We start from the raw sequence: 279,282 nt of genomic DNA, 5'->3' as shown, positions 1-279,282 counted from the left end.
ACATTGTTGATGTGAAAAGCAGCGACAAAGACAAATATAATCGATAACGATAGAGACATCAATACTGAAATCGAGAAAAATATGGTCGGAATTGTGTGAAGGTGAGTCAAAAGTAATAAATATAAAAAACGAATTTGACCTGAAAAAAAAAGTTTTTTTGTATATATATTTCTCTCATATTCTTTACAATTTATTAGTAATAGTCATTAAGTAAATTATTGTATCATATATAGTAAGAAAGTAACACCTGGACGGTGTCTCTATCAAGACAATATTTCTATTGGTATAAACAATTGATCTAATATATTAGTATTGTTTTTTAATTATCAGTATCGATTTTTATCAAATCCCCAAGATGTATTTTTTTGATCCTTTTCAAATTGTATTCACTATAAATATTGCTAGAAGATTAATATATGTTTTTATCCTTCTTTCCTAGTCGCTTTATCTTTTTTTATCACTTCTTGTTTATCTTTCCTTGTAACGTAGTAATATTTAAATCTTTCCTTATTTCTTCATTACATTAGCCACCATGAAACGTTCACGACTGTGCATAATATAATAGATTGTTGTGCTTTAAATTTAGCTGTGTATCCCATAGTGATGCTGTATTTATTCAGATGATTCTAATTATTGTTTTATAGATTTGTAGTTTACTTTCTGTGCTGAATTTGAATTTTTTACTGGTTAGCTATGTTATTTGTCTCCTTTTTCATCGAATTTCTTCGATTTTCATAGTGTTATGCTGTTTTGATATTACCTTAAGAATCCAAATGAAACCTCATATAATTAATCGTTCTGATTAAGCGAAATTTCTGTATTGTTTTTTTTGAGTTTCGACTAATTTGTTTTCGATTTGATAGTTTTTTTTAAAGTGAACAAGACGTGTTTGCATTTTTATTATATTATCGCGTTTAGCACATCCGACCAACATAATCAATTTACTAAAATACTATTCGTATTTTCTAATTTTCATCCTTATTGCATAGTCATTCTTCAGGAGAGTTAATTTGTTCTAATAATATATTACTTGTTTAAAACAAATGTGTCTTAATGCTTTTGAATACGAGGAATATAAGACGAGATAAAGGAATACCTTTCAGACATACCAAGGAGAAAGAAATGTAAACAAATTAAATCTATAAACGAGCAACTGAAGTCAATAACATTAAAGGACAACGATGGTTAATAGAAAAACTGAACAGGAGAATATTGTAATGGTGAGTTGATCAAATAAGTTTTTAAAAAGAAAATGCGAGTACACACAGAATTCCTAAATGTTTAGTAATAACGGATGACAAGTGCATGACGATTTTACTTGTATTAAATATTAACAGTGGAGATCTCTTAATCGAAGAAGAGACATTTATTACACAGAAGGACCAATAAGATATCATTTTATTGAAAGATATTAACATTGAACTTTCTGAAGAATAAAACAATAGAATCGTAAGTATTTTGAATCGTCTATATTTTTTATATAGATCTTTTTAACAAGTAGGTTATACCGATATTGCCAAGAAGAATGGCAATTATTGATGGATACGACATCGTTACATTATTCACTATATTAAGTATTCCAACAAGAACAGCAATAAATAATAAAGCAATTGATGGAAACCAACATCATCCAAGAGAATGATACTCAATTTTTTAATCCGGTAATGTTGGATCAAAAAACAAAACAGGCTATAAACGAACATGCAAAGACTACCTAGTATAAATCGTAAGATAGTTGAATAACAATATCCTATAGTGATAAAGAATTAATTGAACAGACTATGAGATATAAACTAAAATACTACAGCTAATTTAAGTAGCGGATACTATCAGGTAATGATTAAAAACTTTTATTATATTATCGCGTTTAGCACATCCGACCAATATAATCAATTTACTAAAATACTATTCGTATTTTCTAATGTAATGGGTTGTTCGGAAAGTAATTTCGTTTTATTTGTGAGAATGAAAGACAATTTTCGTATAATGAACAAATATTTTATTAAATTATATATTGGCCATTCTGCTCCAATATCTTTTGCCATCTTTCTGGTAGTAGCATGATTCCACGCTCATAAAATTTTTGGTCTTTGCTGGCAAAAAACTGATCGAGGTGATTTTTGACCTCTTCATTTGAAGTAAAGGTTTTACCGTCTAAAAAATTTTGCAGTGACCGGAACAAATAATAATCCGAAGGTGCCAGATCTGGAGAATATGGTGGGTGTGGCATTGTATCCCATTCAAGCTGTAAAAGCTTTTGGCGAGTGATCAATCTTGTATGAAATCTCGCATTATTTTAGAGGAACACTACACCTTTTTTGTTGATTAATTTTCTGTTGAAGTGCATCATTCAGTTTGTCCAGCTGATGACAGTAGACTTCCGAATTAATTGTTTTGTTATTCGGTAAAATATCAAAAAAAACGATTCCTTTAAAATCCCACCAAACAGGCAGCATCATCTTTTTTTGATGGATATTAGCTTTAGAAATGCTTTGAGCCGGTTCATCTTTTTTGCTCCATGATCTCTTACGTTTGACATTGTTATATACAACCCATTTTTCGTCCCCAGTAATGATGCGCTTTAAAAATGGACCATTTTCATAATGTTTGGGAAGCGAATGACAGACGTCAACGCGACGACACAAATTTCTTTCCGTGAGAACATTGGGAACCCTTGAATGCTTCGAGGTTAAACCCAGGCCTTTCAAGTGGCCATAAACAGTTAAATTTGATAAATTTAACCTCTCACCGATCTCACGTGTTGTTATTCGCCCGTTTGCATCAATTAATGCCTTTATCGTGTCTTTATCAGCTTCAACCGGACTTCCAGAACGTGTTGCATTTTCGACATTAAAATTGCCGGATCGAAATTTTGCAAATCAGTTCTGGCACTGGTGTACTGTCAACACATCTTCTCCATACACATCGGTTAATTTCTTACTGGCTTGAACAGCATTTTAACTTTTTCTATAGTAAAAAATTAAAATATGACGAAAATGCTGCTTATTGCTCTCCATATTTAAAAGGGCACCAACCAAAAACTACTGCGTAAAATCAATTGGATTTTTTCACACACAAGCTTTGCTATATAAGTTCTCAAAACATATAATGATTATGCGGTTTAAGTGTAAAGTTGGGTGGAAGAAAATACAATTAAATCCTCTGTCGGGAAAAAACGAAATTACTTTCCGAACAACCCAATACCTACCATATTCCAACGATTGTCATTGTATATTTATATGCGGTATGGTACTGCAGTAATATCAGCATATTCTGACAATATCATTATTCCATCAAAAACTATCAAAATAGATAATTCTATATAACTTTTGCTTTATTACTATATTTTCTATATTATTAATAGAGCATTGAGTTGCATATTTAAAATCATAATTGCCAGAAGATGAATTAGTTTTGATTATGATCGACATTAATGACCTGCTATCAGTAAAAATGACAAATTATCAAAATATAACGTTGTGAAAGTAGAAAAAGATAAATATGATACGGTATATTGAAGGAGAACAACAGAATAACAAATTTTTTGAAGTTATTGCTGTTGTAGATATATGAATTGAAATCTATAATATCGAATGAATTATATATTTTTTAAGGTCTATGAGGTTTCGTACATCATGATAAGGATTCTGTTATATCTGGATTCATCAAGTAGTCGCAAAGCAGTCTTTTGCTTATTTTTGCGCTAGATCCCGACATTTTCGAAAGTTTATAATCCATTTGCTTTTCAACGTTATCTTGCATCAAGAACATGTGTTTCACATAACAAATGAAATGGTGAGGTGCATATACTTCTATATCATACACAATTTAGGTATAATTGAAATATATTCAGAAATTTAAATCATTCATCTCTGAGTTCAGAATATTTCTGTAAAAGAATATTTCTCCAAAAGATGTGAAAGACTTGCTAACGGTAAATTGCAACTATCATTTTGCAGAACTCATCGGTCCGCATTTAATGTAAACTAAGACCTTACTATTTACGGGCTTACATTTTAAAATCTTTTTTTTAACCTTACTCTTTACAAACAATAATATAAAAAACAACTTAGTATATTTTCTAAAACTAAGATCAAAAAAAGTATACAGTCATTAATTTCTTTTTAATTTATATTTGAATTGATTTGTTTTTATACTTTTTTAAAATAAAAATATATGTTAATATAGAATATAGAATATGTTGATTTATACTTTTAATAAATCAGAAAAAAAATCTTTTCATAAATGAAATCACAATATATCTAATAAGTATATCTAATAAGATAATACATGTAATGAAATAAGTTTTGATTACAGGAAACTTTTTGGAAATTTGAAATTAAACAAATTTGCATTTAAATAGTGACATAAAGAAAAAAGGAATTTTTACGTTTTCAAAATATCACATAGAATATTACAAACTAAAGTCTAATTTGAGATTATGAATGAAATATTACTTTTGATTATAGCATAAATTCAATATATCCTTTTTCAAAACATGAACGTTTACGGAAAAGAGTCATGCGATTCATGTCTATCCGTATATGAATTCATATATATATATATATATATATATATATATATATATATATCTGAACTAGTTTATCTAAACAGATTTCTATAATATTTATAAGATTGAAATTTTACATATTTGTTTTATTTAATTATTATTTCAGAAAAATTGTTTGAAATATAGTATAATAATACATATAATAAAATAATAACATTTGAAATTATATTCGTTGCTTTTGAGGATGTTAGAAAGAGAAAAAAACAGATGTAATAAGGTGAAGAGTAAACGTAAATTTATTAAACGATAGATTCTATTTATAAATGTATGTACATGTAGATTAGAAAAATTCTGCTTTAACATAATGCACTTTATAAAAGATCACTCTCTAACTGTATCTTTATGACTTCTTCATAAAATCCTTAGAAACACATGGGTTCTTCCATAACTTTTCGTAAATCGCATGCGACTCAACTGTATATCGTGTAACTATATTAATATAATATTGATACAAAATTTATTGTTAAAAGATAAACATATATACTAAATTGAATATATTACTACATTAAATTACGATTGGAGAGAAATAATTTTTCTTTAAATGACATAAAATTAATACAAATATCAAGAATTTATTTCGTATATAAACGTTATAGATATAGGTTTAAATGTAGGTCTTCGTAGCTCAGATGATAAAGCGTTCGTTTCGTTTCCGTTTCGCGGAAAACGAAAAGTTTTTGGGGTTTTGAGTCTCGATCGAGGTACCATGACTTAAAAATTTTCTTACAAAACATTCATTTCTTGGTGAAATGGAAATTTTCTTTCCATTGTCTATCATCACCTTTCTCTCACACCTCACCGGCCATCTTATCATATAGTTTACTTACAGTTCACATAAAAGGGGTATAATATATTATATAGTTTATTATTTGTGGATTAACTAATATAAAATACAATGGTTCTGCCACCAATACATTACTATCTGCAGTTATGATAACGTACAAAACTGTGCAAAACAGTCAACGTATGGAAAATACCGATCTTCATGGTTTTTATCCCAATAGCCACTCAACTGAAGCAGTTAATAATAAAAATTAGATATATAACTAGCATTAAAATCTCCTGCGAAAAATACCAAAACAAGAGAAAAATGACACAATCCCAAATGTACCAACTTTACGGCCATACCATTGCAAATTGTTACACTAGTCCAATCTGCCTTAAATGTGCATAACAGCACTTTACTAATGACTGTGTAAAAAACAAAGAGGAATCTCCTAAAATCATTAATTGTATGAATACAAAACAGGTTAAATAATTAGACCAACACTAATATATGCTGTTCTGGTATAGTTTACCACGTCCAAAACAACTCTCAAAGTACTAAAAATTATCGAAAATACATATACTATCAAATATATAGCATATATAGATGAATATAGAAAATAACTACATATTAGTTTTAATAAGAATTAACTTAAACACAATAGCTTAACAGTAAATATAACAGAAATCAGAAGACATAATGCAGCATTCCCAATTAACGATAAATTTCCTTATCAAATCTTCTGAAGGTTTTTTGAAAGGAACTCATAAATATGTAAAAATTAAATGAACAATTAAATTTAATGCCCATAATGCATCTCGAAGAACCGAAACTTCAGCAATACTTACAAATATATACCTCATAAATAGATAAATATTATATTTCATAAAATATATAATAAGTTAACTTGTCTTATAAGAAGAACCAGCTCCTAAATTAAACCTGAATATAAGATAAGTACGAACTAATTAGTATTACGAAATATTGTAAGTACATAGTAAATATACATATATATTTTTATATTTCGTTTATCCTTGTTATATACTGTATATTTGTTCAATTATTGTTATTATCAAGTCTATATTTTTACAAAATAAAAATATTTTCTTCTGGATCCATCATCCCGAGTTCGATACCTGGCCGCAGATAAAAATTTATTATATAATACAAAAGTACAATACGTATTACATTAGTACAAAAATGTCTTTTTTAACATTAGTTATTCACTATGCTTGATGGGGGAATGTGCTGATATAATAATAAGAATAATGATGCAGATACTTAAATTCATTGTAATAAATCCCGTCATAAGAAAACAAGATGTAAGTTCTTATAGATCATACTTGTTTTATGGTTGTCTTATAGCTATATCTATATAACAATCAAGTTACGCTGGACACTACTAGTTTCGCTAGTAACGTTACGTAGAACTAATATCTAGTGCGTAAATCAGGGTCAGAGTCAGTCGTGATGCGACAGCCAGAGGAAGTAGTTTTCTATTTGTCAGTATAATTTTCATTATATTTTATGTATTAATTCTTCCCTAATAAAAATCTAACAAATTTTTTAATTGCCATTTCAAAACAAGAAGTTACACTCGTATTTAGAAGATCTAATAATTTTATGGCAATATAGTTCGGTATATATTATATATAAATGGCATAAACGCGGTTGGAACAATGTAATCCCTACTTGAGTTGTTAGAATATTGCAAAGTGAATTGTGTGTTATATTGATAGTCCGTTAATCATAAAAAGAGCATCGATATTTGAAAAATGCTGGTTAAACATTTATGAATATGAGGAGTAAAGAAGGTAATGAAGCAACCTTCAAAGAATTTGGACACACCAAGGAGAGAGAAAAATACACAAATTTGATCTACGTACGAACAGCAATAGACGTAATTAACATTAAACTACATATGAAATCAGCGTAAGATATGTAGTGACAAGAACTGAAAGAGAGTACACAAATATGGCCGGAATTGAAAGAAGGTGAGCAAAAAGTAATATATGGGGGTATATCTTCACAGGATATATTATCTATAAATATATTTTTATATATACTTATTGCTTAAATTGCTTTAATCACATCTTGTGATATCATAGGAACTTAGAACCTTTCTTATTTCTTCATTATTTCATCTACCACACAACGTTCAATATAGTGCCTATTATAATAGATTGTTGTTCTTCCAGTTTGGCTATATATCCATTTCTAATATTCCATATGTCCATATGATTTTGATGCTTGTTTTATAGATTCATAATTTGTTTTCCGTGCTGAGTTTCGATTTTATACCGATTAGCCATATCATTTTTGTTCAATTAATTATATTTGACATATTTTAATACTGTTTCTACATTAATTTTGTATCCAGATGAAATTTATTAAACGCAAATTATTTAACCTTTTTTGTTTGCAAAATTTTTGTATTATTTAATTTGAATTTTTGCATTCGATGTTTCCAAATGTTTCGAAAAGGATGTGATATGTTTGCACTTGATTGTTTTTATCTTGATTTTCTTTTATTTTTGCATATCCATTTTTCAGTAGACTGGGTTTATTTCTGCAATATATTAGTTGGTTAAAAGAAACATATTAACATATATTTCCTTTACGAATATTAACATATTACGTTGCTTCTGAATATGGGGAGTAAAGGAAGAAGTTAAGGAATATTCCGCGAATATATTGAGCAGAAAAAAATGTAAACGAATTAAATCTATAAGAGAGTAACTGAACCCAATAACATTACAGGACAATGATGGTCAATAGAAAATCAGTGTTGTTAAAAAAAGTAATGACAAAGATAAAGATACGACCAATAACAACGGAGAGAATAATACTGTGAGTAAATAAATATGTTTGGAGTCAAGTCAAGGTGAGCAAACGACAATAAGTATGATTGACACAAATGTTTCTTTTTAATCGCAGGAAAACGCAGTTGTGGCACAAAATTTTTAAGAGATAAAAAAATATTATGCAAATTCGATCGGATTAAAGTAGATCTCGATCTGGAGCGATTAATTGAAAATTACGACGAATATACGATTACTGTATGAGAGGCCCGATACAGGATTGAATCATTATGAATTTGTAGAATATAGAAAAGTGACAATACGGTGATGCTATCATTTCCTCCTGAGTCCAAGGTTATTTGTGTAAAAGCATCCAAGAAAAATAAGGTATGTATAAGAGTATTATTATAAGTTAGATGCTCGCACAAAAGCAGGCAAGGAAACGAATGAATAGATTGTAAACAGTGACAAAAAACATACGATTCCAAAACTATTTTTAACCTCTATCGGACCTCTAACAAGTTACTATGCGAGCAATCATTTCATAATAAAAAGCGTGACATCCATGAAATAGGACTGATATAACAAGAACGTGTTTAAAATATAAAGATCATATAGTTAGTAAGTCCACAAAACCGAAGAATAATGTATGTTTTTAATATAATCAAATATGTCATTATGTGAATGTTAATAGAACGGGAATAGACGTATCTAGAAGAAAATTTCGAAAAGTTAATAAGATTCGAATACGGCAAATAAGATATTAATAAGAAAATCTGAGTACAAACCGAATTATAACAATCAATCTCTAGATATTTACTAACAACGGATGATAAAAGCAGGATGATCATACCTTTATTAAATATTAACAGAGAAGATTTCATGATCCACGAAGAGACAGTCATTAATTGGGGATGACCAATAATACCTAATGAGAAATGAAAAGTTAACAAAGAACTCATTACATTGAGAGATAGATTCGATATCTACATTACATTATGAGGTGTTTTACATCAGAAATGACAAGAAGAACAGGAAATAATACTACAACTGATGGGAGCTGACACAACCGAACAGAATGATTCTCCATTTTCCAATCCCGTGAAGGTCAATAAAAAGATAGGCGACATTTAAATGTCTATAAACTACTGGACGGTAACACGTAAAATTGTTAAATAACCCTTGGGAAGAAGTAGAAAATCAATTGGACAGACTGCGAGATGTCAACTATTATACTATACTTTATTTTAGTATTTAATGATTATCATGTATCGACATCAGAAACTATATCGGTAACTATTGAAGACTGATGGTTAAAAAATCCTAGTATATTACTGTTTTAAGCATATTCGGCAGGTCTTATCAGTTCATTAGAATGTCATATGCTTTGTAATGAAATCACCGTGATTAATCGACTCAAAAGTAACACCTATACGGTATCTCCTTTGAGACGAACTCTATTACTACGTCTTTATACTGATTCTTCAATTTGAAGGGGGAACCTTAGCGGAATGTTCCAGTTCAGTTTTTATTTTAATATTTCTGTGAATTGTCTGCGTTTTCGTTATACAGGGTTAGTGATTTTTTATGAAGGATAGATTTGTTACAATATGTGATTATTATAAATAAGCGGTCAGAACTAAGTTCTAAGTACGAATTAGTTTTATATTATGATCGATTTAAATCTTTTGAAAATCTTGTAGAAATCTTTCTTATCAGGAGTTTTATTACAAGCTAGTGACCATTAGATAGGTTCACCTATCGAAAGGATAATCAGATTAATTTTGTATAAATATTCATTTCGTATATTAACTCGTGAAGATATAAGGATTCCCAGTTCGAACGCTTTATGTTATAATGGTTTGTTGCAATGAATTTCGTACTTATTGACAGATAGAGATTGCTCCACTGATCTCTTGTGATTCTTGGCTTTAGAATGAATTATTATGTGTTTTTGCAGTAACTGTAATAGTTTTAAAGTAATCACATGATTACTATGATTTATTGTCCACGTGGTATTTAATTTCATTCTTGTGTCAGTCATCATTTGCTTTATTTGTCGGATGTTTCCGACAAATTTTTTATGAAAAAAATTTTATTTCATTATCATTATAGTTATGATTTCAATATTTTTAAGTGTTTTAATAATTCTGTGATGTCTGATGTCTTCTTTGTGATTTTCTGAAATTGTTTGTACTTGTTTAGTACAAACGCTTCGTTTCGTGATCTTCTGAAATTGTTTGTACAAATGCTTCGTTTTGTGATTTTCTGAAATTGTTTGTACAAATGCTTCGTTTTGTGATCTTCTGAAATTGGTTGTACTTGTTTAGTACAAATGCTTCGTTGATTTGTTTGTTGAAACGATTGTGGATGTGTTGTTTCTGTTGACACTTGCTATTTAATACATAAAAAGCACCGTTTATTAATACTTTTTTCTCAGCCTTGGAAATTATTTTAACAGTTTCCTAGTTTGATGAATTATATATCTCTTAGTCTATGAAAAGTTTTACTCTCTTCCATAAATAATCAGTTAAACATCGTTCTGTTAAATATCTCTATTTGTTCGAACGTTGCTATTGTTTGAGAAAAACTCAGTTCTTATCATTAGAATTTACTGCATAAATATTACATAAATATTCCTCCTTTTGTACTATCTCTTCCCCTACATGTAAGTTTTAATCTAGTTCAAATTTATTTATGGCACCTTAATTCATGTTAGAATTTTTTAATTTTACCAATACTGCTTCGTTATTCTTTTGCGATTATTTTTAATTTTGGTTTTGAAATACAATTATCTTCTTGAATTTTTAGTTCTGCTATTATACTTAATTTTATTAGTATTATACTCTTAGTATTATACTTGAACAATTATACAGTGATAACTTTCATTCGCGCTATATTTATTAAAACGCCTCCACATCACGAGCTTTACGGGATCCTCTAAGAGAATCCGCGTTCTTTTATTAATTTTCGGAATCGCTGCGAGCGGTTTTTTACTGACAGCCTTAAACAGTATCTTGTGCCACCGACCATATTCATCGTGATCAGTGGGACTTTAATTCTGACGACAAAGAAGTTCATCGGTAATTCAAATGGCAGAGCATTAATTCGAAATTCTGTGTAAGAATGAAGACTTAATATTCTTTTTTTTTCCCTTTTTACATTTCTGTGATATTTCTCTGTCAATATATTCAGATTTAAAGTGTGTACGAGTTTAATAAAATATGTGCTTGTACATTTCGATATCATCTTGAAATTTTATATTTTTTCCTTACCATGTATCACAATTTACTGGATTTGTACTTCTTGCGATTGTATTTAGTAAATGACTGTAGGTAAAGAGAGATAGAATGTAAGCGTAGGGAAATATAAAGTCTTTACACAATGTATGAGAGTAAAGAAATTATAGGATTGAAAAGTAATGTTTAAACTTTGAGAGACAATTGTAAAATCTTCTAAGAGAATCCAATTTCGTAACTCGATGTTTTGGGAAAATTAAAAGCGAAAAGATGTTGAAAAAATCTTGACTAATTTTGAACTTATGACAAATCGAGGTTGTGTAGCGTATGTTCGTTAAGTGTATTAGATCTGTCCAAAAACATTTCTACCTAAGTGATACATAGGTAAGCTATGATACAAAAGAAGTTGTCGGTGAATCTTATACATAATGGAGGGTACATTTCTGAATGCAGTTACTAAATTCCTGTCTTAGATGACAACAGTAGGTAGGTGATATATAGCGATGATATGGCCTTTAATGTAGTCTCTTTTGGAAGTCACTCCTACATTCCAACTCTGATTTCTACGAATTTGCTTGTTTGCGAGAAATCCTGTAGAGGATCTGTGACACTTTCTCAGTTGCACATTTAATTAACAAAATATTTTTAGACTTTTGAAATTTAAATAACAATAATAATAATATTAATATTTAATGATACTAATATAATATCATAAAAAAATAATAATAATGGTGGTACAGCACTTACGGTATGTAACTTACCTATATATTTACATATGCATATGACATTTAATTTGAAGAAGAAAGCAGTAGACTCTAACTGAACGTGTTTTCACATTTTCAATTTCCTCATATCTGTGTAACAATCAAGTTGCTCGGGTTTCCATGAAGACCCGAGCTAATGACACACGCAAGTAAGTAATATACGCTGTATCCTCTGGAATTGAAAATCAGTCGTGATTAGGCAATCGGAGCCTACAAAATTTAGTTCCATCAATCCAAGATATCTTATAATTCTATATACCAATTTTTTTCTAATGAAAATCTATGAAATTATCAAAAGTGAAATATGAAACAAGAAGCTACAGGCGCGGTTAGAAAGTTAGGAAATTTTACGTACTTCGCTACATAATATATATATATATATATATATAATAAATCAAATAGGCAAGGTGAGGTAATAAACGAAAATAAGTTTCTCTAACAAAGAAACGACAATTTACGTTTATTATTTACATTGGTTAAATTTCTCACTACACTCTCGTGCTACTTCTCTCGTGGCGTTCTATTTCTTACTGTCCGTTTCTCTCCCAAATCTTAATGGCTCGATTTGTAGGTAACAAAAGAATTTATAGATAACAAAAGACAAAGGAAGGGCGAGGCAAATCTACCTAAAGAAAATATACTTTGTTTACACCCCCCCCCCCCCCAGAATAAAATTTCTACAATTTCTAATCCTCGTTTCCATCTTCTGATATTGGAAGTAATATTGTTATGTGGAAGACTCCAGTTTCATGTTTTTGTTTTCCTGTTTTTATTTTGTATATTGATTTTGAAATTTTTTTCTATTATTTGGAAAGGACCAATTCTCAATTCGTCCAATTTCTTTCTGTTCAATTTATTGCCATCTTCTATATATACCAGATCTCCTGTGTTAAACTGGTGGTTCTTTCTATTTTTGTTGAATATCTTTTTGTTATATTCATGTGACTTTTTTGTTCTTTCTAGAGCTAGTTCATTATCCCTTATTTAATTTTCTTTATTATTTCTTCTTTTTATTTCTTCGGATAAAATGCTGGTGTTTGTGCCATATAACAAATACTTAGACGTAAAGCCGGTTACTGTATGCTCTGTTTCATTATATTTATCCAAACATTCATTAGCGATCGTTGTCCAAACTCTTTTTTTTCCTTTTTCGTTTATCTTGCATCTTATTTTGTTTACTAGGGTCTGATTCACTCTCTCGTTTAGACCGTTGGAAAAGGGCGCATTGACAGCCGTAAAAATCAGTTTAGTGTCATTTTTTTTTAGGAATTTTTTAAATTCTCTTGAGTTTATTCCCGGGTATTGATCTGCGAGCATTATTTCTATTTTGACGGTTTCCAGTATTTTATTTATTAGCTTGATGAAATCCGTTGCACTTTGGGTTTTTGATGTTACCATGTACGCGTATCTTGTAAAATGATCCACCAGTAGGTGGAGGTATCTTTTTGTCGATCTTTGTCCTCCAAAGCCTCCAATGGTATCTATTGACATGATTTCGAACGGTTTCGTTGCCGGTCCTAGTTGTGACATCTGTCCATATTTTCCTTGCCCCCTGGATTTATTCTTAATGCATATTTCACAGTTTTGGCAGACTTTTTTTATATTTGCAGTAATACCTTTAACAGTATAATAAGGAGATATCTTGTTTGTCATTTGTTTGATCCCTATATGACACCATTCAGAATGTATTTTTTTAATTAATTTTAAGTTTAGTTCTGTAGATAAGATTATTTTTTCTTTGTTTCTAATTTTTTTTATAGAATACTTCGTCTTTTTCTATTAGTTTTGTTTTGTTTCTCTGCAGTTTTCTTTTTGATCTGTTTTTATCTCTTTTATTTCTATTAAATTAACTATTTTTAATATTTCTTCCGTATTTTCGTATGGTTCTAGTACTGGATTTCTGCTTAGGCTATTTGCTTCAGCGTTATTTTTTCCCGGAATATATTTTATTTGAAAATCATACTGTGACAAATAGTATGTTAATTCTCCAAGTTCTTCATCTGTTCTAGCTTTTATGTTCATACCTTCTAATGGTTTATGGTCTGTGAATATCATGAATTTTCTTCCGATCAGCCAATGTTGCCAATATTTTACCGCTTCCTTGATTGCCAAGTATTCTAAGTAAATTGCTTTTTTTCTATCTAATGTATTTATATTTTTCTTTGTCTGTGTTTCTCTCTTTTGAGATATCTGTAAGTTCTCATCCTGAGTTAGTTTGAATTTCTTTATTATATCTAACCCAATAATGAAATCTTCAAAGTTATTTCTTTCTACAATCAATACATCAACGTATTCCTCTTTATCGTAAATTTTTACTTTAATGGTTACTAAACCTTTTGTTTGTTTCACACCATTGACCGTCTTTAAAAATATTTTATTTTTATCTTCTGTCTCTTTTTTTTTATTTTGATTAGTCTCGAATTTATTAGAAATACTTGGGAACCTGGGTCATATGTTCCGTTTACCTCTAACTTCTCTTCTAATACTATCTTTACTTTGATCCACTTCTATTATCGAATTACTTCCATTTATTCTGGTTTCCTTTCTATTTTCCCTTTTGAACCAACAGGAGTCCTCTGAATGATATCTAATACCCTTGTTTAGTTTTTCACAATTCTTACATGGTTTCTTTTCTTCAAATTTCTTTTTTGTATAACTGTTCTTATTTACTAGATTTTCACATTTTTTTATTTCTTGTAGTAATTCTGTTGAGCTTTGACAATTTTCTCTATCTATTTTATCTCTTATGAATTCTGGTAATCCTGCTGTTATAAGCATCATCAGGGTCTTTGTACCGATATTGTTGTCCATATCCAGTAATAGTTTGTCTTTCCTCAAAGCGTACTCATAGTGAACCTTCTTTATATCTGTAGGATATAGCGTATATACTTGTACTCCATCCCTTGTCTGCAAATGATTTCACGAATCTCTGTTTCCATTCGTTCCAACCAGCCTTTATTGTCAACGCTGTTAGTGTTGCTGAGTGCCAGTCTAAACATGCCCTGTCAAGGAATAATCTTAGGATTTCGATTTTTGTGTTATCTTTTTTAATATCGAATCTTTGACATTCTCTTTCAAATGTCTCCAACCATTGTTCTGCATTTGAGTGTTTGCATACAAATTTTTCGATCATGAATTGTTCTGATATACCCTTTAAATCTATTTGGTATCCTTTCTTTTGTGTGGGTTCTATTATGTTTGTTTCTACTATTTCTTCTAGATATAGATCATTAAACATTATATTGCCATTTTCATCAAAATACGTACTGTCCATTTCCCGTGTGCATTTAATCTATATTTTTCTTTTTTGGCCTCTTTGACTGAGGCTTTTTTTCATTCTCTTATAGCTTTCCGTTTTTATTAGTTCTTTGTGATTACTTACAAATTTTTCATTTTCTGGCAATGTATATCTTTCTTTGTCCTCAGTTGTGATAGAGGTTATAGCAATCACGTTTGTTTTTCTGTCGCTCGGTGATGCCACACATTTAAATGCGAATTGTAGTTTTCTTTCCATTATAAACCAAAAATTGTCGTTTTATAATAACTCGAATAGGTAAGGTGAAGTGATAAACGAAAATATGTTCCTCTGTGAACAAAGTAATAAATCTTTATTTGTTAATTAATAATTATTTACTATTTACAGTCTTGCGAACAAAGAAACGACAATTCACGTTTATTATTCACGCTACTTAAATTCTATTTAATATATAATCTTTTATAAAATTTCTTTGTAATTTCTCGTGCTATTTTTCTCGTCTAAGTTCTATTTCCTAATGCCCGTTTCTCTTCCAAATCTTAACAACTCGACTTGTAGATAACAAAAGACAATAGAAGGGCGGGACATGAGAAGCGTGACAAATCTAACTTAAGAAAGTATACTTACTTTACATAGATATATTGTTAGATTATGATTGGAACTCATGTAATTAAAATACCGCTTAATTTCGTATGTATTAATAGTCCTATAGTATTAATAAAAACCTCGCCATAAAAAAAGTGTTGATTAAACAATAGTAATACGATTAATAAAGGAATATGAACATTCCATTTATTAGAATGTACCGAGGAGTAAGAAAAGTAAGCAATACAAATCTAAGAACGAACAACAAACGTCAATAACATTACAGGACAACGATCGACAATACGAAGGTGAATTGATGAGAAAGGAGCAGCAAAGAAACAGGTATAATCAACAACAAAAGAGACACAATATTGAAAGAAAATAAGTATGTACGTGATCGAGCGAAGGTAAGCACACTGTAATAAGTATGACTCACCCAACCATTTTTTTATTCTCAAGAAAGGCAGTAAAAGCATGACCTTTTAGAGAAATAAATATTATCGATATTCGATTCGTTTAATGAAGATCCCGACATTAGCTGATGGAAAATCATTTATTTAAGAGAATAAAACCCATATGAACAGGAATAGTCAAGTAATGAGTACTTCAAATATAAGGAAGGAAGTTACACAATAAATAAGTCCAAAAACAAAAAAAAACCCTAATACAAGGTATTGACGGAATATTGTGTTAAGATGATAGCGTCAAAAAGATAACAGATACGGATAAGCTATAGCTTTCGGAATACAGACTGCATGTATTACTATTAACGAAATTAAAGCAAAGGTAAGGATTTATGCCTTTCAGATGAAATATCTAGGCATTTCTTTGTTCGTGGATCATCTTTATACTGAGCAGGAGCATATATATGCGTGAGTCGACCAAACGAATCAAAGACTCTTTGATGTCAGTTGACGAAATAGCGCGTCTTTTCAAAAACAAAAATTGAGAGCGCTCGATGGAGTAGTACATCTTTCTGGAATAGTACAAAATAGATTTTCTTACATGTAGAATTTGAAAAATAAAAGCCAAGTAGTAATTTCTAAATATTTTTAAAAAATGTGTAGCTGTAGGAAACATGCTACGAAGAAATTTCTCATCATATTTTCACATTTATTCCGTAGGATGGCTACGTGTTCGCGAAGATTAATTGAAACCTACGGAAAATTAAGAGAAATCAAACTCAAATTCAAAAAAATCAAAATTTTGCCTGAAAATATCATACTAACACTGATTACAGTTAAAGATTAATTATTTCTTTATTATAAAATTATAATATTCCTCTTATTTCAAGCAATTAAAGAAATCTATAAATCCCCAATAAAATTTACTTGTCTTGAAAGAATTTTAGCATTGATTAAACACTAATTTTACTATCCAGTTCTGCCATATGTTCTAAACATTTGTTTTTAATTTTTCACTATTAAATTGATAAATGCCGCTGAATCAGGCGCTTTACATGCTATCTAAGCAGCTTCCTGAAACTTCCACCAGCCAACATAGTGTTAATAAGAAAATCTGAAAAGAGAGGGACTTACTACAAATAATCCCAAATAGTTAGTAACAATGAACGATTAAGGCATGTGGATTGTACCTCAATTGAATATTATTGGCGGATATCTTGTGATCAACGAAGAGACATTCATTACGCAAAGAGATCTGATAATTTTTAACAGGAATAATGCAAAGAAGTAAGTGTACACAAATGATATAATATTAAAATATTTTAACACTGAACTTTCTCGGAAGCAAACGAATAAAATCGTAAGTGTTTTTGACAAATATAGAGATCTAATTGCCAAATGTCTTTAATAGACAGGTTATATCGATAGAACAGAGATGAATGTAACACTGATGTATTTGACATTCTTACACAGTCAATCATATAAAGCATTATATCAGAAACTGCAACAATAGCAGCAAATAATGCAGCAACTTATGAAAGTCTACATTATCAAAAACAGTAATTAACTGTCTTTCTTGCATATTCGTGGTAATACCGCTAATCCTTGGTAGCACTGAATTTAATTTGATAATATTTTGGAACTATATTTATTCAAAATTCTGATTGTGATTTTTTTGTGACTTTTATGTGAGGATTGTCGTCTAATCGATAAATCGCCGGAATTCACGAAATCGTATACTCCTCTTCGCAAACAAATTTCAAACTCATACTGTCGTATTCGTAAAGCTAAGCAGGCTGTCCGTATGCTTCTTTATTTTGACCGTCTACAAAATTTTCTTTTCTCTCCTCGGACTATACTTCATGTTACTCGTACATTTACGACCTTTCTCCCTGTCATTCGTTTGAAACCGTGTGATTTATTACAAAAGTGAGATTTCGCCAAGGTTTCTAATGCATAATCCGATAGAACCTAAAATGTCAATAAAAAAAAACTTTCATCTTGATTGACCAATAATATTTGGATTTTAACTGGAGAATTACAAACACTAAGAATTACTAAGACTGTTATATTAATAATTGAACAATTCTTATCACATTAATTTTCATTTATACTAAATGTATACATTCTGAGACATGTACGTTTGATAATACTAAATTTAATTAGATAGAAGTCGAAAAGTCCAATGTTTATTGAAAATTATGATTGTGACCTTTTGTGTGACTTTTATGTGACGTTTGTCATCTAATCGATAAATCGCCCGAATTCACGAAATCAAGTACATCTCTTGATGACCAAATTTCGAACTCGTAACATCAGATTCATGAAATTAAAAAGGCAATCCCAATGCTTGCTTTTTTGACCCCCTACAGAATTTCCTTTTCTCTTTATCGGACCGTTCTTCACATTGCTCGTACATTCATCACCTCTCCATCTTTCATACGTTCGAAGCCGTGTGATTTATTTCAAAAGTAAGATTTCCCCAAGATTTTGAATGGACAATCCGATAGATTCTAAAGTGTCAATAAAGAAAACTTTCTTTTTGATTAACCAAGAATATTTGGAGTTTAACTCGAGAATTACAAACACGTACTAAGACTGTTATATTAATAATTGAACAATTATTATCACATTAATTTTTATTTATATTAAATGTATACATTCTGAAACATGTACGTTTGATAGCACTAAATTTAATTAGATTAATTCATACATCTATGTAAATTAAAAATTCTGATTGTGAATTTTTATGTGACTTTTATTTGACGTTTGTCGTCTATTCAAGAAATCATGAGAATTCATAAAATCAAATAAACCTCTTTGTGACCAAATTTCGAATTCGAACTGCCTGATTTGTAGGGAATCTCGTTATCCATGGTGTATTTCATATGCTATCATTTCTGTCAACGATTTATTCTAATTATCGTAGTAAATTTGCTCGTACTACGTCATACATTATATGACCAAAATTCATATATATGCCAATAAGTCCGTACACACACATTGACTTCAAAAATAATTGCTTTTCTATAGTTCATTTGCGGATCATTTATTGGATCTACGAGATCATGAGCTTATTCGACCGCACTAAGATATGGTATAGCATAATAGTTTGATATTACTATGTCCATGACTATACTTATTTATTCAAGATTAAACAAAATTGTACATTTGTACGACTTGAGCAATTTATACAAGTAAAGAAACGTTTGCGAAGGACGATATTTTTCTTATAAATAACCAATTATTAGTTACTTTACACGATTTACTTTGTTTTTACGTATTTACACGAAATTAATTTTTACATGACATTTCAAACGATCATATATAATTTTTTTTTTTTTTTCTTTTTTTATATATATCTTCCAAGAATTTTCCCACAATTTGTCACGTGAGGCATTTGGCGAATTGTTTTACTGAATTGAGAGTAACGCATGAGTACTGTTCCCAGTGGAATAGCACTACTACAATATCCTGTCGTTTCAGACTTGCGTAACTAGATAAATATTTCCAAGAATAATACATAACCCTTAAGATAAAGTGCCGCGAAGAATGAAGAGACGCACTTGTGTCACACAATCATTTTTCAAAATTAGATAAATGGCTCTATATATGTTGAAATGTTTTCTCCTGTACTTTTTCTCCTGTTCCAATGATATTTAACGTTCTTTTTCTTTAATTTGGTTGAAATAAATAATTCGATTACTTCGTAAATCATTTTACGAATCTTTGAAAATATTTAACTCAACCTATAATACTACGTGTTTTCGTATCCGCAAATACTGGCTGAACTCTTAAACAATAAACTTTCTTTTCCCCAAAACTATGTCATCTGCACTAAATTAAAATTCCAAATATTTCATTACGTAAAAAGTAACCCTTATCTAACTTCAATATGACATTTGATGTTTGCACGAAAAATCTCTCCTAGTTCAATGAGAAAGGAACAGCTACAGATAGAAATCCGTTAACATAAAAAATTAAGAATCTAAGTGAGCATTTATGCCACGATGGACCATAAATATATTAGATTATGTAAGATTTCACTCTCTCTGATCAGCAATTTGTTAAACCTCATCCACTCAAGTTTTTTTTTTAACTCTCAGGAATTTCTCCGCAATTTATCATGTGAGGCATTCGGCGAGTTATTTTACTGAATTTGAGAGTAGCATGTGAGTACTATTCTCAGTGGAATAGCACTATGGCAATATCCAGCTATTTATCATTTGTGTAACTAGATCTTGAGGCTTTTTTTTAAGTTTTTTTGTTGTATAATTGTTGTAGAAATATTATCCTAAGTATCCTTAGCTAGCGCGTTAAAATGGTTTAAGGTCCTTGTTTTATTTGTCAGATATCCGCCGTATCTCCTTTGATACTGGTGGAATTTATAAATTATTACTTAAGTCCTTGTTTTTGACATACCATGCCATCTCCACAATTGTGCGGATTATTATTGATTGCATAGTTTTCATTTTGGAGTTATAGCTTTTAGCTACCGTGTCCCATAACTTGATGTACATCCAAATAGCCTTCTTAGCCCCGTGGGGCGCGTCGCACCTTAGGATCTCTCCTATATCGGCATTTGATCACTTCCGTCGTGTTAGGTTCGTGTAAACTTTATTAGCGAAACCACGCTTTCCGTCCAGAATCTGAAAAAATCCCAGGCGACCGGAGGACGATTTCGCCATGCACCTTACGGTACATGCCCACGAAGAACCACGTGGAGGTACGCCTCATCGCTCGGCCTAGCGATGGTCCGGCTGTAGCACGTGAACATAATAGAAAAATGCGCGTGGACGTTAATTTAACTCACATGCTGATCGCACTACGAAGACCTCGAATAATCGAGTAGTTTAAACACTCTCCGTCGGTCATGTAGACCAAAATTCACCTGAGTAGTGGCTGTTTGATGCCCAACACCAAACGTAAGGGGTACAATCTAAATCCACATTCTCAATGCTGCTACATTTTGAAACCTAAGTTATATTTGATGAAATATCTACTTCAAAGAAAAAATTGTCGCATTGTTTCAGTAACATTCAATTTTATTTTAGTATTACGTTTTATTAAACAGGAAACCCATATGTATATATATGGTCCACCTGGACCTCATCTAATCTCTGCACGTGCATAAACATCCATTTTTATCGCTCACTACTCCTAATCTGTCAAGATCGCCAATCCGTCAACACTCATACACACACGAACATCTATTAATCTATTAAACTTAATATTAATATTAATATTAATATTATTAATCTATCAAACTTAACATCTATTAAACTTAATCCCACAAGTCGCTTATGATGATGTTAGGAAATTTGAAAAAGACAACATATGCAATAATGTAGAGAACTTGTAAATTAACTAAACGTTAAATTGTAATTATGGATGCATATATGTATATATGCATCTATATATGTATATATATATATAAAATCAGTTGAGATGGAAGAGACGAAAATTTTTTCTGATTACTTTTTTGGAAAAAAATTGGTTGTTTCATAGATCCTTCTTGATACCAACGATATTACGATTAGGAAAAAGTTAAAAAAAAACTGAAAAGAAGCAGGAAAAAGAAAAAGTCTCAAAAAGGGGAAATAGACATGGTCAGGAATCAATTGCAGGTATAATTTTAGAGGAAGAGATAAAATGGACGAGAAAACAAACTGGAAAAAAAAGGAATTTTGTTCCAAATAACCCATAGACCCTATATAATAAATATAGTTATGTAGTCTTCGTGAAATAATTCTAAGGTTAAAAGGAAGTGCGAGCATTATACTTCTATATATTGCATATATACAAAATCACAAGATAACAAGAAACCTCGAGACTTATCAATATTTTATAATCTATATCTACAATTCTAATAGTTATTATATGGAAAGTTATTATTTGCATTATCTTTTATTTATGCAATAAATTAATATAATCGTGTATATATATATATATATATATATATATATATATATATATATTGTTTATATTATTGTGTTATTTTCATTTTATTAAACTTTTTGTTATTGTGGAAGAATATTGACTTTTATTTTCTATAAGCCAAAAAAAAATAAGATATCTTCGTAAAGGAACTTTGTAAGGGCGATATGTAGTTTGAATATGTAAAATGAACCGTGTAACAAAATACGCTTTGATTACTTGAACCTATTTGGAAATTCCAAATTAACAAGATGTTTTGTCGATATACAATTTGTCAATTGCGCGTCAAGAGAAAAAAGATTTTTTAATTTCACAAAATTTCTTACAATATGTCATCAAGAATATTATATCTAAAAATTTAATTTCCGAATATGAAGAAAGTATTGCCATTGTTTATAGAATAACTTTAATGCGTTTTTTAATGTAACATTTGGACGATTAAGAAAAAGGATCAGGTACGTTATCTAAAAGTAAGAAACGTGATTATAGTGTAACGTTATGGACACAAAAAGTAAAGAGGAGGAGATAAGTAGAACCTTCCTTTCCGATTTTTACGGCGTCATAAAAGGTATGACCACCCAAACGTTCGAAAAATAGGCTTATTTTTAAATAATTTACGAACTCAAAAGTATTAAAAGAACATTTTTTATTTTTAGTTTTGTGGTAGTTTATTGCTTAATCAATCTGTCATGTAAAAATTATTTTAAAAAATTAAAAAATGGTGGTGCTGAAGCAGATCGTCGTCGTAAAGGTCTTGTACCGAAATGCGCGAATGTGATCGGAAGTAGATTTTTGTAATGACTCATTTGAAAAGAAAAATTATTTCCTTATTCGTGAATTTTGTGGCTATAAAGAAGCGTGTGAATTTTTTTAACTTGAGAAATGGGCGGTAAATAAACGAATTATTGTTTCTGTACAGAAATTAGATAACAAAAAAATTAACATTAAAAAATTAATTAACGTATCATAAAAATTGTATATTCCTTTGTAAATAATGTATCTGAGAGTTTTATGTCCAAATTTCAAGTCAATTAGTCTGATAGTTCCCAAAATTTCTTTCCGATTAGGTCGAAAAACATAATTTCGAGAAAAACGCAAAAGAAATTAAGTATCCGGTTATTTGCGTAATAGGGTGATCTGTTTTGCTGACATTCAATCAACGACTCCTAGCCCATATGGCGTTCCTTTAATAACAGAATGAGCATCTTGAAATTCTTTCTGAAATGATTTGCAAGTTTGGCGAGGCTCTTTCGTATTTTTTTGTGCTCGGATTTGCGCGGTATCGCAACGATGCTTGTCGACTTTCATGCACAATTCGTAGCAGCAATGCCCATAGTTGCAGATTCATCAAGTTCATCATCGACAAAATGCTTTTATAGCTATCGTACACAAGCTTTGTAGTACGAAGATTTAATTATTAAATCTATCAATCGAGTAATTCCCAATAACTGTCGATACGCCATAAAGCAAAGAAAAGCATTGTTTGCGACAAGTTCTGTTTCCAGAATCGGTCAAACCTGAGCCTTTTCCCATTTCTGCTTTCAATTTTTGTTTCTCCTTCACAGTATTTTCCATTAGCATCTTACACACATTCTCTGCAGCAGTGTTAATATGCTCGATAACGATATTGTCAAACAACTGGTATATCGCTTTTGGTAAATCCATGATTCCACAAAATTTTTCTATTCTTCGTAAACCAATTCCTAACAATCAGAATGCTAAAATAATTCGTCTGTTTATGTTATACTCATTTTTTATGAGAAGATTAGAATTGACAAGTTCGCAGAAGTCAATCGAAATCACTTATATAAAACCAAGTCCATGAATGCTCGATTCCATTTAACATTATTGATTACAGAAAAAACAGTGACAAAGTTTATAATTCTGTACACATAAAAGGACACAATAGAACAGGTTTGCGCGCCGAGTATGTACCAAAATTTTTTAGAAATTCTTCTTTCCTTGCTGTTTAATAAGCCGTTATTAGAATAAATTTATGCTATTCTACCTTTCATATTTATTTTTTCACTATTGGTTGATGTGCCTTTCAGAGTAATTTGTGTTACGCATTAATACTACGTATTAATACAACGACGATACAATTCGGTTTGATGACAATTACATATAAATATATCAATTTACGAATATATATTTGCGAATAAAAACGAGATTTCAATAACCATCTTGTCAAAAATCATAACATTGAATAGAGGGACTTAGGTTGAGTAGTATATTTTGTTCATTTGTATGCAAATATACAGAATTTAGTCTTCCTACAAATATAATAATAATGATAATAATAATAATAAGAAGAATAACATCAAAGTTAACAGAAATATTTCAAAGCAATAAACTCAGTAAACAATGCTACTACCTGTGCATTAATGAGCTATGTGTAGCTATATTAACTTATAAAACTGCCAAAGCATAGAAAATATAAATTTTTATGGTTTTTATCTCAATAGCCACTCAACTGAAGCAGTTAATAACAAAAATTAGATATACAACTAGTATTAAAATCTCCTGCGAAAAATACCAAAACAAGAGAAAAATGACACAATCCCAAATGTACCAACTTTACGGCCATACCATTGCAAATTGTTACACTAGTCCAATCTGCTTTAAATGTGCATGACAGAACTTTACTAATGACTATGTAAAAATCAAAGAAGAATCTCCTAAAATCATTAATTGTATGAATACAAAACGGATTAAATAATTAGACCAACACTAATATATGCTGCTCCGGTATAGTTTAGCACGTCCAAAACAATTCTCAAAGTACTAAAAATTATCGAAAATACATATACTATCAAATATATAGCATATAAAAATGAATATAGAAAACAACTGCCTATTAGTTTTAATAAGAATTAACTTAAACACAATAGCTAAACAGTAAATATAACAGAAATCAGAAGACATAATGCAGCATTCCCAATTAACGATAAATTTCCTTATCAAATCTTCTGAAGGCTTTTTGAAAGGAACTCGTAAATATGTAAAAATTAAATGAACAATTAAATTTAATGCCCATAATGCATCTCGAGGAACCGAAACTTCAGCAATACTTACAAATATATACCTCATAAATAGATAAATATTATATTTCATAAAATATATAATAAGTTAACTTGTCTTATAAGAAGGACCTAAATTAAACCTGAATATAAGACAAGTACGAACTAATTAGTATTACGAAATATTATAAGTACATAGTAAATATACATATATATTTTTATACTTCGTTTATCCTTTTTATATACTGTATATTTGTTTAATTGTTGTTATTATCAAGTCTATATTTTTACAAAATAAAAATATTTTCTTCAGGATCCACCATCCCGAGTTCGATACCCGGCCGCAGATAAAAATTTATTATATAATACAAAAGTACAATACGTATTACATTAGTACAAAAATGTTTTTTTTAACATTAGTTATTCACTATGCTTGATGGGGGAATGTGCTGATATAATAATAAGAATAATGATGCAGATACTTAAATTCATTGTAATAAATCCCGTCATAAGAAAACAAGATGTAAGTTCTTATAGATCGTACTTGTTTTATGGTTGTCTTATAGCTATATCTATATAACAATCAAGTTACGCTGGACACTACTAGTTTCGCTAGTAGCGACACGTAGAACTAATATATAGTGTGTAAATCAGGGTCAGAGTCAGTCGTGATGCGACAGCCAGAGCAAGCAGTTTTCTATTAGTCAGTATACTTTTCATTATATTTTATGTATTAATTCTTTCCTAATAAAAATCTAACAAATTTTTTAAATTACCATTTCAAAACAAGAAGTTATACTCGTGTTTAGAAGATCTAATAATTTTATGGCAATATAGTTCGGTATATAGTATATATAAATGGCATAAACGCGGTTGGAACAATGTAATCCCTACTTGAGTTGTTAGAATATTGCAAAGTGAATTGTGTGTTATATTGATAGTCCGTTAATCATAAAAAGAGCATCGATATTTGAAAAATGCTGGTTAAACATTTATGAATATGAGGAGTAAAGAAAGTGATGAAGCAACCTTCAAAGAATTTTGACACACCAAGGAGAGAGAAAAGTACACAAATTTGATCTACGTACGAACAGCAATAGACGTAATTAACATTAAACTACATATGAAATCAGCGTAAGATATGTAGTGACAAAAACTGAAAGAAAATACACAAATATGGCCGGAATTGAAAGAAGGTGAGCAAAAAGTAATATATGGGGGTATATCTTCACAGGATATATTATCTATAAATATATTTTTATAAATACTTATTGCTTAAATTGCTTTAATCACATCTTGTGATATCATAGGAACTTAGAACCTTTCTTATTTCTTCATTATTTCATCTACCACACAACGTTCAATATAGTGCCTATTATAATAGATTGTTGTTCTTCCAGTTTGGCTATATATCCATTTCTAATATTCCATATGTCCATATGATTTTGATTCTTGTTTTATAGATTCATAATTTGTTTTCTGTGCTGAGTTTCGATTTTATACCGATTAGCCATATCATTTTTGTTCAATTAATTATATTTGACATATTTTAATACTGTTTCCACATTAATTTTGTATCCAGATGAAATTTATTAAACGCAAATTATTTAACCTTTTTTGTTTGCAAAATTTTTGTATTATTTAATTTGAATTTTTGCATTTGATGTTTCCAAATGTTTCGAAAAGGATGTGATATGTTTGCACTTGATTGTTTTTATCTTGATTTTCTTTTATTTTTGCATATCCATTTTTCAGTAGACTGGGTTTATTTCTGCAATATATTAGTTGGTTAAAAGAAACATATTAACATATATTTCCTTTACGAATATTAACATATTACGTTGGTTCTGAATATGGGGAGTAAAGAAAGACGTTAAGGAATATTCCGCGAATATATTGAGCAGAAAAAAATGTAAACAAATTAAATCTATAAAAGAGTAACTGAACTCAATAACATTAGAGGACAACGATGGTCAATAAAAAAGCAGTGTTGTTAAAAAAAGTAATGACAAAGATAAAGATACGACCAATAACAACGGAGAGAACAATACTGTGAGTAAATAAATATGTTTGGAGTCAAGCCAAGGTGAGCAAACGACAATAAGTATGATTGACAAATGTTTCTTTTTAATCGCAGGAAAACGCAGTTGTGGCACAAAATTTTTAAGAGATAACAAAATATTATGCAAATTCGATCGGATTAAAGTAGATCTCGATCTGGAGCGATTAATTGAAAATTACGACGAATATACGATTTCTGTATGAGAGGCCCGATACAGGATTGAATCATTATGAATTTGTAGAATATAGAAAAGTGACAATACGGTGATGCTATCATTTCCTCCTGAGTCCAAGGTTATATGCGTAAAGGCACCCAGGAAAAATAAGATATGTATAAAAGTATTATTATAAGTTAGATGCTCGCACAAAAGCAGGCAAGGAAACAAATGAATAGATTGTAAACAGTAACAAAGAACATACGGTTCCAAAACTATTTTTAACCTCTATCGGACCTCTAACAAGTTACTATGCGAGCAATCGTTTCATAATAAAAAGCGTGACATCCATGAAATAGGACTGACAAAACAAGAACGTGTTTAAAATATAAAGGTCATATAGTTAGTAAGTCCACAAAACCGAAGAATAATGTACGTTTTTAATATAATCAAATATGTCATTATGTGAATGTTAATAGAACGGGAATAGACGTATCTAGAAGAAAATTTCGAAAAGTTAATAAGACTCGAATACGGCAAATAAGATATTAATAAGAAAATCTGAGTACAAACCGAATTATAACAATCAATCTCTAGATATTTACTAACAACGGATGATAAAAGCAGGATGATCATACCTTTATTAAATATTAACAGCGAAGATTTCATGGTCCACGAAGAGACAGTCATTAATTGGGGATGACCAATAATACCTAATGAGAAATGAAAAGTTAACAAAGAACTCATTACATTGAGAGATAGATTCGATATCTACATTACATTATGAGGTGTTTTACATCAGAAATGACAAGAAGAACAGGAAATAATACTACAACTGATGGGAGCTTACACAACCGAACAGAATGATTCTCCATTTTCCAATCCCGTGAAGATCAATAAAAAGATAGGCGACATTTAAATGTCTATAAACTACTGGACGGTAACACGTAAAATTGTTAAATAACCCTTGGGAAGAAGTAGAAAATCAATTGGACAGACTGCGAGATATCAAGTATTATACTATACTTTATTTTAGTATTTAATGATTATCATGTATCGACATCAGAAACTATATCGGTAACTATTGAAGACTGATGGTTAAAAAATCCTAGTATATTACTGTTTTAAGCATATTCGGCAGATCTTATCAGTTCATTAGAATGTCATATGGTTTGTAATGAGATCACCGTGTTTAATCGACTCAAAAGTAACACCTATACGGTATCTCCTTTGAGACGAACTCTATTACTACGTCTTTATACTGATTCTTCAATTTGAAGAGGGAACCTTAGCGGAATATTCCAGTTCAGTTTTTATTTTAATATTTCTGTGAATTATCTGCGTTTACGTTATACAGGGTTAGTGATCTTTTATGAAGGATAGATTTGTTACAGTATGTGATTATTATAAATAAGCGGTCAGAATTAAGTTCTAAGTACGTATTAGTTTTATATTGTGATCGATTTAAATCTTTTGAAAATCTTGTAGAAATCTTCCTTATCAGGAGTTTTATTACAAGCTAGTGACCATCAGATAGGTTCACCTATCGAAAGGATAATCAGATTAATTTTGTATAAATATTCATTTCGTATATTAACTCGTCAAGATATTATAAGGATTCCCAGTTCGAACACTTTATGTTATAATGGTTTGTTGCAATGAATTTCGTACTTATTGACAGATAGAGATTGCTCCACTGATCTCTTGTGATTCTTGGCTTTAGAATGAATTATTATGTGTTTTTGCAGTAACTGTAATAGTTTTAAAGTAATCACATGATTACTATGATTTATTGTTCACATGGTATTTAATTTCATTCTTGTGTCAGTCATCATTTGTTTTATTTGTCGGATGTTTCGGAGACTAACACAATATTGATTTTATGCTTCTATATGAATGCTTTTGTATCTTGAATCATGTATTGTTAATTATTAGTATTCCAGATTGCTAATTTTAGTTCTACATCTATTATTTCTATTATTCATTAGTAGCGTATTTGTTAGATTCTCTTTCAACGAGATTAAAACTGATCATTAGAGCGATAGAAATCTCATTACATTTCTGGTATTTAATATGGTCCATATAACTGGTAAATTTATTTCATAGTTAAATGCATAGATCTATTTATTTTTAATTTTTGCAAGCAACTTGAAACTATTATAGTTCTTCTCAAGCGCAATGTAAAAACAAATATAGGAAAAATTGTTCCGATGTTCAACCGATTGGTCATATCTAAAATTCGTACATTCCATAATTTGATTCTTGCTTAATTGTTCTTCAAATGTATAAGATATATATATTAAGCAATAGTCCACTTCTTCTCCCAAGATTTTCTATCCAGTACCCGCATGATATTTGATTCTTTTTTAATAACTTTTTTAAAGTTATTGAGATCAAAATATTATATAAATCTTTCAAAATAGTAAACTTGATCATTAATACTACGAACGGTTCTTGTATTTGCAAGTACTAACAAATCTATTAAACTCTCATGCATTGTTTCCCCCGAAATTATGCTATCTGCACTGTTTCCTAAACCGGGATATGTAATTTCCTTTTATATAAAAAAACATTTTTCTAATTTCTATCTCCATTTTAACATTTGCAATGCCCAAATCTTCTCAATTTATCTTTAATAAGAAGAAAAAGGATAAATAGAAATTCCTTAACACTTTACCGGCCGCACGTCTCGTAAAAATTTATTCGCTTGACGCCGGCAGTGCTAATTCGGATTACTTGGCTTTTCGCACAAATACTTATAAAAACAAAAAACTTATTGACGAATGTAACTTATTGTTACCTAAACAAAACAACAACAGAATGCAAAAGATAATAAAGAACTGTCGCCGGCCAGTGAGCGATACTATGCACACACCACTGTAGTGCACACGCCAGCTGTTGGCCGCTATTTCGCGTACACCACTGTGGTGCCGTCGGCCGTTGGCCGCTATTTTGCGCACGACACCACTGTGGTGTCATTGGACGGCATAGTGTTAATATAACTAAAATTAAATGAGCAATTAATTTGTGCGATGAATGGGAAGAGATTGACATAACTTAATGAAAACACGAAAAGAATGAAAATGTTATTATAAGAATTGTAGAAAAATGAAATTATATCAATAAGATGAACTAGTTTCGATTTGGATCAACATACCTGCTATCGTTTAAAGTAAAACAATAGAATCGAAATATAAAGGACCCTACGAAATCGTGAAGATTAAAGATAACAATAATTATCTGAAAGAAGATAATCAATTAGATATAGTCCTATCAACTAGCATTACTTGTTCTAGTGTTCCTATTGGTATACAATAGTTCACCCCTATTTGTTAGAGTCTATTTCGTGAATATACGTAATGATACCTTCATTATTAACTAACTGTTTCTCTCGCGTGATAATGCGTGATAATTCTGGAAAGCATTGATAGCACTAAATTTAATCAGATATAACTTCGCAAATATGTTAATTGAAAATTCTGATCGTAATCTTCTATGTTCCTTTTATGTGACGTCTGTCGTCTAATAGATAAATCGCCTGAATTCACGAAATCGTATACATCTTTTCGTGACCAAATTTCGAACACCCCGTCATATTCGTAAAGCAAAGCAAGCTGTCCGTATGCTTCTTTATTTTGACCGTCTATAAAATTTTCTTTTCTCTCCTCGGACCGTACTTCACGTTACTCGTACATTTACGACCTTTCCCCCTGTCATTCGTTTGAAACCATGCAATTTATTCTAAATGTTAGATTTCCTCAACATTTCTAATGGACAATTCGATAGAGTCTAAAGTGTCAATAAAAAAAATTTCATCTCGATTGGCTAATAATATTTAGAGTTTAACTGGAAAATTACAAACATGTACTAAGACTTTTATATTAATAATTAAATAATTATTATCACCTTAATATTCTTTTCTACTAAATATTAACACTCTGAAACATGTACCTCTGATAACACTGAATTTAATTAGATAGAATAAGGCAACAACCTATGATAATTGAAAATTCTGATTGTGACCTTTTGTGTGACTTTTATGTGACACTTTTATTTGTCGTCTAATCGATAAATCGACGGAATTCACGAAATCAAATAAATGTCTTCGTGACTAAATTTCGAACTTGTAACAAAGGATTCGTGAATTTAAGCAGGTTGTCCGTATGCTCTCTTATTTTGACCACCTACAAAATTTCCTTTTCTCTTTATCGGACCATTCTTCGCATTGTTCGTACAATCACCATTTCTCCATCTTTCATTCGTTTGAAGCCGTATGATTTATTTCAAAAGTAAGATTTCCTCAACATTTCTAATGGACAATCCGATAGAGTCTAAAGTGTCAATAAAAAAAATTTCATCTCGATTGGCTAATAATATTTCGAGTTTAACTGGAAAATTACAAACATGTACTAAAGCTTTTATATTAATAATTAATTAATTATTGTCCCCTTAATATTCTTTTCTACTAAATGTTGACATTCTGAAAGATGTACCTTTGATAACACTGAATTTAATTAGATAGAATAGTACAACCACCTATGCTAATTGAAAAGTCTGATTTGGACCTTTTATGTGACTTTTATGTGACATTTGTCGTCTAATCGATAAATCGCTGGAAGTCACAAAATCAAATAAACGTCTTCATGACCAAATTTCTTACTCGAACTGGCTGATTTGTAGGAAAACCCGTTATCCATGTTGTATTTCATATGCTATCATTTCTATCAACGATTTATTCTAATTATCGTAGTAAATTTGCTCGTACTACGTCATACATTATATGACCAAAATTCATATATATGCCAATAAATCCGTACACACACATTGACTTCAAAAATAATTGCTTTTCTATAGTTCATTTGCGGATCATTTATTGGATCTACGAGATCATGAGCTTATTTGACCGCACTAAGATATGGTATAGCATAATAGTTTGATATTACTATGTCCATGACTATACTTGTTTATTCAAGATTAAACAAAATTGTACATTTGTACGACTTGAGCAATTTATACAAGTAAAGAAACGTTTGCGAAGGACGATATTTTTCTTATAAATAACCAATTATTAGTTACTTTACACGATTTACTTTGTCTTTACGTATTTACACGAAATTAATTTTTACATGACATTTCAAACGATCATATATAGTTTTTTTTTTTTTTTTTTTTTTTTATATATATCTCCCAGGAATTTTCCCACAATTTGTCACGTGAGGCATTTGGCGAATTGTTTTACTGAATTGAGGGTAACACATGAGTACTGTTCCCAGTGGAATAGCACTACTACAATATCCTGTCGTTTCAGACTTGCGTAACTAGATAAATATTTCCAAGAATAATACATAACCCTTAAGATAAAGTGCCGCGAAGAATGAAGAGACGCACTTGTGTCACACAATCATTTTTCAAAATTAGATAAATGGCTCTATATATGTTGAAATGTTTTCTCCTGTACTTTTTCTCCTGTTCCAATGATATTTAACGTTCTTTTTCTTTAATTTGGTTGAAATAAATAATTCGATTACTTCGTAAATCATTTTACGAATCTTTGAAAATATTTAACTCAACCTATAATACTACGTGTTTTCGTATCCGCAAATACTGGCTGAACTCTTAAACAATAAACTTTCTTTTCCCCAAAACTATGTCATCTGCACTAAATTAAAATTCCAAATATTTCATTACGTAAAAAGTAACCCTTATCTAACTTCAATATGACATTTGATGTTTGCACGAAAAATCTCTCCTAGTTCAATGAGAAAGGAACAGCTACAGATAGAAATCCGTTAACATAAAAAATTAAGAATCTAAGTGAGCATTTATGCCACGATGGACCATAAATATATTAGATTATGTAAGATTTCACTCTCTCTGATCAGCAATTTGTTAAACCTCATCCACTCAAGTTTTTTTTTTAACTCTCAGGAATTTCTCCGCAATTTATCATGTGAGGCATTCGGCGAGTTATTTTACTGAATTTGAGAGTAGCATGTGAGTACTATTCTCAGTGGAATAGCACTATGGCAATATCCAGCTATTTATCATTTGTGTAACTAGATCTTGAGGCTTTTTTTTAAGTTTTTTTGTTGTATAATTGTTGTAGAAATATTATCCTAAGTATCCTTAGCTAGCGCGTTAAAATGGTTTAAGGTCCTTGTTTTATTTGTCAGATATCCGCCGTATCTCCTTTGATACTGGTGGAATTTATAAATTATTACTTAAGTCCTTGTTTTTGACATACCATGCCATCTCCACAATTGTGCGGATTATTATTGATTGCATAGTTTTCATTTTGGAGTTATAGCTTTTAGCTACCGTGTCCCATAACTTGATGTACATCCAAATAGCCTTCTTAGCCCCGTGGGGCGCGTCGCACCTTAGGATCTCTCCTATATCGGCATTTGATCACTTCCGTCGTGTTAGGTTCGTGTAAACTTTATTAGCGAAACCACGCTTTCCGTCCAGAATCTGAAAAAATCCCAGGCGACCGGAGGACGATTTCGCCATGCACCTTACGGTACATGCCCACGAAGAACCACGTGGAGGTACACCTCATCGCTCGGCCTAGCAATGGTCCGGCTGTAGCACGTGAACATAATAGAAAAATGCGCGTGGACGTTAATTTAACTCACATGCTGATCGCACTACGAAGACCTCGAATAATCGAGTAGTTCAAACACTCTCCGTCGGTCATGTAGACCAAAATTCACCTGATATATAATTAGGTCGGGTGTTTCGAGAAGTTATTTATCAAGAATGAAAGCAATTTTATTACTGGCAACAGTTTTAAATCTTTTTTCATTTTCATTATCTTATCCAAACTAATTTCAAAGCGTACCAGGATTTCCAATTAATTCCGATACGCCGCTACTGGTCTTATATCTCCTTTCTTCTCCTTTTCATATCTAGTCAACCATTTTCCAGTCATGATTCGGAAGGGGGATAAATCCTGATAAAGTCGGCTTGTTATCATAAAAAATAGAAAAAACCAACTACTACTTACAACTATAACGTAAGGCACATTACGTAGCATAAGGGGTATAATCTGAAGCCACTCTCTCAATGCTGCTACATTTTGAAACCTTATTTCTCACAGACAACAATATAAAAAACATCTTAGTATATTTTCCAAAACCAAAATGAGGAAACAATATTATTAATTGTTAATTATATAAGGAAAGAATTTGCACTGATTTATTTTTACAATTTTTAAATCACTTATATGTATATATAACAATATTGTACATTTATTTTATTTAATCAATTGCATATTATGGAAATGTGGATTTTTAAGAACACAAAAAGATCTCTTCGTGGAAAGAAATCACATGAGGTTTCAAAGCAGGCCTCGAGAGGATGTCCACAAGGATCGGTCCTCGGCCACTCCTGCCGAAACCTCATGTTCGACCAGTTCCTTAGGATCCTAGAGGAATCCTCGGAAGTCAACGCGATCGCGTACGCGGACGACCTACTCGTCATCGGAGACTTCAGGAAAGAACTCTAAGAGAAAGGAAATCGAGTGGTTAACAGCATCACCGGATGGTACACGTCGGCGAAATTGACAATTTCCGAGCGTAAGACAAAAGCGATCGTCCTTATGAGCAATTGTATAAAAAAAAAACCCATCGACAGAAGGGGAGGACAACGTCCGGATAGAAAGCGGAAAAAGGCGAAAAAGACCGACCTAGCAAGTAGGTCTCCCACCATAAAGATAGGAAATAATAATATTAAATTTAGGAATTCAGTTAGATACCTCGGGGTATATTTCGATAAAGGGCTGGGGGTTACGACACACTGCCGTTACCTCAACGACAAGGTCGGCCCATTGTTCGCAAAGCTAGATAGGTTAGCAGCTAGGGAATGGGGACTCCTCCACTGCGCCCTCCGAGTGATCTATCGAGGCGTGTTCACCCCTACGGTCACCTACGCGACAGCAGGATGGTCTAATCTCTGTACGGAAGGGGATCTAAAAAAGTTAAGCACGATAGCGATCGGCCCTCATCTCGGTCACATCCGCATATCGCACAACTGCTACGGAAACCCTCTGCGTCGTAACAGCGGAGTCCACGATAGATCTCCAGTTACTGAAACGAAGGAGACTATACGACATTAGGAAAAATAGGTGCACCGAGACAGCTACGCGAAAACTGGAAAGCACGAAGATTAAGCAGGCGACAGCAAGACAGGTCGATGAGGAAATCTCAAGGGTTTGGCAGTCTAGGTGGGAGAACTCCTCCAAGGGAAGGACAACATACGCGTTTTTCCCGGACATCAAGAACAGAATGGGTGTCTGTTTCGTCTCTCCTAACCATTTCACAAGTCAGTTTCTTATAGGGCACGGAGCCTTCAAGGCCAAGCTGACGTCGCTGAACATCACCGCGGAAAGAGCATGCGAGTGCGGCGAAGAACATGGTTTCGCATCACATCATCGACTGTCCGGTTTTCGAACCACAGAAAGTGGCTCTGGAAGAAATTCTCCGTGAAAGGAGTTGGCCGGAAGCAGCGAGACATCTTGTCTCCACGGCCGAGACCTTCTCCCTCTTCGCGGAGTTTTGCAAAGAAACCCTCATCATAAAGGGTCATTAATTCATGAATCCTGTTCAGCCGGAATTGTCGGAGTTCTGGTGATGTGGATGGGTGCCTATAATCCTCTCGAGTTAGCCCATTCCCGAACAGGATAGGGTCGGAGATGCTCGTACGCATCTTCCTATTTTTTTTTTTTTTTTTTTTTTTTTTTTTTTTTTTACCACCAAACTCTCTCCCCTAAACTTGCTATCCTACTATTCCCATCCCATCCTACGGAACGAGTGTCAAGGCTCGTGGTACTGTGAGTGGTTCCCCGTGGGCACGGCCGGCATCAACGTGGTGATTCGTTGCTGCGAGGATGTTGGTCGTGGCTAAACTGCTCAGCCTGCCCTGCCAGCAGGAGTTTTGGGTTTTTCCGAGTCCGGTCACTTGACCATGGTGGTTGCTACTAGTAGATAGCTCCGTAGCGTATGCCCGAAAGGGTGAGGTAGCATAGGTGCAGGCACCCCATGGTTGCCCACTTTTACAATATACTGTTTTTGAAGATTCCTGTCGTGCCGGCTCCTCTAGCACCATAGAACATGGGTGGATAGTCGCCTGGTGTTAAAAGAAAAAGGAGCATCGAAATGCCACTATTTCTGTGAATTTTGGCTACGGCCGACGGAGATTGTCCAAACTCCTTTCGAGGTCTTCGGGGCTCGATCAGTATGTCAGTTACATTAACGTCCACGCGCGTTCTTCTATTATGCTACAGCCGGGTTATCGCTAGGCCGAGCGATGGGGCGTACCTCCACGCGGTTCCTCGTGGGCATGTACCGCAAGGTACATGGCTGAACCGTCCTCCCGGTTCGTCCTCCGAGGCCTGGAATTTTTTCAGGTCCTATACTGAAAGCATAATTTCTCATCCAGATGCTGAAATGTATCATTCATCAGATACGATGTACCACTCGAACATAAGAGGGGCTAGAAGGATGATATAAAGTAGCGTATGGCTGAAATAGGTGGGGAAGCATTATATATTGTTCACAATATATATTGTTCTTGAAGAGTATAGGATTGTCAATGGATATTTCAAGGCTAAAAGCAGATAGCCCTTAGCTTATCGAGCCTAGACTTGTACTTTTACTTCAATGCATAAGAAGCACCGTTTTTTAATACTTTTTTTTCAGCCTTGGAAATTATTTCAGCAGTTTCCCAGTTTGATGAACTATACATCTCTTAATCTATGAGAAGTTTTACTCTCTTCAGTTAAACAATAATCAGTTAAACATCGTTCTGTCAAATATCTCTATTTGTTCGAACATTGCTATTGTTTAAGAAAAACTCACTTCCTTGTCATTAGAGTTTACTGCATAAATATTACATAAATATTCCTCCTTTTGAACTATCTCTTCCTCTACATGTAAGTTTTAATCTAGTTCAAATTTATTTATAGCACCGTAATTCATGTTAGAATTTTTTAATTTTACCAATACTGCTTCGTTATTCTTTTGCGATTATTTTTAATTTTGGTTTTGTAACTCCATTATCTTCTTGAATTTTTAGTTCGTACAATATCTTCTTGTAAGATATAACTTACAGCTAATATTTAAAAAACCTTTTTGTACTTATTTTTTTCGCAAGAATAATATCAACCATTTCGATTATTTTATTAGATCATAAATGACATTCTTATGTTGCAAAGTACAATAAAAGAAAGAACTAACGGTATTTATAAAAATTAAATACAATATATTCATTCGATAAGATTTCGAAACATATTTCACGTCGGTCGTTTATAAACTTTCTCTTCCTCTTTTCGTTTATATCCTTCTTTATAGATAAAATTTCCATAAATTTGAAATTCTAAGTTATTGTCGAATCATAAATAATAACCAAATAAAATTTCATTTTATTAAAAATAATAGGACTTTTATTCGGAAATTGCAAATACTGAAATTAAGGCTATTATATTAATGACTAATTAATTATATTATTTCATAATAATCAATGCGTTATTTATATGTAACAATTTAGCCAAATTCCATTTCAAAAAATGATGAAACTATATTGCCCCCTTTTTACCGAAAATGAATTTAATATAATATGAAAGATGTGTTTATTCTTACGGATTATGATAGAATTATTATTAATTATTACTGTTTTGTGCTAATGATGTTCTGTAAAATGATATCTATTAAATCAATATTTTTTTAGAATTTTCGACTAATGTCGTAAATTTTATAGCATTTAGTTTAATTCTATCGAAATATATAAACATTATACTATTAATAATTTACTATTAGTAACTTTTAAGCAATTTTGTGAATAACATTCAATCGTGTTTTCGCTATAAAAGAATTTTGTACTTGAAATACCGTCATCTATTAGCAGAAATGTATTTGGAACAATATAAAAGATGTGGTCGTTGTTGTTTATAAAAACCACCGTTTTATGTGTCCTTTTCGTTTCGACCCATTAAAGTAGATATGATGGAATGGCTAAACTGTTTACGATGATATTGTTCAGTTGATGGATTTATTTCGACTTGTATGAGACGATCTCCCTTGTATAATATACATCTTTTTTTTATTAAATTGGTTAAACGACTTCCGTTTATTTCACTACATGTTCGTGCAGAGATGTTTTAAGGTCAGGAAATGATTCTGAAGTGTCGAGAGTAAATTTTGAAGTCGAAGTAGAAAACTTCTTCTATTTTCTTTCTTCGTAACTCGAAGGTTCGGGAAAATGAAAAGTTAAGTGATTGGTGCAGGATTCGGTAGAAAGAACTATAAATTCCATTACGGTAACAAGTTTAGGAAGACTTAGGACTTACTTAGATTAGGGCAAGGTCAGATAGTGTATGTTCTATGTATGTGTGTACATATGCGACTATAGAGGATACAGTCTTTTTAAGTTTAGCAATGATGATAAAGATAATAATAATAATAATAGTGAAAATCATATAATATTATACAATAATAATAAGATAGTAATGATAAAAATAATAATATAATAATATAAAAATTAATGAATATAATAATAAAAATAATGTATCGGTTTGGAGAGAAATATCCTTAATATTTTACTTCTTGGAGTCAGGAAACTTTTTGTCTGAACAATTTTTCTTAAAAATGCCATGGCTTTTATCGAAAAAATTTGTAACGATTTATTAACAGCATGTATCATAAATACTATAAAATGAATAATTAATACAAATGAATAATTAATACAAATCGATTTCAACCAACTAAAAAATTGTCAATAATACAATTAACAATTTTTATCAAGCATTTTCGTTTGTGTCAACAAATAGGATAAGAAAAATACAAATAAATTTATATTATTGTATTTATAATATATATATATAATATAAATTATTATTTTGAATATTAGTGATGAGTCTACGTGTTTTAATAGTTTAAAACAACTCGAACGAAGATTTCCATTTGAGAATCTTGAATTTAAAAATTTCAAAGAAAATTATTATTAATAATTATTTGTCAGAAATATAATTGTCAGTCAATATAATTGTCATAAAAATTAACATCCGAGTGACATGCCTTTCAATGCAAAACAATAATTCTTAAATTTTGTTATGATATTACATAGCAATTATATGATTCTAATAATTCAATAATGCTTATTAATATTATTAATTTCAACTATCACTCGTTCAGCCATACTAAATTCTTTAACGTAATAAGAACCAGCTGTGATGGAGGAGACAGAAATACTTTGTGAATGCGTTTTTTGGAAAAAATTGACCATTTTATATATCCTTCTTAAAACAAAGGATATTGCAATCAGAAAAAAGTTAAGAAAAACTAAAAAGAAACAGAAAAAAGAAGAAGTTGGAAAAGGGTGAAGCGAATGTGATCAGAAATCAATCACGGGTATAACTTCAGCACTAATTCATTCTTTCTAATCCTATTTCTATAAGATTCTCCCTTTCCTATATATTATTGTTTATAATATCGTATTATTTTTATTTTATTAAACTTATTGGTTATTTTGGAAGAATATCGACATTTATTTTCTATCAGCCAAAAAAGATATAAGATATCTTCATAAAGGAAATTGTGATATGTAGTTTGATTATGTAAAATAAAACATGTAACTAAATAAGTTTTGGTTAAGTAAACCTTTTTGGAAATTCCGAATTAACAAAATGTTTTGTAGATATACAGTTTATCAATTTCGTGTCAAATTACATGAAGACAAAAGATAGTTCTTAATTTTACAAAATTTGTTACAATATGTCATCGAAAATATTATAAATATAAAGTTAATTGACGAACATGAAGGATAAACATGAGGAAGTTTATAGAATAAATTCAATACGTTTTTTAATATAATCTGCGATCAAAGAAAAAGATCAGAATTATTTAAATTATTTAAATATTAACAGTTATCTAAAGTATGTTAAGTATCCAAAGTATGTTAAGTTATCTAAAAATATGTTAAGTAACAGTATTATAGGAATGTATTGGAAAGAGAAGAGAGGAGGAAGTAAGTAGAGTCTATAATACGCATTCCTCTCTGATTTCACGACGCTTCAATATAAAAAGTAATTAAATAGCAATCGAATTGCTACGACTTTACCGTTCTGTTTATCTCGTATTAAGACTTTACCGATCGCTAGCGGTTCAACAGCATACGCAGGTCCGACCGGCCGCTCAGCCGCAGATTCTCCCTGGCACCGGCTGTTTTTCGGTCTAAATCATCGCACGGGAGTATCTGTGCGTTTCGTATGCTCAGATAGAATTGTCCGCTTTCTATTATTATAGGATATATTATAGGATAATTAGATTTAATAAAATGTTTTATTTTCAAGATGTTAATGATAAATTACATTTATTTTATCTATTACAATGGCTTTCAGTTTAATAATTATGTAATAATACCATAATTCATATATTGACATACTTGAAATAAGAAATAATTAATATTTTTTCAAGGTATGATACCGTTCAAAACAGCTACCTTTATATAATGGAACATTACAAAATTTGCAAACAAAACATGTTCTACTTCTTTTTTTTTGAACAGCACAAACTCTACATTGTCTTTGGGGTCTCATACTTCGACCGCTAGTTACTATATTTATAAGTTTATGTTTTCCAAAATTTGAGAGTCTTCCGGGATTGTGTAATTTGCTCTTCTTGTGGGTGCAGAACTGGATATATCGTCATCTTGTTTCATACAATTAGTTTCATTATCTTCTATCCACGAAAATGCAACCTTGTGCAGGAAATTCTTGTACGTAATAGTTTTTCCGTTTAAAAAGCAATTAATAGGCTATCAGTCGATAGGCGTTGGCGATAAAAATCCGATTAATAGGCTATCGGTCGGTACAGTGTTAATTAAACATTGCACATTTGAACGCCGTTTAACCACACCTTTTACATGTCTCACTGATTCGTTTTTCTTTATTTTCCTTAACCCTTTCGCTACGAGCGTCAACTATAGACGGCCTCCACGCAACGATCTGTTTGTACGAGCGTCGGCTATAAACGGCATCAGCGTGATACCGCTTGACCATCAGCCTCGCGATATTCTTGTTTTTAGGCATATCGATGGTATTTGTCTCATTCTCTGGTTTGTTTTTCATTTGTTTTAAACAAGTGAAGTATAAATATGCACTGTTTTCGAGCAATCGGAGCAAGAATCACGCTCCAGTCTCCTTCAAGCTGTCAATGGCTAATTTTCAACTGTCCTGAATTAATCCAAGTGTATATTTTGAACGCGCGTAATATATATATTCTGTACGTCGAAACAAATTTCTTCTGTGTTCTATTCGACAATGAAATATTTATCTTCTACAAAAGTACAATGTAACAAAAAATCTTTCTTGAATCATTAGAAGAAATTGAATAACAACTGTTAATTTTTCTAGGTTTGCAACATTTATTTGAAAATTTTACTTTGTTTAGTTTGTTTTATAAAATCTTTTTGTACCTTCCGTATTTGAATGTCACAAAGAAGCTCGAAAAGAATTTCATCCTCTAATGGATTAACTATGATGATTCAGACAGTGATTCAGATAATGAAAATCGAATTAATCGTTTGAGTACCACGAGCCCAAAAAATTAAAATTACAAGTGTAAACGAAACACTTGTAATTTTAATTTTTTGGCTCATTATACCTCCTTAGGGGTAAAATAAATTAATTATAAAAATTACTCAATAAACCTCAGCTAACATTACACTTACCTTCTGCTTTATTTCGTCTAATAGTTTCTAGAAAGACACGGTTATTAGCAATGATGATCGCACTTTTATAACACTACGTCCAATCCTTTTGCCAGTTGCAAAAAAAATGTTGGTATAAAAGAAACAAACACGAGAAGCGCGACCCCGTTGTTTACCGCATTGAACATGACAAGCACTATCGCGCCCTTCGGCTTTTTTCGATATGTAATCGCAAATCCTTAACGTTTTTCGATCATGTTTTGTCAAAACACTCTGGTACGCAAACGATTAATATAATACGACACAGAAATAGAAGAGCTATATGTAATACTTCTGAATCAGAAGCAGAAGAGATTGAAATCCATAACAGTAATTGTGAAGTATGGGCGTCAAAGACATTTGTCCCCAAAATACATAAGTTTGCGGTAGCGGATTCAGAAATTAAAAGAAATATTAGTAGATCAGCAAAAATCTTAGATTACTTTCAGCTTTTTATTTCTGAAGAGCTCGTAGAGTTGATTGCAAGAAAAACTAATCAATATTGGTCAAGAAAGAATAATAATAACGTAAATAAATCAGATGGAACAGTACTAGCTGAATTATACTGTTTTTTTGCTGTGTCATTCTTGATGACACACAACAAGAAGTTATCATTAGCAGAGTACTGGAGTACAGACAAACTTCTACGTAGCGATATTTTTGGAGAAGTAATGACTAGAGACCGTTATTTGAAAGTACTACAGATGCTACATTTCACCGATGAGGTCGGTCGTACCAATGATTGTTTGTACAAAATACGGAACGTTATTGAAATATTACGAAAAGTATTCAGTAAATTATTTCAGCTTTACCAAGGGCTATGTATTGACGAAAGTTTACTTTTATATAAAGGACGGCTTTCTTTTAAGCAATACATCACATCAAAAAGAAACAGATTTGGTATAAAATTGTTTATTCTGAGCGACTGTGAGACAGGGTTCATGCAATATTTAATTGTTTATGCCGGATCATCTACCATAATGGATATTGAAAATGTGGATATTGGAAAATCTGGAGCAATAGTGGAAGCTCTTATGAAGCCCTATCTAGGAAAGGACCATATCCTTTATGTAGATAATTCGAATCCTACTTTATTTAAATTTTTACATAATAATTGCACAAATGCGTGCGGAACCGCAAGGAAAAAGAGAAAAGGAATGCCAAAAATTAATAAACGATTAAAAAGAGGGGAGGCAGCATTTAAATCATCCAATAACTTATTAGTCTTAAGGTGGATGGATAAGAAAGAAGTGTATATGCTTTCTATCATGCATACAGCAGAATTTAAAACGGTAATCAGGCACGAAAGAAAAAAAGTTATCCAGAAACCTGTATGCGTATTAGACTACAACAATTCAATGAGTGTAGTAGATAAAGCTGATATGGTTATAAACACTGTGAACTCGAAATGCAAATCTTTAAAGTGGTATCGCAAATTTTTCTTTCATTTGTTGGACATTTGCGTGTGGAATAATTATTGCCTTTTCAAACATAAGATGAAACGACCTACATCTATGGCAAAATTTTAGTTGCAATTAATTAGGGAAATATTGGGAAAGTATCATCAAAGTATGTCATCAACATTGAACGAGCAATAATCATCCACTGAGATTAACAGAATGACATTTTTCGCCGGTTTATAAATCAGCAGGAAAAAACCAAGAAGATGCGCAGTTTGACAAAAGACGCAAAACTACATATGAATGTAAAAACTATAATGTTGGATTGTGTGTCGATCCTTGCTTTAAAATTTATCATTGTGAATTAAATTATTGAGAATTTTAATTTCACATATCAATTATCCTAAATTCTATTTGTATTTATAATAATTGCAAAATCTCCAAATATGTCGTTAATGTAACATTTAAAGAAGAATAAGATCCGGAGAATGACAAGGCTGCACCGAAAGATGTAAGTCCGAACAACAGTTTTTACCTGTTGTATGTGCAACATGCACACTTTCCGGCGCAATGCTCCGTTCAGTGACGCTACTCCGGCGGCATGGTGGTCCGTTCAGCGGTGTCACTCCGAAGGAGCACACTGCCGTAGCGAAAGGGTTAAAAATATTACATTTTAATACGTTGATTACCACGTCACCCATATTCGTGTGATAGTAGAATTTCTGATTGGGGTGACGTATTAGGGTGACGCTTATTTGACTACTTGCGAAGGATATTCGTATGTGTTTGAAAAGATATTTCGCAGAGGAAGTAACAAAACTATTGAATATTAATTAATATAAACTATATTTATTAACATAAACTTAAATTTATAATGAATATTCATTAATATAAACTATTGTTATAAAAGTAATATGAAAATGGTTTATTAAGAAAATTCTGTAGAATGTAAAACTTTAAAACATTCTATACAAAGCTGGGGTTGGTCGAGAGAACTTGGACAATAAGTTGTTGTTTTCTTTAAATTCTCTCGTGTCTCTGATCGGCCCATTCGACGACTTTTATTTGCATAACATTGTTTGCATGCGCGTCTAATGCTTCCTCCGGAATCATTTTCCCGAACGACGATATTATGCTGACTCCGACGAAGACAAGGATTTGTTGTATTTTCAGTCGAACCTAATAATTTTGCAGCTAATAATTCCCTAAATCTTCTAATATTTACATTCTTCTTTGTTGCAATTTTGTAAACTGTCAAAGCGTTTACAACAGAAATTTCCAGAAGTAGTTGAATACCAAGCTTTCAGTACCACTTGATTTCTTTTCTAATTGTGGTGGCATAAGAAACCATTTGGTCGGAATAATCTATACCACATTTTCCTACATTATATTCAACAACAGCTAGTAGTTTCAGTGTTGCAGATGTTTGTTGGCTTGGAGAAACAGCACGAATGCTACAATTTTTTTTTGTACTTGGTACCATGATAGGAGCATGTTTTGTTGATAAAGTTCTCATGTCCCGCGTATCTCTCCATTTGTATACCACAATCCCGTTATCATCTTCTTTGGATATCATCTCCCCTTTTCTTAGTTTGCAATGAAAAATATCTTTTGGGAGGAATTTTTTGTTATTCCTAAGTGTTCCCACAACATGGGTTTTGCGGTTTAGGCATGATATCGCTAACTCATAACTCGTGTAAAAATTATCAATATACAATGTTCGTCCTTGATAGAAAAGTTTCTCTGCAAGCTGAAGACATACATTGTGTGCCAATCCCGTTTCTCTAACACCATCAGCTGATTTACCAGAGTAAATTTTAATCGCCCATGTATATCCCATGCTTGAGCATAATTCAAATAATTTGATTCCGTATTTGTGCGCTTTATTTGATATATATATTGTTTGAAGATGAGTCTTCCGCGCCATGGAATCAACGTTTCATCAATAACAATATGTTTTCCAGATGTGAATATTTTTTGATATTTTCCCACCAGTTTATCGAATAGTGGACGTATTTTTCCAAGTCGATCGTTACAGGCAATGGACACATTACTGACAAAATGAAAATTATTCAATAATAACTCGAATCTATTTCGTGATATTATAGTACCCGGTAATTGAAAATTATACAGTGGGCTTTTCGATCAATAATTGGCAATGGGGTTTACTTTTACAACTCTCATACATAAAATCAATTCCAAGAATTTTTTTATTTCTTCGGGATTAGTGGGTTTCCACTTATGCATCCGTGAACACGATGTTAGGTCAGATTTATTTAACTTTTGTTCCGCGTATCTATTTGTTTTTGATACAATTAAGCCTATTATTTCGTCATCAATCAACAGCTCAAACACATCATATAGATTAACATCACCTGGTAGTTGCATAATGAGGCCATCTGTCCCGGAAAAAGAAAATGACTTCTGCCGACCACTAAATTCATTCCATTTAACAAATTCAATTGTATTTTCCTCGGTATCATTAGTTCTTCTTTCTTCATCAATGACCAATTCTTGCAAAATTTCGTCAATGGAATCTTCATTATATTCAGTATCACTACGATTGCACTGATCAATATCCGAATCGTAATCAAACGATGTAATTCTATTTATATTTCTATTTCTAGGAAATCTGATTTTTTCCTCATCGCTGCTATCTGAATTTGTGTTTCATCAGTTATTCACAATATTTTCTTCTTTATCTACTCTTAGGAACTCATTGAAATATCCATTGATACCCTCTAGTCTACACGATCACTAAAATAAAATGGGTATACATGGAATTTCTTAAACATTCCAATGAACTATTCTGACCCGCTCTCGACCAATTAGGCATCTTTCCTTTCCATATTCAAATTGTACTTCAACTTTGCCCTTTTTATTACCTTTCCTAATTTCACTGCTGTCTTCGCGGATAGTTCGAGAAACTTCGAACTACATCCCTCAGACTTATAACATCCAGATTTACGACTCTTATTAACCATCACTGGCTATCACTCCTTCAGATATATTTCAGCAAAACTAACTACATACATCTTTTTACACGAGAACACATCAACACTTGTATTATACTTGAACAAATATACTGTGATAACTTTCATTCGCGCTATATTCATTAACACGCCTCCATATCACGAGCTCCACGGGATCCTTCAAAAAAATTCGCATTCTCCCATTAATTTGCGGGATCGCTGCGAGCAGTATTTTACTAACAGGCTTCAACAGTATCTTAGCCTTATGTCGCCGACCTTATTCATCGCGACCAGTGATAACGCGAGACTTTAACTCTGACAACAAAGAAGAGACGGGGATAATTCTCTATGTAAATCGACTATCATTGCTGGTCCGATGCGAGACATGTATTTGGAAACATTCTCGTAATTGCGCCCCTTCCTACATAACATATATAGGGTATCCCAAAATTAACGCAAGATTTGAATTAAATAAAAAACACAGCTTTTTTTCTTTAAATTGTTATTTTTTTATTGAATCGTAAAGTACACAGAATAGGGTTATGTATGGAATAACACATAGGGCAAATGGCCTCCACGGCTTTACTGGCACATACGCACTCTTTTGTCGAAATTTTTCATAACCATTTTGCATAAATGTGGCTGAATTTCGTTAATGCAGCGTTGAATTTCCTCCTTCAATGCACGCGTGGTTGCAGGGTTATTGGCATAGACCTTTGACTTCAAATAACTCCATAAAAATCAATCCGATGGTGTTAAATCACACGATTCTTTTTTTCTTTTTTTTTTTTTTTTTTTAAGTAAGTTTATTTGTCACAGCTCTTTATATGGTACATAAGAATAATCTTACTTAGAAGACTTTTAACATTATTATATTATAACAATAGATATAAGTTATCTGTAGATAAATCTCCATAGCAAACAATAACATACAATTTTAATTAATATTATAATCGTGAATATGATGTTCATTAAACAGTACTATATGTATGTGGGTAAAATAAAAAAGTGTCTATAAAACTTTTTTACCTACTCTAGCAATTATGATAACTAATCTACGAGGGGGGGGGGGGGGGGGAGGAATATTTACAAGTTAACTTGAGAAGTTAGTACTATTAAAATCTAGTTTTTTTATGTCTTTAACACTTTGCCGGCCGCGCATTTATCCAAATTTATCCAAAATTATCCGTTACGCTGCCGCCGGATAATCACGCAGGTTCTACTGTTCGTCAACGATGATATTTATGCAATTTTTCGCAACATAAGTAGTTGGAATATAATTATTATTAAAGAAGGCACTAAAATAACTATTACACTATTTTTATTCCATAGTCTTATATTTTTTAATTAGTACTAAAACATTTTATTTAAAAAATTTAACTCCTAGGATTCATAGTTCTTTTTAGTATGATAATTTTGAAAACATTTTCTAACATGCGGAGGAACATTGTAGGAAGAACACATATATGCAGTGGAACTTCTTTTTTTGGCGGCAGTGCAAATTTTACAAGCCCTTCACGGGTTTTGAATTCTCCCATTACCACTAATACATGTTATGCTATGTTTCCTCATGTCCGTGGTAAGCCTGTCTGGTGGATCATACCTTGGCAATCTTTTATTACATTGAGCAGTCAATCTTGATTGTTGCTCCTCTTCTTTCTTATTAATCCATGTTAGTGTAAGATTTAGTAAAAATTGTTTGAATCTAATAGGATTTTCGGAATTCTTTATGCATATCAGGTAAGCGTTGAGTAATGCACAATTTATGAGGTATAAAACCGTTTTTTTGGTCCATTTTTTTGTTTTGCGAAGTATGGAATAGTACGATAGGTATTGATCGACGTGATCAACACCTTTCATAAATTTATTATACTCCCGTATGCAAATTGGTTTCATGCTCTTTTTTTTTCTTTTACTCACACATTCGACCATGTCTGCTGAATGTATCGTAGAAATCATCGTTATCAATTTTTTGGCCGAATTCCATTTTTGTACCAAAATCTTCCCTTTTCTACGAAATTCCATTGACTTATTTTTCAATGTAGCAGATTTTAAACAATTTGGCACTTCTCTATTTGCTCTAATTATGCCACAGATGTTTGTTTTATGGTTTAGTATCTCCTCTGCAACTTTTACACTATTGTAATAGTTGTCCATATATACATCGTGCCATAAATTTAAATATTGCGATAGTACAGATAATATTGTCGCAGTTATCGATTTTCCTTGCGCGTAATATATTTCTAAATTGCATATATAACCAGATGTCGCCTCACACACCATACGGACTAAAATTCCATATTTTATAATTTTTGCAGGGTTATATGTACGAAAAGATAGCCTCTCCCTCCATGGAATAATACCTTCATCCAGCGATAATTCTTTTTCGGGTTTATAAATTTTTTAAAACTTTTCTATCAAATTTGTGTAGACTGGTTTTATTTTATCAAGCCTTTCTTGGCAATGCTCATTATCGCTGAAGTGCCAATACTTCCATAACTGCCGAAATCGGTTTCTTAACATTGTATTCCCAAAAATAGGTGAATGTAATCCAGGATAAGTAGACCAATAATCGTCTTGTTCAGGTTTTTTTACTATTTCCATTAAGATAACAAGCCCCAAAAATTTTTTCATTTCTACAACATTTGTATCAACCCAAGCTTTATTCTTTGTTGATGCATTGTTGTTATCATTATTCTGCTGATGAATTTTCCCTGATCGTCAAATGTTGCTTTGCAATAGTATGTCTACCCATACAAACGTCGATATGAAGCATCATCGTTGGCGAAAATAAGTCACGCATATGTGACAGCGGCCGATAACCGTTGGCGAGCGAAAGTCACACCAGTGTGACAGCGGCAAGCAAAGCGTTAACATCTCTATTTGGTAGTGATTTCGAGAATATGAGGTTCTCTTGCATATTTTCAGTATGGTTACTGTTAATTCGCTTATTAGCTGAATGTCTGCAACAGTGATAGATTAGTGGAAGGCTATTGTGATCTTGTATTAGACCATTTTTGTCACAATAGATAAACAGTTTCGATGGAATGTAGCCTGACTTTAGTTTATTCAAAATTGCATCCTCTTCGTGAGTGATAAGTTTTGTGATTAAACTGTTGTTTGTACTCTCTGTGTTGCTAAAATATTTTGAGTGCAAAGCAGTCGATTCTATTTATGTTGGTGTTGTTGTAAATAATCTCATTTTTAATTCTCTTCTTATAATCAGATTCAGCGGTTCGATGCGTCCTTAGGCATGATCTCAAACAAGATCTCTCGAATCTTCTAATTTTTTCGATTATTGTTGGACCTGTGTTCCATAATATAGGTGCTGCGTAAGTTAGAATAGGTCTCACCAATAGTTATTTTTGCTTTATTAGTAAGATTTTTATTATAGAATATTCTCGAGTTCATCTTGAATACTTTTTTTGCTTTGTCTAATTGAAATGCGTAATGTTTGTTGAGTCTTAGCAAAGTGTACTTCCAGATATTTCACTATTCGTTTCTTTGGTATCTCAATTAATTCGTTGGTGTGGATATCTTACTATTAATTTAGTGCTGTTTATTTTTTTAACTGCCGAGTAATTAATTTATTTGACAGGTCTTCTGAAAAAAATTAATTCGCTTTTGCTTAGATTGATTTTTAAATTCCAGTTTTTGTAATAACTGTTTATGTTGTTGATAATTGCTTGCAGTGTATCTCTGATTCTATCTATGTCCGTATCTGCTTTGTAGATTATTAAGTCGTCAGCGTAAGTTTTCAGAGTTGTTCATGCCAAATTTGTTAATTAGTTTACTGTTGAAAATGTTAAAAAGGATTGGTGAAATGACTGTTCCTTGCTGTAAACCTTCTATTATTTTGTAGAACTTCGGTGAGATATTGGTGCCGTCCCACGTGCGAAATGTTTTCCCCTCTATTATATTAGCAATCAGTAGCATTAAACCCACGGAAAATTGATAATCATCTAGTTTCTGTATCAGTCCGTTCTTCCATATGGAGTTGAACGCTTTTTCTAAGTCCAATAGGACAGCACCGATGGCGTATTCCTTATGCAGATAATTGTTCAGGCCTGATGTTAGTTAACATATCACGTGAGTAGTGGATAATTTAGTTTTAAATCCGAATTGATTATTCGGTATGATGTTATGAGTATTAATGTAGTCCATAATGTTCATCTTGATAATTTTTTCGAATATTTTGCTTATGTTCATAATAAGACTAATAAGTCTGTGGTTCTTCTGGATTTTTCCCTTTTTTCAGAATTGGTAATACTTTTGCCTGTTTCCATTTATTTGGATAGTATGCATGATTTATGACATTATTGAAAATGATGATGTATTTGATCATTATTAATAATAGTAAATTGTTTATGACTATTGCTGGGATATTGTCAAGACCATAAGAAATTTTATTTCTTAACTTCCTGATGATTGTTCCGACTTCGGTATACGAGATGAAATATTTTATTTCATTCTTGTTTTGTGGTTGATCATGTGCCGGAAATTAATCAGAGAAAGTCATAAAGGTGGATTTGATATTCTTCATTCTACGAACTCATCATCTGCCTTCTTTTTAGTGATGGTATTTCCGTTGGTGTATCTTGGCGAGTTTATTCTTTCTAGATACATGCCCATGACCTCCAATTTTATCATTGGATCAGTGATATGTATTTCGTTTTCATAGATGTAATTCGGCATTATTCTTCCAATCTCTTGATTGAATTCATTTTTGTTTACATATAGGCTATACATTTTACGAATATCTAGGTCAGGACTCAAATATTTTCGACCAGGAGTGTGATGAGTTCTGGTGTAGTAGCTCCCATATGCTGGGAAACTTAAAATATGTTCTCGTACATATTTTACTTTTATCTTAATTTCATCTGTTTTTCGTGAAGATCCAGGCATCTTCCCACGACGATCAGTTCCAGGTGCTTCAGCATTGAGAGCACGAGTTAACCGCCCTACAGAAATTTTATAAGTGTCTAAAAAAAGTTCCTGCAAACCGACACTACTTCTGACTTATTATTTTTTGACAGAAAATAATTGTAGCTGCATTTTCTCATAGGTCTTTCAAAAGTTTTATTAATCGTTGATGAACTGTAGTACACAGATATAGATTCTGGATTTCAAAATCTTTTAGTTTCCAGAAATTATCAAAATTAGATTTTCTTTCATTATATTTTACACGATCTAAACATTTTTTTGAGCAAAAGCAATCCTTATTTCCCAAAATTTTGACACTCACAAGTTTTGATTTGTTTGTCGTGTATTCTTCGCCATTATTTCTCTTAATTTTTTTGAGATTTTGTGCGTAACTATTTTCATTTCTTACCCGTTTTCTTTTCTTACCTGAACCGCTATCTGTTGACATAGTGCTAAAATATCTAAATTATTTGCCACCAATAATTAGTTCCGAAGAGCCCAACTGAATTATATTGTGACATAAAACGGAATGAATTGGCGTTTTCGTTATCATTTATTTTACCAGCTTACTATGACTTAGACCACTTTCATAATTAACACTAAATGAATTCCGTATAACGTTGAAATTACATCCACTATCTAAAGGTTCATTTTTGACGATATCGTAAAAATTACATTAAATACATATAGTTTAAGATAATGTGGATGTGAAATAAGTGATAAACTCATTTTTTTGAAATTTTGACTTAGACCACTTTCACAATTATGGGCACATATATGGGGGGCATTCGGATTTTGGGGGTTCTCTATTTTTTTTTTACTGTGGCGTTATTGGCTTTTTCAGCTTCGCCCTCTTCCGTAAGATTCATGCCATCCAATAGCACCTCAAATCTGTTATCTGATTCGTAGCATGGGCCTTGGTTACCGACTGGGATTTTCGGTGATGCCGTTTTTTTTCTGGTTTGAGGAACCCTTTGGTCCTCTCATTCTCTCTGTTTACGTCTAATCCTAGTTCTTTGTTTCTAACTGTATTTAGGTTTGGTTTTATACGCGGACTGTTTTGAAACAGCTTATCATAGTTCCTGGTGTTAAATTCTTTACCGAAATTCTCAACATTCTTTTTCAGAATTTTGTTAACTTCGTCAAACGAAGCACTCTTTTCTAGTTTTCTTTTATGGCTTGACGCCATGGCTTTTTTTTTTGGGTCCGTGAAGGGGCGTCGGATGAGCCCAATTCACGTAATCATTATTATTTTGTTGTATGCTTTGCAAAAAACAAACACAGTATCACTAGTGATATAGAAAAGCACCCGTTTTACGGTAACTAACGTTGTTTTTTCTATTGCACCCTCCCCGTGGGAACTTGTATTGTCTATTCTTCTCACACAAGAACACCATTTAGCACATCCGTCTTATTCAACAAGAACTGTTAAATCACACGATCTAGGGGGCCAATTCTTATCACCGAAATGTGAGAATTCACGGCCAGGAAATATCTCATGCAGTAATTGAATTGTTTCACGGGCTGTATGGCATGTAGCATCGTCTTGTTGAAACCATATGTCCACATTAATATCATCCAATTTAGGCAAAAAGAACTGTGTTTTTTTTTTTGCAATTCTTGTTGATGACGCCGAATTGATGTTCCTGGACTTTCACCAACACTCTCACGGACTGCTTCGATATTGACATTTGAACGGCTTGTTTCTGAACGACCAATGTGTTTAGCATCACCAATTGATCCAGTCTGTCTGAATTTTTTAATTACTTTCTTCACAGTTGACGAAGTTAAATCATTATTCCGACCATATTTTGTATGAAATTTTCGAATTGTGGCCACCAGACTTTCATTATTTTTGAAACATTGTTCAACAATGAAAACACGTTTTTCTATCGTGTAACGCTCCATTTTTACTAACCCTAAACTATTAGCTGTCAAATGGTTTTTTTAATAGAGCTGCCAACACTTTATTGCACGAATGGTGGTAAAATATTGCATTAATTTTGAGACGCCCTATATAAACTTGTTTAAATATAGATATAAATATAGATCTTGGTATCTCAGATGGTGGAGCGTTTGTTCGATAAGCGAAAAGTTTCGAATTCGCGTCCCCCACCTCCCCTTCCGATCAATAAAACCAAGGCTTTTATCAAAGTGTTTTTGCGGGATTTTATCTGAATATATTATAATTCTCGGATAAAATTTAACGAAGCTTGTGTAATTTTCTTCCCCTTTCCATATCACCTATGTTTCCCTTTAACATAATTATCCAATCAAAATACTTTCCCGACATATATATATATACTTTTCTCCCAGAAAGGAAACCACGTATTAAAGGTGAAAAACAACAACTAATCGCTAGATAAACACTAGATAAAAACTTTTAAACCATGTTGTGCTGTGGATGGTAGCAATTGGACCAATTCTTTCATTTTGAGTCATAACAGATAAGATGTTCGTAGGAAGATTGCTGAAAGTTTCTCGGTAGTCCAAATAGTCAAGAGCAATCGCCCGAATTAAAAATTTTTTATTTCTTTTGCAATATTAAAATTTAAAATACTTCAGTGTTTAACAAAATAAGTAAAATTATTTTAGAGTATCTAATACTTCATATGTTCTGTATGTTGATTAATAACTAAAAGTTCACGAATTTTGACCTGGTTTTTTTCTGTTTGTTATTTGACTTTCCTAAATGGTTTCCGAATAATTTTTTTATTAACATACCATTTTAAATATCCCAAACATTTATCTCAATGTCATTCTCCAGTGAAGTAGAATAATGGATCTATATTCCCTCTTCCTATCATCCATTTCCCCTTACCATACCATCTTCACCATACCGTACTCTTTGCCGATATATATTCTCTTGTAGCAAAGAAAAGTCACATCTTGAAGGTGAAAAACCACAATTAAATACCATTTGTTTTATCTAAACTCTTTGTGGTGAATGATACAAATTGGACAAATTCTTTCATTTTTAATTGCAGCAGATAAAAGTTGTTCGTAAGAAGATTTGGTAAAAGTTCATCAGTAATTCAGATGACAGAGCATTAGCCCAAAATTCTTTGTAAGAATAAAGATTTAATATTCTTTTCTTTCTGTTTTTATATTTCTGTGATATTTCTCTATCGATATTTTCAGATTTAAAGTATATACGAGTTTAATAAAATACGTCGATACTTATTGGTATATCTTATCGTTTCTGTTTTTCTGTATATTCGTTAATAACTGATGATGGATTTTGACGAAGTTTTTTTTCTATTTGTCGCTTAATTCTTGTAAATGGTTTCCGATAAATCTTTTTATACACTATGTAATATGGAGAATGTGCAATCACTATTAAAACATATGACAAGTACAGAATAGCGGTGACTGTAAACGACAACGAGATGGATATAGTGATCTATCGATATCTCTCCATATCGAAAATGAATTTTCTTTCATTTTGTACTTAGTAACAATACGCGATTGTGTACTCTTTAGAGCTGTGCGGAAGGAGTGCGAGTCTAATTGGTTAAAATAGAAGAAGATAATCACATGTATTTTCGGATCTATCGTAATATTTGCGGAGAAAGTTACACATACTAATTAGATCATGTACCGATACTGACATAAAGAATGAATAAGATGTATCGAGTACACATAAGACAGACCAAGCGATGAATTGAACGTCAAACCATTGGCTCGTATCATAGGGAGTTAACTATAAACGTAACGAAGTGATATACTTTCTTTTCTTTGTTCTCGTTATAAACTCTAAATACGAGAATCCTACTACAATATGCTCTAATCACATATTACTCAATAAGCCTCTGGTCTAGCTAGGAAAAACAAATTTTTTTTTTTAAATTCGACTTTATTCATCAACATATTTTCCTTTAAGACTGATAAATTCATTCCAATATTCCTCTAACTTCTCGATGCCTTTTTTATAGAACAATTTGTCTTTGCTCTCAAAATAGGCCTCAGTTTCGACAATCACTTCTTCATTTGAGCTAAATTTCTTTCTCTGGAGCATCTTTTTGATGTCTGCAAAAAGCCAGTAGTCGCTGAGGAGCCAGATTTGGAGAGTACGGTGGATGGAGAAGCAATTTCAAATAATTCATTCAATTTAACTATCATATTTATCGACTTGTGACATGGAGCATTGTCTTGGTGTAACAGCACTTTTTTTTTTGTATGTGAGGCTGTTTTTTCTTGATTTCTACACTCAATCGATCTAATAATGCCATATAATATTCGCTATTGATAGTTTTATCTTTCTCAAGATAGTCGATGAACAAAATACCACGCGGGTCCCTAAATACGGATATAATCTTGCCAGTTGACTTTCGAATTTTTGATCGCTTTGGACGACTTTCACCGGCTGCTTTCCACTCAGCTGACGATCTTTTTGATTCAGGTGTGTAGTAGTAGATCCATGTTTCATCCATTGTCACATACCGACGCAAGAAATCCTTTTTATCACGCTTGAACAACCCCAAACAGCGCTCTGAATCGTAGACGCTTTGTTGTTTTTGATCCGGTGTGAACAAACGCGGTATCCACTTCGAAAGCAACTTATACATGTTCAAATTTTCGTGTAAAATTGTAAATACACTGTCTTCTAATATTCAGCATCATCAGTGTTTGCACAATTGCGTTTAAATTTAGTATACCAGTCAATAATAGTTGATTTCCCTGATGCAGAGTCTTCATAACTCTTATCAAGGTACTGTTTGACTTTAACAGTATTTTTCCCTATCAAAAAACAATGTTTAATCAATACACAAAATTCTTTTTTATCCATTGTTTTGAAAATTACAAAACTAGGATCACTAAAACCACTGTAACTTATAAACTAATTATCAGAATGTCATGAAATTTTTACATGTATCGTTTGAAGGATGCTACTATCCAGAAATCATATAAGTCTGTCAACAATGTGGCTATATACATGTCAGACCGGAGACTTATTGAGTAATGACTTATTTAGTAATAGAATTATGAGATTACCAAAGATACGTAGGGGATGGACTTTCAAAGTACTCTTCTTGCCCTTGTGCCGTTACGCAACCTTTTTGCAGCTCTGAAGAATAGCTACCGTCTCTAGCAAACGTTTCACTATCCGTCATCTGTAGCAATTAAGTCCGATAGCAGTTAAAAGTTCTACTTGTATATTTCGATATCATCTTGAAATCGGCAGGTATTATAATTTCTTTACCGTCATAATTTACTGGATTGTTACTTCTTGCGATTGTAATTAGCAAATGACTATGGGTAAAGACAGATAGGATTTAAGTGTAGGGAAATATAAAGTCTTTACACAATGTATGAAAGTAAAGAAATTGTAAGATTAAAAATTGATTTTTAAACATTGGAAGACTATTTTTAAGAAAATCCTATTTCGTAACTCGAATAAAATTAAAAGCAGAAAGGTATTGGAAGAATCTTGACTAATTTTAAACTTCTGACAAGTCAAGGTGGTATAGAGTATATTCGTTAAGTATGTGAGATCTGTCCAAAAACATTCCGATTTAAGGGAGGGCCTTTATAAATAGATAAGCTGATAGAAAAAGAAATAGTCAGGGTATTTTATATATAATAGAGAGTGCCTTTCTGAATTCACATGGAATCATTCGAATGGATAGTTGAAGAGCTATGATATATATTCCATTTTCATGCTATATAGAATTCATTGTCAAGATTTACAAAACCGAATTAAAAAACACTAGTAATAGTAAAAGAATAAAACCTATAAAAACAGATCTGTTAAAACAATGATATGCTTCAAAAAGTAATGTATATAACGCTAAGGCAAGATATTGTCAGAATATTGCATCTGGAACGTAGGTTTGAAAAATTAATAGGCTATGTTATAGCTGTGAAATTATTGATTACATATTTTACAATTGATGGAATCAAAGCAAAAATGAAGTTTAATGCCGTTCGGATGAAATATAAAGCCATCCTTTTAATTGTGGACCATTCTTACATTGAATAGTTTTATGTAATACGTTTATGTAATTCGAGCAAATAAATTATTAATAAGAAAATCTGAACATAAATCTTATTACTAATAATTTCGTATGGAATAATTTATGTACACTAGTTACCATTTAATCATGATGTTTACGAAACAAGATACTAAATCTTATCAAATTAATAACCAATGCAGTCGTAAAACACCTCTTCTATCGTATCTACGAAAAGGAATATGAAAAGAGAAATAGATAGTGAAACGGAGAGAAAAAGAGAAAGACAGAGAGAGAGAGAGAGAGAGAGAGAGAGAGAGAGAGAGAGATCCGTCACTTGGAAGAATATATTGAGAACACTTTCATCATTCCTTGTTTACATTGCATTTAACATGACACTCTGTAAAAAGACAGTTGAATATATTTTGGATAATATAATATTATTAACATCCTCAAAGAAAATAATTTAAATTGCAATTTCATATAATCATAAAGGAATGACGAGTTCCATATAAAAGAAATTGGATTAAATTTCATTTCGAACAAGCTATTCTAAAGCATCTTCCACGATTTAATACTTTAACAGAACGAAACATTTTCAGGATTCTTTATGACCGCGAAAAGTTCATAATACGTAAGAAATAACCAATCCTTATAATAACTCTTACATTATTGTATATAATTAAAGTTCAACTGATATTCCCAAAATAAAATGTATAAATTCTCATACATTATATTAAACGTTTAAAAAATAAATAATACATTCGTCAAAATCAGCAGAAATATTTCAAAAGAAATTAATTATTTCATTTGTTATCCTTCTTTTCTCTCGATTACATTATTATTACACTCATGAAAATATATGTATGTCATTGAAAAGTCTATATTGAATAAAGCAATAAGAAGCGCGTAAATCTTTTTGTTTGTTTGTAACAGCCACGAACAAGTAATTAGTGAAGGATGGCATATTGTATCTTTACTATGTATTTAAGTTTATAAATATATATAAGTAAACCTACATATATCTAAATACCTATATTGTAAACGGATCGCATTCATTCATATAATTTATAAAATGAGTAATGCGATAAACTCGAGAAATTTAAACAAAAGTAATGTGTTTATTTTGATATATGGCATAATCTTATTCTAGCGCTGTTGTTACTTCTTAAAACTCATTTTTTGGAATTACCAGCAGTCGATGCGTTACAACTTTTTTACGAAAAATGCTACGCTGATGACATGTTGTGCTTACTCAACTACACATTTAATTAACTATATATTTTTATACTTTTGGAATGGAAAAAATTAATAACCAGTAACTTCGAAAAAAAACATAAGAGATAAGAAGTGTTCATTTTATTTTAATAAATTTAATTCTTAATCTCTTTATCTATTATTGTGTACGAAACAAAAAGTCTTTAATTAATGTGCTTATTCTTTCTTATTCTTACTTCTCACTTAATGTGTTTACTCTTTCGTAAACTTACTTTTCATGTGAATGTATATGTATATTAATGTGAATGTAAACAATAGAATTCATAAATAAACTTATCTACAAAATTTGCAGACAGTTAAACATCATAGATAATGTTGTAGACATATAAACATTTTTTATCTGTTTCACCTATTTCAAAAGCTGGAAAATATGTTGTTAAACATCTCGGTAAAGTAAATGCGGATGCAAAAATATCTTGGACAAAAAGACAACTATTTTTTAAGATAGAATATGCTATCTGACTATTTCTATGCTATCTGAATATTTAGTTCATATTATCTCCAATAATATTATAAAAAAATTAGAGGTTCCTATTAAGAAAAAAAAAAGTAAAAATTGAGATGATCTTGAAATATTCCACTAAATAAAAAACAATAAATTTGATTCTTAGATCTTTGAAGTGTAACAAATATTCCGTGAAAAAAAATGAAATTTTTCGTACGAAAACAAAAGAATCTTCTACTGTCGAGAAACAACTTTTGTTTATTTCATTTTTTATATGTAAAAATATAATAAGGGCAGAAAGTTATTTTAAAATATTGAGAATAGATTTTGAAGTTTTCGACGAGAATCCTATTTCGTAACTGGATGGTTCAGGAAAATGAGAAACGAAGAGGAGAGGAAGGAATTCTGTTCAACTGTATGTTACTCATTCAAGATTCAGTCTTTTTCAAAAATAATAATCACAACAATAATAACATTCATATATAATAATACTAATATAATATCATAAAAGAGTAATAATATTAATGAGGATGGAAGAGTCATTATGTAACAATTTCTTTCAAGAAAAAGGCTATAGGCTCTTACTGAATATATATCTTTTTCTTGTATACGTTTTTTTTTTCTTATATACGTTTGTGTATAACATTCAAATTACGCGCGCTATGCGCTATAATTGAAGTCAATCGTGATTAGGCAGTTAAGGCAAATACAGTCAGCTTCCATCAATATCATATTCTATATATCAATTCTATTCTAATAAAAGTCTAACAAATTATCAAATTAATTAATTAAATATTAAAGAAGATATTTAATTTCTAATACAGTTGGAAAGTATGAAAATTTTATGTAGTTCGCTACATAATATATGTATAGATTGCAGAAACATGATTGAAACAATGTAATAAATACTCCCATAATAAAAATACCATACTGTTAATTACGTGCTGTACTAATAATCCGATAATAGTAAAAAAAACATCGGTATACGAAAAGTGCTGATTAAACAGTAGTAAGATGAGATGTAAAAAATGTTCCATCAACACGAAGAGTAGTCGCGTTCTAGCTTTCTGAGTATACAGATGTACGAAGCTGAGTTCCGCGAGTGTTGTGTTTACATAGAGGATATCGGGAAAAATACTTAGCAAGCTGTTACAGCGAAATTCTTTCAAAATCGAATCAACTAATTGAGACGAGATCTCCGCATATTCTTGACCAGGATATGTCATCATCAAATCTATTTCCGCCATGGCAAATAGTTACCTCTCCAAGACATGCAACAAATCCTAACAACTAAAAACGACCAAGAGAACGATGGCAGTGATGAAGGGCAACCAGGACCTGAAACAATACTTTCAACCGCTAACAGATACTCAATCTTAACTTCAATCACGGATATAGATGATAGAAAATCGAACCTTGTCAAAAGTACTTCCGCCCCCTCCAATTTATGTGGATGACGTAATCGACATACAATCCTTAACGAGATGCTTGGATGAAGTCGTTAAAAAAAAGAGCTATAAATTTAAAATTAATAATAATCAGGTTTGTATCCTACCAACTGACGCAGATACATATAGAAAAATTGGTAAATTATTAAAATCATCTAACGCAAGTTTTCATACGTTCCAACTGAAACAAGAACGATCATTCCGTGTTGTTCTACGCAATGTACATCACTCTGTTGATTTGGATAATCTAAAGGACGAATTATAAGAGCTCGGGCATGAGGTAAATAATATTAGTAACATTCGACACAGAATTACACACAAGCCACTGTCAATGTTTTATATTGAGCTTAAACAAAACCCAAACAATAAATCTATATATAACATAAGTCGACTGAATAATACTATAGTTAAAATTGAACCACCCATAAAAAAGAAAGAAATAGTTCAATGCAAAAAATGCCAAAGATACAGCTATATCCAGAAGTACTGTAATCGCCAATATAAGTGTGTAAAATGTGCAGGTTCTCATTCAACTGTAGAATGTAAAAAATCCATTGAAACTCCTCCAACTTGTCACTTATGCGGCGGCCACCATACCGCAAACTACAAAGAGTGCCCTCATTATAAAGAATTGCTCGAAAAAACATTCCCGAAACCTAGTCACAGAAAAAATCCAAATATACAATTAAACTCACAGACCAACCCAATGGGAGATAACCAACGTTTTACCGATCCATACTTTTCTTATGCACAAACAGTTACAAGAAGTAATCGTTCACCAAATAATCTTAATCCAACTTCTCCTATTATAGAAAATAATAACAATAAATCGTACAATTGTGAAAATATAAGTAAGTTAGAAAAACTAATTGAAAAGCAAACGGAACAAATAAATAAACTTTTTTCTCTATTAACGGCTATTGTAAATAAATTGACTTCCACCAAAAATTAATAAGGACTTTACGTGTTGCTCTTTGGAATGCCAACGGTCTGATGCAACGAAAAGTTGAGTTGGAAGCTTTCTTAAAAAATCAAGACATTCAAATAATGCTAGTATCTGAGACTCATTTTACCGATAAAACTTATTTTAAAATATATGGGTATAAGGTGTATTGCACGCATCATCCCAGTGAAAGGGCACATGGAGGTACAGCGATTATCATCAAAGATAACATTAAACATTATGAGCTTGCATCATACAAACAAAACCACATCCAGACAACTAGTGTTATGATATATGACTGGCACAGCCCGTTTAGCATATCAGGAGTTTACTGCCCTCCTAGACACAGTATACAAAAAGAAGAATTCGACTACTTCTTTAAAAGTTTAGGCTCTAGATTCTTAGCAGGAGGCGATCTTAATGCTAAACATAATAGTTGGGGCAGTGGAATAGAAACCCCAAGGGGGAGAACTCTCTTAAAAAGTATAGAAATCAATAGATTGACACATATTAGTACAGGTGAGCCTACATATTGGCCAACTGATGTCAATAAACTCCCAGACTTACTAGACTTCTTTATTACCAAAAATTTATCTCCTCGATACATCCAGATCAACTCCTCACTTGACCTTTCTTCTGATCATTCTCCAATCATTGAGACAGTAAATTCAAACATCATTGAAAATAACATTCCTATCTCCATATACAATAGACACACAAATTGGGATAATTTCCGTGAAGCCTTCAACTCCTATACCGTTGCATCACCACCATTAGTGAAGAATGACGATGTTGACTATGCAATAAACTACTTAACGTACAATATAATAGATGCTGTTTGAGACTCTATACCTAGATCGGAATGCTTGTATGACTACGTCTACCCCGTATATATCATGAAAAAAATTACAGAAAAACGAAAATTGCGTAGAATCTGGCATAATAGCAGATTATCTGAGGACAAGCATAAACTAAATAAAGCTATCAGAGTTTAAGAAGATCTCTACAACGCTTTAAAAATGAAGGATTCCAAAAATTTTTAATGAACTTATCCCCCACAGCGGACTCAAACTATTCACTTTGGAAAGCTATCAGGCACTTCACTCGTCCAACTCAAGACATACCACCGCTTCGCCAATCATTAGGTGGATGGGCAAGAAGACCAATAGACAAAGCAAACCTCTTTGCCTCTCATCTGGCTGATGTATTTAAACCATCTGCCTCCACTTCGCTCATTGATGAAGAAGAAATTAGGAATTTCCTGAACGCGCCTTTGCAATTGTTGCCACAAATCAAACCCTTTACGTCAATGGAGATCAAATTCTATGTTTAGGTTATTATCCAACATCCTGGAAAATAGCTATCATAACTGTTATTCATAAACCAGAAAAACTAGCTCATGAAGTTACGTCATATCGGCCAATCAGTCTTTTATCCACTATATCCAAGCTATTTGAAAAAATGCTAATAAGTCGCCTCTTCGATGCACTAGATGCACCAGTTTTCCCTGATCATCAGTTCAGGTTTCAAAAACGTCATTCCACAACTGAGCAAATTCACCGTATAACTGGTCAATTATCACAGGATCTCGAACAAAAGAAAAAATACTGTTCAGCAGTATATCTGGACATTAGACAAGTTTTTGATAAAGTGTGATACATTGGATTGCTGTACAAACTTAAAAAAACTCTGCCATACTTTTTTTACGCAATCGTAAAATCCTACCTCCCTGACAGACAATTCATAGTAAAATATTTAAATCAATTCACCACAGCATTCCCTTTTTTATCTGGTGTCCCACAAGGGAGTGTACTCGGTCCTTTACTATATGCAATTTACACAGCAAAGAAGATAACTACCCATCTCAGAGGAGATAACTACGGCAACATTTGCAGATGACACTGCTCTGTTAGCTTCGGACAGCGATCCTCAAAATGCGACTGAAATACTGCAATGTCATCTACACAAGCTTGAAAGATGGTGCCAAAAGTGGCAAATCAACATTAATAAAAATAAATCGGTACATGTAACCTTCACGCTGAGAAAGGGCACTTGCCCTCCTGTGACAATTAATGGGACAGTAATTCCAACCAGGGATTCAGTCAAATACTTGGGTATGGTACTTGATAAAAGACTGACGTGGAAACATCATATTCAATCCAAAACAACCTATCTAAAGGAAAGAGTATGCTCATTGGCAGATCATCAAAGTTAAGTCTGGAGAGCAAGCTCATAATATATAAAGTCATTCTAAAACCTATTTGGATCTATGGAATTCGACTATGGGGAACCGCTAGTAACTCAAACATAGAAATTCTACAAAGATCTCAATCAAAAACCCTGCGGAACATTTGCAATGCCCCTTGGTATGTAACAAACGAAAGGATACATATAGATTTAAGAATTTCTACAATCAAGGAAGAAATTGTTAACTTCAGTGAACGCTACAATATTTATCTAGCTAATCATCCGAATCCTCTAGCAAATAAATTGCTAGAAACCTCAGAACTAGTACGTAGGCTAAAAAGGTTCTACACTTCTGATCTAGGAAGAAGATTTAGTTAATTTTTTTAATTAGGTTAATTTATCATTGTAATGTCATCTTGAACTTACAACTCATGTCAATATATCACGTCAGCAAAAATACTTATAATTTTCTGCGAGAATTGATTGTATATTCCTCTATTAATAAAAAAAAAAAACACGAAGAGTAAAAAACTGTGGAGTAAGAAAAATAAACAAATCAAATCTACGACGGAACAACACACGTCAATAACATTAGAGGACAATGATATTCAATACGAATGTTGTTTTGAGAGAAAAGAGCGACGAAGATACAGATATAACCAACAATGACGGAGACACCAAACTGAGAGAAGATATATATATGTTCGTAATCGAGAGAAATTGAGACAGTGTAATAAAGTATGATTAATACAAACAAATTTCTTTATTCTCAGGAAGGTGCGGTAAGAGCACGACCTTTCAGAGAAATAAATGGAATATTATCGATATTCGACTCGAAGATCTTAGAAGATGAATCAAAAAAATTTATTTTCATTATCTCATCTTTAAAAGAATAAAAAAAAAACCGCATAACTAGTAAGTGCACAAAACCGAAAAAACGCTAAGGCAAGATATTGACGGAATATTGTATCTATAAGATAGTCTCAAAAAGTAACAGACATGTACGGATTTGTTATAGCTGAGGAAATATTGACTACATGTTTCACTGTTGATGAAATTAAAAAAAAAAATGAGGATTCACGTCGTTCAGATGAAATGCCAAGCTATTCCTTTGATCATAGATCATCCTTACACTGAGCAAGAGCATATATATACATGAGTCGACCAAATGAATCATAAATACTTCGATGTCGGTGCAAAAACACATCATAAAGAGCTTCATGTAGTAATACATTTTTCTTTAATAAAAACTAAAATAGTAAAAAATATCTTTTCCTATCTATAAAGTTTGACAAATAAACATTAAATAGAGAAGCAAATCTTTTTGAAACGTGTTTAAGATACGAAGAAATTTGTCACCATTTTCTTATATTTATTCCGTGGATCGACCAACGTGTTTGTAAAAATTAATTGAAATCTGTGGGTAATTAAAAGAAAACAAATCAAAATAATCTGTATTGTCTAAAAATATCAGTCTGATACTAATTACAATCAAAAGTTAATTAGTTCTTTATTACAAAATTATAACATTCTATTGGTATCAAATAATCAAAAAAATTTATTTCTTCACATAAACTTAATACTCCAAATAATCAAAAAAATTTATTTCTCCACAATAAAATTTAGTTTGACTGATTTTATCATTGATTAATCACTGATTTCAAACTTTGGTTCTGCCATTTGTTTGAAACATTAGTTCTAAATTGTCCAATATTAAACAGATAATTGCTACTGACTCAGTGTCACTTTACACACTCTTCAGTCAGTTTGCTGAATCTTTCATCCACCAACAAAGTATTAATAAGAACATCTCTGGACAGATCAAATGATGAAAATTAATCTCAACATTTTTTGTAACAACCAAGGCATCAAATATTACTGACGAGGATCTCGTAATCAACGGAAGCCGGAAATCCAAGCAAAGATTCAATAATATCTGGCAGGAAAGATGCAAAGAGGTAAGTGCATACAAATCCCATTATACTAAAAAGATGTTAACACCAAACTTTCTCGCGAGCAAACCGATCAAATCGTAAGTATTTTTAACGAATATATATAGAGATTTAATTGCCAAATATCTCCAACATATAGGTTATACTGATAGAACCGAGATGAATGTAACACTGATGTATTTGATACCCGTATATTAAACGGATTGAGTGTTCCAACGCGAGTTTTATACTGACGTTCAGAATTATTCGCTGGTCTTAAAGAATCTATTTTAACCCTTTGCACTCCGAACCATTCTGGACGTTGGCTACTCGGTGCTATTTTGTAGCAGAAACGTGCATTTACAGATCCTCGTATTATTTAGTATAGTTTTGGAACTAACTAACATATTATAATGATATTGGACTTATATGAATTAGTTGAAATCGAGAAATGTATATTTGCAAAAAAATCAATGTTTTATTTTTTATAATTTTGTACAGAATGATAAACTTTAAAACATTCCCCAAAATGCATTGCAGGCTGATTAGTGCACGTTTGACAATAATATGTTGTTTGACGCCTGCCACCAGATGTTTTCCTATCAGAACAAACAATGCAATCTTGTTTTCTTTGTCCCACATCAGAAATATGTAGTTTATTGTCTAATCTATTGTCCGCAGAAGATGTGGATGGACGTTTTCTCGATTCACGAAAATCACCTCTCAACATTTCTTTGTGTATATTTTAGTAATTTTACTATATTTTGATTTGATTTCTTGTGCCATTTCAAGAGAAAACTTCAGGGAAGCATGCATGTTTCAAAAAGTTGCGCTGAAATAACTCAATTAGCCGTAATCACTAATCAAATTTAATATCCCATGAGAGGGGACATTCGAGTGATATGCTAGAATTACGATGTCCTACGAGAGGGGACATCCGAATGCAAAGGGTTAATAGTTATAGGTAACCAAGATGATGAAGTTTTTATAGGAATTTTTTTTCGACGGAATTAAGACATCGTGTGAACGATTAAATTTTCATTAACTGACTTAATAGCATAGTTAAATTCATTTAGTCATGTGGAATAATGACTTATTCATAGAACTAAATTCCTTTTTGATTTTTGTAAGCAACTTATATCTAATAGTAATAATAATAATAATAATAATAATAATAATAATAATAATAATAATAATAATATAATAATAATAATAATATCTAACAAGAAAGATGCGAAGAGAGAAATGCACACAGATTCCATTATATTGAAAAATGTTAACGCTCAACTTTTTGGCGAACAAGACGATAGAATCATACTTTTCCTTAAATAATGTATAGATCTAATTGCTAACTATCTTTAATAAGCTAATTGCTAAATGTTATTATCGATAGAATTGAGATGAATAAACCACTGGCAAATTTGACATCTGTATAATACTACAATATATCCCATCACGGACGAAGACAGGAATAGAAAAATAATACAGCAACTGATGAAAATTAGCATCATGATAAAAAATGAATCTTTATTATCACGTTCTGTCAAAATAGTCCAGAAAAGAAATTCATATGAGCGATCGACGAATAGATTACCGAATGATAAATAATATACGTCGCTCGCTTTGTTATATTATCTATTACGTTAATAATCGTTAATGGAATTTGTGATAAGTACATATCCTAATCGTCACCATCTAAATTACAAGTATTTGTACATGTAATTTAACAAAAACCGGTTGTGTCTCAAATTCTTCATTTATTCTCGATATAGCGATCATTATATGTTCTATATTCCTATATTTATATAATTGATCGAATTCAATGTCTGAAGGCTATTGATTCGAACGTGATATAAATTTTTATAGAATTCATAAATTAATTCTGGACGGAAATCTAAAAAATTGTATTTCTAGCGACGTCTTCTATAACGTATTTCTTTTAACGATCTTTAGTTATACGATATACTCTAGTATTATACATTGAAAATTTCCATTTAATTCCTTTGTCTCTTTCCACAATTTTTGGTCTGACATTCAGAATTTTTTCACTAGCTTTTTACATAATATTAACCCAGTCGATATTAGCAGTTATTCCTAAAGCAGATAAACATACTAATAAAGTTTCTGTGAAGCTCTGAATGGGATTACGATTGATCACATCAGCGATAAAACTTTCATTACCCTTCTGCTAATCTATACCATAGATAATTTTACTGAATCGTTAAATTCAATGAACCGACTGCCTACTGTGGATTTATATTTTTTTTTTTTTTTTTACGCAAACAATTTAAAACTATTATAGTCAGGTTTGACCGTAATATGAAAATCAATATAGCTGACGCGAAAATGTTTTGATCTTCAACCAATTGCCAATGTCTTCAATTCCTACGACCAATAGTTTGATTCTTCTTGGTCCTTCTCCTATTAATCTATGAAATTGAGAGCAAGCAATGATCAACATTTTTTTTCAACGTCTCCCTTAATATTCAATCTTGACATATGTCTTTTAATACCCGTCTGTATGTATTTTAGTACCCGTTCTAGAGTTATAAATTTCCTATATATACATCATTGTTGATTGTATAACGAGAGGGTTTTTAAAATGCGCTTCTCGCATTTTAACCAAGCAATGACAGTCGATTTGCACGGAGGAAATGTCCCCTATCTCGTCCTTGTTATCCGAGCTATAGACCCACTGGTCGCGATAAATAAGGGCGACAGTGCTTGGCTAAGATACCGTTGTAGGTCGTCAGCAAAATACCGCTCGCCGAGTTCCCGCAAATTAATGGGAGAACGCGCATTCTTTAAAGGATCCCGTGAGAAATGGAGAAGTAAATGCGCGATATTAAATGAGGCGCGCTATGTAAATCTCACCGTGTATTTGATCAGATGAGTTACATTGTTGTATCTCGTGTATGATGTGTAGTTAGTTGTACTGGTTGATTCTGAAGGAGACTTGAGAGTTTAGACGTTGTGAGTCCGACAGCTCACAACGTCTACTACTACTAAAATAAGATTAGTAAAGAGCGGAATTTGAAATATGGAAAGAGAAAGAATAAATAGCCATTGGTCGCGGATATTTATCAAATGTTTTATTTCTTTTTTTGTAGTCTTGTATATCAAGTTGTTTTAATCTTCACTTTCAGTACTATTGCATAAATTTGTAGCATTTCCTATCGCACTCATACTATTTGCCTGAAAAGTTTTATATAAGTGGCTTGTTCCATGGATGTCTTTGCCCAAGATCCGTCTGGTTTTCGTAATGCTGGAGTCTGCATTGGTCTTTTTAATTTTTTTGTTGCCTCACAGAGTGAATTATTTGTATCTTAATTTGGCGTAAGGTTTAAGAGATATTTGCTAAACCCGGAATTACAGTATTCTTTTATCATTATTATAACCTCCCTTGTGAATGCATTTAACTGTCTTTTATTTTCTTCCGTTTTACGCCTTTTCCATTTGTATTTAGCTATTCTTTTTTGTTTAATTTTTTTCAAAACATAAACTGGGTATGAACAGCTTATTTTATTTTCTTGTATATCAGGAGTAAATAACCATGTTGATTCTTGAATTATTCTTGTTATGTAGTACACAGCATTCTCGATGTGTTCCGGTGTTTTTAGAGGGGTTTTGCAATTTAGTTTTTCATCAATAATTGATCTAAATTTATCCCAGACCGTATTTCTATTGTATAATTTGGGTGTAATTTCTATGTGGATTGGTTTTTGTAGAAATTCTGTCAGTAAAGGTGTGTGATCAGAGTTCAGTTCTGTGCTTGAAATTAATTTGAATGCGCCTTGTTCAGTTCTTTAGTTATGGCGAAATCTAGAAAATCAACTGATTTGTTTGATGCTGCTGGCCAATAGGTAGGTTCCCCGGTTGATAGAGGTTTTAATGATAATTTCTATGTAATTTCGAGCAGTGTTTTACCCTTAAGCGAAGTTCTTTTTGATCTCCAATATTTGTGCTTAGCATTGTAGTCCCTTACTGCTATAAATTTGTTTTCTAGACTTTTAAAGAAATTTGAATATTGCTCTTGAATAATATTATGTTTTGGCGGTGAATATATAACTGATATTTGTGTTTCTCCAGTTATGATTTCTAATGTAATTGTTGTTGCTTGTAGATAGTCAAGTGGAGTGTTGGCATATAGATGGTGTTTATATTATTTTTAATGATAATCACAGAACCCCCGTGTACTTTTCCCGATGGGTGCTTGGTATCATATATACTGTAGTATGGTATATTTACATAATTTTTAACTGTAAGTTGAGTTTCTGAAATTGCCATAATATCAATGTTATGTGTGTAGTTGAAAATTTTGAGTTCTTGAAATCTTTGTTGTAATCCGTTGCTGTTCCAAACAACTATTCTGATTGATCCATCTACTATTTGTAAGTATTCAAAAATTTTGTTAAGAAGTCTAATATGATGGTTATTTGATGTGTTTGTTGGTGTAACAGTGATGTTTGTGTTGAGATCATGTCTGTTCTAAATTCTGTATTTTTAGCAGATTGAATTAAAAAGTTGTTTAAGTTCTGTATATTTGTTTCTAGGAGAATTTTGTGAGCAAGTAGGAGGTGCTATGTTTTGTTGTTGATAGGTCTGTTTGGCTGTTACTTGTGCATAGGTTCTGTTATTCTTGTAAAAGTGTTTAGTATAATTTTGCGAAGTGTCTATTTTTTAATTGTATTCTGTGGTATAAAAAATATGGTTATTGTTAGTTTCAGATAGTATTCTTCGTCTTAATGGAGGAAATGTTTTATGTGTAATTGTTTAGCTACCAAACAGCCTTTATAACTTGCTGGATGATTACCTTGGCAATTAAAGCACTTTGCGTTTATTAGTTTACTCTGTTGTGGGCAAAATATAGTTAAGTGATTGCCTGCACATTTAACACAAGCAGGTAACCTATTGCAGTAATTCTTCATATGACCGTATATTTGACAGCGATGGCACTGAGGTATGTCACGTTTCGATCTTGGCGGTTCAAATGTAATTAATATGTTGAGTAATTTTTCTATGCTGCATATGTCCTTGTTATTATTATTTAGTTCAAGTTCAATAGCAAATAGAGATAATGGCTGTTTAGTATCATATTTGACTATATTATTAATCGACCTAATAACGTGTTTGGGGTGCTTGAGTTCATCAATGATTTTCTGTAAATTTTTTTTTGGATGAATTCCGTGTAGAATTACCTTGTAACTTCTTTCAGCTTTAAGTTGATAGGTGTGAAAATTTGCGTTTTTGCTTTTTAACGCGTTTATTATTTTCCTATAGTGATCCGAGAATGATAACTGGATTTTTTTCTAATTATTTTTAAGTTGCTTTAAAGTAAAATTGTTGTTACCTGCTTGTTGCTCAAGTAATTCTATCAGCGGTTCAATGACTTGAGCCTGAATATAAATAGGAGGAGGTTTATTTTCTTCATTTGTTTTGGTGTCTTCATTTGTTTTGATGTTACCTGTTGATGTATCCAGAGAGGATACTATATGAGTTGTGTGTAGGTATATCTTGTAGCTACATTTCGGATTGATGGAACGTGCGTGAATTTGTCATATCTGCGTTTATATTAGATTTCCTCTTTTTGCTAGTAGATAGGGACTCAGCTCGATAGGTTAAAGTGTTAGTGGACATGTCGATATTCTCTACTTCGTTATTTGATGTGTTCCGTATGGAGCAGGTGTCTCCCAATTTGGAAATTTTTAGCTTTATTGGTGGCATATATACGATGAACTCTTACTGTCCGTACTTACCACCGTGACGAAATAATAGAAGAGGTCATTAATGTACATTATAAGAACTGTAAACAATTCACGAGCGATAGGAAATACGTCTATATCGTATCAAGTTAGCGAGCGGACTGTCCACTTAAGTAACTCTACTTTTTGTAATGTTGCCATTGGTATGAAAAAACTCACTTTCTTTTCGCTAGAATTTATCTCATAAATACATACAATCCTATTTTCGTTTTTAACTATCCAATACAGCATATGCGTTTTAATCTGGTTTGAACTTATTTATGATACCGTACTTCGATGTTCTCCAAATTTTTTTATTTTACCGGTATGAATTTGTTATGAAAGTTGATATTATTAAATCTTGCTTTTGTAGCTCAATTATTAAATTATTACTTACTAAAGTATTTCTTGTGAAGTACTACAGGTTATGTTTACAAAAACATTTTTACACTTTTTTTATTCGAAAAATGTATCAAACGTTTATATTACTCTTCAAATCATATATGATGTTCTGTCGTCCAATCGAAAAATTATCGAAATTTACGAAATCAAATATACTTTTCTATGATCAAAGCATGTTATCCATCGTGTTATCCGTTTGCTTGATTACTGTGACCTACTTCACAATTTCCTCCTTTCTTTCGCTCCGTACTTTACGTTACTCTTACATCAACCATCTCTCCCGTCTCATTCATTCATTTAAAACTCTGTAATTTGTTTCATAAGCAATATTTCCCCAAGTTAAGTATCCTGGACATTCCGTCGGATCATAAAGAACCAATAAAAAGAATTTCATCTATATTGGACAATAATGTACTGAGCCTTTTCGGAAATTACAAACACATGGATTAAATCTTTTATGTTATTATAATAATTAAATAATGATTTTAATTGATAATTGTCAACGAGTTATTTATATATGACAACATTGACGATTCCCATTTTAGAAATGTTGTACCTGTAATGAATTATTATCTTATCAAAAATGATATATGAAATATTTATTTATTATTTTTAATAATAACCGTATAGTTAGTCATTTTCACAATACTTATGCATTCAATTCAAAATATTGTTACTCATAAGACACAAAATTAAAAGCTAACGCTATTATACGTTCACTTCCTGAGGATTATTTCATCGGTTATTTCAACGTTCACTTCCTGAGGGTTATTTTGGTTATTTCGACATTTATTTCCTGAGGGTTATTTCCTTCCGAGTGTTATATAGGGTAGTTAGCTTTGTCCGCGATTGTACTTTATAATTTTGTTATACTTTAATAAATTCAGTTTTGTTCGAACTCACTGTGCATATTTACTTGAATAATCCTGGTTGCACGTATCGAAATCATTCGAGATCCTTCTAATCATCTTAATTCAAACCTGTAAGGTTTCTTATCTCTACAATTCGGGAATCGATTAATTAAGTAAACTCTCTACCGCGTAGTCGACAAATTTTCTTACGTGGTATCCTTCCACTCCTTACTATTTAACCTTAAAACCTCAAGGTTATACTTTCGTTAGAGATGCGTACGGTTTGCACAAGCGAAAGACAACTTCCTATCAAAACCTCTCATTAATAGAGAGCACGAATGAGTCTTGAGTTATCAGCCTTTCTCCCAAAATCTTCACGAATGCCGAGAACACGTCGTGCCGGTAGAAAGTATCACTTGCGCCGACTTCTCACGACGTTACACGGTACTCACACGTACTTCACCGACGTCATCGGGGTCTATCCCAACGAAGAAGCCAACAAGGAGAATGGGGTACCTTACCACCTCATCCCGATCACGTTCGACAGGAAGGCTGTTCCAGTATCTCATTTAGCGCCCCATGAACCGCGAACACCTAGGTATTTGAAAATCGAAGCGGAATTCACGGGGATCACCGAACAAAGTAAGTACATTCATTAACAAATCTCTGAAGTGCCATATTTCGAATCATTTGGTGTGTGCTTGTATCAATCTTGAGCCAAAAACTGCATATAGCAAGTAAGAGCCAAAAAGGTACTAATCTCGCGACAAGTAAGAGCTCCTTAGAAAAATTGTAATATATTTTTTTAAGGCCTGTACTGAGCGGGATGTAACAACATCTCTGGTGACAGCGGTGGGATACATAAATAGCATACACATAAAATGTCCAACGGCAAGACAAGTCAGCTCAAATGAATGGACGCATCTAACAATAGAATGGAGATGCGAAGCACAATTAGGCGGTAGACCGAAGCCGAATACGAAGAGATAGTACGATATATTCGCAATAAAAAAGCCCAGCTCGCGGAACGCGAAGAAGGATTCAGTAGAGCATCAGAAAACGTACCAAAACCTGAAATGGACGCGTTAATGACAATCTTACAAAAGATTCACTTCATGCGGAAACAAACGAACGAATCTCGCAAATTAACCTATAATTATTCTGTACGCGAAGCTATGAATATCATGCCTCGACTTCTGAATTCACAGCCACCAAACTTATGATCAATAAGTTACAAGGCATAGCATACACAACTATCGAGGACCACGATATAGAAACAGTAAACTTCCTGTATAATAGATTACGTCAAATCTTCGGAACTTATCATACTTATCATACGAACACTATAGGTCAGAATTACGAAACATTCTCATGCGTAATAACGAATCAATGATAGACTATATAGGGCGAGTTAAAGACCTGTACCAAGCCTTGATAGGTGAAGTGCGCAGAGAGGGATTAACCAAAGACAAACAATGTGAAATCGACGATCTCGCCTTACAAAGTTTCTGCGATGGTCTTCCGCTCGAATATCATCGTTTAATAATACCACGTCTTTGTAGAAACCTCTCAGACGCATACGACCAGGCTTTAAAGTTATACTCTAAGATGAAATATGAGAAAGAACGTAGGAGAGATCTCTCGCCTCCTCGAAATCCGAAATATAAGAACGATAACCGTCAGAGTGATAGGGAGAGACGCGCCTCGGAACAATATAACGAACCACATTTTCGCAACAATAGTAACAGGATAGGACATACTAAGAAAGAATGCTTCAAATATAAAAGAAAACAAAGGATACAGAACATATTGTAAAAACACAGAACATATTGTATATTGCCTATATTGTAAGAACTTCGGACAAGTAGTAGAGGAATGCCAAAAGAAGAAATGGCGCAAACAACAAGTGAGAAACGGCAACCTCCCTCCGTTGAAGGACGCGACCTCGGAGGCGACCGCACAGTTGCGTCCAATAAGAACAGTAAAAGTGGACGAGTTCTCCACGTCCGCACAACCGAGTACTCCTTCTGTCGCCATAGCTTCCAAGGAAGCAGAAACAGAATTTTTAGTAGATACGGGATTTAAACCAAATATCTTTAAAATAGATATGGCCGATGACGATTTATTATGCGATAACAAAATAAAATTGAGCGGAATTACTAAGAAAACAAAATAAAATTGAGCGGAATTATTAAGAAAACAATTGTTACGTACGGTTCTTCCACCATCGATGTTTATAGCTACCCCGTGGAATTTCACCTCGTTCCAAACTCCTTTCCTATCCCTCATGGCGGCATAATAGGCTCGGATTTCTTTAAAGATACAACAAAGATTAATTTCATAAAAGAATAAATATAATGGTACGAAATGACTATGCCCTTCGTTAAACCGATAGAGATAGCCATTCTGCCTCGTACTAGTAACATCCTAATTAATATCAAGAATAATACAAATAAAACGGGCTATGTAGCCGCAATCGATTTTGGAAAAGAAATATTTGCAGGAAAAGCTTTAGTTACAAATGACAACGGCAAGCTTTTTATAAAGGTTTTCAACACGAATGAGAAAGACGTTAAAATTACAATACCAATCGAACTCGAAGAATTCGAAACGGCCGACGTGAATCTCTTATCAACCCTAGGCATAAGAGCTCGTCTACAACGTCTCGAATTTCAACGATTCAATTAAGCGATTCTAAGGGAGAAACGCATAACATTACGCGCTCAACCGCTCCAATCTCTCATTTCCCTATTCCTAGACTCGAGGCAAGTGAACTCGAGATGCACTCCACATCTCCCCTAGGGCGAGATAAGGATGCCGAACAACCTAAACAAATATGCCTCGCACATACGACAGAGACAAAAAGAATCTCAGCTATTACAAAGGTCGTCGAAACCTCTCGTCCTTCCTCTACTAACTCCTACCACGGGACAAGTCCCGATAAATTCGAAGAACGCTACGCGAAAGCTTTGAAAAATATCCAGCTCGCTCAATATCATATCTAGATTCGCTCAATAAAGAAAAAAAGAAAACTGCACAAACCATGATAAAAGATACATTAGAATTATTCCATTTACCTAGAGATAAACTCACGTTCACCAACACAATAACTCATGAAATCGAGACCACAGATTCTATTCCGGTCTTCGTACGACAGTATCATTTTCCTCCAATCCACAAAGAGAACATAAATAAACATATCAAGGAGTTACTGAAGAATGATGTCATCCAGCCTTCATCATCGCCCTATAACTCCCCTCTCTGGATCGTCCCGAAGAAAGCCGACGCGGACGGTAACAAGAGATGAAGGCTCATTATCGACTATCGAATGCTGAACAAGAAAACAGTTAAGAACAACTATCCCCTGCCCAATATTACCGAAATATTGGGTCAATTAGGGAGCGTCAAATACTTCAGCACTTTCGATTAAGACAAGCAAAACTGAAATTACAACCGGAAAAATTCTTACAACTTCTTACAAAAGAGGTAGCTTACCTACGGGCATATCATTAGCTCCGCCGGAGTGAAGCCGGATCCAGGAAAAATAAGAGCGGTACGAAATTTTCGTATACCCAGAACGCAAAAAATATAAAGCAGTTTTTAGGATTAGCAGGCTACTACAGACGATTCATATCAAATTTTTCTACCATCAGTAAACCACTACAAACAAATTTATTAAAAAAGGACGTAGCTTTCGTATGGAAAGATAATCAGGAAAAAGCATTCAAGACATTGGTAAATTTACTATGTGAGGAACCTCTATTACGAAATCTTTCGTTGTTACAACCGACGTTTCAAATTATGCGATCGGAGGAATCTTAAGCCAAGTGAAAAAGGTAAAGATTTGCCTATCGTGCATACTTCCAAATTACTAAATCACGTGGAACAGAATTATTTCACCATCGAAAAGGAATTACTCGCGATCATTTATGCCGTAAATTATTTCCGATCTTAACTCTATGGCACAAGCTTCTCTTTGGTGACAGATCATAGGCCATTAGTTTGCGTAGCAATCGGCGTGTAGTACATGCCGATAGATTAAAACTCAATAAGATAGTTTAACTGCAAGCTCAATAAGTTGACATCATGGAAATTTGCACCACTGACTCACGGTTTCAGTAAGCGCAGCATGGTGCAACAGTCGCTCTCCCTTCCATGAGGACGATCCCCACCACTTCGATAATCGAAAAGAACTAGCATAGAAGCAGCGCAAAATGGACTGTCAGTATCTGTCGTTCTTCGCCTCCTACGAGACGAGTTAACTATAAAATCTTCAATCGAAACCATGAATATTCTTTTTATATAATACTTAGTAAGAGTAACAGTGGTCTTAGTCGGATGTGACTAACTTCATTAACCAACCTTGGTCGACCATCCAAGAACATTTGCAGCAGATTGGAAAAATAAGCAGAGCAGGTGTTTGGGTCCCCCATAATCTGCCCGAATAGAATAAAGCCAACCGATCCATCACATGCAACGTATTGCTTCAACGGCACCATACAGAACCGTTTTTTGATCGCTTGATCACTGGAGACGAAAAATGGGTCCTATATGATAATCCAAAACGCAAAAGACAGTGGCTCTCTCCAAATGAATCACCACGAAGTACTGCAAAGCCGGGTTTACATCCCAAAAAGGCGCTTGTGTGTGTTTGCTGGAGTATACGCGGAATTGTTCATTTTGAAGTGCTGAAACCTGGACAAACTGTTAATGCAGATCTTTATTGTGAATAATTTGATTGAGTGAACCAATCTTTAATCGAAAAGTATCCGACGATTGTCAACAGAAAAGGCGTTATTCTGCAACACGACAATACAAAACCGCACTATGCTTGGAAAAAATTAATGAATTGGGGTGGGAGGTACTGCCTCGCCCACCATACTCGCCCGATATCGCACCCTCGGATTTACATTTATTCCGATCGCTACAACATTTTCTTAGTGGCAAAAAATTTGAAAATTTGAATGATGTCCAAAAAGCCATCTCAAGATATTTTATTCAAAAACGAATTAATTTTTAATTCGGTCCGGCATTGAAAATTTGCACACTAGATGGCAAAAGGTTGTTGATAACGAAGGTGATTACATTATTGATTAAAAATAAAAACTTGTTAAAAATTTATTCGTTTGAATTTAATTTAAGAAAGCGAAATTACTTTCCGGCCCACCTAATATAATTAAATGCATTCCAATAGAAGTAAAAATCAGACGAACTGAAGAATACTATGGAGAATTACCCATTTCCTATCGCAAGGATTCATACTTTCTAGCACTTAAAACGTGCATCATCTTAAAGGAAGCATCACCGAAGGATTGCAACGAACTACCAAATATGTATAATTTATATGGCACCTGGTATAGGGTCACACCTAAACACATCGATCCCGAACATCTCGGAACGAGCGGAATCTACTCCAACGAAGATTTAAATAAACTATAGTCATACATAATGGAACCTGCAGAGAAACCCGCCATCATCGACACTCTCGCCAGAGGAATCAGCGGCAGGCAAATATCTTCAGGGAAAATATCATCTCCTTGACTCATCTCCTCCTACATCTGGCTAAACAACCAGAACCCGAAGAACAACGAGCAACGATGCCACCTGAAAACGTCACGGTCCACGAGCAGAAGGAAGAACCAATGGATAACACGTCCAACCAACCGAGCACATTCTTCGAATTAAATACATATTTAAATAAACGCTAATTTTTTTTCGTAGCCCAAAGATTTCAGAAAATTACAAGTTGAGAAGTTTGGAAAGGATTCTGACTAATTGTACGTTATAATTTAATCGTGAATAAGTTGTGATATTGTTTGTATATATGCAATTCTACGGAATGCAATATCTTAGTATTATAATAATAGTAACAATAATGATGATAATGATAATGATAATAGCAATAATAATATACTATGATAATAATAATAATACCATAAAAAACTTTGATTTATTCATGCTAAATGATCTGTTCATAATTCGATGATGACTAATAAGCAAAATGCCTAACACAATTCCAAATTTCTCTTGCATGGATCTTTCGTTTTCTATAAACTCCCATCAGTTACATGAAATCTATCCGAAAACTATCAGTCTTAAAAAAGGATTTTTGTATCTGAATAAGTTATGGTAGAAAAGGAATATCCACCATTTAGGAAGAAACTTTTTGAATGCCCCTCCTAAATCATTTTAGTTGTTTAGGCGTTAGCCAACAACTTTTAAAGACTATGCCGTCTTTATAACACTATGCCGTCCGCACGTGTCGTAAAAATTTATTCGCTTGGCGCCGGCAGCGCTAATTCAGATTACTTGGCTTATCGCCGGCCGTTCTTGACATTATCGGGAGATTATAAATTGTTAAGTTTTACTAATCTCATCGTTAGTTCTCATAAGTTCTCAACCCTGTTCCCCTTTCATGAAATTTCGAAGATATACATACGTAAATAAATACAAAATTTGTTTGTTTTATATATTTGTTTTTTTGCATTTTCTTTGGTATTTAATATTTATCTTTCATATGATATGCATTCGCTGAATTCTTCTTATAGATATTTCACTATCTTCCGATGATTCTGCTTCACTTTCATTGTTTTGATATCTATTGTTTTCTGGGATCGGCCAACTCATCGAACGTCAGACGTCCGCGCATTCATCGTAAATAATTGTATCGTCTGTTTCGTCTGCCATGATAAAAGGGCACAAGTACTTATAAACACAAAAAACTTGTTGACATATGTAACTTATTGTTACCTAAACTAAACACCTACAGAATGCAAAAAACACTAAAGTGCTGTCGCAGGCCATTGAACGATAATATGCACACAGCAATGTGATGTCGCTGGTCATTGGCACGATAATTTGCGCACGACACCACTGTGGTGTCGCCGAACGGCATAGTATTAAATATCTCGAAGAATTGAATGTGGATAACAAAATACATTAGACAAAATTTACTTTGTTTTACGTACAATATATTGTCCCTCGTTATATGCCGATTGAGTGAGAATGAGCATTTGCGAGAGTGAGAGTAAATGAAAGAGAGCTGAGATAGATAGCTAGAGCAAGTAAGACGATTGCTGAAGTTTAATAGAGTTAGGCAATTAATAAGCGTGAGACTGAAAGATCCAGTGTAGATATGGAAGCAGAAGCATCAATAATCGAATAAAGCCATAAGAAAATAAAAAAATTTTATGCTCATGGGTGAACGAATCACGAAAATATTTAGTTTAACCTATTTTCCAATAGATAATAAAAAATGTAGATTACTATTTTAAAAGAAAAAAATTAAGCGAAATTGTAAGATGCAACGTAACACGCTTAAAAAAAAGATATAAACTTTTGTTGTGCGTATGTCTTTTACATTGTTATATGTATATATGTATGTTTAAGAATCAGATAACACGGAGCACTTCGAAAACTATGAGTGACATGTATAACAGGCATTTACAATAAACACACTTAACTTGTATTAATTATATATATCATTATATTCTATATATCTATTCTTTTCTAATAAGAGGTTAACAAATTATCAAAAGTAGGATATTAAACAAGAAGCTATACATGTAGATGGAATGTATGAAAATTTTAGATAGCAAAATAAACAGCATATATAGATTATAATAATGAAACAGTGTAATCATTGTTGCAGTAGTTAGAATACCGCACTGCTAATTGCGTGGTATGTTGATAGTCCAATAGTCGTAAAAAGAGTATCGATATTCGAAAAATGATGATTAAAGGATAGTGAATTCGAGGAGTAAAGAAGATATATTAAGGAATATTCTTACTTCTCAATATAACTCAAACATATTGAGAAGTAAGAAAAGAACGAACAACAAAAGTCAACAACAATAATCAATACGAAGGTCGTGTATCTTTTTATTTGGAGGAAGACGCGGTAAGTGCATCATATTTATGAAAAATAAATAAAATATTATCAACATTCGACCGGTGTTGATTGTTAACGAGAGCGTTTTTGAAAATGCACTTCTCGCATCGGACCAGCGATGACAGTCGATTCGCACGGAGGAAATGTCCCCCGTCTCGTCCTTGTCCGAGCTTTAGATCCACTGGTCGCGATGAATAAGGGCGACAGTACTTGGCTAGGATACCGTTGTAGGTCGTCAGCTAAATACCGCTCGCCGAGTTCCCGCAAATTAATGGGAGAACGCGCGTTCTTTAAAGGATCCCGTGAGAAATAGAGAAGTAAATGCGCGATATTAAATGTTGCACGCTATGTAAATCTCACCGCGAATTTGATCAGATGAGTTACAATTGCTTATGTGTCTCGTGTATAATGTGTAGTTAGTTGTAGTGGTTGATTCTGAAGGAGACTTGAGAGTTTAGACGTAGTTTCAGACGAGTTTGAAAGATGTAACTTCACTCCTTAGATGTTGTGAGTCCGACAGCTGTAACTTGACTGCCTTTTGGTCTCTTTAGAACTATCCACTCAGACTAAAATGAGATTGGTAAAGGGCGGAGTTTGAAATATGGAAAGAGAAAGAATAAATGGCCATTGGTCGGGGATAGTTCGTTGGAATGTTTAAACATTCCGTGTGTGCCTTCTTTGTTCTAATGATCGTGTGATTAGAGTATGACAATGGATATTACAAAGCTAGAAGTCAGATAATCTTTAGCTTATCGAGCCTAGGCTTCTACTTTTACTGTTTTATTTATTGGCCGGGTCAACACATTATCGAAACGCAGGTACTTTACTAAGAATGCCTAAGCTCAGACAAAGGTGGCCATGTGTTTTTTATCTATGCCTTTTATTTAGCTAATAGCCGATAGGTTCCCAAGGATAATTGTTTCCAATGGTGTTATATGATCCTTAAGAGAAAGTACCGTGAACAATGGAGAGACGCACTTGTGCGTCAACAACCGGATTAAAGCAAATCTCGACATTGAGAGATGAATTCAAAAAATTAAAAACTATGAAATTCTCAACCATCATGTATTAGCCAAATTGATGAAAAAATTGAGCAAAATGGCAATGTAATAGTTTTCTCCCGAATCAACGTCAATAGTCAGAATCAAATGACTTATTCAGACCTTTCCATACGAGGAAAGTTCAATAAGAAAACAAGAACACAATAGAAACAGTACAGAACATGGTAGAGTATTACTACAAGCAGGTAATAAACATGTCAGAGAAGGAATCAGTCGAATGAATAGTTAAAGGCCTAAGAGGAATATCTTTGAATGTATGCAAAATCTAGTCAACTACTGATCAACTTAATAACCATTTACTACGCGAGCAATCATATCATAATAAAAAATATAATACCCATAGAAGCAGAGCTGGTATGAGAATAACGTGCTTCAGATGTAAAGGTGACGATTATACAACTAGTAACTGAACAAAACCAAATAACAAACCATATTTCATTTTTAAACCATATTTCTATGGATTCTAATAACGTGGATTCTTCTCTCGCGGATAATACTCTCAAAACATCACAAAGGATTTTACTTGGATCGTATAATGTGATGATAATACATCGTAGTTAAGTTTTCTTACCCTCGTCGTGTCCTAGACATAGGAAATAAGAAAGAAGCTCTAAACATAAGGATTGGGAGTTTCGGAAATATTATCATGCGGGTTGTGAAGCAGTTTATGAAGGAATGTATAAGATATCGTCCGTGCAGCTCGTTCGCACTTGTAGCTATTTATAATGAAGGTTTCATAAATGCAAATAGAGGATTAAATGATTGATCGAGATTATGTGTATATATATGTATGTACTCTAATAAGGTGATTTTGTACAGGTGAGTTATAGAAAGATATTTTGAAAATACACAGAGTTAGATTTAGGATTGCAGGTAGTAGATTTAAGAGAACATGTTTGTTTTGGATTTAAGACTACCGAATAGAACTAAGAACTATTGAACTAAAAATTGAGCGTAAATACAAGTTCAAAAATGAGTTCGGTGTTTAACCGTGAGTAGCCTATTGTAATTCCTTAAAATCTTTATTTGAATTGTTCGAAGGAGCGCTTATATTGATATAAGAGCTGCTTATATAGGGGATTATATCCATTATGGTCACTGCGTGAAAGGATTGATAAAGCATCATGACGATCTCTCGGGTAGCGGATCTACATGACTTGTCGCAAGTGTAGTGGGAGATCCTTATGGCTTAGCGATGTTCGTTCATCTTTCGCTGAAAAGTGGTATGCAATTGTGCGAAATTGTTTTCTTTTAGTACAGTAAACTGTTCTAAAAGATCTTATTATATTGTACATACTCGGTGTCCTTATAGTAAATCCTATATGTACATACATGATCTATTAATTATATTTTATATTTTATATGTATATTCCCTATTAGTTACAATGACGTTTATCAAAAGATGACTCCTAATATAGCAGATATAAGATTAACGTGACAAAATTAACGTGATGTTAAGTTCTTGAATGTGAGAGTGCTGAAGGATGTAACATTACCTATATCATAATTTTACATAATTTACGAATTGATAATTATAAATCAAATTATACAATAATGGAAACAACTAAATATACAATAATGTAAAATAAAAGGTATATGTAACAATTAACCTTTTGTATCACAAACAATTTGAGAATGTGTTGGTAACCGACTGCAAGGTGCTTTAATCGGTAAATGATGTGGATAGTGACAATAATCATAGGAGCTGAATGCCTTTAAGTTCCTAAGCAATACAGCTGGTCTTAGAAATGCACTGGGTTAATAATTGCTATTAATAATGTTTGTATCTATTAAAAAGTAGAATAATGGAACTATAAATAAAGAAAATTCATATAAATGAATTTTTAATATGTACATGTAAATTATTATTTCATATATCATTAATCAGTTCATCCATTTTTGCCAATTTAAAAATTAACATACATAATAAATAATAAATATAAATTAAATTTTCTGTTGAATTGTGCTTGAAAACAGCATGAACTTACTATCTACTTACTTACTATCTTTGTGAATAGTAAATGACGATATGTTATTATTGTTTAATGTAATTTTGTATAGTTTTCATACCGAGTTTCGTAAGTTGTAATGAAAAGATGAACCGATTAACCCTTTGAGTGCTGAATACTCGTAGCCTATGCAGCTCGTATGGACGGCGCGCAGTTGGCGCTGACGATCGCCGGGGACTGAATATTTTTTCAGAATGTTGGACAATAGAAACAATTGCCGAACATATATATTTGATGTAAGATATGTGATGAGTGAGATATGTAATAAAAGTATATCTTTTCACGATCACATTCATATATTACCCACGTATACACGTATATATTGTATACTTAAGTTAGTATATAATAGTAAGACAAATATTGAAAGATAAAGCGAAGAATAAATCTTCTTCTTTATTTATAACTGTCGCAATAAAGTCAAGGATAAAATATATATTTACATATCTGTCATATTTACATATTATCCTTACAGTTTATAAAAAGCACAATAAAAAAACATGATATTATCTGTTAATATATGTATATATACTAACATAATGTATTTATTCGGATATTTACAAACACCACATACAATCCTCAAAAGAATGATATAGCACATTTGAATTAACAAATAATTATATTTCCTTGATTAATTCCATTAATAATTAGTACGATAAATAAATGGATAATTACAGAACGTAATACAATACTATATTATATAATATAATAATATGTTATTTTTATTATAATATAATATGTATATTATTATAATATAATAATATGTTTGTTAATCTCCAGATTAAAAGAAATTGTTAAATTATATATGCAAGTAAAATAATATTTGCGAAATATGATACAAAAAACGGTAATTTTCGAAGATCCATATAACATAAATAGTAATATAATTTTATTATTAGCTACGCTTTTAATTTCTTTATTTCCAAGTTGAAGGTCTAAAAACAACAGAACTCCCAAGTATGACAACATTATTCGTATTTATACTTTCTTTTCTTTTTCATGCCAATACACATCAATGCCATTACTCGAAGTTAATTATATCCAAATGAGTTTTGTTTATTTCCATAAAAGATAGAGAATAGCTAATCAATGATTGCATAAAAATAATTTTTTCGTAAATGATATAGAATTTAATAACGATAACATATAAATGCGTTTATATAAATACATCTGTTATTATATTAGTTTATGTGCTATAGAATCTAAAAGCACCGTTGTCCTTTGAGAAAAACAAACCTAATCTTAGAGTAAAAAAACCACAATTAGACGTCGGTTTTTTATCCTCTCTTGTGCAAACTCCAAAACATTTCTTGTTTGTATTTTAAGACAGCTCATTTGAAAAAGTAATAAGGTTGGTAATCGCGTAATGTAAATAATCTGTTACTGCTGCGAACTGCCTAGACGGCGCTAGTGTCTGCACTTTTGTCCAGTTTCGATGGAATTGGACAATTTCCTCACACATATATATATCGTATAATGTTCCTTTCTAAATATTACATCTTTTAGTATCGTTGTTTTTCATGTTCCGATGCCGTGATGTTCTTTAGGTTAATGTCGCGGTGTGTAATTCCGTAGGTGAGTTTAACTTGTAGAAATCCAATTTGATCAAGCTTAAATAAATGGTAAAATATTATTTATTCACATAAATAAGAATCAATAAGATCAAAATCAGCTACAAATTCAATTATTTATTTATTTATGTGAATACATATTTATACATAAATCAGACATACATATAGTGTTTTTTTATTGTTGTTTTCTTCTTATTGTTATCCTCTAATTCTTCCTTCAAAAAGAATATATAGTTATATTTTCAATGTAGGAGGACGAATACAATGAAGTTCAACAAATTAGTATCTTCCTCACGAAGGAAAAATCGTAAACGTCACTTCACCGCTCCTTCTCATATACGTAGAAGGTTAATGTCTGCACCTCTTTCAAAAGAGTTAAGACAAAAATACAATGTACGGTCCATGCCAATACGTAAGGATGATGAAGTACAGGTTAGTTAATTTAATATAATATGCTGTCAATGCTTCGATAATTGAAGGTTAATTTTATAACATTCTATTGATGACTCTATTCTTTATATTTAAATTTGTTTAATGTATTTATTAAGTTATATTGCATATGTTTCTTAATTTTTTCATATTTTTGATACATATATGAATAATTTATTCGATTTAAGAGTATGATAATGATTGTCTTAGAAATAAATAAAAATGTGTAACAGAGCTTAAAAATTATATTGGTATAGAATACGATCATAATATTGAATCTTTTATTCTCCGACTAAATTATTAAAATATTATAATTGAAAATAATATAAACCATAAGTTCCTTTTTCATCATTTTTAATCATATAGATTCTTTAAACTTTTAAGCAATACATTAATTTTATCATTGCATTCCTTTTTGCTTTATTAATATCAGTTTTACAATAAATCCTATTTTTATTTTAATATTTTTCTTATTTGCACAATATAAAATGAAAGCAACTTGAAATTATTGATTAATTGATTTATAAAAAAGTTGGAATATAAAAGATTAAATACAAAAATATATAGATAAAGAAAAACTATTTAAATTATTTTATTCTATTTGCTTTATATTATTAGTGTTATAATTTATTAAATTTTCAGGTTGTTCGTGGTCACTATAAAGGCCAACAAGTAGGTAAAGTCGTGCAAGTATACAGGAAAAAGTTCGTTATATATATAGAAAGAATTCAAAGGGAGAAAGCTAATACAGCAAATGTATATGTTGGTATTGATCCTTCAAAGGTAATTTGACAAACTTTCATGATATTATGTATATTTATATAGATAGATTTATGAAAGCATGCAATGACAAATGATGAACTAAACCATTCTCTGAGAATCAGACAAATAGTTACACTTCTGAATACATCTTCAAAGTTCTTTTGAATGTGTGCTCATTTGTTTTCTTGGTCTGGTTCCTGCAGATCTGTTGGCACTGATTGATATTTATTTAAATAAATTATTTTTTTTATATTTATCTTTGTATTTTTAATCTAAATGTAATATATATTTTCTTAGACCGTAATTGTCAAGTTAAAAATGGATAAGGATAGGAAAAAGATTATAGACAGACGAGGTAAAGGCAGACTTGCTGCTTTGGGTAAGGATAAAGGTAAATATACAGAAGATACCACGGCTGCCATGGAAACTTCGTGAATACTAAAAAAATATATTGTATTTGGTACAATAAAATACTAAACTTAAATGAAATCAGAGACATCATTATACAAAATTATTCACTAACTAATTAAATAAAGTAGAACACGATTATTTTCCGAACTGCCGTAAAATCATTAAAATTTCCAAACTAATGAAAATGGGTTTCTGTTGTTTAATTGGTCCAAAATTTTACACGTATGATTTCCTCATTTTCTTTTTGTGAAATTCCTAGAAAATATTGGTCAAACAATCTTCAGTTTATTATAGTGTTTTCAATCATACAGCTTCATCACTTGTCTTTAAAATGAAAATCAATAAATCTCCATCATACTTTCATATCAACCGAGTAGTATCTAATACACCGATCTTCATATCACATTTTCACAGGTAACGCAATTTTTCACTATCCAGGATTAATATTTGTTTCATGTCGTGACAATATAGTTTTAGACAGTGCGATATTATTAATATACAATTTTGTTATCTTGGGTAGATATGAAATCAAATTTTCTCGCCAAATATTACAATTTAAGTGACATTATCAAATAAAATAATAAGTTTAAAAATAAAGACCACTCTAATATAAAATTTCATTACAATAAACTCTGCACCTATCGCCAGTTGCTTTTTATTGATAATAAACATAAATAAAAAAATAATAAATAATACATTTTATTAAATTATAATATCAAAAAAACGAAATTAATTTTTTAACAAATATCTGTATAATAAACTTACAGAAAATAAATTTTTTCATAGTTTTTCAAAACGTAGAGAAAAACTTATTGAATTTTCATAAAAGAATGTTACTAAACTGTTATATCATTGTTTCTAATCATAATTTTTTTTATTGCATATATATAAATTACAGTTACTTCTGACAGCGAATACGAAAACGCTCGTGTTCTAAGATATCTGCTTTAAAAAAGTAATGAGGCTGATAATCGCGTAATGTAAATAATCTATCACTGCTGCCAACTGCCGGAGCGGCGCTAGTGTCTGCACTTTTGTCCAATTTCGATGAAATTGGACAATTTCGTCACACATATAAATATCGTATAATGTTCCTTTCTAAATATTAAATCTTCCAGTATCGTTGTTTTCCATGTTCCGATGCCGTGATGTTCTTTAGGTTAATGTCGCGGTGTGTAATTCCGTAGGTGAGTTTAACCTGTAAAAATCCAATTTGATCAAACTTAAATAAATGGTAAAATATTATTTATTCACATAAATAAGAATCAATAAGATCAAAATCAGCTACAAATTCAATTATTTATTTATTTATGTGAATACATATTTATACATAAATCAGACAAACATACAGTGTTTTTTTATTGTCGTTTCCTTATTATTTTATCCTCCAATTCTTCCTTCAAAAAAAATATATAGTTATATTTTCAATGTAGGAGGATAAATACAATGAAATTCAACAAATTAGTATCTTCCTCACGAAGGAAAAATCGTAAACGTCACTTCACCGCTCCTTCTCATATACGTAGAAGGTTAATGTCTGCACCTCTTTCAAAAGAGTTAAGACAAAAATACAATGTACGGTCCATGCCAATACGTAAGGATGATGAAGTACAGGTTAGTTAATTTAATATAATATGCTGTCAATGCTTCGATAATTGAAGGTTAATTTTATAACATTCTATTGATGACTCTATTCTTTATATTTAAATTTGTTTAATGTATTTATTAAGTTATATTGCATATGTTTCTTAATTTTTTCATATTTTTTATACATATATGAATAATTTATTCGATTTAAGAGTATGATAATGATTGTCTTAGAAATAAATAAAAATGTGTAACAGAGCTTAAAAATTATATTGGTATAGAATACGATCATAATATTGAATCTTTTATTCTCCGACTAAATTATTAAAATATTATAATTGAAAATAATATAAACCATAAGTTCCTTTTTCATCATTTTTAATTATATAGATTCTTTAAACTTTTAAGCAATACATTAATTTTATCATTGCATTCCTTTTTGCTTTATTAATATCAGTTTTACAATAAATCCTATTTTTATTTTAATATTTTTCTTATTTGCACAATATAAAATGAAAGCAACTTGAAATTATTGATTAATTGATTTATAAAAAAGTTGGAATATAAAAGATTAAATACAAAAATATATAGATAAAGAAAAACTATTTAAATTATTTTATTCTATTTGCTTTATATTATTAGTGTTATAATTTATTAAATTTTCAGGTTGTTCGTGGTCACTATAAAGGCCAACAAGTAGGTAAAGTCGTGCAAGTATACAGGAAAAAGTTTGTTATATATATAGAAAGAATTCAAAGGGAGAAAGCTAACACAGCAAATGTATATGTTGGTATTGATCCTTCAAAGGTAATTTGACAAACTTTCATGATATTATGTATATATATAGATAAATTTATGAAAGCATGTAATGACAGATGATGAACTAAACCATTCTTTGAGAATCAGACAAATAGTTACACTTATGAATACATCTTCAAAGTTCTTTTGAATATGTGCTCTCATTTGTTTTCTTGGTCTGGTTGCTGCAGATCTATTGGCACTGATTGATATTTATTTAAATAAATTATCTTTTTAATATTTATCTTTGTATTTTTAATTTAAATCTAATATATGTTTTTTTAGACCGTAATTGTCAAGTTAAAAATGGATAAGGATAGGAAAAAGATTATAGACAGACGAGGTAAAGGCAGACTTGCTGCTTTGGGTAAGGATAAGGGTAAATACACAGAAGATACCACGGCTGCCATGGAAACTTCGTGAATACTGAAAAAATATATTGTATTTGGTACAATAAAATATTAAACTTAAATGAAACTTTTTATGCTATAAATTTTAAATTTATTAAACACAGGATATTTTGTATGTAATTTTCATATCTGAAATAATACATTTGACATTTTTGCGGCAGGAATTTCATAAGCATGACTATTTACATGGTCATCTATACCGAATCAGACATGCTTATTTAATCTCTATAGCAAAATAAAAATGACTACATAGCTAATAGTAAACATAATTTGAAAAAAATATTTCATTCGGTTTAAATCAAATTATATATAATTCCCCTTTGAGTTTTTAAAATATATTCTAGGTTAATATTTATAATGTTTAATATAAAAATATCTATAAATGAAAAGAAAATACATACTAAACTTTTATCAAATATTGATGACATTGATAAAATCTCAGTTAGTAATGATGAAGTCATATTAGTATAAGACTTTAAATCAATCCTATTGTCAAGTAATTTTGATAATGAAGGTAAGGAGAATTGTATTGATATGGATGGTATATAAAAGTGTTAGAATATATCTTCTATTTTTAAATAGATATTTTGTATATAATTACACTTATATCAATATTTTCGTTACTAAATTCTTTCCTAAATTTCTGACATAAAATATATACGAATATATGAACAATTATTATAATAATATATGTCTTACAATTACTGTACAATAAAACAAGTGTTTATACAACTTTAAGAAAATATAGATAGTTTATAAAAAATATAAAGGACAGTATTCTATAAAAAATATTATTAAAGCATAGAAGATAGAAAACGTTTGTATATAACATCTTATAATATATTCTGCAAATATAATTAAAATTGCAAATTGTAAGACGAACAAACAATGTGTGTAATAGAATGTAATAAATACATGAAATATGTATTATATAAATCTTTAATACTTTTTTATTTTATAAAAAATCAAAAAATGAGTTGAAGATATGTGCAATATCTTATAAATCGTACGTTATTTAATGTATATCAAAATTATATGAAAGAATTGGTAAATAAAATCTTTTTATTAGTTGTTATTTATAAATTGTTCATTTCCAAATTAGAAACTAGTTGCAATTAAGTCGAATATCTTTGTAATCTGTAATTTTAATCTTGAAATAGATACTTTTATTATAGTATAGTTACATTTTTAGTCCAAAACTATCGCTGAATATGACATTAATTTTTTATTTCTACATTCGCTCCATTAAAATCACGCACTAGTCGGCCAAGAAATAAAAAAAACATTAAGCAGATATCTACGTTATCCATTGAAATCTTATTGATTGTATTATACCGAATTTATCAAAATTATTTTTTATAAAATATAAAATATGTTTTATAATTTATTATCGGTAATGCGTAATAGCATTATTATTTTGTTTACACCAATAAACATGTAATGTCACAAAAAAGTCACTAAACACTGAAAACTTCTAATATAGATTTAGTTTGGATCACCACCAAGTGTTATCGACGTTTTCTTCTACACTTTTAGCTAGCGTCATCTAGCAATTCTCAGACCACATTATTCGCAAACATGTTTATTAACAGTTCGTGACTTGGTTGATCACTAAACCTTTAGAAACATTACAGGTTATTACAGTTATGAGTATAATGGTTCGAAAGTTTATCATGTGTCGAAAGAATTCGGTAAGTCGTTGATTAACAATAGTTATTTTACATTTATACAATCTTTATTTTCATATATATTTTTGTATATAGTTTATAAAGCAACACGAAAACTTACGTTCTGTCTATACATGCTTATAAAATGGCGCGTTATTTTTCATCATCGTAACAGACGAAAAGAAATATTTATACTTATCGAACAATTTACATCCATTTCTATAATTTACATCGCGTAATTTATTTTATTAATTTTATTTTTCTATTTATTAAATAACAAAATTGCCTTATTACCCTTACTCCTGTATATATATATATACATATATATATACATATATATATATATATGTATATATATATATACACATAATAAATTGGAATAAACATTTATGGATGTGATAAAGAATGGGACAGGAAAGATAACGACAAAGGCATGTTGCGCATATGATATAAAATAAAATACAACTGTCATGTGTACTGATATATACACCTAATTTGAAACAAAAAATAAAGATAAGAGCATACAATCGTATTTTCTTATTAATATTGCATCATAATTTGTTTGAAGCTCATTTAAATTCTGAACAAAGTCAGTTTTTTAATCCTTTGCGGTTCAATGCCGCCGTACAAGTGATATCACATTTCTATTCACTAGACTGAATGTCGTCATGATTTCGTCGAATGATGGCGAAAAATAATTTCGTTATCGATACTGTTATTAGATATTTTTTTTCAATTTAGCAATACTTCGTTGTTACTTTCGTTGTATACTATATAAACCCGTTATTATAATGAAACATCTAGATTTTGTGAAATTCCTCGTTGATCAAGTAGTAGATGATTTTCAAATAATAAAAAAACCCTGTAGGACGAGCTTACAGCGGGGTAGACCTACAATGGTTAGATGGAAAACTTCATATTGTATATAGGGGTAGATCTACAATGGTTAGATGGAAAACTTCATTTGTACTGGAAAGAAGAAGTATTGTATAGTATATTCAAATAGAAAAGTTCAATGAGAAAAAAAAGAAACTCGATTATACTGCGATACTTGCTCTTGTAAACCTGGCATACATATTGGGAATTGCTTTGAGAAATTTCACACTCTGAAAAAATATAAAAATTAAAACATGTTTGTGTATTCTAAAATAATAATTATTATTGTTTTTTAATAAATTCTAAAATTCCATTAAATAAAATATTTTTCAATTAACTTTATATATTTAACGCTTTAATACATGATATCGTTTTATATAAAAAAAATATTCGATCCAGTGAGAAGTTCACTTGAAAAAGTCCTTGATCGCAAAGGGTTAAGTTTATATATATATTTTTATAATCTTGTATGTCTGTACAAGATGTTTTCTTGTGATAAACTATCTTATTCTTTTGCTTTATTAAATACTTTTATTTATATACTTTTGTATGAAAAAATGATATAATTTCTTATATGTCCTATTTTTTATTTTAATTTTGTTCGTAAATATAATAATCTTTTTTCAAATGATTTCTATTCAGTTTAAGACAAAGAAATCCTCTAATACAATTATATTTTTAGAAAATAATTTATCACCAAAAAATCTATACTAATTTTTATAAATTGGAATATTATATTTATATTGAGAGATGCTAATTAAATATTGTCATTTTTGTTTAAAAAAGGACCATATGGAAGTACTTAAAATTTGAATTGAAGTCAGTCAAATTATTTGAAGATTAATCGTAGATAGAAAAAAGGACAAGCTATAGAGAAATGGGTTCATCAAGACAGCAAGATCGATCTCTAAATGCAGGAATATCTCTTCCACAATGGATGAAAGGAAAAATAGACAACAGGTTAGTAAAAAGAATAATTATTGTTTATCAAGAATGCGTTATTATATTTTAAATAAAAATTTATTGTGTGCGTGTATATATATATATATATATATATATATATATATATATATATGTATGTATGTATGTATATAGATAGATGTATATATGTATTATAGATTATAAAAATTAGAATATTTCCATTTTATATATTTTAATATAAAATAGTATAACAAATAGAACTTAATTTGTTTGAAGAATTTTTTATATATACTTTATTTCTCTTGGCATTGTCAAAAATGTATCTAGTAGTATATACAAATCTTGGCTCACAAAGTAGGCATGTGTCACATGATCTTATATTTTTAGACACTTAACTCTAATAGGTAATATATCATATCTTCTAAGAATTGCTATTAAAATTCTCTAATTTATTTTACAAGTTTTTTCTTTACTAGTATTATAGATTTTATAAAAATTATGCAGTCGATATACCACAGTTATATTGATATTTTGAATATGTTTAAACATATGCTCTAATATATATATCTTTTCATGATTAATATTATATTTTATTGAATTTATACTAAAAATAAGTTAACATTGTAAATAATATAGAAAAATAAAACATAAAAGGAAAAGAAGAAGTATAACATTAGTAGTACGTAATACAAACTTATAATGCAGTTTTCTATTCATTTTTATTTTCATAGTAAATTATAAGCACGTTGATTATTTTTACATACGAATGATCTATATGTGTATACATTTTCGTGCGCACATGGTATTTGCGCACACGCACGTGCGTACGTAAAAGTATATCGTTGTGTGACTAATTGATTCACATAAAACGACTGCCAAGATATCGGGGACACAGCGTAACGTACAGTAGCAGCGTGTAACTCGTAAAAACTCTCTCATGAATTAGATTTAGAATCATTTAGTTTATCATTGAATTGTTTAAATTCTTGTAAATATTTATCTCTTTATTTCTTCATATTTTCAATTATTCTTAATATGGAATTCTAATATGATTTAAATTTTGAAAGTAGATCTTTAAAGTGAACCAATAATTATATATTTATATTCAAATAAACATACATGTTTTTTATCTCAATACTGTAGATTCGACTTTGACGAAAGTGCATTCAGTCCACCATCCCACGACGAAGGTTTTTTCTGCATACGGTATCCAAAATCACAGAATTCTACTAGTACTACTCAAGATTTTAGATCCGTTAAAAAGGTTTTCAATGATAATACAATTACAACTTCTACAAATCAAGTTACATCCAGTCAACAAACACATTCTAAATTCAAAGAAGCGAAAGTGATTGATTTTAGTCAGCATCCATTACCTTGCCAACCATTTGTTCCAACTGCAATCAATAAAGGTAAGTATTTAAATTTCTAATTTTTTATTGTTATTATTTTATTTCAATATATATTTTTTTAATTTATAAAAAATCTTAAAAATGTAGTAAATACAACATTAGTGGGAAGTATAAAACCAGCTAAATCTCAAGGAACTGATGATGGATTTCATGGTGAACCAGCTCTCTGTGGCAAGTCCATAGTTCATGTAGCTAATCAAATGATGTCTAATAAGTTTAATAAACCACATACTTCTGTGGCAACAGTCGAACAAGAATTAATTCCAAGAAAAGGTAGTAAATCTTTACCAGCTACACCATTAGCTTCACCGATCACCAGTCCAGATAGTTCACCAAAATCACGCAGAAAGAATCACTCAAATCGTTATTTTACTGGAGCCTTTATTCCTGACCGAGATAAATATCAAGGCAGCTGGATATTAGCTAGCATATTGGGTCAATCACGAGAAATTGTAACCTCAAAAATAGAAGAAGAACAAGACAGTGGCATAGATATTGCTCCACCTAAAATATTGAAGAGAAAAAAATCTATATCCTCACAAAATCTTACATATATTGGAAAGGATGAAAAAACTTCGGGAAAATCATCTTCCCAGACAAATATTTTGCAAGCAAAGCCATCAGAGTTAAGAGAAATGAATTTTTGGTCTCCTACATCTATGTAAACTCGTTTTTATCTATAATATTTCTTTGATTACAAATTTATATACTAATCGATTATGATATGTATATAAGATATATAACGATCATTGTTTCTATAAATAGCAGTTTCTCTCTTTGTGGATTGATATTATTGTAAAGACAAATTGCTATGGAAACAATGCTATTATGACCTATAGACAATATAGTTCACAGTATTTGATTAACAGTATGTCCAAATTTGTCATTGAAGTGTGAAATTTTCTAACTTATATTAATAATATCATTTTCTATTTCTTGCACAGAATATTTGTCTAATCAACATTATTAAAAAATCATGTCAAATAATATTGCCTTCTTTATTCCCATTCGAAGTGTAATTCTTATACAATGTTTAGAATTTATTAAATATATTATGGGATACATTTCTATTTTAACTCTTTTCTTACGGTGAAATTGGCCGCCAGTATGCTGCGTTATATAAGACAATTGAATCGCAAGTGCACATCTTACTGTAGAACGTAACGTATAATACTTTATCGTATTGTACAAATGATCAGTTTTTCATTCAAGTTATGTGAAATAAATATAAAACAAATTATAAAAATGAATATACATCAGAAGAAAATTGGTTACCTTAAAGATATAAAGATGTGCTACGTTCATCCAGAATTCTTAATTCAGACAGAATTTTGTTGCCTGATTATAATCACCTTTAGTAATGAAAGGGTTAATAAAAGCAAGCAGTTATATTTTATTTACTCTTATACTATTTTATTTATTGACCTTATAAAAAATTAAGTAGATCATATTTGACTAAAAATTTAAAACAATAAAGGAAGGTAAAAATATTTTTATTATTATTATTGTTATTATCATTATCATTATTATTATTATTATCGATATTATTATCATATATATATATATAATATTGTTTATAAATTCCCCTTTGTGTTTTAAACTAACTTTCCTGTACATATTTGAAGTCTTGATATTTTGTAAATTATTATAAAACTTTTTGCTTATCTGTAAAATATATTTCTTTGAATATAAATTAAAAAGTAAAAAGGTAAGTGTTACTATTCATTTAATTTTAAAAGTTATCAAATATAAATAAAGATAATATGATAATAAATACACACACACATATATGTATATAATACTATTGTATTTAGAAATATTTGATAATGTTAAGATGATTTCAAATTGCAGGCTTTTGCAGTTCAATGCACGAAATATGTTTTAAACATTTATTATGAAAATATTAAAAAATTTATGTTGGACTGATGAAGGATAAAAGACGAAATTAATTTTCAAGGATAATAAAAGTGATCTAGGGAATCAATTATACATGTGTCCTATGGATATGAATTAATCAATTCAGTGCTTGACATCTCAACCTTTTTTTTTATTTATTTCTCGTTGGAGCGTTACATTCTGTGACACGTACGTATATGTATTAAGTTGTTAATGCGATCGATATCGAAGGTCGACCAGTTTAAGGTTGTTGTGCCGATATCTTTAGAGAACCTTGACTGCTCCCAATCCATTAAGACCCAAACCGTTGAGACCAAGAGGTGCGCCTAGACCGGCAGCTAAGGCTGGTCCAGCAAGAGCAGTTGTCAATCCAGGAGCTAATAGACCGGGTGCAGCAATAGCGGCAGTAGCAAGAGGTGCTGTTTATTGTTGTGATTGTTGAGAAGAAATGAAAAGAAAAAAAAATAACATGGATTAATTAATGTTATATGGAAAGAAGCAAGAAAAAAAAGAAAGAAATTAAATTTGTGCGTTTTAAAGAAGTGCAAGTATTTGCAGAAAAAAAAAGAAAAGAAAGAAAAATACATCAATTGTTGCAAGCAAAGATCGAACGGCTAAAAAGCGTCTCGAAGTGTAACGATTACATTCATTCTAGCGTCTAGCCGTCTATAGCGCCTAGGAAGCAGATCGATAAATGCGTAACTTTTATTGATAGTAATGTATTACACGATACAGATAGATCAAGAATTAGTGTGAAAAGAAAGGAATGATAGGAGAAAAGTGCTATCTATATTCACGGGATGCGACGTCATTTACAAGAATTCCGCGAAATATAAAATCTGTTCCATTGTCAAAAAGTGTAGTACGTGATGCCCAATCGCGGAGGAATGTTTTATTATTTTTGTTTGCATGCGTGAGTGCTTTTAAAACATATTAAACGAAAACGAAAAACGTAAATAGGAAGAAAGTTACGAGCAAACAAAATAAAAAAAATAAAAAAAAAAAAGGAAAAAGAGCGTCATCACCGTATTTCTGCCTTGCGGTTAGATACCTGCAAGAGCAGTATTTGTTACTGCGAGCGCGGGCGCGGGCGCGACAGCAGCCGTCACGATTCCAGGATTGTTAACGCGGACGTCCGCTTTCCTGACGCTACTGAACGGCGTATCGACGCTCTTCGAGTACGCCGAGATAGCAGCTAAATTACCGATACCCCGAATAATATTGGAAGAGGAGGTTGCAATTGTTGGTACGACCGCAGCAGTGGACACCGGTAGAGATAAAGCTGCAGCTGGTTGGACAGCGAGTGCTGCAGGTGCGGTAGCTGCTAACAAACCGCCTCCGATAACTCCAGCCCTGGCGACGGCCATCAGGCATCCACAGATTACCAAGAACTTAAAAATTAACATTATGTTTAAAAATCTTATTTTATTTAAGGATCACTTGATAACGATCAACTGATCAGCTAACGTATCGCTAAAGTATTTATTAATTAAAGACTTGATCTATCACAAGTATAAAAGATTAAATCAGAAAGAAAGAAGTAAGATCTATTCTTAAGGATACAACAATAATTTTTATTGTTTATATTATTTCGATTGATTAGAATTTCAAGTATTTGATAGAAGCTTATTTTAAAAATTATACTTTATCATATGTATAACTATTAAATTAGAAATAAATAAGAAGTAAAATTTATTCTTAAGACCGGACAATAATTTCTATTGTTTATATTATTTCGATCGATCTAATATTATATATGTATTTGAGAGTGGCTTACCCTAAACATGATGTCGATAGGTAAGTACAGCTCCTTACTCTTCAAGAACAAGAGAGGAATTGAATGCATATTGAGAAGCTGACAGTCTATTTATACGGGAGCCCTTGCAAACCTGTCTAACATAGTTCGTATATTTTTTACCCGAAAACTTGGTATCATATATCTTAAGATAGTAAGGGTATATTCATATTATCGAGTTATTGCATCATGTAGCATAGAGACCAGTTATACCACCGACCACAGTATCGGTCAATTTTACAAAGATGCTATTGCAAAGGTTATATTTTTTGAGAGAAAGAAAAAAAAAAGATTTCATTTGAAGTTCTTTCTAAAACTCTTTATCATCTTTTATTTGCGTTTACTTATTTTTTTAACCAGCTGCACTGATATATTCTATCTACATTGCAGTGATAGCTATCTTCTACCTTCGTTTCTCATTATTATAAATTTTGATGACAAATATTCTCAATGTGTTTCTATTGTAAATCATTTGTCGTCAATACAACGTTAATGCTTTGTATATTGCGCAATCGATATAGTTTCAATCTATGTAATACTTTAGAACAGGTATATGAATTCATAATTGTCTGATGCAAGCTTGTCTCAAATTGCGGCTGATCCATTTCTTTATCGTGGTACACGTTATAAAATTACAGCTGTATGCGTAACTATTCCTTCCAGTAAGTTGTACCATCCAAATTGATTAATAACATCGAATGTCATACGATTTAGAATGTAAAAAAATTATAATAAAAAACTTTTAATAAAATATGCTAGAAGCAAATAAAAAATTTAGGTACGTAAAAACCGGTGAATATTAAGTGGTAAAGAACAAATTTAAACAATTTAAACTCATTTATATTCTAATTCTTTTTAAAAATTAATTAAATCTATTGATATTAGTTATATATTGTATGCTAACGTTACATTTATTGTTTGGTTTTATGTCAAATGTTTTTTCTCAAATAATTTCTTCGTATATGTCATACCAACATTTTTAATTTCTATGCTTTATTTCATGATACGTTTTATTTCATGATAATTAAGAGTTCAATAGAGATTATAAATATTGGTAATTAGTAAGGATAGTAATATTATTTTTTATATTAAATTTATTTTTATTTTTCTGTTGTAAGTATGATAGGTTTCAATATGGGTATCATATTCAAATATAATAGCTTCGTATATCGTCAGGCGGCGCTACAAGTTATATATACATATATTAATCCCATTGTATGAGGCAGTATAAGGCATATTTTCGGACATAAAAATAGGTTAAACAGTTAAATGAAGTTTTTTATTTCTATGAACATTAAATAGGTAAATACAGTTTTAACAATAAAAATTTCGATGTACGTCTTTAATTCATCAAATCATTAATATAATTTTGTAAACGTCATAAATCGTAATATGTCTGAGGACGAATTTATATTAGTGAATCGACGTAGGAGACGTAAAAAATTCGAACCAATTTTTAGAGAACGATTATCGGTTACAGAATCCAACGAAATTGAAATTGATAAAGAAATGGTAGTTCGGTAAGGCGTTATAGTTTCCGCAAAATTTACTCATATTAATATTTAATAAAGGTAATTAACCTCATTTTTATGTTGATTTTTTATATGTAATTTTACAGAAAATTATTTGACGCAGTATCCAAGCTCAAGCATAGTGTATTTAAGACTCATGTCTTATATAATATCACGAAAGTTCTAAAGATTTTAAATGCCAATAAAATATTTGAGATAATCTGTTATGGTTTAGGGCAGTTTTCTCAATATAACTCTTCTAAGTATCAATTAGCTTTATTATTGTTATTAAAAAGACATTATAATTGTCAAGTATCATTATATGATCCTGCATTTCTTACTAAGGAGATTGAAATTCTAAAAGAATTAAAATTAAATGTCATAGAAATCAATGAAGAGGGTAAACGTAGCATTAGCAACAATGTCACATTTATTTATATGCCACATTGTCCAAGACAGTTGATAAATAACTTCTTGTATTCCAATTGGAACGAAAACTTGAGTAACTGTATTCTATTTACTAATAGCTTTTCAGATATAGTAGAGAAAAGTTTAAAATGGCATTTAATGAAATTTGCAAACTATGTGTTACGTATTTACCCATACATGACAGAAATTAAATTACAAAATGATTTTGAATACACAGAAATATTTTCTACTACTAGTATTCATATTTTTACTAACCAAAGCTTAAGCAAAGTATCATATAATTTTTGGATAGACAAAGAAGATCCTCATTATCAAGAAAAGGATATTGAATTTATTACTGCAAATGAAATAAATAGACCATGTTAAATTTTATCTGTTTTTTTATACATTTTGTAACTCATTAATCATATTTTCAGATACTGTACGATATCATATGCTATATATCGATATTATACAGTGTAATTATTCCTAGTAGAAAGTTGGTAGTATTTTTGTATTTAAAAGTAAGAAATAATAAAACAATTAATTTTGCTTTGTCATTTTTTTGTCTGTGTAGGACGTTCAAGTACAATGAATTCCAATGTCAAGATTATTCGTGCTTTAGCACAAGAATTACGTCATATTTCCTTCAATGATAAATTGAAAGATAATATTACAATGCAATATATTTTGGAACAAGCATATTCCCATAAGGAAACCTCAGAAGTTCTATGCAAAGCTCAAAAAGAATTGAAGAACTTAGCTGAAACGTACCTTTGTTACTTGAGATCGCAAAGAAAGTACAAAGAGATTAAAATGCAATATACTGGTAAAGGAGAAAGAAGTATTAAGGAAACAGCAGATCTTGTCGGTTTTAAATTACCACACGATCCAAAATAAAGGCATACATTGGTAAAAAACATAATCAAACTATCTATGTAGCGTTTGTACAAAGCTTTCTATTATTTTATCTAGATCGACGAAAATACTTTGCGTTGAAAAATATACATTGAACAAGAATTGGAGGTTAGAAAATTATGGTAGAGAATATACTTAGATTTTTCAACATTGCTTTCTAGGGAGGAATATGTTTTCATAAAATGTGTAGATATATATAAGTACAACAATTTTCTTAGATAGTATATTAAAAAATATAGTACCAAAACTAGTATATTAATATATAAAAATTAAAAGTACATTTGGATATAGTCGATATACAGCTAATGAATGATCTTATCTGACAATTAAGTACAAAAATGAATACAATTTTATTTTGTCATTTATGAATATTCCTTGCGAATGCATTTGGCAATCGTTGAGAGTTGCATATTACTGGTACCTTCATAAATAGTTCCTATCTTTGAATCTCTAAAATATTTTTCTTGAGGAAAGTCTGTAGTAAAACCAACGCCTCCCATAAAGTCTATGCATTTTGCTGTTACACGTAAAGCTGTTTCTGTAAATAACAATTTCTATAAATTAGTTAATTTGTCCTACAGATAATATATTCTATATTTTATTTAAATAAACAAACAAACAAACCAGAAGCAACTAGTTTTGCCATCGCTGCTTCTTTTATAATACTTTTTTTAGCATCTACTAATCTGGCTGCATTATAAACAAGTAATCTGGCACTCTCCAATTCAGTTGTAACTTGGGCAATTTGATGTTGCATAGACTAAAAGATTAATGAATATTGTTAACTAATTGAATTAAAAAAATTCATGGTAATATTGTTTTTACTTTTATTTGACAATATAATATCTTACTTGAAATGAAAATATATCCTTGCCAAATTGTTGCCTTTCTAAAGTATAGGGTATGGTTGCATCTAAACACCCTTGTGCTATACCGATCATCTGAGCCCCAATACCAATACGTCCTTCGTTCAAAAATTCTGCTGCATATTTATAACCATGTCCAAATTTCCCTAATATGTTATTTTCAGGAACCTAATAAATTATTGTTGTTGAAAATATAATATCCTTTGATCATATTTTTTTATTTAAAATGTTTTTTACTTACTCTAACATTTTCGAAATGTATCATACAAGTTCCTGATGCTTTGATTCCTAATTTATCTTCAGGTTTACATATAATCAGTCCAGGTGTATCTCTTTCCACGAAGAATATCGTAATACCTCGATAACTCTATGATTTACGATCAAATAAGATATTAGTCGAAGAAAATAATGTGACAGTTAGTACACAATTTATATATATATTGTGTAAATATACAACTTATAGATCGGACGAATGAAAGTTATAGGCTAAGATTTAATACTTAAGATTAATCAATCAGGGATAATGAAATTATATCATAGTAATAATAAATAGAAGACTTTCCCATATTTGTGTATATACATATAATAATTATATCATACAACTAGCACTTGAAGTTATTAAATTTACTTACTGCAGAGGTATCAGCATTTGCAAAAACTAAAAATACTCTAGCAATGTCCGAATTTGAGATCCACATTTTTGTACCGTTAATAATATAATCATTTCCATCTTTTTTCGCTTCGGTTTTCAAAGAAAAAGCATCAGATCCTGCACCCGGTTCCGTAAGACAAAAACTTCCTGCCTAAATATTAAAATTATGTTCTATAGGTATTTATTTCCTTCGAAATCAATTTATATATTTATTTAGTATATTATTTAAATTATATAACTTACGTAATTTTGAGCTAACGTAGTCAGATACTTCTGTTTTTGTTCTTCTGTTCCCACTTTAATAATCAATGAATTGACCAATGTATTATGAATGTCAACGAGAGCAGCAACAGAACCATCAACTTTTGCAATTTCTTCTACGGCTAGAATCGTTGTCATAAAGTTACTTCCCGTTCCACCATATTCTTCTGGAATTTCTATTCCCATTAACTACGGATAATATGCACTAAACTATATATAGATTTTTAATTATAGTAAATAGATAAAGCTACAATATTTTCTTATCGTGACAGAACAACAACAAAATTTAAAAAAGAGAAAAATTATTAAAGGAAAGATAACATAAAGCATATTATTTAAAGAATATTATTTACATAATATCAAAAACATTAACTTACGCCATTTTCAAAAAGTTTATTTAAGACGTTGTCGTCTATACGTCCCTCTTTTTCCATCTTTCGTACAAGCGGAGCTATGTTTTCTTTGGCCAATTTAGCAACTACGAGAAATTACAAGATAAAATGTAGAATTAACAATATTGCAAAAGGTTCAAAGTACAATATCGTTCTATTATCTTATTATTTATTGTACGAAGCATTTAAAACAAAACGTTACGAATGTTTATCTCGAAAAAATAGAATTTTTTAAAAATATTTTTCAGATAAGAGTTATCCATTTTCTAAAGGAGAAAATGTGGCTTCTTAAAAATTTACTATTTTTTATTTAATGGAATGTTTCAAAATAATTACATAAATAAAAATATTTGTCCTAATATTTTTTCCTTAAAATGACGTAAGCTTTGATAAAAAAAGGCTAAAACACTTTATTTTGAATATACGATATAGTACTTATTACTATTGTTTATATATATATAAAAGAAAAATCCTTCTTTCGTAATAATGAAAGCACGTAAAGAGGATATTATCAGAATAAAATGATGATAATATCTGAAAATTCCAATATTAATTTCTATGATTCTTTAATACGTTGACGTTTTGAATTTAAAAGAAGTGATATTATAGCACAGTATTAAAAAGAATCTGAATTTAATACTCACCAGTCTCTTTCATCATAAGTTCATCATCTGTAAATTGGGTCAGAGGTCCAGGACTGTAGTTGCATTGTGAAACGTACGCTTGTATACATCTTCTTTTTATTAATTTGCGAGATATCTATTAGAGATCATATTGATTTTCTTTGTTTAAAATACTCGATAATTCTTTTTAATTGGAAATAATAAGTGGCAATAGAATAACTAGAAATGTTACTATAAAGAAATAACATAATTTATCACACACATTTGAAATAAATAAATGATTTGTGAACAAAAAATCAAAGGATTACAATTATACAATCGGAGGAGAAATAATAAAGGAAGAAGAGAATGAGAAAAATCGTTGAATGCCATTGTACGATTTACCATTACCAAAGAATGATTTAAAAAAATCGAATATCCGATTTTAATTTTAACTTGCATTGAATAAATCGATTGTAGTAAATAGAAACATTCTTGTTAAAGAAAATATGCTTCGTCATGATTACTATTTTATAAATTAATACAAAGAAATTTTTCATGCGAATATTTTATATGATTTCTAATAACGAAATTTTATTATGAGGATAATAATCAATATTCAACATTAATAATTTATTGACTTAAATATTAAGCAATTAAGTTAAAACTTTTTTTCATTGTTCTCTTATTTTACGTTTTTAAATATTACATACATTAATAACATTATTAGATTATTCTAATTACTACATATATTAATAATACTATTCGAAAGTTACGGCATGCTTTTAACAGATGGAACTAACCGTTTTAAAGTAAATTAAAATGAATGAAATTTCTCTAAAAAATAGTGATTGACGATATAAAAATTCCTACTCACGTACTTGCCGAAGAGTTAATCCAAAATTCATTGTTGATAAAGGTAAATATTCAAATGATTCAATGCCAACTTGTTAAACGATTTATTTTCCTGATATATTGATCGTCGATTGCCAATGCCTCGGACGTTACGTTAATACTGAACTTAATAGTCAAACGAATATATAGTATCGTATCCCTATCCCCCCCTTTAAAACAAACCGGTTAAGTGTCTTGATTGGGAAACACATTCTTATATAATAAGAAAATAAAATTTCAAGAAATAATATTTTATCTTTAATCGTCAAATTATTTTATTTGACCGTTTTTATAACATATATTTTTATGTAAGTTTATGTATAACTTTATTTGTAAGTTATATACAAATGCACGTTATTTGTTCTCTTATCAGATGTGAACACAGATGTTTATGTAGATACTTGTCATCAGAATTAAATTATTGATACTTTTCAACAATTTTAATATAATCTGAATTACAAGTGTCTCTGTGCGAAGTTTTAAAAGCTTTTGAGTCAATGTTAATAAATTTTTTATATTCTTACAGATATATATATAAAAAAAAAAAAAAACAAAGAGATAAACAGCTTCAAAAAGATACTTTATGTTTTACACATGGGAATTATTCATGTATGAATATATATTAGAATTTTTTTCACGAAGAATTTATTCTCAAAGATGTAATTTAAATTATATATATTTTTACAAGCATAGAAATATATTTTATATTTTAAAGTATTGTCTTACAAAAGCATATTTAGATCATTAGATCGCTTACGTCAGTTCTGATTTCATAAATAATATCAGTATATGTAATATCAAATTATAAACATGTTTATTTAGTGTGAACTTGAAATATTGATAGATCATTATTCTGTTATCATTAACATGTAAAATAACAATAAAAAACCGATATGTTAATGAACACTGTTTTAAACAATCGAATGTTATCGTTGATATGTCATGTTGAAATAAAAATTACATTTTTACTTCAAATGAAAATACGTACTTGTACTAATATTTTTATTATTATCACTTCAAATTAATAATTATTCAATTATACCGCTATTGTATGTATCGTACTTACATGACGCTAACAGGTAGTATACTACGTGAAACAAAAACATAAACGAAGGTCAACGGCAGCAGCAGTAAATAGCGCCTTCAAATGTTCAATGTATTCGTTAATTATTTGACTAAGTGAAAATATAAATAAATATTTTTATCTACGCAATCATAGAAATATGTTTGTTTTGTACATGATACAATATTATACTATTTTATAAATATTTCATAGTATGTACATAACCTTTTAGCATACTGTCAGTACACTTTAGAAATTTTAAAACGTCTATATATTTTTCTTTAAAGATTTTTATAATGTCGTGCAAACAGTTTTAACAATTTTATATTTAAAATACAAATGTAATGGGTCGAAGTCATACCCCGTCGCCTGGAAGACGACGTGATCGTTCCAGGGAACGTGACCGCGACAGAGATCGTCGAAGACGACGATCTCGCGAAAGACGTCGGAGGTATGTACAAAAATGGTAAGAATAACAGATCAATTTTTTATCATTTTTATATTCGATAAAAGTTAACATAATGTCGATTTCATCGTAGATCTGCAGAACGTGACAGAGTAAAATCAAGAGATAGAGATAGAGAACGAGATCGTGATCGAGACAGACATAAACGATCATACAGTAGATCTAGATCTAGAGAACGAGACAGACCTAAGCCGAGAGCCAAATTATCTACTGCAGAACGTCCTGTTATCACGGGTATAATGAGAATAAAAATAATTTTACAGTAGTAATAAAAACATATTTTTTTCTATATTTTATATAAATATCAGTAATTATGGTAAGCGTGGTTTTTCTTATAGAGGCTGATCTTCAAGGAAAAACACCGGAAGAACAAGAGATGATGAGAATGATGGGGTTTTGTGGTTTTGATACCACCAAAGGTAAGAAGGTAGAAGGAAATGATGTAGGCGCAGTACATGTTATTCTAAAAAGAAAGTACAGACAGTACATGAATAGGAAAGGAGGTTTCAATAGACCACTTGATTTCGTGGCATGAATATCTCAACTTTTTAATTTTCCAATTGCTAATATTTTTTTAATTCAGATCTTTATAATTAAGAACATATAATCCTAGTGTATCCTCTTCCTTTTGTTTAAAGTTTTCACAACATGAATAATTTATTTCATTGAGAACATACAATACATGAATTAATAATGCGGCAAAAAAGTTCATAGACAGTTTAAGTACATTCTTGCTCTCAATTATATTTTATATAATTAAAAAAAAAATAATAATATACATTTTCATATCAATTATAAAAATATGGAGTTAAATTTTATTAAATCATACATATAAAAATAAAATCAAGATATCTCATATAATTCTCTAATACTTGTTCATTTAATAAAATTTATCAAATTAAAAAGCCTCTAAAAACTATTTATGACTCAGTCAAAGAATGTTCTGTTATGGATGATGAATTATTATCCAAATCATGTGTAAGACTGTTATTTATATTTGTGACATTAGTGCGTTGCGTGCTTAACTATTAAATAGAAAATAAAAAAAGTAATTGTTAATTATTGATGAATTAACAGATAATACATGATATAATTATTTTCTTACCATACTGACATCTACTTGTTCAAGAGATTCTGTTAATCGTGAATCTAATATTCGGAAATCACGTGTTACGCTATGTTTGATATAATTTTCTAAAGGTACCTAATAAAACAAAAACCATTATAAATAATTCGGTTTATAAGATTCTATAAAAATAAATTTGCACTTTACCCCTGTTTTTTTTGCAAGGAGCAGTACTTCTTTACTAAACTGTTCAATTTCATAAACAACACGTGGTATTAATTTAGTTTCTTTTAAAATATGATTTTTTTGTATATTTGTATCTGTCTTTAATCGTTTTTTGTCTTTACTTTGACTTTCCTATATCAATAGAAAGAATAAAAAATATGTATAAAAATATGAAATATTAAAACTTTTATATATACATATATTATTAATTTTTGAATATATCACGTACCTCTATGTGGGTTACTAAATTATAAAAAGTAGATTTTAATGGTTTTCCAGCTAATTGTATCACCTGAATAAACCTAAAAAATAATAATCAAAAAGAAATATATAATTTATAACAAAATTGGATTATTTATAATTTGTAACAAACTCCAAACCCTCACCTAACAGCATGAAATGCTGCATTTCCACTGCTCGATTTATTATAAAAATATTTAGTAAGTTTACTCAATATGTTATACAATTGTTGTAAGTTCTTAAATATCGAGTTGGTAGATTGACCTGGATCGATAGATATGTTGGCCAATGTATAAAGTATTTGAATGATATAAGACAATTGTCTGCATAAACTGCGTTCTTTTTCTACTAAATCTTCTGCATCTATTACGATATAAGAGAAATATTCATTATTAAAAATCCATCAACATTTATTAAATAAATCAATACGTACGTTGTTCATTATTAATATTAACAACATTCATTATTGCAAGTTCAGCTTTCAAACGTTCTAAAAACCAAGACACATTATCTAATTTATTTTTTATGTAATGATTAAGTACGCTATAAGCTTGCACAACTGTATTTTCGTTTATAATTTTATATTTTTCATTTTTTGATGTTTCAATCTGTAGTAAAGATATATATATATATATATATATATATATATATATATATATATATATATATATATATAAGAGAAAAAACAAAAAAATTTTATTTAATATTTCAATTCTATAGACTATAATTAATTGCGTGTAAAGTTAACGAACCTTATGTATCATACCCAGTTTCTCTGATATTTCCAGACAAATATCATTTAATATTTCTCCATTGTCTTTATCGCAATCTTCTATCCATAAAAGGATTTGAAGGATCAAAATAGCTGCAGAAACACTGATGCCTTCCATTTGTGAACATTTACTAATCCATTCAAAAATCTATAATTTAGTGATTAGTTAACATAATCGAATAAAATATAACATAAATATTTAATATAATGCTATTAATAAAATATCTATCATATGTGAAAATGTTAATAGTAATGCGTTTCTACAAACTTTTTTAGTATTTTTTTCATGAAAGTTCAATTGATGCACAAATTGTTGTATAATTTCTAAAAGTATTAACGACATTTGTTTATAAAATTCAGGCTCATCAGAATCTTGTTCGAAAGAAATTTTCAATGGAGCTTTGAAAGACAAAATAAATGTTTCCAATTGCATATTAAAACTTTCCATTGGCTTTTCATTACCTAATGACAAACAAAATATTTAAGAAATGTAAAAATAAGTTAAGCAAAAAGACATTTTATTTTTACTTTTTCTATTGTAGAAAAATACATACACATACTATAAAGAAATTGTGGCAATTGAGAAGAAAACTTTGAACATATTAGACAACAATATTCCTTAAAACACTGTAAAGCTAATAATGTTCCCTGTTGATCATCATTAAATGCATTTCTAAATTCCAAAATTACATTTTTATAGAGTAATCTATAAGAAAATAATTCTTAAATTAGCACATGCGAGATAAAAGTAACATAGAAAGTATTGCACATATTCAATGCTCTTACTCTCCAATTTTATGATACACTTTTATATATTGTTTTTTGTGTTTTTCAAAGTCTGGTATACTTAATAATATTATTGTTTGAAAAGTAGAAATGCAACTTTGTAAAATATAATGATAAAAGTCTCTATGTGATCTTAAAATCTTAGCTTCATCATTGTCTGACCACTTGTCTCTACAAAATAACAATATTAATGCTTGATTTACTTTCATTTCTTTTTTTAATAAAATATATATTAAATATTACTAACAAATAATGTAGTTCTAAAATTTTACACACTATGTTTAAACTTATATTTCCATTTGGCAATTTTATAATATCTGAATGGCTTTTCTTCTTAAATGTAGTGTTATTTGCATCTTTATTTTTTTTATTTTTGTTTCCCTTCTTTTTTCTTATATTCTACAATAAGTATAAATTTAGCATATAATATATATTATCATGTGAAGAGTATGACATTTATAATTTAATATTCATCATATAAAAATGTAGCCAGAAAATATTGATATTATTTTCTAAATTACCTTAATAATGTCCATTAACCTATTATATCCTTTAAAAAGACCATATATACTTTTTGCTATATTTTTACTTTCATTAACCCAGGAATTAACTCTGAATGATATTAAAGATTCATATACGCCTATCATTTCTTTTAAATTATGTAATTTTTGTTGTGATTTTGGTGTATTATCAAGTAAATTCATTGTATCATCCTATAAGATTAAGAATTAATATTATTATGCACGATTCTTATCATTATAAATCTTATTCCTTTAAATGAATAATTATTCGTAAAAACTGCTTTTAACCAAAGAGATATTCATACCAAATTTAAATGTTCCGTTTCAGTTCGTGCCATCCTTATACACAGTGACTCTAGAATGATAGCAACTTTATTTAAAATTTCCCAATCTTCTAAAGCTGTTTTTATATAAATTGCTTGTAATACAGAAATCAATGTGGCTATAGGCTCTTTTGGAACAATTTGTATATCGTTTATATCAGCACTTAGATCAATCTTTAATGGAGGTAATACATTTTCATCTATTTCAAAATAAAGATTCAATTGAGCAAGTAATATTTCCACTATGTATTCCGATAGTTCAGGATTCTTAATTACAACTTCATATAATCCTGAAAAGAAAATATATTATTACATATTACGCACATATATACATACTCTTTATATTTATGATTATTTTATATTATTATATATATTCCACCTTCATATAAATGTGATCTGACTTCATATTCTTGAGTAAAACACTTTTTTAATATATTTAATATGTCAACACATAATCTTTTATTGCATCCATAATTATTTCCTATATTATTGTGTTTTTCTAAAGTTACCTAAAAAATATAATAAGATTTAATACAAAATAACGTTATAACATTATAATAATAATGCATTGATGCATTTTAATTAGAAACATATAATAGTCTATTCTTCGTATTTACCTGAGTTAATATGGATGTTGAATTAGATAATGTAATAGACATGGAGGAATTGCTAGAATAATCATTTGAAAGATTTCTTCTAAAATTCATTTTTAACATTTTTAATAGTTCAAGAAAACCAGTTACTGCCATTTTACGTGTACATATTCCTTTTCTATAGAGAGCCTTTCTCAATGATAACATAAGATTGTCTTTTACATTAGATGAAACATGTATCAATGGCAAAACTGCGTAAAGAATTTGTACAGCTGCAGTACCAGGTACACATAGCAATTGATCAAGAAGAGTAATTATATAAGTTTGAAAATCGAGCACATTCATTGCTAATTTAGAGCACATATATGCCAAACAATCTGGAAATAAAAATCAACAAATCATTTATTATTATTATGCAATATTGAAAAATATTTTTATATTACTTTCTTTTTTTGAAATAAAATATCATACCTGTGTACTGCGATATTAACAAACCACCTGCCACTATTTTATCAGTTAATAATTGAAGTACAGATCCACATATCTCATGTCTTTTCTTCATTAATCTTTGAAGTATCTGTATACCAATATTATGTGTTGGATATTTATTAACTTTTCCAATTGTATGTTCTGTATCCATAAGCACAAATCCTAACTCCATAATTCCTTTTAATACAACATGACGGTCTTTATCACTAGAATTAATTAATAGAATTAATTAATAAAAAAATTTTATTTTATGTATTCATAGGAATATATATATATATATATATATATATATATATATATATATTCTTGTATATATATGCATACCTATTTGCTATAACTTGATCTATAATATTCATAATATCACAATTATTATTCATTAAAGATTTTAACCAAGCACTATTCTTACATTTTTCATCATCTTGCATTTTTCTTAAAATCGTCTGATGAAGCATTTCAAAAACCTATTTTTACACATTTTTGAAAATTTGATATGAGAGAGAGAGAGAGAGAGAGAGAGAGAGAGAGAAAGAGAGAGAAAGAGAGAGAAACAGAGAAAATGCATTTAACAACCTTGATATCAATTTATAAATAATTGAAGTATAAAGTTTTTGAAATTTTCAATAGAAAGAAAACAAATGTATATATCATGCAATAAAAAGTATTTACTTGTTACCTGTTCTTCATGTACACTGGAGATTATAAATATCGTAGATAAAATGAAAGGTTCTAATACATATTCTGGTACTATAGAAAATTTTTTAAATGCAAGTATCAAATCTTTTATACATTTATAATGTAATTGTGTGGCATGATGTATGTGAAACAGTACATTACTTTCTGCATCTTGTATTTCTTTTAAACTTGTTGTACCTATAAATATAGAAATATAAATATAAGAAACTCATAATATATATATATATATATATATATATATATATATTATCTATGAATTGTTTATTAAAAAAATATTTAAAAAATTATACTACTTACTAATATCGTCTAAATTATTCTCTTTTTCTTTACTATTTGCATTTGAATAATACGATGCAAAATATTTACGCAGTGATACAATCAAATGTATACAACTAAAATTACTACATAATCTAAGAGTCTGATATACAAAAGGTGGGATTTCATTTAAAGCAATCATGCAAAGTTTATGACACAATGCAATAATTACCACATTCAGATCTTTTTTCTCCAGAATCATGTCTCTGTTCAAATAGAAAGATCAAATTATAAAAAAAAAACTATAAAAATATGCATATTCAAAATTATATGTTATAATATTACTCCTCTGTTTGTTCAAACATTAGAACTATTAAAAAATAAAAAGAAGTTAAGATTAATTTAAACTACATTTTCTTTAAAATTAATAAATTTACCCAAACATTTTCGCTAGACATGGTACAATGCTAGGCTCCCATTGGCTGTTACATATGGATTTAACGATAAGCATCTTATATTCACTTCCAGTGACTTCTGAATTCATATAATCAATATATTTTTCTTGTTCTAAGATTTCTAGTAACACCGGTAATAAATCTTTCCAACTAAAATATTTATTATCTATTTATATTATTGCTTATTGTATTTTGTAATTGTTATATATTTGAAAAATATTAAATAATAAGACAACAGTTTAAAAGATAAATATCATTATACCTGTAGAAATTATCTTCGTTTGAATAAATATTAGAAGTAGAAAATTGTACTAATTGAATTAGACAATTCTTTGAAAAATTAGGAAAATCCATAGCTATAAGACTGATGATTTCTTCTGCGTTATTACTATTAATTTTAGCACTTCCTAGAGTTTTTAGTATGGCTTTCACTACTTTTAATTTGTTTTCAGAAAATTTATCAGCATTACAAAATGCTTGTAGTATTTCATCCAACACTTTTACTATATCTGCGCTATAAATCTTATCACATAATACTTTGCAAAGCTGAAAAAAGAAAGATAAATTTGAATACTTTCTAAAAATATAATTTTTTAATTAGTACAATTATATATGTATGCTATGTACTGCTATCGTCGGTAAATTGACATTGATGACTTAATATGCTAAAGAAATTAATATTCTTTTAATCCTGAAACGAGTTTTATTCGAAATAAATATTATTTCATTTAAAATAAGTTATTTCTTCTTGACTCACTTCTTCTATATTTACATTCTGTACGAATTTGTGTAATCGTGGTCGGTCTTTTCGACCCATTAGATCTTGTAATTTCGCATACATATTTGTTCTGTTTTACAAATTTAACAAATAAATTTATCCATTAATCGTATAGATCTATACGATTGCTAACATTATTTACTACCGATTTGGAAGATTTTAAGAAGGTTATATTCACTCTGAGAATATTTCCCCATTGTCCTGCACATGCAGAGAAAGCGTTATATTGCTCGTAGCGCTATCTGAATAAAGTAGTATATTTCATATAAGAAAAACGGTAAGATTAATATAAAGAGCAAAAAATATATATGTTTATACATATAGTTTATTATATCGTTGAATAGTATTAAACTAATTGAAAAAAGTAATACATCAAAAAATCCGCCATATATTAATATCTTTTTACATTTATTATGTTTTCTTCAGCTTAAAGCAAAAATATATTAGAGTAAAAAAAATAAAAATGTAATATTATGTTAAAAGGTATAATGAGTATGAATATAATTAAAATTATCATTATATACGTATCATTAAATACGTCATTCGTATTATTTACAACAGGAAGTTAATATAATGACGTTCTTAACCATGATAGCGAAAAAGCATATAGGTGATGTTAGATTACGTCATCTCATGTATTAAATGATGAGAAATATTAAAGGAGAAGGGATAGTGTCGCGTTAGGTAAAGGAAACTGACGGTAACCTTATAAGATCATTGAAACTTCTGCAGTATTGATTCGTGGAAGGTAAACGCTATGTGAATGGCCTCATTCGAGAGAGAGAGAGAGAGAGAGAGAGAAAGAAAGTATGTTACAAGCGAATACTTCAGATGTACATATAAAATACTGCTCTCTCTTATTCTCTCACTTTTCAGTTATCCGAAGATGGAAGAAAAGTATATTATAGAAATATTTTTCTTTCAAGTTAAAACAGATATTTTTGAGTAGGACGAATAGTACATTAAATTTTCTAAGCAGTTGCATCGAAAAGGGAAGAGAAGGATCGGTCGGTTGCACTCCGTCTGAGTTTAAACTAGTTATAACCGTATATACTATTTTTAGACGAATCTTGAAATGTCGTAGAAAAGAAATACACTTTTCTACTAAGAGAGGGTACGAGTTCTAAATTTATCTGCCCCTTATGTCGTCGACCTTGCATGAACGATCTAATTGCATACCGTCAACGTTAAAGCAATATTCATACGTTTTGGAACAGTTAATGGTGTTTGAATAATAATTTATTATACCTTAATAAAATATTATAAATACATGTGTATACATATATACATATATATAAATATATTTATTTATTTATTTATTTATTTATTTGTACCTTATATACATAATTATATATATATATATATATATATATACATATAAATATATATATTTATACCACATATTACTTATACTCATTTATATATACATATTTATTTATTTATTTATAGTATATATAATCATAGAGATAAAATCGTGACCTTTGTGATCTTCGATCAAGAATATATCTATAAACGATTATAATGATGATGATGATAGACAGGAAGACAACACTAAGGGAGATCTAATATGCTGTATAAGGTTTATTGTTGCATAAGTGTCACGAGGCAAACCGGAGCGCATGCTTCGTCGTAGCCTAAAACTGTGCGTGAGCCAAGAGTATAACAGGCAGATTCGCACAACGGCGCAATTTGTGTTTAGAGGAGATTCATTACCAGCTTCGTCTAAACTTTCACATACTGTTCGATTTTTAGTGTTGAGATCGAACATTTTTTGTTTTTATACTCCTTTCTTCTTTTTTTTTCTACTATCAATCTATTTGTTTATTTTACATCCTCTACAATTTCTCGCACAAAATGGTAAGTTATGATAAATTTATATGCACTAATAGTATAGGTATCACGGTATGAATTAAAGAATCTTAATAAGACCTTGATAATAAAATTGAAAAAGACGAATTTATATGTTACCATCGTGCGCTCTAATCGTTTTAGCGCGAGTGCATTTCTATTCACGTAGGACAAGCAGGAGTTCAAATTGGAAATGCTTGTTGGGAGCTTTATTGTTTAGAACATGGTATACAACCAGACGGACAAATGCCATCTGATAAAATGCTCGGCGGAGGAGACGATAGCTTTAATACGTTTTTCAGTGAAACTGGGTCGGGTAAACATGTGCCCAGAGCAGTGTTCGTTGACCTTGAACCTACCGTTGTCGGTAAGCGAGAATAACGAAAGCAACGAATAGGCATCGAGCGCATATAATATGGATCGATCAAATTATAATCGCGATTTCTTTTCAGATGAAGTACGAACAGGAACGTATCGACAACTTTTTCACCCGGAACAATTGATAACGGGTAAAGAAGATGCCGCAAATAATTACGCTCGTGGCCACTACACAGTCGGCAAAGAGATCGTCGATGTTGTTCTAGATCGTGTGAGAAAATTAGTGGATCAATGTACTGGACTCCAAGGCTTTCTTATATTTCATTCGTTCGGTGGTGGGACCGGCTCTGGTTTCACCTCTCTCTTGATGGAACGACTTTCGGTAGACTACGGGAAGAAGTCTAAATTGGAATTCGCCATTTATCCGGCACCGCAAGTTTCTACAGCCGTAGTAGAACCGTACAATTCGATCTTGACTACTCATACTACACTCGAACACTCCGATTGCGCTTTTATGGTTGACAACGAGGCCATTTACGATATTTGCCGTCGTAACTTGGACATCGAGAGACCTACATATACCAACTTGAATCGCTTGATCGGTCAGATCGTTTCTTCGATCACCGCCTCATTACGATTCGACGGTGCCCTAAATGTCGACCTAACTGAATTTCAAACAAATTTGGTACCATATCCAAGAATTCATTTTCCTCTCGTAACTTATGCACCAGTAATATCGGCAGAAAAGGCATATCATGAGCAACTTAGCGTATCAGAAATTACGAACGCCTGTTTCGAGCCATCCAATCAAATGGTAAAATGTGATCCTCGAAATGGCAAATACATGGCTTGTTGTATGCTCTATAGAGGCGATGTCGTGCCCAAAGATGTTAATGCAGCTATCGCTGCTATAAAGACAAAACGTAGTATACAGTTCGTTGATTGGTGCCCTACAGGCTTTAAAGTAGGTATTAACTATCAGCCTCCCACTGTTGTACCCGGCGGCGATTTGGCCAAGGTGCAACGTGCAGTATGCATGTTATCTAATACAACAGCTATTGCCGAGGCATGGGCACGACTTGACCACAAGTTTGATCTGATGTATGCGAAAAGAGCATTCGTTCATTGGTACGTCGGAGAAGGTATGGAGGAGGGTGAATTTTCAGAAGCACGCGAAGATTTGGCTGCTTTAGAAAAAGATTATGAAGAGGTTGGTATGGATACAGTTGATGATAATCCAGAACGCAGTACTTGTCATCTTCTTGACAAGCGTTTTTTCATCGAGCAAGGCTTCGTCGCTGACAAAGGTCACGGCCGATGGATTAAATGACACTGAAAAATTATGGGATGAGCGTAGGTCAGCAAAATGATTTACGAAATTCCATTTAATTTTATGACTAAAATTATAATAATAATTAATATAATTAATTAATTAATTATTTAGTTGCTTCTAATAGAATTTGAATATGAAACAATTCATAACGACTAGAATATCCGTAAAATTTTTAGTAACGCTTCGAAAAATGTGGATTACAAGAGGGACGAGAACAAGAATCCAATAAGACGAGATTTGCCACCTTCGCCAGCAGAGCTGTTGAAACCAGACAAATTTCTATTCTACACGTACAACTATCAGGGGAACATGATCACGAAGCAAATGAGTTTACGTGAGATACAGACTCTAATCGCAAGTGGAAACGGCGGACACGTTGCGATGGAGATATATGATCCTCATAAATCTGGTGATCTGTTGAATGGAGAAAAGAAGGTAAGATGATCTTGTTGATATATTTACACTGAAAAACGACATTATCTAATTTTTTAATTTTTTAAATATTATGATACACATAAAAAGAAATTATCTTGTTCTAATATCATCCAAGTTAAAAATTTAATATAGACGATCACCAAAGATGACATTATTGAAATGGTTACTTTTCTAATTTTTCTTGATTCGCAGGTGATGGATGTAGTTGAAAAGGTGCAAAATGTATTAAAAAGTGCATTGGATAAACCATCGACTATGGCTGGTTCGTTATCAACTATTCCAGAATACGCAAATGCCGAATGGAGTAGCATTTTACCTGGTATTCTGACCAATAGCGATATCGAAACTGATCCTACATCGGAAGAACCTAATTACGTAGAAATTACAAGACCTGATTCACTTATGCAAGAGATATCGGAAACTTCGTTGAATCGAGAAACTCAATTGTCTACGTTAAAACCACCGATGTTAACTAATCCAGAAACACCTGAACAATTGGTCAACGGTGTCACTTCAACAACTAGCAGCTTCCCATTAACATCAATCATAAATGAAAATAATTTTTCGACGATTATTAGTTACGGCGAAACGAAATCTCCAGATAAATATACTGAGAAACCAATGATTCCAGTACCAGTGATCACTACCGAAGGAAAACCATTCACCGATCAGTTAGAGACAATCGATAATTCGATGTATCAAACATCGAGTACAAAATCCACTCTTGAGTTTTCTGACATCGATCACTTGCCAATGGAGGAGATGAATAATGCAACGATATTCGAAAAGGTTCCAGTCAAGGTTTGGGACGAATTGAAACAAAACGTGACCTCTGACGAGTCGAGCATTAGCCGAGTAACGGAATATGTACCGATTTTAACTATGTTGGTGGGATCAACGGTGAACGACTCATTTATCCAAGCAACGAACGAAGTGTTGTCATCCACTGAAAATGATATAACGAAAAAAGTAACGGAAGCAATGTCATTGGAAACATCGACTGTAAGAACAAATATCAAGATTAGTCAATCTGAAAGTGTCACGATGTTATCTGGAGACACGATCACCGACACGGTCACGCCAACTGTTATTACGCATGCACAAACGGAATCGAATGAATATTTATCTAAGAGCAATATTACCACGCAATTTTTCGACAATAGAAACGTAACGATATCTGAAATATCAGAAGTAACAACTCCTCCCATTCTTTCTTCAATAATTTCAACATCGACATTATTACCGACAAAATCAACAAACGATGAACAATTAAATATTTCACAATTATTCAACTTGGTGATGAATGTGACTAAAGGAATCGATTTTTCAACATTGATACCACCTGATGATTACTTCAATGTTTCATTGTCAGTAAATTCATCTGATAATACATCGGAAGGAACATTCATTAGTACGATTACAGATTCTGATAGCTTTTCAGAAACGACAGACCTTCCTGTTGCCGTAATCGTTACGAAGAATATTACTCTAAATCATGAAACAATTTTTAAGCCTACTGATAGTTCAACATCCGACGTTGATACGGATAAGTATGATGGAAACCCTGATAGTTTGACGAATAAGTTAGAATCAATCGAAACGAACGAGAAAGACTCTCTCGCGATAGAAGAACAGTCATCTCTGGTCGAAACGGAAATTTCCAAAATAAATGACATATCTACTGTACAACCTACAGTAGCAAACAACACGATGAATTCGACATTAACATCTACTTATATAACGGAGACTAATTTCGTTCGGATCGATGGTCCATCCGTTGATCCTTCTACCTTATCCAATATGATTCCTGATTCTACTATGGCTACCAAGATTACCTTCATCAATGATTTAATAAGTAATACTTCTACTGAATCAAATATCTATGTTACGAGTACAACAACAGAATCTGTAGTCAAAAAACTAATGAACGATACGAAGGAAACTTTAATAACAAATACAACTTCGGTACCTGTGTTACCCATCAATGAAGCAAACTTTATTGATTATCACATTGAAGATTCCGTTGAAGATAGTTCTTCATCTTCTACGAGTCAACATACGATAACAACATCGTTTGTATCTAATGAACTGGATAAAACTACTAATTCGATAAAAACCAATGATATGAGGACGACTATTGCAGGAATTAAGAATACCACTATGAGCTCACAGATAGAAACATCGTATACAACACCAATTAGCGATATAATTACACATAACGTACAAACTACCGAAAGCTATTCAAACAGTAAGACTACTTTAAGCCTGAATCTCGACATAACGAATAAGGAACCTTCGTTTGTACGACATCAGAACGATCTCATTGAATCGTTAAATTCAATAACGACGTTATTACCTGCGGAGCAAGAAACTGGAACTGATAAGACGGTCATAAATGTCACAACAGGAACGTATACCACCTTATTGACTTCAGACACAGTGCCTGTAGTAGTTCAAGAACACATGACGACTTTAATTGCCGGTGAACAATCCGTCACGGAAACTTTTTTAAATATTCATGACAACGAGCTGAAAAATCATACCGGCTTTGAATTGGAAGCATCGTTAAAAGCAAACGAATCTCGTTATTCCGATTCAAAGGAAAATACATCTACGCAGAGGTATTCTAATCCTTATGTAAAATTGAATATCACTTTTACGAATGATTTTTCTTCAACCGAAGCGAGTAACGTATCTATAGACAATGTGATTACAACGAAGATTTCGGAAAACACGGAGTCAATGTCGAATAGTACTACAAAAAATCCATCACAGAATTTGCATGTTCAGATAAACAAAACGATCGAAGAAATGATGGAGAACATTACAACGATAAGTGAATCAAATTGGATGATAGACCAAGTAATGGCTAACATTAGTACAAATACAAAAAGTAATAATACGAATGGAACATCGTCAGAGATAATGGATAATAATACGAATGACAATACGAAGATACAAGTAGAAAGTAATGAATCAATTTTTGTACCTCCGCGTGTTATTGAGGAAGTATCGTCGTCGGAATTATTGTCACCGTCTGTATCAATGACAACGAAGAACTCATTAGATTCGCAATCGACTTCGAAAACCAGTTACAATGAGAATATGAATGAAAGTTATCCGGAGGAAAGAGAAACAACTGAAAAATGGTTGTTGATACCTCATAAAGTAGTCGCATCATCGATCGTCGAAAGAACTACCGTCCATCCAACGACTCAAAAGATCGTACAGAATATGGCACATACCTCAGATGCACGCTTACCTGCTTTAACATCGGAGATAAAATCGAATGAAAATATACCGCTAGATTCTCCAGCAAGCGTAAACGCTTTGGATGTTACCGTGACGAAGACTGAAAGCGACATCGTTAACTTCTCGAAAATGTGCAATAATTTAGCTTTCGATTTCTGGATGGCGGCTAATAAGGGCCTAAGTACAAACAGATCCCTGGTTCTTTCGCCCTTCGGTATGGTCAGTCTACTGGCAATGATATTTTTAGGAGCACGAGGAACGACCTCCGATCAAATGAACGAATTACTTAAGTTGGACGACGTAGCCACGTTTAATCCACATTTGGTGTTTCAAAACGTAACCGATATGGTGGGATTGACGAGAGGACAAGGGATCACAAATGCTGCCTTCGTTCGTGAACTTTTCGTCGATAGAGCGAGAGTCAGAAAAACTTTGCCATTTTACAAAGAACAAGCCCAACAGTTTTACGAAGGTCTTGTTGCCGAGGTGAACTTTGCTACCATTGGTGATATTGTTCGAAGACGAACGAATTTACTAGTTAGAAAGCAAACAGGTGGTAGGATAAAGGACTTTATAAAGGCTAACACGGTACCTCTACGATCTCCTTTAGCTGCTGTATCAGCCAACGTTTTCCAAACTAATTGCAATTCCAGTTTCGTAAGTTCCGAAGGAAGAGATGGCGAATTATATTTTGCCGTATCGCCAGCTATCAGACAGAGAAAATTGATACCTGTACCGGCTATAGTCTGGCGATCGAATATACTTGCAGGTTACGAACCTAGTTTGGATGCAACTGCGGTTGCTCTTGGTAAAGTCGAAAATCTCGTTACAACAATGTTCTTACTGCCTGGACAACAAGGCCATATAGCCCCAGGTGATACTTTGGATCGTCTTGAAAGAAGATTAATAGCAAGTGCTTCTCGTGACAATAATTGGAACAGGCTTTTGAAAATATTACTTCCTAGGAACAGTTTAGAACTTCAAATACCTAAATTTACTCATAGATCTGTCGTTAATGCAACAGCAGCTCTTAGAAGAATGGGTTTCGATAGACTGTTCACCGAACAAGCTGATTTAAAGGGCATCAATGGAATTGGAAATCACTTACATCTATCCGACATACTACAGGTTAGGATTAATTATTTTTTCATCTATCGAATCTATTTGTTCTTTTAACTAGACGACTCTTTTACGTCTTTACTTTGTTATTATATTTAATCTGTCTTTCTTTTAGATTTCACTTTCATTAAATGTTTTTATTTTATTCCTATGTAGATAGATTTTGTACATACTCAAATGTATCTTTTTCTTTTTTTTTTTTTTTTTTTTTTTTTTTTTTTTTTTTCTTTTTTTAAGATTAATTTGTTCGGCACGTGTGGCGATGAGAATCCAACGAATGGAAGACATCACATGGAAACGTATCCAGCGACCCCAATAAAAAGAGCTCGTCTATATGAGAAAACTTCTGTAAATTCGAATAGTACGGTTCTAGATATAGATGGTCAATCTAACCCCCTAAATTACTTAGAAGTAAATACTTCGAAATCGATGTTCAGTAAGCCCGATAAAAGAAGAAAGCGACATGCAGATAATGCGAAAGTAATGATGAGATCGGAAAGATCGCGATTGAAACTTGACAGGCCCTTCTTATATTTCGTACGTCACAATCCCACTGGTTTGATACTTCACATGGGAAGATTCAATCCAAGACTTTTACCCTAGCTCGTCTACAATATCGTTCATGGAAATACGACATTTATCTTGATCGAACACCATCGTTATGTAGTATCATTATCGTATATGTTGGTTTTCGATCGACACGTCGAATAATTTTTATTATTAATTTAAGATGCGACAATGCTTAAAAGCAACTCGATGTATATTATAGCAAAAAATAATTAAGTATTATAAAAAAGAAGTTAGTCAAGTGCAATAATATAGATTGCGACCTCATTATCATTCGTAATTATTAAAAAATATTTTTAAAAATATGCAATTTTTCTGTGGTGCAAATAAAAAAATAAAAATAGTTACAACATATTTAGAATAACCAAATTTTCTAATGGAAATATCAAAGTATTGAAATAAACGTAAAGTCGTAAGCATGTTAAATACGTAACTTTTGTAATCATTACAATGGAACAATTGTATTTTTTAATATAATCGCCTAATAGTTGGAAAAACTAATTATTTACAAAGTTGCTTTTTATACCCTAAAACTTGCTATTATGACTCAGGACAATGTCAAGACAGTCTTCTTGTCGTGTCAACGTGACAATAACTGTTCTTAGCATAAATTATGTCAAATACATCAAAGTAAATAAAACTTATTGAAATAAAATTTATAACTACAATATTTCATATAATATCAATAAAATACATACCTTTGTTTTCTTTTCTGTAATAATTTAACTTCCTACGTTGATATTAATTACCTGATATAATTAATTGATATAATTAAAGGTAAAACGTAATGATTAAAATTAAATACTTTTTGCACGAGAATATTTTACCTGTAACCAAACTAATTATAAATGGAATAAAAAAAAAAAAAAAAAAAAACAAATGATTCATTGTTTTTTAAATTGCTTTTATTTTTGTATCTTTCGATCAAATGCTGTGGGATTGAACATGCATAAGGAAAAACCTGTACGCTCTATAAGCAAACGAAAATTTTTCTTTTAGATACGAATTTAATATTCTTCAGCACCTTCTCCTTCACCTTCCGCAGAATCCATACCAACTTCCTCGTAATCCTTCTCGAGAGCTGCAAGATCCTCACGTGCTTCGGAGAATTCACCTTCTTCCATACCTTCACCAACGTACCAGTGAACGAATGCTCTCTTGGCATACATAAGATCGAATTTATGATCGAGACGTGCCCATGCCTCGGCAATGGCCGTCGTGTTGGACAACATACAGACCGCACGTTGTACCTTGGCCAAATCTCCACCGGGTACGACAGTTGGTGGCTGATAATTTATTCCAACCTTGAATCCAGTTGGACACCAATCAACAAATTGAATCGTACGTTTGGTTTTGATAGTGGCAATAGCGGCATTTACATCCTTAGGTACAACATCACCTCTGTATAACATACAGCAAGCCATGTATTTTCCATGTCGTGGATCGCATTTTACCATCTGATTGGCTGGCTCGAAGCAAGCGTTTGTAATTTCTGCGACGCTGAGTTGTTCGTGATACGCCTTTTCCGCAGAAATAACCGGTGCGTATGTTACCAGCGGGAAATGAATTCTTGGATAGGGTACTAAATTGGTTTGGAATTCAGTTAGATCGACGTTGAGCGCACCATCGAATCGTAAGGAGGCAGTGATCGAAGAAACAATTTGACCGATCAAGCGATTCAAGTTGGTATATGTAGGTCTCTCGATGTCCAGGTTACGACGACAGATATCATAAATAGCCTCGTTATCAACCATAAATGCACAATCGGAATGTTCGAGCGTGGTATGCGTAGTTAAGATGGAGTTGTATGGTTCAACCACGGCGGTAGAGACTTGAGGAGCAGGATAAATAGCGAATTCTAATTTAGACTTCTTTCCATAATCGACTGATAATCTTTCCATCAAGAGAGATGTGAATCCTGAGCCGGTGCCACCTCCAAAGGAATGGAAGATGAGGAAACCTTGTAATCCAGTACATTGATCTGCCAGTTTTCGGATACGGTCTAGGACGAGGTCAACGATTTCCTTGCCAATTGTGTAGTGACCCCGAGCATAATTATTAGCAGCATCCTCCTTGCCCGTGATCAATTGTTCTGGATGAAATAGCTGACGGTATGTGCCTGTGCGGACTTCATCTAAAATTGGATAACGATACAAGTTAAAGAAGAAAATTTATAAAATTTAGGTAAAAATAAAATAACAACTAAAAAAGAAACAAGAAAGAAAGAAAATGATTTTAGATTAATACGTACCAACAACAGTAGGTTCCAAATCAATGAAAACTGCTCGTGGTACATGTTTGCCTGCACCAGTTTCGCTGAAGAAAGTATTAAAGCTGTCATCGCCACCTCCGATAGTCTTATCGGAAGGCATTTGACCATCGGGCTGAATGCCATGTTCCAAGCAATACAGCTCCCAGCAAGCATTACCAATCTGTACTCCAGCTTGTCCAACGTGGATTGAGATACATTCACGCTAAAGAAACATTAAAGATTGTAGAAACTCTAGATCCTATAATAGTACTATGATATTAACCATTCTCTATGCTTGTGATCTTATATTTACTTATTAATTATTTTTATTTTTCTACCTTCTACATCTTTCTTTAGTCATCTTTTTGACCTTGATGAAAATTATATTTTATATCATCATAGAATTATTAAATTATAATTCAAAATAGAAAACTAATGGTTGCAAATTTATATTATATTCATGAAAAATAATAAAAACGTAAAAGATGTAGAAACATTGAAAAAAATGGATGAATTCACAATGGACGTCATAAGAATGAGTCATCACCAAGCGGAAATACTAAAATGGATTTCATAGCAAATGTTTGAAAAATTTTATAAACACATATTTTAATTCTCAATAATACTTATAGTAATATATTTTATAAAATAATATATTCCGATTAATGCATACAACAAATAATGTATAATAGTAAATGAACAATGATTATATTTTTTAAATAACACGATAATCTTTTTACGATATTTTATTTCTTTGAATAATACAAAACTTAGAAAAATAAAACAAAAGATCATAAAAAGTCAATAATTAATTAAAATGATAAAGGGCGGTGCCGGCCGGCAAGTATAACAAAATGGCTACCGAATATTTTTTCGAGAATATGACGCGACACGATTAGCTAACTTCTTCGATTAAATAAAAAATTACTAGATACGGTTTTATACACTTACCATTTTGAGATTTTAAAGTTTTCGTTGATAAAAATCTAAGAAGAATTCGTCAGACTTAGTCGGTCGATAGTTGGCGAAAGCAAGTAATGAAGCCTCAGCTAACAACTAAACGACAACTTTCGTCGAACACCCAACGAATAATGCGCGAAGATGCGCCGCGGTGGCTCTTTATACCATCCGTGATCGACTGTTACAGGGTACGCTGATTGGTTGTTGCTATCCTCACCACCTCTTGCGATTGGTTAAAACAAAACCGCAATACGCAACGATATGCGTTGCTAAACAGAAAATATAGTGCGACAAAATGTAGTCGATAAATGTCTATTTATTGTAATTATATAAAATTGACTAATTAATAAACTATGTAATAAGATGATTTATTGTCAATCTAAGTATCTAACATCTATCTAAAAGCAGTGAATTCGTATTTATTACCAATGGCATTAAATTATATGCACTCTGAAAACGATTTTCGCCATATTTGGAATGTATGTACGTTGAGCGAACGAAGCAGCGGCGTGTGATATATGCTTATGTCGCATACACATACATTCATCTCGTTTAATGAGAAGTCGTACACGAACTCTCAGTATTGATTTTTCCAAAGAGATAGTAGATCCATTCAACGGCCATGCCAGCTCGTTAGTTATATATATATAACATACGATATTTATTAAATAAAAAGGGACAAAATCCCACACGCATACGTCTTTTTTTTTCTTTCTCTTGCAGTCTTATTTGAGTACGTATTTTAAGACATATGACTCATACACATTTTCGACAAAACTTTCGTCTTATAATGATACTGATTATATTTCCTAACGTTTCATATTTTCTATTTATGAAGACATTTATCGTCAATTAACAAAAGTACAGAAAAATATGCACGTTTGTTTAAAACATGGTAAGAAGCATACGAGACAATGGGAAAATATGGGCGTGTACCTGAACCCACCGAGGTATACACACTGCACCTATATTGATCGGCCGTGCATGACGTTCTCCTTTACGCATACATAATAATGAAAATCTTTTATAAAAACCTTTCGATAGCTCCTAAATGCGATTATTAAATAATAAATTGGAAATCGTTAAACAATTGTTAATTGAACTAATATCTTGTATGGCCAAAAAAAAAAAAAATAGACAAATATTCTAATGTTCCAATGCTAACTTGTTAAACGGTTTGTTTTCCTGTTATATTGTTCGTCCATTGCCAATGCCTCAGACGTTACGTTAATACTGAACATAATAGTTAAACTAATATATAGTATCGTATCCCTATCCCCTCCTTTAAAACAAACCGGTTAAGTGTTTTGATTGGGAAACACATTCTTATATAATAAGAAAATAAAATTTCAAGAAATAATATTTTATCTTTAATCGTCAAATTATTTTATTTGACCGTTTTTATAACATATATTTTTATGTAAGTTTATGTATAACTTTATTTGTAAGTTATATACAAATGCGTTATTTGTTCTCTTATCAGATGTGAACACAGATGTTTATGTAGGTACTTGTCATCAGAATTAAATTATTGATACTTTTCAACAATTTTAATATAATCTGAATTACAAGTGTCTCTGTGCGAAGTTTTAAAAGCTTTTGAGTCAATGTTAATAAATTTTTTATATTCTTACAGATATATATATAAAAAAAAAAAAACAAAGAGATAAACAGCTTCAAAAAGATACTTTATGTTTTACACATGGGAATTATTCATGTATGAATATATATTAGAATTTTTTTCACGAAGAATTTATTCTCAAAGATGTAATTTAAATTATATATATTTTTACAAGCATAGAAATATATTTTATATTTTAAAGTATTGTCTTACAAAAGCATATTTAGATCATTAGATCGCTTACGTCAGTTCTGATTTCATAAATAATATCAGTATATGTAATATCAAATTATAAACATGTTTATTTAGTGTGAACTTGAAATATTGATAGATCATTATTCTGTTATCATTAACATGTAAAATAACAATAAAAAACCGATATGTTAATGAACACTGTTTTAAACAATCGAATGTTATCGTTGATATATCATGTTGAAATAAAAATTACATTTTTACTTCAAATGAAAATACGTACTTGTACTAATATTTTTATTATTATCACTTCAAATTAATAATTATTCAATTATACCGCTATTGTATGTATCGTACTTACATGACGCTAACAGGTAGTATACTACGTGAAACAAAAACATAAACGAAGGTCAACGGCAGCAGCAGTAAATAGCGCCTTCAAATGTTCAATGTATTCGTTAATTATTTGACTAAGTGAAAATATAAATAAATATTTTTATCTACGCAATCATAGAAATATGTTTGTTTTGTACATGATACAATATTATACTATTTTATAAATATTTCATAGTATGTACATAACCTTTTAGCATACTGTCAGTACACTTTAGAAATTTTAAAACGTCTATATATTTTTCTTTAAAGATTTTTATAATGTCGTGCAAACAGTTTTAACAATTTTATATTTAAAATACAAATGTAATGGGTCGAAGTCATACCCCGTCGCCTGGAAGACGACGTGATCGTTCCAGGGAACGTGACCGCGACAGAGATCGTCGAAGACGACGATCTCGCGAAAGACGTCGGAGGTATGTACAAAAATGGTAAGAATAACAGATCAATTTTTTATCATTTTTATATTCGATAAAAGTTAACATAATGTCGATTTCATCGTAGATCTGCAGAACGTGACAGAGTAAAATCAAGAGATAGAGATAGAGAACGAGATCGTGATCGAGACAGACATAAACGATCATACAGTAGATCTAGATCTAGAGAACGAGACAGACCTAAGCCGAGAGCCAAATTATCTACTGCAGAACGTCCTGTTATCACGGGTATAATGAGAATAAAAATAATTTTACAGTAGTAATAAAAACATATTTTTTTCTATATTTTATATAAATATCAGTAATTATGGTAAGCGTGGTTTTTCTTATAGAGGCTGATCTTCAAGGAAAAACACCGGAAGAACAAGAGATGATGAGAATGATGGGGTTTTGTGGTTTTGATACCACCAAAGGTAAGAAGGTAGAAGGAAATGATGTAGGCGCAGTACATGTTATTCTAAAAAGAAAGTACAGACAGTACATGAATAGGAAAGGAGGTTTCAATAGACCACTTGATTTCGTGGCATGAATATCTCAACTTTTTAATTTTCCAATTGCTAATATTTTTTTAATTCAGATCTTTATAATTAAGAACATATAATCCTAGTGTATCCTCTTCCTTTTGTTTAAAGTTTTCACAACATGAATAATTTATTTCATTGAGAACATACAATACATGAATTAATAATGCGGCAAAAAAGTTCATAGACAGTTTAAGTACATTCTTGCTCTCAATTATATTTTATATAATTAAAAAAAAAATAATAATATACATTTTCATATCAATTATAAAAATATGGAGTTAAATTTTATTAAATCATACATATAAAAATAAAATCAAGATATCTCATATAATTCTCTAATACTTGTTCATTTAATAAAATTTATCAAATTAAAAAGCCTCTAAAAACTATTTATGACTCAGTCAAAGAATGTTCTGTTATGGATGATGAATTATTATCCAAATCATGTGTAAGACTGTTATTTATATTTGTGACATTAGTGCGTTGCGTGCTTAACTATTAAATAGAAAATAAAAAAAGTAATTGTTAATTATTGATGAATTAACAGATAATACATGATATAATTATTTTCTTACCATACTGACATCTACTTGTTCAAGAGATTCTGTTAATCGTGAATCTAATATTCGGAAATCACGTGTTACGCTATGTTTGATATAATTTTCTAAAGGTACCTAATAAAACAAAAACCATTATAAATAATTCGGTTTATAAGATTCTATAAAAATAAATTTGCACTTTACCCCTGTTTTTTTTGCAAGGAGCAGTACTTCTTTACTAAACTGTTCAATTTCATAAACAACACGTGGTATTAATTTAGTTTCTTTTAAAATATGATTTTTTTGTATATTTGTATCTGTCTTTAATCGTTTTTTGTCTTTACTTTGACTTTCCTATATCAATAGAAAGAATAAAAAATATGTATAAAAATATGAAATATTAAAACTTTTATATATACATATATTATTAATTTTTGAATATATCACGTACCTCTATGTGGGTTACTAAATTATAAAAAGTAGATTTTAATGGTTTTCCAGCTAATTGTATCACCTGAATAAACCTAAAAAATAATAATCAAAAAGAAATATATAATTTATAACAAAATTGGATTATTTATAATTTGTAACAAACTCCAAACCCTCACCTAACAGCATGAAATGCTGCATTTCCACTGCTCGATTTATTATAAAAATATTTAGTAAGTTTACTCAATATGTTATACAATTGTTGTAAGTTCTTAAATATCGAGTTGGTAGATTGACCTGGATCGATAGATATGTTGGCCAATGTATAAAGTATTTGAATGATATAAGACAATTGTCTGCATAAACTGCGTTCTTTTTCTACTAAATCTTCTGCATCTATTACGATATAAGAGAAATATTCATTATTAAAAATCCATCAACATTTATTAAATAAATCAATACGTACGTTGTTCATTATTAATATTAACAACATTCATTATTGCAAGTTCAGCTTTCAAACGTTCTAAAAACCAAGACACATTATCTAATTTATTTTTTATGTAATGATTAAGTACGCTATAAGCTTGCACAACTGTATTTTCGTTTATAATTTTATATTTTTCATTTTTTGATGTTTCAATCTGTAGTAAAGATATATATATATATATATATATATATATATATATATATATATATATATATATATATATATAAGAGAAAAAACAAAAAAATTTTATTTAATATTTCAATTCTATAGACTATAATTAATTGCGTGTAAAGTTAACGAACCTTATGTATCATACCCAGTTTCTCTGATATTTCCAGACAAATATCATTTAATATTTCTCCATTGTCTTTATCGCAATCTTCTATCCATAAAAGGATTTGAAGGATCAAAATAGCTGCAGAAACACTGATGCCTTCCATTTGTGAACATTTACTAATCCATTCAAAAATCTATAATTTAGTGATTAGTTAACATAATCGAATAAAATATAACATAAATATTTAATATAATGCTATTAATAAAATATCTATCATATGTGAAAATGTTAATAGTAATGCGTTTCTACAAACTTTTTTAGTATTTTTTTCATGAAAGTTCAATTGATGCACAAATTGTTGTATAATTTCTAAAAGTATTAACGACATTTGTTTATAAAATTCAGGCTCATCAGAATCTTGTTCGAAAGAAATTTTCAATGGAGCTTTGAAAGACAAAATAAATGTTTCCAATTGCATATTAAAACTTTCCATTGGCTTTTCATTACCTAATGACAAACAAAATATTTAAGAAATAAGTTAAGCAAAAAGACATTTTATTTTTACTTTTTCTATTGTAGAAAAATACATACACATACTATAAAGAAATTGTGGCAATTGAGAAGAAAACTTTGAACATATTAGACAACAATATTCCTTAAAACACTGTAAAGCTAATAATGTTCCCTGTTGATCATCATTAAATGCATTTCTAAATTCCAAAATTACATTTTTATAGAGTAATCTATAAGAAAATAATTCTTAAATTAGCACATGCGAGATAAAAGTAACATAGAAAGTATTGCACATATTCAATGCTCTTACTCTCCAATTTTATGATACACTTTTATATATTGTTTTTTGTGTTTTTCAAAGTCTGGTATACTTAATAATATTATTGTTTGAAAAGTAGAAATGCAACTTTGTAAAATATAATGATAAAAGTCTCTATGTGATCTTAAAATCTTAGCTTCATCATTGTCTGACCACTTGTCTCTACAAAATAACAATATTAATGCTTGATTTACTTTCATTTCTTTTTTTAATAAAATATATATTAAATATTACTAACAAATAATGTAGTTCTAAAATTTTACACACTATGTTTAAACTTATATTTCCATTTGGCAATTTTATAATATCTGAATGGCTTTTCTTCTTAAATGTAGTGTTATTTGCATCTTTATTTTTTTTATTTTTGTTTCCCTTCTTTTTTCTTATATTCTACAATAAGTATAAATTTAGCATATAATATATATTATCATGTGAAGAGTATGACATTTATAATTTAATATTCATCATATAAAAATGTAGCCAGAAAATATTGATATTATTTTCTAAATTACCTTAATAATGTCCATTAACCTATTATATCCTTTAAAAAGACCATATATACTTTTTGCTATATTTTTACTTTCATTAACCCAGGAATTAACTCTGAATGATATTAAAGATTCATATACGCCTATCATTTCTTTTAAATTATGTAATTTTTGTTGTGATTTTGGTGTATTATCAAGTAAATTCATTGTATCATCCTATAAGATTAAGAATTAATATTATTATGCACGATTCTTATCATTATAAATCTTATTCCTTTAAATGAATAATTATTCGTAAAAACTGCTTTTAACCAAAGAGATATTCATACCAAATTTAAATGTTCCGTTTCAGTTCGTGCCATCCTTATACACAGTGACTCTAGAATGATAGCAACTTTATTTAAAATTTCCCAATCTTCTAAAGCTGTTTTTATATAAATTGCTTGTAATACAGAAATCAATGTGGCTATAGGCTCTTTTGGAACAATTTGTATATCGTTTATATCAGCACTTAGATCAATCTTTAATGGAGGTAATACATTTTCATCTATTTCAAAATAAAGATTCAATTGAGCAAGTAATATTTCCACTATGTATTCCGATAGTTCAGGATTCTTAATTACAACTTCATATAATCCTGAAAAGAAAATATATTATTACATATTACGCACATATATACATACTCTTTATATTTATGATTATTTTATATTATTATATATATTCCACCTTCATATAAATGTGATCTGACTTCATATTCTTGAGTAAAACACTTTTTTAATATATTTAATATGTCAACACATAATCTTTTATTGCATCCATAATTATTTCCTATATTATTGTGTTTTTCTAAAGTTACCTAAAAAATATAATAAGATTTAATACAAAATAACGTTATAACATTATAATAATAATGCATTGATGCATTTTAATTAGAAACATATAATAGTCTATTCTTCGTATTTACCTGAGTTAATATGGATGTTGAATTAGATAATGTAATAGACATGGAGGAATTGCTAGAATAATCATTTGAAAGATTTCTTCTAAAATTCATTTTTAACATTTTTAATAGTTCAAGAAAACCAGTTACTGCCATTTTACGTGTACATATTCCTTTTCTATAGAGAGCCTTTCTCAATGATAACATAAGATTGTCTTTTACATTAGATGAAACATGTATCAATGGCAAAACTGCGTAAAGAATTTGTACAGCTGCAGTACCAGGTACACATAGCAATTGATCAAGAAGAGTAATTATATAAGTTTGAAAATCGAGCACATTCATTGCTAATTTAGAGCACATATATGCCAAACAATCTGGAAATAAAAATCAACAAATCATTTATTATTATTATGCAATATTGAAAAATATTTTTATATTACTTTCTTTTTTTGAAATAAAATATCATACCTGTGTACTGCGATATTAACAAACCACCTGCCACTATTTTATCAGTTAATAATTGAAGTACAGATCCACATATCTCATGTCTTTTCTTCATTAATCTTTGAAGTATCTGTATACCAATATTATGTGTTGGATATTTATTAACTTTTCCAATTGTATGTTCTGTATCCATAAGCACAAATCCTAACTCCATAATTCCTTTTAATACAACATGACGGTCTTTATCACTAGAATTAATTAATAGAATTAATTAATAAAAAAATTTTATTTTATGTATTCATAGGAATATATATATATATATATATATATATATATATATATATATATATATATTCTTGTATATATATGCATACCTATTTGCTATAACTTGATCTATAATATTCATAATATCACAATTATTATTCATTAAAGATTTTAACCAAGCACTATTCTTACATTTTTCATCATCTTGCATTTTTCTTAAAATCGTCTGATGAAGCATTTCAAAAACCTATTTTTACACATTTTTGAAAATTTGATATGAGAGAGAGAGAGAGAGAGAGAGAGAGAGAGAGAGAGAGAGAGAGAGAGAGAGAGAGAGAGAGAGAAAGAGAGAGAAACAGAGAAAATGCATTTAACAACCTTGATATCAATTTATAAATAATTGAAGTATAAAGTTTTTGAAATTTTCAATAGAAAGAAAACAAATGTATATATCATGCAATAAAAAGTATTTACTTGTTACCTGTTCTTCATGTACACTGGAGATTATAAATATCGTAGATAAAATGAAAGGTTCTAATACATATTCTGGTACTATAGAAAATTTTTTAAATGCAAGTATCAAATCTTTTATACATTTATAATGTAATTGTGTGGCATGATGTATGTGAAACAGTACATTACTTTCTGCATCTTGTATTTCTTTTAAACTTGTTGTACCTATAAATATAGAAATATAAATATAAGAAACTCATAATATATATATATATATATATATTATCTATGAATTGTTTATTAAAAAAATATTTAAAAAATTATACTACTTACTAATATCGTCTAAATTATTCTCTTTTTCTTTACTATTTGCATTTGAATAATACGATGCAAAATATTTACGCAGTGATACAATCAAATGTATACAACTAAAATTACTACATAATCTAAGAGTCTGATATACAAAAGGTGGGATTTCATTTAAAGCAATCATGCAAAGTTTATGACACAATGCAATAATTACCACATTCAGATCTTTTTTCTCCAGAATCATGTCTCTGTTCAAATAGAAAGATCAAATTATAAAAAAAAAAACTATAAAAATATGCATATTCAAAATTATATGTTATAATATTATTCCTCTGTTTGTTCAAACATTAGAACTATTAAAAAATAAAAAGAAGTTAAGATTAATTTAAACTACATTTTCTTTAAAATTAATAAATTTACCCAAACATTTTCGCTAGACATGGTACAATGCTAGGCTCCCATTGGCTGTTACATATGGATTTAACGATAAGCATCTTATATTCACTTCCAGTGACTTCTGAATTCATATAATCAATATATTTTTCTTGTTCTAAGATTTCTAGTAACACCGGTAATAAATCTTTCCAACTAAAATATTTATTATCTATTTATATTATTGCTTATTGTATTTTGTAATTGTTATATATTTGAAAAATATTAAATAATAAGACAACAGTTTAAAAGATAAATATCATTATACCTGTAGAAATTATCTTCGTTTGAATAAATATTAGAAGTAGAAAATTGTACTAATTGAATTAGACAATTCTTTGAAAAATTAGGAAAATCCATAGCTATAAGACTGATGATTTCTTCTGCGTTATTACTATTAATTTTAGCACTTCCTAGAGTTTTTAGTATGGCTTTCACTACTTTTAATTTGTTTTCAGAAAATTTATCAGCATTACAAAATGCTTGTAGTATTTCATCCAACACTTTTACTATATCTGCGCTATAAATCTTATCACATAATACTTTGCAAAGCTGAAAAAAGAAAGATAAATTTGAATACTTTCTAAAAATATAATTTTTTAATTAGTACAATTATATATGTATGCTATGTACTGCTATCGTCGGTAAATTGACATTGATGACTTAATATGCTAAAGAAATTAATATTCTTTTAATCCTGAAACGAGTTTTATTCGAAATAAATATTATTTCATTTAAAATAAGTTATTTCTTCTTGACTCACTTCTTCTATATTTACATTCTGTACGAATTTGTGTAATCGTGGTCGGTCTTTTCGACCCATTAGATCTTGTAATTTCGCATACATATTTGTTCTGTTTTACAAATTTAACAAATAAATTTATCCATTAATCGTATAGATCTATACGATTGCTAACATTATTTACTACCGATTTGGAAGATTTTAAGAAGGTTATATTCACTCTGAGAATATTTCCCCATTGTCCTGCACATGCAGAGAAAGCGTTATATTGCTCGTAGCGCTATCTGAATAAAGTAGTATATTTCATATAAGAAAAACGGTAAGATTAATATAAAGAGCAAAAAATATATATGTTTATACATATAGTTTATTATATCGTTGAATAGTATTAAACTAATTGAAAAAAGTAATACATCAAAAAATCCGCCATATATTAATATCTTTTTACATTTATTATGTTTTCTTCAGCTTAAAGCAAAAATATATTAGAGTAAAAAAAATAAAAATGTAATATTATGTTAAAAGGTATAATGAGTATGAATATAATTAAAATTATCATTATATACGTATCATTAAATACGTCATTCGTATTATTTACAACAGGAAGTTAATATAATGACGTTCTTAACCATGATAGCGAAAAAGCATATAGGTGATGTTAGATTACGTCATCTCATGTATTAAATGATGAGAAATATTAAAGGAGAAGGGATAGTGTCGCGTTAGGTAAAGGAAACTGACGGTAACCTTATAAGATCATTGAAACTTCTGCAGTATTGATTCGTGGAAGGTAAACGCTATGTGAATGGCCTCATTCGAGAGAGAGAGAGAGAGAGAGAGAGAAAGAAAGTATGTTACAAGCGAATACTTCAGATGTACATATAAAATACTGCTCTCTCTTATTCTCTCACTTTTCAGTTATCCGAAGATGGAAGAAAAGTATATTATAGAAATATTTTTCTTTCAAGTTAAAACAGATATTTTTGAGTAGGACGAATAGTACATTAAATTTTCTAAGCAGTTGCATCGAAAAGGGAAGAGAAGGATCGGTCGGTTGCACTCCGTCTGAGTTTAAACTAGTTATAACCGTATATACTATTTTTAGACGAATCTTGAAATGTCGTAGAAAAGAAATACACTTTTCTACTAAGAGAGGGTACGAGTTCTAAATTTATCTGCCCCTTATGTCGTCGACCTTGCATGAACGATCTAATTGCATACCGTCAACGTTAAAGCAATATTCATACGTTTTGGAACAGTTAATGGTGTTTGAATAATAATTTATTATACCTTAATAAAATATTATAAATACATGTGTATACATATATACATATATATAAATATATTTATTTATTTATTTATTTATTTATTTGTACCTTATATACATAATTATATATATATATATATATATATATATATATACATATAAATATATATATTTATACCACATATTACTTATACTCATTTATATATACATATTTATTTATTTATTTATAGTATATATAATCATAGAGATAAAATCGTGACCTTTGTGATCTTCGATCAAGAATATATCTATAAACGATTATAATGATGATGATGATAGACAGGAAGACAACACTAAGGGAGATCTAATATGCTGTATAAGGTTTATTGTTGCATAAGTGTCACGAGGCAAACCGGAGCGCATGCTTCGTCGTAGCCTAAAACTGTGCGTGAGCCAAGAGTATAACAGGCAGATTCGCACAACGGCGCAATTTGTGTTTAGAGGAGATTCATTACCAGCTTCGTCTAAACTTTCACATACTGTTCGATTTTTAGTGTTGAGATCGAACATTTTTTGTTTTTATACTCCTTTCTTCTTTTTTTTTCTACTATCAATCTATTTGTTTATTTTACATCCTCTACAATTTCTCGCACAAAATGGTAAGTTATGATAAATTTATATGCACTAATAGTATAGGTATCACGGTATGAATTAAAGAATCTTAATAAGACCTTGATAATAAAATTGAAAAAGACGAATTTATATGTTACCATCGTGCGCTCTAATCGTTTTAGCGCGAGTGCATTTCTATTCACGTAGGACAAGCAGGAGTTCAAATTGGAAATGCTTGTTGGGAGCTTTATTGTTTAGAACATGGTATACAACCAGACGGACAAATGCCATCTGATAAAATGCTCGGCGGAGGAGACGATAGCTTTAATACGTTTTTCAGTGAAACTGGGTCGGGTAAACATGTGCCCAGAGCAGTGTTCGTTGACCTTGAACCTACCGTTGTCGGTAAGCGAGAATAACGAAAGCAACGAATAGGCATCGAGCGCATATAATATGGATCGATCAAATTATAATCGCGATTTCTTTTCAGATGAAGTACGAACAGGAACGTATCGACAACTTTTTCACCCGGAACAATTGATAACGGGTAAAGAAGATGCCGCAAATAATTACGCTCGTGGCCACTACACAGTCGGCAAAGAGATCGTCGATGTTGTTCTAGATCGTGTGAGAAAATTAGTGGATCAATGTACTGGACTCCAAGGCTTTCTTATATTTCATTCGTTCGGTGGTGGGACCGGCTCTGGTTTCACCTCTCTCTTGATGGAACGACTTTCGGTAGACTACGGGAAGAAGTCTAAATTGGAATTCGCCATTTATCCGGCACCGCAAGTTTCTACAGCCGTAGTAGAACCGTACAATTCGATCTTGACTACTCATACTACACTCGAACACTCCGATTGCGCTTTTATGGTTGACAACGAGGCCATTTACGATATTTGCCGTCGTAACTTGGACATCGAGAGACCTACATATACCAACTTGAATCGCTTGATCGGTCAGATCGTTTCTTCGATCACCGCCTCATTACGATTCGACGGTGCCCTAAATGTCGACCTAACTGAATTTCAAACAAATTTGGTACCATATCCAAGAATTCATTTTCCTCTCGTAACTTATGCACCAGTAATATCGGCAGAAAAGGCATATCATGAGCAACTTAGCGTATCAGAAATTACGAACGCCTGTTTCGAGCCATCCAATCAAATGGTAAAATGTGATCCTCGAAATGGCAAATACATGGCTTGTTGTATGCTCTATAGAGGCGATGTCGTGCCCAAAGATGTTAATGCAGCTATCGCTGCTATAAAGACAAAACGTAGTATACAGTTCGTTGATTGGTGCCCTACAGGCTTTAAAGTAGGTATTAACTATCAGCCTCCCACTGTTGTACCCGGCGGCGATTTGGCCAAGGTGCAACGTGCAGTATGCATGTTATCTAATACAACAGCTATTGCCGAGGCATGGGCACGACTTGACCACAAGTTTGATCTGATGTATGCGAAAAGAGCATTCGTTCATTGGTACGTCGGAGAAGGTATGGAGGAGGGTGAATTTTCAGAAGCACGCGAAGATTTGGCTGCTTTAGAAAAAGATTATGAAGAGGTTGGTATGGATACAGTTGATGATAATCCAGAAGGCAACGATGAATATTAATTATATATAATCGTTGTTAACCGTATTACATGTAGTATTCTGCTATATTTGACAAAGAATATTTTGTTATTGTTATATGTAAACGATTCATGATATTTTATATTATCTTCAAAATTTATTTTCTATCGTTCTCGAGTAACTGTAATATTTCATTTACATTTCCTTTTCTTTTTTTTTTTGGCCATAGAAGATATTAGTTTAATTAACAATTGTTTAACGATTTCCAATTTATTATTTAATAATCGCATTTAGGAGCTATCGAAAGGTTTTTATAAAAGATTTTCATTATTATGTATGCGTAAAGGAGAACGTCATGCACGGCCGATCAATATAGGTGCAGTGTGTATACCTCGGTGGGTTCAGGTACACGCCCATATTTTCCCATTGTCTCGTATGCTTCTTACCATGTTTTAAACAAACGTGCATATTTTTCTGTACTTTTGTTAATTGACGATAAATGTCTTCATAAATAGAAAATATGAAACGTTAGGAAATATAATCAGTATCATTATAAGACGAAAGTTTTGTCGAAAATGTGTATGAGTCATATGTCTTAAAATACGTACTCAAATAAGACTGCAAGAGAAAGAAAAAAAAAGACGTATGCGTGTGGGATTTTGTCCCTTTTTATTTAATAAATATCGTATGTTATATATATATAACTAACGAGCTGGCATGGCCGTTGAATGGATCTACTATCTCTTTGGAAAAATCAATACTGAGAGTTCGTGTACGACTTCTCATTAAACGAGATGAATGTATGTGTATGCGACATAAGCATATATCACACGCCGCTGCTTCGTTCGCTCAACGTACATACATTCCAAATATGGCGAAAATCGTTTTCAGAGTGCATATAATTTAATGCCATTGGTAATAAATACGAATTCACTGCTTTTAGATAGATGTTAGATACTTAGATTGACAATAAATCATCTTATTACATAGTTTATTAATTAGTCAATTTTATATAATTACAATAAATAGACATTTATCGACTACATTTTGTCGCACTATATTTTCTGTTTAGCAACGCATATCGTTGCGTATTGCGGTTTTGTTTTAACCAATCGCAAGAGGTGGTGAGGATAGCAACAACCAATCAGCGTACCCTGTAACAGTCGATCACGGATGGTATAAAGAGCCACCGCGGCGCATCTTCGCGCATTATTCGTTGGGTGTTCGACGAAAGTTGTCGTTTAGTTGTTAGCTGAGGCTTCATTACTTGCTTTCGCCAACTATCGACCGACTAAGTCTGACGAATTCTTCTTAGATTTTTATCAACGAAAACTTTAAAATCTCAAAATGGTAAGTGTATAAAACCGTATCTAGTAATTTTTTATTTAATCGAAGAAGTTAGCTAATCGTGTCGCGTCATATTCTCGAAAAAATATTCGGTAGCCATTTTGTTATACTTGCCGGCCGGCACCGCCCTTTATCATTTTAATTAATTATTGACTTTTTATGATCTTTTGTTTTATTTTTCTAAGTTTTGTATTATTCAAAGAAATAAAATATCGTAAAAAGATTATCGTGTTATTTAAAAAATATAATCATTGTTCATTTACTATTATACATTATTTGTTGTATGCATTAATCGGAATATATTATTTTATAAAATATATTACTATAAGTATTATTGAGAATTAAAATATGTGTTTATAAAATTTTTCAAACATTTGCTATGAAATCCATTTTAGTATTTCCGCTTGGTGATGACTCATTCTTATGACGTCCATTGTGAATTCATCCATTTTTTTCAATGTTTCTACATCTTTTACGTTTTTATTATTTTTCATGAATATAATATAAATTTGCAACCATTAGTTTTCTATTTTGAATTATAATTTAATAATTCTATGATGATATAAAATATAATTTTCATCAAGGTCAAAAAGATGACTAAAGAAAGATGTAGAAGGTAGAAAAATAAAAATAATTAATAAGTAAATATAAGATCACAAGCATAGAGAATGGTTAATATCATAGTACTATTATAGGATCTAGAGTTTCTACAATCTTTAATGTTTCTTTAGCGTGAATGTATCTCAATCCACGTTGGACAAGCTGGAGTACAGATTGGTAATGCTTGCTGGGAGCTGTATTGCTTGGAACATGGCATTCAGCCCGATGGTCAAATGCCTTCCGATAAGACTATCGGAGGTGGCGATGACAGCTTTAATACTTTCTTCAGCGAAACTGGTGCAGGCAAACATGTACCACGAGCAGTTTTCATTGATTTGGAACCTACTGTTGTTGGTACGTATTAATCTAAAATCATTTTCTTTCTTTCTTGTTTCTTTTTTAGTTGTTATTTTATTTTTACCTAAATTTTATAAATTTTCTTCTTTAACTTGTATCGTTATCCAATTTTAGATGAAGTCCGCACAGGCACATACCGTCAGCTATTTCATCCAGAACAATTGATCACGGGCAAGGAGGATGCTGCTAATAATTATGCTCGGGGTCACTACACAATTGGCAAGGAAATCGTTGACCTCGTCCTAGACCGTATCCGAAAACTGGCAGATCAATGTACTGGATTACAAGGTTTCCTCATCTTCCATTCCTTTGGAGGTGGCACCGGCTCAGGATTCACATCTCTCTTGATGGAAAGATTATCAGTCGATTATGGAAAGAAGTCTAAATTAGAATTCGCTATTTATCCTGCTCCTCAAGTCTCTACCGCCGTGGTTGAACCATACAACTCCATCTTAACTACGCATACCACGCTCGAACATTCCGATTGTGCATTTATGGTTGATAACGAGGCTATTTATGATATCTGTCGTCGTAACCTGGACATCGAGAGACCTACATATACCAACTTGAATCGCTTGATCGGTCAAATTGTTTCTTCGATCACTGCCTCCTTACGATTCGATGGTGCGCTCAACGTCGATCTAACTGAATTCCAAACCAATTTAGTACCCTATCCAAGAATTCATTTCCCGCTGGTAACATACGCACCGGTTATTTCTGCGGAAAAGGCGTATCACGAACAACTCAGCGTCGCAGAAATTACAAACGCTTGCTTCGAGCCAGCCAATCAGATGGTAAAATGCGATCCACGACATGGAAAATACATGGCTTGCTGTATGTTATACAGAGGTGATGTTGTACCTAAGGATGTAAATGCCGCTATTGCCACTATCAAAACCAAACGTACGATTCAATTTGTTGATTGGTGTCCAACTGGATTCAAGGTTGGAATAAATTATCAGCCACCAACTGTCGTACCCGGTGGAGATTTGGCCAAGGTACAACGTGCGGTCTGTATGTTGTCCAACACGACGGCCATTGCCGAGGCATGGGCACGTCTCGATCATAAATTCGATCTTATGTATGCCAAGAGAGCATTCGTTCACTGGTACGTTGGTGAAGGTATGGAAGAAGGTGAATTCTCCGAAGCACGTGAGGATCTTGCAGCTCTCGAGAAGGATTACGAGGAAGTTGGTATGGATTCTGCGGAAGGTGAAGGAGAAGGTGCTGAAGAATATTAAATTCGTATCTAAAAGAAAAATTTTCGTTTGCTTATAGAGCGTACAGGTTTTTCCTTATGCATGTTCAATCCCACAGCATTTGATCGAAAGATACAAAAATAAAAGCAATTTAAAAAACAATGAATCATTTGTTTTTTTTTTTTTTTTTTTTCATTCCATTTATAATTAGTTTGGTTACAGGTAAAATATTCTCGTGCAAAAAGTATTTAATTTTAATCATTACGTTTTACCTTTAATTATATCAATTAATTATATCAGGTAATTAATATCAACGTAGGAAGTTAAATTATTACAGAAAAGAAAACAAAGGTATGTATTTTATTGATATTATATGAAATATTGTAGTTATAAATTTTATTTCAATAAGTTTTATTTACTTTGATGTATTTGACATAATTTATGCTAAGAACAGTTATTGTCACGTTGACACGACAAGAAGACTGTCTTGACATTGTCCTGAGTCATAATAGCAAGTTTTAGGGTATAAAAAGCAACTTTGTAAATAATTAGTTTTTCCAACTATTAGGCGATTATATTAAAAAATACAATTGTTCCATTGTAATGATTACAAAAGTTACGTATTTAACATGCTTACGACTTTACGTTTATTTCAATACTTTGATATTTCCATTAGAAAATTTGGTTATTCTAAATATGTTGTAACTATTTTTATTTTTTTATTTGCACCACAGAAAAATTGCATATTTTTAAAAATATTTTTTAATAATTACGAATGATAATGAGGTCGCAATCTATATTATTGCACTTGACTAACTTCTTTTTTATAATACTTAATTATTTTTTGCTATAATATACATCGAGTTGCTTTTAAGCATTGTCGCATCTTAAATTAATAATAAAAATTATTCGACGTGTCGATCGAAAACCAACATATACGATAATGATACTACATAACGATGGTGTTCGATCAAGATAAATGTCGTATTTCCATGAACGATATTGTAGACGAGCTAGGGTAAAAGTCTTGGATTGAATCTTCCCATGTGAAGTATCAAACCAGTGGGATTGTGACGTACGAAATATAAGAAGGGCCTGTCAAGTTTCAATCGCGATCTTTCCGATCTCATCATTACTTTCGCATTATCTGCATGTCGCTTTCTTCTTTTATCGGGCTTACTGAACATCGATTTCGAAGTATTTACTTCTAAGTAATTTAGGGGGTTAGATTGACCATCTATATCTAGAACCGTACTATTCGAATTTACAGAAGTTTTCTCATATAGACGAGCTCTTTTTATTGGGGTCGCTGGATACGTTTCCATGTGATGTCTTCCATTCGTTGGATTCTCATCGCCACACGTGCCGAACAAATTAATCTTAAAAAAAAAAAAAAAAAAAAAAAAAAAAAAAAAAAAACAGAAAGAAAAAGATACATTTGAGTATGTACAAAATCTATCTACATAGGAATAAAATAAAAACATTTAATGAAAGTGAAATCTAAAAGAAAGACAGATTAAATATAATAACAAAGTAAAGACGTAAAAGAGTCGTCTAGTTAAAAGAACAAATAGATTCGATAGATGAAAAAATAATTAATCCTAACCTGTAGTATGTCGGATAGATGTAAGTGATTTCCAATTCCATTGATGCCCTTTAAATCAGCTTGTTCGGTGAACAGTCTATCGAAACCCATTCTTCTAAGAGCTGCTGTTGCATTAACGACAGATCTATGAGTAAATTTAGGTATTTGAAGTTCTAAACTGTTCCTAGGAAGTAATATTTTCAAAAGCCTGTTCCAATTATTGTCACGAGAAGCACTTGCTATTAATCTTCTTTCAAGACGATCCAAAGTATCACCTGGGGCTATATGGCCTTGTTGTCCAGGCAGTAAGAACATTGTTGTAACGAGATTTTCGACTTTACCAAGAGCAACCGCAGTTGCATCCAAACTAGGTTCGTAACCTGCAAGTATATTCGATCGCCAGACTATAGCCGGTACAGGTATCAATTTTCTCTGTCTGATAGCTGGCGATACGGCAAAATATAATTCGCCATCTCTTCCTTCGGAACTTACGAAACTGGAATTGCAATTAGTTTGGAAAACGTTGGCTGATACAGCAGCTAAAGGAGATCGTAGAGGTACCGTGTTAGCCTTTATAAAGTCCTTTATCCTACCACCTGTTTGCTTTCTAACTAGTAAATTCGTTCGTCTTCGAACAATATCACCAATGGTAGCAAAGTTCACCTCGGCAACAAGACCTTCGTAAAACTGTTGGGCTTGTTCTTTGTAAAATGGCAAAGTTTTTCTGACTCTCGCTCTATCGACGAAAAGTTCACGAACGAAGGCAGCATTTGTGATCCCTTGTCCTCTCGTCAATCCCACCATATCGGTTACGTTTTGAAACACCAAATGTGGATTAAACGTGGCTACGTCGTCCAACTTAAGTAATTCGTTCATTTGATCGGAGGTCGTTCCTCGTGCTCCTAAAAATATCATTGCCAGTAGACTGACCATACCGAAGGGCGAAAGAACCAGGGATCTGTTTGTACTTAGGCCCTTATTAGCCGCCATCCAGAAATCGAAAGCTAAATTATTGCACATTTTCGAGAAGTTAACGATGTCGCTTTCAGTCTTCGTCACGGTAACATCCAAAGCGTTTACGCTTGCTGGAGAATCTAGCGGTATATTTTCATTCGATTTTATCTCCGATGTTAAAGCAGGTAAGCGTGCATCTGAGGTATGTGCCATATTCTGTACGATCTTTTGAGTCGTTGGATGGACGGTAGTTCTTTCGACGATCGATGATGCGACTACTTTATGAGGTATCAACAACCATTTTTCAGTTGTTTCTCTTTCCTCCGGATAACTTTCATTCATATTCTCATTGTAACTGGTTTTCGAAGTCGATTGCGAATCTAATGAGTTCTTCGTTGTCATTGATACAGACGGTGACAATAATTCCGACGACGATACTTCCTCAATAACACGCGGAGGTACAAAAATTGATTCATTACTTTCTACTTGTATCTTCGTATTGTCATTCGTATTATTATCCATTATCTCTGACGATGTTCCATTCGTATTATTACTTTTTGTATTTGTACTAATGTTAGCCATTACTTGGTCTATCATCCAATTTGATTCACTTATCGTTGTAATGTTCTCCATCATTTCTTCGATCGTTTTGTTTATCTGAACATGCAAATTCTGTGATGGATTTTTTGTAGTACTATTCGACATTGACTCCGTGTTTTCCGAAATCTTCGTTGTAATCACATTGTCTATAGATACGTTACTCGCTTCGGTTGAAGAAAAATCATTCGTAAAAGTGATATTCAATTTTACATAAGGATTAGAATACCTCTGCGTAGATGTATTTTCCTTTGAATCGGAATAACGAGATTCGTTTGCTTTTAACGATGCTTCCAATTCAAAGCCGGTATGATTTTTCAGCTCGTTGTCATGAATATTTAAAAAAGTTTCCGTGACGGATTGTTCACCGGCAATTAAAGTCGTCATGTGTTCTTGAACTACTACAGGCACTGTGTCTGAAGTCAATAAGGTGGTATACGTTCCTGTTGTGACATTTATGACCGTCTTATCAGTTCCAGTTTCTTGCTCCGCAGGTAATAACGTCGTTATTGAATTTAACGATTCAATGAGATCGTTCTGATGTCGTACAAACGAAGGTTCCTTATTCGTTATGTCGAGATTCAGGCTTAAAGTAGTCTTACTGTTTGAATAGCTTTCGGTAGTTTGTACGTTATGTGTAATTATATCGCTAATTGGTGTTGTATACGATGTTTCTATCTGTGAGCTCATAGTGGTATTCTTAATTCCTGCAATAGTCGTCCTCATATCATTGGTTTTTATCGAATTAGTAGTTTTATCCAGTTCATTAGATACAAACGATGTTGTTATCGTATGTTGACTCGTAGAAGATGAAGAACTATCTTCAACGGAATCTTCAATGTGATAATCAATAAAGTTTGCTTCATTGATGGGTAACACAGGTACCGAAGTTGTATTTGTTATTAAAGTTTCCTTCGTATCGTTCATTAGTTTTTTGACTACAGATTCTGTTGTTGTACTCGTAACATAGATATTTGATTCAGTAGAAGTATTACTTATTAAATCATTGATGAAGGTAATCTTGGTAGCCATAGTAGAATCAGGAATCATATTGGATAAGGTAGAAGGATCAACGGATGGACCATCGATCCGAACGAAATTAGTCTCCGTTATATAAGTAGATGTTAATGTCGAATTCATCGTGTTGTTTGCTACTGTAGGTTGTACAGTAGATATGTCATTTATTTTGGAAATTTCCGTTTCGACCAGAGATGACTGTTCTTCTATCGCGAGAGAGTCTTTCTCGTTCGTTTCGATTGATTCTAACTTATTCGTCAAACTATCAGGGTTTCCATCATACTTATCCGTATCAACGTCGGATGTTGAACTATCAGTAGGCTTAAAAATTGTTTCATGATTTAGAGTAATATTCTTCGTAACGATTACGGCAACAGGAAGGTCTGTCGTTTCTGAAAAGCTATCAGAATCTGTAATCGTACTAATGAATGTTCCTTCCGATGTATTATCAGATGAATTTACTGACAATGAAACATTGAAGTAATCATCAGGTGTTATCAATGTTGAAAAATCGATTCCTTTAGTCACATTCATCACCAAGTTGAATAATTGTGAAATATTTAATTGTTCATCGTTTGTTGATTTTGTCGGTAATAATGTCGATGTTGAAATTATTGAAGAAAGAATGGGAGGAGTTGTTACTTCTGATATTTCAGATATCGTTACGTTTCTATTGTCGAAAAATTGCGTGGTAATATTGCTCTTAGATAAATATTCATTCGATTCCGTTTGTGCATGCGTAATAACAGTTGGCGTGACCGTGTCGGTGATCGTGTCTCCAGATAACATCGTGACACTTTCAGATTGACTAATCTTGATATTTGTTCTTACAGTCGATGTTTCCAATGACATTGCTTCCGTTACTTTTTTCGTTATATCATTTTCAGTGGATGACAACACTTCGTTCGTTGCTTGGATAAATGAGTCGTTCACCGTTGATCCCACCAACATAGTTAAAATCGGTACATATTCCGTTACTCGGCTAATGCTCGACTCGTCAGAGGTCACGTTTTGTTCCAATTCGTCCCAAACCTTGACTGGAACCTTTTCGAATATCGTTGCATTATTCATCTCCTCCATTGGCAAGTGATCGATGTCAGAAAACTCAAGAGTGGGTTTTGTACTCGATGTTTGATACATCGAATTATCGATTGTCTCTAACTGATCGGTGAATGGTTTTCCTTCGGTAGTGATCACTGGTACTGGAATCATTGGTTTTTCAGTATATTTATCTGGAGATTTCGTTTCGCCGTAACTAATAATCGTCGAAAAATTATTCTCATTTATGATTGATGTTAATGGGAAGCTGCTAGTTGTTGAAGTGACACCGTTGACCAATTGTTCAGGTGTTTCTGGATTAGTTAACATCGGTGGTTTTAACGTAGACAATTGAGTTTCTCGATTCAACGAAGTTTCCGATATCTCTTGCATAAGTGAATCAGGTCTTGTAATTTCTACGTAATTAGGTTCTTCCGATGTAGGATCAGTTTCGATATCGCTATTGGTCAGAATACCAGGTAAAATGCTACTCCATTCGGCATTTGCGTATTCTGGAATAGTTGATAACGAACCAGCCATAGTCGATGGTTTATCCAATGCACTTTTTAATACATTTTGCACCTTTTCAACTACATCCATCACCTGCGAATCAAGAAAAATTAGAAAAGTAACCATTTCAATAATGTCATCTTTGGTGATCGTCTATATTAAATTTTTAACTTGGATGATATTAGAATAAGATAATTTTTTTTTATGTGTATCATAATATTTAAAAAATTAAAAAATTAGATAATGTCGTTTTTCAGTGTAAATATATCAACAAGATCATCTTACCTTCTTTTCTCCATTCAACAGATCACCAGATTTATGAGGATCATATATCTCCATCGCAACGTGTCCGCCGTTTCCACTTGCGATTAGAGTCTGTATCTCACGTAAACTCATTTGCTTCGTGATCATGTTCCCCTGATCGTTGTACGTGTAGAATAGAAATTTGTCTGGTTTCAACAGCTCTGCTGGCGAAGGTGGCAAATCTCGTCTTATTGGATTCTTGTTCTCGTCCCTCTTGTAATCCACGTTTTTCGAAGCGTTACTAAAAATTTTACGGATATTCTAGTCGTTATGAATTGTTTCATATTCAAATTCTATTAGAAGCAACTAAATAATTAATTAATTAATTATATTAATTATTATTATAATTTTAGTCATAAAATTAAATGGAATTTCGTAAATCATTTTGCTGACCTACGCTCATCCCATAATTTTTCAGTGTCATTTAATCCATCGGCCGTGACCTTTGTCAGCGACGAAGCCTTGCTCGATGAAAAAACGCTTGTCAAGAGAATGACAAGTACTGTTAAAGCTTGCCTCCCTTGACAAGTACGAAAGTTTCTAGTAACCTATAAAAAAAAGAAAAGAAAAAAGGCCTCATTTTTGAACCAGACAGAGTTCGTAATGCGACTTTCGATGGGTCGAATTTACTTCGAGATCATTGAAGAAAAAACCGCGCAAATTTGATGTAGACATTCGAAGGTTTTATCGAATGTGAACATGAACAAGACGTTTTATCATACACACCTATCGTTTTCAATTTTGTTACTAATACTTTGTGCGAAAACTTACAGACATATCGATCGTATATCGACTGGTTTCTTTCTTGATGAAATACATGATGTGCTTTGCGAATTTCGAGAAATTAGTTAACTAAGTGCGATTCAAGTTTATGAATGATTCTTTTTACTATTATTTCCGGCGAAATATAGACGAACGTTATTCTTGTCGAAATAACGCAGAAGGGATGTTATTTAGCCTCATCGTTGCTACGAATTTTGATTCTTTGTTTTTTTCCTTGGTCTATTCGTTTTCCGCTTCTCTTTCTCGCACACACGCACTCTCAACAGACTTTCTCTCTCTTTTTCTGTCTCTCTCTCTCTCTCTCTCTCTTTCTTTCTCTTGTTATTTTTCTCTTTTTATCCCTCTGCCTCTGACTCTCTCGTTCTTACTGTCCTATCCTTTCTTTCTTTATTTATTTTCTTTTCTTCTTTTCTCTTTTTACTTCCCTCCCACCACCCTTTCTTTCTTCAAATTATCCTCTCCGGTTACGTTATATACGTCCGTGTATCCTAATCCTTTCGAACGACTTTCCACGACGCCCGTGAGGCCTCCTAAGGAACTGCAACCGAGACGAACGATCTTGCGGTTGACCTTGCCGCAACGACTAAGGATAGTGACCTTACCGAAGACGCTTATATTCCTGCTACTACTCGTCCTCTTCTCCTGTTTCTCTCCTCCTTCTTACCCCTCCTTTTCCTACTACTTACCATGACTGCTCTCCTCTTTCTCTCTTTCAATTTTTCCCCTACCTTCGAAGACGTCCCGCTTCTCTCCTCCTGTTCGTTCCCTCGACTCCTTCCTTTTCTCTCTCTCTCTCTCTCTCTCTCTCTCTCTCTCTCTCTCTCTCCTCTCCTTTTGAACATGACTTCGAAGAAGATCGGCGGTATATGATTTGTACGCTTTTTCTTTTTCCTCTATCTCTCTCTCTCTATCTCTTTCTTTCTCTCTTTCCTTTTCTTTTCATTCCATCTTCGCCTCTCATTTTCTTTTTTTTTCGCTCTTATTTCTATGCCCTATGTTATTCCGTACGTTTCTTTTTACTTTTTGAACGATTTGAGCGATTTGAAACACGTCGAATGACGATTTTCTTTTCGTTCCTTCGAATCGATTCGAGCGTGTCAGCTAATAGATCTCTCTCTTTCTCTCTCTTTCTCTCTATCTGTTTCCCTTTCTGTCTCCCTTTCTGTCGGTCTCTCTCTCTCACTCTCTCTCTCTTTCACTCTCTCTCTCTCTCTCTCTCTTTCTCTCTTTCTCTCTCTCTCTCTATTTTCTCTTTCTCTGATAATTCTCTATTTAATCTCACAAAGTCAGAATCCCGGATGAGGATTTTTTAGAATTGCATTGCACTATCTTGAGCTAAATATACGAGTGTATATAATAAACAAACAAGCTAAATATACATACATACACTCTTATAATTAGAAAGGATTATTAGTATATTTATTAGATAGATATGTATCTATCTATGATCAAATTCGTAGAATACAAAAGGACAGATACGGTAAGATATACGTTTGAAATGTGTCCGTGCTATATTCCTTTATATATTGAGAGCGCGTATTCTATCGATGCACGGGTTTTAAGACGGCGTACGTCGTAATCCAGGCCGATGATTATACCAACGATTAACGGTACACATTGGCTGACCGGTTGCGAGTCACTTGACTTCGAGACTACGATCGTAGCTAACATTCCAAATTCGTGACCACCACACTGTCGATAGTAAGTCGGGACGCTCATATTGCACATAGACCGAACGTATTCGTTCAACCACACGTTTGAGGATTTTCATATATCTGTATTACGTCCCGTACGCTGATCGCAGTTTGTATCCCGTGTGTCATTCTAAAAGAAAAGAGAATAGATGCTTTTTTCCCTCAATACACGAAGAAAAGTATTTTTTTTATATTGTTTTTTTTTTTATGTTTAAACGTGATTTATCACGCAAGAAACAAATCGGATTTTATTTTACTGCACGAAAAATTCCTTTCTTTTTTTTTTTAGATTATTCCATTGTTGGTGGACCGATTGAAAATTTTTTTATCCGTTATTAAAATGATTCAAAGAGAGCTCTAAGATGGTTGTAGTAAATTTTTGTCAACTCTTTTTTCTTGCCCTCCTCCCCGAAGTTTTCAAGGTCATCCTTAGTTTTTTTTTATACATAAATCTTATAATTTTGTTTACACCTATCTTTTAACGAATATTGAGACGAATTCAGCAAGTATCGTTACACATATATATATGTTTTTCCATCTGAAATTACAACAAATATTCTAATTGAAAGAATTTAATGTGAAATATCGCATGCTACGTTGTTGTATACTTTTCAGAGTTGTTGATAAATCAGTATTTAGTTGTTATTCATTTGATCTTTCGCAATAATGTTGGTAAACATTTCTTTCTGCACATTTAATCTACATCTAATAATATCGGAAGAAGTGTTTCTCTGTTAGATTTGTTTTTATGGGATACATTTAAAGTAAATATTTATGATAAAATTCCAATAATGGCGGAGAATTGTAAATGCATGTTTAGTATCGATGCAAATGCCATAGAAAGAATTAAACAGTCTTTTATTTTATTTATTTACCGTCTACGCAATTTTATTGCAACTGACGAAACACAATTTTTAACATCGTTTTAATTAAGGTAAAGGATATTCTTTTAATGTTTCTTCGATTTAAATGTAAAAAAAATATATATTTTTTTTTATTTATGATACTTGCCGAATTCATCTCACTATTCGTTAAAAGATAGATGTAAAAAAATATTATAAATTTATCTATAAGAAACTGAAAGTGATCTTGAAAACTTCGAAAAATGAGTTGACAAAACAAATTTATTATAATCATATTTAAGCTCTCTTTGATTGACGTTTAATTCAATCGGATAAATCAGCTGATACTCCTTTTTTCAGGTAAATCGTGATTGAAATATAAATATTTAATTTATAAATATTTCAATCTAATTGAGGATTTTTCAAATCCACTTCTTGGTGATAATATTAACAATTGATATGGATAATAATTATCATGAATTGATTTTGGGAACTATTAATCAGGATTTGGATCTGGTCGGGAAAGGAATATTCGATTTTCTTGAGATAAAAATTATATTTCGAATATAGTAAAATATATTTATTCTAACAAATTATTCTTATACAGGCTGTTTCAAGAGCACAAAATATTAAAATTAAATCAACAAGGACTTCAATATCGATGAAAAATGTAGAACAAGTTCAGAATTATAACTACTTCAATAAAGGAAAAGCTTTAAGTATCCTTATAGAGCAGGACGAGGACGATGAACTAGATGTCAAAGTCGAAAAAGATTTCAATGACCTATTTTGGAGGGAAAGTTTTTTTATCAATGGAAGTAATTACAACGGTACTTGGGACGCAGTCAGCATGGCAGGAATTGGAAGATACATTTTACCGAATGGTTAATAAATAAATAAAGTATTTCTCTTTTTAATAATATTTAATTTTTCGTGTCAATATTTATAAGGTGACATTTATCAAGCAAAACGATATCTATACAAAAGTGTATACTATTTTTTTTTAAGCAACGGAAATGGGATATTTTCAAACTTATTTTATATTTTAAAATCAATCTAAATTTCATTAATAATTTTATTAATAAATTTCATTAATAAATTTCATTAAAAATTTATCTTTACAATCTTTGCGGACACATTATAAATCTTATAAATGTATTAAAAAAAAAATAAAAAAATATGCAGGAACCGTCTTTGAGGGTGAATTTCGCGATGACAAATTTCACGGAAACGGAACCATGTCCTGGCCATGCGGACAGAGTATAGATGGGGTCTGGATATCTGGCAAGCTGAAAACTAAGCGGTACAGATTCAAGGATGGTTTGATATTCGCTGAAGATGGCTGGGAATATTGTCAATTTCCTGATAGACGGTTGGCGTAACACGTTTCTATAATTTACAGTAACCCTGATATTATCGTCAAAGTTTCTAATTTTTCTCGTGCAGATTTTATGCTTGTATCACGACTGGCTTGAGACCTGCGAGAATAACGCTAAAAACCAATTGTCAACCAGCCAAAATAATTCCTCTCTTTTGTTACGATGTGGGTTACGGTATATATTATCCGAATACTCATTGTATCATGTCATATGATTCAACAAAGGTACAAATATCATCATCGGTCATTTTTCTATTTCTTCGTTGAATCAGCAAACAAAAAACTTTTCTGCGCGAATTTGTTCTATTCCATTTATTCCAAATTTACCAAATGTATGGAACATTTTGAAGATAATCGAAATACCAACTAAAACGAAAGTCGAGTGGATTATAAGCAATTGTCGGAAAGGCTATGATGAACCTACACATTATCAGCCATGGTTAAATGAAAATTGGTCAAAAAAAACGAGGCAAGAATTAAATATAAAATATTGCTTACCCTTATCAAACGATTCACCGCAAGGATGGTGGAAAAGGTATAATCGTAATTATTCTATAATAGTAAATTTCTTTATATTGAATTAAGATTTCACCATTACCACACGGTAAAACTATATATAGTCTTGAAATATATTAGAAATTCAATAGAAAATCGAATATATATAAACTTGTTTATAAAATCGTACTAATATATATATATATTATATATATATAATTATTCTCTACATATTCCCGAAATAAACAAGATTGTCGATTTTCGAGCAAGATACTAGCGTATATCAGAAACCTGACGAGTTCCTTTACAAACATTGTTATTTGAATCGAAGAAGAAAAAAGATATGTAAAAATAGCGACGAAGGAAATCACTGCAATTAAAATCTTTCGTTATGTTTTGTTTTTATAATATATAACTATATCTATAAAAAAATATGTATGGAAAAAAAAACAATAAATATCCATCGATACGATCACCTTGCGTTTTCTATTGTTTTGTAAACAATCTTTGCGGACATATTGATAGATATCGACGGACAAGAAAAGTAAGGATAGCTGCAAAAGGAAGCGTTATACAAAAAGATATAACCCTTTTTATTTCGTCATAACTGAAAAATAAAGTAGCAATATAATTAAACGTAAAAAATGGTAAGTCACTTGTACAAAATTTATCAAGGATTGACAATTTATCAATTAATGATCTATTAATGTTTGTATTACTCATTATGACTGATTCGAGTTTACTTAAAATTGACGGATAGCGTGAGTGTCTATCAGTGCACGTAGGACAAGGTGGAGTTCAGATTGGTAATGCCTGTTGGGAATTATACTGTTTGGAACATGGAATTCAACCCGATGGGCAAATGCCCTCAGATAAAACAGTTGGAGGAGGGGACGACAGTTTCAATACGTTTTTTAGCGAAACAGGTGCAGGAAAACACGTTCCAAGAGCTGTTTTTATGGATTTAGAACCTACTGTAGTAGGTATGATTATTATCATCCCCTTTTTGTGTATTGTGATTTTCATGATTTTTCGATTATCTTGTTATTTTTTTCTTATGTTCTTAACTTTCTCTTATGTTATTTTTTAACAAGTTCTCTTTTATATTTCAGATGAAGTACGTACAGGAACTTACAGGCAACTCTTTCATCCGGAACAACTGATCACAGGGAAAGAGGACGCAGCAAATAATTATGCAAGAGGTCATTATACCGTAGGCAAGGAAATTGTAGATTTGGTATTAGATCGATTACGCAAATTAGCTGATCAATGTACGGGACTCCAAGGATTTCTTATTTTTCACGCTTTTGGTGGTGGTACCGGATCCGGATTTACCAGCCTTTTGATGGAACGATTATCTGTTGATTACGGAAAAAAATCAAAACTTGAATTTGCTATCTATCCGTCGCCCCAGATATGCACGGCGATAGTCGAGCCATACAATTCTTTACTAACTACTCATACGACTCTCGAGCATTCAGACGCCGCTTTTATGGTAGACAATGAAGCGATTTACGATATCTGCCGGCGTAATCTCGACATAGAGAGGCCAACTTATACAAATCTGAACCGTTTGATCGGCCAGATTGTTTCTTCTATTACTGCGTCTTTGCGTTTCGATGGTGCCCTGAACGTTGACCTTACCGAATTTCAAACGAATTTGGTACCTTATCCCCGAATTCATTTTCCACTTGCCACTTACGCACCGGTTATCTCGGCCGAAAAAGCGTATCATGAACAGTTGACTGTAGCAGAGTTGACTAATGCTTGCTTCGAGCCGGCTAACCAAATGGTAAAATGCGATCCACGACATGGTAAATACATGGCTTGCTGCATGTTGTATAGAGGTGATGTTGTGCCGAAGGATGTAAATGCCTCGATTGCTACTATCAAAACCAAACGTACTATACAATTCGTTGATTGGTGTCCAACTGGATTTAAGGTATGCACACGTTCCAATAGGTTCCGTGAATTTTACCAATTTTATTATTTTGATTCTATTCGTTAATTCGCTAACTCATTAATTAGGATCGCAATTTATCATTTTTAGGTCGGTATAAATTATCAACCACCTACGGTTGTACCTGGCGGCGATCTCGCCAAAGTTCAACGCGCGATTTGCATGCTGGCTAATACGACCGCCATCGCCGAAGCATGGAGTAGACTCAATCACAAATTTGACGTTATGTACTCGAAACGTGCTTTTGTACATTGGTACGTAGGAGAAGGTATGGAAGAAGGTGAGTTTTCAGAAGCACGAGAAGATCTAGCAGCATTGGAAAAGGATTATGAAGAAGTTGGTTTGGATTCGGTTGAGGGTGAGGGCGAAGGAGGAGAGGAATATTAATTTATTATTAATCTAGAAAACTGTCTAATCTAGAATGCTAAAGAATTCTCTATTAAATTAAATAATGTTACTCTTTGATAATATTATTCTGGTCGTAATAAAAGCATTGAAAAATTAGTACAATTAAAAGATTACGCGCATAACTAAATATTTGTGTTGTACCAACAAAACACTGGTATATTTTTTACATAAACAGCAAAAAATCTTCATCAATGAATTGATCTATCTCATTATTTCTTTATGATGATCTTTTTATGTTCGATGACAGTACGAGGTCCATCCACATTTCGCTGCACTTTAAATACTACCAATATCTTTTTTGGTATACATTCATTGATATTACAAGTTATAATATCCAAAATAAAGCGTAAATTATTACATTCAGAACCATCAGGAATTTGAATTGACGTTGGTGTTGTAAGCGAGCCGCTCAGAGATTTGGCCATCCAAGTATCTTTTGGTAACGAGAGTGACCATTTTTGAGGTGCTTCAGAATTTAGTTTCAAATCACCTTCAAATATAATTTCGAATGTGATTGTAAGCTTTCCCCCATTTGCATTTATAAGCGTATCAAAAGTATACTCTTCATTAACATTATCATCATCTTCGACTGGGAGAACGAAGGAAATCTAAAAAATTACGAATAAATATTAAATTATGAATAAAAATTACAATTAATCTTGATTAGTTTATTATCAATTTTATACTCACGGACGAAATGGTTTTACTCTTTAAATCGATCTTTTTAATGGAATGATTGTTCGTATCTGCTACATATAAAGTGTCCCCACTGTTATTTATCACAAGTCCGCTTGGTTCATCAAACTAGAAGATTATATTTTCAATAAAACATGTTCCTATGCAAAAAAATTTGTAACATATAAAATAGATCAACTATCTCTTACAGAGAACGTATCACTTGGCTTGCCAGCACCATACAATGTTTTACAATTTCCTGCGAGATCTACTTTTTTAATTTTGTGATTATAAGTATCTGCTATATAAATTTCTTGTTGAACAGAATTCCATGTTATTCCTAAAGGATGTTGAAGTTTTGCATTATGACGAATACCATCGATATCTCCGAAGTCATGTAAGTTCTGAAAAAGAATTCACATAATTTCTATTAAGAATTACTCGTTAAAAACATAGTCACTATATTGTATCATATAATTAACCTGTGGATTCTTGTCAGCACCACATAATGTAGAAACTTTCCCATCTTCTAAGTGAACCTGTCTGATACTACTACTTTCGCTATCAGCAAAAAATGCAGTATTATACTCTTGAGCAATTACGAGACCAGATGGTTGAGCCAAGGATGCTGCATGAGGATACGAATTATTACGATTTCCTTCTCGACCGTTTCCAACAATAGCAGCGCATGTACCAGCTTTGTATAATCTGTTAAATAAATAATGAAATCTGTTAAATAAATAGTAAAATAAGAAAAAAAGATGGTAATTGAATGAAATGAATATTTCATTCCAAATATAAAATGCTAAACTTATTTTACTTATTTTTCCACCAAATAGTATCTTCTAAAAAGAGTGCCCAAATCTGATGTGTGCCTGCAATTGCAATTAGTAAAATCGGTACAACAGCTTTGCCACTATTATAATGATATATTGTCACATCCCAAGGAGAAGAAAGTGTTTGATCTGTACCAAATTTTCCTCCTTTATAATCATGACCTTGTTTTCCTGTGCCTGCCACGGTAGTCACAATTTGTTTTTTCAAATCAATCTAAAATAGATGTGTATTATTCATAATAAAAGAAATCATAGAATGTTTATAAAGTTACATAAATTTAATATAAATTAAAAATAAATTCGTATTAAAATTACCTTTCGAATAACATGATTTTCATTATCAGCAACATATATCATCTCATTGAGTACGCAAGTACCCTGAGGTGCGTTAAACTTGGCTTCTTTAAAATTACCATCTATATAGCCTGGATTATATCCACCTATAATATGTTTTATGTTCCCATAAATATCTGTTACTAAAATTCTGTTATTGCCAGTATCTGATATAATTAATTTTTCTCCCATTTCAGAAGAATAAATTTCTATTTTGCCAGGAAATCGTAAAAGATCAGTTGAAGCTGGTAACAAATGTATAGCTGGTGCTATAGGAAGAGCATGGTCAGATATTTCGTTTATTGATGTAAAATAATCAAGTGCAACTTTTGTGTATAAAAATAGTTCTTCTCTATGACCTTCACCTAGTATAATTACTAATGGTTGCCCTCTTGGACCTAAAATTTTCATTAATTCTAATGTCTTGCATAAGTGAAAAATTTTATATCAAAATTTGATCAGTATTTTACAAGTATTTATGCATACCTAACATTATCATTGTTGGCCAGCAAATTACTCCAATATCTTGCCACATTGAAAGTGTTGCATCGTTAACAACAGGGTGCATTATATTATACCTTTGCACAGCTGACCTTATTTTTGTTGAATCACGCTCGTTAATAAATTTTGCACTGTGAACACCAATCTAAAGGAACAATACTAAACATATTTTCATGTTCTTATAATGTGCACAATTTATAAGATATATTATTATTATATCATTTTTTAAGAAATAAAATATAAAAAAGTAAAATTTTTATATAAATATAAAAATATTTGATACTTTAAAATATACACTAACCACAACTAAACCTAACTCTATAGAGAATTCCTTTTCTAATGCTTCCAAATCAGGCAGAATATGCATACAGTTGATACAGCAGTAAGTAAAAAAGTCTAATATAATTATTTTCCCATGGAGGTGTTTCTTCATGGAGAGATTCTCCGAGACATTGAACCATTCCAAGCCTAGCATTTAAAGAAATTACTTCACTGTGTATATACATAATCTTATGTGACCACATTTAAACGTAATAGACAGAAGCAATTGTATTAAAACATTTTAAATAATGTTCATAATCGAATAAAGTGGTTTTTATTATACAAAAAATATATCACAGTAGTGCATTTTAACAATAAACGAAGTTAGTATTTGAAGAAGAAGATGACTGTACAATCAGCAAAGCCTTCAGCTGTCATTAGTAGGTAAACCATAATCTTTATGTAAACTCTTAACTGTGATATTATTTATTTGAGCCATAGCACCAAATACAACTTGGGTTGCATCCTTCATATCATTATATTCATGCAAAAGGTTTGTAGTTTGCTTCATGGAAGGATATTTTTCTCTTGAAGTTTTCAAGTTGGTAAATTCTGTGTCCAATTTCTTCTCAAGGTGAAGAAGTTTGAAGAACTGTTGTTTCTTTTCATCTTCTAATGGAATTTTGTTTAATTCCAACTGCTTTTTATTTGGCACTATCATCGATGTGTCCTTCTCCACAGTTTCCTTATATCCATCCAAAGTATCATCAATGAATGAGGAAGACATTGTGACAGAAGAATCAATGTGTTCAGACCTATGATTCAATCGATAAAAGGCCATACCATGTTTATGATATATATACTCATTCTCAATGCGTACATAATATTGAATAAAAGAGAAGACAATCATAAGGTTATTGATATAGTTTCGATTGTTAGTTTTGAACATAAAAGAAGATAGCATATTAAGTTCTACAATGTTGTACTCTAATTATTTACAATGTATTTGTAAATCGTTTATTTTCTTTTTTGCAGTTTGATCATAAAAAGTTCAAACAATAAAAGAAAAAATTTAAGTAATATCGATCACTTAATATATTCATCATGTAGGTATTACAATACAAAAGGTTTACTAGCAGGTTAGTAACTATGTTATAAGCACATTAATAAGCATATTAATAAAACAAAATATAATAATGAAAACCTTTCGCCTTTCTATCATATCAATTTATCGCAACATATTAAACTATTATCAAACTAATATCAAATAATTATTTTAAATTTAAGAACAATACGAAAAATTTGTATAAAAAATAAGATAACCTTTTGGGAAGTCCTTTACATAAGCGTCAGTATTAGCAAATGTTTTTATATGGCGTAGAACCAGTTTTTGTTTTTCCGTTTGATCGATAATAATTTGAAGATCATGTCGAATTTGTTCGCAAGCATCCATTAATAATTTCACTGTATCCGACACACTCATTTTTTTATTCACTTGTCCACACATGAACGAACTAACGAATTAAAAAAAAAGAACTTCGAAACGGTGAATCAGTGTTTCAATAAAAAAAAAATATATTCCAATATATGTTCATTTTACTTCTAGTTTGTAGTGGGAGGCGTAGGAATATCGTAACAAAGCAGATCCAATCTTTATGCGCATGTCAGAAATAGCTTTCCCAGGGTTAAGATATTCATCGATCCGTGTTCTTGTCCGTTCATTGGCGAACGAATTCATAAAATAGTAGACTCGCTACGAGTTGACCAATCAAATCTACGTAAATGCGTAGAAGTTGATCACGTGATCGTTCACTGATCGGAAATGTTCCTTGGCCGGCCATTTCCGTCTTCTCAAGATCTGTCAGCCATTGTCGCTCTGTTTGCCGGGTTGGGAAAGGTACGTGTCCTTGTTTTTTAAAATGTAGAAGAAATATTAGTTTTTCATCTCTTTCTCTTTCTCTCTCTATCTCTTTCCCTCTCGTGCTCGAGTTAGCAATGATACGTCATTTTTATAAGCTATTATTGAAAGTTGATATTAATCTATTTTTCAATTGTGCAGATCTTCTAAACAGAGTTGACATCGATTAGTTGGAAGGATAATTGTACGTTGCAGATAGCTACTACTGCTTGTTCAAACATTTGAAATGTACACCACAGCGTATAGCAACCAAACAAGGTAGACTTTTTTTCTAAATAATTACAAAAGTTGATAAAATTCGTAAATATTAATTTGTTAGTTACTAAAAATTTATTTGCCAAGAGTCAATGACTGAATTTTTTTATACTCGACTTGTGTCAGCCATTTTGTTAGACATAGTTCCAAATGACGATTCGTTTGGTAGCATTATACTTCTATTCAAGAATCAAATATTATTATTTTCGGTTAAACTATGCAATGAATTGTTGTTTACAAAGACACCATATTGGTGTACACATGAAATAAAATTTTCATTTGTTTTTTTTGTTTTGTTTATATTTGAAAGTAATCACTGCAAAATATGCATAAATATTATATATGTATTATATATAAAAATTAAAATGTAAATCGTATATAAAAATATGTTTCCAAAGTGAGAATAATAAATGTTGTTCAATGATGAACATAATAGATTCATTAAAACATTGATGAAATATTGCTCAATCTAAAGGAATTGCATTTGTTTATTTATTTATATTAAGTAACTACAATTTTTATTTGCTAGTTATAGGTCGAGGGGAAGTAGAGATTTTAGTAATCGAAATGGTGGAGGTACAGCATATTGGAATGGTCAGCAACAAACTCAGAAAGAATATAATGGAAAGAAACAAAATCAGAAAAAAATACCAGGAGATTTATTAAAGAAACCTAATTGGGACTTAGCTACACTTCCAGTTATTACAAAGAATTTGTATATCCCACATGTTAATGTTTTAAATCGAACATCTGAAGAAATTAATAAATTTCATGCTGGGAAAGAAATTACTGTTAAAGGAAATAACACTCCACCTCCAATTCAAGCTTTTGAAGAAAGCAATTTCCCAGATTATGTAATGGAGGAGATAAAGAAACAAGGATTTGCTGAGCCTACTGCAATTCAAGCTCAAGGATGGCCGATCGCTTTAAGTGGACGCGATATGGTTGGCATTGCTCAAACTGGTTCTGGAAAAACTTTAGCGGTATGTACATTTTATACAATTTCTTGTTATTGTAATTTTTTTTTTGCTTATTTTAATCAAAAATAGTTTTATAAAAAAATTATGAAAGTGAACCTGATTTATAATTTGCATCGGTTATGTGCATGTGATAAATTATAATATTATTACATTTTGATAATTGTTTGGGAAGATTATTAAAATATATTATCTATTGATTTTTCTTTTCTTTTTTTTTCAGTACATCCTTCCAGCAACTGTACATATTAATAATCAACCTAGATTGAACCGAGGTGATGGTCCAATCGTTTTAGTCCTTGCACCAACCCGAGAATTGGCTCAACAAATCCAATCAGTAGCTAAAGATTTCGGTTCTTCGTCATGCATTCGAAATACGTGCATTTTTGGAGGTTCTCCGAAGGGACCACAAGCACGGGATCTTGAAAGAGGTGTTGAAATTTGTATCGCTACACCAGGAAGACTCATTGACTTTTTAGAAAAGGGAACTACGAATTTACGAAGATGCACATATCTTGTTCTCGATGAGGCTGACAGAATGTTAGATATGGGATTTGAGCCTCAAATAAGAAAGATAATAGAACAGATCAGACCAGATCGTCAAGTTCTTATGTGGTCAGCAACATGGCCCAAAGAAGTACAAGCACTTGCGGAGGACTTTCTTACCGATTACATTCAGATTAATATTGGTTCGTTGACTCTTGCTGCAAATCATAATATTCGTCAAATCATTGAGATTTGTCAGGAACATGAAAAAGAATCAAAACTATCCAATCTATTAAGAGAGATCGGTGGTGAACGTGGGAGCAAAGTTATTATTTTTGTTGAAACGAAAAAGAAAGTAGACGATATTACAAAGTCTATTAAACGAGAAGGTTGGTCAGCGATTTCTATTCATGGTGATAAATCACAACCTGAACGAGATTACGTCTTATCTGAATTTAGAAATGGAAAAACTATGATTTTAGTTGCAACAGATGTTGCTGCACGTGGCTTGGATGTAGAAGATGTCAAATACGTTATTAATTTCGATTATCCAAATAGTTCGGAGGATTATATTCATAGAATAGGTCGCACTGGACGTTGCCAAAGTGCAGGAACGGCTTACGCTTACTTTACTTCGAACAATGCAAGACAAGCTAAAGAATTGATATCTGTTTTGGAAGAAGCTGGTCAAGTAATAAATCCTCAATTAGCAGACATGGCTAATTCTATTAGAAATCAATTTGGGAAGGGTCGACAACGTTGGAGTTACGGTCGCTTTACCAAGGATAACAATTCTAGTGGAAGTCCTAGAAGTAATAATAGCCCAACAATAAACAGTTGGCAAAATCATCAGACTCAAACCAATCAACATCAAAACGTTACAAATCCAGAAAGGATGAATATACGCCAACAAAATGGTTATCAAACCACTCGTCAGAGCACTTATCAGCCGTCTGTTTATCAACAACAGCCACATCCACAACAGCAGCAACAACAACAACAACAGCAACAACAACAGCATCAACAACATCAACATCAACAACATCAACAACATCAACAACATCAACAACATCACCATCAGCATCAGCATCAGCATCAGCAACAGCAACCGCAACAGCAGCAGCAGCAGCATCAACAGCCGCAACAACGTCAGCCTAATAACAATTATCAAGGCGGATATCAATCTAATGGTAGTGCTTGCCAACCAGGATATCAAAATAATAATGCTCTCCGATATCCAAATAGAACGGGTTATCAAGGAAATCGTTATAACAGTAGGCAAAATGGATATAGTAGTGGTCAAAACGGTCAAAATGTATATTCAATGCCGCCTGCGTTTATTATGCCATCGGGTGGACACACCGATTCCGGAATTCAGAGTCTCGTCAATAACAAGTTCTTCCAAACGAACCGACCACCGCCGAATACAGGAGCTTGCGCTTATCAATCGATGGGATACGGCCAGTTTCAGGCTGTGCCGCCGTATGGTTATCCTTATCCGCCGACGCAGGTGCAGCAGTGACGTCTTAGATGCAAATCAGCGGCCATTCGAGCTAAGTAAAGTAATTTCTCAATTATTCATTTCTATTTCACCAACAATATTTATCGATTTGTGTCGAATGGTGGGTCTTTTTGGGTAATATTCTTAATGTACTTTGTTTCTTTCGTACTCGCATGAAATGAAGCCGATTTACGAGGAAACGATTTACTTTTCCTCTCGCTCATTTTCCCTCGCTTTCTTTTGACCAAACGGAAAAAATTATTTAAAATCGAATTGTGCGATTTTAACATATAGGTTTCCGAAGGGAAAATTCATATTTTTTAACGAACACAGTTGAATCGGAAATTGTTCTACATCAAAGCGAGATATTTATAAAAATAAAAATAAAAAAAATAAATAAAAATAAAATAAAAAATCAAGAAATCGATTCGACTAGGTGGGGCTCATTTCAAGCGAGTATGGAGTAATAAATATCTCTTTAGCGACGATAGATGGTAAAAAAAATCGGTTATATAGCTTACTGATCGCGAACGTAGTTAACAATGGTCACATCTCTTTATGGTAATTTAACGATAATCTTCTCTCGCGATAACTATATATATATATGTATATGGTTATATACATGTATAAACAAACAAAAACTTACCTGTATGCTATTCTGAAATGCACGAAACATATAGAAGGGGGGGATGGGTAGAGTCAATAATTTATAATTTATTTAATACTTTGCGTATATGCAGGTGATGCTCTTCAAAATGTAAGGCCTTTTGCATAAAAATTAAGCCGTGCACCCTTGCAATTGAAATACGATATATATATAAAAAGAAAAAAGAAAAAAAAAAAAGAAAAAGAAAGGAAAAAGAGTGAGAAACTTTAACTCAAGATGTAACTTTCCTAAGAGACAAAAGAGAGAATGGAAAAGTACGATTGAGGATAGGGAATGGAAGGAAAAAAAAAGAAAAGAAAAGAAATAAAAAAGGATGTATTATTATATCATTATAAAAATATATCGTGCTTCGATGGATCCTTAACGTTATTATACACAGAGGCAGCAAAGGGGGGGTATGGGTTTTTAGGTGTTAGAAGTAATTGAGCGCGTAGTCACTATGGCTGTGCACTTCGGAACAAAGTTCGATATCTTATTTTTATATATATATATCAAAAATAATTTGTTGTTAAGCCAACGAATGATTATATGAAACATTGTTGTTTGATGTTTATGCAATTGGCCACCGAGTGGTCTTGCCTTTGCGCGTCATCGTACGGGGCACGCGTTGGTTAGCCGCAATTCAAGAGAATTTCAATCGTACATGTTTTTTAGTTTGCGTGTCGAAATCTTTCATCACTTTCACTTCGGGAAAAAAAAAATGAAAACGAAAAAGAAAAAGAAAAAAGCAAACAAAGGGACACTACGACATTTTTATTACTAATGTAAATGTTTGATAAACTGTATGAGGTATGCCACTACCTTTAACGTAGTAGGTTATAAGTGTAACAAAATATGAAGGTAAGTGTTGTAGCGTTAAAGTTACTCTAGCGAATATCGTATTAGAAATTCGCGCGACAGCATGGGAGGCAAATTTTGCAAACCTGCGGATACTCGATAAATGTTTGCGCTCGAGGAAAAAGTATTTGATTGAGATAATAAAGGGGAAAAAAGAAAACAAGACAAAACAAACAAACAAACCAGGGAAAAGGGAGAAAAGTAAAAAGTCGATTAAAATAACCGAAAGGGAGAGTCTCTTGCGGATAATATATTATCATGATTCATGACAGTTACTCGCGGAATTTCTTGTTCTTCTATTCTTTTTTATTTTTTTTTTCTTTCTCCCTCTTTCTCTCTCTCTCTCTCTCTCTCTTTTTCATTCTCTCTTTATTTTCCTTTTCATTTTCTATCTTTTTTAATTTTTCTAAAATTGTAACTCATTACTTAATTACGCACAATATTAAAAAAAAAAAAAAAAAAAAAAAAAAAAAAAAGAAAAATGAAAGAAACATCTTGTAACTATAGTGCTTTGCCATTTTATTCGATATCGTCATGTCCTTATATTGAGATCATTGATGACTTATTTCGAATTTGTATTATCGTGCCATTATATCGATGGTCCTCTTTAATTATTGACACGACTATCAATATAATTTTTTTTTCTTTTCTTTTTCTACGCGCTGATGGCAAAGACTTGAAAATCTTAGAAAGATCTTCTCTCTGATTTTTTTTTTTTTTTTTTCTTTCTTTCTTTCTTTCTTTCTTTCTTTTCCATTTCATCGATCTGATCGCATATTGCGCGTTGAATCGAATAGTTAGTATATGAATAGAAAGCGAATATTGTGAGTATAAAAAGCTCTTAACGTTTTCGCATATTTGCGTGTACCCTCTGTTGATGTTTATTAATTATTTAATTCATTCATTTAATCGTAAATGTATTATTTTTTATCTTTTCAAACGATCGATACATACGATAAAGTAAACATTTTATCGTAAATTCGTATATACAGTCTCCGTCCTATAATCTTTCGGTACTTAATACGATGGTAAACATTGAATGTATCGAACAAAGCATTTCCAACTGATGTTGCGTTATAAAAAAAATAAATAAATACGAAAAATAGTATTTGATCTATCCCAACATTTAAAGCAAGGAGGATAATACTAGTGATAGAAAATTATGATGTTTTTCACGATACAATTTTTGGTATCGTAGGTAAATATCGTGGAATTTTGAGAAGATAGAAATTATACCAGAATATGTGTTTTCTATTTGCTTACCTTTTATTAAAAGTTATTCACAACAATCGTGTTCCCGTTTATAGAGTCGTTGTTTTTGCTCGTATCTTTCTTTTGTCTTTAACGTCATCGATTAATCTCATTTTCTTTTTTCTTTTTCTTTTTCTGTTTTTCTGTTTTCCTTTTCTTATCTTTTCTTTTTTTCCGATATTTAAGTTGATAGTGGGTGCACGCGTAAATCTGTGATATGTAAGATGTGTAGCGTATTAATAGATCTACTGTTCTGTCATGCATGATGATTAAAGTAGGAGACGTATATCTCATCGGTTTTTTCCTGACGTGGGTAATACCATATCATATATCTCGGTGACATCCATCGCAGCCTATTATTATCAGTAATACAGAAATTATGGATAGGTAATTTTACTGTCTAAGATATTGTGACATCTGCAAGTATATATTGATTCGTCGTTTATATAGGGAACAGTTATTTCAGTTAGTCTTTTCATTATTTAGTAATAGACGTCGTTTAGAAGTTTCACATCTTATATGATGATTTTGTTTATAAATTCGTGCTTGGAAAGAAAAATAAGAAAAAAAAAAAATAAAAAAAAATAAAAAATGTCTTAGGCAGTAGAATCAAATGATGGGCCCCTTACTGCATGATAAAGAAAGAAGTGAAAAATGAAAAAAAAGAAAGCAGTATTTTTGTGAATTCAATATGAAGGACGTTCGATTGCACTAGATCGTTTAATAATACTATCATCGTTCTCGACTATACGAAGAATCATTATTTTTCTTCGGATATATTAAATCATATATCAAGGTCTTTCTCTCTTTCTCTCATTTTTTTTTTCTCTCTCTCTCTCTCTCTTTCTCTCTGTCTCTTTCTCTCTCTCTCTCTCTCTCTCTCTCTCTCTCTCTCTCTCTCTCTCTCTCTCTCTCTCTCTCTCTCTCTCTCTCTCTCTTTCTCTCTCTTTCTCTTTCTCTGTTTCGGACATTACTTCGCATAATCGGAAACGAATACGTTTTAGACGATCCAGTTTAATATGACACCCTTTATATACAATATCTCCGACGCGTTAAGCGAATAATAAAGTCGGGTAATGACATAATACGTCATATGTTTAATTATCATTGAATCGTCGTACTTGGGTGAATTCATACGTGATTTTTCATGCTTCATTTAAGGCAAACGGTTATTCTTTAAGCAAGATATTCTTTAAATCTTTACAAAGAAGGAATTTAAGGATTTCTCTTCCGTATGTCGCGTAAGGTTACATTTTTTTTGTTGGTTTTTTTCCTTTTTTTTATATATGTATATATATATATATATATATATATATATATATATATTTGTTTTTACGTTTAACAGATTCACATCGATATATTTCTCGTGCCCTCTTTGTTAAGGAAAAAAAAGAAAAAAAGAAAAAAAAAAGAAAAGAAAAGAAAAAGAAAAAAGAAAAGAAAAGAGAAATCTCTAATGGCCCAACACGATGGCCCATTTAAAATATATTTTAAGCATTAAACAAATAACGCGAGTACCGTTAACGGTGGTTGCATCTTGTACATATATAATCGGAGAGGGACGAAAACGGTCTGTATTATATGACACGGTAACGAAACTTACAAATTTTAGTTAAGTTCACAATTATAGATAATACAAATATTTGGTTACGTCTCTTTGCGAAAGATACAGGAATACGTACGAAGATCGCATTCTTCCCCCATTATACATTATATGGATGAGAGCAAAATAATTTAAAGGGGGGAGAAAGAAAAGAGTTGAGAGGCTTCTATTAATTAATATAACCAAAGCGTTAGAAGTATCAGAAAAAAATAATTAAATCTTTGTTGATTGTATAAATGTTATCAACACATTGTTTTTTCTTTTTTCTTTTTTTTTTCCTGTTGCTTTTGAAGTTAGAATAATCGAAAAGTTTTGAGTTTCTCTTTAACACATTAAAATCACCATGAAGATCACCTCCTATCGATTGAGTATTGTTTATTATTTACATTGAGTTATTTTATTATTTATATTATTTTTCTATTGATGAATCTCAGTTGGATTTGATATAATTTTGCATTATTTACAATTAATGCATGTCGGGTATAGGTGATATAAATGGGTTAATATATTTACATTTTTAATATACTAAGGACCACGTTTATTGTAATAAAAGAAGCATAACATGTCGAGCAAAATGCAGCAATAAGCAATTGAATAATTCGACATTTTCCATCCTTATTCTTAACCCTTAACAGTCGAAAGATTCTATGGTTGATACTATTATAGTCACAATTAACGTGAAAGAGCGGATAAATAAATATGGCGAAAAGAATGTGTTAAAGATCTTTTTATTTCACGTGAGCCTCATTGCAATTTATGTTTTGTAAGAACATCTGAAATCTTTATGGGAATAATAATTTACCCCCTTAAAAAAAAAAAAAAGAGAAAAGAAAAGGAAAGAAAAAAAACGTAGGAAGGAATGCGATATAGTTAGAAAAGCAAAGTGAACAGAGTACATTTACTGAAAAAGATTATTTTCAAAAAGTTATAGAAGAGGAACTTTTTGAAAAAAGGTGACACGTTTATTAAACCGTCCAAGTCATCTTGCTGTCACCTCATCATTTTTGTTTATCTTACAAATAACAATGAGAATAATATTCTCCGTTTACTGTCTCTTAGTTTTATGTTTTCTTTTCTTCTCTTCTTCTTTCCTTCTCTCTCTCTCTCTCTCTCTCTCTCTCTCTCTCTCTCTCTCTCTCTCTCTCTCTCTCTCTCTCTCTCTCTCTCTCTCTCTCTCTCTCTCTCTCTCTCTCTCTCTCTCTCTCTCTCTCTCTCTCTCTCTCTCTCTCTCTCTCTCTCTCTCTCTCTCTCTCTCTCTCTCTCTCTCTCTCTCTGTCTGTCTGTCTATCTATCTCTCTGTCTGTCTGTCTGTCTGTCTCCTTTTTTTAAATATTTTTTAGAGTACATCGCGGCAACAACGAGCAACGTTGAAACGGGCTTTCTTAGGATACTAGGTCGTGGGTCCGTTCCCCGGTATCACAATTAATACGATGAAATATAATAAGATGATATTGATTTTTACCGAATATTCCATCGCGCAGAATATATCATCAGTGATCACATCGGTTTGCGTGAAAGGACGGAAATTATACAGGGCCTTAAAAAACTGAGTGTATCGCAATGTTTTCCTTATTCGAAAGGTGAACTTATTGGGGATGATTTTTGATCTCGCTGCTTCGTGTGCATTTTTTGAATGTTTTCTTATTTACAAAGGAAAAAAAGACGATACGCGGCGTTTAAAAACGTCTTATCCTCAGACATTCAGTATATGGTAGCGATGGTGGTCGACCCATGCATCTAGAAAGATTGACGATTATTAGCTTTCGAAACACGAGTACCTTTGTCATATTAAATGCTGAGCGCTGTGATATCGCGTACATAAACATTTTAGTGTTGTAAACGTAAATACACATATTGTAATGTTAACGAATATTATCTCCTTTATATACGAAGACTGAATCTCTCGCCAACTTATGAATAACAAGTTTAGCCAAGCACAGGTGACACGTTCATATATCATATATATATGTGTGTATCCGAATGCCTATTTGTATATTATTAGTTTACAATATCGTGTCCTACGCGGTGGTTGGACGTGCCAGTACTGTTATGTTAGTTTGATGAAGAGAATGCGTGTTTATATTGTGCGTCGCACTCGACGAACGGAACTACTCAATTCTGCAATTCTCTCTTTGAGGTTGGGTCCAATTTTGTCAGCGTTCAATACTTCGTTATATACAGTGATTCATTGTTGATTTTCGCGATTCTATTTTTAAATTATCCATAAAAAACGTACGGATCACGTGTATACAAAGAAAAAAAAAAATAAATAAAAACTACACGTTACATTTGAAGAAAAAAGTAAAATCGAATACATGGACGAATTTTTAACTCCCATTCGTATTCTTCTTCGTGCTTCATTCGAATCTATCGACACTAGTTGTAGGATAGTTGGCATACGAGAAGAAAGCAAATGAGCTTTAATTCAGTCCGTTCAATGTATCAAGGGATAATTATTATAAAGAAATTAAATAATCGCATATTCTAATATTCTTTGTTATAATATTTTATAAAACTAAATATTCATTTTGACGGATGTTCAAAAGCAATCTCAATCTGAGAGGATGCGGTCGAGTAGTAGTCTGTAAAAAGAAAAAGAAAAAGAAAAAAAAAAAGAAAAAAAACCGAAAAAAGAGAAAAAAAAAACAAATAAACAAAACCATGAAGTCTGGTATTGTGAGACGGATTATGCCGGATTTGCATATGCGTTATCGCAGCATTAGCAATAGATGTATCATTATTCTTTTTATATATATATATTTTCCCTCGACAATCTCGTTGGGCGAAAGTAATTTGGGACAGAATTCGCATTGATTCATATCCTTTATTTTTTTTTTTTTTTCTCATTTTTTTTCGTTTTTTTTTTTCATTTCTTTTTTTTTTTCTGTTTCATTTATAATAAACCCGTATAAAATCGTAATACGTTATGCAACGTAATTATAATACCTCTTTCGCGATAAATTCACAATGTTTATTAAGATGATATTGTTATAACAGTTATGATCCATCAATTTTGTTAATAAGGAGTTAGAGTTATTCGAGATTCAGACTAAAAAGGGGATACAATGTTGTTGCGGGTTAAGTTGAATTCTGTCGTAGAATCTTGCTCGGGAGACTACGGATTATCTCGTAATCTAAAAGTAGAGAAAATATACATATACATTTAAATGGCATTCCTTGTAGTTCGAACATTTTATATTTAAGAGACCCTGAAACGTGCAGGGTATTTTGTTATCTACGTAGGTGTCTGCCTCTTCTTTTTTCTCATTTATCTTATCCGTTCTCTAAATTTTAGAGAGCATCCCCTTTCTTAAACTAAGAATCTGGGCACCCCCGTGAGCGCTTCTAAAGAGCAAATTGAGTAGTCGAAGTGATAAAAATTAAGTGTCGCCAATAAAGTTATAAAAAAAAAGAAGCGACATTTCATTTGCGAAAAGTATAATCGTATTTTACCCGACCAACGATTAATACTACGTAACGTGTAAAAAAAAAAAAAGTAACGCGTTTTTCTTTGAAGAGCATTATCGTCGATATTTCAACTTAAAATTATGCCGAGCTTGGCATTATTTTCTTTCTTCCTGTTAATGTATTTTCTTGTGTTCGTGCTTAATGATAATGATAATAATTAGTGTTACACGAATTAGTAAAAAGTAATACGAAAGAATGGCCAATTAGAAAGCTTATCGATGTTTTTCAATATTACTGGATGAAATTCTAAAGTGCTTGTGTGTTTCTACAAAACGATTTGAGATTGTATGTGTACACCCTATTGAGGTTAATTAATAACGATAATTTTATCGTTATGTATGATTAATAATATAATAATTGATAAAGGAATAAAATATGTTACAGGAATAGATGAAATTATAAATATTGACTATCAGAGTTCTCAATTCCTATCATAAAGGTTCGAGATTGGAAAAATCTCACTTATATGTAAAAACACGTAACCTCAATTTTTTCACAAATAAAAAATAAAAAACGCAATACACTTAGAATTTAATGTGATACTAAGTAAAAACATCGGTTGATTTGATTTATAGTTTATCAACATTCTTAACTAAAGCGTTAAGAATAATCATTATCATTGTTACTTTGTGTATATTATACGAGTATTATACAGCGCCAATGATGTACAACACACTACCGTACAGACAAACACATTTCGTTCTTTATGTTATTGTACGATTTCATAACGCGCCGAATTATTAAGATTATTAGATTAAAACTTCGATACGTAATTTGGTGCTCTGTAGCAAAGCGAGAGCTTATAGAAATTTCTATGTTTGAAAAATACTCGCACTTATCGCATAGTATAATAATCCGTTAATTCGATCCGTTCTTCTTTTTATATTACGTTTGCGCATATAAACGAATAATATCGCCATTAAGTTACATTGAAAACTAATTTCTTTGATACTTTTATTGTTATATTATATTTATTTTCTTATTTCAATACACATTTAAATATAATCTGAAGATATAATAGTTCGATAGGTGAAATGAAACCGATCATAGAAAAATATTATTTTTGTTCGATTTGATCAAAAATCTGTTATCTGATTTATTAACCAAGTTACTCTAATTTATCTTGTGTATTTCTACAATTAAAAATTTACAAAGATGAATATTGTAATATCGTAAAAACTCCAATGAGTTAGAATATTGTTTCTTTTTTTTTTTTTTTTTTTTTTTTTTCTTTGTTCTTTTTTCATTTTAATTTAACGTAAATTACACGACCTTACGTGCGTTTAAAACAAATTAACAATTTTAAGATGATATACATAATATTTAGTTGGAAAGATGTATCAAGAATATGTTTGTAAATTTATACGGTGTTATTGATTTTCTTTATTTATATTTTAGTCCAACGTGCTACTATCATTTGATTTGTGTTTTTTTCTTTTTTTTTTTTTCTCGACCAACATATACATGATATATTTAAATTATCATTTAAAAATATATCGTGCAAAACATTCCGCCATAAAATTTTAATTGAAAAATCAATAACTTCGGTCTTTGTTCAAGCTATTACTTTTCCTATTTGTATAAGTTTAATAGATTTATTCATTTTTACGCACGTATCGCTTTTGTTGTTATACTACTCGCTCGTATGTAAATGTGTTTCACTTTCATATATTATATTACATATACTTTGATACATTAAATTAACTTTCAAATGTCCTAAAGTACGATACTAATTAATTTAGTTATGTAATATAATCGACGAAAAGAAAACGGTACGAAGAATTTCTTAATGTGGCAAATAAATATATATTAAAATGAAATTATTATTTAAATATTGAAATATAATGTGCTAAGTTGTCGTACTATGTAAAAAAAAATAATAATAAAAAGAAAGTAAATCTATATAATAGATACGCGAGAATAATACTATGATAAAACTTGTACGTCATAAGCATTATTTTCTTTCCGTTGTAAGGTCAAAAATGTTATGTAAAAATTACGAAACATTAATATGAATCTTAACGCAACGTTCTCTTAAATATATAAACTTATATAAAAGCAACATTGACATTACACACATACGCTCGTGGTTTTGTTTTTATATTGTCGACTTATATATTCTTTGCAAAAAAAATATTTTCGAAAGTAAAAATAATTGAAAACAATGTGCCGTATGAAAGATAAAGCGTATCGTTGATGTTGTTTAATAATAAAAGAAAAAAAAGTAAGAATGCGATTATACAATGAAATCTGGGTGACAAATAGAGAAACAATTCAGTATTTCATTAGAAAAGTGCATAACTTGCGCGTTTTAAATATAAATCGATATTCTAGTCAGAATTGTTTCAACAATTTTCATGAAAAACTTTGCAACGTTTAAAGATAGTGCTCAATATTACGAAACGCAAGTTCATTTTTCTTTTTCATAATCATGCTGGCACTTTAAACACATATAATAATATTAACTCGTGATATGTTGTTTTTTAATAACGTAAAAAATATAATATTTAAAAGACCGTAACTTTATTCATTTATAGTTATAATATTGCAAATAACAATTACAATTACAATTACAAATGATACTACATTTTTTTGTATTTGATAATGTTTTACGAAAGAAAATGAAAATGTATAAAAAAAAGAAAAAAAAGGAAAGTGGAGTTTGAGCATAAATCATCAAGTTTCGGCGGAAGCAGTAGTACTTATAATGAAAGAGAAAGTGGAAAGAAAACAGTTTATTTATTTCATTTTTATTACAATCTAAGTTTAGTAATATATTCTTCTCTTCTACACTATATGCAGTCAGAACATACTACTTGAATTATTTACAAAGAAATAGTCGAAAATGATGACATTCATTGCAAATAAATTGAAAATGTATTTATACTTATTCTTATGCTATCTAACAAGTATTTAATAAAATTATCATCTTTGAGTTAGTAAAAAAAAATATATGATAGCTAAACAAAAATGCATGAAAAGTAAAACAAGTGAAAAGTGTTATGTATATTCAGATTCTCTTCTGTAGGTTTCATTAATGTGCATTTCTTGTATGTTATACAGTATTATGATAAAAAAAAATTAAGAGAATAAACATTCAAATAGTAAAGCAGCTTTTTTCATTTCATTTACTTTCCAAGAGGTCCAAATAATCCCACAATTTGACGAGTATTATCATCATCACGAGTGCAACCACTATTATGAGGTAGGTGCGTTATTGTCGTGTGTATTGATAATATTAATACCATTGTTTATCAGATTATTTAAGTAAGATACTTGTGCAAGTTTTTTACGAGCTTCATATATGCGATATAATATTGGACAATCTAAAGAAGCACAATCAGGATCATCTCGTCGCCCTACGCACGAGTAACATACCTGAAGGAAATAATTTATCTAACGTAATATATATATATAAACTTCTCTTACTCTCCCATTACATAAGAATAATTCGGAATAAAAAAAATTTTATGTAATAATAATATCAAATGTGATTTACACTTACTTCATTAAATTGCTGATATGTACGTTCCAACCATCTTATCTTTTCGTAAAATACGAGGATTGTTTTGTCAGGTTGTGTCATACATTCTGAACAAATTTCATTAGTAGACTGTTCTCCACAAACATTACATATAGTAGTATTAAAAAATTGACAAATCGTAGATTTTTGATTTTTCGTATTTAAGTAATCTAATTTATCGAATGATTGTCGATGAGATATCTCTTGATACCTATTTAAGGATTTAATTATATACAACTTATAATATTACATAGTATTTGAAACTTATTTTATCTTGATTATATCATGAATATTTTATATCACTTACCAGTTGTTAACATCGATACCAAATAAATTAAAACACCGATTTAGAGGTGGTATAATAACTTTTGTTATATAATAAATAGAATTTGGATATAAACCAGGATCGCACATTACTTCCCATGGTGTACGAACGCAATGGATTAATGCTTGATTCGGTGCACCAGCAACAATAACATAGCGCACACGTTCACCAGTACGGGGTATTGCACGAGGATCCTTGCGCATTAATCTGCGTGTTAATTCTAATGCTGGGACAACAGCATTTTGTTTGTAACCATTTAAACCACGAAATTCTTTAGCAAATGTTAAATCCTCAATCGAGACTCGTCTGCATAAAATTTTATTAAATTGTCGGAGAATGTACATTTTTATTAAAGAAATATCTGAAGTATCAAATAATATTTTCAATGATCTTTCAAGAATCTAAAAGAATAGTTAATGATACGGTAATTATGAATTTGTAAATTTACTTCAAAATAAACAAATATTATGATTTATTCTTTTGATATAATATACCTTTGAAACGGCAAAACATCCATCTCTACGTACAGTCTCAATACCTTTTGCAAAATATTCAGGATTTTTTTGATCAGAAGTTTCATACATATATCCGCAATAACGCTTTTTTGTCTAAACAATAAAAAGCTCGTTAACTATCATTTTTATATTTAAAGAATAATAATAATTAATTACTATTTACCTGCAAAATAGATGGCTGAAGGACTTTTTCGAATTTTAATTTTATAGGAGGTGGATTAGCAGCTGTAACAGTATCCGCAATATCAGCACCGATTTTGAAAGCTTCTGTTCGTGATTTTCCAGGTAATAGGATAAATAAAGAATCTGTATCTCCATAAACTACTCTAGCACCCCATCTAGGTGTAGACTCCACAATTTTTATAGCTCGCTCAAGAGTTTCTCTTCCTTTGCTAACTACACTATCACCTATCTTTGAACATATTAAAATATAATAATATTTATCTTATATGCTTTTTTTTATCTATTTTTTGTCTATTTCATATACCTCAATGCATGGCATTCTGCCACTAAAGTTAGCAGACGTATAACCATATGTAACATTTGCTATCAACTTTAGACCTAATTGTTGCGAATGAAGAATACGCTGAAGATTATTATTATCGGATGAATGAAGTTTTATCGAATTCTTTACCATTATACGAGTATTTAGTATTTCTTCAAGCATTCTTGGTAATATACCTTTGCGTACTTCAGATTTTACAAAAGCTACACCGTTAGGCGCACAATGGATTTTTCCTTGTAACTTTAAAAGAGTATTTCTTTTAATTTTTAAAGTTGTTGCGCCAAATACAAATGGTACAGATCTAATGCATATTTTATATTGTAAAAAATTAAATTTAATTGAAATAAATATTAATTATATTTTGGATTTCTTACTCACTGGCCTAAGTGTTCAATGCGACCTAAACATGTAGAAAAGCAGTAATTATAAGCAATTATAATGCTTGGATATAAACTTTGAAAGTCAAGAACTATCATTGGATCTGTATAAAATTTAGACTCTGGTTCCATAATCAAAGGTAATGCTGCTGGGGCACGCATTTTAGCTCTTTGTTGCACAGAAGGTGATACAGCAATAAAATTTAAGGGTTTTGCAAGTCTTAACATCATTGATTCGACGCGAAACTGAGAACCTCGTGAGAATACTTCATAAAATTGTATTCCGAAAAGTCGTGCATATTCACTCGTTCTACCTGCAGACATTATAAATATTAAAGAATTTATGGCATTTAGTAAATTACCAATAAAAAAAACATACAAATTTATTTTACCAATAATATCTAATTGAGAAAGAATTCTTAAATTTCCTGAAACTCTTATAACATAATGATCGATTACTCTACTTTTTATCGCAATATTTGAATGTTTCCACCATTTAGTTAATGTTTTATAGTTTTGACATGAAACTCTTTCTTTCATCACATTGTACATAATGCTTTCAAATGTATAACTTGATAATGCTAAAAGAATACATATATACAATATAATTCATTTATTAGTATACTATTAATTAAAAGTGATACTTATTAATTATTACAGTAAAATATAATTTTTATATACCTATTTCATGTCTCATTATCCTCCAGACATTCAAAAATACGCGGCCTGGTATCCGTATTTCTGAATCTTCCTTAAAGAACATTTGGGATCCGTAAGAAGATGAAATATTTGGAGTTCTTGAAATGTATAAAGGAAACAGTTTAAACCCCATATTTGAAGCTCTTTGAAAGATATAACCCCAAGATGAAACTTCGACTTCCCAACCAATTAATATATCAGGATCACAACGACGGATTAATGTAACTAAATTATTTAATAAATCTTCCTCACTTTCTACATATTGTATCAAAGTTGGAATAAAAGGAATGTGAGAATTAATGAAATTTGCTGACTGTTCGCTGGATAAACGTACAACAATTGCTCCTATAATGATATTTAACTTTAATAAAAAATGATTAACTATAAATGTAAATAAACTTAAAATCGTACCATATTCCATTTGCTTTACATCAGAAGAAATTGGAACATCATTTTGAATAGCATAAAAAATAGCTTCTATAGGATCATGTTGTGGATCAGGTATGAAATCTTCACGTGTAAGAATATGTACTTCCAAAGAAAGTATTGTTATATATTGGTGCTAAACAAATTTTATAAATATTGGTTTAACTGTTAATAAATAATAACTTACATTCGAAATTAAATATAAACTATTTACCATAGTTACAGTTCTAGAATGCTGAAGATTTTCATGTGAGGCACTGCCGATTTTTTCATTTAAAGAATATTCTATCTGTCCATGAGAAATTCCTAGATATTGTGATACTTTATTGTATTTATGTGATAGTATATCATTAGATGTGTTTTTTGGTGTGTTCTTTTTTAATGAATTTGAATTACTAGAAGGAGATTGTCCACTTGTAGAAGTATTATTGACGTCAACTATACAGATGCATGCAAAAAAAATTTAATCATTAATTTTCAAAACTTATATGTATATATAATAAAACAGACCATAATATTTATGATAGATATAATTTAATTGTATTAGTATTATTGATAGTAATTTTATTGTATAAACATTCTTACTTTGTTGATTTTTTATAGACAGACACTGCTTTAATTTCAACCATGCTTGAACAGATTTTGCTTGTGGAGGTTCCAAAAGAGTTCGTATCGTTAATAAATTATAACCTGCAAGGACTCTTTTTATATGATTTGACTTTATGTTTGATCCAGAAGGATAAAATTCGTTTACTTTCATTCGTCGCCATAATTTAATTCCTGTAATTCCCTTCAAACAGGAATTAAACGAAGCAATTACTGGTATATTGAAAGTATTAGATGAAATTTCTTTCTGCTTAATTAAATCAAACTTATTACTAAAAAATGGTTCTGCTTGAGTGCTTTTGGAAATACCGTATATAGCCAAACTTTGTAATACACGTTCTCGTGTAGGTGGGTTAAACTTTGTTGTAATTGTAAGTGAAACTTTTTTTGTTTGACTGACAACAGTATAATTGGACTGCGAAGTTTGACTTTCATTTCTTATTTTTTCTTCAATATATTGTGTAAATGTTGTGTTATGTATATTTTTTTCTAGATCGCTTTCAGGAACATTTAATTCATTAATTTGAAATGATAAATCAGTGAGAACATCAGTTTTGTCATTTTCATATCTGATATCTGATGCCTTTTGTTGATATTCTCTAGACAGACTTTTAATATCTGGATTATATTGAGATACACTAGGTTCAGTTAGATTACCTGTAAAAATAATACGTATTAAATATTTATTTTGATATTATATATTATATTATATTTTCTAATGCTTTTTTACATTTTTTTCTATATATATTCTTAATAAGTTACATTTTAGATCATCCGATTCAGAGAATACCAATTTCTTGGGACTTATGTTACAATTCTCCTCTATAATCTTGGAACTTATTGCATTTTTATTGTTGAATTTTGATGTTTTTGGAGAACTAATAATTAAATTTAATGGTGAGTAATTTCGTGACGAATTTGAATTTTTTTTTGATAGTCCTTGCTTACTATTCTTTGCCTCATACATTTGTTTTTTTAAATCTTCATTACTCATATTCTTAGATTTAATAAGTTTATTACTGTTATGGGTTTTAAGATCATTCATTCCTTCTTCCTGTACAATATCAACTACAGTTTGTTTAGTGGATGATTTATAGCGATTATAAGTACAAATACGTTTTTCTTGTTCATCCAAGATGATTTTAGATCTGAGCAAGGGATCTACTGCAGTAAAAACTAAATGATTTTTATCAGAAAGTGCTGAAGATGATGCAATCTCAGGATTTTGTTTGTTAACATGTGATTGTTCAACATATTCCATTTTTGTTTTCTTAGATTGTGATTTATTTGGTACATTATTAATATTATCGCAATGTGTATTTGTCCTTTTTCTTTTTTTAGATTTTGGACTTTCTAAAAAATCATTAGCACCATCAAGTTGAGGACAAGTTAATATACTTAAATTCTTATCATGATCTGTTTGGATATCTTCTTCATTTGATTTATTTGATTTTTCTATTAATGTATTTGATAGATTTTGACTAAGCCTACTCAGGTCCAGATTTGTAAAATTCAACTGCTCATTTTCATCATCTTCATAGTCAGATAAGACTTTATTATCCTGTTCTGAATATTGAGATCCTAATATACTATCATCATCTATTATTTTTTTAACTTCATCATTTTCTGATAAATCAGCTAATATTTCCACTAAGTCCATATCATCTTCATTCACTACAATAAAATAAAAAAACATAATTAAGAGTATCTTTAACAGAGCAATAAATGGCTATCGACTTATTAATTATTATTAAAATATCATATTTTCGATATTTACAAGAGCTTGTTTTGCTAGCTTGATTTTCGGTTGAAAGAGTTTCTAATAAAAAATATGAAGGCAATTCTTTAAAGTTATCATATTTTGTTTGTTCTTTTTCATATATTTTTTGTGATGAAGATGGAGTAATATGATTTACAACCCATGAAGCATTTAATATATCGTCATCCTCCTGTGCTTGCAATGGATAAGAAGTTTCTGTTAAGTTTGATAAAGTTACAGTCTCATTCTCCTAGAAGAAATAATAAAATATATGTATTTATAAATGATTTGAATTGTATATTCTATAATAATATATATTTATAATTATAAAAATATATTTATGTAAAAATACTGATATACCTGTAGAATGTTTTGAAGTTTCTGAAAGATTTGTTGCTCTTGATAATTATCATTAACAGTTGGTAGTACAGTTCGTTTCTCTGGATTTTTTGAATATAATAATTGTGACTTAACATTTTCCAAGCCAGCTTGAAGTCTTCTTATTTTTTCCTCTTTCCAAATTTCAGCAAGACCAGGATTTAATTCCATACCTTTACCTATTATTTCTCGATTTAATATATTATCTGCTTGTGTATCTACTTCTAAGGCACATATTGTTTGACGAATAACAGACATTGGAAGATATTTTTGTGAATCAAACGATTCTGAATTATACATTTGGTTTGTTTCTTCTTTTGTAGTTAAAAATGAAGACCAGCGATGTTTAATTTTTTTTATATTTATAAGATTCATACCATACAAATTATAATCTATCATAAATTGTAAAATAAATGGAATATGTGCTTCATGTGGTTGTAACTTTAGATTGCAAATTACACCATCCTGAAATTGAAATTTTATGTTGTACTCATGTTATAGCAAGTAAGAAATACACATAATATATGTGTGAATATTTATTATAATATATATAAGTTTATAATCATATTAATGAAATACCTACTTGCAATAAATCTGCTACTTTCTTTATAATAAATGGATTATAAAAATAAATTTTAAAGAAAAGATATTCTGTTTCATGATATCCATAATATGGACTGTAAAATATTAAAATGCAATTGTTATCTTAATAAATTATTAATATTTTAACTATATTATGTTATATATAATATATGATATATTTTTTTTTCTTTTAAATTGAAAATTCCCTTACATTCCACGAACTAATTGTATTTTGTAAACATGTTGAGTATTACATGTTGTTTTTCCTGATGATATATTAATGGCATTATCTATTGACGAACTTAATCGATGCATAAAACTATTTATATTTTCTTTGATGGTACATGGTACATATATATATGGAAATACACCATGTATGTGCAAACATGTTTTTTCTCCTGAAAGTAAAAACCTCAGATAACAATAAATTATATTACGATAATTATTTACAAATGACAAAACTTCAGAAAAATACTCTTGTAATGAATATTGAATAAACAATAATAACAAACAAGTAAATTCAACCTGTTAAAGTTGAACCAAATATTCTAATCACAGGTACATGTTTAATTTCATTGCCTCGAAATTCTGAAAACGTGGGATCTAATTCAGGAATGGGATTTGTTTGATAACTATCTATTGTTAATATTCTAACTGAAAACATGGTTTAAGATTATAATATCATTATAATGTCACCATAAAGAAAAATCGTTCTAAAATTGCATTGAAAAACTCATTTTATTATATGACGTCTTTACATTAAATACGAAGATACCGCACTTGTTTATGTCACATGATGTTATTCAGAAACAGACCATAGCGCTGTTAGTAGTAGGAAATAAAATTGATAATTGGTTCTCATATGGTAACAAAAATAAATAAAAAATAAATGAAATAAAAAAAAACCTGTAAATAAAAAAAATTAAACTAAATTAAATGTATGAATTTAATAATCAATATTATTAAAAATTTATGAATATGATGTTGTTTAAGAGCGTATTAATTCTATCTAATTACTCAATCGAAATCAGTTGAATGCTAGAATTTCTCAAAGAATAAATACTAATTCGTAGACGATTTTTTTTCGTAAATATTCACGAACATTTTACTTTATGTAAATTAATCTGATATAACATGATTGGCTTGAATGCATGGTAACGAATTCCATGAAGGTAGTAAAGAGGGGGAAGACTGAAATTATTCGATAGTGCGTGCAGTATGAGATGGTATGGGATAGAGTCAAGTTTAGTTGATTTTATTCCGATTTATTGTTGATATTTTGTACTTTTAACAAATTGATTGTCGTATCAATTGTTCATAACTTCTTTTCATTGATCAATCGAATTTTTGAAAAAAGATGTCTTCAAAACTTCCCTATAAAATTGGTAAGTAACAATAAAAAAAAATTTATGAATATTTGGTACCTTTATAAACACGTGCTTTTTTATCACGGAACAATGATTCTGTAGTTATTATATAGAAATTTAAACAATTACACTATCATAAAAAAATCTATATTCTATTTATAATCTAAATTAGAATATATATGTATAAAGTTTTATTAAATTCTTTATTCCCTCATTATATATACGTTTTTTCAGCATAATTGTATGTCGAATTATTTTAATATATATAATATTGAAAAGTTTAAATAAAATATGTGATTATGAATTGGAAACAAAAAAATGTATAAATTTGTGAACTATTATATCATCAAGTTATAATATAATGCACATTTTTTTATTATTTAACTCTAATTTCTTGTATAAATAATCTCTTGTATAATGTTTTTTTAATGAATTTATATTGGAATATTTATTGTATGAATGCATTATATCATAATATATCAAGCTATAAATAAGACATATGTATACATAATAAATAAGGTAATTCAATTACTATTTTACAATTTTAAATATATAAAAGAAATGGAAATTTTTGCTTTGGAAATGTAAATTAGGGTTCATGATCTATAGAACTTTTTTTAAAGTGATCTATTAACATTTTCATTCAACATTTTGTTACTTTATTATTGCAGCTGACATATCTCTGGCAGAATGGGGTAGAAAAGAGATAACTCTAGCAGAAAATGAAATGCCTGGTCTTATGGCAATAAGACGAAAATATGGTCCATCTAAAGTATTGCAAGGAGCTCGTATTGCCGGTTGCCTTCATATGACTGTGCAAACTGCTGTTCTTATTGAAACTTTAATAGAGCTTGGAGCAAAGGTAAGCTTCAAGTAAGACTTAATAGTAATAATCCTTGAATATACAGTTTATAATTTATCTTATAAATATTAATTTTTGCAAATCTTAACAAGATTTAATCACAAGCTACAAACATATTTTTTTGTGTTACTGTGACTTCTTATCATATCAACAGTATAAACTTTGACCCTTTAATAGAATCACGATATTATAACAAATCAAGCTTTAGAATATTATAATATATAAGATATATATTTCAATAAAAATTATGTTCAAAGAGATCTTTTATTGCAATTAAGGTACAATGGTCATCTTGTAACATCTTTAGTACACAAGATCATGCAGCTGCTGCTATAGCAAGAACTGGAGTACCTGTTTATGCATGGAAGGGTGAAACAGATGAAGAGTATCTATGGTGTATAGAACAAACCTTGATATTTGATGATGATAAACCTTTAAATCTAATCCTTGACGATGGTGGTGATCTTACAAATCTTGTACATACTAAGTTTCCACAGTACTTAAAAGATTGTCGGGGTATATCAGAGGAAACTACAACTGGAGTACATAATCTTTATCGTATGATGAAGGAAGGAACCCTCAAGGTGCCTGCAATAAATGTTAATGATTCTGTTACAAAGGTTTGTTGTATATGTATTTAATCTTTAAAGTTTATAATAATATAATATAATAAATTATTACAATGATATGTTTTTTATTTCAGAGCAAATTTGATAATCTATATGGATGTAGAGAATCTTTAATTGATGGTATCAAAAGAGCAACTGATATCATGATTGCTGGGAAAGTGTGCGTGGTAGCAGGGTACGGAGATGTTGGTAAAGGATGTGCACAAAGTCTTAGAGCTTTAGGTGGTCGCGTTATTATTACAGAAATAGATCCCATAAATGCATTACAAGCAGCCATGGAAGGATATCAAGTAAATGTCGAAAATATCAATTAATTTGTTATAAATGTTCCATTTTTAAAGTTCCACAATTTTATCATAAATAATTGCATTATTTTTTTCAGGTAACTACAATGACACAAGCATCAACAATAGGTCAGATTTTTGTCACTACTACAGGATGTAAAGATATAATTTTAGGTGAACACTTTTTAAACATGTCAAATGATGCTATTGTTTGTAATATTGGACATTTTGATTGTGAAATAGATGTTGCATGGTTAGAAAAGAATGCAGTCAGTAAAATCAATATTAAGCCTCAAGTGGACAGATATACTTTGAAAAACAATAGGTAGTTATTCAGTTGAATATTAAATATAAACAGAAAAATATAATGAAATACAATATATAATGAATATACTAAACTATTAAAAATATTTATATTCTAGACATATAATTTTACTCGCAGAAGGTCGTTTAGTTAATTTGGGATGTGCCACGGGACATTCTAGTTTTGTCATGAGTAATTCTTTTACAAATCAAGTATTAGCACAGATTGAATTATGGAGTAAATCTGGATCCTATGCCATAGGCGTCCATATGTTACCAAAGAAATTAGATGAAGAAGTTGCAGCACTACATCTCAATCACCTTGGTGTAATGTTAACCAAGTTGACAGCAGAACAATCTAAATACCTTGATATTCCTGTAGAAGGTCCTTATAAGCCCAATCATTACAGATATTAGCCCTTTTGCAAACATTCTTTATGTACTTGGACAAAGACAATAAAACAAAATATTAATATCTTAACAATTTTTCTTATATATACAATATACACAACTTGCGCGCATGCACACACACACACACACACATACATGTATGTATTCTATTTTTTTATAAATTAAATCCTTAGAAATAACGTTATAAAATAACTATTTATAAAAACAAATAGTTATTTTTTAAATTTATTCCATCAATATTATATTAAAAAATTATCATGCACGCATTATAAATTATTGGATTAGTTTTTTTACACTATTCGATTAGTTTATGTACACCATAAATCCAAACAAGAAAATAAACAGATAATTTGTAACCTAATTCACAACATACAAAGGACAAAATAATTACTTCGTTAATAAATTGAATATATTTATTACTTATTTAGTTATCTATTATGGTTAAAAAAAAAGTTGTTTATCTTCCGTATGATGTTAATCCACTAATAAAGGTAATATAAAAAATTTCGTTCATTCAAAATTTATATAAGCTTTAGTTTGTTAGATGGACATTTTTAATTGTTGGAATGGTTTGTGGATTTAAAAATCAGAAAAAATATCATATTTTGGAAACTGCATTGCGTGAAGAAGAAGAAAAATTACGATCTATAAAAGAACCAGAGCTTGCACGAGAAAAAGCAATTCGCGATGAACGTATAACATATTTTTTTAAATGATACATTATACAATGTTAATATTAAATATAAACATCTATCAAATTCTTATTTTCAGTCGAATTACAAGAGATGGAAAAATTATTTCTTAATTCATCTTTTGTCGAAAAGGATCAAGAGAATCTTGTTAACCAAGAGTGAAATATTAAAAATAATAATAATAGCGAAAAAACAGTAAATATTAGTGATCAATTAAATCTGTCATTATGTAATTCAAGAAATAAGGTTACAAATAGATTATGTTTATATTAATAGATTTGCACAACTCTTTGTAACAGGTAATTAATAAATCTCTTTTTTCTTAAAAAATATTATTTTATCATAACACGTATTATCTGTCATTGCTATATACAATTTTGCTTCTTTGTATTATTTACATTTTTAATAGTATAGAACTTTCTTGCAAACAACAACACCCACAGCCTGCTGGGCAAACTGTTTCATTAACAAACCAGGCTGCTAAGTGTTGAGTATGTCCACCATGACCACAAAGAATGCAGAAGTTACTTGGTCCTAGAAATATATATTGTATTAATATGAAATGATTGGAAATTTATGAAATAATTTTTTATTATATTATAGCAATCATACACAAACCTCTAACTGAAATATGACAGACTACACATTGAAATGTTAATCGTTTACAGTTTAAGCATTGAGGACCTCTACAAACTTTACCACAGATTTGACATTCACTTTGGAATTCAACACCTTTATGTATATCAATTGGCATTATGCTTACATGCTTTAGCACTTGTGCTCTTGCATCTAATAATTGCCATCTATGTAGTACCTCCGCATATGCTTTTTTGTATCCATTATAAAGTGCTGTATATTTTTCATCAAGTACTCTGTTTATAGATACAGACTGTATCTTACTTTAAATTTTATAACAATTTTTATAAAGGTTAAATTCTTTATACTTACTTAATATTTTTAACAGAATCTCCAAATGTATCTTGTATAATTTTTAAATCATCTAGAGATTCAGACCATGAATTGGACCTATGTGGTTTTAAATTTGGAAAATTGCATCCTTCTAATGTTGTATCTGCTAGATGAATTGTATGATATGGGGAACCACCAGGCTAAAACATATCTTTTATTAATATATTACTTGTGTTGTAGCAAAATATTTTATATCGAACTATGTTATGTAAAAATTTTATAATAAAAAATAATGAGTAACTGCTAACTATATATATCCGTGTTTATTAAGAATACAATTTTTTATCTATATTCTTAATACATTCAATACATTTTTACTATTTATATGTGAAATTAATGCATATATATGTAAAATATTTTTGATATTTGAATTTGAAGTGTTATGTAAACACTTAAAAAGAGTAAAATCAGCTTTTTTTGACACTTCTACTTCAATAATATTGATAAGAGTTAAAGAACACTATCTTTATGACAAAGCAATCTAAGAACCAATATATTTGAAAAACACACTTTAGAACAATATTTAAAAGAAATACATTACCTTCAACCACCACTATTAGAAGTATTTGCAGAAAGCCTCTATAACAAAGATAATATTGTATCAGTTCTTAGATTACTCATAGTCCGAGCACATCTGTACATGTACATTATAGTACAAAAGAATAAAATATTAAAGCATAAATTGCTAGTAATATATAATGAATCTTTTATAATTACATATGGTTCTTAAAATCCTTAGTCATTATACAATAAAGGAAAAAATGAAATCTTAAACTGCATTCATACAATTTCATTATACATTATCGTAAATATAATATATAATTTAGTAATTTATTTATAGAATAACGTAGAAGTGTCAGATTTAAATCGAAATTCTATCTTCAACTATGATTTTGTTTGAATTGTCAGAAAAAGTAACAGATAAAATAATTATTACTATTTCATCATTATATTTTTCTTATCAAATATATGACTGTCTTATCACTTGTGTATATATACAATCATTAGCTAAATATCTTAAAATAATTCTATAAGTTATTGGTTTTACAAATAGTAAGATCACTTACACTAACATTAACAGATTTGCTAACTATTCGTGTTTGCGTAGCATCTACATTTTCAGATCGATAACTAAATGCACAGCTCAACATACCAGCCATTTGTATGTCAGATTGATTAGCATAATGTTGAATTCTGAAGAACAAACATACATAGAATATACTTTATGTTATATTACAAATACATTTTTTACAATACAATACTTACAAAGAATGAATTAAATTTTGTCCGAATGGATGTAAAGCCCATGGAGCAAGATCATTATCTGATGTTTGAAATAAGTTTTGTCCTTTATTGGAAGAAGATTGTGATATAACAAGTGCAGCTAAACACCAAGCTTGTACCAAATCAGCTCTTTCCAATGTAGCAGCAACATTTGCATTATACTGACACATAGCTGGAATATCTGTAATGTTAATACTACAACAAAAAATAAATTTCAAAAAAAAAATCACAAAGTCATTGACAAGTAATGTATGAAGAAACATTATGATAATTATAATATAATGATTATTATATATTATAATAATGCTATATTAATAAAATATTATATTTTTTGTTATACTTACATATATTTTTCTGCAAGTTCTTTACTAACAAAAAATAGAGACGAAGCTTCGTAAATTGTAACCAATGAACGATAATTTTTACAACATGGCCTGTCGTGTATTCTATTTGTACCATGTAAATTACGTCTTATGTTTTTCTATTAACATCAATTTTATTGTTATACTAGTTTAAAGATAATATATAATAACTGTAGTAAAAAATATTAACTTACACGATCTTGAAAATAGAAAGAACTGATTGATATACCATCATTAGATGGCACATAAGTATTTGGATACATATTCATAAAATGTTCTCCATTATTAATTCCACTTCCTAAAGCAGATAGTGCTCTAGGTGTTATACTCTCAGGTTTTATTGAAGATCTTCTTTGATATGAAGAACGACCAAAACATACAAGTATACCTGGAGAAATATTAGTATTATAAATGATCTTAGAACATTATTGAATGTTTACAACATGCCTACAAACCTACACAACAAAATTTGGCACCGGATGTTCGAGGAAATGGTATATATGCATCTTGATAAGTAGTACACATATTAGAGGAATTTAAAAAGTTTGCATTATCCTGTATATAATAATCTAGATGATTGGTTTCATTTTCATCTTTTTTACATATCTATAAATAACATAAAGAATATAAAATAATGTAGTTAAAATATTAGAATACAAAATAATATCATAATTTATTTACTTGTTCTAACGTTATAATCAATTGTCTAAGACATGGTTCCAAACAGGAACGGTTTTTTCTGACGCGTTGTTGAGCAGTCTGTTTCAAAACTTTTAATAACTTTGCCATTGTTGCATTATCAATACTTGTTCCAGGACAAAATTGGAATGTAGGTTGTGCATTGTATGGATAGTTTCTAGGGAAATTTACTTTAAGTACTACGTTATAATTAGTATTACATGCCGTAACAGTACAGCTTCGTTCATTTGCATCCATTGCATTTACCTAAATAGTTTTATAATGTTTACAAAGATATTAATAGGTTATATTATGTTAATTTTAAACTATATTACCTCTATATTTGGTATATTCATGTTTATCAAGGAAAATTCTTGTTGTAATGTCTTGGGTTGTGTAGGTGATGATATATCCTTTGTATTTTCAGAAAATGTACTTAATTCCGTACTCGATGTAGAATCATCAATTTTTGTTTCTATATAATTTGTTTCCTGATTATTCTGCGCATCATTTATTTGAAGTTGTTGAACGGATTGTAAAGAACCTATAATATTATTTAAATAAACTTTGTTATATCTTAACAGAATTGAATAAATATATAATTAATTTATACGTACTTAATGCATTATCTTTTCCATATTGGGAAAAAACGGAGGCATTATCGTCACTGTCATGTCCACATAACTAAAACATTATACTACAAATTTCTTGTTCATTTCATGAATATTCCATTACTACAGTGTTTTATAATTATCTTACCTTTTTTAAAAAAGGGTCAATTTTAAATATCCTTAAGCATTGATCCTTTGACCACGTAATTAATTCATAGTCAGTGTTCTCTGTGTACAGTTTAATTGATAGAGGGAGAAAGATTTCCTTAATTACTAACATTGTTTAAAATACTATATAATACCTAATTTTTTATGTCGCCATTGGAACTCTAAGACAACATCGGTATGTCCTACGAAAGTATATATAGGTGCGCTAAGATTTGATGTATTCCATAATAGAAGACTATTCTCTCCTCGTCTTAACTGTGGTACTACTATCGTTACTAATCCTTCTCCAAAAGGCTAGAAAATCAATGTTTTAATATATTAAATATAAAATTGTATGCATTTTATATATTATTATAAAATGTTTATAATTATGATTCTTTTCTATTTCTAGATAAAATATTTTACATATTTAATTTGCTTATTTAATGCAGTAGATTTGACGTCAAAAGATAAAATGAAATATCATTTTATAAAAAAATGCAAAAGTAAAACGTGAACATAAAATAATATATATTTAAGTTTACTTACTGTATATCGTGCTCTCCATACAGGAGAATTTGTTGTTAAGATATTTTCTGCTTTTTTTGGATTGCCAATATCAAAAATTTTAACTGTACAATCTTGACTAGATGTTGCTAATTGAGTTTGACTAAATGGACACCAATCTAAACCATGTATCTAAAGTATTATAAGATTTCATTAATTATAGAAGAAACTAGTGTGTAGTAATATTAAAAATAACAACCTTTGTTAAATGAGCTGCTATATATTGAACAGGACTATTTCCTTTACGTTGATCCCATATTTTAATATCTCCATCATGAGTAGTAGCCAACGTATGTGGTGATAAACCATTCCAACGTACTTGTGAAGATCCCGCTATATTAAAAATATTTATAAAGTACAACAATTATATATTTCATTCTGAAAGCATATATTATTTATTTTGCTTTACCAACTGCTGATAAAGATAAACAAGGTCTTCGTTGATCTCTTATGTCCCAAATATGTATAAAAGTATCAATACTACAAGAAGCTATAATGTCAGGTTCTTTTGGATGCCAATTTATATCATTAACTACACGGGTATGTGCTTTAAGACCATAGATAGTTTGTAGCTCATATCCACTACTTACTGTAAGGCTCAATATTTCTATACGAGTATTACTCTGAAAAAACAAATATTAATTTAAACAAATAAATGAAATTATTTAATAATGGTGAATCCATCAAATATAACTTCTTACTGATATTGCACATAAGTGACAATTTAATGGTGTGGGATTCCATTCTGCAGAACCTACTTCATATTTACTTTGTCGTTGAAATTTTCGTAAAGTTTCCTTGCATTCATCCAATTGTTTTATGGCAAAATATCTACGACTGTAAAACATACAAACTTAATAATAAGTTTATAATAATAAGTAAATAAATTAATAAATATATGTATACCCAGCTAGTAAAACATAATTCCCAGTTGCATCTATGGCCATAGTATTAGCCTGAAATCAATAACAAATATAAGAATTATGTTTTATTATTTAATTATATTTATTTTTTAAAATTAAGTTATATGACGTTTATGTACCTGTAAGTCACGGTGCTCCGTAACCACATAATCATTGCTCCAACGTTTTGACATTTTACAAATGAATACAAATGCTTGTCAACATTCTGCAATAAGGTTAGACAAATTTAAAATACAACAGATTGTATATATGTAGAAAGAAACTTATTCCACGGATCTAGTTATATTTAAATTATCAAAGTAATTATTAAATTGGAAAAAATCAAGTTAATAAAAGAAAATAAAAGTTTCAATTCATTTTTTGTTTATTGCATAAGATTCAAAATATAAATGCAATTAAAGTGAAAATCAGAATCTATATACGTAGGTATAATCTTGAAAGTACTTCCATGGATAATAGTTTAGTTTACTCTTTAGTATTAGATGGCAACCTTGTCTGTTTCGTTTTTGGTGTCTCAACGTTGACATTACCAGATTGGTAAGTGTATATTGTTCAATCGTGACCAATCCTGTTGTTGAATGAAACGATAAAAGTTTTCAATTATGAAAACGAAGCGAGAATTCGGTTCAATTTCCTTGGTATGTGTGTTATGTAGGTGATATAAGAAAATATATATGTTTAAAAAACAAATTTTTTTTGTAAACTACTTTCTTCAATTTAATTTGTTTCTACCTATGTTAAGAGAAAGTTGTTTTTATTTCTTGTTCCTCTATTATTTAACTTATTAAAAAAAATATTTCTATAAATAGTAAAAAAAGTAACTTTTTCCTCTTTCCCGCGAAATTTATCTTCAATTGTTGCACTAATCGCCACATGTTTGTTGCGTCAGGGTTGCGTATTCCATGGTAAATATATTGAACTCTAGAAGATAAAGAAATAAAGGTTAGGTAATCGTTTTCTATTTCTTATTTAATAAAATGTGATTGATGATGATATTTTATGTTTTTATTATGAAACATACAATCCATCTTATATATCGATGCATTTTATTTAATTATACCATCTATGCTATAGGTTTAATTCTTTAGCGGCATTCGTCCTTTTGAATTCGATTAAAGCAATCTGTAGCGTACTTAAAATTTAGTTATTTATATAAAATGTAAACATTTTAAAGGCATTTAGTAACTTTTTAACATATTCTATATAACTTTCTCTCTCTCTTTCTTTATATATATATATATATATATATATATATACATACATACACACACACACATAATATTACATTAAATATTAAATGTGTAAATACGATTATTATATAAGTGAATATAATGGTGTTTTTTTGATTTCCTGATTCGCAAAAAAGAAAAAGAAGAAAGGTTTCTGATATGTAATAAAGTATTTAATAAGTTTCTTTAATTTTAATATATAATACTCCCCGCGATAAAAAGATAGTATACTCCTAAATATTGCTATTTTTTGAATGTGATGAAACTTGATTTTTTCCTTATATATATATATATATATAACGAAATATATATATATATATATATATTTCGATGGAATTCCAAAGTTGTTTTTATTGGAAGAGTTAAATTGAAACGTAAACAAGAGGAGTCATCAATGTGAGAAAATGATGACATAGCCTCGAGATTCTTTTTTTGCTGTTATTAGACCACCCGATCGTGTACTGTATTATTGTGTGTGTTTGTTGTCGTTTTTTTTATTAACATTTTACTCTGTGTAGAAGAAAATTTTTATCCGACGTCGAAATAAAAACGGTTTTGGTACTACATAAAGAGAACCATTTCGTTTCAAAAATTACACGCATTATATATCGAAACAGAAAAGTAGTGTATAATTTATTAAAAAATCCACAAGCATATAGTAAAAAAAAATACATTATATTACAAACAAACAAAAAGACTAAAAAAAGTTTTTTTGTTATTATAACAAAAAATATACAAAAAACTAGTGCGACAAAATAATGTTACATAAACAAAAAAATTTGATTTAAATACTTAAAATAATATAATAAAATATAACAATTTTTAAATTAAAAAAAAAAAGAGTTTTGATCGACCGAAAGCAGTAAACAATCGTGAAAAACGTGTGATTTTAAAAGAAGCTTCAAATTTTGAGTAAAAAAGATAAGTATTCTAAGGTGATCAACGATCATCAGATCTTAACATAATTAAAAATTGTTGGGCACAACTTGCAAGAAATGTTTATGAAGATGGAAAACAATTTTAATGTTTTGCAGATTTAAAAAACTATTTAAGTGTTTCTAAAGTTCACATTTGAACGTATATTTCGGAAGTACACTTCCGAAATGTATATTGGCTATTTTAGCAAATAAAGAAGAACATACAAAGTATTAAAAATTGTTATATATTTTATTATATTATTTTAAATATTTAAATCACATTTTTTTGTTTGTGACATCATTTTGTCGTACTGTATATTTTTTGTTATAATAACAAAAAAACTTTTTTTAGTTTTTTTGTTTGTTTGTAATATAATGTATTTTATAATAAAAATGTATACGTATCAAGAGTATATTTGTTACATTTAAGTGATGAAAACATTGAATTTGTGAGGTGTGCCATTTTTTGTCGTGAAGTATATGTGTATACGCATTTATATATTACAATATACCAATTATAAACAGAACCATACAAACACAATATCTCCTTTTTATACTTTGTTGAAAGGTTTGTTAAAATCATGCAAATAAGATATATATCTTTTATTATACACACTTAATACATTACTTAAAACTATATCAGTATGTCTGTACTTCACGTGTTCAAGAAAAAAAGACCAAAAAAGTATAACAATAATGATGATTTTTCCATGAAATATATAAGGATATTGATTATTTTCGAGGTAAATACAAATTCTGACATATTTCAAATTATGACAATTATTTATTATTTATTTTCTTTTCTAATTCTTCTATATTTCTATCTGTAACAAAATCCTTATATCATCCATAAAACATATTGTAGTTGCTGCTGTTAAAGTTCCTACTATAAAGAATTCATCAAACATTACATTCCATATGCCTAATCCTTTAATAAATTTCTATGAAACATTTTCAATTATATCCTGTTCTTTATCTTTTCCTTTAGTTCGTATTAGGAACTATCTATTATTAAAATAAATCTCTGGCTTCTTGATTATATGGTTAGTTAATTCATTCATATTTTTTACATTATCTATATTATTCTTCCATTCATTTGAATCAAAAGCATTTTTTATGTCTAGTGTAATAAGTATAACGCATTATTTCTTTTGTTGGCCTTTCCTAGACCCGTTTTATTGTTTCTGTTACAATCCTTAAGGCATCCATCGATGACCTTCCTCCTTTATAATTGCATTGTATTTTGGAAAATGCACTGCTTTTTGATCAAAGGCATTAATTTACTAAGAATAAGTTTTCCACAGGGATGAACAGGAGCTATATATAGAGATTTGTAAGAAAGTGCTTCCAAAGGATCTATAGGAATCAAAACTAGAAATTGTTTTTTTGAGGTATCCAGAAAGGCTCCACAATACCAAAAAATATTGTACATTACATACAATACTTCTGGATATTTTCCTATCATAGTTTTTAAAGCTTCATCAGGGATACCATCAGATTCTATCACTTTGCATATCTTGCAGGTCTCTACATCCACTGTGTATAGTTCATTCTCCTCAAAATTCTTATCTTCTATTCAGATGGTTCTTTTTTTCTGTGAAAAGAGCTCATTTGCAATCTCAATGAGCTATTTTTCTGTATCTTGAATATCATACTTTAGTGATCCAAACTGTCTTATTATTTTATATGGCTGATTGCAAGAATTACTACCCATTTCATTGCTTGCCTTTTTCTAGTAGCTATTTTTGTCAATCTTTATGCCACTTTAAAAATTTTTCTTTGCTTCCTGATATGCTTTTATCAGAATAGCTCTTTGCTCTAAATTTTTACATTTCTGTATCTTCCTTCTATTGGCTATACATAATTTTTTCCTTAATTTCTTTATATCTTCAGTCCACCAAAATAATTGTTTCCTGATATTTCTTATTTGATTGCTCTTTTATTTAATGATATTATCATATTAATGTAAACTACACGTAGCACGTTTAAAATTTAAACAATGTTAACCATCTCTATCCTAGTAAATACCACAAAAAGCCTTCAGATCTTAACAACATTTGTTAATGCTATAGCTCTCTATCACAAATCTTTAGTTTCCTCAAAACAATCCATTGCAATTACAAATGTATGTATTACAAATGTATTCGTAAAAATGATCGATCATAAAAATAAATATCTTAAGATTCAATTTATTATAAATTTAAATAATAGACTGTACTATAAATAAATCAAATAAAGATTATCGAGTTTTAATTTTTTGAATATGGTATATCTAACTGTATACTATTGAAGGATGTACGAAATATTGAATGATAATACGAATATAGCAATTAGCAGATATCTTTTTCTCTCATTACTATATTTTATTATCTCTAATTACTATATTAAATGTGACTAGATGTTGATATATTTTTTTACAAAATGAATATTTTTTATTTCAATAAAACTATAAAAGTTTAATTTCTAAATACAGACAGTTTTCAATACTGTCTTAAAACATTAAATTTATTCAATTTACATTTACATATTCATTTAATATATGAAATTTCACAATGCATATAATTTTTCTTATGATTTTACTCAAGAGAATACAAATTTAAGTACAGGCAATCAACATACACGAAGTAATAGATTATATAATATAGTATTCTATTTATTTTATGTACAATAAAATATATGTGTAAAAATGTCTTTTGGCATTTTACATGCATTGTGTCATTTTACTATTAGAACACAAATATATGATACCAAAGTGAAACTTCCATTATTTACATTTTTTGTGGAATTATATATATATTTATTAGATATTTTTGTGGAATATATATACATATAAATATATAAATATATAAATATATAAATATATATATATATTCCACATATACACGTATGAATTATATAACAGCTGAAATGAAAATTAATGCAAAAATTTTGTGCATTTTTATGAAACATAAAAATAAAACTGCTAAAAATTCATAGCTATATTTTTTATACTGCATTGTGCTTTGCATAAATTTTATAAATGAAGAAATCATATAAATGCAGTAAAACAAATCTATATTATCATTTTATGAATATTTTTATAATCAACTACTCTTTAATTAGCCTTGAGATGGTATGCTTCTTTATATTATATACTACATACAATTTACTATACACACTTATGTACATTTAAGACACATAATTATTACAATTAAATCATAATTTTTACATTGCCATATATTGTATAATTAATTGAATTTTTATAATTTTGATAAATGATTTCAAAATTTAGTACATACTTTGGAAGTAATATTTTTACTTTTAACATTAATGCCTATAAAATTAATTGCATTTATGCAGATTCATTGTGATCACATGTTTTGTTTGAACATCAAATATCATCGTTTCTGGCTCTCAAATGTAATTTGATAAGATATAACACAAATACTGTAATATACAGATGAAAGATACTATTAGTATTCTCAAATCTTTGTTTTTAACATTAAATAATAATATTTAACAATTAGACTTTTCAATTTATCGAAAATATAATAAATGGAAAAAAATGTGTTATAATATTCATTAGATTGTCAATTTATGAAATATTTTCTTATTTCCATATTGTAATTAGTATTGGAAAACATGGCACCTATTTAAAGTAGAAAGTACTAATGTTAGGGCAATAACAAACATTAATATTCTCTGGAGTAATAGAAAATACAATATTCATATACTATAAAGTGCACGAAAACTATACTCTAATTATATAATATATAAAATGTACATCTGTTAGAGCCTTTACTTCATATCCTTTCCAAAATCACATTAGTCTAATTTCCTATGTATATACGCTATATTCTCTAATAAAACGCGTATAGACATGCATCTTAACAATATATCTTTTCCCTCCCCCATACTCTCATTTCACAATACATTACATATTCATTCTAAGCACCAGTTTTTTATAATTTGAGAGTTTTTATAAATCCAGAATATCACTGAATTGTAATTTGTTCACTGAGTTCTTTTATTATATAATTATAGTTTATCATTATATAATACATTTGGTAAATATAAAAACTTCGAAACTCATTGCACCTAAATTGTTTGCAAAAATATTAGGTGCATTATCAATAAGCTTTGTGTAAGTAGAAGATGATTTTCTTTGTTACAATAATTATAATTGCCTAAATATGGAAAATCATTATTATAATTCATCATCGATATGTTTTATTTTATATTTCTTGTCATCATTTTTCCTACTTTTAAAATTGATAGTATAATCTTCCTTATATTTTAAATCACTTTCTTCTTTTAGGTTATATTTTGTATTAGATAATCTTGCCTTTTGATGAAATTCTGTAAAAAATTTCGATTTTTCTTCATTGGATGCCCATATTGGTTTTTTAAATTCTTCTAATAGATCTGTAGATATGACATTATTATTACTATTTTTTTTGGTGTTTTGTTTGTTAGTTAATTTATTTTTATTATTATTTTTAATTTTATCATCAATTCCTTCTTGAATTTCTTGTAATATTTTTTGAATTTCATCTTGTGATACAGATTCTGTGACATAAGATTTCATTGTACCCTTAGAAATAGGAAATAAAAGATTGCCATCATTAAATGAAGTTTTCTTATATGAAGTTTCTGTCGAACTTTCTTTATTTTTAATTGTCTTATCTATAGCATCTACATTTTTTGGTTGTGCTATGTCTAAAGATACTAATTCTTTTTCTTCTATATTTTCAATTTTATTTTTCACACTCTCATTTTTGTTTTGTTTTAAAATATCAGATTGTATTGACAATTTATCTGATTCAGTAGTAATAATTTTATTTTCATTATTTTTAACCTCTATATAATTAGAAATATTAGATTCATCTTCATACTTTTGTAAAGTGTTTTGTTCAGTATTTTTGTTAACTTTCTCTATCTCTGTCCATATAAAATTTTCAAAATTTTCATATTTTTTATCATAATCTTTATTTTCATCCAACAATTTAAATAGATCTTTTGTATTAATTTCAGGATTACTTTCATTATTATCATTTGTGAAATCTACCTCTTGTATTAATGCAACATATGCACGTTGCAGTTTTAAAAATTCAGGATCTTTATTACCACCAAATTTTTCTAAATTTTTTTGCCAATCATCCATTAATATTTCTTGGTATATATTTTTCACAATTTTACCAACATGATCTAGAAGATCTAAATGTTGTTTAATGATTTTATCATCTCCATCAAATATTTCTCGTAATAAATGTCGTAAAACAATGTATTCATTAATTTGTCGTATATCAAATCTTGAAATCTTTATAAATGGCGTTAAACCTGGCATTGTGGATCTTATTTCTTTGAGTTTTGTTGAAATCTCTTTCAAATATAAAACAGTAAGATCCATTTTTGTAAGTAAATGTTGTTTTAATATTTTTTGTTTATTAGAATCCATAAGTTGACCAATGGATAAAGCACTCGATGGATTTGGTGCAACTTCACTTAATTCTTTTAAGAACCATAAAACTTTTTGTTTCAAACTTGCTGCACTGAATATATTTGTATCCACACCTTGCTCTGTCATTATCCAGTTGTAATAACTTGTCAATAGGAAAGTCCTAATATATAATCCAGTTTTTTGGCCAGATCCAATGTACATTTGGTTTACAAATACTTCTTTCAATTGTTGCCATTGCTTCTCCAGCGAAGTTGTTGCTTCTGAATTTTTTGTCATATGAATAAGTGGTACATTTGATTTAGCTGTAACCCTTATCTCTCCTCCAAGTGAATCTTTAATAATTTGTGCAGATAAATGACGAAACTCAATAGTGTCCTGTTGCTCATTCTCAGTATTAGAAATTATATCTTCTTGTAAATCATTGTTTACAAGACTCTGTTAAGATAAAAATGAAATTCCTTTTTAGTTTATTTACATAATATAAAATAAATATAATGCAGAGAAGTCATTGTATGTAATGGCGGATTTATGCACATAAAGGCGAAGTGGAGACAGTCGTCCGTTAGACGTGACTCTGTAAGATAGAAGTCCCTACACTAGCATATAAATAAATTTATATTATATAATAAATTTAATTTAATATCTGGTGATCGGTATATAATTTTTATTTCTATATTTGCTACTATAATCGAGTGTGGATAATGTATTTCTCACTTCATCATTTATATTAACAATTAAACCGGAAAAATATATATTTTGTATAATTGATTTATTCTAATCAGGTTCCTAAAATTTGCAACACTTCGGGTTCCTTGAAGGCTAAATCCGCCAATGATTGTAAGATATTAAGACAAACCTGTGATGTTATTTGCTGAGTGAATAGAGATTTTAAAGAACCTTTCAATTGCTCAAACATTGATAAGTCAGTAGGTGCTTTTAGCTGAACTTCATCCTTTGAAAAAAAGTTTCCTATCGATTTGAATAAATATTTATTATTATATATATATAAATTTTTTAATATTTATATTTTTTTAAATAAACTTTTTTACCAATGGTAATAGTAAGTTCACCTCCACCTGCACTAATAGCTTTAATCAATTCAGCAGCTTCCACACTAAAGAGAAACACAACAGGTATTGTCACATCATCTATTTCTTTCTCATCACCAGACATAGCGAATATTGGAGACGTTGCTGCACTAGTACCAGCTACATTGTCTAATACTATTCCTGCTATAGCACCGGCTTTTTGAATTCTTCGAGCCTGTATTAATTTATTTAACAATAGATATAACAATATATATAGATCTTATTTTATTACTCACGTAGTTATAGAAATCTTACCTTTTCCATGAACATGCAATCGCCACGATTCATGATCACTATTTTATTTATCAATTTGTCTGTATTAAGAAGATCTGTACAAGCTGCAAGAGGATATGTGAACACAACTTTCCCAGTAACTTTATTAAAACTATGTAATTCAGGACCAAAATGTGCTGGTCCAGCTAAAAGAGTAACTTTTTGTGGTGGATACGTTTTAGGTTTTATAAACGTAACTGCTTGTGGCTTAGTTTCTGTTTGTTGCGACTGAGTTATACTAAGTTCAACCATTTCTTGCATAAATAATAATCCTTCTTCAGAATCTTGTGGAGTTTTTGCCTTGAAAAAGTAATATTTTTATTATGAAATGAATATCATTTTAACTTATATAAAAAAGAAATTACATTAGAAAATGTATGCAATAGTTGCACTCTTCCATCTGCTAATGTTAAAGTTGTTATACCCATTTCACTCAACATTTTCAAATGTTCCAGATTATTAGCCTGAAATGAAAATCCATATTTATTTATTTTGAAATTATAATACAATATAAAAACTGGATAAATTTACTTGAAATTGGGATGCACTTAATCTTCTTTTTATAGGACGTCTTGGACAAACATCTTCCACCATATTTCTTAATGGTTGTCTAACTGATGCTGGGAATAAATGTAAACTGTTGGGACATGTTCGATCAAATTCATCTACTTGAACAGAATCTCTTTCAAATTCCTAAAGATATTTTAAAAATGTAAGCAGTCTATATTGAATTAATGGAAAATATTTACTGATCACATTTATGACCTTCGTTGAAGACTTACGGAAGAAACGTTTGTTCTTATTGAAGCTAACGTCAGTGGTAGTAAATGACCTTCAGTTGTAAAAATAAATTCATCCAAATCTAAGACTAAATCAGCTGGTTCCACAAATAACAGATATAGGTATTTAAGCGTCTCTGATAACACGAAACTGTCCATAGTATCGGCATGCTTATTAGTCCTAACATCCGATACAGCAGCATAACCACACGATACTCTAGCGTATGTCTGAAGACTCTTGAGTACTTTACGCCCAACTCCTAAATAGTAATGATCGCCTGTTGCACGGTATAGGAAATATGTTGATTCTAAAAATTCTGGTCTCAATGGATGATGTCCCCAATGTACCTAATTAAATTTGGTGGAAAATAAATCCCATTACAATGTTATAAATATAATAATTATACAAACATATGTCATAGAACAAATATATTTATTTTCATATTATGTACCTGAAAATCAGTAGTAAAAGCTTCTGGTATAAAATTATGTCTTTGCATGACTTGATAAAGCATCTCGTGTGTTTCTACTGCAGGCTTAATGTCTCCTTTTAATACCTGCAAAAAGAAATGTGAAATAGATTGTGATATAAAATTGATAAAGATTTTATACATACTTGTAAACCAGGCCAAAAAGCTAGTAAAGCATCCATGAAATTTTTTGAATTCGTATTTGGTCTATGCATATGTACATCTAACAACATTGGACCTTGACTCACATATTTCATGATAGCTTGATAGTGTTTATTAAAACGTCCCAAGTATTTTTCATCTCCTATATAATAGTAAATTCTTACTATGGCTGATATCAATAAAAATATTGGCAAAAGAATATAAAATTTATACCTAATAAAATATAAGCCTTTAGGCAGTACTCATAGTAGGAGTCTATACCTGCTCCTACACCAGAATCTCTACGTACCCAGTCACCCGAATTTACATTCAATACCGAACCCATTAAATCAGTTCCTCTATGACGCATTCTCCATAATACATCCATTGCTTTTTGTGCTTTTTCCTATATAAAATATATGTAAGGAATTAATTATCTTGAGTTTTTAATATTTTGATAATGTCAGAGAAACTATACCTCAAAAATTGATTCTCCGGTTAATCTTGACAAGGCAGCCATTTCTAATATCATGCTACCTGCACAAGCAGTACATGTCTCTCTTGATACTTCTGTGGGAACTCCTTTCATGCCATATTTTAGATTAATCTAAATAAACAAGATTATATATTATTATACACTCACGTATAGAAATAACTTTTATAAAGCAATATTAAGTAATTAAGTAAAAAGATACATTACTCTGCCATAAGGTATTCCAGTAGATGTATTGAATGCAGGTAAAAATCTGTATCCTAAATCTTTGGCTAGATCTAATAATTGGCCTCTATACCATGGCATTATGTCAGCTCTTTGTTGCAAATATTCAGCTAATATGTGACCACTTAAAAGACCTCTGTTAAGTATACATTAAAACATTGTTATTAAAATAATATTAACTATATGCGGATAGATAAAATAAACCTGATTCAGTTTAATTACCCAAGCATTCTGATGTTAGTCTCAAATAGAGACACTATTACGTCTGTATCAAAGCTAACATCTCTAGCAACAAGCTTTACTGCATTTTCAAATTCTTCCAAATCACCTAACACCTACAACATTAGTACCTTAACTGTGAGCACATTCAATATCAATTTTATACTATCCTTATATTAATAATACTCTTACCACAAGTGTATCTAAGGTATCCACTAACGTAAGAGAAAAACTGCAAGCATATATAAAAGAAATTCATAAATAAACAAATTTATCAATAAAATCATATTGTGTCACTTTTTATACTATAGATAATTCTTTTAAAAAAATATGAAATATAATAGATTTTAATATATTCTTACTTTCCTAATGTAGAATCAATATCACCCCTATTTGGCTCTGATCCTCTATATCGTCCCTTACAGCTTAATGGCATTAACTCATCTGCGGGATAGGCATTTTCCTATAATTTTTCCAAAAAATGATTCAGTACCATCCAATTGTTAGAAGATTATAATTAAGTATAGTATCATTTACCATATAAGCATTGTAAGCATGATAAAACATATCCCTTGCTTCGTCCCTAAAAATAATATAAAGTTATTAAAAATGATAAATAATAATTGAAGGTTTATTATACATACTTTAATGCTTCACGTTCTTCTTTACTCATATAATCCAGTTGATCATCATCGGATGTAGCCATTAATGCACGTATGCTACATCCGAACATCAGCAATCCAAATAAGAGAGAATCACGAGCCATTTCTTCATAAAAAAATATGTTCCTTTTTGTTTGTCAAGATGTCATATCTATGGTTAAGCATAACATTTTTCAAAAATATTTTAATTGATCCACTTCATCCAACAAAATTTTAATATTATTTAACACAATTTCAATAAAATATTACTATACAAATCTTTGCTCAGGATTTTTTTAATACTTCTTCGTTGTATAATTTTTATACACACGATCCATTGTTCGGTAAATTTAAAGATGTCACTAATGGAAGATAGTGTAACATATTTCTATCAATGTATAAAACAAGTAAAGAAAAAGGAGAGGAAGCACTGATGATCAATTTCTGCACACGTAGATCATAAACGTTTTTTGGTTATATTCCGAAAAATTTGATTTAGGAAAAATTCATCAAAATTTGATTAAGGAATCTATATTACAAGCAGAATAATAGCAAAGATAAAAAAGTGCTAATGACAGCTGATCACGCATTTTTATCAAGGCCAGATGATGTGGCCTCCGTTAGTTTGTTCAAAGTCTTCCACTTTGCAGCACTGTTCGACATATGTTTCGACATGTTATGTATTTATGTTTTGAAGGGTTCATTAAATAGTCTATTATTCTGTCATTACGACAGCAACCTTATTTAATATAAAAAAACAAGATATTTCGCACATCGATCTTCTTTTATTTGCATTATGTTTATTAAAATCAACGTTTTTCTTGATGAACTAACCTCTCATAACGAGAGTTAACTCCTACAATAGAAGCGATCATGTGATTCGGATAAAAATTCATGGCGGTCTTTAATGTTCTTTTGAATTTTCACACTTAATAAAGATTTAATGTTACCTTTTTTTAATTTTCATTGATTGTTTTATTTATATTTATTTATTATCGTATACGTTTCTATACAAATTAAAATAAAAATTTATAAAGAAGTGCACTTCTGATTACTTATTCAGAATATTATGTATAAAATATAAAATGTACAGAGAGTAAATTAAAAGAAACATGAAAACATATATATGACATACGATGCTTACGTTTCAACATTCTGCGCCGGAACTCTTGCGCGCGCATAGTATTGTTAATGCTGAACGAATATTTGTATACTGTAACTACAGTGATTTTTAATTTAAAAGAAAAATGAAACTGTTAACACATAATATGTTAACTTCCAAATGCTTAAAAGGTGTTACTGTAGGTTATCCTTTAGGGATCATCGTAAGTTTATTTCATAAAGAAACTTAAAAGATTAAAGACAATCTTAGATAAGGTTAACATTTCATGAACTTATAAATCTTACTCCAAAAATTAATTTTCGTCTATTATTAAAGATTATTTGAAATATTATAATAAAACATTCTTAATAATTTTACAGGCAAAAGATATCAAGGTATCAGAAGTAGACTTCAACTCAGAATTTATAGCAAGGATCATACCAAAATTAGACTGGATAACTTTGTGGAAAGCTGCAGAGAGTGTAAGTTTTAAAAATATTTAATTTGATATGTGCACTTTTATATACAATGTTCATATTTTTAGTTAAAAGATTTTTTATAGATTGGACATGTTGGTGAACTTCCTCAAAACTTAATAGAAGATTATGAGAAAAATGAAGACTTCTTAAAAAAAGTACACCATGTGCTATTAGAAGTAGAAGTTATAAATGGAGACTTATTATGTCCAGAATCTGGTAGAAAATTTCCCATTAATGATGGGATACCAAACATGCTTTTGAATGAAGACGAAGTTTAAATTTTATAAGAAAATTTATAAGTCATAAAATCATACATCAAGACATGTATAAAATTCTTGTATATTATCATAAATACTGATATTTGCAAATAGAGTATAATCTTTATGTATTCAAATGTTATGATTAAGAGTTCTATATAGAGCATTGTGTTTCACATTTTTATGATTTAATTTTTTCTATTTTTTATAATTATAATTATAAATGTAGGTAATATTTTTTATATTGTATTAAAATTATGATATAAGAAGATACATTTTAATGGAACATATACATCTGGAACTATTACAGTTTTTATTAAATTTATTAGAGATAATAAATAAATTCAATTGTTTTATTGCACAGATATGTATAGATACACGAAATACAATTTTGTTGTCACTTGCAATATTTAATACATATACCATTATTGCTAGTTAAAAGTTTACTATTTTTTATTTATAAATATTAATTATTTAAATCTTTGAATAATCTACTAGGAATGTGATATAGGCACATTCATTTTTTTCTCTTTATAAAAGTAAGATCATATTAAACTTTATGAATTATAAAGAATACATTCAAATTAGAGATTTTGATGAAAATACATAAATTCATTTTACTACTTTCAAATATTTGATAAGATCTGTAGTCTGTTAGAAATACCACACTTATAAACGGAAAAATACATAAGTAATTTAATTACTTATTCAGATACTAATTATTGAAGAAAACAATATCATTATTGATTAAAATTTATCTTGTAAATGCATAAAATATGTTCTCAATAACTAATGTAAAGATTATAAGAGAGAGAGAGAGAGAGAGAGAGAGAGAGAGAGAGAGAGAGAGAGAGAGAGAGAGAGAGAGAGAGAGAGAGAGAGAGAGAGAGAGAGAGAGAGAGAGAGAGAGAGACTTAGTTTACAATACTAAATTTACTAAAATCTAATCTAAACAACTCTTTTATAGCAGGTAATAAATTCATGCAATAAAGTATTCTTTTCCAAATATTCAAATGAACTTCTTTCTACCAAACAGAATATTTTCTGTTAATCATAATAGTATATATTCACGTTATTTACTATCTGTGATACACATCGATATACATTCACCAATATCTTATTTGTATAATATAATATCTCAAAAAGTATAGATGTGCTTAACATTAAAATATATGATTTTTTTCTAGCAAAACTGGAAAGCCCATTTGTTCTATTTGCATTCATTTTTGCATTTAGTATTACTTAAAATATAATGAAAATATATTATTTATCCATCATAATTTTTCAAAAGTTAAAAAGCTATAAAAATAGCTCTCAACTGATGTATCAACCACAGCCCATCTGTTCATAATCAGTAACTCGCATACTAGATCTTTTTAAAGGCAGGATTATTGAATGAAGCTATGAAAATACCTCTGTTTATTAACTTAATTACAGCACTTGTTTTATTAGTTTTATACTTCACATTCTTTTCTTTTTTTTTAATTTCTTGTTATAAATCATATCTCAATTATGATTTATATTATATATTAATAAATTGGAATTTATACTGCAGATATGCGGAATTATATTAATTATTTTATATATCATGGAATGTTTGTATCATAAAAAATTAATATCCATATGAATATTCATTAAACTATTCAATTTAAATGTACTTTTATATTTAATTTAAATAATTAATACTGAATATTTTGGCTTTCTGTATTTATTAAATATCTTAATCTAATTAGTTTCTATACTTATTGATATCAGTTTAAAAGAATCCAAAGTTAGTTATGTTTTTACGTAATTTGAACCATTTATACATTTAGTATAGTATATCAGAAACATTTAAAGAAACAAGAATGATAGACAATACTATCTTTACATAATTACAATTATGGTATTTCACATTTATAAATAAATATTTCGTGATTATACTATAAATAATTTTGTAAATCATTGTTTAACAATAAAGATATAACGTAAAACAAAATTTTCTGAATATATTTATATATATATATATATTTTTATATCACTAGATTTGTTAGGATATGTTAATGTAGAAGTGATGTGATATTCTCGAATCACTAATGTGTATCAGGATAATATATTCTCAAATCTTTTTACTCCACATTCATAATATGAATGTGAGCAGATATTATGACTATCATTGTTTTATACTTTCGCATATCTGTAATCTAGTTATAGAAATATTGTTAATGTCATTTGTCTTTTTGTCATATAAAGACCAAATATGTTTTAACTTTTTATACAACAGAAACAATACTAAAATATATTTTTCCAATAGAATAAAAATATATGATTAATAACAATAAAACATATTACCTATATCAATAAACATGTATTTTCATATGTTTAGTTTAAATAATAAAAAAATAATATATGAAGTAAATGAGCTAAGAAAAAAAAGATTTACACTTTACAAAAATATTTGAGAAGATATCTAATATTAATCAATCAGTTATATTGGACACTTTCGAAGTTTTATAAGTATGCTTATCGTTATTAATTTAATGAACATTAATATGCTATATGATATCATCTTAATAGATGGAGAGAGATAGCTGTATATATTTGATGAGAAATAAATATAGGTATAATTATTTGTTAAAAGATGATAAAAAGAGAAATATGAAAGTTTAAAATTTGCAGATTAATTATAAATTGGAAAAAAATAGCATAAGAAAACTATTTATAGTAATTTTTGGAAAATAAATTATTTCAAGTTAATTTGCAAGTGCAAAAAAACTTAGAAAGAAACAATCACATATATTTCATTTACCACGACTTTCTGTATTGGCTAAACTCCTCTGAGAATATATGGAACCTTCTGCTAATCCTCTTAACGGACCTTTTCGTAACTCGGCATTAGGACCTTTAGCAAGATAACTTCCTGATACTAATGCTGCATCATGTCCCATTGCTGCTGACTTTGGAAATTGTTCTTTTGATAATAAATTGGGATCTGGTCCTGACCATGGTGCATAATCTGGCCTAAAATGATTTAACATAATTTTTAATTGACAAAATATAACATTATATACATTATATATTTATTAATATTATATTAACATTAATATTATAACATTAATTTTTATTACGACTTACAATAATAAATCGTTATTGGCTCCTTTTGACAATTCAGGATTTGGACCAATGGGTTTTAACAAATATGGAGATTTATATTCATTGTCTTCAGTGGTACTAGTTCCACGGGAAACTCTAAAATATCAATATTTTATAAGTTATTGTATAATTATTTAATTTAAGATATTTAGTAACATAAATAACAATGTTTGGAAATCTTTAATTTAATTGTTATAGAAATATCATACTTTGGTATTTCTATTTTATTTTTAGATCTCTTGGATTTTTCAGAATCAATTTCCTTAACTACTTTTTTAATTGGTGATGCTGTTAGTTTTATAGCTTCTGTTACAGGTGGACTTTCCTTTCGCTCATCACTTCGACTGCTGTTAAGACAATTAAAATATAAATAAATATATATATATATATACATATTTATTTATTTATTTATTTATTTATTCATACACATTAATTCTTTTATCCATAATAAAAGAATTTTATCCAAAATGAAAGAATTAATGAGCACGATGAGTATGATTTACCTTTGACTACTGGAAGTACAAAGTGGCCTTGTAGCTTCTTCTGCGACCATAATATCTAATATGTGTATTGCTCTTTCTTCATCATAATCTACGCTGTCCATAGCAAGCACTATTACTCTTTCTGGTACAGATTTATATTTTTCCGTCAAGCGTCCTTTCACTGAAATTATTTTATAGATTATTTATTATATGTTAATAAAAGAATATATATATATATTTTTTTTTAATAATATACTTTTGTTTTTCTCCTCCAAACTTTTCATACGAGGAGGTGGAGTTGGAGCAATTCGTTCATTCTGATTCTATGATTAAAAAGAAATGTGTTAGAGATTTACACTAAATATTTCATTACCTAATAAAACTGATTACTTACTTGATCTTTATCTTTCTTTTTATTTAAGGATTTATTAGGAGCAGTAAGATTTCGTTTCTCATAGCCTAGATCAATTAATTTTTCAGAAGCTTTTTGAACATTATTTTCACTTTGTTCCAATATGTCAAGTAACATTGTTTCATCAACTTTAGGAAATACATTTTTCAGGTACCTATACACAAATTTTAAATATGTAAATTAAGAGAAATTTCGAATGTTGATAATAGTTCGTATATAGATATGATCTAAAACACAAAAATGTGTTCAACTTATACTTCAACATATTATATCAATACATAAATAGATAAAATCTACCTCTAAAAGGTATTATTGATTTTTCTCTCTTTTTAAATATAAAACTTATACGTGCTATCTTCAAAAATAAAATAAAGATAAAGTGTATTAAAAATATGTTATATAATATGCATATTTGGTTGACAAATATAAATGATTACATATTTTTGCATCAAGCAGTAATATTTAATAAAAATCTCTTTTTTAAATATTTAAATCTGCAAATGTAATCAACTAATTATTTTATTAAGTAATAATAGTTCAAGCTGTTTAAGCTATGAGATGGTTTTAAGGCATAATATACATGCATATATAATTACACTGCATTAGAACAAATGAAATTTTTTAAATTACGTACACAGTTGAGTTATTGATAGGCTTAAATTGAGAGTTATTGATGTAATCTGGATCATTTGTTCTTACACAGATGTTTACCATAACTGACATTTACACAACATTTTAAACATTACTTTGTGCCACTAAATGTTAAACAAAATGTATATAGATGATAACAGAAACTAACCTATCTATGATTTGTGTAATGTTTATACTACCCAACGTCTATGGTAAACCAGGAAGAAACTGAAAAGTAAAAAAAATTCCAAATAATGAAATCTTAACTAAAATAAGTAAATCAGATAGGATACATTGTCATTCTATAAAGACCACAAATACAAAGGGAGACATAATTATCTTTAAATATCGTTATCTTTTAAATGCTACTAAATAACAATTTTTCTACCGTGCGTGACACAAAAAATACTTGTAAAATTTATATAAATTAAAAAATTTACCAGATTCAACAGATGCAATTTTTCGATAATTGCGGAAGTTCGAAACGTAGTAGTATTTTGTAGCAGGGAAATAATTGGTACATGCTATTGCTACATCGCAATGATCAAATTGTGTACACAAATGAAATATACCAGAAATTTACAAAGAAGCAAAAAAAGAGTATTACTTTGTTCCAGATCTGGTATACTTCTTATTAATCATAACAAGATACGATATCAACATCTAGCATCCAGAGTAGGTGAGATTGAAACTATAAGTATGGGATAAACCTAAGTTTCATTTTTGGGGAGTTAGGGGCTGGCCGAACCCCACGAGGTGGACTCAATGTTAAAGCTGCATGTATAGCATGAGCTGGTAGTCTCCATCTTGGTATTGCATATTTTGAGTGTACTCCCATAGGTGTACACGGTCCTGGAGCGCAAAGAGGATTCTTTTCCACTTGGAGAGCGCTTACAACCAAAGCTGCTCTGTTATGGTATCTGAAAGCATCGGCTAGGAACTTAGCGCTAAATTTAATACAATGCTATGTGAAAAAAAGTGAAGAAAGAGAAAACATGTACAAAATGATAATTAATTATAGCATCATAAAAATAAATATAAGTGTGATGAGAAAAATAAATATAAATGTAATAAAATAGTAAATATTTGTTAGTTTAAATGATACACAAAAGAATTAAATATTGTTAATGAGAATTAGCTTTTCAAATTCATAAAATACTTACTTTTTTAACAGCAGTCGTATGTGAGTATCAGAGACTGTAGGAAACATTGCATTGATTTTTGCAACTTGCAATTCAGAATCAGAATCTTGTGTTAAAGTAGTTTCCATATTTCTCACTGGTGTTGGTGATCCCAAAGTAATTTCACCAAATCGATTTGTCATGGCACTCATTGATTTCATAGACATTGGAGTTTTTAAATCCTATATAAAATACATACATATCAATCAATTATAAAATTATCAAAATTAAATATTCTAAGATATAATTTAGTTTAATTTTAAATAAATACATCTGCATTGATTTAATTAGCATTACCTACCTGTAAACTGGGTGGCAAAAATGCAAGTTGAGGATTATGAAAAGGCGATGGTGTTGGATAAATTTGAGGAGCTTTATGAGCTCCTGTATAAACTAAATGCCCACCACCACCAATTCCTCCAGTCTTGAATATGTACAATACATTTTATATTTAATCCAAATGCAGCATATTAAAATATACATATAAAAATATACGTACTTTATATGATGCATAAGAAACTCTTATATTATTTCATTAGATTATATTAATTTTATATAAGGTAAATAGGTTTTTTTAAATAACTTCATAAATTTTATATAAAAATAAAAAAGAATATAAATAGTATATGTGGATGATAAAAAGAAATTTTTATAAAATTTTGAACTGCTATTTTTTTAAAAAGTATAAAATACTTTTTAAAATACAATTATCTATTCTACATTTTAACTTCAAATAACTTAGAGAAATATTTGATATATTTGGATTTTTACTCTAATTAATTCACAGATAAATAAAAACTTTTATAATTAGCAAACTGCAATGGATTAGTTAGTTTAAGCCAATTATTGATCTTTAGATTTGAATTGAAAATGTAATAAAATATTTTATCTGACCTGCATAGGTATATCTTGAGAAGTAATGGTTGTGGCAGAGCTCAATGCTATGGAATTTTGTGTCTGTACATACTGAGAGTATTGCCAATATCGTATCCTTGGATCTTCCCATGTTGTTGTTCGGTTAAAATGGTCTATAAAATATCTGAAAGAATGTATTCATTGATATCTAATAATCTATGTACTTTGGTAAATTTATAAATAGATAATATACATATATTATCTATATATAATATATGTATATTATCTATTATAATAATTATTTTTAATAAAATAAATTTTTTAAATATTATTCAACAAAAATTTATAACCAACAACACAATTAAAGTTGAATAGAACATGAATAAACGAAAGAATAAAAGAAGTAAGAGGAATTATTTGTACCGTACAAATAAAATTTTTACAGATACAAATGTTCATAAAATTACGTTATATTACTTCTAATTATAATTTACATACGGACGTCCGCTACGAGAATCGTATCTACACTCCCAACCAGGTGGCAATTGACTTCTATCACTTTGTTCCGTCATTTTTAAACGTATTTTGATAATTTAAACGTAATTTGTGCTGCGTCGCGCTTTTCTTTACCTATTCGTATAAAGGGAAGAATTCTAAGTTAGTAGAAATCGAATATAAACGTAGGACGTAGAATTTGTATATAGAGTATATGTACTTCGTAGTGTATGCGCACATACCCATTGCGCAGCATAAAGCAAATATTAGCCAATGTTTGTTTATCGGTCATTTAATCGCCGTATGACATATGTATATAATTTTTGCAAGTACGTAACACTTTCATATACAAAAATATACGCAATCTTAGCTTTTTTACAAGATAGAATACTGGAGGAATTAAGATAACTAAAGTAGAAAGAAATATTTATACATATATAGATACATTAAATTAAATTAAATCTTTAACATTTTTTAATCAACAAGTAATCTTCTCTTCTCTTCTCAAAAGATGATTACTAATATTAAATCTTTTTATGATTATTTATTGTGACAATGAACATGCAACGTATTTTACTACTACTTCTATCGAATGGGAAAAAACGCACGCAAGATTAGTTTTAAAATGTATCAAATAATTTATTTCTGACTCTACTAGTATCAGAACACATTTTGATTTCATCATAAATTTTTAGTGCATGTGCATGTTCAAATGGTATATTTATAAATAAAATACTTACCTTCTTATAAAACTGAATGGTTTATGTGTAACAATGATATATTATTTTTGCAATATATATTGAAACAATCTATGTAAATTATGCACTAAATATCTTTTGGCGTTACCAACTTAATTCACTGACATTAGGTAAAACAAAACAATGAAAATTATACATGATACTGTACATGATTACAGGAACAATTTTTAAATAGTACATTTAAGTGAAAGTAAAAAATCATTTACACTACTTTAAGCGTTATACGCTATCTCTTATGAAGAAGATCTAGAATAAGCTATGTATATTATACAAATTATAAATATAGTTTTCTCGCTTTCGACAGAAAAATGTTTAGAACTACATATGCCTATTTACTCTAGATTTATGTACTACATCATAAAACCTTATAATATCATAACGAGAAATAATCGCAATTCTACAGATGAAAGATGAGGACTTAAAGTTAGAATAAGAGTTTCCCATACAAAACATAGCGATTTTATTCTAGAAATAATGAGATAAATTTGGTTAGTCGTGTTGTGGAAACTTGTATACTGGCCTATTTTCGTGATGCGCATTATTGGACACAGTATAGATATACCGTTATAATGCACACGCATATTTAATAGTATTAACAAGTATTGTAATGCTCATTATAACGCCAATGAGCCCATAACGTGACTTTTTTGACAAAATCATTGTATTTGAAACATTAAGCAGCGATGTAGCAGTCATGAAAGAACTGAGCAAACATCGATATGCCCAAAAAATGCTACTACCACTGTAGCCAATAACGCACTTTTGTCATAAATAACGCTGATGCTGCTATCGTCGCCAACTGCGTGGTTCCCCATCTTCCTCCTCTTCCTCTTCATTTTCTTCAAGAAGTAATGCTTCTGCTGTTCCCTGTAAATACGAACATTTACATTAGCATCTATCATTGCAATTTACAATATTGGTTAAAAAAAAAAAAAAAAAGAAAAAAGAAAAAAACTGAACATACTTCTAAATCGATTTCTTCTTCAGCTGTAGGTGGTGCTTGTTCAGAATGTACAGAAAGTTGTACGGATGAATTCAGATTATTTCCACTTCCACCGCGATGTAAGTGATGCCCGGATACCCAGGTTATAGATAATAATCTATCTTGAAAGGTACGGCCTTTTAACATTGCAACTTCGGCTTCTTTTCTGGATTTATAATTGATTACAATAGATGGTGTTGTATCATCTATAATTTGGTTCACTATTTCTCCAAATTGCTAAAGAACAAAGTAATAATCCTTAATATCTCATAAGTAAAAAAAATTTTCTTTTCTTATTTAATATATTGAATCTCAAATAGTAAATTCTATCACGAGTAAACATTTACTTTACTAATAACTATATTAATCAACTTACTTGAAAATGTGCTAGAACATCTGATTTTTCCTCCGTTTCGTAACCTGAGACTAGAAGACTCGTTGGTCTATGATCTACTGAAACGTGAGCATAACTTCCTCTTCCACGACCCCTATATGAAACTGCATGAGTTCCACGTATAATTCTACTAGACCTCGCACCTCTACCTACACCTGGACTCGCATGTAAACCTAATGCAGCAGCTTGAGCTCGTAATTCATTTAATCTCTTTTGCAATTCTCCTGCATCTTGACCCTCCTGCTGAGCAGTCATTAAATCCAGCTCAGCATCTAAAATCTCCTTTTGAGTTTGTTCTTTGGACTTGATCTGCGATTTATTTCCACAAATTTGTCCATTTGCAGCTAAATCTTTACGTAAATTATCAATGGATTGTTGCATAGTTTTAATTGTTGCCATAATTGCATCCTTCTGCTCTGGATTTTTCTCCGCTTTATCTATTAAAACTCTAATTTCTACAAGATGTTTGTCTAGAAGTTCTTGTTTTCTTTTCCTTAAATCAGCAGTTAATTTTATAGCTTCTTTACGTTTTTCTTCTTGCTTTTTCTTTAATGTTTCTTTAGCCGCTAGTATCTCCTGCGTTTTTTTTATTGCTAAAACTTTTTCTTCTCGTGTAGGAACTGCTGCCGCTTTTGGTGATGTTGGAATCACATTCTGTGTATTTTGTTCATCCGACGAACGACGTGTGGGCACATACTCATTTTCCTCCGATTTTGCTGGCAAATTTAAAGCAGCACCTAATCTTTCTTTTACGGAAGGACGGCAACCTTGATAAACATAGTCATATGTTAATAAGAATTTTATGGTAACAATATATTAGATTAGATTTATTATTATTATTATTATTATTATTATTATTATTATTATTATTATTATTATTATTATTGCTATTATTAAGTTGTAAATTGTTATATACAAAAATTAACTATTTTTTTAAATATGAATTTCATAAAACATACAAAAATATAATATTCAATTTACCTGGTGGTACATTTTCTATAGCTCCACTAACTGAATTATTATTTATGTTATGCCAAAACACTTTTATGAATCTATTATTCAATACAGCTTCAGTGCTTCTGTATGCAGCCTTAGCTTCTGTAGGTAACTGGAAAGTAACTAAAGCTGCTTCTGGATCACCTCCAAAATTAACTTGAATATTTACAATTTTTCCAAATTTGGAAAAGTGATTATTCAATTGTGTTATATTGTTTAAACTTCGGGGAACTTTCTTCAATTCTAAAGAACAGTTAGCTGGATTGTGCACTGCTCTTTGTTTTGGTCCAAGACGATTAAAATCAAATGCTTGTTTCCGTTTCAATGGATTTGCTTGACTATGTGTTATTTCTGTCGAATTTGTGTGAGGAATTACTGGTACACTAATCAATTCCCTTTGACCTCTTCCATAGAGTCCAGATCCAGTCTGTGGGTGTCTACCCCATGGCATTCTTGGTTCCATACTAGGAGCATCTGGATTGTATTCTGCAAATGCATCTAACATATTCTTGTTATTGTCATTATATCTCATCAAATATTGATAGTTCAAATGTTTCAATAACAATAGTATCTTTCTACTTTAATGCTCGCCTAACTAATACTAAGTTAGTAGATATTTTTTAAACGATTTTGCCATCTAAATCATTACTAAATTATATGAAATAATATTGATCTTTGATAATATTTCAAGATAATTGATCTCTTATTTAAGAATTAATATATTGTTTTAATATAATCATTTCGATAGAATATTGAAACTTTAACTATTGTAAAAAAAAATATTATATAGATATACTTCCTACCCATATTAGAATGATGTTGATTTCGTAAGTGCGGTGGTGGCAGACTTGCAAGTGGAAGGTGTGGTGGCGGTGCATTGCCATTTGGACCTGGAGGTGGATCAGGTACTGCTGTTACTGGTACTGTACCTGGAGCTTGATGACTATGTGGTCCAAAAGTCAGAACACGACTTAGAGCAACATCCTCCAATACAACAGGATCAGTACCATGATCATAAGGACAAAGATCTCCTCTCATACAATATCCTTTCTCTATAAAAATATATTTATTTTTCAGGTATTATATACTTCATATATTTTATGATCATTAACCCTTTCGTTACGAAACAATAAATAAAATCATTCATCATCACATATTTGCTAGTGACTTTATCCATTTGTTGAAATTTCACATTAATTCACAACTTTGATTATATTAGATCAATACAATTTGAATTAAAAATCAATAATTTACATGACGCGACAAAGTATCAAATGTTACGCTTTGTCAGCGTTAAAGTATATCTTCAATCAGTAGTAAAAAACACGGCTGATCCGCACTGAACTGAACTCCACACTTGCGTTCTGACTGTGTACTTGCGAACGACGCTGTTATATCGAAAGGGTTAAAGTTCATAACATTTGGGAAGTGTTTATCGTTCTAGTATTGTTTCAATTATCAATGATAAAATTACTTAAAATATATCATTAACGATACTTTTAAATATTTTATCGTTATTCATGTATTTTAATAAAAATGTTTAAATAACACAATATGTATTCTTTGAAAAATTCAATTTGATAACAATCATAATCAAGAATTACGTACCATCAAAATCTCTACATCTTCTCTTTGCTTGAAAAGGACCAATTTGATTGCTTGGCATATTAGATGCAACAGCAACAACACTTTGGATCGATTGACTTGTAGTAGATAACCTCATGTCTACGTCTCCGTGATTACTATCTTGTGTTGGAGTACCACCACCCGGACTTCCTTCTACTCGTTCTGATCTATCTACATCCAACCTCTCTGAACGTTCTATTTTTTTACGATCTAAGGATCTTGATCGTGATCTGGATCTCAACGGGGTTGGAGATCTATTTCTGAAACGTGCTCTATGATCGCGACTATCGGGACCATCTCGTAACCTTGGTCGTATTGGAGATGTACTACGACTTCTAGTGCGTCTATATAAACAAAATGAAAAGAGATCCTTATTATTCTACCCTCGTCAAAAATATTCTTAAGATTATCTTTATATAGAAATACATTACAGCAATTTGATAGAATGCATATAAGAATAAACCATTTTAACAAGAATCGTTCGTGCAACCTTCTGTCGTGTCGTCTAGCTGTGATAGGTGGAGATTCATTCCGCCATGGACGACTCCTATCACGTTCTCTGTCGCGACGAATGTGTTCTCTGCTTCTTGATCTGCGTCTATCTCTTTCCCAAGAACGCGATCGAGATCTTGTCCTTGATCTCATACGACCACTCCTATAAACACATTTGCAGAAAAAAAAGTAACATTTAAAATATTTTTAAAAGTAATATATTAAATTTTTCCAAAAAGCAAAAAATAATTATATGGATATACATTAAGAAACACCTTCCTTTTTAATATCTATCCTTGTTCTACTATATTTTATATGAGACTTGTACAATAAAAAGAAATTATCTCCATAGTGGCTGCTCCTAAATGTTCTTGAATCCAAGCTTATTTTTTTATCTAGTATACATATAATACAGCTATAACCTCTAGTACACACCGCTTGCTGTGGAGATAATCTTTTTCTATCTTATAAACTTCATCAAATAAAACAAATTGGATCAGGCAGAAGTTGTAAGAAAGAAAAATGTTCCTAAATTTATGTCCACCGAATCTTTCTGCTTAGATCAACTTCCTGAGCACTCCCTATAAGAAAGATACTTATTGAAGATAAACTCTATAATTAGGAAGCAACAATATCAAAGATGAAATTCACAAATACTCGCAGTAATGATATTAAATTAATAATCATTAATTTTTAAACATGATTACAAAAATTACTTAACAATAGATGTTGTTAAAATCAAGTTAAATCAAATAAAGAGTTTGCAAAGATTAATATTCATATATTAAATCTTCAAGTCTATTACAATAAATTTAATTAGATACAAAAAAATATAGTAGAATAGACTAGTAGAATTGCAATTTTGTTATTGTTTTTAAATATTCATACCATATACTATGAACCATTATATTATACTATGATAATATCATTAATTACATTTAGTTACTTACAAATGTATGCTGTATATTAATATAATGTTAATAAAAATGCAGAACCTTTTTTCATGTACATAAAATCATATTTATTAATTCTATGAAGATAAGATAAATAACTATCTGAATTAGAGTTACACTACTAATAAGAGAAGTCACATTATGCATTGAAATATGCTATAAATTGATAATTATATTATGTTTCAAAATTAAAAACAAATAATATTTAAAGAAAACACTTACCGACTTCGAGAACGTTTTTCTTTCTCCTTATCACCCTTATCAGAATCAGATTTTCTTGTTTCACGTTTGCAAATAGCTGTAGGCGTCGAGCCATTTACTTGAAGCGGTGCAACAGGATTAGTAATTACAGGAGCTAAAGAAATTGTTGTATCTGCAGTTTTTTCTGATGTTATCACTGGAGGTGGTGGATTTACACCTGGTGGAGTTCTACCACCATCTGGATCTCCCTTAGTGGGTGGAAGTATATATTCTTGAGTCTCCAAAGTTTTAAATAATAGCTCCACAAAATTTTTAGTTTCTATCATCATACATAAGATATATAAATAATTAACTATCCATATTTATAAACATAAATTTACTAAGGTTTGTAAATTATAAAAATAAAAAAGATACCTTGTTGCAAAAATACATCAAGCTGTTCTACCATACAACCTCTTAACTCCTCTAAGGTTTTATCTTTCTTAACCAAGGCATATACATATTTAGCTAATGCAGCAGGATCTGCATCACAGCTGTAAACAATATATAAATATTACTATATATTAAATTTTATGTGTATATATGCATATACAATATAATGCAAAATGTAAAAATAAGTTTAAAAATGATTTTATTACAATATACACATTCATATTTATAACATACGTATACTTTGTAAAATTTTATTTTACTTCCTGTAGAGCAGTAATATACTGGAATTACTTTGTTATTAAATTATTTTTTAATATTATAAAAATATAAAATATAATACATTGCTAAATACTATATATATATATATATATATATATATATATATATATAAAATGTAAAGATATATCCATACGTACGCACGCGCGCGCATGTGTATGCGCGCGCGGCATAGAGACACACATAAAGGCACATATATGAAGTATCTCTAAAGCGTTATTAGTATTATTATATGATTGAAACTAATTTATAAATACACATATGCATCTTGTAATATTATAATATTTATAAAAGTAATGATAAAGAAAAAAAAATAAAATAGTTTACTTTCTATGGGAGTTAAAAGTCTCAATAACCCTTTAATGAAAATTTTTCATTGCAACAAGAATAATATAATTATTTGATTAAATATAGAAGGACATATGTCGACGACTCAAAAATTATGATAAAATTAATTTAAATAATATTTTTTTTGCGAAGTAAAAAACGGCACATGTACGGCCATTTATGCATCGTATAGATATACTCATCCGCGCGCGCATACATACATACATGCATAGATGTACGCATACACATATACGCAGCACACAAAACGTACTTGGACAAGCTGGCCTACTTACAGCGGCTCCAAAACGGCAGTAAGCCACGCTTTGAATTGATCTGGATTCTCTATTATCATTTTTAGTAAAATCGCAATGAAAAATGCATAAAAGTCTTCAAACGCACTCGTTAGTTAAACGCTTTCTGGGCGGGAATAAGCACTCTTCTATGTAAAGACAGTCGCCATTCTGAAATTTTACACCCAATATAATTTTCATGTAGATAGACAACCTTGTTCCGGTAAACATCACTAGAGACGCACCGATCAAATTTTGCGTATGCGCATACGTTTGATCTTTTCTGGGAACAACTGAAACTACATTACTAGAAAGTTCTCAGAGCGAGCAACACAACAGTAACGCCATCATCTCTAGCCAATGCTTCAAGAAGACAACAGATTTTCATTATCCTTTTCCGAATTTTCGTCGTTTTTTCAGTAGTCGTGTACAATGTTCCATTATCGTTATTCATTCTTTACATTTTCGTTATACCGTTGTTATTATCTTGTTAAATAAAAGTATAAAAACGAATTAGAACTGTATTCAGTGAAATATTCACGCTTTGTAATCACGTCGCTTCTTAAGTACGGACCAACAAGTCGGTGCAATAAAAGACGAAAACCCTATATTGTCTGCAACAGGATATATCTAGTCAAGTGACGGAAGGAAGAAAAGTTATTCCAAATATAAAACATTTCTTGTTGTCAATAACTCCTTTTATGATCCTTTTGTAATAGTGTTTCGATATTCGGTCATTAGAAATTATTATCTTATTGAATATATATGATTACACGCGGATTTAAAGATACTTTTTTAGAAAGGCTGCTAATAGTAGCACGTGGCGTCAATCCGTCAAATCTAGTTTGAAACATATCGCACTGTTTTAGATCCATCCTGCGTAAAAATGGCGAGTTTAGAGATTGAACGAGGGAAGGTATTAAAATTATAACAATGTTAATTTAATGTATTTTTTCTCTCAATCAAAGAAATAATGTTATCTTTAAAAAGCTTTTTGTTATTCCAAAAAATATGATAATAATTTTAATAATTGTATTTACCTTTTATCAACTTCATATAATCTCAGTTCTAATTGTCAGAATAATATACTATCATAGCTTCAATTTATTTGAAGGTATAGTTTTATTTACTTTTTTGTCTTAATAATGTATTGGTTTTTTCAGTTGGACTCTTCTATACGCAATTTAAAGCTCTCGGGTCATGTAGGTTTTGATAGTCTTCCAGATCAATTAGTAAATAAATCAGTTCAAAATGGATTTGTATTTAATATCCTTTGTATTGGTATGATATATTTTTATATTTAGAAGGAAACAGAAATGTACTTTTGTGATTTGATACTATTCGATTATATAATAAATTATAAAATTAATAAATTTCTACAGGTGAAACTGGTTTAGGTAAATCGACTCTTATGGATTCATTATTCAATACAAGCTTTGAATCTACTCCAAGTCCACATAATCTAGCATCTGTAAAGTTGAAAGCACATACCTATGAATTACAAGAAAGTAATGTTAAACTTAAACTTACCATTGTTGATACAGTCGGATATGGGGATCAAATTAATAAGGAAGATAGCTTTAAAACAGTTGTTGATTATATAGATGCACAATTTGAAGCATATTTACAAGAAGAATTGAAAATCAAACGCTCTCTGTCAACTTATCATGATAGTCGTATCCATGTTTGTCTCTATTTCATTTGTCCAACAGGTCATGGGTAAATATTTTCAAGAAAACAATATAAGTTTTGAAGTTCTTATCTCCAATAAGAGGAGTTTTTTGTTTTATCAATATTACTCCATTTTATTTATATTATACTTGCAAATTTACTGATTTATATCAATATAACTATTATCAATTATAACTACCAATATGTTTTTAGGCTTAAATCAATTGATCTTGTATGTATGAAAAAATTGGATACAAAAGTTAACATTATTCCAATTATTGCTAAAGCTGATACAATATCAAAGACTGAACTGCAAAAGTTCAAGGTAAATAATTTATAAGATTAATATAAAATAATTAGTAATTTCATTTTATGTAATTTTCTTACAGAGTAAAATAATCTCAGAATTGCAAAATAATGGAGTTCATATATATCAATTTCCAACAGATGATGAAAGTGTAGCTGATGTAAATTCTAGTATGAATGCACATGTACCTTTTGCAGTAGTTGGTAGTACTGATTTTGTACGAGTTGGAAACAAGATGATGCGTTCACGTCAATATCCTTGGGGTACAGTTCAAGGTAAAGAAACTAATGCAATAAAATATATCATTGATGCTTGGTATTATATAAATAAATAATAATAAAAATTTACATATATAACAGTGGAGAATGAATCTCATTGTGACTTTGTAAAGTTACGTGAGATGCTCATTAGAACGAATATGGAAGATATGCGTGAAAAAACCCATTGTCGTCATTATGAATTGTACCGTAAGAGAAGATTAGAGCAGGTGAATTTTTATATAATTTTTTATATACTTCTATCAATAAATAATATTTTCAGGTCTCAAATGCATAACATTGAAATGTGAGATAATGAAATGATTTGTATATGGGATTTTATATGGGATTTCCTATTTATAGATGGGATTTAGTGATGTTGATAGTGACAACAAACCTGTAAGTTTTCAACAAACTTGTGAAGCAAAAAGATCTATTCATTTACAAGAATTACAACAAAAAGAAGATGAAATGAGACAGATGTTTGTTGCAAGAGTAAAAGAAAAAGAAGCTGAACTTAAAGAAGCTGAAAAGGAGGTAAACTTTATTAAGAACTTTCATTATACTGTATTGTTTTTTATTATTTGTGCAATTTTTATTTTCATGTAAAACATGGCAGCTCCACAATAAATTTGATAAATTAAAAAAAGATCATACGGAAGAAAAAAAGAAATTGGAAGAAAATCGAAAAAAACTTGAAGATGATATCTTAGAGTTTAATAGACGCAAAACGCAGTTTGCTCAACAACCACAACATCATACACTTACATTAGGGAAAAGTAAGAAAAAGTAATATATCTAAATGCAAAAATATAATTCTTTTATAAGGAGATATTAACAAAAATAGAACTATAATCAGGATAATAGTATTAATTTATAATTTAGATGCAATATTTATCCAAAGTGTAAAAGATATACAATCTTTGTAAAAAAAATAAAATAGAAAAACAACCATTGCACAACACAATTTAAATTGTATTATGTTATTACTACTGATAAATAATTACATATAATGCATCAAAATTGATTTAAAATAAACTCTTTATAACAGTTGTAATTATTTTAGCGATTTTACTTTTAATTTATACTTTACTGCAATGAAATATTTTTAAATTAACTTTTTTTTTAAATATTTTTTAAAAAAGTATTTTAAACAAATTTATTTAAAAAATTATTGATATGCAGAAGTTTCTAATTTCTTTATCTTAGGTTAAGTTCTGAATATCTTTATTTTGTAAATATATTTTGTATAATACCTTAGAATAGTTTATCTTCATTTTTAAATAGTCTCTCTTAATTGTCTAATAGATAATTATCTAAATGAAAAATGTATGTATAAGCTTAAAAGTAAAAAAAAGTAAATAAGTAACCTAAGCAAAACAAAATTGTTATGGCATACTTCCGCCATCTTGATACACAATTTTTGTATTACTATATAATACTTTATTTCTACATCGTTGCTTATATTTAGTTTATGACTAAACGATGTCAAAAATAATGAAAAGTGTGGGGGTTGGTTAGGATATGAATAGTATGGTGGGTTTGATATGGTCAAGTTTGTCAGATGAGTACGATCGATTTGTGTAGTACATATTTTATATGATTTAACTGTTATATATATTAAAAGATTATATATATATATTATATAAAAAAATTAATGCTTTATAATTTACTTTAAAATTTATAATCTATATATGAACTACACATTTTTTTAAACTTAGTACGAATAAAATTGATGTACCAAGATGACGCTTATATTACAATTTCTGCCACATGTACGTATGAAACATATTAACCCTATATGCGATTACGATCATTTATAAAATGATCAAGCTATAATTTTCAAACAATCAATTACATTCTTTTATTATGAAATAAGAAAAGAATTAGTACGCTTATGGTTGATGTTCTTTTATTTTACTTGTTTTAAAAAAGTAATGTATACATCATTCAAAAAAAGATTCAAATAAAAATCTAATCAAATCATACCGGTATATATGATAGCCTTATAGAAGGCGTTATAAAAGCATACAGTGGCGCCGGCTACAAATCGAAATACAAATTATACAAGAGCTTCTGAAATCACGTGACCACAGATGTAGTGTGCTGAAGACATGGCGGACAAGGAAGAGCCTGAGAAGACCATTGCCGAAGACTTGGTTGTTACCAAGTATAAAATGGCTGGCGAGATAGTAAATCGTAAGAAAACATTTTACCATTCTTTCGAGAAGCTTGAAAATCAAAAATGATTTGGGTATATGTTGCCGTCAATGGTTACTTGGTTCAATTTTGGTACGGCCATATGGAACGTGGCGCGCCAATGCCGGGCTCTTACCATGTGGGATAGCTAGCATCGACTCTCATTTTAATATTTTTTTGAGATATAAATTTCTTTAAATTAAAAAAAAAATTTTAAGAATATCGCTCTTATAAATATGATAATTATATGCTTCCGCTTATTCTTGATTTTTCTATTAAGTTTTATCAGAGGACTAGCTTTAATATGAGGTTTTCGAATGATATAAAATATTCTCAGTAATGCCCGCGTTTTCTTTCACACTTTCTAAGTAATTGAAGCAATTGAAATCTCTTTATAAAAAATTCGATTTGGACTTAATTTGTTCATGAAATTAATATTAAAAGCATTTCTATACAAGACTGATATCCCTTTTTTAACAAACAAATATAAATTTAAGAATTATCCGTAAAATGTGGTTTATAAAGTAACTATTATCAAAATCTATAAACATAACTATTTTAAAAAGCAACTATTATTTTAAAAATATATTAGGATGAACAAAAATATTATATCTATTATTTTAATTGTAAATTTGATGTATCTTATTTATTGTAGGTGTACTAAAACAAGTTTTAGACAAATGTATTGTTGGAGCATCTGTGAGAGAGATATGTGAATATGGAGATACACTTTTAACAGAAGAAACTAGTAAAGTTTTTAAAAAAGAGAAGGAACTTAAGAAAGGAATAGCTTTTCCAACCTGTATATCAGTTAACAACTGTATTTGTCACTTTTCTCCTATTGCAAGTGAACCGGATCTAATACTCAAAGATGAAGATATGGTTAAAGTGTAAGTGCATATTATTTATTGTAAGATAATCTTTAATTGCTTTACATAAGTATTAGTCAACACAATTTATAGGTGTGCTTGTCAATGAAAGCAGTTTATATCCGTGCACTTGGATAAATCCATTATTTACATAAATACCACTGTGTTAAGTACAGATACCAGAGGCAGTCTAATGTCGTTAATAGTAAAGTAAAATAACATTGGTCATTGTAATGTATAATTTTTAGTGATCTTGGAGCACACATTGATGGCTTTATAGCAGTTGTGGCACACACTATAGTTATAGGCTCTTCGACGGAACGCAAAGTTACAGGTAGAAAAGCTGATGCAGTTTTAGCTGCACATTATGCATCTCAAGCTGCGCTAAGACTTTTAAAGCCTGGAACAGAGGTATGATTTGTTACAATTTAAAGAATTAATAAATAAAAAATATAATTTTCATGGTGAAATTAAATTGTATTAGTCTAATACTAGCTGTATTTTTGTAGACATACACGATAACGGGAACAGTAGAAAAAATTTGTGATGCATATAAATGTAAACCAATTGAAGGAATGTTAAGTCATCAATTGAAACAATTTAAGATAGACGGAGACAAAACCATAATACAAAATCCAAATGATGCACAAAAAAAAGAACATGAGAAGTTTACGCTTGAAACCCATGAAGTAAGAGAAACAAATTATGTATTTTAAAGAATTAATTTTTGGAATTTCACAAATAATAAGGCAGTACATTTATATGTAATTACTTTATATAAATGTCTCTTTTAGGTGTATGCAATGGATGTACTTGTTAGTACAGGTGAAGGTATTGGACGAGAGCAAGATACTCGCGTTACTATATATAAAAAAACTGAGGAAACATATCAGCTTAAGCTGAAAGCATCTCGTATGTTTTATTCAGAAGTTTCCAACAAACATGGACTCATGCCTTTTAACTTACGTACCTTTGAAGATGAAAAGAAAGCAAAGATGGCAGTTCTTGAATGTGTTAATCATAGGTTGATTGAACCATTTCAAGTAAGGAATTCATGAAATTTTACTAAAGTATTAATTTATAAATATATAAAATATACTATATGTATACTATATATATATGACATCTCACATTATTTCAGGTATTATATGAAAAACCAAATGAATATGCTGCCCAATTTAAGTTTACTGTATTATTGATGCCTAATGGACCACATAAAATTACTGGTATTCCTTTTGATCTTGACATTTATCAATCAGACTGCGTAGTGGAAGATCCAGAATTGAAGGTATACAAAATATCTATCTTGTCTTTAGATATTATTTTCATGACATGTTTAGATATTATTTTTATTTCTAAAAAATTTACAAATAGAATTTTTTTACATTTTATGTTATTATTACATATTTTATTTAATTTGCAAAGAAAAACTATTTGTTTATATCGAACTACTTGTTAATACAAAAGTTTTTACTTCAATATTTTTAACTATAATATATTTACAATCATAAACTGATTTCAAGGGGAAATTTAAAATGATTTTTCAATTTATTACGACGTACGAACATTTGATGTTTAATCTGTTTTTGTAACAAAATTATTATCTTTGCAGAGTCTTTTATATACTTCTGCAAATCCAAAATCTGCAAAGAAAAAGAAAAAGAAGGCCGAGAAAGCTGTGGGGGAAGTAGCAATGGAAGTTGATGCTAAGGCCTAACACAATGAAGTTATGCTCGCTATGATTTATTGTCATCAAGCACTATCCCTTTCATATTATCTAGCAGTATAAAGAGTAAAATCAGAAACTTTTCAAAGAATACTGTATTTCAAATTTTATTCTTAACCATTGATGCCCACTTTGACAAAATGTAGATTTTTATGTTTTAATGCTTTTATCATTTCCACATTTTATTTACAAATTCAAGTTCAACCAATGCATAAAAGTGCTTATTATTTGAAAAGTGTCTAGTTTTACTCTGTAACAATGACACTTCATCACACTTCATGTTATAATTCATTGACACTTACGTTTTTATACCAGAACATCTTTCAATGACGCAGATTGTTACTCTACATAAATTGATGAATGTTCTTAAAAAATTGTTGCGGATATCTTACATTACATTACATCTTACATAATATTTAAACCAATGTCACTTTAATAACAATACGTAACTGATTTTGTGAAATATCTCGATTAATCGAATTATATATATATATATATATATATATATATATATATATATATATAGCATGTGTGTGTATATATATATATATATATATACACACGTCTTTATTAATATTCATAATTACTTAATTATAAATATGTCTTTGTTTTACGTATAGCCATGCACGCATCATGCATATATCTGTATATGTATGTTGTGCGTGTATGTGTGTACGCGCGCGTAAGTGAGTGTCATAAATATATACATATACCGCCTTTGACTTTCTTTTACATATAGGGACAAACTTTTTGATAATGTTCATTAAAACATAAACAAACAACATAATCAAATTGCATTACCCTCATTAACTTCAATTATTTTAATAATCAATTTACGTAAATATAAACTAGTCGCAAAACAGCAACAATTTTGTGTCAGTGGAAGTATAGCGGGTAGGGTAAAATACACTTAATTTGATAAATAATAATTCTATACAATCTGATTTTATACGCTATCTCAGTGGTATTTGGGAATTTAAATTATAAACACATTTGGCTTGAACTTGTAAAATTGGAAAATATGTCAAATATGCTAGGATTATGCATAAACAATGAAATACTAATAAGTCTTGAAGTGTTTCGTTGCGCAAATTCCTCGACGGAAAGGCAATCATTCTACAACTTATTTTAAGCATCTTATAAAAATTTTATATCGGCAATTGAGAAGTACTTTGCATAGATCAACACTTGCTTCTCGTATTGTTCGCATTTAACGAAATGGAAAATGGACCTCTATCGTATGACATACTTGGAAAGTATTCGACTTATTGAGGTAATAAGCGCAAAATATTAATAATGTGTGTTAAAATAGTTTTATATAAAAAGGATAGATGTGTCTGTTACAAATATTTTTTCTAAACGAATTGTGTATATGTCGAATGTTACAGAATGTGCTTATACGATGAGAGATATAATCTTCTGTGCACTGTCCTTCCTTTGCTCTTAATCTTATTTTAACATTCTATTTATCATCATATTGATAATAAAGATATGTAATATGTTCCAACTGGCTACATTATTTATTTTATGTAGTCTAGCACATGATAATATAATATTGTGAATTAAATTATATATGTTATGATCAAAGCAATATAAAAAATTTTTTATGTAGAAAGGACAGTGCACCATAAATGTTTATTAACGCGATCATACAAAATAAAAGGTAATATTATTTTGATTAAATTAATATTTCCGCGATAGTTGCAGTATAAAATGCATTATTTTTACAATTAATTCATGAACTAATGCCATATGGTCATTATTATATTTAATGCGTGAAAGGCCTTTTAATATTTATTTTCTTTTATTTTTTCATTACACATATAAGAATATTTAAAAAATTCCAACAATTTTAGATCATGACAAACTCCGCAATGATGACAACTGTTAAAAATTTCTTTTTCTATTTAAAAATGTTAAATGGAAGTGGGGAAAAAAGTATAGCTAAGAATATAGGTTTTAATTTAAAATGATAGTTCGATTTAATTAATGTTGCTTTAATTTAATCGAGTTACTTTAGCCAATTTTATCAAATATTGTGTTACGTGATTCATTATTATAAAATATGAATCTTAAATCTTTTTCTTTAAAACTAATTTAAAAAGTCGAATTTCGTGAATTATATATATTAAATTTTTATGAATTTACAATTTTTATTCGCATAATATTTCAAAATCAATTATTTAACTTATCACCATGTGAGTCATGCAGAAAACTTATATACTATCAAAATACCAATACATGCTAAAAAGATGTTTTAACTCTGAGTTATTACAACATGTATAATGAAGAGAAGTTTTCCATGACTATTATTACTTGTAGAAATATACTATTAGCAAATATGTACATACATTGCAGAAGAAAATATTGCGAAATGTATGGTAGGTATTCCAAAATGAGTAAAATAAGAGCAATAAGTATTTAAATAATATACTTATTTAGAACAATATTATTTTAAACTCATCTTAATAACTTGTGTATTAAATAGTGAATGCACATGCGTTAAACTATTATTTAACACTTAATATTATAGAAAAATTATTATCTCACTAGTTTGAATTAAATCCTATAAAAAATATTTCTTTAGCTAAAAAGAAAAAGAAAACATCATAAAAAACGAGGTTTTTATTATAAATCTTTTTGTTACCTGAATAGATCAAAAACAAATAGAAGGCTATTTTAAAAGAAATTTTAGAAATAATGGGAAGATATTTATTTTTTACAATATATGTTTTGTATTTTAGTTCTTTGATATCACCGCAATAATCTTGAATATATTTATTATGCAGAATTGTAAGTATTATTAACAGTTTCAATTAAAATAAAAATTTCAGTCGTATTACAATTGCATTTGGCGTTGTGCTATCAGCAACGTTTATTTCATTGCCATCTTTTAGTCCAAGATCTGTTAATGTTTTAGATAAATTCTCACGGGTCTTTTCTTCAATACTTGAAACTGCTTGTATATATAAAGTTTTATTTTTACCATCAATATTGGCAGTAAGACCAGGATTTTTCATTTGTAAATCGGGTTTATTACATAGGAGTTCTATTAAATCTTTCAATTTGAATTTAGAATCTGTAATTACTATTTCCTTTGCTAGCTGACTGCATGCCACACAGTCTTTTTTTCTCTCTGCTTCATAGGTATATGTATAAATTCCATCCAGATCATTAAGTACCTTATAAGCAAAAATATTATGAATAGTAATATCTTTGTTACCTTATACATATAAAAATGCTGAAAATGTATCAGAACTAAATAAAACAAAATGCAAACTTATTTAATCAAATATAAATACCATGTAATTATTTAAGGATGCGCTACAACTACTAGCAAGCTTAAATGCTTCAGTTGCACAAGTTGCAGCAATTGTTGCATTCGTAGATGCTACAGCAGGTATAATGTTTTTAACGACACCTTGAACAAGTCTATATGTTAAACCTTGTATACCAAACTGAGCTGCCCTTTCACTAGATTTTTCATATATCCAATTTATATGTTGTGGATCGTCACCATCTATTACAGACTCAAATGGATTTTCTTTTGGCCATTGTATTACTTTAACATATTCTATACAATGTTCTGGTAAACGTGGTGTATTGGCAATCGTGCACAGTGGGTATGTAATCTACGAAAAAATATGCAAAGAATTTTTATTTTGTTAGCTTCAGATATTAAATATTAATATTATAAGCGGTTACTTGGGGTGGATATAGATCTAATGTACACTCAATGCAAGCTGTTAATCCAGGTAATATAACTCTTGCATTTCCTTTAAAACCTTCAGTTCCTCCATCAATCATGGGTACAATGCTTGAACGATCTAATTCACCATCTTCATAAACTAAAAGAGATAACAGCATACCATTGATCCATCTTCTTGCAACAATAGAATCTAAACCACTAATGACAATATGAAATTGCCTATAAAATGCTTCATCTTTCATTTGTATTTTACAACAATGCGGAACTACATTGCACCCAGAGATTCTAGAATTTATATATCTTGCAGCTACTTCAGCTTTTGAAGAGCCAATATCTTTGTGACGAAACAAGAATTGTCTGAAAATTGAAATTCGCAAATTGTTTTTAGCTTGTAAAAATAAATAATTTTAAAACAAACTGATAATCGAGCATATGATCTATCTAGTAGCAAACAGTATACCTATTAAGATTAGATAATTCAATTGTATCCATATCAATCACATGAATTTGTCTAAAACCCATTAAGGCAAGATCTTTTAATAATTCACAACCAAGACCACCAGCACCTATTACAAGTATTTTACAATTTTCTAAAAGAAATTGTAATGTTTCGGAAGATGGTTCAAAATCTGGTCTACAAAACGGTCCAGATCTTTCCAAAATTTTTCTTAAATTACTCCATCGTCTATGTGTATGATCAGAACCCATTTTTTCAAAAAGATGTATAAGAACAATTATTTTTAATGAACTTTAAAAATGTCAATAACGTATCATCGTAAGCTAGTGAAAGAAATTGTTTTATCATCGTTATGTATATTTCGTATGTGTATAGATATATATAGACAATATCAATGATCGCTCACTCTTGATAATATCGTAATATATTAAATTCCTATAGTCATATAAAAATTGAGAATGCCTAGTAACTTTTTGCAGTAACGTTTGAGTATGAAAACTATATCACAGCAATCTATAGGCTACAATTCCATATTACTCAGTATTATTATTTACTCGTAAATAGAAAAACCCAAAAAATTTTTTAATTTTATAGATTTACTTACTCTTTAATCATCAATAATCGACATTATGTAGTAGAAATTAAAATAAGTTTTTGATATAATGTACATAGATGTTCATTGAGAATTTAAATGTTCTCTGGAGTTGCGCAGAATACAAAAATCTATATAATATATATATATATATATATATATATATATATATATATATTGTATTTAATATTTGTATATAAATAATTCTTTTTTATATAATATTAAGTACTTTAGAGTTGGTTCAAATCAAGGAACTTTAATTTGGTATAAAAATGTATCAAACATATTATATATGTTAAAAATTATCATATATAATACAATTTTGTGTCAATTGAATTAGTTTTATGTATTTACACGTAATATATGGATATATGTAAAATGCATTAACATAGCGAATATTTGAAATGTAAATAGTTTCAATTATTTATTTAAATTATTTAAATTAAAGTTTTTTTCTATTTTAGCGAATATAGTTTATCTCAAAGAAATTGATGGATTATTTTTTTTTACTCTGTTAAAACATAGTTTTATACAATTTATTGAAATAGATTATTTTCTTTTCTCCATTAAAATTTAGTCAACTTTATACAGTTTATAGAGTTTCATATCTCTATTCTTGAACCCTTTACATTTGGTGTCGTACCGTGTCATCTAGTGTCGTCAAATGTCATTAGATGTTTGCTTCACCATGAATAAGATTTTTAGTTAATTAACACGTGAATAAGAAAGTCACAGAATTTTAAAGCAAAAGTTGTGTTAAATTTGGTAGCGTTCAATATCATCGATTGGGAAATGAGACGATCCAACGAGATTTTGAATGAAAAATTGAATTTGGAAGATACGGATAGTGCATTAAACAACATGGTAGACGTTAGAGCTTGTTATAAGCCAAACGGAAAAGTAAGAATAAATGTTTATTATTTTACATCCCAAAATATGGCATTGATTTTAATCACAAATTCGATATATTATTGTAGACAAACGATAGACATTTAAATATATGTCTAAAAGAGATTAAAATTTCTTGTCAAATGAACAATGGAATTAAATGAATTACAGAATATAATTATCATAAAAATAATAATTACAATAATATGCTAGTTTCATTGAATATATGATTAATTTTAGAATATACAATGCCATGACATTTAAAAAATTTTTATATACATATACTTTGCATTTTTATGTTTGTCAGCGTTGCTCGTTTTTCATTTAAATGAATGTTAGATTAAATAAATATTGTATATATGTGCTCAGTTTGTGCATGCATGTGTGTTTTTATTATATATTATATGAATATATTATATATCAAATTAGACTACATTTATTTATTCATATCATTTAAGCATGGTATATATTTTAAATTGCATGTTAAACATTTATAATAATGCATTATTTATAATTTAAAAAAAAAATGACAGACGTGTCGGGAATAGAATAAAAGTGTTAAATTTAATAACGATTATATATGTATGTTAATCATATTGAAAATATAGAAGTATAATGTGCATACTTATCTGTTCATAAAGAAAGATACTATTAGTCATTATAAATAAAGATTATATATTTATAATCTTTGAAAAGTTTTAATTTGTCATTAGATGGACAGTGTTTTTTATTATTTTTTCTTTTATTTTATTGTTTCTTTAGTAAATTACGCATGATCTCACCATGGTAGCGACACAATATTGCTAGGAAGCCATTTGAGTATGTGGTCCCATTTATCATTTTTCTATACATGGGTCCAGATTTGTTGATTTCTACAGTCTGCTTTATGCTAAGGCCTATTGTTGGAGATCACAGATGTATATGTCCAATGGATATTATTTCGGAAATATATTGATTGTCATCAAATATGATCAACAATGAGTGAGGTAAGTGCTTTATGATCTCTCATGCTCCCTCTCTTATTCTTTTCTCTTTTCTTCTTCGTTTCTATTCATTAATAATTTAACATTTATCAAAAAGATTTTTAATTAAAATATGAAATAAAAATAGTTCTACTATTTATACGTATTACTTTTTTCTTTGCATCATTTATTTAATTTTATTTTGTGTGTGACAACTGAATTCTTTTAAAATTATCTTTTAAATCTGTTTTTATAACATATATTATTATAACGTGTCAATATCAATACTTAGATATTCTAATTTATTAATAACCTGAAATTTTTTATCTAATTACCTTTTATCATATATATAATAAATTTTGTATTATGGAATATAGAATATTTTAATAGATAATTTGCTTTATTTATTTTCGTTATTCTATATGTTATATATTTTTTTAATATAATACAGTATACAATAATATGATATATATGATGATGATATATTAAAATGAAATTAAAAAAAAAGTTTCTGTTTTGTTAAAATATGAGGGAAACGAAGAGAGGAAATACAGAGAGATAATACAGGTATTCATAATAAACATATTTTATTAAAGCAAATGATTCATTCGAAAAATTTATGAAATGATTTTTTGTTCAACTATAAAAATTTTGTTTTCCATATTTTTTTCATTGATCGATGAACAATTACTTGGAATATTTTTATTTAATTAGGTAATATATTTTATTATCTAATGAAAGTAAAGATATTTCTATCCTAGAAAAATATTATAATAATATCTTGTAAATAGTAGCAATATATTTAAAAATATTTTGTACCATTATGTATACATTATTTTGCTGTATTTGTGACAATAGAAATTTATATTTTCTTTTGCTTTTATAAAAATATTTCGTATATAGTACACATAAATAAATTATTTCATTATTTATAATGCTGCATTGATGTTTTGTAACACCATAAATTCCGATAAAAATTTTTAACTATATATTTATATATATTTTTTTTTTTCATTATCATTGTGATGTTAAGCGCTGATAAAGTATTTTAAAATTGCATGTGGCTGTATATTATTCAATGTAATAATTATGCATAATATAATTTTATTGCACTTTATTAAAATAATTCGTTAATTGTTCATTTTAATAATTAAAATTTGGACAATAATATATTTTGCTCATTCATTATTATTATTGTAGTCATGGTTTCGAGGTGTTCGGAGCAGCAAATTCCGTCACGTTTATGGTATACCAGCTAAGAGGGAAAAATGTTATGACAATATCAAGATTACAAAGAATGCTCATGACTCACAGTTTTGTGCTGTCAATCCTAAATTTCTAGCGATTGTTACAGAAGTAGCTGGAGGTGGGGCATTTCTAGTATTACCTCTCGATAGAGTAAGTTATAAAGAAAAAAAAAATGATTTATTTACTATGAATGTTTTAAAAAATAGATATTGAGTAAATTATTATCATTATATTATTTCAGACTGGACGTTTGGATTTCAATGCTAGTAGAGTTACTGGACATACGGGACCTGTTTTGGATATTAAATGGAATCCATTCAATGATAATATTATCGCATCTTGTTCAGACGATTGCACAGTATGATGCAATAATTTAATATTTACTATTCTAATTTAATTTAAACTTTAATTTAAACTTTAATTTAAACTTATTATATTGAAAGTTTTAATATTTAAAATAATAATTACAGATAAAATTATGGCATATACCAGATGGGGGGCTATCTAGAAACTTATCAGAATGGCTTATTGAACTACAAGGTCATAAACGTCGAGTATCATACATAGATTGGCATCCTGTAGCTGAAAATATCCTTTTCAGCATAGGTTTTGATCATCTTGTTATTGTTTGGGATGTCGGTAGGGGAGAAGCAGTGAACATCATTGATAGACATCCTGATGTGATATATAGTTTATCTTTAAATCGAGATGGAAGTTTATTAGCAACAACATGCAAAGATAAAAGATTACGTGTTTTTGAACCTAGATCAGGTATTATAGTTTCGGTAAGTTTATAAAAGTGGAGGAGCATTCATTTATTCTCTTTTTACTTTTAATACAATTGCTATTTGTTTTTTACAAATAATTATCTTATTTGATAAATACTATGTAGCTGTTTACTATAATATTAAATTTGTTTTTAACATTCTAAAAGATAAAATGCAGAATACTCATTTATTTTTAAGTTATATGTTCAAATATATATTAGATGATTTCTTTTTGATATCTTTCTTTCTAGCCAAATGTAAACAATAAGATAAATAGTTTCCTCTTTTCTCAAATTTTTCATTTTTCATATATTATAAATTCATGCTCAATTCAGGAAGGAATTTGTCATGCTGGAACCAAAGCAAGTAAAGTGGTATTTCTTGGTGGATCTGGACGTTTATTGACTACCGGATTCAGTAGACATTCAGATAGACAATACGCAATTTGGTGTCAACATGATTTAACAGCTCCTCTTACTCGTGAAACTATAGATTCATCTAGTGGTGTTATTTTTCCGTATTTCGACAATGATACAAATATGGTGTATTTAGCAGGAAAGGTAATAAACGTATTAAGATAGATACATCCAAGAAGATAATATTGCTTTAATATTAATATATATACAGATTAGAATAAAGAAAAATTTCTTTTTACTTATTTTCAGGTATGACTTTCACTGTAGTAATTATTACTATAGTGAATATCTTTAAATAAAAAATTTAACATTTGTTTTCTACAGGGTGATGGTAATATTCGGTATTATGAGGTAGTTAATGAAGTTCCATGGATGCATTATCTCAGTCAATTCATCTCTGGTAATCCACAAAGAGGATTAGGTGTAATGCCAAAAAGAGGCATAAATACAAGTATTTGCGAGGTTTTTAGATTTTATAAATTACATGCAACTCGAGGCATGTGTGAACCGATTTCCATGATTGTACCTCGAAAGGTAAAAAAAAAAGTAAACTCAATAACAAGTTATGTGACCTATAACTACAAGTAATATACTTAACAACAATATTAACTGATATTAATTTACATGTTTTAGTGTTTTTATGTTCTATTTTGTAGAGCGACCAATTTCAAGAAGACTTGTATCCTGATACTATAGGTACCTGTCCTGCACTTTCAGCAAGAGATTGGATCAGTGGCATGAATAATCCACCAATATTAATATCACTTAAAACAGGTATAAAATCATTTTAATGTAAATTTAAGTAGATGTCTGATAATCATAAACATTATAATTATTATTTTTTTCTATTGTTACTTCCATAGGTGGTAGTATTTCTACGCATAAACCACGCGTATACAAGCAACCATTATTACCTCCAGCGACAGATTTAAATAATAAGAAAAAATTTGCATTTTTGTCTACTGAAACTGTCCCTGATTACAGACCAGTAGAGTTACATAATATAACGGAGAAAAGTCAAAAAACATCCAGCAATCAAAGCACTAAATTTCAACAGTTACAGCAAAAATTTGCCAATGTAAATTTACAAGTAAGAAAACGATAAAAAAACCTCGTAAAGTAATCTATTTTTTTACTATTTTGCGAAGATTATGTCCCACGTATAGTATAGTCAATTACAAGCAAAGTTATTTTTTACAGAATAATATAATAACAACATCGTTAAGCAACAATAAAGTTATCGAAACCATTGACGTTCCTAACAACGAAGCAGAACTTAGATTGGCATATGTACGTCAAGCAGATGAATTGCGGTTGATGCGCCGTCAGCTTGCTAACAGCCAACTTCGTATAAAGGAATTAGAAGAACAAGTGCGTAAATTACAACATCAGTAACGCTTGATAATGCCTTTTAGTCAAAGAATTTCATCAGTATCCTTTATATAAACTTTTTATACATTTCGTGCAAATTGTGAAACCAAATAGTCTGCTATATTCGTGCTTTAAGAACAAAATAATCTTAAATGTTCATGAAAATGAGATGAAATTGCATGCGTAAGTTCTTTTTTTTTACAAATTTGTATTGCATATATAAAATATGTGGATATCAAGTACATTATTATGAAGATTTATGCAAATTGCGTATTAAATTAATGGATTTCTAATATTTCTTTTGAACATTTTTCCAATTCGTACATAAAATTATATCAAGTTTCAAATGTACAAACAAAATTAGAAGTTCAAAGTAATATTCTTATTATATATATATTATATATATATAAATTAAAACAAATTAGACAAACAATATAATATTCATATAATCTTGCTACTTTTTTACTTGTGCATTAAAACAGATAAATAACATAAAAAGAGTAAATACAAATACATATACACATGTCATGTATGCTCTATAATAAAATGTTCTTAATATTTGTTGTATTACTCGTTATAATAAAATAATATGCCAAAGAAAATTTTACAGATTACTCGTATTAGAAAATATTCTCGTATTAGAGTTTAAGATTACACATTTATTATCAAAATGCATAGATTATTTAATTAAAGTTTGTCGACAAATAAATGTTAAAGAAACAGAATAATTATCATGCACGAAATATTGATAATACAACCAAAATATTTATATATGTAAACTATACTCATTTTCCAAATAGTAAAATATAAGTAATATATTGTCATAAAATTTGATATATGAATATGATTGTTTTTATTAACGATGCTGAGTCTTCATCTATAAAATAGGGTGAGTAAAAGAAGTAATATAATGGAAACACTGACTGTAGACCTTAAAGTAGATACAGAATTGCATCCATCGCTATTACAGGTGTAGATGCACGTTCGATATGTTAGTTTATCTCCCGGCTGAAGCACATAGTTGCAGTAATTTCCCAAGTGCGAAGTTGAGCAAAATCTTTTTGTACCAACTCCACCTATTAGAATATACATGAATACGTGTATATATATATATATTTATAATTACATTTTTTGAAATATAATCACTGCTTATATGAAGTGTTATAAAATAGTGATTGAATTACAATTAAGTGAAAGTGTAATACAAGGATAAAGATCTATCCTATGTATATACAAATTATAAGTTAGTGTTATTTCTATATATACTTTAAAATTTTTACTGATCATGCATTCATGCATATAAATAAAATAGCATATTTTAAACATATTATATAAAACAAAAAGTTAATTGTAAAAACAAAACAATACAAGTAGAGTGTTAACAAAAAATATATTCAAATAAAACAAGTATTTAAGCATTAGTAAAAAGAACAAAGAATATGATGTAACAGTCTAAAACAGTATTAAGATTTCATAATACGAATAGATTATTAAAATTTAGAACAATTATTTAATGCTTAGCATTATTTCTTTTTATATTGTCCATTTTTTAATTCAATGATATATATATATATATATATATATATATAATATAGAAATTATTATTCGATATATAGATATACATACTAGGTCTAATTTAGAAATTAAAAAACAATCATGCATATACAACATCGAATAATTTCACCGAATAAACCACGAATGAAAACCTCCATATCGTCCAATGGTTTTGACGCAATAATGCGCTTTGTAAATGTGACTGCAGTTTATTGGTTGTAGAGAATCTTTAATTAATTCACCATCCGAGCATTGCCATTCGTCCGCGGATGTACATTGGTAACATTCCAGGGCTATAATTTGATCAATTAAAATTATTTTCATTGATTATCACTGTTGTTAACACTATGACAATGAATAACAATAGAAAATTTTATCGTATTTCAGTTTTCTAGATATGGTGAATTCCTAAATCAGTGATTATTTATTTATCATTTACTTAGCATAGACACCAAATAATTAAGATAAAAATTAAAAAAATAATCCCATGGTTAGTTATTAATGTTAGAATACCCCTTCCTTTTGCGTTCTACCAGTGCATGTTATGTGATATTAATTACCCATCAGGCACCGATAGTCTGAAATTTAAAATATTTTTCGTCACTTGTTTTACCCTCAAATCGGCCAATGTGTTTTACACAGTATTGTGCTCCGAAAATGGCATCGCAAGACTCTGGCTCTATGTCAATGTCATTCGTGAGGAACTCGTTGCATTGAAAAGGATGTGTGTTGTTTGTGCTGGTGCATTGGTAACATCGAATACTGTGGACTAAATAACATAACAATAAATAAAAGACAGGTTGATATAATATAACCATATAGAATTTCCATTTCATTCTTTTTTCACTATTTGTTGGTTCAAAAATAATTTGGTAAAAGATCAAAAATACGTATATTGGATTATCATCACATTTCAAAGAATTGCATCTAGCTTGAAAAAATATCAAATGAAATTAATGAAGTAATGCTTCTTAAAGAAGTATCATGCAAACATCGTAGAAGATATAAATTTTTGTAATAAAAAACTGAAACTTCAAATTGTTACATATCTAGAAACATCATCCTTATTAATAGGAATGCGTCGTTTTAAAACGATAACTATAGTTACTATCTTTTGTTTTTATTTCGAAATTTTGATAGTAAAGTAAGAACATTTAGAATTTATTTCATATTATATGTTTTAACAAAGATGAATCAATATTATTTACGTTATTCTCTAATTCTACAACTTATCTAATTATATATGTACGTGCTCATATGTAAAATATACATTTAATTGTATTATTGTTATTTGCATTGTATGTGTGTGTGTATGTGTATAATTAGATAATAACTGAAAAGCAAGATCATGCTATACGCATAAACGCGTGGTACATATACATATACGAGTATACTTACATTGATATTTGATAAGGATCAGTTCATAAGGATCTCTTTGCGAATCATTTCAAACGATTATAAAAAGAACATGATACATATAAATCACATTCACGAAAAAGATAAATAAAATAATTATTGATACAATTCAATATTATTTTAAGTTACACTAATTTTAACATAAGCTGAGAATCTTAATAACATGATAAAATCTTTATGTTTACATACACGAAGTTATTTCATACTATAGCTGTACTCATATATCATTGTGTTAATAATCTTCTAACTGGCAACAAAATAATCAAACTTTTGCTAAAAAATATTAGCCAATGCATAATTGTACTTGCTAAGATTTCCTTAGCATAGAATTGTTTGAATTTAAAATAATTCCGATTGGTCAAATTTTTTGAGTAATACCAACCATATAAATTTATGAAGAAATCTGTTAGTTATGCCTCACCCAGATATTGTCTGATTGTGATAAATTGAAGAATATGCATATACATTGTGCTATAGAACTTACCTGTTCCAACGTAGATTAAAAAAATCACGAGTATCGTAAGCATCTTCGTAATATCTTTAATAGTCATTTCAATACGATTTTATCTTATACTTTACACAGTCGAAAAACACACAAGTTACCTACGAGTACTACTAACTACATATACACGAATTATTTTATTGGATTATTACCCGAGTAATTCCGAATTTAACCGAATGTTGCCGATCTGATTTGATGACGCATATCTACTCGTTAAAAACAAAATGAATTTTATAGAATTTTTTTATTTTTACCATAATTTTACATATTTCTTTAACATGAAGTGACATTACTTGCATAATTTTTATTATTACATAAATTTCAGATCATAGAAAAGCGTTTTCAGGCGTTCAAAAAAGGTATAGCAAAAAGGAATTAAGATTTAGGATTGTTATAAATAACTAATTCTAAATTAAAATTATAAGGTCATTTTAAATTTATATCTTCGCCCAATGTTTATTTTTTGAATACTTATTTTATTATTATAAACTTGTTTCTCCATTCTATCTTTTATTAAAATTCAAATGATTAGAGTATAAATATTTAAATATGTATATATATATATATATATATATGTGAGTATAGTATGAAATGTATGAATAGACATTAATTTCTAAAAGAACTACTAGAGGCGCTATAATCGAAAAAGCATAGGAGACCTCTGTAAAGGCAATGGTAACTAAATGCAGGCCGTCCCGTTAACACGGAGGCTTGCGTACCCTAATTACATTATTGTAACCTTTCATCAGTCGTCGTCGGCAAAAAGCAAGTACGTCAGTAAGCAGAGAAAAGATGGCTACGAATGTTACGGCTGAATGTCAGTATTTTTACGAAGATGTAATTTATCGTGTGGACAAAAAAGGCAACGTCGTTTTCGGTATCATCATGGAAAACGATGATCAGGATATGTCCGACGAGAGCTCAGATGGCGAGGAAAGTCCCAAACGAAAAAAGGGCGAGATCCGCGTTGTCTGGCATCCGTCTGGAGATGAGGAACTAATAAACTCTAAAAAGGTGTGTAAATCGATCGATTTGAAGAAATGTAATGCGGGGAAAATCTATTAATGATACAGACGTTTCTTATCGTTTCTCCGAAAATCACGTTGAGCTTTTGTATAGTTGCAAAAAGCGACATCTTTTGCTTTTGATAATACTATATAATTCTGACAACTATAATTATATTCAAATTTAAATTAACGATATATCCTCAAAGATGTTGGTAGTATTAAACATTGTTATAATTTAAATCTTATTTTCTATTTGATATGTTCATATATAACACTGCCGTTAATTATATTACGTGTAATATATTGTATTTAGGTGCATTTAGCAGATAGGACATTAATGCCAGGTGATGTTGTGCGACGTATGATTAAAGGAAAAGATACACAAAGAGGATATTGTAGAGATATCGAGCTTACTGCGTGCATTCAAATTATTGGCACCAAGCAGGTTCTTACAAATATTAGGAGTGAAGATTTAGTTCCTTTAGAAGTATGCAATGTGATTTATTTATATATATCTTCTTAATGTTTATATACTTATATTACTTATCGTTGTTATGTATTTAAAGGAATTTGCGACAGATATTGCAGTTTGTATGGATTCGTGGGTAGGTGGCATTAGAATGACACACTTCAAAGTTTGGCTAACTACACCTGATGGATCTCGTTGTGTTATAAATGAAATGGATTCACGTGCGCTAGGACAATTGGAAGAAAAACGGGATAATGTAAGAACATTAAATATTTCCAACAATTATGTACTAAAGCTTATAAAAAATATTTTAAATTTTAGGATAATGATTTTCCTCATTCTACTGAATTTTACCCTGGTCAGAATTTATGGGGTCCTATTCACTGCCTAGAAGAAGCACAATGGATTCATTGTACGAAAGAAATGAAAGCAAAAAGAAAGACAAAACCACAGAAAATAACCAAAGTAGTAGTAGAAAAAGTTGAAACAGACTGGGTCGGGGTTCATTGGCAATGCAGAGCATATTCAAAAGATGGAGCTTGGTCTGATCAAGCTCAACCAAAATTTGTTGTTGAAGGAGAGGATTTAAAGAAGTTAAAGTTACTTAATGTTTTTGAACCATCTACATTACAAGTTGGTGATCGTAATTATTATGTGATTAAGGGCAATGAAAATGTTATAACTCGAGAACAATGGAGAAAACAACAAAGAGATATTTTTCAAGTTCCTAAGCATAGTCCAAAAAAAATACGTCCCAATATCAGTGTTACAAAACCAGGTGACGATAAAAAAACAAATGAAAAAAAAGTTGAAGACAAGAAAAAAGGAAAAGAAAAAGAAAATATGAATGAAGAATCCATAGAGGACAGTACACAAAACAATATTAATAATTTACAAAATATTACAAGTGGTAATACATTGATGCCACCACCACATGTACAGAATACTGAAAGTTCAGACGATTGGGATACAGAAGACACTGGTTCTCAGAGTGACACTGGTTCGGTATGAATTCAACTAGCAAAAAATGAAGCAATTAGACTGAATTTTATCATTTTTGTAGATATCCAGTGGATGTTCCAGTATGTCATCTATGGGTAAAAAGAAAAAAGGTCCTGCATTAATGACAAAAGTATTGAAAAAGAAGAAATTATGCAAAGCCAAAAAAAAAGTACCACCTGTTCCATTAATTCCAGGAACTAAGATAGTTGTGGAAACACTTTCCACTAATACAAAAGCCAATGTTGTGTGGCAAGATGGTTCTGTAGAGTTTGGTATGTATGACGAATTTAATATCAAAAATCATTTTGTTAGCATCTTTAAAATATATGTAATATATTTTCCTATAGGCATTCCATCAACACAGTTATATCCAATTCATCATTTGGACGATAAAGAATTTTTTCCGGGAGATTTTGTTTTAGATCAAAAAGAAGAATCTCGAATGTATGGTGTTGTACAAAGTGTTGATCACCAAGGTCGAACTGCTAAAATAAAATGGTTTAGAACATATACCTGTAGTCAAACTCCACAGTAAGTATTGAATAATTTTATAATTTTATAATTGTTTAGAAAAGAAATTCGTATACTAAGCATATCATTACCAAACTATTCACTTTTATATTTTTTTAACAATCGAAAATTATTAATGTGTAAATTTGTTCTATAGACCAACTTTATTAGAAGAACGTGAAGTAAGTGTTTATGATTTGAAGGATCATCCGGATTTTCAATACAGGCCTGGTACAGTGGTAATACGTATAGCTAATTTTGAAGGAGAGGATGCTGGGTGTACAGCTGGACAAGTATTAGACAATTATCCAGAAGGTCGTGTTAAAGTATGGTGGGTCGATGGACATATTAGTATGTGTTGGCCACAAGATTTATACAAAGTCGGTGAGTATGACAGTGATGAAGGAGAACTTTGGGATGATGTATCATCAGATGCATCATGGGAAACTGAATTAGAAGATTGTTTCATTGCTGATACTGATACGACAGAGCAAACTGAGCTAGAAATAATAAAACCAAAGTTAGCTGCACATATTGAAAAAGCTAGAATTGCAATGTCGAGATTAGAAGAAATTTTTACACAAAATCCATCACTGCAAACTACAGAAGTAATGCGAAAATTGCTGGAAGTTTATAAAGATTGTCGATACATGGATAAACTTATGGGTACATCATTTTTCCATGAAAGTCATTTTCAAGGATTACTTGAACGGGTAAGAGAACGTGGAAGGGCAAACGTAGCACAACGAATGGCAGATCAGGTAACAAGACTGTTTACTCAGAAATCCGATGGATCGGAGGAAAATATAAGCAAAGACAATCCAAATATTACTCAAAATACACCTTGTACAATAGAAAGAATAGTAACTAATGTAATGGATGTAGCAACTACTACCAATAAAAGTAATGAAGATAATAATAGAAAACAGAAAGAGGAAGCAGAATCAGATAATCGATTATTGATTAATGTCAATCCAAATCCTGAAGATTCTGGATTATATTCTGCAGAGAACTCCAAAAAAGAATCAGGTTCTAGTGAATCTAGCGGAGAATTTTTACTTAGTGAAGATGTTAATAACGAACGTTTTCTGCCTGCACAAACAACTGAATCAATAAAAACAGAAATAGATAAAACTGCAAAAATGCAAATGCATATAACAAGTTCTCATGTTGCTAGTTCACATGTTTGTGTAAAACTTTGTACCCTTATAAAAGCTCAATTAGTATTGGCACATTCAGAAGTTTCAAAACGCTTTGGTTTATCAAAAATGTCATTATCAGATGCAGCAAAAGGTTCATCGCCCCATAAAAAACAAAAGAAAGAAGAAGAAAAACATGTAGAAACATTGTCAGAACCGTCTGAATCTATGGTAGATATTCCACCATTGATTTATGCGGAAGGTGAAGGATTTTCCATAGAAGAAACTGCTCCGGATAGTCATAAATTTAAATTAACTATGTTCCAACCTACGGATCCAACAAATTTCTTTAGAACAGTTTCAAAAGAGTTGAAACTTTTAAGAAGTTCCCTTCCACCAGGAGTGTGGGTAAAAGGTTTTGAAGATCGTATAGATTTATATTCTGTGATGTTCCGTGGTCCTGAAAAAACACCATATGAGGATGGACTTTTTCTTTTCGACTTTCAGTTGTCTGCAGATTATCCTGCCGCTCCGCCCCTATGTCATTATATTTCTTATTGTAGTGAAAGACTTAACCCCAATCTTTATGAAGATGGAAAAGTATGTGTGAGTCTTCTTGGAACATGGTCTGGTCGTGGAACAGAAGTATGGACTAATTCTTCTACTTTACTGCAAGTTATAGTCTCTATACAAGGTCTTATTCTTGTATCAGAACCCTACTTCAACGAAGCTGGTTTTGAAAAGCAAAAGGGTTCTCAGCAAGGCAGAGAAAATTCTAGAATGTATAATGAAATGGTAGTATTAAAATTGGTTCAAGCTCAGACAAAATTATTGCAATATCCACCCCTTGTGTTTAAAGACATAATTATAGCACATTTCAAACGACATGCAGAAAGATTATTACAACGATTAGATCTTTGGATGGAAATATCTGAACAGCATAATAATCAACATCCATTATCTCCTGTTACACCAACCACATTTAAGGAAATCTCAGAAATTGGTAAACTTTGATATTTTTTCTTCTGTTCTTTTTTCATTTTGTTGATCTAATAAAATACATTCATTTTTATTCTTTTAGATCAAAAAATTCTGCCTGAATTTCCTTTGATACCAGCTTCTAGAGGTTTTTGTATTACACTTAGAAAAACATTGGCAATATTTAGAGATGTACTTATTAAAGAAAGCATACTACAAAAACCAAGCAATTTACAAAGTTATACAAGTGAAACAGTAAATAATTCTATTCAAGGACGTCAAAAAATAATGGCAACTGTAGAAAATAAAGAATCAGAGAATGATACCAGCAGGAGCAGTGTACAAGCAGATAGTAAATCATTATCAAATGGCAATTTAAGAAAGGACTTAATTTCATCTTCCCCTACAATCCCTCCAAGCGAAAGGAAAAAAAATTCATCAGAAAGAAATACCAGCTAGCCACAAGGTAAACTTATATCCAAATCCAACAGCATAGTTCGCAAAAGTTATATAAAATTTCGGTAATATATTGAATTAATTTATTAAATTAGATTCTGAAAAATGTTTATGATATCTATTTATTAATATTAACATTAATAACGAGATAACTCTTAACAGAAATGCCGCTGTCATTGCTCCGCAGCTAGGAATACTTGATATTGTTTAGTAATCATTTAGTAATATAAATGTAATTGTATAAGGGACATACATATATATAAAAGAATGATATACTATTCTTGTGCATTCCTTTGTACAATTACAAAATAAAATATAAAATTAATATGTGGTATGAACCATCTCGTGATACCACATATATATTTAGTTCTATAAATTGGCAGCAATAAATAGCTGCCTTATAAATAGAAAAAGATATGACTGATTTGTAAAAGAAATCTTGAATACACAGGAAAGAGATTTGAATATTCTGGATATTCGAAATGATAACAGAAGGTATAATAATCTTTAGCAATATGTCGAGCCAACATTAAATACTTTGCATTAAGAAATATGATAATAATAGTTGTTAATTATGAGTGGATTTCATTGAGTAAATTTTTAGTAAAAATTGCTATCTATTTAAGAATACATCATTTCTTCAATTATATTAAACTCATTATGCCATCCACTAATGTTATATTGAAGCAACTATGAAGTAACTCTAACTGCAGTAGATTGTAGTTTAGAGACAAAAGATTCACATTTAAACAAAATTAACTGACAGATAAGTATAATGTTAAAGATTCTGGTAGAGAATAGTATATATTTAATAACAATCATAACGCTTTATTATCCATAATAGAAGTTTCATTATTGGTATTATTATTTTGCAGTTAATAGAAGAAAGAAGGTGAATTTCTTTAATTTTGTTTTATGAATTTTTTAAAATATATTACACAACTCATGAAGCAATTATTTAAATATTTAACATGTTACTTTAATATTAGTTAATAGTGTGCGTGCGTGCGTGCGCGTGTGTGTGTGTATGTGCGCGCGCGTGTGTGTATGTGTGTCTATATATATATGCGGATTTAGATCAAAACAATTCTCAGTATTATTTGTATTTACTTTTAATTTATATTTATAATTTTTTAAATGTATAAATTTGTTCTATATATAATAAGAAAATTATTATTTCTGTAAAAAGAATATTGTTTTAAAGGATTCATATATTCGAAAAAAAAAATTCCGATTCATAGATACAGTAATTGTATGTAAAAAAGTGACACATTTTTTTTATTTGTTTTATGATTTTTGTGTTCAATTTTTGATACATTAACAATGATTTAAGTTAATAATATTCATTACTGAACTTATAAACAATACAATTTGGCATGTTGAAAGTAATATTATTTACGATGAACAAATTATATTGTAACATATCTAGAATTTATTTTTATATGCATAAATGAAAGTTTACTTTATTTACTTAGTACACTATCTTTTTTTCTTTTGAAATCAAAGACTATTTAATTTGTAAGAAAAGCTTATAAAGTTTCACGGTATGATTTCACACAAAAAACAATATTTATTAAATGCATAAATCAATTATATTTAATTGGGTGAATACCATATAGATAGATACCATGTTGATGAATAAGGAACTAATGCTTATGAAATTTTTCTGGAGATTTACATAATTCCACTATACTATCATTTATATATCACATTTGTTTCATCATTATCGTAATATAATTTGGAGCAGTTACTATGAAATTTCACGCCTTATAACGTAATCAAAAAGAAAAAAGGCGGTTTATGATCGTACGAAGGAAAATGGTTTCTTCTGCGTTATATGGTGCTGAATAATTAGAACAAAACGAAAAACGGAGGGGGGAAGAGGAGAGAAAGAGAGAGAGAATATAACACAGAATTTAGTTTGTATTAAAAGAGTGTATAACTAGAGATAATGATATAGCAACAAAGGAATAGTAGAGAAGAGGCAGTGAGTGCAGCAGATAAATTTGCTGCAAATTTGGTGAAAAGTGATGTTTGGAATGCCTTGTATATGTGCCAGCTATTTATATTTACATTTATATTATTATAAAACTTATACTCTCAGAAATCGCATCAAAGCTTTACTTTTGTTGTATACACATATTCTTTGAATAAGGTATAATGAAAAGTGATCATTATATAAATCACTTACATGTATTGGTTTATGCCAGTACTCCTTACAATATACAGGAGAGAGAAAAATAACTGTAACGGAATATACTGCGAGTCAAGTATACCTTTATGAGAGAATCATGTTTTCTTAAATATAAATATTATTTTTAACATTCTTTGAAACAATAATATAACTGCATATAAAATAAACATAAACATAAAAGAATATACTATTACGTTATCTTACAGCTAAATACCATTAATATTGGGATTATATACTTATTATCTCCTAATACTCGCAGTAGTTATACCGCCTAGTTTGTCTTCTTCTCACTTAACATTCTCACGCGTTGGTATCATATTTATCTGAGATCACAACGATTGCGTGAATGATTTACTATATATGTAACTTGGTTCCTTAATTTTCAATCAATAAAAAGTCATTATGAGATTAAGAAATATAACTTCAGATTATTCTTTTCTGTTGATCAGATTGTAAGGACCCGAATCCTTGTCCCATACATCCAGCCACAGTCATTTCGCATTCTGTCAAATTGTAAATCTTCAATGTGCCATTTCTCACGTTAATGAAGATAAATCGTACATAGAGATAACACAAGTATATAGACTGAATATCTTCTTAAGAGATTTAATAAAAAATCATTGTTATACAAGTAATATATCTAATTTGTTTTAAATATATTAAATTTACATAAACTTTGTAAATATACCAAATTTATGACAACAAATGTAAAAACTTCTTTACCAGACTATTTTAGAAAGTTTACTATCTTTTACTGCATTGCCTACATGAATTTTCTCAGGTACTTTATCTCATAGTATTAAAACAGATAAGCTACATTCTATATTATCTGTTATCACTTGTTATCTATCGTCGTTGATTCATCATCCGACGATCAACGCTACACCCAATTCTTCTTGTCTGCTGAAAAGACGTTAAATTTTATTATTCCTTTAAGTGAAGTTGGAACATTGTATCAATCAACATGTATTCAAAAAAGTTACTATTCTATCTCGCAGTTAGTTTGCGTAAGTAAATGTAAACAAATATTTAAAACATTTTACTGTAAGTATGTGAAAATATTATAAAATACTTACGTTATATTTGACGGTAACATAGTTATTATGGGAATCTTCATCGATGAAACAGAAGCAAGACGTAAAATATTACGCGGTCGTAAGACAATAACAAGGCAATATTACAGTGAGTAAAAATTGTAAAATATTGATGAAATTGTTACGTTTACATGAAAATAACATAAATGTTTCAACTATCTTAGGAGGTACAGCTATACCTGCATGGGCAATAGTGCTACTATGTGGAATCAGTATGTTGTTCATAGGCGGTGGTCTTTACCTTTTACTACAAAAGTTTGTAATTGATCCAGCTGACACAACAAAAAGCCATTCATACCAACCAGCTGTACAAAACGAAGCTTAATTTTTAATAGATAATTATAATTATATATCATTTTTGTGTATAAAAATCATTAAAATAATGTTCATGTATTTTTCAACTTATGTATCAAGAGGGTACTAATATATAATTGTTAAATCATATCTGTATAAACACAGTGACAATATTTTATTTCTTTTGTCCATCATAATTACTTAAACTTCTTATATTGCAGCTAGCAATGTTTTTTAATATCATCATTATTTACTTCTTATTTCCAGATTATCAATTGATTATATTATTTAAACTATAAAATATTCCACGCATTATTAATTATACTGCATTTTTAAAGAATTACAATATCTCATTTCATGAAATGAACGTAAATTATAGTAAATTATTACTGTAATGCACTGTGCAGTCAAAAATAGTTGAATGATTTCTATATTCTAATTAAAAGGAATTACAGAGAATATTATTCTCGCGAAATATTATTTACTTTTAAGACATATCAGATTATTCATTTGTATGTATCATACAATACAGCCAATCATTAATTGGTAAGAAATAAGAATCTACATTCTAAAATTCTCTACGATGATATTTATCGGGATCAAAATATGATGTAACTACTACACGATTGTTGAATTTACGTCCTGTCAAAGTCTGTTGTGCTTTTTGACAATCGATAACGCTGTTAAATTCAACGAATACCTGCGAAATAATAATAAGTTACATATAATAATAAATAACTATAAAAATATAAAATAAATGAAAAATTCTGTAACTTACTTTTCCACATCCTGGAACATCAACACCTTCGATAGGTCTTGGTATTTCTACGGATCGAACTACACCGTATTTGTTGCATTCTTCTTTGATATCTTCTAAAATATCTTCATATTCCTCTTCTTCCATTAATTCTTCTGGTGTAACCATATTCAGTAAGCAAAGTACCTGAAAATATATAAAAATCACGTTATTTCAATGTCCTATGCGAATTATATATTTATTTATATATTTACCTCTGTAGCAGGTCCACTTGTGCCTACCATGGATAAACCAGGTACCTGAATTTGTACAGGAGCTTGTGCTCCTATCATAGGATTCTTTGCACCGACACTAGCTCGTTGAACAATCAATTTCTTGTCTCCTAGCTGCATACCATTTAATCCAGCAATTGCTTGATCCGTCATGGACACATCAACATATTCGCAAAAAGCATAACCTTTTGATAGTCCTGTCGCTGAATCCTTTACTAAATTGAAAGCTCTCAGTTGGCCAAAACTCATCAGAAGCTCCTTTACCTAAATTATCACAACGATATTATTTTTATATTCATATATGTTACATAAAATAATCTATACTAATGTAGACCATGCAATTTTCCCTTTAAAATTATAAAATTAACATTAATTTGTTTATATTTATTACTTTAAAAGATTTTATTATTTTAGTGATTATTTAAATTATTTTATTAAAAGAGATTATATACCAAATATATGGATATATAATAGGATTTTCAACAAATTATCTATATGTAGAATACTTTATAGTCTATTATATTATTTTGCAAGACATACATATTGAATAATTAATGCAACAAAGATTTAATAAAGTTAATAATATTTATATAAGACATGTTCAATTGTGAAATTTCATTCAAACAGAAAATTGCATAGTATAGGAACATGAAACTGATTTTCGAATATGTAGATGTGCCTGTTAACACTTATTTGTAATGTCTATATATTATTTTATTACACACAGTATTTTATTCTGTTTAGTACCTCCTTCCTAAGAAGTTCTAATATATCTAAATTATACCCTTCTTAAGCATAATTTCTCGCTTCTAGAATTTTTATAATTGATTTATTATGTTTGAAGAATGTGTATATATAAACATATATTATACATATATGTGTGTATATATATATATAATATATATATATATATATATATATATATATATGTATATATGTACTTATATAGTGATATTACTTACATGAACCCATTCATCACAGAAACTGTAAACTCTGAAATCTAGATAACAGCATGTTGCATCTATCGAGGAGGTAGAATACAACATACCTTCCTCATATAGATTTAACAAAAACATTCCTGATCTCCTCACAAGCCAGCAACATGCTTTTACCGATAAATTCTACCAGAATATCAAAGAACGCACCATTAGCTCAGGAGAATCACAGACTTCGGGAAAGGGGCTGCAAAATCGCATAAGCCCAATGTACGAAGGCATGAAAATGAGATAAGTACTTGCCTCGAGGGACTGGACTAGCCTCTCTCCAGGCAGTGTGGTATATTGTCATGTTCAGTAGTAGTAGTAGTGGTAGAAGTAGTGGTAGAAGTAGTGGTAGTGGTAAGCAAATGCTTTTGATCAGCGCGACCCTAAGCTAAGAAATGGGGAGAAAGGGCACTGGTATCAGTCCACAATTTACTTTTACAATAACCAAAGGATTTTACTTTTCATTCTATGTTAATCATATTCACTGTAAGGAAACTGTTATTAACTCTCCAATGATGCAATATAGCAGTTGTTTATTTTTGTTTCTCTGTCACTCTCAGTATTTTCTCTTTGCCTAAAGACACATTACTGAAATTTGAACACGTAAGTTTCATTTGCGTAACCTGTAAACGCAATGAGGCACAAGATGAAGATCTGTAAAGCCTGTAAAGAAAATAGCTGCAAGGGAAAAAGATATTCCTGAAAAGAATAGATACCAGAAGACTTGGAGCTGTTACCAGATGCACATAAAATTATGTGTTGACCCTGTAATCCCATCCAAAATAAAACCAATTTGCTAGATAAAACGTTGATTTGTTTCACTTGTAGACCTATAAAGAGTCCTGTTGCATAAGCATCATTGTCATAAGAAAGCTGGATGACTCTGTAATAATGTCCTTGCCAAGTACACGTGTTTATATGAAATTTCTGCATCATTCTATGTAATATAATCTTTTCTTAACTTTTTGTACTTTTATTTCATGGATAATAATGCAATTGCAACAATTCCCCTTCCTTTCTTATATTCGAACTGCGACATTTTTGCTAAACTATTCTTGTTCGAGTTTGTCGAATTAGAATTTCTTTGGCTGGACCTAGAATATGCCTAGAAAGTATGTAAAAGAAAAACGACTGCTGCGACTGCATGCCATTTAAATGCTGCAACGCCTCTAACGATTTTCCTTGTTATCTATGTATCTATCCTGCACAACTTTGGGACGATGTGACAATGATAAAGGAATGAAAGAAGATATTGAACGCATCTGCTAATCCACAGACATTGGTGAAAGCGAAACCTGATTTTCCTATCTAATGACCTAATCGACGCAGAAATCCAGTGGATACACATACATACCTCTGTAGAATTTTGGCAGACTGGTACACCTTCCTCTGTTTAATCTCCGCTAAATAGCTAAGTACCTATGTTATAATATAATCTTTTGTTTAACTCACAGTGCTGAGGATTGGCATATTTAATAATCCTACAGCAATAGAGTCCTAACATTTTCGCATTGCAGTTTTCTCCCAGTCATTAATGCTCGTTTTTACAATTTTTATGCAAAACTAAATACAAACATTCAATAATCAAAAATTGAGCTTCAATGAAAGAGAACTGCATTAAAAAGTGTGCAGTGAATACAAATGATATAGTAGATTTATTTGCATACCTGTTCTTCGTTCAAATAATTCGGTAGACCACCAATGAAAATCTTGTGCGGAGAATCTGTAATAAATAAATATAATATTTTATTAATAATTGTGTTAGTAAATATAATATAAATTGACTGTATACATTAGAATACTACTCTATAATCACATATTATAAACTGACGTGTAAAATGTATGCATAAAACATACCAGGAACCGTACCTGGCACGTTCATGCTCGGATTATCTGTCATTCCAGGCATTGGTTGGTAATCATGAGGTCTTCTTATTTTTAAACTTTGTCCTTTAAAATTGATTCCATCAAAGGCCATGGCTTGTGTAGTTTCATCTATTGAACGAAACTAAAATAAAAGAAATTGAATATATTTGCAGAATTTCCTAATAATAATTATATATATGTATATATATATATATATATATATATATATATTTTTATATTAAATATATATAATTAAATATAAATATATATATAAATATATATATTTAAATTATTATATATATATATATATAAAGAAAATGATTGTAATTTTAATATTATACCTCCAAGAAAGCAAAGTTTTTATCTAGATTGATCTGACAAGCAAGGACTGGATTTCCTGCAGCTTGTGCAAGGCCTGATAGATGCATCTGTTGATTGAAGAATTCCATCATTTCTTCTTCTGTGACTCCAAATGGAATATTACCAACATATAGTCTTCTTGCTTGACGAGTGATCGTACTACCGACAACAGGAACAGCAGCTTGAGGTGTATCTGCTACGATATTTGCAGGTATTTGGCCAGCAGCTTGCATTGCTTTATACTGTTATACAAACAATTACAATATTAAAATTAAAATATTTAATAGATAATAACAATTAAGTTAACATTTATGCATTCTTCAATTACCTGCAAAGGTGTAATATGTTCAAATCCGGGTGGTGGTACATCCCAATATAAAGATGGTTTCCTTCTCCTAGAACTGCGACTTTTTTTAGGAGAACTGCTTCTTTTACGATCTCTGCGATCCTTGGAACGAGACCTTGATCTCTTCCTACGATCCCTACTACGTGATCTGTGTCTCCTGTCACGATCTCTGTCCCTATCACGGTCCTTCTCTCTATCTTGTCTCTCTCGATCTTGTAAAATAACGATAATTATGAATTAATATCAAATTAATTATTGAAAGAATCTTTTCTAATACTTTAATTAATTATATCCATATTATATTTAAAGACGATATAAACAGATATTTTTTAATTATATTTTTAATAAAACGATCACTTTAAACAAAAAGACAATAGATATTTTTCGATAACTTATATGGGCATATATGCTATTTGTTACAGTATGTCAATGTTTCGAAATTTTTTCAGAAATATATATATTGTATACTTTCATTGTACATACAAAAGAAACCACACATAAATGTCAATCAAAGCTAGTTAAAAAAAAGACATTTACGAATTTGTTTATGCGTGCCAGTATAAGATCTCCGGCCATTACATTCATAGAAATCCATTCATCTTCACATAACGCGGGAAGACTTACAAAGAATGTAGATAAAAGCATCTTATTAGAAAATTTCTCACCTCCATTAAAATCTTCTCCCATCTTTGATCTTCCAATTTAAGTATTACACTGTATTATATGAAAATATGTTTATACAGAACGATAAACTGCATAAACGTCAGCCGCTCCCAAACAGATTTTTATACCGAAATGGCGTGAAGCAACAAGAAGAACAATGAATCTAAAATAACCACTACCAGATGGCGTGAAAAGCATATTGAAGTATCTATGCTTTCTTGCTCTAATTTGAAGAACTATAATAAACAATGTGTTTTATATCTCACAATGAAAATAGAAAAAAAATTATGGACTAAAGATAACCATCTAATAAACAAAACAATAGTAATTTTACTTATTTCTATGGATTAAAAAAATATATATGTAAAAATATAAATTCCCTAGGGTTACTCTTTATACAGGGAAATGATCAAGACCAGATTAAATTTTTATTGGTTGCTACGACAGTTAAAAATGTATTCTCATTCGATTTTCGTTTATAAACCAAAATGAGATGCTATATAAAGAAGTTATTATATTATCATTATTATATACAGTTTTGATATTTTAATTTTATAAAATATATCAAAATAGCAGAGTTTTTTAATATTACATCAATATCCTGGTTGTTTGTAAAACCTTTACAAGGTCTACTATTGAAATAGTTAAGTTAATCAATTAAATTTTGTAGAAGTTGTGCAAGACCTCTTAATTTCAGTAATCTTATAAATAATAGTTTGAGGACCCGCATGTAGTTAACGTTTTACATTAAAGAAATATGGAACAACAAATATTAGAAGACCGTCTGAAAGAAGCAGTCTGTATTGGGGATACGGATGTAGTTCAGGAACTTATCAATTTAGGCGTCAATGTTAACACGCAACGCATTGGTTCCGGATGGTATTAATATTGATGACATTATATATTAAATAATAATACTTTTTCTTTTATAAATATCAATTATTTTCAATTGTCTTTAGTCACAATATATTATTTCATTATACTTATAGTTTTTTTAATAATTAATATCCTTTTGAAAGGACACCATTACATTGGGCTTGCAAAAAAGGCTTTTTGGATGTCGTTTCTTTACTTTTGAAGCATGGTGCGGATAAAAAGATAAAGTCAGAAAATGGGGAATCAGTAAAATCGTTATGCTCCAATGAAGAAATTTTACAATTATTAAATTCTGATATTCAATGTAATACAAATGGACCAATGATACATCAATTTATGCCTAAATATAAAAAAAATGTAATTACCAATGTAGATCCTATGCAGCATTTAGGAGTGAATCATACTCGATATGAATTGAAAAATAATAACCATTTGCAAGATGGTAAAAAATTCATATTGCTTAAAAGAATATAAAGATATTTCAGATATATTTCAATAAATATTTACATTTATTTTTTGTTTATAGAATTAGTAATAAAAGTACGTATTGCAAATGCACCTGATCCTGACTTTGTGGAAGTTGAACTACCTATGAATGATTTAACATACCAGACATTAATACAGATATGTTGTGAAGAATTTGGATTATGTCCATATCAAATTTTGAAGTTACGAAAATTACCAAATACTAAACTGAGAAAAGATAAAGACATAAAACGACTTCAACACTTTCAAGAAATTGAAATAATAACAGATCCAGCAAATGTATATAAACATGTACAATATTCTAACAGTGTTCCTAATAACATTTCATCTACACCAGCTAATGGATATCAAAGTATTTCACATAAAGACCAAACTATTTTATATTAATATCATTTTTAATTCATCTATATTAAGGTTTGTGGAAAATCAGAACAAATATTTTCATTTTCGATTATCGTTATTTAATCTCAATAAGAAATAGAATATTATAATAATATTATGAAAAAATATTGATAAATATTTACATGTATTTATATTTAATAATACAATAATTAAAAACTTTGTTTCTAGAATTAATAAATAATATAATATAAAAGAAAACAAAATCATTACTTAGTTTCTTCTATATTTTCTTCATGACTATCTTCAGATTCTCTTGAAAATGTTTGCTTGACTACAACATTACCATCAGGAGTAACTATCACATTAGCATCAGATAAAGTAGTAAGTTCTCCTTCAACATTGCAATATGCTTTTGGTCTTTTAGGTTTTACAACAGGAATATGTACAGTATTCTTATTTTCTGAGGATGAAATTTAAATCAATTATAATAAATTTATATTCAACATGAATGTTACAAATTCATAATACTCACTTAATGTCATGTATATAGGAAGGCCTGGTCCGGTTGGAGTTTTTAATCGAATAGCACGAATATTTGACCAACCACCAGGATAGACTTTAGTTAAACGGTTACAAACAGTAAAAACATTCTCTAAAATTTGCTTCTTCTTCATAGAGGTATTTGCTACTTGTATTACATGAGTATCAGCAAAAGAATGTAATTGCATAGTCGTTTTTCTCAAGGCATAATCAATTTCACATTTTAAATCTTCCTTATTCATTTTAATGGAAGTTGGAAGTTTGCGTTTTTTGTAAAATATCTTTCCTAATAAGTGCGACATGTGTCCAGCAATTTTTCCATCCACTAAGAAATAATCATAGCTAGCAACGAGTTTTCTTTTCAGTTCATATTGATCATATTCTGTCTTAACTTGATTCATAGGTATTATGTCTTTGATTTTTGTACATCCACATTTGTCAAGTAATTCCTTATAATGATTTACTGTTGGCTCATAATCCTTTCTTCTGCCCCTTTCGAGATCACATACAAAGAGTGCAATATCATCATCTGATGATACAATAGAATATGGTAATAATCTATAACAATATATGGATTATAAAATTTAATTAAAAATAAAAGAATATATATATACACATTATATATATATATATATATACATACATATATATATATATATATCAAAGTAGCATCATTAGATAAATTATAATCATAAAATTTCATAAGGATCCATTGGTAATTATAAAGTATAATCATTTGCTGGTTTTTAAATATAAATAAACTAACTATAGAAGCATTATATCTACTATATTAAAAATTTATTAAATGTTTTAATTAATATTAATATAGAACTTACATTCTTACTTGTCTTCTTGATATCTTTGGTATCCTGATACAAGTTACCTGCATAAATATTGGCTGGGATCCTTCAGGGAATAATATATTTTTATTTTTTAACTGCTCTTGCGTTAGGTGAAAAATAGCTGAAATGCATTGTAATACATGCTTCCTTGATAAATCTTTGAGATTAACATCATCACCATCTTCTTTTCTTTCAATTTTTGCTATTTTCTTTTGCAACTTTTTTATATGCATGTTTTTTATATTAGTGACATCTTTTATAATAGTCACTTGTTGCTGTTTTGCACAAGTATCAAAATCATGTTTTGATTTCTTCAGTATCTCTACATTAGATAGAGACCTTTTTGCTTTATTTGTTTTCTGAACGTTATTTTTTATCTTCATACTTTCTTCTTTATTAATTGGGATATTATTTGTAATATTTTTAATATTTAATACTTGCGTATTATTTTTGCCTTCATCATTCGTAACAGCTTTAAGTTTCTTTTTTTCATTTGTTTTTCCTTTTATAATGTTTTCCCTTTTTTCTTCGGATGCTTCAACGATTATGTTGGAAATATTTAAATTTGTTAATCTCTCAATAGATTTTACTTTTTTTTTTTCAACTAAATCACATTTTTTCTTTTTTTTCTTTTCAACAATTTTTGAATTTAATTTTACTTTTATATCTTTTTTAGATATTTTATTTACATCTTCACTTAATATTTTTTTCTTTTTTGTTACATTCTTTATTAGTTTCATTTTTTTAATAATTAAAATAAATTTTAATTACACGTGCTCTCCTTTCTATCTTTACGCGGCAGAGAATGAAGAAAGAAAGATCGTAGAGGAATGCGATTTGTATATTGACATAAAATATGAAAATGAAGATAGAATACTTCAATCGTATTTGGGTTTAGTAACGCCTTTGTCGGATTATTTTCAAACTTTTTTCATGATGTTTTTATGATTTTTTTCTGTGGAAAAAATTATTAAATGCATAGAAATGAAATTTAAGCAGAAAATAAGTAAAAAGAAGTTTAAGCTAGTAATATCAATATGAGAAAAAGAAAAAAAAAGAAAAAAAAATAATGAACACGTAGACATTTGATTAATTGAATATAGGACGTAAGCTATAATAATCTCGTAGATGCGAAATTTTCTATCGCTACACTTACATCTTACGTTGAAAAATATAGGGAAAAGAGAATAATCGACTCTGATTGGTAGATTTCTTTATCCTTACGTCGATACATGTGTGAAGACTTTTAAGAACTCAGTTTTATTCTAATATTTGGAAAGTAACACTGATGTTGTTTTGTTAAACTTTTGTGTTAATATGGTGTGATTCTAGTATCACTATAAACTTTAGTGTTTGGACATTGGCACTCCTGGTTTAGTGAATACATGATTGAACAAAAGAAGATTCTTGCAGAAAATGTTTTTTAGATACACATACGTACACACGCAAGAGAATCGAGCCGGCGAATTCTATTCTTTATTTTCGGCGAATTCTATTCTTTATTAAAAGTTTACATAATTTTGTCTGGGATTGGTGTAGGACATGACTAACACTAAACAATTCAGTTATACCAATATCGAAAAGTAATAACAATTTTGAAAGCTGCATCAATCCACAGTGTATTAATCTAAGTTAAATTGTCAATTGTGATCATAGAAAAATTAATATTATAATCGATTATTTTTCTTGAAGTTAGAAACAGCCAATAGTTATATAATATATGTTTTATTAATGTATGTCTTAAATTATATATATCATAATTAATAAATAGTAATAATTAAAATTACTAATTAAGTGTAAAATCTATACAAAAATTTATCCAAAAAATAATAATATTATCTTACTTTCATTGAATCCCTTTGAAAAATGAAAAGAAAATTATTATACATGTTAAATTTTTGTTATACATATATGTACTATTATACGATAATAAAAATCCCGTTATTAAATAAAATAGATGAAATCAATAGCGAGTAAAGTAACACTTGGTTAACCAACACAATCGAGACCACTTTCATAACGAGCGGTTCTTTTTTATCGTAAAATGATCTCATTTCTTTCTTCTTTCTATTGTTTTCTTATTTTATTTTTCAGTTTTTACATCAATAGAAACTCATTATATGTCGAGCGTTTGAAAGTGATAGAACAAATGTGATGTCGCGTTTCTTTCGATTCTATAATGTATTATAGTAATATTCTATGAGAGTGCATGATTTTAATAATTCGTTGATACGGTTCACTTAACTTAATTCTTGAAGAATTGATTGTACATAATGTTGATATTTAGAAACTACCGGCGCGTTTTTATATATTTGTGTGCTATTTCTTTATTCATTTACAGTAGTAATGTTATTATTAATAAATGTATCAATAAAAGTTCTGTTAAAGAAATATCATCTTTAAATACCAAAGAACGAAATTTATTGTTTCCAAAAGAATTAACAATAAAATTTAAGAAACAAAATATTTCGAGCAAGGAGGTATTGCGTTGTAAGCTAATCGTCAAACTTTACCAATAAATGTATTGTTATAGTATATAATTTCTTCATCTTTTCAAGTTAAAAAATTTGTCTATACTCGGAAAATGGCTTCTATCGTCCGAAAAATCTTTACCGCTCATAATCGAGAAAAAAAGGAAACCTTATATAATTTTAATTTGGAGACACGGACCATTCTTGGAAAGAAGACATATTAGACGTTTTACTAATACTAAGTCAGCTTTGTGTTTATATAATTACGTGTACACAATTCCACCATGTTACCTACATTTCTCTTTCTCAATTATTTCAGATATTCACCATGGGAAAATTGTTCGGTCACTGATTGCTTATTGAGTTACGATTCGCAAGACTTGAATAAAGCAGATGCACTTTTATTTCATCTTCATCTTACGAGAAGTGTAAAAGATTTACCTATTAGAACTCGTTGGGATCAAAGGTGGATCTTTTTAACAGACGAATCGCCAATGCATACATTTTTATATAAAAATCAAAAGTTATCAGATTACAATGGCTTATTTAATTGGTCAATGTCATACCGCATGGATAGTGACATACCTGTACCTTATGGTAGAACTATTCCAATATCGCCAACGAAAAATTTGTTCAATGATTTAACATATTTACGTAATAGTTTTATAAGATCGAAAACTAAATTAGTTGCAGTAATGGCTAGCAATTGTTCTGGCAAAAACCAAAGATGGGAATACATACGCTTTCTAAAACTTTTATTGGCTGAAGATTTCGATATTTATGGACGATGTAGGGGAGGTAATATGACAGCTTGTCCTGGTCACTTTGATAACGATTGTCCCGCTTTAAATGTTTATAAATTTTATCTTGCATTTGAAAATTCAAATTGTAAAGAATATTTAACTGAAAAAGTTTTTTGGAATGGATATAAAAAATTTGCCGTTCCAATAATTATGGGTCCTTCGAGAAATGATTGCGAACGACTTTTACCATTAGGATCATATTTACACGTTGATGATTTTGCTAATCCAATCGAATTAGCGTACTATCTAAAATATTTACATCGCAATATTGATAATTATCTTAAATTTCATGAATGGCGTCGATATTATGAGATATTGAACGAACACGGTTATTTTGGTAGCGTATCTCGTCACTATTGTCGCATTTGCGAGGCTTTGCATTATAATTCTCGAGCAAACAAAGTTTATAAAGATCTCGATAATTTTTGGGGCAAGGAAAAATTCTGTTCGTAGATCGAATTAAAATATCTTTGAAAATATACGAAAGTTTGTAATAAAAATATATATTATTAACCTCTTAGCTGTAAATAACGAGTATACTTGTTATGTAATAAAAGTAATTGTCATTTGTTATTTAAATATTTAAAAATGTTTTCAAATAAAAGCAAAATGAAAAAAAAAATTACACAACTCAATTGAAAAAAAAAAAAAAAACTGCACATAGAGTAATCCATAAAATATTTACAAATTTCTGACTATATTATTTTTTTATTTATTCCTTTAATTTTTTATCCATTATTTCAAGATATTTGTCAATTTCTTCAAGACATTCTTGAAGAAATTAAACTTCTTCCAATATAAATGTTTTTCATTGTTAGAGGACATAAGTATTATAAATCTTCTACAAAAACTGTCTTCTACAAAAAGTTTGAGTTCTTTTTTTCTAATAGGCGTTATCAATTATGTTTTTTTTATTATGTACGTAATCAATAATGTATTAGTGTCACGATACTGTTTTTAAGAAAATTTTTTTATTGCCGAAAAACGATCAAAAAGAATCGATCAATTTCTTTTTTGTTCATTTTTTATTATTTCTTTTTTTTTTTTTAAAGAAAAATATGATAAATTTTTAACAAATGTGTATTGATTTTTTTTTAATAAAAAATATATCGTTAATCATGTATGTACTTATTAGTACTTAACATCAAATACGTGCGTACATGTGTAGATATAGTGTGAGCAAAATTATCATATAGTATACATATCTCTAATATTTTTTTATCGATAATATATATTAAATCATAATTTTCTGAAACATGCTTTGTCATCACGATGGATATAAAAATATACGTAGAAATTCTATCGACTTTATGATCTAAATTTTATGATAACCTCAATTTAATTTTCATCTATGATTGTGTACTTACAAAGCTGATAATTTTTTTAATTCTAATGTGTATTACTCTTCTTATCAACATAGTCAATATTAAATAAACATCTGATTGTGTGGCGTATGAAGAAAACAGTTAAGTTCACAATCATTTAAGTGTATAATATGTAGTAATTATTCCAATGTATAATATTTTAACTCAGAAACTATTTCGCGTTACCAAGGCATCGATAAAACGAAACTTCTTATGGTATCAAACGATTATATCTCGATACATTTTACACTCTTATTGGAGTAAATGTAATACAAAATATATTGCAAATATGTCTATAAAATGCTTTCAAGGGCACAAGGACATCTATAACGGTGTAACTATACATTCCATTGAAGAACCTTGTCCCATCACAGTGTTTTCACAATGTTTACAAGGTACAGACTTGCCCTATTTTCTATAGTTTTATTTTTAAATCACAACTACTTGATATTTATTTATGATATTATAGATCAAGTAAATTACACATTACAAATAATATATTATTAAACAGACTCATATTATATTTGCACACACATGAAGGTCTAGCAATCAAAATCTATATTCTAAATTTATATTTTTCCAATTTCACGACAATATTTGTTTTTCAATAAAAGATTTTTTATAGCTTCCTTAAATATCTGGTCGGAACAAAAGAAACGGACAATATGGTTTCATGTGCATTTGTCGCACTCCGAATGGATACCAATTTTAGTACAAAAAGGCTTCAAATTTCATCATGCACGAGAAGAATATGTTATGCTATATAACTGGTTGAACAAAGAAACAGTTTGTAATATTCCACCTTATGCTCATACAAATTTAGGTGTAGGAGCATTTGTTTATAATGAAAAAACTTCAGAAATTTTAGTTGTGAAGGAAAAAAATTACATAGGAAATCAGTTTTGGAAACTACCAGGTGGTTATGTCGAGCCAGGTAATATCTCCAAATAAAATAAATTTGATCAATGAACAATTTTAACATTTTTATTTTCTAGGAGAAAATATAGATGAAGCTGCACAAAGGGAAGTGTTAGAAGAAACAGGTGTTCAAACAGTGTTCAAATGTCTTGTAACTTTTAGACATGCACATAATGCTGCTTTCAATTGTTCAGATATATATATGGTAGCTTACTTAACGCCTAATACTTTTGACATTATAAAGTGTCAAGTAGAGATTACTGAATGTCGATGGATAAAGGTAGGAACTATAATTAATGAATACATGTTTATAAATTTTACTTTCTAATTAATAAATTTGTTTTCATAGATTGATGAGTTTTTACAACATCCAGAAGTACATGAAACTAATCGTATATTTGCTAAAAAAATGATCGAATTTTTGAAGAATCCCATAGGGATAACTGCAGAACATGGAACGCATCCAATTACTAAAAAACCTATTTGTATATATAGTATATTAATGAATAAAAACATATGTGAATGTAAAAAATAAATTAATTATATAATATCATGACAGAATAAGTAATAAATATTTTTAAATTATAAATTCTAGAACAATTTAATATATATGTATACAAAACATTAAAAGATATGAATTATCTTCCCTATTTCTTTTAGTTCTCTTTTTATTTTTGAATTTTTTTCAGATAAGAAAGTAATATTAACAATAAGTAATACTAAGAAAGCAAACAATTTTATGTATACTTATAAGTTTTAGTAAATTCAAAAATTTTGAAGATATAGTCATAATGCATTTGTGCAGTTAGAAGGCATAATTTACTACACATAGCACTATATAAATTTTGTCCAAATTTTTTGTTTTTTCTTAAACACGTATATACATTACAATATTTTTTTGTATGAAAAAATAAATGTAGCACATGGTTGGATGTATGATGTAAGAATTTTATTATCGTGAAATTTTTCATCATTACAGTTTGCGTCTTACGTTGCAAAATGTAGAAAAAGGGAATAATTAACTTTGATTGGTGGATTTTCTTATGGTTTTACCTTACATCGAGACGTGATGAGAAATAAACGAAAGAAATAGTAAGAATAACTGCAGTAAAGAAAAAAAACCATACGAATATAGGATAAATAAAGATATAATGAAGACTGGATATGTTATATATGGCAAAATAACATAGGAATAACAAAGGTAGAAAGTAAGGTTATGTACATTTAAAAAGATGATAAAATACAGCCCGATGAGACGTATTTCTTGTTAATAGCTATAAAGTTTAGAATTTACTAAACGGGATGATCTTAGACTCAAAAGAATACAGCTCGTGGAATTTTTTTCTACTTTTTTTTTTTATTATATCAGTATTTCTATATTGGCATAACGATCAGAAAAAGATTATGTGCCGTAAGCTTCTTTTCACAAGAAGAAAGTGTACGTTTTATATATCCTGTATCCACTCCTAATAAAAAAGATAGCACACGCTTGCTATCTTTAATTTCTCATATTATATATTCTTGTATTATTAACCCTATCGCTGCGAACAGCGCCTTTTGACGGTCAACTATAGACGCTTTCGCTGAACGAACAGGGCCTTTAGGCGCTCAACTATAGACGTTTCTCTTGGGCGAACAGCGCCTATAGACGCCGTGCATTTGTTTTACACTTTTTGCTATTAATAACTTTAAAATAATAACCATTAATTCGTTTATCTTCGATGCATTAGCTGTATACGTTTTTCGTGCAGAGATTTTTTCGTATAATCAAATAATCTTATCCATAAGTTATGCCCCTATCATGGACAAACGGACAAATATGATCTGCGATGATATAGAAGAATCATCGAATTCTGACCTTTCTGCAATTTTTGGAGAAATTGTATAAAAAGCAAACTCATATTGTCAAGTAGTTCGGAATCTTATTCCGAAAATATTGACGAATTACCTGACATCGATCTACGGGATCTTTGGAGGTACAAAATTTAGTTCCAAAAGTTTTTGATTTTGATGAAACTCTCGATTTTTTGCTCTGTAGATGTTAATGTCAAGAGTAAAAAAATTATCAATAGACGAATATTGGTCAACCGACGAATTATTACGCACGGAAAGTATTCCAAGAATAATGAAAAAAGACAGATATATAGCTCTATTACAAATGTAGTATTGTCTTCCACGACAATAATAAGACAAGTCCAGATGCGCTAATAAAAATACGGAGCATCATCGACAGACTGCGTATTTCTTTTTCACGGGCATTTTACCCACATAAGCATTTATGCATCAATGAAAGCTTGCTGCTTTTCAAAGATCAATGTTTTTTCAAGCAGTATATACCTTCAAAACGAAGTAGATTTGGTATAAAGTCGTATGTTATCTGCGACTGTCATACAGAATATATCGAAGATTTTATTGTCTATTGTGGAGCACGCACGAATATAAATGACAATCATTTAGCAGAGATTGGCAAATCAGGGAATATTGTTATGACGCTGATGGAACCGTATCTAAATAAAGATCATATTTTGGTCACTGATAACTGGTACTCAATCCTGGCATTATTTTCTCTCCTATATCATAATAAGACAAATGCATTTGGAACAGTGAGGAAACGTGGAATGCCTAGTATATCTAATAAATTATGCAGAGGCGAAATTGCGTTTCAGTTTACGGATAAATTATTAGCACTAAAATGGATGGACAAAAGAGAAGTGTTAATGTTATCAAGCTATCATTCTGCTGAGTATACAGAAACAAAAAAAAAAGATGTAACAGGAACACCAATATTAAAACCAACTGTTATTGTAGACTATAACTGCGTTATGGGAGCAGTTGACAAAACAAATATGACTTTAAATTCAATTAATACTATTCGAAAAATTTTGAAGTGGTATAAGAAATTCTTTTTCCACATGCTGGACCTTTTCATTGAAAATACTTACATATTCTACAAAATTACATCCAAAAAGAACATAACATTTGCGAAATTTCATTTATGTCTTATTCGAGAAATTTTACTAAAATATCCAAAAGAAAATGTATACAGCAATAAGTGCGGTGGCCAAACTGCATCCAAAGATAAGCTTTTACGACTGGTTCCATCATTTTCCATCAAAATATATCAATCCTACAGGAATCCGGCAGAACGGTCGCCGGAAATGTAGTTTGCAGCAAGCATAAAAAACGAACCGAAACACGATTCGAATGTAAAGAGTGTAACGTGGGATTATGTATTGAACCCTGGTTCAAATTATATCATACAAAGAGAGATTATTAAAGATTGTTAAAGATTATTTAAGATTATTAAAAATTACTAATATTGTTCTTCTTATTGTTATTATTGTTTGGCCGGCGTGCTCTATCATGTAGAGCTTAAGAAACCTGAAGTAATATTGAATTATAATAAATTTATGGACGGAGTGGACCGCGCAGACCAATTTGGATGTATGTATTGTTTTTTACGCAAAATATTAAAATGGTGGCGGAAAGCTTTTTTCTGGGGAATTAAAGTATTCTCCTTGAATTCTTATATTCTATATAAAGATGATTGTAAACATAACAACAGTAAACCAATGTCTCATATAAAATTTATTCGGAAATTATTTATGTCCTTAATTGGGAATTTCCGTGAAGATGAGACTCCGCGATATGGAACGCCATCAACAATAGACAATGAGGATAGATTAGATAGAAAACTACGTATCTTGCAAGCTGATGCTAAAGGAAAACATAACGATTGCTTAGTATGTTCTAATCGTAAGTTGCCTGGAGGAAGAAAAACAACAGTATACTTTTGTGAAACATGCAACAGAAAACTGTTCCTTCATGTTAGAGGTTGTTTCAAAAAATATCATACGTTAAAAAATTATAAATAATTATTTGAAACTCATATATTTGTAATACACCTTCAAAAAATAAATAATTTCTAAGAAAAATGATATATTCTTTTAATACTGAAAATTTTTCATATATTGATCGAAACAAGCTACAATCTAGTGAGAATCACGTATGAAAAGCTAGCGACCGATAAGGGTTAATATTGTTATTATTATTATTATTACTATTGTTTGGCCGGCGTGCTGCCCAGCCGCTTCAAGGAAAAGACCAGCAAAATTGGCTTCGCACACCGTTTTAGGAACGACTCGTGTATCGTGTTATCCGCGCGGACAATCTTCTACTATCGCGCCTGCTGTGGAGAGAGCAATTTTTTTCTGAGCACTCCGCAGCGAAAGGGTTAATAATGGTAGTACGAAAATTGTGAATACTATACGAAGATGATCTTTTACAAACATATAAATATAACTTAGATTGGTATTATATCAATGAGTTGAAATGTAAACGATAGAAATAAATTGGTAGAAATATAAACGTACAAATAGATACAGACAAAATGATAGCATACTTAATTTCAAACTATCTGTCTTCTGTATAGACAGCTTGCGATAGTAATCCCTAATAGTTTTCAATGATATTGAGGTCTGAGGAGTATGCTCATCATTTAAGAGCAAACATTTTCTCCTTGGAAAAATATTCTTGAATAATAATTTCTCTTGCAGTGGTACAAGAGTTTGATGTAGCAGAGAGTATTGCCCTTATTTTATAAGAGATAGTTTCTTTTTTTTTTTTTTTTACTATTGATAGTCCCAGTAAACAAAAAGCAACATTTTTACAGAATCTAGATGAGATTTTGTTATCCCTTTTCTACATTCATTTGCAGCTTTCCAATTTTGTTTGCGCTGAATATTGTTTATACATCTTTTATATTAGTTGAATCTTTTGTTTTTTCAGCGGTTTTTCTTGGAGTTCTCTTAAAACTAGAAGCAAATGCATTGGATAGTCTGTTTATTGTGTTTTGTTGTTACAGGGTTTTCCAATTGTTTTTTTTTTTTTTCATAAATTTTAGGAATTTTTAGAAAATTATATATCATATTAAGGCTCTTATTAAATAATTTTGCAATTCCTTTGATTGTATTATTTCCTGACTGGAACAATAAAATCTGATCAATTTTACTTTGTTTAATTGCTTTCTTATACACATTTTTTCTAGAATTATTTATTCTAGAATTAGACGCGCCAATATTGTATCTAAATGAAAGATTTACATGTTTGTTTTGAATCTTTGTTGACTAATTACTGAAAAATGGAAAACATGTTCAACTAAGATCAGTTCATGTTGAAAGATATCAAATGAAAAATATCATCATTATAAAGAATCTTATGTTGCAAAATTTTAAGAGCATATTTAATAGGTTTGTGAATAAACTGACTTCATATATCTTGTAAGTCATTGCATGGAATACCTTTTTGCTGGAAACCCTTTTACATAAATAATTATTTACACTCCTCGACAAAATGAAAGGAAACTCCTGGATTTTTTGTGTTCCTTAAAAATAATCAAATGCGCACAATTTATGCCTTTTTTCAGGAATTATACCTTATTAGGTGAAAATGTGTGCGGCAAAATCATAAGATACAAATTTTTATTTGATTCAATAATACATATAGATCCCTTTTCTTTTTATAACTTTTAACATCCTCTTAGATAGTGATATATAGCGATGAGTAAAATTGAACACATTTTACACATTTTTGAAAATAATTAATATATTTCAAAATTTTGACAGTATAATATAAATATTAAACTAATATATGAAAACTAATTGTATTTAAGATCATTTAACGGTTCCTTATGTTTTTTTTTGTATCGCCTATTATCAAAGATAACATTGTATTTTGTTTTGCACTGAATATTTATCGAGGATTTAATATTTTGTCCAGTGGTCTTTTGCTTTTAGTACTGCATTTATTCTTTATCTTAAATACTACATTTATCATTTATCATTTATCATTTATCTTTAATCTTTCTGCACTAATCTTTCACTATAAACCGGACTTATTTTGTCCCATTTTTTCTGAACTCTAATCTAAAGATTATCGATTGATGTTAACATTGTATGATATTCACAATGTAACTTTTTTTTAAATGACCCCATAAATTTTCGATCGGATTTAAATCCGAACTTTGTATAGGTCAATTTAATAATATAAAATTTTTATCATTCAGCCAGTTGGCATTGATTTTGCCATTTGTCTATAGGATCCCGAAGCTGCTGGAACGTTACTTGATCCTCGGGATGTGTTATGTTTTCTATCATTTCCGATAGAATGGGAATTGTAAAATCGACAAGTAACTATATTGCTTCATAATGCCAACAATTCGGTGTACTACACCTGTTCCATAGAATATCATACATCCCCATATCATAGAGGAGCCACCACTTCAAATTATTTTGACGTGGTATCGTTTACGGCTTTCACCTTTCCTCTTCCAATACTATGTTTTGCCATCTGATATTCGATTAATTTTTGTTTCATTGTACCATATTACACTTTTCCTTGTTCAATAGTCCAATCCTTGTACTTCTTTGAAATTGCTTTTACATTCTTCCTACATAGCATATGTTTTGATTCCTTTTCATCATATATATTATAATTCTGGTCCCTTAATTCTCTTATCGCTGTCCATTTACTAATCGACTTTCCTGTAGATTCCGTTAATATATTTGCGGCCATAGAATTGCATTTGAATTGCAAATTTTTTACAGGAGGATATTATGGTTACGTTATTTAATAATAGAAGAACTGAACCTGCACATTTTAAATATTATAGAAATGATTTGTGATTGATTAATGAATCTGATAAATTTTAATAGAAAATAAAAATTTATTTTCAAGTAAATTTTTTAATGAATTTTTGTTGTGATAAATAAATAACAAAAAAATGTAATTAAATTTATATTTTTGAAACATTTTGTTTTTTTTGCTTTTTCAATTATTAATTATTGTTAAATTCTATTCCTCTCGGGGGCTAACTCTGCCTACATACTTATTTTCTATTATGTTTAGATTTGGAAATCTTGCGTGCCAATCGAAAACTTTTATACTTTTTGGATAAAAATAACTTTGCAATAAATAATCTTCTTTTTTTTTTATTAATCCCAAATTAAAGTTCTTGCAATTTATCTAGTGAGACATTCGATAGGTTGAATTAGCAGGTAAGAGCAGTATGAGGGCGCTATTTTTAACAAGTTGACTGCCACGCGCACAATTTTACTTTCAGTAAAATCTCCTTCAGGCCACGCGTACCGCTGTACGAAACGTATTCTGCTGGGTATTCCCACTGATATTTTACGAATGCGAATTGCTGGTTGTTGCGAGAATAATCTCTCGCTCCGTTTGTTTCCATGGTATCATGTTTGTTCATTTATTTTCGTTACTTAAAAGTTAAATAAATCTGACCTAACATCGTGTTCATGGATGCATAAGTGGAAACCCACTAATCCCGAAGAAATAAAACAATTGGGACTAATTTTATATATAGGAGTTGTAAAAGTAAACCCCATTGCTAATTATTAGTTGAAAAGCCCACTGTATAATTTTCAATTATCGGGTACTATAATATCACGAAATAGATTCGAGTTACTATTGAGTAATTTTCATTTTGCCAGTAATGTATCCATTGCCCGTAACGATCGACTTGGAAAAATACATCCACTATTCGATAAACTGGTGGGAAAGTATCAAAAAATATTCACGCCTGGAGAACACATTGTTATTGATAAAACGTTGATTCCATGGCGCGGAAGACTCATCTTCAAACAATATATATCAAATAAAGCGCACAAATACAGAATCAAATTATTTAAATTATGCTCAAGCACGGGATATACATGGGCGATGAAAATTTACTCTGGTAAATCAGCTGATGGTGTTAGAGAAACGGGATTGGCACACAATGTATATCTTCAGCTTGCAGAGAAACTTTTCTATCAAGGACGAACATATTGATAATTTTTACACGAGTTATGAGTTAGCGATATCATGCCTAAATCGCAAAACCCATGTTGTGGGAACACTTAGGAATAACAAAAAATTTCTCCCAAAAGATATTCTTTATTGCAAACTAAGAAAAGGGGAGATGATATCTAAAGAAGATGATAACGGTGGTACTCAAATGGAGAAATACGCGGACGTGAGAATTTTATCAACAAAACATGCTCCTATCATGGTACCAAGTACAAAAAAAAATCGTAGCATTCGTGCTGTTTCTTCAAGTCAATAGACATTTGCAACACTGAAACCACTAGCTGTTGTTGAATATAATGTAGGAAAATGTGGTATAAATTATTCCGATCAAATGGTTTTTTATGCCACCACAATTAGAAAAGGAATCAAGTGGTATCGAAAGCTTGGAATTCAACTACTTCTGGGAATTTCTGTTGTAAACGCTTTGACGGTTTACAAAATTGCAACAAAGAAGAATGTAAATATTAGAAGATTTAGGGAATTATTAGCTGCAAAATTATTAGGTTCGACTGAAAATACAACAAATCCTTGTCTTCGTCGGAGTCAGCATAATATCGTCGTTCGGGAAAATGATTCTGGAGGAAGCTTTAGACGTGCATGCAAATAATGTTATGTAAATAAAAGTTGTCGAATGGGCCGATCAGAGACACGAGAGAATTTAAAGAAAACAACAACTTATTGTCCAAGTTCTCCCGACCAACCCCAGTTTTGTATAGAATGTTTTAAAGTTTTACATTCTACAGGGTTTTCTTAATAAACCATTTTCGTATTACTTTTATAACAATAGTTTATATTAATGAATATTCATTATAAATTTAAGTTTATATTAATAAATATAGTTTATAATTAATTAATATTCTTATTAAATAATATATTAATATTAATTAATATAGTTTATAAATTAATTAATATTCAATAGTTTTGTTACTTCCTCTGCGAAATATCTTTTCAAACACATAGGAATATCCTTCGCAAGTAGTCAAATAAGCGTCACCCCAATACGGGTCGTATTGCTCACCCGTATTGGGGTGACGCGGCCCAATCAGAAATTCTACTATCACCCGAATATGGGTGACGTGGCAGTCAACGTGTTAATGGAGCAGCATTGATGTAGTAATCATATCTATACCAGGATTACTAGGTTCTGTAGTTGTTTTTTTCTTCAATCTTTTTATGTTAGCAAAGTGTTGATTAACAAGTTTGGATAGTTTATTGTTCTTACTTTGTGTCCGTTGTTGCTATATTTCCTCTTTTACAGTGGGGACATGTTGGTCTTTACGTAGTTCTTCATTTTTATATACCATAATGCGTCTACTATTGTATGTAGTATAATTGATTGATTTTTTATTTTCTCAATATGACGTTTTGCTGTTGTAGCCCATAGTTGGATGCTGTACATTCAGACAGATTTTATTATAGCTTTATAGATTAATAATTTGTTATTTGTATTTAGTTTCAAACGGTGTTGGTTAGCAAACACATGTCCTGATTCTGATTTGTTGAATTTTTTATTTATTTTTTTTTTTTAAGTAAGTTTTGTGTCTAGGTAGAGTCCTAGATATTTGATGCTTGTAGTATTTCGTTATTTTAAAGTGTGATTTTTGAGATATTGTCTTTGTAAAGGATGAAAGTGATATGACTACATTTACTACAGTTAACCTCAATTCTTTCCTTTTTCAGCCATTCCTCCAATAGATTTATATGGCTTTGTAGATTATTGACTGCTTCATTTGTGTTTTCATAAATTGAAATTATTTCGGTATCGTTCGAGAATGTATATGCTATGCTATTTGGGGTTATTGGGATGCTTGCCGTATATAAAATGTAGAGTACAGGGCTTAATAGACGTTATTGTGTTGTATCGAAATGTATGCCGCAGTATTGGATGAATAACTAATGTTTATTTTCAAAGGAAATGGTTCGGTTCTTTTACTTAAGATGGGAAAGAGTTTCAATTGTAATTATTTATAAATTGCATAGTGGGATGTTTTTTTACAAGGGATGACAGTCTCAACGGCTTGTTAGTATACATTTACATTTATCTAAAGCTGTAACTGTGTCTGTAAGGTTACTGGCTGTATCTATTTATGAACAACTCGCGAGCGATACGAATGAACGTTTCACTTGCGAGACTGTCTATCGAGGACTAATTTGAACAAATTTAATTTTCATCCCGGAGTATTATACATCTTGCAAATTAATCACATTCCAAAAATTAATATCTTTATCAACATATTTTCTTGCGAATTCTAATTGCTTCATACGATTTCTTTTATTATTAACCCATTGACGTCTGGGAGGCGTCATTCATTTCATGTGCCATTGTAGACTTTGACGTCTTCGAGACGTCAGGAATGGTCTCCGATGGATGCCGTACAGTACATTATTAAGTTATTCAATTATTTCATTCGTATGTCGATTCTGTTTTCTATAAAATGTTCAAGATGTTCTCCCTTTTTTTGAGATGATAGTCAAAGAAACTAATAGATATGCACCTCAAATGAAAATAAAACAGAATACGAACATGAATGAAGAGTGATTTTCCGTAACAAATGATGGAATCAGAGCATATTTTCCGTTATGCATTATAATGTCACAGGTAAAAAACTCTTAAATAGACATGTACCGATCAAATCGAAAAATATTAGAAACATCAATCTTTCTGTAAATTATGCCTCGTAGACGTTTTTTGTCTATAACGCATTTTCTTCATTTTGTGGATAATGAAACGATTTCTAAAGAAGACAGAATACGAAAGATTCGATTCGTGATTATTGAATCCATTATTTTTATCAGTTGATTACTTGAATAGCAGATTCCAACAAATATACATTCCGGAAGAAAATGTCGTCATGGATGAATCCCTAATGAAATTCAGAGGACGGCTAAATTACGTACAATTTATAGTATCAAAACGAGCGAGATTTGGAATTAAATTTTATAAATTGTGAATCCAAATTTGGATATTGTTCTCGATTCAAAATTTATACAGGACAAAATAAAATCGAAGGAAGTGACATACCTGTATCGCAAAATATAGTTATGAAACTAGCCGAACCCATTTTAGGGAGAGGATATACGTTGTTTTTAGACAATTTGTATTCGTCACTAAAATTATTCAAAATTTTGAATGAAAATAATACAAATGCTGTTGGAATAATCCAGGAAAAATCGAAAAAATATGCCGAAGAAGCTGGCATCGTACAAATTAAAAAAGGGAGAAGTAAAGACATTATTTTGTAGAGGTATTTTGGCCTTATGCTGGCTTGATAAAAAAGATGTATATATAATAAGCACTAAACATTCAAAAGCAGAAATGGTTGATACGGGAAAAATAAGAAGGAAGAAGGGAGACGAGGAAGAAAATGTTTTAAAACTCAGCTGCGTTGTCGAATACAATCATGAAACGGGAGGTATTGACAGGCAAGACCAATTTCTTGCATGTTTCCCATTTATGCGAAAGGATATAAAAAAATATTCTTTTATATGCTTGATATAGTTATCTATAATGCTTATATTCTTTATTCTAAGCTACCTAATTCAACAAAGCAATTGATTGTAAATTTTCGACCTAATATTGCAGAGGATATGCTATGTAATTTGTTCCTTCCTGATTATCCGATACGTGGCAGACCGTCGCAAAATGACTGCCCAACTCGATTGCAGGCAAAACATTGGGCACATTTTCCTGAACATATACCTTCGACTAATAATAAAAAACATCCTGCAAAGAGATGCCATGTCTGCGTAAAAAATGTTTAGTTCCTCTACATATTCCAAAATGTTTTGAAATTTTTTATACTTTACAGAACTACTAATTTGTTATTTTATAGTGTAATTTAATTATTGTTCATTCAACCTGATTACGTTTTATATTAGCAATGTAAATCTCAAAATAAAATATTCTGTTTCTAAGCTTGCACATAACTGTTCAGATATTAAATTAATTAGTATTTTGCGGGCGCGTCAAATTCCGTTTCATTTATATGTCAAGGGGTTAAATGGATTCTTCCTATTGTAGCCTTTCCTTTTTAAAATTTTCATACATGTTTTGGCCGATATTTCTTTATTAAAGTATTTTAAAACAAATGTAGCCAATTTTAGACTACTTATTGTTGGATTCTTCTTTATTTCTCTAATAATTTTTAATTTTTTCCTATCGATTTATTGTTGCAGCGATGTTATCTACGTAATCGACTAAATAGATATCCTCTGGCATGTTTATGCACAGGTCTCCATTCGTACAACATTTTGCACTGGATTAGAATCAGAATAGATTCCTGAGCAGATTCTTTCATGATCTTCTTTTTGCAGGGTTCTTCAGTGTTCTTGTAAAAGAGCAATCTCAAGTAACTCTGCACCATCTGGAGAAGGTCCGGAATCTGAAAGAAGTTTTTCAGGTTATTCAGCATGTCGACTATATATTTGTAATACTTGTTGATAGGATTTGACTTTTCAATTTGTATGAAGAATATATCTTCGAACAAATATTGAGTTCTTTGCCCAATTTCCCAGATGATGAATAGTTCAAATAAATGCTGTTTTTCTTTATAATTGTTTCTTTTGTTCATAAGTGTTGTTTAAAATATAAGTATAAAATTTTACATATTTTTTGTTATATTTATTAAGTTCAAACATTTAGATTCACTAATATGATTTTAACTTAAGATATGATTTACATTTTAATGTTTTGGATAAAATAATTAATGTTCGAAAATAACTTTCTTGTACTATTCAAGAAGTTACGCCTTGCGTATTCACTCGACAGAGTTTACATTAGCAAAAAAAATATTTCGTTTCCAGCGATCGAAACTGTCAGGCATGCGCCATCCACACAGATTGCTTGAGCCGGGAGTATTCAGCACTCAAAAAGTTAAACCCAGGAACTTTTCCATTTCTCTTAATGTCACATCAATTAATTTCTCTGATTTATATTCTTTATATTTGTTTAAAACTTGAGAGTGATTTCTATTAATTTTTGTTATTAATAAATCAAAGAAATCATCGCTAAAGAACAATCGCATTATTTCCAATACATTTTCCCAATCATGCTGTATTATGTTTACGCTTGGAGTTCGCTTATATGTTTTTAGCACAAGTTCTATATCACTTTCTGATCAATCATCGACACAAGTAACAATAATGTCTTTATCCATGTCATAGTTGGAACTAACTATATTATTCTCCCATTCGCTCAAAAGTATTCGACGATTACTTTGATTTACGAGAACGATGGTACTATCATTTTCTCTAAACTCATTATCATATATGTGAACATTATAGCCTTTAAAAGAGTCTGACTCTGTATCCATGAACAAGTCACTCAAGCTTTCATTATTACATCCGGACATTTTTAACAGTATTTTGCATACCTTATAAAACTTAAATTACATATTTGTTTTATTTTATGTTAAAAAATATGAGGAAATATAGAATATCCTATCATTTTGTTCCCTACTGTATCTGTGAGAATCTAATGACAACACACGTGTGCTATCTTTTTGTATTTCAAAAAGACAATTTACATATCTATAAATTATCATTAACAATGTGTACATTGTTCTTGATACGTCTTTGTTCTTTCAGTTCAATCATCCGTTTTGGTAATGATTTAAATTGTCGGATTATATTTTGAGACGAATTGTCCCATTCCACTCTAAGAAATTTTTGTAACTTATGAATATTATTAAATTATTCTCCATTTTTATATACTATCTGTGCAAGTTCTATCCAACAATTTTCATTAATATTTGAATCCAAGAAGCATGCCAGCCATAGTAAAATGGATATGTTTTCCCGTATAAAATATGTTTCAATAATTTTTGCACGGTAAATTGCGGCATTATCTTGTTGAAAAATAAAACCATTTTTTGTTCGTTTCTTGCGTTTATTGATTTGTTCTTGTATTAAATTTAAGTATCTTTGGCTGTTCATTTTTCTCTAAATGAACTCTAAATTTGTTTTATTAGTATAAGCAATTCTTGTCCAAACTATTAGATCACTTCCATTCATTTGTCATCTAGTTTTTATCATCTATTTTATCATCCAGTTTTTATGCCTAGTTTTCTCCTTTCTTAAATCACAATACATAACGATGTATTGGTCCAGTTCTATTTATATTCATGCATCCTCAAACCAGCGCTGAACTATCTTCTCCTTTAATTTTTTTTTATATTTTATGTAATATTTATTATATAATTCGTCTGCATGGAAGCTGACAATTTGTCATCTGAACCAAATCGGTTGAACTTACTTTTATCCATAAATACAATTTGATATGGGTTTTTGCAAACTTCAATTTCTTACTATGATTTTTTTTTTAAATCAAAGGTTTTTTCCGAGCTACTCTATCCATTATATTAAACTCATTTAAGCGTTTAATTTACATTAAGCTTTTCATTAAGCTTCGTTGCACAGTTCTTACACTTATTCGTTTTTTTAAATACGGCGATAATTCAACATGAATATCTACAGTAGTTTTAAATGGATTTGCCTTTAGAGATTCGGTGAATCACTTATATGTATGTATCCGTTTTTTTGTGGATTTTGCTTTCGGAGAACATTTTCTACTGTTTTATTATCTTTAATATACTACTTCATCGCTTTGTAATAAGCACTAATAGATATTCCAAGTTGACTAGAAATGTTTTGATATGTATTATCTTGCTTTCGAAACAATTGCAATTGTAATCGATGATATGGCGTTATATTTTTTCTTTTACTCATGTTACACGTTCGATTTATTACTATACACAATATAAATGAAACATTGAACAATAACATTATAAGAAAATCTTTCCATTTTTAGTGACATTCGATGTTCATAAATATATGTTTATTAAATTGTGACAGACTAACACAGTAAATTATATTATTTAGAGTTATTTTTACCTTAGATAATCAGAACTTGCTAGCTACACAATAATATTATATAAATTACATTTTCTAATTCTTTACTCTATGAAAACTGTTATATGTTATACAGATTATATAATAAAGTATCTGAAAATCTAAGTAATACTGTGTTTATAAGTATATGTCCAATATATATATGTTGTGTATATATATAGTAGTCAGCTAGAAAATGATATTTTATCAGAAGATAATCAGTCTGGCATTAGATCACCACGAAAATGAAAAAGAAATAATATGATGAATAATAAAATGAAAAAAGAAATAATAAAATTAAATATGACTTCCTCCACTAATTTTTGTTTATAAACATTAAAAGTTTAGTCATTTTTATTGTTTTTGAAAAAAATATGATTATTCCATAATATCATGTCTACAAAATGAAAAATATTTTTTTATGTACTTTCTTACATCTCAACATTTTAATATCCATTTACTTGTGTTTCTAATTGCTACATACAATTATTTTCACCTTCTATAATGTTGTTAAATGTCGTGTGGATTTCGATATAGTTATCGGCAATCACTAAATAATGTATAGTAGTGTTGCACCTTTTATGCGTGTATAAAGAATTGATTTCGAGTACGTCTATGAGATGTTTTCCTTTTAGTTTTCTAGGCAGACTTGAGTAGCAATTTTTGGCAAGACAATTTA

The 279,282-nt window shown here is 29.9% G+C and overlaps 41 protein-coding genes and 3 long non-coding RNA genes across 113 annotated transcripts in view; 26 read left to right on the top strand and 18 right to left on the bottom strand.

Annotated features, from left to right (window-relative positions):
* LOC124955295 overlaps positions 1-4,467 on the top strand; it is a 4,948-nt gene extending 481 nt beyond the window's left edge. Inside the window, exons 1-5 of one of the 4 annotated variants that reach the window (XR_007102829.1) lie at positions 1-101; positions 1,104-1,220; positions 1,286-1,833; positions 3,615-3,795; positions 4,318-4,467. The exon at positions 1-101 is cut by the window's left edge and continues 481 nt beyond it. This is a non-coding gene — a long non-coding RNA (uncharacterized LOC124955295). Of the gene's footprint in view, positions 102-1,103; positions 1,221-1,285; positions 1,834-3,614; positions 4,098-4,317 lie in introns of those variants that run through there. The other 3 variants (XR_007102828.1, XR_007102827.1, XR_007102826.1) reach the window with 3 other exon arrangements.
* A 21,162-nt stretch (positions 4,468-25,629) lies between these two features.
* LOC124955366 lies at positions 25,630-36,303 on the top strand. Of its 2 annotated transcripts, none has more exons than XR_007102853.1 (3): positions 25,630-26,538; positions 27,101-27,394; positions 27,480-36,303. It is a non-coding gene; the product is annotated as an uncharacterized LOC124955366 (long non-coding RNA). The 2 variants fall into 2 exon arrangements; XR_007102852.1 differs by having other exon boundaries at positions 25,632-26,538; positions 27,098-27,394.
* An 8,325-nt stretch (positions 36,304-44,628) lies between these two features.
* Positions 44,629-45,540, bottom strand: LOC124955544. The gene is made up of 2 exons (XM_047510122.1): positions 45,072-45,540; positions 44,629-44,951 (listed from the first exon to the last, which is right to left on the bottom strand). Exons 1-2 carry the CDS (start codon positions 45,538-45,540, stop codon positions 44,629-44,631), a joined length of 792 nt encoding a protein of 263 aa, XP_047366078.1.
* Positions 45,541-72,117: 26,577 nt separating this feature from the next.
* Positions 72,118-74,356, top strand: LOC124955448. Its single transcript, XM_047509902.1, has 2 exons — positions 72,118-73,417; positions 73,586-74,356. The coding sequence occupies exons 1-2, from the start codon at positions 73,114-73,116 to the stop codon at positions 73,594-73,596; spliced, it is 315 nt and encodes a 104-aa protein (XP_047365858.1). The 5' UTR covers positions 72,118-73,113; the 3' UTR covers positions 73,597-74,356.
* A 10,806-nt stretch (positions 74,357-85,162) lies between these two features.
* On the top strand, positions 85,163-87,053 carry LOC124955478 (60S ribosomal protein L26-like). Of its 2 annotated transcripts, none has more exons than XM_047509975.1 (4): positions 85,163-85,308; positions 85,556-85,736; positions 86,376-86,516; positions 86,793-87,053. In XM_047509975.1, the coding sequence occupies exons 2-4, from the start codon at positions 85,569-85,571 to the stop codon at positions 86,928-86,930; spliced, it is 447 nt and encodes a 148-aa protein (XP_047365931.1). In that variant the 5' UTR covers positions 85,163-85,308; positions 85,556-85,568; the 3' UTR covers positions 86,931-87,053. The 2 variants fall into 2 exon arrangements, with proteins under 2 accessions (XP_047365931.1, XP_047365932.1); XM_047509976.1 differs by having other exon boundaries at positions 85,227-85,355.
* An 887-nt stretch (positions 87,054-87,940) lies between these two features.
* On the top strand, positions 87,941-89,768 carry LOC124955479 (60S ribosomal protein L26-like). 2 transcript variants are annotated; one of them, XM_047509977.1, is made up of 4 exons: positions 87,941-88,093; positions 88,340-88,520; positions 89,160-89,300; positions 89,577-89,768. In XM_047509977.1, the coding sequence occupies exons 2-4, from the start codon at positions 88,353-88,355 to the stop codon at positions 89,712-89,714; spliced, it is 447 nt and encodes a 148-aa protein (XP_047365933.1). In that variant the 5' UTR covers positions 87,941-88,093; positions 88,340-88,352; the 3' UTR covers positions 89,715-89,768. The 2 variants fall into 2 exon arrangements, with proteins under 2 accessions (XP_047365933.1, XP_047365934.1); XM_047509978.1 differs by having other exon boundaries at positions 88,062-88,140.
* A 1,469-nt stretch (positions 89,769-91,237) lies between these two features.
* LOC124955470 lies at positions 91,238-96,067 on the top strand. Its single transcript, XM_047509959.1, has 4 exons — positions 91,238-91,392; positions 93,031-93,204; positions 94,309-94,577; positions 94,665-96,067. Exons 2-4 carry the CDS (start codon positions 93,122-93,124, stop codon positions 95,240-95,242), a joined length of 930 nt encoding a protein of 309 aa, XP_047365915.1. The 5' UTR covers positions 91,238-91,392; positions 93,031-93,121; the 3' UTR covers positions 95,243-96,067.
* Positions 96,068-96,603: 536 nt separating this feature from the next.
* On the bottom strand, positions 96,604-98,408 carry LOC124955473 (cuticle protein 67-like). Of its 3 annotated transcripts, none has more exons than XM_047509967.1 (3): positions 98,251-98,408; positions 97,525-97,864; positions 96,604-96,892 (listed from the first exon to the last, which is right to left on the bottom strand). In XM_047509967.1, the coding sequence occupies exons 1-3, from the start codon at positions 98,317-98,319 to the stop codon at positions 96,738-96,740; spliced, it is 564 nt and encodes a 187-aa protein (XP_047365923.1). In that variant the 5' UTR covers positions 98,320-98,408; the 3' UTR covers positions 96,604-96,737. The 3 variants fall into 3 exon arrangements, with proteins under 3 accessions (XP_047365923.1, XP_047365925.1, XP_047365924.1); XM_047509969.1 differs by having other exon boundaries at positions 97,678-97,864; XM_047509968.1 differs by lacking the exon at positions 98,251-98,408 and having other exon boundaries at positions 97,525-97,897.
* Positions 98,409-99,288: 880 nt separating this feature from the next.
* On the top strand, positions 99,289-101,918 carry LOC124955480 (protein FMC1 homolog). Of its 2 annotated transcripts, none has more exons than XM_047509980.1 (2): positions 99,289-99,570; positions 100,765-101,099. In XM_047509980.1, the coding sequence occupies exon 2, from the start codon at positions 100,779-100,781 to the stop codon at positions 101,085-101,087; it is 309 nt and encodes a 102-aa protein (XP_047365936.1). In that variant the 5' UTR covers positions 99,289-99,570; positions 100,765-100,778; the 3' UTR covers positions 101,088-101,099. The 2 variants fall into 2 exon arrangements, with proteins under 2 accessions (XP_047365936.1, XP_047365937.1); XM_047509981.1 differs by lacking the exon at positions 99,289-99,570 and adding an exon at positions 99,700-99,839 and having other exon boundaries at positions 100,765-101,918.
* On the top strand, positions 99,538-100,747 carry LOC124955472 (SRR1-like protein). The gene is made up of 2 exons (XM_047509965.1): positions 99,538-99,788; positions 99,887-100,747. The coding sequence occupies exons 1-2, from the start codon at positions 99,661-99,663 to the stop codon at positions 100,572-100,574; spliced, it is 816 nt and encodes a 271-aa protein (XP_047365921.1). The 5' UTR covers positions 99,538-99,660; the 3' UTR covers positions 100,575-100,747.
* LOC124955469 (short/branched chain specific acyl-CoA dehydrogenase, mitochondrial) lies at positions 101,315-104,918 on the bottom strand. Of its 2 annotated transcripts, none has more exons than XM_047509957.1 (9): positions 104,760-104,918; positions 103,921-104,035; positions 103,262-103,362; positions 102,867-103,073; positions 102,604-102,774; positions 102,213-102,338; positions 101,957-102,139; positions 101,730-101,865; positions 101,315-101,643 (listed from the first exon to the last, which is right to left on the bottom strand). In XM_047509957.1, exons 1-9 carry the CDS (start codon positions 104,784-104,786, stop codon positions 101,468-101,470), a joined length of 1,242 nt encoding a protein of 413 aa, XP_047365913.1. In that variant the 5' UTR covers positions 104,787-104,918; the 3' UTR covers positions 101,315-101,467. The 2 variants fall into 2 exon arrangements, with proteins under 2 accessions (XP_047365913.1, XP_047365914.1); XM_047509958.1 differs by having other exon boundaries at positions 104,756-104,895.
* A 914-nt stretch (positions 104,919-105,832) lies between these two features.
* Positions 105,833-107,384, top strand: LOC124955475 (U4/U6.U5 small nuclear ribonucleoprotein 27 kDa protein-like). 2 transcript variants are annotated; one of them, XM_047509972.1, is made up of 4 exons: positions 105,833-106,047; positions 106,123-106,286; positions 106,375-106,535; positions 106,640-107,384. In XM_047509972.1, the coding sequence occupies exons 2-4, from the start codon at positions 106,180-106,182 to the stop codon at positions 106,834-106,836; spliced, it is 465 nt and encodes a 154-aa protein (XP_047365928.1). In that variant the 5' UTR covers positions 105,833-106,047; positions 106,123-106,179; the 3' UTR covers positions 106,837-107,384. The 2 variants fall into 2 exon arrangements, with proteins under 2 accessions (XP_047365928.1, XP_047365927.1); XM_047509971.1 differs by having other exon boundaries at positions 105,836-106,286.
* Positions 107,090-114,711, bottom strand: LOC124955462 (Fanconi anemia group I protein homolog). Of its 6 annotated transcripts, none has more exons than XM_047509940.1 (23): positions 114,203-114,711; positions 113,477-113,739; positions 112,982-113,265; positions 112,702-112,869; positions 112,307-112,530; positions 111,990-112,186; positions 111,641-111,777; positions 111,299-111,522; positions 110,852-111,204; positions 110,614-110,743; positions 110,217-110,524; positions 109,912-110,103; positions 109,638-109,789; positions 109,391-109,561; positions 109,159-109,310; positions 108,873-109,066; positions 108,585-108,752; positions 108,266-108,440; positions 107,979-108,195; positions 107,822-107,894; positions 107,575-107,724; positions 107,407-107,505; positions 107,090-107,326 (listed from the first exon to the last, which is right to left on the bottom strand). In XM_047509940.1, exons 2-23 carry the CDS (start codon positions 113,558-113,560, stop codon positions 107,222-107,224), a joined length of 3,957 nt encoding a protein of 1,318 aa, XP_047365896.1. In that variant the 5' UTR covers positions 113,561-113,739; positions 114,203-114,711; the 3' UTR covers positions 107,090-107,221. The 6 variants fall into 6 exon arrangements, with proteins under 6 accessions (XP_047365896.1, XP_047365897.1, XP_047365899.1 ...); XM_047509941.1 differs by having other exon boundaries at positions 113,477-113,698; XM_047509943.1 differs by lacking the exon at positions 113,477-113,739 and having other exon boundaries at positions 114,203-114,709.
* LOC124955460 (tubulin alpha-1 chain-like) lies at positions 114,193-122,605 on the top strand. 4 transcript variants are annotated; one of them, XM_047509929.1, is made up of 5 exons: positions 114,193-114,611; positions 114,947-115,354; positions 115,515-115,712; positions 115,798-117,020; positions 117,173-117,314. In XM_047509929.1, exons 2-4 carry the CDS (start codon positions 115,117-115,119, stop codon positions 116,991-116,993), a joined length of 1,632 nt encoding a protein of 543 aa, XP_047365885.1. In that variant the 5' UTR covers positions 114,193-114,611; positions 114,947-115,116; the 3' UTR covers positions 116,994-117,020; positions 117,173-117,314. The 4 variants fall into 4 exon arrangements, with proteins under 4 accessions (XP_047365885.1, XP_047365883.1, XP_047365886.1 ...); XM_047509927.1 differs by having other exon boundaries at positions 114,193-114,720; XM_047509930.1 differs by lacking the exon at positions 114,193-114,611 and having other exon boundaries at positions 115,167-115,354; positions 115,490-115,712.
* Positions 122,606-123,252: 647 nt separating this feature from the next.
* Positions 123,253-124,855, bottom strand: LOC124955466 (tubulin alpha-1 chain-like). Its single transcript, XM_047509953.1, is given in 2 exon segments — positions 123,253-124,503; positions 124,621-124,855. Coding segments are annotated over 2 exon segments (1,362 nt in total). The 3' UTR covers positions 123,253-123,376.
* Positions 124,856-125,589: 734 nt separating this feature from the next.
* LOC124955461 (Fanconi anemia group I protein homolog) lies at positions 125,590-136,642 on the bottom strand. Of its 7 annotated transcripts, none has more exons than XM_047509932.1 (24): positions 136,134-136,642; positions 135,408-135,670; positions 134,913-135,196; positions 134,633-134,800; positions 134,237-134,460; positions 133,932-134,128; positions 133,561-133,697; positions 133,211-133,434; positions 132,764-133,116; positions 132,526-132,655; positions 132,129-132,436; positions 131,824-132,015; positions 131,550-131,701; positions 131,303-131,473; positions 131,071-131,222; positions 130,793-130,986; positions 130,505-130,672; positions 130,182-130,356; positions 129,895-130,111; positions 129,738-129,810; positions 129,491-129,640; positions 129,323-129,421; positions 127,755-129,242; positions 125,590-125,849 (listed from the first exon to the last, which is right to left on the bottom strand). In XM_047509932.1, exons 2-23 carry the CDS (start codon positions 135,489-135,491, stop codon positions 129,138-129,140), a joined length of 3,957 nt encoding a protein of 1,318 aa, XP_047365888.1. In that variant the 5' UTR covers positions 135,492-135,670; positions 136,134-136,642; the 3' UTR covers positions 125,590-125,849; positions 127,755-129,137. The 7 variants fall into 7 exon arrangements, with proteins under 7 accessions (XP_047365888.1, XP_047365889.1, XP_047365892.1 ...); XM_047509933.1 differs by having other exon boundaries at positions 135,408-135,629; XM_047509936.1 differs by lacking the exon at positions 135,408-135,670 and having other exon boundaries at positions 136,134-136,640.
* Positions 127,754-129,300, top strand: LOC124955476 (U4/U6.U5 small nuclear ribonucleoprotein 27 kDa protein-like). Of its 2 annotated transcripts, XM_047509974.1 has the most exons (4): positions 127,754-127,963; positions 128,039-128,202; positions 128,291-128,451; positions 128,556-129,300. In XM_047509974.1, the coding sequence occupies exons 2-4, from the start codon at positions 128,096-128,098 to the stop codon at positions 128,750-128,752; spliced, it is 465 nt and encodes a 154-aa protein (XP_047365930.1). In that variant the 5' UTR covers positions 127,754-127,963; positions 128,039-128,095; the 3' UTR covers positions 128,753-129,300. The 2 variants fall into 2 exon arrangements, with proteins under 2 accessions (XP_047365930.1, XP_047365929.1); XM_047509973.1 differs by having other exon boundaries at positions 127,755-128,202.
* LOC124955465 (tubulin alpha-1 chain-like) lies at positions 136,127-139,548 on the top strand. 3 transcript variants are annotated; one of them, XM_047509951.1, is made up of 4 exons: positions 136,127-136,542; positions 136,884-137,291; positions 137,452-137,649; positions 137,735-139,548. In XM_047509951.1, exons 2-4 carry the CDS (start codon positions 137,054-137,056, stop codon positions 138,859-138,861), a joined length of 1,563 nt encoding a protein of 520 aa, XP_047365907.1. In that variant the 5' UTR covers positions 136,127-136,542; positions 136,884-137,053; the 3' UTR covers positions 138,862-139,548. The 3 variants fall into 3 exon arrangements, with proteins under 3 accessions (XP_047365907.1, XP_047365906.1, XP_047365908.1); XM_047509950.1 differs by having other exon boundaries at positions 136,127-136,651; XM_047509952.1 differs by lacking the exon at positions 136,127-136,542 and having other exon boundaries at positions 137,104-137,291; positions 137,427-137,649.
* A 1,337-nt stretch (positions 139,549-140,885) lies between these two features.
* On the top strand, positions 140,886-142,488 carry LOC124955467 (tubulin alpha-1 chain-like). Its single transcript, XM_047509954.1, is given in 2 exon segments — positions 140,886-141,120; positions 141,238-142,488. Coding segments are annotated over 2 exon segments (1,362 nt in total). The 3' UTR covers positions 142,365-142,488.
* A 647-nt stretch (positions 142,489-143,135) lies between these two features.
* On the bottom strand, positions 143,136-150,722 carry LOC124955459 (mucin-3A-like). Of its 2 annotated transcripts, XM_047509924.1 has the most exons (5): positions 149,098-150,719; positions 148,720-148,874; positions 148,309-148,567; positions 143,929-148,116; positions 143,136-143,701 (listed from the first exon to the last, which is right to left on the bottom strand). In XM_047509924.1, exons 1-5 carry the CDS (start codon positions 149,143-149,145, stop codon positions 143,336-143,338), a joined length of 5,016 nt encoding a protein of 1,671 aa, XP_047365880.1. In that variant the 5' UTR covers positions 149,146-150,719; the 3' UTR covers positions 143,136-143,335. The 2 variants fall into 2 exon arrangements, with proteins under 2 accessions (XP_047365880.1, XP_047365881.1); XM_047509925.1 differs by lacking the exon at positions 148,720-148,874 and having other exon boundaries at positions 149,098-150,722.
* Positions 149,428-153,984, top strand: LOC124955471 (MORN repeat-containing protein 5-like). Of its 5 annotated transcripts, none has more exons than XM_047509962.1 (6): positions 149,428-150,589; positions 152,006-152,161; positions 152,253-152,529; positions 152,831-153,017; positions 153,092-153,248; positions 153,374-153,984. In XM_047509962.1, the coding sequence occupies exons 2-6, from the start codon at positions 152,105-152,107 to the stop codon at positions 153,605-153,607; spliced, it is 912 nt and encodes a 303-aa protein (XP_047365918.1). In that variant the 5' UTR covers positions 149,428-150,589; positions 152,006-152,104; the 3' UTR covers positions 153,608-153,984. The 5 variants fall into 5 exon arrangements, with proteins under 5 accessions (XP_047365918.1, XP_047365917.1, XP_047365916.1 ...); XM_047509961.1 differs by having other exon boundaries at positions 151,093-152,161; XM_047509960.1 differs by having other exon boundaries at positions 149,428-150,982; positions 151,093-152,161.
* Positions 153,985-154,013: 29 nt separating this feature from the next.
* On the top strand, positions 154,014-157,763 carry LOC124955468 (tubulin alpha-2/alpha-4 chain-like). Its single transcript, XM_047509955.1, has 3 exons — positions 154,014-154,501; positions 154,631-155,460; positions 155,569-157,763. Exons 1-3 carry the CDS (start codon positions 154,381-154,383, stop codon positions 155,863-155,865), a joined length of 1,248 nt encoding a protein of 415 aa, XP_047365911.1. The 5' UTR covers positions 154,014-154,380; the 3' UTR covers positions 155,866-157,763.
* LOC124955464 (NHL repeat-containing protein 2) lies at positions 154,097-160,126 on the bottom strand. Of its 2 annotated transcripts, none has more exons than XM_047509947.1 (9): positions 159,816-160,126; positions 158,533-158,699; positions 158,217-158,376; positions 157,713-158,128; positions 157,382-157,611; positions 157,044-157,269; positions 156,771-156,965; positions 156,577-156,690; positions 154,097-156,494 (listed from the first exon to the last, which is right to left on the bottom strand). In XM_047509947.1, exons 1-9 carry the CDS (start codon positions 159,997-159,999, stop codon positions 156,096-156,098), a joined length of 2,091 nt encoding a protein of 696 aa, XP_047365903.1. In that variant the 5' UTR covers positions 160,000-160,126; the 3' UTR covers positions 154,097-156,095. The 2 variants fall into 2 exon arrangements, with proteins under 2 accessions (XP_047365903.1, XP_047365905.1); XM_047509949.1 differs by lacking the exon at positions 159,816-160,126 and adding an exon at positions 158,968-159,094.
* On the bottom strand, positions 158,799-159,809 carry LOC124955474. Its single transcript, XM_047509970.1, has one exon. It carries the CDS (start codon positions 159,454-159,456, stop codon positions 158,920-158,922), a length of 537 nt encoding a protein of 178 aa, XP_047365926.1. The 5' UTR covers positions 159,457-159,809; the 3' UTR covers positions 158,799-158,919.
* A 133-nt stretch (positions 160,127-160,259) lies between the features above and the next one.
* LOC124955463 (DEAD-box ATP-dependent RNA helicase 20-like) lies at positions 160,260-168,356 on the top strand. Of its 2 annotated transcripts, none has more exons than XM_047509946.1 (4): positions 160,260-160,389; positions 160,552-160,668; positions 161,201-161,648; positions 161,866-168,356. In XM_047509946.1, exons 2-4 carry the CDS (start codon positions 160,637-160,639, stop codon positions 163,648-163,650), a joined length of 2,265 nt encoding a protein of 754 aa, XP_047365902.1. In that variant the 5' UTR covers positions 160,260-160,389; positions 160,552-160,636; the 3' UTR covers positions 163,651-168,356. The 2 variants fall into 2 exon arrangements, with proteins under 2 accessions (XP_047365902.1, XP_047365901.1); XM_047509945.1 differs by having other exon boundaries at positions 160,261-160,389; positions 161,195-161,648.
* Positions 168,357-174,175: 5,819 nt separating this feature from the next.
* Positions 174,176-182,568, bottom strand: LOC124955313 (DNA polymerase zeta catalytic subunit). Of its 8 annotated transcripts, XM_047509567.1 has the most exons (18): positions 181,676-182,553; positions 181,362-181,548; positions 181,152-181,245; positions 180,551-181,033; positions 180,209-180,440; positions 179,194-180,105; positions 178,411-179,088; positions 178,040-178,263; positions 177,811-177,961; positions 177,382-177,744; positions 177,093-177,281; positions 176,702-177,014; positions 176,306-176,624; positions 175,982-176,230; positions 175,798-175,911; positions 175,286-175,704; positions 174,961-175,189; positions 174,176-174,833 (listed from the first exon to the last, which is right to left on the bottom strand). In XM_047509567.1, the coding sequence occupies exons 1-18, from the start codon at positions 181,812-181,814 to the stop codon at positions 174,654-174,656; spliced, it is 5,475 nt and encodes a 1,824-aa protein (XP_047365523.1). In that variant the 5' UTR covers positions 181,815-182,553; the 3' UTR covers positions 174,176-174,653. The 8 variants fall into 8 exon arrangements, with proteins under 8 accessions (XP_047365523.1, XP_047365522.1, XP_047365521.1 ...); XM_047509566.1 differs by having other exon boundaries at positions 177,382-177,961; XM_047509565.1 differs by having other exon boundaries at positions 176,702-177,281.
* On the top strand, positions 182,170-185,076 carry LOC124955314 (adenosylhomocysteinase). Its single transcript, XM_047509573.1, has 6 exons — positions 182,170-182,535; positions 183,189-183,379; positions 183,658-183,999; positions 184,083-184,298; positions 184,391-184,617; positions 184,715-185,076. Exons 1-6 carry the CDS (start codon positions 182,508-182,510, stop codon positions 185,010-185,012), a joined length of 1,302 nt encoding a protein of 433 aa, XP_047365529.1. The 5' UTR covers positions 182,170-182,507; the 3' UTR covers positions 185,013-185,076.
* A 152-nt stretch (positions 185,077-185,228) lies between these two features.
* Positions 185,229-192,125, bottom strand: LOC124955527 (GATOR complex protein WDR59). Of its 10 annotated transcripts, XM_047510091.1 has the most exons (21): positions 192,062-192,125; positions 191,730-191,971; positions 191,359-191,444; positions 191,223-191,272; positions 191,018-191,153; positions 190,726-190,939; positions 190,516-190,649; positions 190,299-190,448; positions 189,905-190,064; positions 189,751-189,830; positions 189,609-189,675; positions 189,327-189,535; positions 188,995-189,258; positions 188,769-188,919; positions 188,508-188,701; positions 188,296-188,432; positions 187,934-188,146; positions 187,735-187,861; positions 186,647-186,807; positions 186,317-186,570; positions 185,229-186,232 (listed from the first exon to the last, which is right to left on the bottom strand). In XM_047510091.1, exons 3-21 carry the CDS (start codon positions 191,410-191,412, stop codon positions 186,093-186,095), a joined length of 2,895 nt encoding a protein of 964 aa, XP_047366047.1. In that variant the 5' UTR covers positions 191,413-191,444; positions 191,730-191,971; positions 192,062-192,125; the 3' UTR covers positions 185,229-186,092. The 10 variants fall into 10 exon arrangements, 8 of the variants coding, with proteins under 8 accessions (XP_047366047.1, XP_047366046.1, XP_047366048.1 ...); XM_047510090.1 differs by lacking the exon at positions 192,062-192,125 and having other exon boundaries at positions 191,730-191,983; XM_047510092.1 differs by lacking the exons at positions 191,730-191,971; positions 192,062-192,125 and adding an exon at positions 191,662-191,679.
* A 454-nt stretch (positions 192,126-192,579) lies between these two features.
* On the top strand, positions 192,580-194,101 carry LOC124955532. Its single transcript, XR_007102901.1, has 2 exons — positions 192,580-193,089; positions 193,816-194,101. It is a non-coding gene; the product is annotated as an uncharacterized LOC124955532 (long non-coding RNA).
* A 2,343-nt stretch (positions 194,102-196,444) lies between these two features.
* LOC124955526 (ER degradation-enhancing alpha-mannosidase-like protein 3) lies at positions 196,445-204,030 on the bottom strand. 4 transcript variants are annotated; one of them, XM_047510085.1, is made up of 18 exons: positions 203,425-204,030; positions 203,158-203,326; positions 203,051-203,096; positions 202,876-202,976; positions 202,706-202,745; positions 202,517-202,629; positions 202,277-202,430; positions 202,055-202,183; positions 201,811-201,982; positions 201,582-201,739; positions 201,418-201,522; positions 200,969-201,313; positions 200,718-200,879; positions 200,552-200,650; positions 200,169-200,486; positions 199,875-200,088; positions 199,682-199,794; positions 196,445-199,260 (listed from the first exon to the last, which is right to left on the bottom strand). In XM_047510085.1, the coding sequence occupies exons 2-18, from the start codon at positions 203,277-203,279 to the stop codon at positions 197,572-197,574; spliced, it is 4,080 nt and encodes a 1,359-aa protein (XP_047366041.1). In that variant the 5' UTR covers positions 203,280-203,326; positions 203,425-204,030; the 3' UTR covers positions 196,445-197,571. The 4 variants fall into 4 exon arrangements, with proteins under 4 accessions (XP_047366041.1, XP_047366042.1, XP_047366043.1 ...); XM_047510086.1 differs by having other exon boundaries at positions 203,430-204,030; XM_047510087.1 differs by having other exon boundaries at positions 203,434-204,030.
* On the top strand, positions 203,770-205,903 carry LOC124955531 (multifunctional methyltransferase subunit TRM112-like protein). Its single transcript, XM_047510107.1, has 3 exons — positions 203,770-204,479; positions 204,637-204,738; positions 204,819-205,903. Exons 1-3 carry the CDS (start codon positions 204,402-204,404, stop codon positions 205,011-205,013), a joined length of 375 nt encoding a protein of 124 aa, XP_047366063.1. The 5' UTR covers positions 203,770-204,401; the 3' UTR covers positions 205,014-205,903.
* LOC124955529 lies at positions 205,811-212,872 on the bottom strand. Of its 4 annotated transcripts, XM_047510101.1 has the most exons (12): positions 212,400-212,872; positions 212,183-212,314; positions 211,724-211,868; positions 211,131-211,253; positions 210,812-211,011; positions 210,359-210,568; positions 209,001-209,172; positions 208,863-208,929; positions 208,628-208,787; positions 208,334-208,471; positions 208,107-208,220; positions 205,811-207,992 (listed from the first exon to the last, which is right to left on the bottom strand). In XM_047510101.1, exons 2-12 carry the CDS (start codon positions 212,254-212,256, stop codon positions 207,773-207,775), a joined length of 1,623 nt encoding a protein of 540 aa, XP_047366057.1. In that variant the 5' UTR covers positions 212,257-212,314; positions 212,400-212,872; the 3' UTR covers positions 205,811-207,772. The 4 variants fall into 4 exon arrangements, with proteins under 4 accessions (XP_047366057.1, XP_047366061.1, XP_047366060.1 ...); XM_047510105.1 differs by lacking the exon at positions 212,400-212,872 and having other exon boundaries at positions 212,162-212,388; XM_047510104.1 differs by lacking the exons at positions 210,359-210,568; positions 212,400-212,872 and having other exon boundaries at positions 212,183-212,393.
* Positions 212,873-213,013: 141 nt separating this feature from the next.
* LOC124955528 (RNA-binding protein 26) lies at positions 213,014-220,407 on the bottom strand. 3 transcript variants are annotated; one of them, XM_047510099.1, is made up of 11 exons: positions 220,152-220,407; positions 219,910-220,077; positions 218,996-219,114; positions 218,603-218,900; positions 217,426-217,590; positions 216,918-217,279; positions 216,113-216,361; positions 215,295-215,795; positions 214,296-215,080; positions 213,902-214,156; positions 213,014-213,804 (listed from the first exon to the last, which is right to left on the bottom strand). In XM_047510099.1, the coding sequence occupies exons 2-11, from the start codon at positions 219,966-219,968 to the stop codon at positions 213,724-213,726; spliced, it is 2,874 nt and encodes a 957-aa protein (XP_047366055.1). In that variant the 5' UTR covers positions 219,969-220,077; positions 220,152-220,407; the 3' UTR covers positions 213,014-213,723. The 3 variants fall into 3 exon arrangements, with proteins under 3 accessions (XP_047366055.1, XP_047366054.1, XP_047366056.1); XM_047510098.1 differs by having other exon boundaries at positions 215,295-215,807; positions 220,152-220,400; XM_047510100.1 differs by lacking the exon at positions 220,152-220,407 and having other exon boundaries at positions 215,295-215,807; positions 219,888-219,993.
* On the top strand, positions 220,245-223,108 carry LOC124955530 (septin-2). Its single transcript, XM_047510106.1, has 8 exons — positions 220,245-220,822; positions 221,070-221,187; positions 221,289-221,625; positions 221,791-221,902; positions 221,967-222,159; positions 222,244-222,371; positions 222,505-222,678; positions 222,761-223,108. The coding sequence occupies exons 1-8, from the start codon at positions 220,793-220,795 to the stop codon at positions 222,932-222,934; spliced, it is 1,266 nt and encodes a 421-aa protein (XP_047366062.1). The 5' UTR covers positions 220,245-220,792; the 3' UTR covers positions 222,935-223,108.
* A 1,075-nt stretch (positions 223,109-224,183) lies between these two features.
* On the top strand, positions 224,184-228,442 carry LOC124955402 (proliferation-associated protein 2G4). Its single transcript, XM_047509763.1, has 7 exons — positions 224,184-224,340; positions 224,996-225,230; positions 225,458-225,620; positions 225,719-225,898; positions 226,004-226,252; positions 226,351-226,497; positions 226,822-228,442. The coding sequence occupies exons 1-7, from the start codon at positions 224,256-224,258 to the stop codon at positions 226,924-226,926; spliced, it is 1,164 nt and encodes a 387-aa protein (XP_047365719.1). The 5' UTR covers positions 224,184-224,255; the 3' UTR covers positions 226,927-228,442.
* A 1,191-nt stretch (positions 228,443-229,633) lies between these two features.
* Positions 229,634-231,506, bottom strand: LOC124955401 (NEDD8-activating enzyme E1 catalytic subunit). The gene is made up of 4 exons (XM_047509762.1): positions 231,105-231,506; positions 230,641-231,001; positions 230,238-230,567; positions 229,634-230,117 (listed from the first exon to the last, which is right to left on the bottom strand). The coding sequence occupies exons 1-4, from the start codon at positions 231,350-231,352 to the stop codon at positions 229,752-229,754; spliced, it is 1,305 nt and encodes a 434-aa protein (XP_047365718.1). The 5' UTR covers positions 231,353-231,506; the 3' UTR covers positions 229,634-229,751.
* An 814-nt stretch (positions 231,507-232,320) lies between these two features.
* On the top strand, positions 232,321-237,947 carry LOC124955547 (coronin-2B-like). 4 transcript variants are annotated; one of them, XM_047510129.1, is made up of 11 exons: positions 232,325-232,593; positions 233,344-233,567; positions 234,075-234,110; positions 234,744-234,941; positions 235,033-235,149; positions 235,262-235,576; positions 235,894-236,118; positions 236,299-236,508; positions 236,631-236,748; positions 236,838-237,064; positions 237,175-237,947. In XM_047510129.1, the coding sequence occupies exons 2-11, from the start codon at positions 233,559-233,561 to the stop codon at positions 237,367-237,369; spliced, it is 1,650 nt and encodes a 549-aa protein (XP_047366085.1). In that variant the 5' UTR covers positions 232,325-232,593; positions 233,344-233,558; the 3' UTR covers positions 237,370-237,947. The 4 variants fall into 4 exon arrangements, with proteins under 4 accessions (XP_047366088.1, XP_047366084.1, XP_047366085.1 ...); XM_047510131.1 differs by lacking the exon at positions 234,075-234,110 and having other exon boundaries at positions 232,326-232,593; XM_047510132.1 differs by lacking the exons at positions 233,344-233,567; positions 234,075-234,110 and having other exon boundaries at positions 232,321-232,593; positions 236,838-237,093; positions 237,175-237,315.
* LOC124955551 (U-scoloptoxin(05)-Sm1a) lies at positions 236,145-240,975 on the bottom strand. 3 transcript variants are annotated; one of them, XM_047510138.1, is made up of 4 exons: positions 240,800-240,975; positions 239,513-239,668; positions 239,030-239,192; positions 236,145-238,421 (listed from the first exon to the last, which is right to left on the bottom strand). In XM_047510138.1, the coding sequence occupies exons 1-4, from the start codon at positions 240,864-240,866 to the stop codon at positions 238,343-238,345; spliced, it is 465 nt and encodes a 154-aa protein (XP_047366094.1). In that variant the 5' UTR covers positions 240,867-240,975; the 3' UTR covers positions 236,145-238,342. The 3 variants fall into 3 exon arrangements, with proteins under 3 accessions (XP_047366094.1, XP_047366092.1, XP_047366095.1); XM_047510136.1 differs by having other exon boundaries at positions 239,052-239,192; XM_047510139.1 differs by lacking the exon at positions 239,030-239,192 and having other exon boundaries at positions 240,800-240,971.
* Positions 240,976-241,498: 523 nt separating this feature from the next.
* LOC124955546 ((E3-independent) E2 ubiquitin-conjugating enzyme UBE2O) lies at positions 241,499-248,993 on the top strand. 3 transcript variants are annotated; one of them, XM_047510126.1, is made up of 9 exons: positions 241,499-241,831; positions 242,138-242,311; positions 242,391-242,549; positions 242,615-243,298; positions 243,357-243,567; positions 243,643-243,826; positions 243,963-245,947; positions 246,026-246,388; positions 246,541-248,993. In XM_047510126.1, the coding sequence occupies exons 1-8, from the start codon at positions 241,610-241,612 to the stop codon at positions 246,379-246,381; spliced, it is 3,975 nt and encodes a 1,324-aa protein (XP_047366082.1). In that variant the 5' UTR covers positions 241,499-241,609; the 3' UTR covers positions 246,382-246,388; positions 246,541-248,993. The 3 variants fall into 3 exon arrangements, with proteins under 3 accessions (XP_047366082.1, XP_047366083.1, XP_047366081.1); XM_047510127.1 differs by having other exon boundaries at positions 247,254-247,316; XM_047510125.1 differs by having other exon boundaries at positions 246,026-248,993.
* Positions 248,994-249,164: 171 nt separating this feature from the next.
* On the bottom strand, positions 249,165-255,364 carry LOC124955548 (splicing factor U2AF 50 kDa subunit). Of its 4 annotated transcripts, none has more exons than XR_007102905.1 (9): positions 255,210-255,364; positions 254,527-254,756; positions 254,180-254,440; positions 253,830-253,980; positions 253,640-253,695; positions 250,972-251,253; positions 250,739-250,903; positions 249,649-250,660; positions 249,165-249,475 (listed from the first exon to the last, which is right to left on the bottom strand). XR_007102905.1 is itself a non-coding variant. In XM_047510133.1 (8 exons), exons 1-8 carry the CDS (start codon positions 255,229-255,231, stop codon positions 250,529-250,531), a joined length of 1,299 nt encoding a protein of 432 aa, XP_047366089.1. In that variant the 5' UTR covers positions 255,232-255,364; the 3' UTR covers positions 249,165-250,528. The 4 variants fall into 4 exon arrangements, 1 of the variants encoding a protein (XP_047366089.1); XR_007102906.1 differs by having other exon boundaries at positions 249,165-249,472; XR_007102907.1 differs by having other exon boundaries at positions 253,842-253,980.
* Positions 249,312-250,110, top strand: LOC124955552. Its single transcript, XM_047510140.1, has 3 exons — positions 249,312-249,579; positions 249,671-249,754; positions 249,831-250,110. The coding sequence occupies exons 1-3, from the start codon at positions 249,537-249,539 to the stop codon at positions 249,989-249,991; spliced, it is 288 nt and encodes a 95-aa protein (XP_047366096.1). The 5' UTR covers positions 249,312-249,536; the 3' UTR covers positions 249,992-250,110.
* Positions 255,365-255,619: 255 nt separating the features above from the next.
* On the top strand, positions 255,620-257,104 carry LOC124955550 (ankyrin repeat domain-containing protein 40-like). Its single transcript, XM_047510135.1, has 4 exons — positions 255,620-255,850; positions 255,923-256,086; positions 256,227-256,525; positions 256,610-257,104. The coding sequence occupies exons 2-4, from the start codon at positions 255,965-255,967 to the stop codon at positions 256,954-256,956; spliced, it is 768 nt and encodes a 255-aa protein (XP_047366091.1). The 5' UTR covers positions 255,620-255,850; positions 255,923-255,964; the 3' UTR covers positions 256,957-257,104.
* Positions 257,085-258,972, bottom strand: LOC124955549 (ribosomal L1 domain-containing protein CG13096). The gene is made up of 3 exons (XM_047510134.1): positions 258,288-258,972; positions 257,444-258,009; positions 257,085-257,371 (listed from the first exon to the last, which is right to left on the bottom strand). Exons 1-3 carry the CDS (start codon positions 258,674-258,676, stop codon positions 257,178-257,180), a joined length of 1,149 nt encoding a protein of 382 aa, XP_047366090.1. The 5' UTR covers positions 258,677-258,972; the 3' UTR covers positions 257,085-257,177.
* Positions 258,973-260,311: 1,339 nt separating this feature from the next.
* On the top strand, positions 260,312-264,438 carry LOC124955412. Its single transcript, XM_047509794.1, has 7 exons — positions 260,312-260,773; positions 260,852-261,006; positions 261,084-261,562; positions 263,243-263,326; positions 263,557-263,865; positions 263,927-264,129; positions 264,199-264,438. Exons 1-7 carry the CDS (start codon positions 260,567-260,569, stop codon positions 264,382-264,384), a joined length of 1,623 nt encoding a protein of 540 aa, XP_047365750.1. The 5' UTR covers positions 260,312-260,566; the 3' UTR covers positions 264,385-264,438.
* The last annotated feature ends 14,844 nt before the right edge of the window (positions 264,439-279,282 follow it).

This window comes from Vespa velutina, chromosome 18 (genome assembly GCF_912470025.1).
Source record: "Vespa velutina chromosome 18, iVesVel2.1, whole genome shotgun sequence".
Classification (NCBI taxonomy): Eukaryota; Metazoa; Arthropoda; class Insecta; order Hymenoptera; family Vespidae; genus Vespa; species Vespa velutina.
Note: the sequence above shows the minus strand (reverse complement) of the source record. Positions and strands in the feature narration are given on the sequence as shown.

What these genes read in the sequence shown, in the direction of transcription:
- LOC124955549 (XM_047510134.1), bottom strand. Translation starts at nt 258,676, where the DNA reads ATGAAGATAAAAAATAACGTTCAGAAAACAAATAAAGCAAAAAGGTCT. An exon ending in TCAAGAAGACAAGTAAGAAT is followed by an intron (nt 258,010 to 258,287) that starts GTAAGTTCTATA and finishes ATATTGTTATAG; the next exon opens with ATTATTACCATATTCTATTG. An exon ending in TCCTATATACATGACATTAA is followed by an intron (nt 257,372 to 257,443) that starts GTGAGTATTATG and finishes TTTCATCCTCAG; the next exon opens with AAAATAAGAATACTGTACAT.
- LOC124955479 (XM_047509977.1), top strand. Translation starts at nt 88,353, where the DNA reads ATGAAATTCAACAAATTAGTATCTTCCTCACGAAGGAAAAATCGTAAA. An exon ending in GTAAGGATGATGAAGTACAG is followed by an intron (nt 88,521 to 89,159) that starts GTTAGTTAATTT and finishes TTAAATTTTCAG; the next exon opens with GTTGTTCGTGGTCACTATAA. An exon ending in TTGGTATTGATCCTTCAAAG is followed by an intron (nt 89,301 to 89,576) that starts GTAATTTGACAA and finishes ATGTTTTTTTAG; the next exon opens with ACCGTAATTGTCAAGTTAAA.
- LOC124955551 (XM_047510136.1), bottom strand. Translation starts at nt 240,866, where the DNA reads ATGACTATTAAAGATATTACGAAGATGCTTACGATACTCGTGATTTTT. An exon ending in TTTAATCTACGTTGGAACAG is followed by an intron (nt 239,669 to 240,799) that starts GTAAGTTCTATA and finishes TATGTTATTTAG; the next exon opens with TCCACAGTATTCGATGTTAC. An exon ending in AACCATTGGACGATATGGAG is followed by an intron (nt 238,422 to 239,051) that starts GTTTTCATTCGT and finishes ATATTCTAATAG; the next exon opens with GTGGAGTTGGTACAAAAAGA.
- LOC124955461 (XM_047509932.1), bottom strand. Translation starts at nt 135,491, where the DNA reads ATGTATGCGAAATTACAAGATCTAATGGGTCGAAAAGACCGACCACGA. An exon ending in ACAATTTCTTTATAGTATGT is followed by an intron (nt 130,987 to 131,070) that starts GTATGTATTTTT and finishes GTTTGTCATTAG; the next exon opens with GTAATGAAAAGCCAATGGAA. An exon ending in AACAAGTAGATGTCAGTATG is followed by an intron (nt 129,243 to 129,322) that starts GTAAGAAAATAA and finishes TCTATTTAATAG; the next exon opens with TTAAGCACGCAACGCACTAA.
- LOC124955526 (XM_047510085.1), bottom strand. Translation starts at nt 203,279, where the DNA reads ATGGCTCGTGATTCTCTCTTATTTGGATTGCTGATGTTCGGATGTAGC. An exon ending in GAAGAACGTGAAGCATTAAA is followed by an intron (nt 203,097 to 203,157) that starts GTATGTATAATA and finishes TATTATTTTTAG; the next exon opens with GGACGAAGCAAGGGATATGT. An exon ending in TAAGTGCATCCCAATTTCAA is followed by an intron (nt 200,651 to 200,717) that starts GTAAATTTATCC and finishes TTTTCATTTCAG; the next exon opens with GCTAATAATCTGGAACATTT.
- LOC124955460 (XM_047509926.1), top strand. Translation starts at nt 116,866, where the DNA reads ATGAAGAGGTTGGTATGGATACAGTTGATGATAATCCAGAACGCAGTA. An exon ending in TGTTGAATGGAGAAAAGAAG is followed by an intron (nt 117,432 to 117,623) that starts GTAAGATGATCT and finishes CTTGATTCGCAG; the next exon opens with GTGATGGATGTAGTTGAAAA. An exon ending in ATCTATCCGACATACTACAG is followed by an intron (nt 121,812 to 122,039) that starts GTTAGGATTAAT and finishes TCTTTTTTTAAG; the next exon opens with ATTAATTTGTTCGGCACGTG.
- LOC124955529 (XM_047510101.1), bottom strand. Translation starts at nt 212,256, where the DNA reads ATGACGGAACAAAGTGATAGAAGTCAATTGCCACCTGGTTGGGAGTGT. An exon ending in AAAAGAAAGATAAAGATCAA is followed by an intron (nt 208,930 to 209,000) that starts GTAAGTAATCAG and finishes TTTTAATCATAG; the next exon opens with AATCAGAATGAACGAATTGC. An exon ending in TGTACTTCCAGTAGTCAAAG is followed by an intron (nt 208,472 to 208,627) that starts GTAAATCATACT and finishes TTGTCTTAACAG; the next exon opens with CAGTCGAAGTGATGAGCGAA.
- LOC124955474 (XM_047509970.1), bottom strand. Translation starts at nt 159,456, where the DNA reads ATGCTATCTTCTTTTATGTTCAAAACTAACAATCGAAACTATATCAAT.
- LOC124955528 (XM_047510098.1), bottom strand. Translation starts at nt 219,968, where the DNA reads ATGATAATAGAGAATCCAGATCAATTCAAAGCGTGGCTTACTGCCGTT. An exon ending in ACTGCCGTTTTGGAGCCGCT is followed by an intron (nt 219,115 to 219,909) that starts GTAAGTAGGCCA and finishes TATTGTTTACAG; the next exon opens with CTGTGATGCAGATCCTGCTG. An exon ending in TCAACATCATTCTAATATGG is followed by an intron (nt 215,808 to 216,112) that starts GTAGGAAGTATA and finishes AGAATATGTTAG; the next exon opens with ATGCATTTGCAGAATACAAT.
- LOC124955459 (XM_047509924.1), bottom strand. Translation starts at nt 149,145, where the DNA reads ATGTATTTCATCAAGAAAGAAACCAGTCGATATACGATCGATATGTCT. An exon ending in GATATACGATCGATATGTCT is followed by an intron (nt 148,875 to 149,097) that starts GTAAGTTTTCGC and finishes TTTTTTTTATAG; the next exon opens with GTTACTAGAAACTTTCGTAC. An exon ending in AAATTATGGGATGAGCGTAG is followed by an intron (nt 148,568 to 148,719) that starts GTCAGCAAAATG and finishes TAAAATTTTTAG; the next exon opens with TAACGCTTCGAAAAACGTGG.
- LOC124955548 (XM_047510133.1), bottom strand. Translation starts at nt 255,231, where the DNA reads ATGGGAGAAGATTTTAATGGAG. An exon ending in AAAACTTTGCTTTCTTGGAG is followed by an intron (nt 253,981 to 254,179) that starts GTATAATATTAA and finishes CTTTTATTTTAG; the next exon opens with TTTCGTTCAATAGATGAAAC. An exon ending in ATTATTTGAACGAAGAACAG is followed by an intron (nt 251,254 to 253,639) that starts GTATGCAAATAA and finishes GTGATAATTTAG; the next exon opens with GTAAAGGAGCTTCTGATGAG.
- LOC124955530 (XM_047510106.1), top strand. Translation starts at nt 220,793, where the DNA reads ATGGCGAGTTTAGAGATTGAACGAGGGAAG. An exon ending in ATTTGTCCAACAGGTCATGG is followed by an intron (nt 221,626 to 221,790) that starts GTAAATATTTTC and finishes ATATGTTTTTAG; the next exon opens with GCTTAAATCAATTGATCTTG. An exon ending in TTAAAGAAGCTGAAAAGGAG is followed by an intron (nt 222,679 to 222,760) that starts GTAAACTTTATT and finishes AAAACATGGCAG; the next exon opens with CTCCACAATAAATTTGATAA.
- LOC124955401 (XM_047509762.1), bottom strand. Translation starts at nt 231,352, where the DNA reads ATGGGTTCTGATCATACACATAGACGATGGAGTAATTTAAGAAAAATT. An exon ending in GAATTATCTAATCTTAATAG is followed by an intron (nt 231,002 to 231,104) that starts GTATACTGTTTG and finishes TTCAATTTTCAG; the next exon opens with ACAATTCTTGTTTCGTCACA. An exon ending in CATCCTTAAATAATTACATG is followed by an intron (nt 230,118 to 230,237) that starts GTATTTATATTT and finishes TTTGCTTATAAG; the next exon opens with GTACTTAATGATCTGGATGG.
- LOC124955468 (XM_047509955.1), top strand. Translation starts at nt 154,381, where the DNA reads ATGCCCTCAGATAAAACAGTTGGAGGAGGGGACGACAGTTTCAATACG. An exon ending in TTTAGAACCTACTGTAGTAG is followed by an intron (nt 154,502 to 154,630) that starts GTATGATTATTA and finishes TTTATATTTCAG; the next exon opens with ATGAAGTACGTACAGGAACT. An exon ending in GGTGTCCAACTGGATTTAAG is followed by an intron (nt 155,461 to 155,568) that starts GTATGCACACGT and finishes TATCATTTTTAG; the next exon opens with GTCGGTATAAATTATCAACC.
- LOC124955473 (XM_047509967.1), bottom strand. Translation starts at nt 98,319, where the DNA reads ATGCATTCAATTCCTCTCTTGTTCTTGAAGAGTAAGGAGCTGTACTTA. An exon ending in CTATCGACATCATGTTTAGG is followed by an intron (nt 97,865 to 98,250) that starts GTAAGCCACTCT and finishes TTAATTTTTAAG; the next exon opens with TTCTTGGTAATCTGTGGATG. An exon ending in AACAAATACTGCTCTTGCAG is followed by an intron (nt 96,893 to 97,524) that starts GTATCTAACCGC and finishes AACAATAAACAG; the next exon opens with CACCTCTTGCTACTGCCGCT.
- LOC124955544 (XM_047510122.1), bottom strand. Translation starts at nt 45,540, where the DNA reads ATGGGATATACATGGGCGATTAAAATTTACTCTGGTAAATCAGCTGAT. An exon ending in ATATAATGTAGGAAAATGTG is followed by an intron (nt 44,952 to 45,071) that starts GTATAGATTATT and finishes ACGCTTTGACAG; the next exon opens with TTTACAAAATTGCAACAAAG.
- LOC124955469 (XM_047509957.1), bottom strand. Translation starts at nt 104,786, where the DNA reads ATGAATTTTGGATTAACTCTTCGGCAA. An exon ending in TTGGATTAACTCTTCGGCAA is followed by an intron (nt 104,036 to 104,759) that starts GTACGTGAGTAG and finishes GATCTCTAATAG; the next exon opens with ATATCTCGCAAATTAATAAA. An exon ending in TACATTTCGAAAATGTTAGA is followed by an intron (nt 102,140 to 102,212) that starts GTAAGTAAAAAA and finishes ATAATTTATTAG; the next exon opens with GTTCCTGAAAATAACATATT.
- LOC124955464 (XM_047509947.1), bottom strand. Translation starts at nt 159,999, where the DNA reads ATGTGTGGACAAGTGAATAAAAAAATGAGTGTGTCGGATACAGTGAAA. An exon ending in AAAATCATGTTATTCGAAAG is followed by an intron (nt 157,612 to 157,712) that starts GTAATTTTAATA and finishes CATCTATTTTAG; the next exon opens with ATTGATTTGAAAAAACAAAT. An exon ending in GTGCTGACAAGAATCCACAG is followed by an intron (nt 156,966 to 157,043) that starts GTTAATTATATG and finishes ATTCTTTTTCAG; the next exon opens with AACTTACATGACTTCGGAGA.
- LOC124955478 (XM_047509975.1), top strand. Translation starts at nt 85,569, where the DNA reads ATGAAGTTCAACAAATTAGTATCTTCCTCACGAAGGAAAAATCGTAAA. An exon ending in GTAAGGATGATGAAGTACAG is followed by an intron (nt 85,737 to 86,375) that starts GTTAGTTAATTT and finishes TTAAATTTTCAG; the next exon opens with GTTGTTCGTGGTCACTATAA. An exon ending in TTGGTATTGATCCTTCAAAG is followed by an intron (nt 86,517 to 86,792) that starts GTAATTTGACAA and finishes ATATTTTCTTAG; the next exon opens with ACCGTAATTGTCAAGTTAAA.
- LOC124955472 (XM_047509965.1), top strand. Translation starts at nt 99,661, where the DNA reads ATGTCTGAGGACGAATTTATATTAGTGAATCGACGTAGGAGACGTAAA. An exon ending in GATAAAGAAATGGTAGTTCG is followed by an intron (nt 99,789 to 99,886) that starts GTAAGGCGTTAT and finishes GTAATTTTACAG; the next exon opens with AAAATTATTTGACGCAGTAT.
- LOC124955527 (XM_047510091.1), bottom strand. Translation starts at nt 191,412, where the DNA reads ATGTCAAAACGTTGGAGCAATGATTATGTGGTTACGGAGCACCGTGAC. An exon ending in CTTTCTATTTTCAAGATCGT is followed by an intron (nt 188,433 to 188,507) that starts GTAAGTTAATAT and finishes TGATGTTAATAG; the next exon opens with AAAAACATAAGACGTAATTT. An exon ending in GAACTTGCAGAAAAATATAT is followed by an intron (nt 188,147 to 188,295) that starts GTAAGTATAACA and finishes TTTTTGTTGTAG; the next exon opens with TATTAACATTACAGATATTC.
- LOC124955463 (XM_047509945.1), top strand. Translation starts at nt 160,637, where the DNA reads ATGTACACCACAGCGTATAGCAACCAAACAAG. An exon ending in GCGTATAGCAACCAAACAAG is followed by an intron (nt 160,669 to 161,194) that starts GTAGACTTTTTT and finishes TTTATTTGCTAG; the next exon opens with TTATAGGTCGAGGGGAAGTA. An exon ending in GTTCTGGAAAAACTTTAGCG is followed by an intron (nt 161,649 to 161,865) that starts GTATGTACATTT and finishes TTTTTTTTTCAG; the next exon opens with TACATCCTTCCAGCAACTGT.
- LOC124955531 (XM_047510107.1), top strand. Translation starts at nt 204,402, where the DNA reads ATGAAACTGTTAACACATAATATGTTAACTTCCAAATGCTTAAAAGGT. An exon ending in GTTATCCTTTAGGGATCATC is followed by an intron (nt 204,480 to 204,636) that starts GTAAGTTTATTT and finishes ATAATTTTACAG; the next exon opens with GCAAAAGATATCAAGGTATC. An exon ending in TGTGGAAAGCTGCAGAGAGT is followed by an intron (nt 204,739 to 204,818) that starts GTAAGTTTTAAA and finishes GATTTTTTATAG; the next exon opens with ATTGGACATGTTGGTGAACT.
- LOC124955550 (XM_047510135.1), top strand. Translation starts at nt 255,965, where the DNA reads ATGGAACAACAAATATTAGAAGACCGTCTGAAAGAAGCAGTCTGTATT. An exon ending in CAACGCATTGGTTCCGGATG is followed by an intron (nt 256,087 to 256,226) that starts GTATTAATATTG and finishes TCCTTTTGAAAG; the next exon opens with GACACCATTACATTGGGCTT. An exon ending in TAATAACCATTTGCAAGATG is followed by an intron (nt 256,526 to 256,609) that starts GTAAAAAATTCA and finishes TTTTGTTTATAG; the next exon opens with AATTAGTAATAAAAGTACGT.
- LOC124955412 (XM_047509794.1), top strand. Translation starts at nt 260,567, where the DNA reads ATGTTGATATTTAGAAACTACCGGCGCGTTTTTATATATTTGTGTGCT. An exon ending in AGGTGGTTATGTCGAGCCAG is followed by an intron (nt 263,866 to 263,926) that starts GTAATATCTCCA and finishes TTTATTTTCTAG; the next exon opens with GAGAAAATATAGATGAAGCT. An exon ending in CTGAATGTCGATGGATAAAG is followed by an intron (nt 264,130 to 264,198) that starts GTAGGAACTATA and finishes TTGTTTTCATAG; the next exon opens with ATTGATGAGTTTTTACAACA.
- LOC124955547 (XM_047510128.1), top strand. Translation starts at nt 232,486, where the DNA reads ATGAGACGATCCAACGAGATTTTGAATGAAAAATTGAATTTGGAAGAT. An exon ending in CTTGTTCAGACGATTGCACA is followed by an intron (nt 235,150 to 235,261) that starts GTATGATGCAAT and finishes TAATAATTACAG; the next exon opens with ATAAAATTATGGCATATACC. An exon ending in TGGTGTATTTAGCAGGAAAG is followed by an intron (nt 236,119 to 236,298) that starts GTAATAAACGTA and finishes TGTTTTCTACAG; the next exon opens with GGTGATGGTAATATTCGGTA.
- LOC124955471 (XM_047509962.1), top strand. Translation starts at nt 152,105, where the DNA reads ATGGATAATAATTATCATGAATTGATTTTGGGAACTATTAATCAGGAT. An exon ending in TTAATCAGGATTTGGATCTG is followed by an intron (nt 152,162 to 152,252) that starts GTCGGGAAAGGA and finishes ATTCTTATACAG; the next exon opens with GCTGTTTCAAGAGCACAAAA. An exon ending in TGTCATATGATTCAACAAAG is followed by an intron (nt 153,249 to 153,373) that starts GTACAAATATCA and finishes AACATTTTGAAG; the next exon opens with ATAATCGAAATACCAACTAA.
- LOC124955476 (XM_047509974.1), top strand. Translation starts at nt 128,096, where the DNA reads ATGGGTCGAAGTCATACCCCGTCGCCTGGAAGACGACGTGATCGTTCC. An exon ending in TCTCGCGAAAGACGTCGGAG is followed by an intron (nt 128,203 to 128,290) that starts GTATGTACAAAA and finishes ATTTCATCGTAG; the next exon opens with ATCTGCAGAACGTGACAGAG. An exon ending in AGAACGTCCTGTTATCACGG is followed by an intron (nt 128,452 to 128,555) that starts GTATAATGAGAA and finishes TTTTTCTTATAG; the next exon opens with AGGCTGATCTTCAAGGAAAA.
- LOC124955448 (XM_047509902.1), top strand. Translation starts at nt 73,114, where the DNA reads ATGAGTCTTGAGTTATCAGCCTTTCTCCCAAAATCTTCACGAATGCCG.
- LOC124955552 (XM_047510140.1), top strand. Translation starts at nt 249,537, where the DNA reads ATGTATTCAAAAAAGTTACTATTCTATCTCGCAGTTAGTTTGC. An exon ending in CTATCTCGCAGTTAGTTTGC is followed by an intron (nt 249,580 to 249,670) that starts GTAAGTAAATGT and finishes ACGGTAACATAG; the next exon opens with TTATTATGGGAATCTTCATC. An exon ending in AATAACAAGGCAATATTACA is followed by an intron (nt 249,755 to 249,830) that starts GTGAGTAAAAAT and finishes CAACTATCTTAG; the next exon opens with GAGGTACAGCTATACCTGCA.
- LOC124955465 (XM_047509951.1), top strand. Translation starts at nt 137,054, where the DNA reads ATGCTTCGTCGTAGCCTAAAACTGTGCGTGAGCCAAGAGTATAACAGG. An exon ending in ACAATTTCTCGCACAAAATG is followed by an intron (nt 137,292 to 137,451) that starts GTAAGTTATGAT and finishes CTATTCACGTAG; the next exon opens with GACAAGCAGGAGTTCAAATT. An exon ending in CCTTGAACCTACCGTTGTCG is followed by an intron (nt 137,650 to 137,734) that starts GTAAGCGAGAAT and finishes ATTTCTTTTCAG; the next exon opens with ATGAAGTACGAACAGGAACG.
- LOC124955546 (XM_047510126.1), top strand. Translation starts at nt 241,610, where the DNA reads ATGGCTACGAATGTTACGGCTGAATGTCAGTATTTTTACGAAGATGTA. An exon ending in TGGAAGAAAAACGGGATAAT is followed by an intron (nt 242,550 to 242,614) that starts GTAAGAACATTA and finishes TTTAAATTTTAG; the next exon opens with GATAATGATTTTCCTCATTC. An exon ending in ACCTGTAGTCAAACTCCACA is followed by an intron (nt 243,827 to 243,962) that starts GTAAGTATTGAA and finishes TTTGTTCTATAG; the next exon opens with ACCAACTTTATTAGAAGAAC.
- LOC124955402 (XM_047509763.1), top strand. Translation starts at nt 224,256, where the DNA reads ATGGCGGACAAGGAAGAGCCTGAGAAGACCATTGCCGAAGACTTGGTT. An exon ending in GGCTGGCGAGATAGTAAATC is followed by an intron (nt 224,341 to 224,995) that starts GTAAGAAAACAT and finishes TATTTATTGTAG; the next exon opens with GTGTACTAAAACAAGTTTTA. An exon ending in GGTTGATTGAACCATTTCAA is followed by an intron (nt 226,253 to 226,350) that starts GTAAGGAATTCA and finishes ACATTATTTCAG; the next exon opens with GTATTATATGAAAAACCAAA.
- LOC124955462 (XM_047509940.1), bottom strand. Translation starts at nt 113,560, where the DNA reads ATGTATGCGAAATTACAAGATCTAATGGGTCGAAAAGACCGACCACGA. An exon ending in CCAGTGTACATGAAGAACAG is followed by an intron (nt 111,778 to 111,989) that starts GTAACAAGTAAA and finishes GTGTAAAAATAG; the next exon opens with GTTTTTGAAATGCTTCATCA. An exon ending in GTTAATATCGCAGTACACAG is followed by an intron (nt 111,205 to 111,298) that starts GTATGATATTTT and finishes TTTTATTTCCAG; the next exon opens with ATTGTTTGGCATATATGTGC.
- LOC124955480 (XM_047509981.1), top strand. Translation starts at nt 100,779, where the DNA reads ATGAATTCCAATGTCAAGATTATTCGTGCTTTAGCACAAGAATTACGT.
- LOC124955313 (XM_047509564.1), bottom strand. Translation starts at nt 181,814, where the DNA reads ATGTTTTCAGTTAGAATATTAACAATAGATAGTTATCAAACAAATCCC. An exon ending in AACTTCAAAACATTCTACAG is followed by an intron (nt 180,441 to 180,550) that starts GTATATCAGTAT and finishes TATTTCTTCTAG; the next exon opens with GAGAATGAGACTGTAACTTT. An exon ending in AGCTAGCAAAACAAGCTCTT is followed by an intron (nt 180,106 to 180,208) that starts GTAAATATCGAA and finishes ATTTTATTGTAG; the next exon opens with TGAATGAAGATGATATGGAC.
- LOC124955314 (XM_047509573.1), top strand. Translation starts at nt 182,508, where the DNA reads ATGTCTTCAAAACTTCCCTATAAAATTG. An exon ending in AAAACTTCCCTATAAAATTG is followed by an intron (nt 182,536 to 183,188) that starts GTAAGTAACAAT and finishes TTATTATTGCAG; the next exon opens with CTGACATATCTCTGGCAGAA. An exon ending in TATACTTTGAAAAACAATAG is followed by an intron (nt 184,618 to 184,714) that starts GTAGTTATTCAG and finishes TTTATATTCTAG; the next exon opens with ACATATAATTTTACTCGCAG.
- LOC124955475 (XM_047509972.1), top strand. Translation starts at nt 106,180, where the DNA reads ATGGGTCGAAGTCATACCCCGTCGCCTGGAAGACGACGTGATCGTTCC. An exon ending in TCTCGCGAAAGACGTCGGAG is followed by an intron (nt 106,287 to 106,374) that starts GTATGTACAAAA and finishes ATTTCATCGTAG; the next exon opens with ATCTGCAGAACGTGACAGAG. An exon ending in AGAACGTCCTGTTATCACGG is followed by an intron (nt 106,536 to 106,639) that starts GTATAATGAGAA and finishes TTTTTCTTATAG; the next exon opens with AGGCTGATCTTCAAGGAAAA.
- LOC124955470 (XM_047509959.1), top strand. Translation starts at nt 93,122, where the DNA reads ATGGGTTCATCAAGACAGCAAGATCGATCTCTAAATGCAGGAATATCT. An exon ending in AAAGGAAAAATAGACAACAG is followed by an intron (nt 93,205 to 94,308) that starts GTTAGTAAAAAG and finishes TCAATACTGTAG; the next exon opens with ATTCGACTTTGACGAAAGTG. An exon ending in TCCAACTGCAATCAATAAAG is followed by an intron (nt 94,578 to 94,664) that starts GTAAGTATTTAA and finishes TTAAAAATGTAG; the next exon opens with TAAATACAACATTAGTGGGA.